The following is a 288,358-nucleotide window of genomic DNA, read 5'->3' as shown; positions in this document are numbered from 1 at the left end:
GCATTTACAATGCGGCGTACCGGAGTGGGACGGGGAGCTCTCAACAACATTCACCGACGGGGCAAGATGGCGGCCGCAGTAGTGGCCGAGTGAAGTGGTGTGTGCACGGTCCCCGATGGTTTCCCTAAGCCCATACAGTTTACACAGAAAGACCGGTGTGAAGGAAGCGGTGCCGTACCTGAAGTAGACTGGTGGCGGCTTTTGGTGCTGTCTCTCCGGCTGCATTGTGGCTGTAAGGGTCGGTGAGACGCCGGCGTTTTTGCTCAGACGCGGCGCGGCGAGGCTGGCTAACTGGAGCAGCCTGAGCAACCTGGGCGGTCTCCTCACCTGTGGCGGATTGATCGGCCGCAGCTGAGGCTCAAATTGGGACTCAGGCTTGCTCTCGAGGAGGAGTAGTGCGGAGCGGTTTCGGCGGAGAGGAGCCAGGAGCAGGGGCATAGCGGAGCGGAGTGGAGTTTGGCGGTGAGGAGCTGATGGGAGCGGCTGCTGAGTGCTGCGGAGTGCTGCAAGAGCCTATTTAGAAAATAGAGACTGTAAAGCTGCTGTTTGACTGTTTGTCTGTGGGACATAATGGCTCCTAAGGGCAGAGGTGGTGGGAGAGCCCGAGGGGCAGTAGGGGCAAATGCAGCTATAGGTAAAGGGATGGAGGGAGGCAGCACTACTTCAGGACAGTCTGGAGAACTAGAGAGTGTGGGTGCTCCGGGGACGCCCAGAAGTGGGGACACTGGGAGCAGCAAAAGTAACCCTAAAATCAATGCTAATACAACACCTCATACTTCTGTGGGACCCCCGAATCTTGCTGGTGCACAGCAGGAGCCTGCAAATGCACAGGAGGTGCGACAAAAAACGGATAATGCTGCTAAAAATCAGACTGTTTCAGCAATTTTCAATAAAAAACAGGGGCAGAAATCGAAATCTGTGACTACTGCTGAGCCAATCGCTCCTGTAACTGTAATCGAGCTAGGCAAGGACCCAGTAGATTCAGGAGGAGGTTCAGATGGAACTGCTTTAATACGTTCACCATGTAATGGAGAAGCCCCATTAACTCGGGATTTAACAGGCATTATTGGTTCTCAGGCAGGGTTGTGCTCAGCTCCTCCTAGTGCGCCTACCGACAAGGGCAGTGATGTGGAGTATACCGGTTCAGATGGCAAGTTTTATTCCATGTCGGACTTATCAATGGCCTCTGGCAAAGATAATGATGATGATGATGACGAGGATAATGACAGTCTTAGTAATCCAGGGGACTGGGCGGATGCTCCGGATGAAGAAGAACTTGATGACCTAGAACAATCTTTAACCCATGAGACTGTGAGAAAGCTGATTGAATCTGGGGGTGGGGGGGCCTCGACATGAGCAAAGCTTTCCATTTACCCAACCAAACATGGATGATGATGCTGATCCTGAGGAAAATAATATAACCTTAGGTTTAATATATAAGAGTATCATGGCGCACAGATCAGAGACCAAGGCGGAGAGGGTTGCGTACTCAAGGGGCCGTCAAAAAATTACAGAACACAGTACGGCGCTTGGTTAAGACCTGTGCAGAGATCTCTACTTGCGTGGTCGAGGTGGAAGAGCAGGTCTCCTCTGCCGAGGATTCTCTGGTGAAACAGCAATCTGCCATAGAGGTGCTGCAAAAGTCTAAAACTGATGTGGACTGGAAACTCACTGATTTAGAAAACCGCTCTCGGCGGAACAACCTGCGTGTCTTGGGAATAGCCGAGTCAAAGGAAGGTACAGATACACGGACATTTATTATGGAGCTCTTCAGGGAGGTCTTCACTGAGCTTAACCACATCGATGCTATGCATTTTCCCCTCCTGTGCTGAGTTTTTCTCATTCCCATTGTTTCATGACGAGCTGGGCTCGTCATGAGCGTGCGAGGAGGCTACCTCATGACGAGCCCAGCTCGTCATGAGCGTGGAAGGGGTTAAAGATTGGAGCTGGGAGACAGAGGTAATCAGGGCGCACCGATTTCCATTTACACTGCAACTTCGAAGGAATGAACATCGATCAGATCAAAATACATACCCAAGGGCAATTTTTATTTGCTTAAACAACTATCTGCTACGTGAGGCGATCTACGATTTAGCACGACCAGAAAAGAGACGGGTTGGAATGGGGTGTGAATTTTTTATGCTCCCTGATTTTTGTCCAACTACGGTACATCAACGATGGCAACTCCGGAAGTTAATTGCACCTTTGCAAGCGAAAGGGGCCCAAGTGTTTCTTCTTAAGCTAAAGGTTATCTTTAAGGGACAAACACGCTATTTTACATCTGAGACTGTGGTGCAGGACTATCTAAACGATATGGACAAGGGATAAAACCATTGACATCGGCTTCTTTTGCTCATTATTGTACTATGATTGTATTATGATAGTATACTCTCTCCTTGTGATGGGTTCCTTTTTTTGCACTTCTTTTTTTTTTTCTTTATCTGTGTCTGATATAGAATGAATTTTAATACTGGTATTAGGAACCTAGTAGATAATATTGGATTTCAGGAAGAATGACTCGGGGAGAGAGAGAGGGTTTGGGTGGCGGGGGTACCAAGGGGAGGGGGCAATACACACATTTCGCTCTCCATCGCAGAGGACATGGTCCTTAAGCCTCAGTTTGGGTGGTGGGGGTGCTCGGGTTGGGAGGGGCTCGGGGTGGGGGGGCAGGGGGGAGGGGTAGACGGTGTGGGGGTTAACAGGAAAATAAAAGCAATACATGAGCTCAGCTTACTGCAGTGTTGGCAGGTTTTTTCTATATGGTGCATGTGTCTTTCTCAGGGCTGTAATTTTGGTTTTGATGTCGGTTAGGGTCACTAGATTTGGTACGTTTAATGTCAGGGGCCTGAATGCTCTTAATAAAAGACAGCGTGTTCTAAAAGAGCTTTAGATGCTTCAATGTGATGTAATCTCTCTCCAAGAGACCCACATACCGTAGTCTAAAAGGAAAATGTTAAATGAGTTGGGTTTTGAAGTTGTGGGAAGCTCTAAACAGACATGCACTTCCAGGGGAGTTGCTGTTTTAGCAAACATATAGACAACACGGGTAGGGTAGCGATGGACGGATTTTGGAGGTGGGTAATTGCAGAGCTTAAGGTTGAGGCAATGATTTTGACATTATGCTCTATATATGGCTCCAATTTTGATGTTGCAGCAGTGTTGGCGCATTTAAATGTTGAATTAGCAGCATGGCCTACCCCGTTGATTCTATGCGGTGATCTGAATATAAATTTGCAACCAGATGCATTTAAGAACAATCAGAAGTACATGGGCCGGAAACCAAAATTATTTAAGGCATTATATTCATTGATATCGGCACATTGCTTGGTGGATGTCTGGGCTCATTTAAGGGGTTCTGAACTGGGGTATACGTTTTTCTCAAGCCCACATAAAAAGTTAGTGAGACTTGATTCTTTTTTTGCCCCTCAATATTTGTTGAAGAAAGCTCATATTCAGGTATTCCCCAGAGTTACTTCGGATCATGGCCCAGTGGTGATATCTATTCCAGGTGTAGCCGTTCTGAATAAACCCCGGGCATTTTCTTTTGACCGGAAGCTTCTTTTGGATGAGCAGTTTATTGTGTATATGCATGCTTGGATAGCTGATTTTTTTCGTATTAATCGGGGTATTACTGATCCTGAGTATGTTTGGGACGCATTCAAGGCTACTTTTAGGGGAGAAACCCTTAGTTATGGTTTGTATAATCAGAAGCAACAGGCATTAAACAGACCCTTCAGCATTTCGCGATTTGCAAAATAATCACGAAATCAGCAGAGGAGCGCAATTCCCGCGATATTTACCCTTTTGGCCGCGAAAAAGGTCTCCGGCAGACAGCAAAAGAAATGATAACATCTTATTGGCTGTTCGCGCATAGCGCATACGTCACTACGTGGCTCCTACACTGTAATACTTGCCTGCTTCTTACTGCGGCCGGCATTAGGTAATAATTTCCTTGTTCCTGCTTTTCACCGAACTTTGCTAAAACTTTTCACAAAAACACCATCGTGTATCCTGCACATAATCAGTGTGTGCACCAGTGAACAGAAATAGAACCTAAAATTCTACAATGCGAGGTGCACAGCTCGGCATATCGAGAGAAGGAAAGCAGGACACGTTTGGAAGCGACAGGCAGCAGAGCACGCGCCCTCCCTTCACTTATGAAGGGCAGGATTAGGAGGCGGCAGAGTCCACGGTGAGCTAAGACAGCCAGCTCTTCATCCCTTTTTTATGGATCCATCACTCTGCCTATTGTTCATTAATAAGTCGGCTTTCTTTATGTAACACTTTAAAAAAAAAAAAAAACTCAAAGTATAATCACACAACACCAGTCATTACATGTGCACAACTATTTTGTCTGTAATAGTGTTGAAGAACATTTCACTGCACAGGGGCATCTCTGGTGTGTATTTTACCCGGAAAAACAAGACTGAACACGAATAGTCAAAGTTTAAGTATTGGAAAACAGTGCAAGATTGTCTGCCACGTGTAATGAATTGAATTAGTGATGGGTGAAAAAAATCTGCTATGTATCTCTATGTCTGATTTATGTGTCTGAAATAATCTCCCTACATTCTAGCTTATTTTCTTTTTTTATTATATCGCGTTCTAACATACACGCCTGTAATAAGAAAATAAGGTGCATCAAGTCATCTGAAATAATAAGTTATTACAAGTGACTTGATACATCACAATGCTTTAGGGAACAGCTACCGTTAGTCAGTATAAAGGAGGTTGATGCAGGGGAGCCTGTGGCGTTGTGAGTTGTGAGTTTGTAAGCCTACATGTCCCTTGGAACTTCTCAGTGACTTGCAATATCCATCAAGGGGGTACTTTATCTCATACATATACCTGGTCTACCCAAACAAACCAATGCATCATGAGCTCAGAGAAAATGCAGCTAGACTGCTGCATCGATTTTTAATAAATGTGATAAATTCGTAGAACGGCATGATTTAAATTATAAAAGGTTTTGGGAGCATATGGAATTCCAAAGTGTAGAAGGCATTGCACATGCCACTTCAACTACTAGCTTTTTAAGTTTTAAAGGAGGGTATGGATGACATCGAACCCCCACAGGCAAAAGTTCAGTACATTCAATTTAGACTTGGGGCTCTACCTTTTTAAACTCAAGAAGAAGCACATGGGGAAATGCAGTTGTAACATTATATTGTCCTACATGACATACTCGATCAGAGACTCTTGATCATTTTCTTTTTTGCTGTCCCACCTCCGCTGACTACAGGAAAACCTGGATAACACCACTACTGTTGTTTACATGTCCCAGCGAAGCATTACGAATTTTTAGGTCTCGGCTTAGCAGCGCATGTGCTGCACGCGCTGTCTCAGCGAGACTAAAGTAATGTGTATGTTGTCTGAAACTTAGTGTAATTTGTAATGCAGCTTGCCATTGGTTTAACTCTGGCATTGCTGTTGTAATCTAGCTTTCTGTTGGCTGTTAATACCATACCTAAATTCTGTACATGCTTTTCGAGGGAAACAAAGTGTCTACATTGTAATTAAACCAAATATACATAGCTTCATGTTGTTAAATAACTAAAAAAGCTAAGATATCTGTGTTGTAGGAAAAATGGCCAAATAAACTGCCGCAAAATTGCCGCTAAATTTCCATATTTGTGCTGCCAAATTTCCATTTTTGTGCCGCTAAATTTGCGAATCCATGCCGCTATATCCTGGGGGGTCTGATTAAAGGAACATGAGTTATATCAGGGTCTGGTCAGAGCTGAAGAGGCTCTAGTTCAGGGTATACATATGGGTAGGGACATTGGGGCATTTGTAGTAGAGTGTCAAAGATCAAGGCGAAAATAAATTTCCAATGGAGCCAAGAGGCTGCTAAAAAATATATAGTAAGACAGCGACTAAACTATGAATATGGGGAGGCCAGCGGTAGGTGCTTGGCGCAAAAAATTAAGGATGAAGGAGGCATCTGAGAGAATCAATTACATTTTGGATAGTAATGGACAGTGTGTTGAGAATGGGAATGGTATATTGGAGGTGTTCAGAAGTTTTTATGAAGCATTATACACGGATGATCAATATGATGTCCAGAAACTTAAGGAATTTGTAGCTCAACAGTGTAAGCAAGATATTGGGGAGGAGGACGTAACGAGATTAGAAGCTCCTATTACAATGCTGGAACTCGAACAAGCTATTAAGGAACTTGCAATTGGTAAGGCCGCGGGCCCAGATAAGTTACCATTGGAGGTATATAAAACTTTCTTTGAGTTTATAAAAGATGATATGTTATTAATATTTAAAAGAGCACAAGGTGGATTGGCACCGAAATCATGGGGGGAGCCAGTATTATTATGTTTAGAAAAAAAGGTAAACCAGCGGAGCTTCCAGTATCATATCGCCCTATATCTCTTTTGAACGCGGATGGCAAAATGTATTAAAACATTTTGGCCACTCGGCTTCCCACGGTAATATCGCCACTTGTGTCTATTAGACAACATGGATTTATCCCTAAGCGTCGCACTACAAATCATTTTAGTAGAGTTATTGTATTATTAGATCACGCCAACGCTACTGGGGACCCGCTGAGCCTTATACTGTTAGATGGCGAGAAGGCTTTTGACCAAGTGTCTTGGTGTTTTTTATGGGAAGTAATGCGGCAGCGGGGTTTTGGGCAGCAATATATAATAGCAATACAAACGCTATACTGTCAACCTGTCGCTAAGATCTGTACCCTGGGCCTCGAGTCAAAAGCAGTGGTAATAAGGCGGGGTACGAGACAGGGCTGCCCCTGCTCCCCATTATTATTTGTGTTGTACATAGAGCCTTTATTGAAAATGCTTGACCATAGCCCACAAATACATCCTGTTATTGTTCAGCAGCAACAATATCGGGTTCTGGCTTACGCAGACGATATCGCGGTGCTATCTGTTAAACCTGCAGCAGCAATACAGGCAGTAGAACATCTCTCTGCGGAATATGGGTCTGTCTCGGGATATAAATTAAACACCGGCAAAACGCAAATCCTGTGCCATAATGTTAGGGGTTTTAATGACCCAAGGGTCTCACAGAAGTAACATACCTAGGAGTGCTATTAAGGACCTCAGCACCAGCATTAGTTGGCGCTAATTGGGCGAAGCTTTTACAAGGAGTGCGTAGACAGCTTGATCGGTGTGAATGCTTGCATCTGTCATTAGTTGGCAGGTGCAATATGCTGAAAATGATGATTTTGCCAAAAATATTGTATTTTTTTAGATGTGTTCCACTTGAAGTCTCACGCACTCAGTTGATACAATTACAGTCACTATGCATGAACTTTATATGGGCAAGAGGGAAGGCCCGCAGAGCTGCACGGTTTATGATGTTACCTAGAGCGGTTGGGGGTTGGTCTGTACCGGACTTTACACTCTACTACTATGCATGCATTCTACAACATATGAACATACTCTTTACTGGAATAGGGCCAAGGGTAGCTGCTGAATCTCCTGCCATATATCAGATGTTGCTGGGGTCAGATGCAAAAAACTGTGGGGCATATTACCAACAACTAGCGATAATTTTTGTCTCTAACTTGTTTAGAGACAAAAATTATCGCCGCACATCGGCGATTTTTATCGCAGATAAACCTTGCTATTAGCAAGGTTTATCGCAAATGCGATAAAAAACTGCCGCAATGCATGAATATCGCTGAAAAGTCAGCGATATTCATGCATTATCGAGCAAATGCTCTTAGCCATGTTGAAAACAATATCCTCTGTGCTCAGAGGATATTGTTTTCAGTATTGCTTCACATGAAGCCAGTTGATGTTGGATACGCATCATTCCTCTTGAAGCACCTTAGTGATTACTACTAATAATTATATTTTGTACCCTGATGTTAAGGTAGTGCGCCCATAATAGGTTGGTATCCACTTCTTAATTGAACTCTTAGCCATGTTATCCACCTCCCATGGGGTAACATGGCTAAGAACTGCTCAGGGCAGGTGTTAGCTTTTGGAGATATTCGCGCTTAGCGCGAATATCTCCAAAAGTTGGTAATAGGAGATAGCGATGTTAGCGACTGTTTCCAGTCGCTAACATCTTGGCACGCCCACTTTGCATGTCATTAGTGATAAATATCACTGGCATGCAAAGCGGGACCCAAGATGGTCGCTATCTCCTATTAGCTGTCGCTAACTGGTGTTAGCGACATCTTGGTAATAGGGAGATATTTTTATCTCCGCCTTCTTGGCTTTTAAAGCCAAAAAAGCGGAGATAAACCCCCTTGATAATATGCCCCTGTGTGTTCATTCACCTAGACGGGAGCTATTATAAGCGCACAAGATTCAAGACTGTGGGGTATATTATCAAGGGGGTTTATCTCCGCTTTTTTGGCTTTAAAAGCCAAGAAAGCGGAGATAAAATTATCTCCCTATTACCAAGCTGTCGCTAACACCAGTTAGTGACAGCTAATAGGAGATAGCGACCATCTTGGGCCCCGCTTTGCATGTCAGTGATATTTATCACTAATGACATGCAAAGTGGGCGTGCCAAGATGTTAGCGACTGGAAACAGTTGCTAACATCGCTATCTCCTATTACCAACTTTTGGAGATATTCGCGCTAAGCGCGAATATCTCCAAAAGCTAACACCTGCCCTGAGCAGTTCTTCACCATGTTATCCAATGGGAGGTGGATAACATGGCTAAGAGCATTTGCTCGATAATGCATGAATATCGCTGACTTTTCAGCGATATTCATGCATTGCGGCCGTTTTTTATCGCATTTGCGATAAACCTTGCTAATAGCAAGGTTTATCTGCGATAAAAATCGCCGATGTGCGGCGATAATTTTTGTCTCTAAACAAGTTAGAGACAAAAATTATCGCTAGTTGTTGGTAATATGCCCCTGTATTAGCAGCTTGGAAGGTTTGGAAAGCTATTAAGCAATTGTTCATGATAGAGAAAGTCTCCTGGTATACCCCATTAACTGTTGCTACTTGCTTTCCGAGTGTATTTTGGGATAGGACAGTGCAGAACTGGCATGGTAAGGGTATAAAAATAGTGGGGGATTTGTATACGGAAGGGGGTCTGAAATCTTTTAATCAGATCATGGAACAATACCATATACCCCGGGCAGATTTTTTAAAATATTTACAAATTAGGAACTATCTCCTCACTGCCCGGTGGAATATTTGGACTAATTCTCTTATTGAAGCTAGTCGAAAAGCAGTAAGAATAGGGGGGTTATATAGTTGTATGTTAGAAACAAGTTCCAATGATTTGGAAGAACATAATAGTAAGTGGGAAAGTAGGTTAGGACGTTCTGATATTAGTTTGGAGATCTCCATTGAATTAGCTAGTCGATTATTTATGTCTGCTAACCTGACTGCCCAACATTATAAAACTATTTTTTATTTATATATGATACCTCATAAGATTGCCAAATGGGGTGGTGGACAGGAGGGGAAATGCTTTCGTTGTGATAACCCTGATGCAGATGTGATGCATATCTTCTGTACGTGTCCACTATTAAAAGAATTATTAGAGCATGTTGATAAATTTCTAACTGCTATTTTGGGAACACCCATTGATTTCTCACCTATGCAGCTTTTGTTGGGTGTAGAGATGGGAGTAAATGCTGATAGTGTACCTAGGAATGCTATATATTTGATTGTTTTTGTGCAACAGCAGTATTAAGGCTATGTATAGCTTCAAGCTGATTACAAAGGGATCCCCCATCGTTTGAGGCTTGGAGGGCTAGGTTCTTTGCTACATTTAATTTAGAGTATAGTTTGTATGCATTAAAAGGTAGGCGTAAGCGAAAACTGGGCTTACAAATTTGGGGCCCTGTCTTATCTTATTTGGATCCTTGAATGGCAATTTTGATGTGTTTAATCCTATGTACTAAAGTTGGGCATACCAGAAGAAGTCGATCTGCTATGGAACTGTCTGAGTTAAATGTATATACTTAAATGTGGTGTGTTGGCTAAGACGCATGTACTTATTATACTTTAATTTGTTTGTACTCTTGTGAGTTGAATTCTCATGTATTGCTAATAAAAAAAATAAAAAAAATAAAAAATACAATGCGGCGTACCGTGGCGCACGTATGGGCAGATGCGTGTCGCATCCCCCTTGGGAAAGGCGGAGCATTGCTGGAGTTGCGTCGCAAGTGCGATGCAGCTTCAGCAAGGCTCAAGGGGTGCCCTATCCCTAACATGCTGAGTCAATCCTTACGCATGCTTCAAGCAGGCACAGGGTTTTGAAGCAGCATGGCCTTAAAAGTGACTGAGTGAAATCTTGTAGATTTCACTCAGCCACTTTTAGGAGGCGTGCCTGCACCAGAACGCCGCCCCCCCCCCTGCACCAGAACCCCTACATGTGGCGCAGGGCTTTACAACGTGACGCACCTCCCAGATGCGTGACGTTGTAAATACCCCACAGCATGGCGCTGGCTTTGTACAGCCGCTTAAAAGAGGCGCAAGGGGCTTGTAAATCTGCCCCTCTATTTCTTTATTTTGTGTATGTATTGTGGCGTATGGCTTTGCATTGTTGTTTTTATTCACAGTGCTGTTGAACTGCAATTGGCTGGCTGATGTTGAGAATCACACTAGGATAGTTGAGTCGCCACCACAGATTTAGTCTGTCATTGGTTGCTGCTGTAGCTGCACTGTGATTGGATAACCTTTGCCATAGCTGCACTAGGATTGATTGCTGCTCATTTCTTATATTAATGAGGTTTTAAATTATTTTGTGTAAAAATAATGGATATTGTATTGCAAAAGCCTGAAGCTTCTACTGAGACTGTTATGGCGGGACAGAAGATTCTCCTGAAGCTTCGCCTGCATTAGAAATGATGATGTACATTAGATTTTATATGTATGCCTGGTTGAAATACTGACATGTATATACTTCCAGAGAAAACTCCATGCCGTTTCCTTTATAGGATACCTATAATACTAGAAAGCTTTATTTCCTAGGACACCCAGGGGCATATTACCAAGCAATAGCGATAATTATCGCTATTGCTTGGTTAGAGACAAAAATTTACCGCTGAGCTGCGGCCATTTTTATCGCAGATAAACCTTGGTATTACCAAGGTTTATCGCAAATGGGATAAAAAACGGCCGCAATGCATGAATATCGCTGAAAAGTCAGCGATATTCATGCATTACCGAGCTAATGCTCTTATATTTACAACAAGGGGTGGTGAGGGACAGAGTCTCTGAATTAAGCAGAATACTCTCACCCAGTCAAGAGATCAGGGCTAGATCCAACACCGTTTTTTAGCTCATTGCACCATCCCAGTTTCAGAACCTGGCTGTATGCAAATTAGTCTGTCCCTGGCCCAGTGCATCATGGGAACAGGGCAGACCAGACTACAAAAGCCAATTCTTACACTGGGAAGGAAACAAGCTTCCGGGGACCGGTTTCTGGCATTACAGCCGTCTTCGGCCCGGCTTGCTTGAATCCTGATGGTGCAATGAGCAAGGGACTCATGTCTGAGTATACCCTTCCACGCTTAGGGTGGACAAAAATATTTACAACAAGGGGTGGTGAGGGACAGAGTCTCTGAATTAAGCAGAATACTCTCACCCAGTCAAGAGATCAGGGCTAGATCCAACACCGTTTTTTAGCTCATTGCACCATCCCAGTTTCAGAACCTGGCTGTATGCAAATTAGTCTGTCCCTGGCCCAGTGCATCATGGGAACAGGGCAGACCAGACTACAAAAGCCAATTCTTACACTGGGAAGGAAACAAGCTTCCGGGGACCGGTTTCTGGCATTACAGCCGTCTTCGGCCCGGCTTGCTTGAATCCTGATGGTGCAATGAGCAAGGGACTCATGTCTGAGTATACCCTTCCACGCTTAGGGTGGACAAAAATATTTACAACAAGGGGTGGTGAGGGACAGAGTCTCTGAATTAAGCAGAATACTCTCACCCAGTCAAGAGATCAGGGCTAGATCCAACACCGTTTTTTAGCTCATTGCACCATCCCAGTTTCAGAACCTGGCTGTATGCAAATTAGTCTGTCCCTGGCCCAGTGCATCATGGGAACAGACCAGACTACAAAAGCCAATTCTTACACTGGGAAGGAAACAAGCTTCCGGGGACCGGTTTCTGGCATTACAGCCGTCTTCGGCCCGGCTTGCTTGAATCCTGATGGTGCAATGAGCAAGGGACTCATGTCTGAGTATACCCTTCCACGCTTAGGGTGGACAAAAATATTTACAACAAGGGGTGGTGAGGGACAGAGTCTCTGAATTAAGCAGAATACTCTCACCCAGTCAAGAGATCAGGGCTAGATCCAACACCGTTTTTTAGCTCATTGCACCATCCCAGTTTCAGAACCTGGCTGTATGCAAATTAGTCTGTCCCTGGCCCAGTGCATCATGGGAACAGGGCAGACCAGACTACAAAAGCCAATTCTTACACTGGGAAGGAAACAAGCTTCCGGGGACCGGTTTCTGGCATTACAGCCGTCTTCGGCCCGGCTTGCTTGAATCCTGATGGTGCAATGAGCAAGGGACTCATGTCTGAGTATACCCTTCCACGCTTAGGGTGGACAAAAATATTTACAACAAGGGGTGGTGAGGGACAGAGTCTCTGAATTAAGCAGAATACTCTCACCCAGTCAAGAGATCAGGGCTAGATCCAACACCGTTTTTTAGCTCATTGCACCATCCCAGTTTCAGAACCTGGCTGTATGCAAATTAGTCTGTCCCTGGCCCAGTGCATCATGGGAACAGGGCAGACCAGACTACAAAAGCCAATTCTTACACTGGGAAGGAAACAAGCTTCCGGGGACCGGTTTCTGGCATTACAGCCGTCTTCGGCCCGGCTTGCTTGAATCCTGATGGTGCAATGAGCAAGGGACTCATGTCTGAGTATACCTTTCCACGCTTAGGGTGGACAAAAATATTTACAACAAGGGGTGGTGAGGGACAGAGTCTCTGAATTAAGCAGAATACACTCACCCAGTCAAGAGATCAGGGCTAGATCCAACACCGTTTTTTAGCTCATTGCACCATCCCAGTTTCAGAACCTGGCTGTATGCAAATTAGTCTGTCCCTGGCCCAGTGCATCATGGGAACAGGGCAGACCAGACTACAAAAGCCAATTCTTACACTGGGAAGGAAACAAGCTTCCGGGGACCGGTTTCTGGCATTACAGCCGTCTTCGGCCCGGCTTGCTTGAATCCTGATGGTGCAATGAGCAAGGGACTCATGTCTGAGTATACCCTTCCACGCTTAGGGTGGACAAAAATATTTACAACAAGGGGTGGTGAGGGACAGAGTCTCTGAATTAAGCAGAATACTCTCACCCAGTCAAGAGATCAGGGCTAGATCCAACACCGTTTTTTAGCTCATTGCACCATCCCAGTTTCAGAACCTGGCTGTATGCAAATTAGTCTGTCCCTGGCCCAGTGCATCATGGGAACAGGGCAGACCAGACTACAAAAGCCAATTCTTACACTGGGAAGGAAACAAGCTTCCGGGGACCGGTTTCTGGCATTACAGCCGTCTTCGGCCCGGCTTGCTTGAATCCTGATGGTGCAATGAGCAAGGGACTCATGTCTGAGTATACCCTTCCACGCTTAGGGTGGACAAAAATATTTACAACAAGGGGTGGTGAGGGACAGAGTCTCTGAATTAAGCAGAATACTCTCACCCAGTCAAGAGATCAGGGCTAGATCCAACACCGTTTTTTAGCTCATTGCACCATCCCAGTTTCAGAACCTGGCTGTATGCAAATTAGTCTGTCCCTGGCCCAGTGCATCATGGGAACAGGGCAGACCAGACTACAAAAGCCAATTCTTACACTGGGAAGGAAACAAGCTTCCGGGGACCGGTTTCTGGCATTACAGCCGTCTTCGGCCCGGCTTGCTTGAATCCTGATGGTGCAATGAGCAAGGGACTCATGTCTGAGTATACCCTTCCACGCTTAGGGTGGACAAAAATATTTACAACAAGGGGTGGTGAGGGACAGAGTCTCTGAATTAAGCAGAATACTCTCACCCAGTCAAGAGATCAGGGCTAGATCCAACACGTTTTTTAGCTCATTGCACCATCCCAGTTTCAGAACCTGGCTGTATGCAAATTAGTCTGTCCCTGGCCCAGTGCATCATGGGAACAGGGCAGACCAGACTACAAAAGCCAATTCTTACACTTGGAAGGAAACAAGCTTCCGGGGACCGGTTTCTGGCATTACAGCCGTCTTCGGCCCGGCTTGCTTGAATCCTGATGGTGCAATGAGCAAGGGACTCATGTCTGAGTATACCCTTCCACGCTTAGGGTGGACAAAAATATTTACAACAAGGGGTGGTGAGGGACAGAGTCTCTGAATTAAGCAGAATACTCTCACCCAGTCAAGAGATCAGGGCTAGATCCAACACCGTTTTTTAGCTCATTGCACCATCCCAGTTTCAGAACCTGGCTGTATGCAAATTAGTCTGTCCCTGGCCCAGTGCATCATGGGAACAGGGCAGACCAGACTACAAAAGCCAATTCTTACACTGGGAAGGAAACAAGCTTCCGGGGACCGGTTTCTGGCATTACAGCCATCTTCGGCCCGGCTTGCTTGAATCCTGATGGTGCAATGAGCAAGGGACTCATGTCTGAGTATACCCTTCCACGCTTAGGGTGGACAAAAATATTTACAACAAGGGGTGGTGAGGGACAGAGTCTCTGAATTAAGCAGAATACTCTCACCCAGTCAAGAGATCAGGGCTAGATCCAACACCGTTTTTTAGCTCATTGCACCATCCCAGTTTCAGAACCTGGCTGTATGCAAATTAGTCTGTCCCTGGCCCAGTGCATCATGGGAACAGGGCAGACCAGACTACAAAAGCCAATTCTTACACTGGGAAGGAAACAAGCTTCCGGGGACCGGTTTCTGGCATTACAGCCGTCTTCGGCCCGGCTTGCTTGAATCCTGATGGTGCAATGAGCAAGGGACTCATGTCTGAGTATACCCTTCCACGCTTAGGGTGGACAAAAATATTTACAACAAGGGGTGGTGAGGGACAGAGTCTCTGAATTAAGCAGAATACTCTCACCCAGTCAAGAGATCAGGGCTAGATCCAACACCGTTTTTTAGCTCATTGCACCATCCCAGTTTCAGAACCTGGCTGTATGCAAATTAGTCTGTCCCTGGCCCAGTGCATCATGGGAACAGGGCAGACCAGACTACAAAAGCCAATTCTTACACTGGGAAGGAAACAAGCTTCCGGGGACCGGTTTCTGGCATTACAGCCGTCTTCGGCCCGGCTTGCTTGAATCCTGATGGTGCAATGAGCAAGGGACTCATGTCTGAGTATACCCTTCCACGCTTAGGGTGGACAAAAATATTTACAACAAGGGGTGGTGAGGGACAGAGTCTCTGAATTAAGCAGAATACTCTCACCCAGTCAAGAGATCAGGGCTAGATCCAACACCGTTTTTTAGCTCATTGCACCATCCCAGTTTCAGAACCTGGCTGTATGCAAATTAGTCTGTCCCTGGCCCAGTGCATCATGGGAACAGGGCAGACCAGACTACAAAAGCCAATTCTTACACTTGGAAGGAAACAAGCTTCCGGGGACCGGTTTCTGGCATTACAGCCGTCTTCGGCCCGGCTTGCTTGAATCCTGATGGTGCAATGAGCAAGGGACTCATGTCTGAGTATACCCTTCCACGCTTAGGGTGGACAAAAATATTTACAACAAGGGGTGGTGAGGGACAGAGTCTCTGAATTAAGCAGAATACTCTCACCCAGTCAAGAGATCAGGGCTAGATCCAACACCGTTTTTTAGCTCATTGCACCATCCCAGTTTCAGAACCTGGCTGTATGCAAATTAGTCTGTCCCTGGCCCAGTGCATCATGGGAACAGGGCAGACCAGACTACAAAAGCCAATTCTTACACTGGGAAGGAAACAAGCTTCCGGGGACCGGTTTCTGGCATTACAGCCATCTTCGGCCCGGCTTGCTTGAATCCTGATGGTGCAATGAGCAAGGGACTCATGTCTGAGTATACCCTTCCACGCTTAGGGTGGACAAAAATATTTACAACAAGGGGTGGTGAGGGACAGAGTCTCTGAATTAAGCAGAATACTCTCACCCAGTCAAGAGATCAGAGCTAGATCCAACACCGTTTTTTAGCTCATTGCACCATCCCAGTTTCAGAACCTGGCTGTATGCAAATTAGTCTGTCCCTGGCCCAGTGCATCATGGGAACAGGGCAGACCAGACTACAAAAGCCAATTCTTACACTGGGAAGGAAACAAGCTTCCGGGGACCGGTTTCTGGCATTACAGCCGTCTTCGGCCCGGCTTGCTTGAATCCTGATGGTGCAATGAGCAAGGGACTCATGTCTGAGTATACCCTTCCACGCTTAGGGTGGACAAAAATATTTACAACAAGGGGTGGTGAGGGACAGAGTCTCTGAATTAAGCAGAATACTCTCACCCAGTCAAGAGATCAGGGCTAGATCCAACACCGTTTTTTAGCTCATTGCACCATCCCAGTTTCAGAACCTGGCTGTATGCAAATTAGTCTGTCCCTGGCCCAGTGCATCATGGGAACAGGGCAGACCAGACTACAAAAGCCAATTCTTACACTGGGAAGGAAACAAGCTTCCGGGGACCGGTTTCTGGCATTACAGCCGTCTTCGGCCCGGCTTGCTTGAATCCTGATGGTGCAATGAGCAAGGGACTCATGTCTGAGTATACCCTTCCACGCTTAGGGTGGACAAAAATATTTACAACAAGGGGTGGTGAGGGACAGTGACAGTGACAGCTGAAAAGTCAGCGATATTCATGCATTACCGAGCTAATGCTCTTAGCCATGTTATCCACCTACCATTGGATAACATGGCTAAGAACTGCTCAGGGGTAGGTGTTAGCTTTTGGAGATATTCGCGCTTAGCGCGAATATCTCCAAAAGTTAGAAATAGGAGATAGCGATGTTAGCGACTAGTCGCTAACATCTTGGCACGCCCACTTTGCATGTCATTAGTGATAAATATCACTGACATGCAAAGTAGGGCCCAAGATGGTCGCTATCTCCTACTAGCTGTCGCTAACTGGTGTTAGTGACAGCTAGGTAATAGGGAGATAATTTTATCTCCGCCTTCTTGGCTTTTAAAGCCAAAAAAGCGGAGATAAACCCCCTTGATAATATGCCCCCCAATGTGTGAGAGAAAGCTGCAACCCAGACCTACACAGTTGAAAGCACCGAACCAGATCAGAAACGTTGTAGAGCACATGAACAATTGGACGGATTTGGGAAAATGCAAGAACAACTGTAAGAAGAAAGCTAGTTATAAAAAGAATAATATTGACTTAGCAAAGAAAGCAAGTGTGATCATGAGTGCTCAAGAATCAGAGCCAATGACAGAACTTCTGTTATGGGAAATAGATGGAGGGAATTATGTTCAAGTGGTATAAAGGAGGTTCACAGATTGGGGAACATTTCATAGGTTTTTGGACTGATTTGGCTACTTTATTTGAAGTTGTTGTTGTTTCTAGGAATTTTTGGGACGAATGCAAAGAGTCTGTTGTTTGACTGACCCAAGAACCATCAAGGTTTCCCACCTTATAATGCTGAAGCTGATTTAGGTAAGGAGAGGTACAGAGTATTGTTAGAGCATTTGTAAATGGTGCCTGAGAAGGAAGTGAACTGGGCAAAGATAATTAGACCCACAAAATAGAGCATTTGTAAAAGATGCCTGAGAGGAAAGTCAACTGGGAATAGATAATGACAGCCAAACAACAGCCAAAGAGGTAAATACATGCTTATTATGAGAGGATTATGCAACTTTACAGAAAATACAGTGGAGTTGAAGAGCCCAAAAGGGAAGGTGTTACTGACTTAGGGGCAGATTTGTGTTAACTGGCGCATCCCCAGGGATGCGCCAGTTAACATGCGCCATTTATGATGCGGCGCACCATGGTGCAAGGAAGTGAGGATGCGTGACGCATCTCTCGACGTACGGGCGGCGCATTGCAGGAGTCATGTCGCAAGTGCGACATGACTCCTGCAATGCACAGGAGCCACCTATACTATGCATTGTGCGTCACCCTTACGCCTGCTTCAAGCAGGCGTAAGGAAGTGACGTAGAAAGTGACTGAGTGAAATCTCATAGATTTCACTCAGCCACTTTTGCGAGGCGCACCTGCCCCGGAACGCCCACCCTGCGCCGGAACGCCCACATGCGGCGCAGGGCTTTACAACGTGACGCATCTGCCTAGATGCGTGACGTTGTAAATCGTTTGTAGGGATGCGCCACGTTTACGCCGCCTTGCGTGACGCAACAGCGGCGTAAACGTGGCGCAAGGGCTTCATAAATCTGCCCCGAAGTATCAGCTTCTGTTTTTGGGCATGCATCCGAAACTTATCTCTCAGATTCAGCAAAGTGTAATGTGTTGGCAGACTACGAGTATTAACACGATATTGAAACATGTCAAGTAGTAAGTATAGCAACTGTTTCGATGCAAAGCAGAAAAAGGTCAAAAAGACGCTGATGATTGCGCAGACGGAAAAGATTAAAAGAAACAGTAGAAATCAGTTGATGATTTCTGATTCAGATTTAGTGCCATCTGTAAAATCTGGTGTGAATGGCATACAAGGAATGCAAGAAATATAAATGAGGTGTGAGATGGTACATGTGCAGCATAGATCGAGGGTTTGTGAACAGTTCTAGCACAAATGCTAATGTTAGCTTGCTGGAGAAGAACACTCCTTGTCAAATCAGTGAGAAATATGGACGCTGGAAGCACAAATGTAGACAGAACTCAGGTAAAATTCAAAAATATTTTGTTCCCCAGGTGAAGTGAAATGCAAATTAGAGGCAGACGCAGCTTGTTATCCAAGGGCATAAAAAAGTATGCTGAATGTGCAAGATCAGGAGAAGTGCTATATGAATGTTCCCAAAGGGCAGAAAGACAGGAGAAACAAGATGCCATACAACCTATGGTATCAACAGAATCCATTGATTCTGAACAATCATTGTCCGCTGTTTTCACAACATGCAACAAAGTTGCGATGATGTTTCGGAAGGGCTGAAGGAGGATTGCATGTTTGTCCAACCTACAGTTAGACCAGAATGAACCATATGTAAGTGGGGAGGAGTATAGCCACCCTATACCATTTTTAATCAACACTAATGCTACCAGGTTCACAGTTTGTTCCCTGGAGGTTCCAAACCTATTCATCACAGCAAAAGAAGTCCAAGCTGTAGGACTAACTAATAAACAGATTACTAATCAGATCACAGCAGATGTTCCAGTTAAAATAGGGATAATAGAGAGCAATCATCCATTCATATTACTTGATTAAAGTACTGTCACTTTATTGAGCAGGGACTTGCTATGCAAAATGGATTACAAGATTATTGCACACTGGAAGATGTTGCAATTAATGCTGAAGCGGAAGATTGAGTTTTTAGAATAAAATCACAAGAGTCAAGAATTCAGTAAAGATGACCTGCCTCTTGGTTTACGGCATAGGGGCATATTCTCAAGGAGCTATCACTGAGTTAACTGCACTTTATTGCAGCCAAATTTGCAATATATTCATCACCCAATTCACAAGCTGGTGCTAATAGCCCATAGCACCAGTTTACCCGTGATAGCAGCCGCAAAAAACATCGCCACAGACGACCCCGGCAACTATCGCTAATGAGATGCAGAGTAGGCGTTCCCATGCAAAAAGCCGCAACAACATCACTCCACAACATTCACAACGAGCTGCCAGATCTGCGATAACATCCCAAAACATGCAATAAGGCGCATTAGCAGCAGGAAACTAACACCTGCTCTGACCTGGTGTAAAGTCAGACCACAGCCTGCACCACAAAAGGAAGGCCAGCCCAGAGCCACACCTGAAGAACATCAGATGCCATGGAGCCACTGAACATGCAGGCTGGACACTCAAGAGGGCCACAATTCCCACATCCACCACCTCCCAGGACCACCCCGCACCCCCGGCCCGCCCACCCCCTGGATTAATACTGAGGCAGCGCAGACAAAGACAGTGACCCTCCGAAAATGCACCAACCTCACAGACCCAACACCAAAGAATGTCATTAACCACCACAAGCACAAAAGGACAACCATCCTCTGCATCCTGACCACCATTGTACACAGGCTGACGGTGCCATCACAGCGGACAACCAACATCCCACCTCTGACTAAGCTGCTGGCCGTGATGCACCTGTTGGCCACTGGTACCCTCTAACCAACATCCGCACGAGTAGGAGGAGTCACACAGTCAGAACAATCCAAGTCCCTCACAGCGGTCATGGCTGACACCATCAGCTTGGTACCCCACTATCTATACTTCCCGCACACTGCGCAGGAACAGCCGCAGGCCAAGCAAGGTGTCTACGCCACAGCTGGCTTCCCGCACATGTCAGGGGGCAATTGACTGCACACATGTCCTACTTGTGCCCCCCCGGCAACACTGCACACAATAACCGCAACCGAAAGCACACATATTCCATCAATGTGCAGACAATAGTGGACCACTGGGGAATCTACACCAACATCGCTGCCAAACCCCCAAGTAGTGTGCATGAGCCCTACACCTTCCAACAGTCCATCATCAACCTGCGCTACCAGGATGGTACAGACGGAAATGCAGTGCTCGTTGTCCATTACCAAATGAACACACCACACATCTCAACTCCACAATCATGCAACTCACAACACAGGAAATGCACGTCACAAGCTCACATACAACATGCACACCCACCAGACACGACAGAACAACTTACTGTGGGAACCTGGGCTGGCCATGTACATTAGCCATCCATGTCATGGCACCTCAGCCACACAATAGCAGGATGTGGGAAGAGGTGGGGTCCAAACATTTGCAAAGGAGGCTATTGACACATGAATGAGAATGTACACAATGCCAAGTGTGGCGTGGATGTGTTGGACAGACTGCAGTATGCAGACCACACACATATTCATGCCGACACACACCGCTGCTGTTTGGAGTGTAGTGGACAGTGAATGTGGAAATGCCGCTTGTTACATCCCCCGTAAGCTTGAGCGGAGTGGGCTGCCGGCATATGACAGGCCAGCGTAGAGGTGTGAATAAAAGGCACGTAACTCTGGGTGTGGTGCCCAACTTGTCTGCCAGGGCGGTGCCTCTCACCTCGCCACGAAGATGATGCCGTGAGCGGAGTTGCCAGTGATCCTGTGCGCCTGCTGCGCCCCGGGACGCTGGTCCCCGAACCAGTCCTGCCCCCCCTTGTGCACCCAGGCCTCAATGCCCACCTGCCGACACCGACATGTGTCGAAGAGGGCCCACCAAGTGATGGTGCTATCTCCAAGCCCGAGGCCTGCGACCCTGGCAGCCACCTCAGACCATCACGGACTCCGCAACACAGGCCTGCAGTACTCCTTACTCATTGACGTACTCCACAGGCATGCACAGCGGACAAGTAGGTCACACATTTGGAACTAAGTCTTGATTACACCATGGCAGAGCACATACACCCTTCGACTTGGTGCCACCAAGCCTTAGTAGTACATCACAACCACAAGATTCTGTGGGCCCACGCGGACTACTGCTCTCGGCCTATGCTGCGCTTGAGTAGGTCACAGAATTGGAACTGAACATCGATTATGCAAAGGCAGAGTACATATCATTGCACGCAAGGAGAGGCATAAGAGGATGGCGCGTTGCATTTTGGCAGAAAAAAGGATCATCATTATGGAGGTGATTGAACACTACCGACAACAGCCATGGTGTCACTAACTCTGTGCATCGCGAGCCAACAACACGTGGCTGTGGTCCACTGCTGTCCGCTGACTCGGGCCTACACTGTGGTCCAGTAGGTCATAGAATCTTGATTTAGCAATGGCAGAGTACATATCAGTGTACTGGCATCATCGCAGACTGCATACCCTATCAGCCCCCATGCCACTAAGTCTGTTCCCCAACATTCATGGACACTCTCTGGTCCTACATTGTTGGCGTCTGAGTCTATGGACTAGGGGGTAGTTTTCATCCTCATGTAGCTGACCTGGTTGCGGCAACAAGGCTGTTGCTTTCCACTCCACCATTTGCTGCTTCCGGATAACATCAGACCTTCTGCATCATGCCCTGGAGGACTCTTTCCACAGTTCCCCGCAACCCTCTGCCACATTCACCTTCGACATCGATGAGGACCCGTCCAGTCTGCGTGGCTTTACCTAAGTGCACTGCAAGTCACCGTCCCGTGGCAGGGTGCCTGTGCCGGCTGCTGTGCATCCGGGGCCACTAACACTGTGCTGGTCAGGTCCGGGACCCCTTCATTTGAGATATTGGGTGGCCTCTGAGGCGATGGCCTTGGGGTCATCAACACCATGTGTCTGTGGCCCTGTGCTGTCTGCTGCCTCCGGCCTCAACTGCAGCCCACCAGGGCTCACACATCAAATCGAGTTCTGACTGGCCCTGACATTGCATCACCGGAGGAGGCACACGCCACCACCGCCAGGACCAACTCCAACCGCCACCTGCCAGTGTTCAAACGGTCGTACTGGCAGACTGATGGAGTTGCTCGCACCTGTCGTGGTGCCATCTTCTGCCTGATCCCTTGCTCAGCGTGCCAGGTGCCACTGACTCAGTTCACCGCAACCCATGGAACGTTACTGATTGAGTTTTGTGCTGTGGAGAGGTTGCGCAGCAATGTCACCTCAAGCAGTGTGGGAGACCTGAGACGTTGATGAGGAAGGTGATGCAGGTCTAACACACCCCACTGCATCTGCATCAGGAATATCTCGAAGGGACACAATCCTAGACTTTTTCTTCACATGAGCGTGCTCAGCTCGAATGCCCCAATCTCAGTGCACTGCAAGTCACGGACACTTCTGTTTGCATGTTGGGTGACCTCTGTACTTGCTCCGGCTCCCTCCATGTTGCTCAGCAGTTGACTCTGTTATGCAGGTGTTTTAAGTTTCCGTTGCACTGGTTTCCACTGTTCAAGTTGTTGCCAGCACAAAGCACTCCGTGTGGGCTGGCTTATACTCACCCCATACACATCCAGCACAGGCATCACTGTACATGTGGCCCTGTCAATAAAGGGGCCGGGCGCATGTGCCCTTAGCCTGTTCAACATAATATCTACGTGTGTCCCTGTGGCCTTGTTTTATGCATAAGGGCCCTGGGCCCACAACACTATATTGTGCTGTGTACAGCGGGCGCAGACATTTCACCGCGGGTTGGCGCTTCGACATGTAGCTTTGTTGTCACTGACTCAATTTGTAAGGGGAGTGGCCTAAGCCGTCATACGCAGAGCCAAAGTGGGTGTGTGACTGCTCTTTATGTGCCCCTGGACGTGGTTCTGTACTGTGAATGTGCATCTGCATGTGTCTCATTGGTAGTGCGGGTGTCCTTTGTGGGGTGTAGGGTGTCCCTGAAGGATAATAGACACCAACGTATATGATCTAGTTCACCTTCCATGGGTTCGGACCCCATCCATACCTGTTCGGCCATCTCCTTTTGGCAGTCTGACACCTGGCATTGGGGTGCCATGTGTGGGTGGGAGAAGTGTCGTGAGCCATCTGTGCTTGTGGGTGCTTCCTGCTGTGTGGTCTGTTGCAGGGTCTGTGTTCTCCTCTAAGTAGCTTGCCTGCCCGAGTCCTGGTGGTGGGTTGCATGGGATGTCCATGGGCTGTTGTAGGGCATCGGTGTCGAAGGTGTGGTGGTCCTCTCCGGCATCACAGATGTGTTGTCTTCTGTGCTCTGCTGGAGGTGTTGTGTGCCCCTCTGCAATGTGAAGGGGAGATGCGTGTTGACATTGTGTTTACATGTATGTTGTCGCATTGTTCTTGTTTACATGCAGACTGTATGACAATGCACATTGTGACTGTTTGAGAGGTGCAGGAATTGGATGCGGGAAAGTGTACATTTGGACTACATGACGGATGTGAGGTTGTACACGTACATTTCCATTTCACAGTATCAGCTCTGTCAAATGTAGTAGGCATGTTTCTGTGCGTGTGCGGAGCCAGTTGTGTCCTCTGTTCTGCAGTGTTGACTTTGCACATTGTACCACGTTGTTGTCAATGTGGGGTGCTGTTCTTGCTATGTGTGTGGGCTGCAGTGTGCCACTGGGATCAGGGACATGATCCAGGGTAATTGTGGGTGTGCAGTGTGCTACACATCATTGTGCATGTGTCCCATTGTGCCCATCTTCCCCGTCCCCCCAGTTCTTGGTCATTACTCACCCTGTTGATGTTGTGTCAGGGGATGTATGACGTTACAATGCATGATTTTACCACGCATGCTGTTACAACGCAAGTATTACAGCTCAAACCTTTACAACGCATTACACTTGGGGGTGCTGGATAGTGAATAGTTTATTTTACTATTCCGACTCCGGCCCCTGTGGAGACTAGGGAAGGTGTTGGATAGTAAATTAAAACTATTCCCTATCCTAGAGTGCCCCCCAGTGTAATGCGTTGTAAAGGAATTCGTTGTAATACTTGCGTTGTAACAGCACTGCGTGGTAAAAGTTTCGTTGTAAAGGATGTTTCCCGTGTCAGGTCCTCTCGAGCTGTGTCCGTACTCCCTACTCCTTGCACCGTCTCCACACTAATGAGTGTGGCCTCGGTTTCCTCCAGCTCCTCCTGTGGCATAGGACTCCAATCTCCTGTCACTGTTGCAGCTTTCCTGTTAACAGTGGGTTTGTGCCTGGTCTAGGTTGTCACATCATGTCAGCGCCTCTTGGCCTCCTCGATTGGCCTCCTCGACACTCCACCTGCATTCCAGGTGGTCTACTTGAGGGTCAGTTGATGGTAGTGTTCTGTCACCTCCATGTCGCTGATCTGGTTTTGCTGCGGACTGCACCCCGTCTTCCTTTCCCTCTTCTCCTTGACTGTCCCCGTCCCTGTTGTTCTTTGCTGGTGGTCTGTGGGGGTTGTGGGGTTCGCTTTGGCCTCTGCGCTCGGTGAGGGTGCATCCATGTTGCTAAGCACTTTGGATTGTTTCTGGTGTGTTGTTTCTGTACTTTTGATGGTGCATTTTCCCACCAGACGCGTGGGATTTGCAGGCCTGTCGCTGGTTTCCGATCTTCCTTTTTGTACCGCGATTGGCCTCATCTCAAGATTTTTTGCATTTGCGTTTGCCATTTTTGCGGTGTGGCGTTGATTTTAACGCGGACATTTGACGCGTTATCTGGACACTATCGCATGGTAACACTGTGTTGAGAATGCTTGGTTAACATGGTGTAATTTTCACGCAATAGACTGCGATGATGTAAGTTGCGTGAAGTTACTTTTGCAATGGTTATCACACGTTCTTGAGAATATGCCCTATACTGTGAAAGATGAGAGATAGAACAAATACAATGTGCAAAGCCAACCAGAATACAATTCAAATCAACACAATTTGTCTCATAATTCAACAATATAAATTCTTACGAGAAGAAGAAGGGTGAATGAAGTCCATTATTTTTTTTTTTTTAGAGCACGGCATTGTATTGGGAGGTGCTTGGTAGTCTGTGCAACTCTCCTGAAATGGACATTAAAAAAACTAGAGGTAAGTGGAGGATAGTGTAGGACCTTTGAAAACATATTCAAATTGTAGTCCCAGGCTGTCCCGGGGTACCAAATCCTGCTGTAATTTTATTCCAGATTCATTTGGAGGCAGAATGTTACAAAGTCATTAACTTGCACTGAGTGTTCTTTTCCATTACTCTACATGAGGATGTTCAATATCTTTTCGCATTTTGGCACCAAATTCCTATTTGCTGTTACATCCCACAAAGGTATACAGAAAATAAGTCCGTTTTTGGGAAGTGTGTAGCTACCCTGTAACTCAGTGTTAGTCTTATACATATTTGACTTACAAGTGACATCAAAGACCAAAGAAGTTTTCAAATTAGATACTATATCACTCTTGAACCATCTTCCCGACAATGATCACAGGAGTTCACCCACAAAAATGCAGTATTGTAAGAAAAGTATTTTACATTGGCCACCATATTTTGAAAAACAGCAAGGAAAGTCTCCAAAGAACGTGTTTCCACAATCCCGAAGATAAATCCTCCAACTACCCAGAGGGAAGTGAGGATGTTTTTGAAAATAGTTTACCACTGTAATCTGTGGATTCCAAATTTTGCCCTGATTGTGAAGTCTTTAGTGAGGCAAATGCATGAGGGTCTTCCCGGAACTCAGACAGAATCTTTGTAGCACACCTGCCCTCATAATGCTTCATTCTGAGAAAAAATTATTTCATTTCTGCCATAAAAGAAGCAGGGGTGCATTGTCCATATTCGTCCCAAAGCATGGTGAGTTAATGCATCCTGTTGCTTACTTCTCTGTTACATTGGGTCAAGTTGCCATAGCTGCTCCAGGTTATCTGAAAGAAGTTGCAGCTATTTGGCTTTCAACATAGCAGGGTAAAGGAATTGTTATCCGTCATAAACCTATTGTATTTGTCCCTCATTCAGTTGAGATTTGGCTGACTCATACAGGAATTCACCACTTGACACCCAGCCGCCTCACAAAGTAGGAGCAAACAATACTGGCAGCTGAAATCATTTGATTAAGTGGTATAATACTTAAACTCTTGCAAGACTGCTGGTAAATCAACACAATGATAATGATGATGATGAAGTAAGACCATTCATCTTCAGGGTGGTCTTCCCCCATCTTTTTGCCTTCTTACCTCGACATTTTGCTGTATGTTTTTGTTGGCCTTAGGATATTGAGCCCTTTAACACTGCTAACCAGTGGTAAAGTGCATGTGCTTCTCCCCTAAACATGGTGACATTGGGGTATATCTGATTGGCATATTAAGTGTACCTGTAAGTCCCTTGTAAAGTGTTATACCATATACCCAGGGCCTGTAATCTAAATGATTGTAGTGGGCCTGCAGCACTGGTTGTGCCACCCATACAAGTAGCCTTTCAAACCTGTCTCAGGCCTGCTGTGGCAAGCCCTGTATGTGCAGTTTTACTGCCACTTTGACATGGCATTTAAAACCTCTTGCCAAGACTTAAACTCCCCTTTTATTGCACATATGTCACCCCCTCCCACCAAAGGTAGGCCCAAGGTAGCCCTAAGGAAAAGGTGGTGTGTAAGTAAAAGGTAGAATATTTACTTTTAAGATTTAAATCCTGGTAGTGACAAACAGCCAAATTCATTTCTCACTACTGTAAGGTCTACTCCTCTCATAGGCTAGCATTGGGAACTCCTTAATACACTTTTAAGCTGTAATTCGGAAGGAATAGGTACATTATGTTTCATATGTTTGGAATGGTAAGGATAAATCCTCTTTAGTGGTAAAGTTGGATTTGACATTACTACTTTAGAAATGCCTCTTTTAGAAAGTGGACATTTCTCTGCTCTTAGGTTTGCTCAGTGTGCTTGCAGCCTGTCTCCAATACATTTCTGGGCTGGATGACAGCTACACTTTGTGCATTCCCTCTAGACAGCCACATACACACAAAGGGTGGGTGTGATAGATGACTCATCTGGATTCTGATAACCTAGCTGGTCAGGAAGGGGGAGTGAGAGTTAACACTTACATCTGAATAGGCAATGTCCTGTTTCCCACAAAAAGGCCTGACATAAAGGACTGGGATGAAAGGGGACCTATGCACTTCAAGGAGCTGTTTTAAGTCATCCCCCACTATAAGGCACTTTGGGGATAAGTACTGGGACTCTGACCCTTCGAAGACAGTACACTACTGGACCTTGGAAGAACTCTCCTGGAGATAAGACTGCTGTTCTGTGAGGATTGCCACTTTGCCTGGACTGACTGTTCTGAGGAATTGCCACTGCTTTGTTGAGCTGTCCTGCTGCCTGTTGATCTTTGCCCTGCTGAGGACAAGGACTCATTGCACCATCAGGATTCAAGCAAGCCGGGCCGAAGACGCCTGAAATGGCAGAAACCGGTCCCCGGAAGCTTGTTTTCCTTCCCAGTGTAAGAATTGGCTTTTGTAGTCTGGTCTGCCCTGTTCCCATGATGCACTGGGCCAGGGACAGACTAATTTGCATACAGCCAGGTTCTGAAACTGGGATGGTGCAATGAGCTAAAAAACGGTGTTGGATCTAGCCCTGATCTCTTGACTGGGTGAGAGTACTCTGCTTAATTCAGAGACTCTGTCCATCACCACCCCTTGTTGTAAATTATTTTGTCCACCCTAAGCGTGGAAGGGTATACTCAGATGTGAGTCCCTTGCTCATTGCACCATCAGGATTCAAGCAAGCCGGGCCGAAGACGCCTGAAATGGCAGAAACCGGTCCCCGGAAGCTTGTTTTCCTTCCCAGTGTAAGAATTGGCTTTTGTAGTCTGGTCTGCCCTGTTCCCATGATGCACTGGGCCAGGGACAGACTAATTTGCATACAGCCAGGTTCTGAAACTGGGATGGTGCAATGAGCTAAAAAACGGTGTTGGATCTAGCCCTGATCTCTTGACTGGGTGAGAGTACTCTGCTTAATTCAGAGACTCTGTCCATCACCACCCCTTGTTGTAAATTATTTTGTCCACCCTAAGCGTGGAAGGGTATACTCAGATGTGAGTCCCTTGCTCATTGCACCATCAGGATTCAAGCAAGCCGGGCAGAAGACGCCTGAAATGGCAGAAACCGGTCCCCGGAAGCTTGTTTTCCTTCCCAGTGTAAGAATTGGCTTTTGTAGTCTGGTCTGCCCTGTTCCCATGATGCACTGGGCCAGGGACAGACTAATTTGCATACAGCCAGGTTCTGAAACTGGGATGGTGCAATGAGCTAAAAAACGGAGTTGGATCTAGCCCTGATCTCTTGACTGGGTGAGAGTACTCTGCTTAATTCAGAGACTCTGTCCATCACCACCCCTTGTTGTAAATTATTTTGTCCACCCTAAGCGTGGAAGGGTATACTCAGATGTGAGTCCCTTGCTCATTGCACCATCAGGATTCAAGCAAGCCGGGCCGAAGACGCCTGAAATGGCAGAAACCGGTCCCCGGAAGCTTGTTTTCCTTCCCAGTGTAAGAATTGGCTTTTGTAGTCTGGTCTGCCCTGTTCCCATGATGCACTGGGCCAGGGACAGACTAATTTGCATACAGCCAGGTTCTGAAACTGGGATGGTGCAATGAGCTAAAAAACGGTGTTGGATCTAGCCCTGATCTCTTGACTGGGTGAGAGTACTCTGCTTAATTCAGAGACTCTGTCCATCACCACCCCTTGTTGTAAATTATTTTGTCCACCCTAAGCGTGGAAGGGTATACTCAGATGTGAGTCCCTTGCTCATTGCACCATCAGGATTCAAGCAAGCCGGGCCGAAGACGCCTGAAATGGCAGAAACCGGTCCCCGGAAGCTTGTTTTCCTTCCCAGTGTAAGAATTGGCTTTTGTAGTCTGGTCTGCCCTGTTCCCATGATGCACTGGGCCAGGGACAGACTAATTTGCATACAGCCAGGTTCTGAAACTGGGATGGTGCAATGAGCTAAAAAACGGTGTTGGATCTAGCCCTGATCTCTTGACTGGGTGAGAGTACTCTGCTTAATTCAGAGACTCTGTCCATCACCACCCCTTGTTGTAAATTATTTTGTCCACCCTAAGCGTGGAAGGGTATACTCAGATGTGAGTCCCTTGCTCATTGCACCATCAGGATTCAAGCAAGCCGGGCCGAAGACGCCTGAAATGGCAGAAACCGGTCCCCGGAAGCTTGTTTTCCTTCCCAGTGTAAGAATTGGCTTTTGTAGTCTGGTCTGCCCTGTTCCCATGATGCACTGGGCCAGGGACAGACTAATTTGCATACTAGCCAGGTTCTGAAACTGGGATGGTGCAATGAGCTAAAAAACGGTGTTGGATCTAGCCCTGATCTCTTGACTGGGTGAGAGTACTCTGCTTAATTCAGAGACTCTGTCCATCACCACCCCTTGTTGTAAATTATTTTGTCCACCCTAAGCGTGGAAGGGTATACTCAGATGTGAGTCCCTTGCTCATTGCACCATCAGGATTCAAGCAAGCCGGGCCGAAGACGCCTGAAATGGCAGAAACTGGTCCCCGGAAGCTTGTTTTCCTTCCCAGTGTAAGAATTGGCTTTTGTAGTCTGGTCTGCCCTGTTCCCATGATGCACTGGGCCAGGGACAAACTAATTTGCATACAGCCAGGTTCTGAAACTGGGATGGTGCAATGAGCTAAAAAACGGTGTTGGATCTAGCCCTGATCTCTTGACTGGGTGAGAGTACTCTGCTTAATTCAGAGACTCTGTCCATCACCACCCCATGTTGTAAATTATTTTGTCCACCCTAAGCGTGGAAGGGTATACTCAGATGTGAGTCCCTTGCTCATTGCACCATCAGGATTCAAGCAAGCCGGGCCGAAGACGCCTGAAATGGCAGAAACCGGTCCCCGGAAGCTTGTTTTCCTTCCCAGTGTAAGAATTGGCTTTTGTAGTCTGGTCTGCCCTGTTCCCATGATGCACTGGGCCAGGGACAGACTAATTTGCATACAGCCAGGTTCTGAAACTGGGATGGTGCAATGAGCTAAAAAACGGTGTTGGAACTAGCCCTGATCTCTTGACTGGGTGAGAGTACTCTGCTTAATTCAGAGACTCTGTCCATCACCACCCCTTGTTGTAAATTATTGAGGACAAGGACTGGACCCATCATATTTGAACCCAGAGTAACTTGAATGGCTTGCTGGCTTGCCTACTGGTTTCTGAAGTCTTAGGAACACAAAAGACTTCCTGCAGTACTGCTGGTGCTGCTGAACTCTATCATCTGTGAGTCCTACCCATGCCTGAGGTGCTTCTCCAGTCCTGGGCCCTCAGAACTGGGTTCTGTAGCTGATTTGCTACAAAACGGACGCATCGCCACCTTTGCACCGATCAGAAGCAATGCATCACCCTTCGACTCCCATGCAGAGACTATTCAACTACAGCGATTGTACAGCCTGCGTGGGCCGATGAGGACGCTCTGCGCAGCTTGACGTGGTTGCATTGCCTGCATCTCAATGGAGCTCGATGACAATGCAGCAATTAGGCTGCATGGAAAAGATTGGCTCATCCTGCCCTCAGTGTCGACTCTGCTACATCCAAGGTCCTTTTTCAGCGGGACCTACATGAGTCTCATAGCCGGTCTGCACTGCATCGCCATTGACCTGAAATGTTATCCTGGTCCCTAGCTCCCTCAAGTAATCTTTAGGCACTATTGACTTCAAAGCACTTATGCTGCATTTATTATTTAAAAATCCATATCTCGACTTCTACTTATTACATTTTTGTTGTTTTGGTCTTGTTTTACTCAGATAAATATTGTCTATTTTCTTAAACCTGTCTGGACTTTTTGTGGGCTTTTCATTGTGTAATTGTGTGTGTTGCACAAATACTTTACACATTGCCTCTTACGACAAGCCTGCCTGCACTGTGCCAAGCTACCAGAGGGTGAGGACAGGTTAATTTAAAGTGTGTATTTAGCTTACTCTGACTACGATTGTGGTCCCTACTTGGATTTGTGCAAACTTCTGCCCACTAGAGACGCAGGGGCATATGTACAAGGGAAGTGGTGGTGTGAGGCGTTAGCCTTCTTGGCTTAACGTCCCTCTACGCCACTTCAGAAACACAGGGCTGCAGGCTATTTACAAGAATTTGGTGCAGCCCTGCGTTTCCCCCTGAGCTGGCGCTACACTTTATAGCTTAGCACTAATGCAGGCACCCTTGCATCATAGTGCAATCTTTAAATGCTGCTTTGTAACTTCTACATAAAGTTGCAAAACAACATTTTTCTGTACATAAACAATCATTTGCCTTTTGCTGTTTTTATGTGTGCTGCACAATGCAGCACACATGAAAACAGCAAACACGATGAGAAATGAAACATTTCGCCTCGTTGCGCCAGGGTAAGACAAGGTTTTCCCTGGTCTTAATTACCCAGTGGCCTTGTTCCCTTTGAGTGTGGGGGGGTCTCCAGGTCTTCTGAAAGTTGCTGTTAGCCCTGCCATGTCTGTGGACTGTTTGTTGGGTAATCACCTTGAACACATTGACTGGAAGGAAGTGGAGCTCAAGGCTTATGTAGGTATGTTGGGGCTACCTGATTGGATTTGTGCAACAACAATGTCCATGGCTCCCCAGGATCTGAGTCAAAAAGGGAACAATGGAAAAAGCCAGCCCCTGAGTGTCTTCCCAGTAAGTTGGATGGGACACCTATGCTGGCCACCCCGGAACCTACTGAGGAGGGCCCTTCTTCTCTCGTTAGGGGTGGGCAAGGTTCACGGATTTGCACTCTGCAGAATTCAGCGTAGTAGAAAAAAACTCTGTGAAATTCCATGAAGTTCTGTTCCGCTCGCCCATAATTATAAGCATGCTCCTTTTGTAATGGCCATTGAGATCCGAGCCCCACAGAATCAGAGCCCAACACGCCACTACAGCTTCAATACAGTCACACTCCACACAAACTTCTAACACAACACAAAAGACATGAAACTCCTGTACATCATCTGAACTAGACTTTCTCTCAAAAACATCCCACTTCACCATTCTTTGATGCTGCAGAGGCATGGAATTCTGTTGAACACATTCAGAAATTATTTTAAAAAAAGCATCAGACTATTATGTCTATTGCACAACTCACAAAAGGTTAATTTGTTTAAAAACCGGGCACTGTCATTCCAAAACACAGAGGGGCATATTATCAAGGACCGGTGTTAAAATGATCGCCGTTTTATCGGCAGGAAACTGCCGATAAAACGGCGATAATGGGCTTGATAATACGCCCTTGTTAATTCCCATAGAAGCCCATGTTAACATCAGACCTGGGGTGGTGTGGAGTGCAAAAAAACAATGGATTTAGGCCCAGATCTCTGTACTGGGGTGAATGTATGACATTGTTCTGCATTCTGTCCATCACCTGTTGTTTTTGCCTTTGTCGCCCCGAGTGGGATGAGTATGCTCAGACGTGAGTCCCATGCTCTCCACACCACTGGAGTCAAGCTATCCAGGCTAATGAAGGCTGATAGCCAGAAACCGGTCCTTGGATGCTTGATTCCGGTCCGGGAAAGACATGGCTTTGCAGTTCGGGCTGGACTGTTCCCATGAGGCACAGGGTCAGGGCTGATTTGCATATGGCCATGTCTGACCTGGGGTGGTGTGGGGTGCAAAAAAACGATGGATTTAGGCCCAGATCTCTGTACTGGGGTGAATGTATGACATTGTTCTGCATTCTGTCCATCACCTGTTGTTTTTGCCTAACATCAGAACATGGGCTTCTATGGGAATTAACAAGGGCGTATTATGAAGCCCATTATCGCTGTTTTATTGGCAGTTTCCTGCCGATAAAACGGCAATAATTTTAACACCGGTCCTTGATAATATGCCCCAGAGTCTTTTATCAATGACCAATTATACAAATACTGCCAAACTCTATTGCCCTCCTCTGATTAGGGGGTGCATGTAATTAATGGGTAAAGACAGGCTCATTTATTTCACCAAATGTCTTCCATTGCAGGATTGTTCCCGTGCACTCATGGAGTACCGGCCTGATCCCACCGGACAACCCTAAACTAACCCAAAGAATTGACAACATAGAATGATACATGCACCCAGATTTTTCTCACTCTGGTCGTGCTTCAGAAGCCAAGTTATTTTCAAATCCTCAGCTGTCCATCTACGCATGCCTCTCGCTCTTTCTGGTTGGGTCCTCCTCATGCCCAGATCATTACCAGCGATTGGCTGCTTTCAATGTGGTTGACACATTTCATGGTGGATGGGTTTAAAGCGTCCCTTCACTGCTAGGACTTCTTAGGAGGTTTACTTCAAATGCAATGCTGTGTGCTCGTGGCTGGCATAAATAAGGTAAAAGTATCATAGATTGTATATAGGCCCTGGTGGAAAATTCCCTCTGCTGGCAAAGTTCAGGAACTACACTCTCCGGCACTTTGCAGAATTTATTATCCATTGGCACACACAGAAGTTGTTTTGGCGCACACTGGTGAGTGCAATGAGACTTGCCGACTGATTGTGAGCGCTCATGAGATTTGCCGCTTGGTAGCGTGGCTTCCTGTGCCTTTCTGTGACGCTGGCAAGAGCGAGTGAGCACGGCTGCAACTTAAGTAGATTCTGTACTCAAGAAGCAGCTAAATCTGGTCTAAAAGACATTTTCGAGTTAATATTCTGCTCCAACAGCCCGTTCACATTGTTTTTCATTGTGAAAAGCTTCTTTTTCATGTAACTTTTTTTTTAACAAGAAGGAAGTGCCCCAGAGACTCCAATGTCCTGTTCCTGTCCATCTGGCTCCTCCCAGTGCTTTGTACATCTCCTAGTCACTTTTCATTTGGATTTGGAACTGAAAGCATCATACTCTATATCTGCTGCATATGTAGCATTGAATTTAAGGAATTTGTTTTTTGAAATCACTAGTAGGTAAAAAAAAAATGTTGTATAAGGGGGGTTGTTTGTTTAATACCGAGCATGCACCAGAATTTATTTGTACTTTTATTTAACTTTTTAAATTTATTGTGGTGGGCTGCCTGCAGCTTCAGTAGGGTACTAGTAGTTTTTTTCCATTTACTTTTTCATCTTTGTAAAGGATAAATGTTGCACAGTTCAGTGCATTTTCTACATGTTTGTTAAATTTGCAATATTCTTTATTTTACTATGCAGCCTAGTCTGCCAAGGGTCCATCCAACTAGTAAGCCCAGAACTAGTATTGGGTACATAAAACAACTGTTTTTGTGGTATCTGTTGTTTTAAACATAATTTAGGGTAGGGATGGCATTGGAGTGAATAACAAATTGTTGTATCTCATGTTTTGTTTCTGAAAAAAAGTGTATAGGTTGGTTAATATTTGATGCCTTGGAAGGATGTGTGTTGTAAAACTTTATAGCTTAGTACATTTTCACTTTTGGCATTGCTGAATTAATAGTAGTGTTTTCTTCAGTGTTACTATGCCTAATTTGTCTGGCAAGTATGTGTGTGAGTTTGTTTGCCATGGAGTACCATTTGTATTTGTTCTGAATGCCATGTGGCCATGGGCTATTTTGCATAGTTAGTGTCCATAGGCCTGCATGTGTTCTTTGTTTTCCATGCCTCCTAGCTTGTTATTTGACCATAGGGCCGGCAAGCATTTTGGGGCATATTAACAGGGCATTATCTCCGCTTTTTTGGCTTTAAAAGCCAAAAAAGCGGAGCTAATCTTTTCGCCCTATTTACAAGTGGGAGCTAACATGCATTTGTGCATGTTAGCACCCTTTTACCCGACACCTCTAATGAGATGCAAAGTGGGCGCCACTGGGCAGTACAACCTTGCAAATATTGCTGATGTGCACATTGCGATATTTACAAGGCTGTCCCAGCATTTAAGCAGACGTTATTTTTGGGAGATAACCGCTGTTTACGCCAAAAACTAATGTCTGCTAAAATACAGACTTACCTATACCTAACATTGAGGGATTATGCTGATACAACCACAGGGTAGTATCAGCAAGGTTATTGCCTTTTTGCACGGAAAATCGCTGGAAAACCAGCGATGTTCCCTGCAAAACTGTGATTTCCCTGCTATCGCTGGAATTTTTATCGCCCTGGAGAAACGTGTTGTTAATAACGCGCTATCAAGGCAATAAATTCCAGAGATAGACAGAGATAAATAAAAAAGCGCTAAGCGCGCTTTGCGTTATTTATCGCCGTCCCTTGATGATATGTCCCTTTGTGCTGCCAGACAGTGTGCTTTTACCATAGGCCTGCAGGGGTTCTTTGGTGTGGCAATGCCTCCTTTCTTGCTGTTTTGGTTGACCATGTGGCCGGCAGCCATTTTGTGTATCCAGACAGTGTGCTTTTGCCATAGGCCTGCATGTGTTACCTCTGTGTTCCTTGGCCCCATTAAAAGCCTGCCTCAACACAGTAGCCAGACTTCTAACAGGCTCCATGAAATTCTATCACATTTCACCGCACCTGAAAGCTCAGAACTGGCTTCCTCTTGAAGCAAGAATCCAACTTAAATTGGCATGTATCACACACAAGGCTCTATACTCAAACTCCCCTGCCTTTCTTGTCCAGAGGATTCAGAAACTCCCATTCCACCAGAGACCTCTTGCTCCAACCAGCACGCTTGCGGTAAAAAAAATGTTAGAATCGGGCCTTCTCTGGGGCTGCACAAAGAATATGGAATTCACTCCCGCCAGCCATTAGAAGAATTCCATCTTTGGCACGCTTTAAAAAGGATGCCAAAACCTTTCTAATGGGCACATTCCTCCCCTAAAATTTGTCCTGAAATCACCTCAGCGACCTTGTCCTGCTTCCGTTTACTGTTTCCCATTGATCTACCCGGATGCTATCCACCCGGCACCTCCGGGCATCCCACCCTGGGATCTGGGACCTCCTGTTTCTCGTAAATGGGTTTACTTGTGTTTATCTAAATGTATCCAACCCCGTTAAGTCTCTTGTATACAACTTATGAATCCTGTTAAGTGCTCTGATACCCTAACGGGTCAAGTTTGCTCTATAAAACACAAATAAATAAATAAATAAATAAAAATGTGTTCTTTGTTGTGGTCATGCCTCCTTGCTTGCTGTTGTTGGGTGACCATGTGGCCGGCATCCATTTTGTGTAGCCAGCCAGTGTGCTTTTGCCATAGGCTTCATGTGTTCTTTGTTGTGGCCATGCCTCCTTGCTTGCTGGTATTGTTTGACAAAGTGTCCAGCGGCCATTTTGTGTAGCCAGCTAGAGTACCTTTGCCATTGACCTGCATGTGTTCTTTGATGTGGCCATACCTCATTGCTTTCTGTTGTTGAATTTACAGCTGACGGTTTCTATTACTATCCACTATTATCTTGTAACATGTGTACAGAGAATTAGCACTCCCTGTTGTATAAGACACACTTACATGGATTCATATATTGAACACACACTGAACATACTAAGTATCATGGCACACACAAGCCATATAGGGGCTCTATGATATGTTTTAATACTAGTGACCATATACTATGTCACCAGGCCCACTCAGACTCCTTTTCAAGGGCCATGCCTACAATCAACATCCGATGTCCTTCTGTTTAGATCTTGAACAGCACTATGGGGCATATTATCAAGGGGGTTTATCTCCGCTTTTTTGGCTTTAAAAGCCAAGAAAGCGGAGATAAAATGATCTCCCTATTACCAAGCTGTCGCTAACACCAGTTAGCGACAGCTAATAGGAGATAGCGACCTTCTTGGGCCCCACTTTGCATGTCAGTGATATTTATCACTAATGACATGCAAAGTGGGCGTGCCAAGATGTTAGCGACTGGAAACAGTCGCTAACATCGCTATCTCCTATTACTAACTTTTGGAGATATTCGCGCTAAGCGTGAATATCTCCAAAAGCTAACACCTGCCCTGAGCAGTTCTTAGCCATGTTATCCAATGGGAGGTGGATAACATGGCTAAGAGCATTTGCTCGATAATGCATGAATATCGCTGACTTTTCAGCGATATACATGCATTGCGGCCGTTTTTTATCGCATTTGCGATAAACCTTGCTAATAGCAAGGTTTATCTGCGATAAAAATCGCCGATTTGCGGCGATAATTTTTGTCTCTAAACAAGTTAGAGACAAAAATTATCTCTATTGGTTGGTAATATGCCCCTATGTGTATTATACTCTATGATGGGAGATCTGTGATAGAATATATACATATACATATATCTCCAATGGGTTTGTGATTATTTGTGATTCACATTGTGCCATGTTGTACACATATGCTTGTCTGTACAACTTTACTTAGGAACCAAGGATGATTTATTCTGTTTTTTCTATATATTTTAAACAGACACACACACTTGAGCGCTGCGTCATCTGCACCTTGCATGAGTCACACTATTATTCACATTTGTATTGGAGGAGAATGCACAACAGAAACCTTTCTAGTCTCATTGTCTGTTTTATGCAACCCAAATGAGAACCTTCCATTAGGCTGCTGAAATAATACATTTAGGGCTCCTATTTATGAGGAATTGGCATAGGGCAGCACTGCAAGTCTACTTCCTGTGCTGTCCTATGCCAATGTGAAGGGCAACGGCGCATTCATGTCCCTTCTACCTGCGCTAGTGCACAATTTGCACCCTAATGTCAACATAGGTACTCTTGCACCATGGTGCAAGGGTCCATCTGTTGCAGTGAAGGAAGGGACACCTTCTTGCACAAAAACAATCCAGAGAGATGTTTTCTTTTTGTCTGTGTGTGCTACAAAATGCAGCACACATTTCAAGAGGAAAAAACTAGGAGATATAAAAATATTTCTCCTCGTGGCACCTGCTCTGGGGCAGCATCAATGGGTGCAGCATGGGGAAACCCTCTGCAACGCTCATGGAATGCCTCCTTGATATAGAGTTAGGCAAGCCAGCGACTTGCACTGTTTTGTCTTACTCCATATCTATGAGGCCATGCAAAGCCATGCTGACTGGCTTTGCGTCGCCTCATAGATATGTTTGAGAGACTTACACTGCTGGAGCATCCAAAAAAGTGATGCTCTGGCAGTGCAAGGATCCCATAAATAAGCCCGTTAGGGCTTCATTTACAAGAAAATGACGTATTGCGGTGCCCAAAGCCATTTAGCAGCGCTGTGCTGCTTCATTTTCAAAGCACAGGGATACATCGTATTAACAAGCATACAACGCATCCCTGTGCTGGCGCACAATTGGTCTCCATGTGCCAGCACAGGCACCTTTGCATCATTTTGCATGGGTATTTGCGCTGCTGGTATGATTGTTTTTGTGTAGGAAGGAACACCTTCTGCACAAAAACAATCATTAATGGCATTTTGCTCTTTTTATGTGTGCTGTAGAAAGAGGAAAACAACTAAAATTCCTCTCATTGCCCCTTTCCTATGCCTCCCCTCGGGAGGCATAGGATCCTGACGCATTCCCAGTTTTACAACATTTTGTAAATCTGGGAATGCGTCAAGTTCCATAGATGTTGCGTGTGAACACCCACAGCACCATCCATTGAACTCCTCATTCATGCAGAGCAGTGCTTGAAAGTGACCCATATTTACAAACCCATGAACAGTCGCGGAAGGTTACTTTACGTGCCTTGTAAATATGGGCAAGATCATTGCACTGCCAGTGCGTCAAAAGAAAGTGAAGCACCAGTGGTAGAATGGGCTTGTAAATAAGCCCCTTAGTGTGGTTTCCCCTGATTTATAAAAGAGGATTACATTTTTCACAAAGAGTCCCACAGTGGACACTGTTTAAATAGCGTGCCATAGGTGCACAGCACACACATCAGCATTCCTTTTTTAAGGATTATTCCATTTGCCCCTTTCCCTTCTGCCTGCCATAGGCCCACACTAGCATTCATTTTATAAGGATTATTTCATTCCTCCTGCACCTCCCTGACTGCCACAGGTATCTTTCTTAGATGCACAGAAAGCAAACAGTTACAGCTGTATGTTCTTATCCTGTCTGGAAATATAATGTCATGGTGGTTGGGTTTGACTTTGAAATGATTATACTGTATTGTTGTTGATTATTTAGGATAATAACTGAAGTACCCTAAAAAGGGGGAGAGTTTACTGTATTGAGGCAGCAAACAGCTGTGAGAGCAGACTAAGAATATAAATCTTCTCATCATTGTATTCCCCTTTTATACTGCTTAGGCGCAGTCTAGTCATGGTAGAGAACCAGGGTTTAACTTTCACAGAAGATGATGTGAACCAGAGTTTGTTTGGCCCGCGACTACTCTCGGACCTTGATTTAGCTCAGATGATTTCCCAAACAAACGATTGGGATACTTTGACCGAATAGAAAAGGAATAGGATTAGGATCATCTTGAATGGTGTAATCTTGATGGAGCACTTGATATCTAACACTGCTGCAAGGGCCTTCTTAGTGACAAATGCACCCAGGGTTTTCTTGGAGGATGCTTCTTTCAGGAGAGACTGGGCACAGAATGCATGGCACTGCACAAGGGATTTGGGTAATTCTTATTATAAAAGCAGCCAGGAGGCTGTCAGATGCAATGATAATTGAGATTCAGGCAGCGGAGACCCACTTCAAGACTACAATCACTGCATTCAAGAAAAAAACTTGGGGGCAGATTTATGTTAACTGGCGCATCCCCAGGGATGCGCCAGTTAACGTGCGCCACAGTGCGCCACTGCTCCGCCACCCATGGTGCGCCGCATTTATGATGCGGCGCACCATGGGGCAAAGCAGTGAAGATGCGTGACGCATCTCTCGGCGTACGGGCGGCGCATTGCAGGAGTCATGTCGCAAGTGCAACATGACTCCTGCAATGCACAGGGGCCACCTATCCAATGCATTGTGCGTCACCCTTACGCCTGCTTCAAGCAGGCGTAAGGAATTGACGTAGAAAGTGACTGAGTGAAATCTCATAGATTTCACTCAGCCACTTTTAGGAGGCGTTCCTGCGCAGGAACGCCCCCCCCCCTGCGTAGGAACGCCTCCTTATGGCGCAGGGGTTTCCAACGTGACGCATCTACTAGAGGCGTCACGTTGTAAATAGGGCGCATTGTTTGCGCCGCCGTTGCGTCACATTACGTGACGCAATTGCGACGCAAGGAGGCGCAGGAGCCTCATAAATCTGCCCCTGGGTGAGGTCAATAAAGAGATGACGGAATATAAAGACCATTTGACACAGTCAAAAATAAAAAGAAATTTCCAGTAAGACCTCGAACGGTTCTCCTACATTAAAACATACCCTTATGCAGACCCGGCTTACACCCCTTTAGAAAAACATAGGTACCCGCCAGTTTTTTTAGATGGGAACTCATCACACAAAGATAGTGGGTCGGAATAATCAACATGATGCGAATTTGAAATGCAAACACACATTGAGTCCCAGAACAATCACCTTTCTGGATGTTATGATATTTGTTATGGGTGGCCCTGGATCTGCCGTGATCTCAGTTTAGTCTCATGGGGGCAGATTTATGAAGGCCTTGCGCCGCCGGTGCGTCACTTTATTTGACGCAACGGCGGTGCAAACAATGCGCCCTTTTTACAACGTGACGCATCTAGGAGATGCGTCACGTTGTAAAGCCCTGAGCCATCAGGAGGCGTTCCGGCGCAGGGTGGGCGTTCCGGGGCAGGTGCGCCTCGCAAAAGTGGCTGAGTGAAATCTATAAGATTTCACTCAGTCACTTTCAGGACAATGCTGCGTCAAAAGCCTGCGCCTGCTTGCAGCAGGCGTAGGTCTTGACGCAGCATTGTGGAGATGGGGCACCCCCGAGCCTTGCTGGAGCTGCGTCGCGCTTGCGACGCAGCTCCAGCAATGCGCCACCTTTTCGACACAGATGCGTCACGCATCTGTGCCGTTTTTGCCCCATGGTGCGCCGCATTGTAAATGCGGCTCACCATGGGTGGCGGAGCAGCGGCGCAGGATGACTGGCGCATCCCTGGGGATGCGCCAGTCATCATAAATCTACCCCATGATGTCTCCAGTTCCATGGGTCCAAGGTCCTAAAGGGCATCCGCTGTTCAAAATTGCTACTGCTGGCAGCGGTCACAAGTAGCACGATTTATAAGATGAAGGAGGTTGCATGAGACCACAAGTCAGATGAGAGGTGATTGAACAATCTCAACTCACGCACACTGCACATGCGCACTGATTAACTGAGCAATGTGTGCCTCAACAAGAGGAGTAGATAGAGAAAAATGACCATGTTTCAACAATGACCACCATAATGGCAGCACTACCCTTTTCACTGGCCAAACGGGGTTCCCGCCTTATTTCAAGACAACACAACCCCACTGTAGGCTTGGTTGGGGCACTCCTTTACAACAAGGCTCACCACCATACTTCCCTCCCATTCAGAGTTTCCTTTTATTAGAGAGAGGGAGAATATGTTGAGGCAGAAAAAGAAGAGAGAACCAGGTACACTGGGGGAGAACACTGATAGAGCACAGGCTCACCTGCTCAACATACTCACCTGGGCCCATATGATTATATATACATTAAACAGGTAAATCTACACTCAAATCAATTGGGGATTTTACCATTTGGATGCTTATTCCATTTATCTTACCAATCCAAGTTACCGATACCTAAAGTCTTAAAGGATCAAAGGAGTTAGAGATAAAATAGGTAGCAATAATAATATTTAGCATTTCATAAATAAACCACAAACTCGGGAAAGGTTTAAAATCTTTATCTAAAGTAAATCTTTGAAAGACTTATAGAACATGAAACTCAAATGAATTTCTTATTCTGTTTAGACTAATGCAGATTTTTTTTAAAACAACATTTGCAATAACTTGGAGAGAAATTGTCGTTAAGCATTTGAACAGAGGGTGGGTAAAAGAAAAAAAGGAAAACAGTACATGACAAACCCACACTTAATAGTTACCTAGAACGATGTGATGACCAACCCTGGTCATAGGCTGAGTCAAAGAATAAGGATCTCAAAGTATAAGTGCCAGCAGGAAACAACAGGTGCAAGCCAGAATCAGGACAGGCTACGGACCAAATTGGATCAGGATAGGACCACCACAGGCTAAGACCAGCACCACAGTTAAAGTTCAAAACGCCAGCATTGTAAACCCTCTCTACTCTAACAGTCGAGCCCTGATTGGTTCATCGATCTCCTCCCCAGTACCCCGATTTAGTTATCGAATCTTTTGACAGAGTGCTCTGCCAGCAAACTCCGCTCCCAATTACCTATTGCGTGCGTTGGGTCAGTGACAGGTCAGCTATTCGGACAAGTCGGACAAACTAACTAACTAAGCCAAGCCTAGTAATACTATTTTTTAGGTCGGTGTGCCACCCGCAAATCTTACAAATGTGTGAATCCTACAATTTTATTGGACAAACAGCGAGGAGTAGCAATCACACCATACTTTTCTAGAAGCAACTTGTCAATCATGTATTTAAGTCGTTCCCTCCCATAACTTTATCTACCCATGTTCTTTATTCCTCCCAGTAGTGAAATGTATCAATGATCTTTTAAACAATTGAATCAATTTAGCTTCCTCTGGCAAGGCAAGAAGTTAATTCTTCTCCATCTTCAATGTCCGTCTTGGCCATGATTCAAGGCTACAGCTTCTGTGGCTTCAAGACATTTGTCGCACAGGCGCAGTTTCTCCAAAGATGGAGTTCAGCAAAGCATTTAGGCCCGTAATTTTGGTAACATGAAAAAATAGAAAAGAAACAGTTTTAGAAACACAGAATAAATGAATGCACTGTATGCCATTTCTTTCTACTCGATTCCCATTATTTTATTTTAACTATTGCGTTAGATATTAAGCAAAAACAAACAGCTTAGCAAGGCAGCAATGCAAGCTTCCTGCACATTAGGGCACATAACAGCCATCTTAGTTCTATTGCGCAGAAGCAAAAGTTTTCTCACCAAGCATGTCTCGTGGGCATGACAGAAGCGTGCGCAGTAGAAAATCCCGCGTAGCAGCAGCCATTTTAGTGCAAGCGGATTATAGTTGGTAAAAGCACATTGTCAAACTTCCCTTAGATATCTAATATGTCGTGTAATGCAATATTAATCAGACAAAACATTTTAGTTAATACATTAATATTATTATCGAGAGGGTTGAGTACGAGCAAGTCACTTTACGTGTGAAAACGTGCTCCATCAATCCCCTCTTTGATGATATTTTATATCATCACTAATTAATAAAACAGATGCCAACTTTTACACTTCACCCATCTCAAGTTCTTCAAACTTTCTGTTAATATTCTTTTCATTCTTCATATGGAGGTCTTTCACCTTTTTGTATAAATGTCTATTATATTCCTCTGATTCTATTTCATTGATATTTCTTTTCTTTCCCCTTTTTATTTAATGCATATGTCTTTTTATGTTTGCGACATCTACAACAAATTATTATCCCTAAAATCATTAAGGCTATTCCCACCATTGACATCAGTATTTTACCTACAAAACTTTTTCCTACATTAGAAAACCAACTACCTATAGAGAAAAGACCATCTGTTAGTCTTTTCCATGCACTATTATTATGTTTCTTATATATATAGCACCTGAATCGACCCCCGAAGGGGTATCTCCGCGCTTGCCTTGGGAACCCGTCCTGGCTTTTCCCTGTGAGATAGCCCCTACAGGGCATCCCCAAGGTGAAACCCAGGCATCCCGCCGCAGGGGGGCCGTTGTGGAGATTAAGCAAGCTTAATGCCCAGAGTTGCAGAGTGTGAACCCATGATTAGGTCAGGCACCGAAGCGAGAATTATCGAGTCCATGGACATTTGAGCTCAAGACCCTGCCGCGTTGGGAATTGAATCCTGGTCCCGGGTCTGACCTCTGCTTCAGGGTCTGCCTGCTCTAACCAGTGAGCCACACTTCTCCACTTCTCCACTATCAACTTCCAGTGGTTTAAGTTATTTTTCTAAATATGTAATATTCCTTACATACCCTTTCAGTTCTACACTTTTGTCAGGTATGTAAGTGCAACAATGTTGTGCTTTCAACATTCTACAGACTCCGCCCTCTTTTGCCAACAATGTATCAAGAGCAAGTCGATTTTGTAAAACCATTGATCTTACCGCAACTAGTTCTGTATTAATCATTAAGAAACCTCCAGCAGTGTCTGCCGATAATCGATCTACGAAAAACACACCAGGAGAGATAAGGGACTAAGGGGCATATTACCAACAACTAGCGAAAATTATCGTTAAATATGCTTAGCGACGATTTTTTTATCGCTGCCTATCGCAGGATATGTTAGCGGAGAAAACATGCTATTAGCAAAGTTTTTCTCCATTGTGCTAAAATATCCAGCGATAGCGGCGAAATGCGTGAATATCGCTGAGAATACAGCGATATTCACGCATTAGCAACAAAATGCTCTTAGCCATGTTATCCACCTCCCATTGGATAACATTGCTAAGAACTTGTCTGAGCAGGCGCTGGTTTTTGGCGATAGCGGGAATATTTCCATCGCTACGCCTGCCTTGCTAATAGGCGATAGCGATGTTAGCAACTGCTTTCAGGCGCTAACAGGTTGGGTACGCCCACTTTGCATGTCATCAGCAATAAATATCGCTGACATGCAAAGCGGGCCCCACACCGCTTGCTATCACCTAAAAGCTATCGCTAACATCAGTTAGCGACAGCTTGCTAATAGAGCAATAGAATTATCGCCCCTTAGCGGCCAAAAACGGCCACTAAACCGGCGATAATTGCCAATCGCCACCCTTGGTAATATGCCCCTAAGACTTCTCTGGTTCACTTATTATCAATTTAAACACACACAACAGAGAAGTGCTAAAGCGTAAAACAATATATCTTATAGCAACTATAGGGGAGACAACACATGTCTTAATACTGCCCTCACACACTTTTCAGTGTCATGCTTCATCATTGGGACGCATCATACATCCAGGTGCAGACCAACACACTGGATGGAGCGCAAAGGTTTTATGGTAGATGAAGATTAGTGGTGAGATTGGAAGAAGTGAGAAAAGTATGATAGAACATATACAACACGAAGAGTAACGTGACATAACAAACAAACAATGAAAACAAGAGGGGGAGTTTGTTTTGTCCCCTCTGTATCGGGACCAAAAATGCAGTATTTGAAAGTTTAAAACAACCTAAGGGTCGACATATATATTTTTATTCTAGCTGTGGACCCCTGGAAGGATTAAAATCTCTAAGGAGACGGGTATAAAGGGAAAGCAACGGTCCCTATATCCCCATTGCAGATACCAACATGTTTCTGCCAACTCTAAGCCCCCACAAGGGTGGCACTGGCTTACATCAGGGTCTTGGTCCCTTCGTTATAAACCTTATCCGAATTGGGTTTGTATTACCTTAAGGTCTGTAGGTAATTTTTCTTACACTGAGATCTCTCCAGGATTTCTGTGAGGGATCCACTTCACGAGTTTATCTAAAAATCTCTGAAACCGGGACTCTGTGGGGCCGTGCTCTCGCCGTCACATAGTCACAAGCAGCACCAGGAGTTCTGCCCCCATCAGTCGTCCTCCGCCGAACATCGATCTACCACTGTCGATAATTTGCAAATTTTTTGAGTATTTAAAACCACTCCCACTGAAGGTATCAATGCACTAAATATGTCACCTATAATTTCTGCTATACTAGCCCTTTTACTACGTATTAGTCCATTAGTATCTTCATTATTTCCATTGATTCTATTCATATGGTATCCTTTTGGGAATACTATTCCAAAATAGCAACTCCCATACCAATGATCAGGCAATTTGTAATATGCTTTGTTCCCACAAATATATTAAATTCCAGGAAACACTGGTTCAGTTACATCTTTGAAACCCCAACCCCCAATTATTTTATAATTGTGTTCACATTCACTGGAACCAATGAATATATTGTTATAATAACTTGTTCTCTCCCTGTGGAGAAAGAGTTTCCCTTTCTTTTCAAAGTCCAGCAACATAGCAGTATGAGTTTTGCCATTCAAGGTGCACTCTTTATTTTCTGCCCATTTAGGAATCTTTTGTTTCTGTTCCGTAGCTTTTCTTTGGAAATCCTCTCTCCTTTTCTCAACTACATTGAAAAATATCTTTTGTTCTTCATGTAAAATGCATGTTAAATTATTCTTGTGTGCTTCAGCTATATCAATTGTACCTATTATCAGAAAATATTCTCCCATATAACGAGCTATGCTACGTTTACTGTGTACGGAATTCAGGTTACTATGGATAGGAAGTTCAGAGAAAATCACATCTAAATTAGAATAGTACTATTGTAAGGATCCTCTCTTGTAAAATAAGCTAGCTAAAATACTACTTGAAATACCATAAGTCAGGGGCAAATGATGATAAGTGACGCCTTCCGCTACAGACAAGGGTAGCTCCATACATCCATAGCAATCGCTTATTTCTATTGCCTCTACATAGTGTACTAATAGATTTGCAAATACATTCAAATGTGTTCTATTTCTAACTTTATTGTAATGCAATCCTTCCTCATCTGATGTTTCTACTTCTATTCTTTGCTGCCTAACATTGTCTATATTTCCATGTGTGTCTAATTGTTCAGGTGCATCTACCTTCTCATGAATGTTAGTATCATTCTTTTCACTTTTATTCATTAGATAAGGAATAGCTACTGTCAGCCCTAACCATACTATAAATATTTTTACTATACTACATGTGCATATTCTACAGCATGTTTTTAAGCAATTACTTTTCGGTTTACCATTAACAGTATGAGCAGCCATTTTTCGATTAGGGAGACCTAGCCCCTCTTTGAGACTTTTTCACAGAATTTCAACCTGTGAATTTTTCAAGTTGGTCTTACTTCTTCGTTTGTTGGTTCATCAATTCATCATCATCATCACTCAGTTCTAATTTTTCAAGATCTTCAAGAATGCCATAAGTCCATTCAGGACCTCTGAACTTATTATTCAGTCTTTTCAATCTCTGACTTTTTCTTTTTGGTTGTTCTGTAGAAAGCTCAGTTTGACTTGATATTTCGTTTACTTGCTCTGGTTCTTCATTTATTGATTTAAGACAACATTTTAGTTTCTTAACAAAACCAGGCAATTTTTCCACTTTTCTGAGTATTTTAGCTGGCACTATGATTTGTTTTTCTTCAATTGTTCCTTTGTTTTCATTCAATGTGGCACAATTTGTGTATCTTCGCCATCTCTATCTCTCTATCTAACTTGGTCCAGGTCTTTCTTCTGTTTCTTCTGCCTGGATAATAATCTGGCCTTGTTCAGGTATGTGCTGCAACTGACTTTGATTTGGTTTGTTTTCTTCTTATTGAACACATGTATTTACATCTATCTGATCTTGCTCAGGTATCTTGATCTCTTGCTCTTCTTCTTCCTTATCCTTTGCCCTTTTACCTATCTGTCCCCTCTCAGACTCTGGAACTGTGACGGGTTTTTGGAATGTCTGAGTATATTGATCTTTCTTATCTTTTACTCCTCAGAATTACTTTTGACTGGCTTCTTGTTCTCACAAAATCTGCAGGAATGTCAATCACTGGAATCCATTCATCCTGACTGGTGCTCGCTTGTTCATCATCAACTACTTCGGAATCACTTTCTCGAGACCCCTCAGCTGCACAACCTTCAGCTTCAGTTTCATCAGGTTCAGCCACTCTTTTTGTATGGCCCGCATGGATCCAACTAGGAACTCCTTTACACTTTACTGCTGTAGTGGTAACCAATATCAATTGTGTTGGTTTTCCCCACCTTGGAGCTAGACAAGATTCTCATGTATGTTCTTTTATTACAAACCAGTCACCTGGAATCAGATCATGTGCTGGAGTTGTTTGCCTGGTGACAGCGTCTTCTCCAACCTGGTGAGAGATAGAATGCACTTGATCAGCCAGTTCTTTGCAGTACTCTAGTACTAAGTCATCAGATATATTTATCAACTTATGTCCTGGCACCCATGCCAGCCTCATTGCTCTTTCCATGAGGCCTGTTTTTCTGCCTGGAATGCTTCTGAGTCCCATCAGAACAAGAGGTAAAGCATCTGGCCATTCTAATCGAGTTGATTCATACATCTTTCCCAATCTTGATTTGATTGTGCCATTCAGTTGTTCTACCACTCCAGAAGCCTCTGGGCGGTATGCACAGTGCAGCTTTTGCTCAATTTTAAATGCTTCACAGATTAGACCAATTATTTCATTATTGAAATGTCTTCCTCGGTCTGATTCAATCGTTACTGGAAAATCAAAACATGGTATGAGATCTCTAAGTAGTAATTTTGCTACTATGATGCTATCATTCCTTTTTATTTTTAAATGTTTTTTTTATTAGCAGCACTGGAAACATAAATGTATAAACGAAAACAAGCAGATCGAGAGAGGAAACAAATAAAGAAATCTAATCATAAACAGAATTGACATTGAATCAATAAATTCTAATCAAATCCTATCAAGTTAAATGCAAGTATCGTTGCAGGCATACAGCATAAACCAAAGTTTATATACTGAACAAACATCAGATAGTGAATACCTTTCAACTAATAAAAGACCCCCAGATCTTATCGAATTTAGCTAAGGACTTATTGCCCCTGAGCCTGGCCAAAGCAAGTTCAATACCATGAATCTCGTTAAGCAGTGACCACCATTCCATGATGTGTGAGGGATTGGGAGAAATCCAAGCACAAGCAATTATGAGTTTAGCGCACGATAACATGATTGTAATTAAAACCCTTTGTGGAGTATTCATAACATTAAAATCTAGCAAAACTAACGCTGGATCTAAAGAAAATGTAAACCCTAACTTAAGTTTCATAATGTTCTCGAAGGACGTCCAAAATTCTGATATCATAGGGCAGGTAAACAGCATATGCACCAGGTCTGCCATTGCTAGCGCACACTTGGGGCATTTAGATCGATCACTGTATATACTGTTCGAAGCCCATTTGGATATTCTCTCAGGGGTGTGATATAGCATACAGGTTGTTTTAAATTGCTGCAGTCTTAGACTTGAAGAGAGAACTGCTTTGTTAATGTTACGTAAAGATGTATTAATAACCGCCGGAGTAATATTACTCCCCAGCATCCTACTCCATTTCTCCACTAAAGTACTACAATCAGTGTCTCTATATGTATTAAAACATTTATAGCAGCAACTTATAAATGACTTATTTTTCTGCGAGTATAGGCTGTCCCATATATTAGAATCAGAGACATTCTGAAGTTTCATTTTTCGAACCAAAAAATCATATATTTGCATATACTTGAATCTCATAGAGTCTAAAACATTATAAAGTGTTTTAAGAGTTTCAAAGCTCAGGAGCCCTTGTGCGCCATACAAATCCCCAAGTGTTTTTATTCCATGCGCCAGCCAAATATTGCTTGATCCATCACTAAATATTCCTGGCAAGCCGGGATTTCCCCATAAAATCAGTTTAGGATGGAAAAAGGTCACATTACAGAAAGCCTGTATGTTACGCCAGATTTTAACCAGGTCTCTGGCGGTCTTAAATCGCACCCTTTTGAAATAGTTAGGGTCATTGGTTCTCCACAAAAACAAGTTAGCATCCGTATTGAACATAAACGTAAAAAAGTAAGGTCGGTTGTCTACACCATCTGAGTTAATTAAATGTCGCAGGCTTCCTACAAACGTTGCCCAAAAATATAACTTGAAGTCCCGGAAGTTCAACCCTCCTGCGTCTAGAGCCCCTTTTAGGAGAGTCATAGATCTACGGGCTTTACGATACCCCCAAATAAAGCTGCTGAAGATTCCGTCCAAATTTCTAAAAAAAGAATTACCCAATGCCAAAGGAATAGAACGGAATAAATAAAGAAATGTAGGTAATATAATCATTCGGATCAAATTAATTCTGCCTATAATATTTAGAGGGAGTTTGTGTCATTTTTTTAAAAGAGTTATAGTAGTTTTAACTAAACCATCATGATTTATTTTAATTATATCCTTAGTTTTAACAGATATCTTTACCCCTAAATATGTTGCCGTCTGGCATAATCCAATAGTTGCCCTCCCGGGTTTGTGGTTTGCAATTATTTGGGTTTTATTTATATTCAGTTTGTATCCAGAGACGTCCCCGAATCTGCTAGCTTCTGCCGTAATGCCCTGGATTGCTTTTGCGATAACAGTAGAATAAATGGCGATATCGTCGGCATAAGCTGTAAGTTTTAGTAAATGCGGGCCGTACTTAAAGGGGATGATACCGGATTGTAATTGTAATGCATGAAGAAATGGTTCTATTGATAAGGCAAACAAAAGAGGTGACGGGTTCCCCGAGTAATAGAAAAAGAAGCTGATAACAAGCCTACATAATTAATTTTGGCCATAGGATTATCGTACAATGATTGAGTCCAGTTTAAAAATGTACCCCTAAAGTCAAAGCCAGTCATCACTAGCCACACGTACTCCCACCCCACTCGGTCAAAAGCCTTCTCTGCGTCAAGCATAATCATACCGAGTGGAGTGGATTCCTTTTCCGCTATATCAAAGGCTGTTACAGCCATATTAATATGTGCTGTGGTGTCCCTACCCATAACAAACCCATGTTGGTGTGGGCTGACTATTTTAGGTATATAAGGTGCTAAACGGGTGGCCAACACCTTTGCAAATACTTTTGCATCTGCATTGACTAGCGAGATGGGGCGATAAGAGCCACAATCATCTGGTGGTTTCCCCTTTTTTTTAAAAAAGACCAATTTTACCCTATTCCAAGAACTCGGGGCTTTCCCACTATCCCCAATATAGTTAATGACTTGATGGAGGAGAGGTATAAGCTCCTCGGCATTTAGCATATATATCTCTAAAGGAATCGTATCTTCACCAGGCGCTTTCCCAGATGGCAAAGAAGAAATTGCGTGTCCAATCTCAAGTTGACTAATATGAATGGAGAGTTGTTCCAACTCGAGGGAGTCGGGTTTTTCAAGAAAGCACTCCAGATAGTTCTGAATGGATGCCGCTGTCGGATAAGTTTCTGGAGTGTATAATTTTTTATAGAATGATACGAAATGTTCTAATATTTGCATTGGTTGGTCAAGTATAGTATCATTAGGACCCCTCAAGTTTTTAATCAGAGTATTAGCTCTCTCATCAGCTATTTTGTAGGCTAATAACTTCCCAACTTTATCTCCGCTTTCATATTGTGTCACCTGAAAATTGTGCAGTTTTATGCTGCTTTTTTCCCAGAAAGTAGTTTTTATGGCTGACTTCAGCTGCCCTAGACGTAGTTCCAATTCCGTTGTGTTAACAGCATGGAGGCGGAGAGCCTCCACCAATAGTAACTCGACTGACAGTATGTCATTAACTAGGGCTTTATCTTTTTTACGGCGCTCATAATTTTGGTGGAAAAGAAATTGCAGCGTGAACCCCCGGATACTTGCCTTGCAAGAATCCCATACCATAAGGCAAGTCGTAGAATTAAGATTAAGCTTGATAAAATCAGCAATGTGCGACTTAAGTTGTGAGATAAATAAGGTGTTAATAAATAAGTGCCTAGGAAAGGAGAAGGTTTGAGGTGTTATATGATTCTGTTCGGTATCAAAAGATAGTAATATTGGATTATGATCAGAATTAATTCTAGGGCAAAGTTCAATAATACTAGTATTCACTACTCTATCAGATGCCCAAACCATATCGATACGAGAACAGAGCCTATGAGTAGCCGAATAATATGTATAGCCGGGCGTTGTAGGAAAAGCACAGCACCAAACATCTTTAATGTTGTGTATACGCCCTAACTCTAGGATAGCGGCCCGGGTTCTCCGCATTCGTTGGAAAGCGTTACCCCTCGTAGTGTCAATCTGGTAGTCCATTATGCAATTAAAATCTCCCATAATAATTAATTCTCCTGCCCACTGCAGCAATTCCATATTCAATTGGTCAAAAATAAAGGCATCATCAAAATTTGATCCGTAAACGACACAAAATACAAATTTACTTTTTTCAATCAATAATTGAGCAATGGCCCACCTCCCATTCTTGTCGCAAGTGGTTTTACTAATTTCTATCTTGGAGCATTTATCTTTAAGGATGGCGACCCCCCTTATTGATACATTAAATGTAGAACAAATTATCACCTCATAACCCAGATGGCCCAAAATTGTCCTGTCTTTATAGGCAACATGTGTTTCAGATAAAAATACAAAATTGGGTTTATACAGGGCTAACTCTTCCCGGACCAGACACCTTTTCTTTTTACTGTTAAGGCCTGCAACGTTCCAAGCCATGCATTTTTACTCGCGACATTTAATAAAGAAAACATTTATATACATCCTGTGAAACTAAGGTACATAGCGAACTTCTCTCGAGCTGCTTTAATTTCTTATCTTCCTGTGTTGCTTTTTCCAAACAACCCCCCCCCCAGCCTCCCACCCAGTCACCCCCACCCCTCCTGCCCCCTCCCTCCTCCAGCGAGAGGGCACCCCCCCAAGTAAACCTGCCACCTAATCCCTGCCCAACCGGGAAAAAAAAGAATTTTCCATTCCAAATGATATCTCTCTCAATTACGAGAATGAAGCTAAAACATCCTCGGCTTCCCTTGCATCTGTAAAAAAATAAGTATGCCCTCCCTTTATAACTTTTAACCTGGCAGGTTACTGCAAGTATGCTTGTCCACCTCGAGATTTAAATGGATCGATCAGTTTCCGTAATTGCCACCGTCTGTCCATAGTGGCCTTGCTAAGGTCCGATCTGACAAAGAAGGATAAATCGCCTACTGTAACTGGTAAATTAGGTCTTGCTTTTAAAGAAGCGGCCTGCCTTAGCAAATAATTCCCAAAGTGGATTAAAAATGGGCGTGGGAATTTGTTTTGTTTGTTTCTCTGAACTAATGGTAGCCTATGGACCCTCTGTAATTGAGAGTACCAATCCCAATCTGAGAGATCCGTAAAAGCCTTCTGTAGTAACCCTACCATGAATGCCCTCGGGTATCCCCCTTCAACCCCCTCCGGTATACCAAAAAGCCTGAGATTGGATCTCCTTTGGCGATTTTCTAAGTCTTCAACTTTTAGCTGCAATGATAAAATCTGATCATCATGTTGACTAACCACAGTACCCATTCCTGCTGCCCCTTCCTCTATCTTAACCACTTGTTGCTGTAGATCCCCAATTTCCTGTGACATCCCCCCATCTTTGCATTAATGTCCTGTAGCGAGTTCTGCATATAGTATTATCCTCTCTCAGTTGTAAGAAATGTTCTTGCGCTTCCTTCCTATGACTCGTCAGAGTCTGTAAGATAATGTCAAATGGGGAGTTTGCATTTGTGATACTATCATTCCTACATGTAGGGTAAGCTTCCACCCATTTTGAAAATAGGCAGTCAATGACAAGAACGTACTTCATTCCTCCTCAAGGGGGTAACTGAATGAAATCAATCTGAAGTCGAATAAATGGACCTTCTGCCTTTCCAGTCTTTCCTGAAAACACTACAGTTCTTTTCCCAGGATTCATTTGTTGGCACACCAAACACCTATGGCAAAGACTCTCTGCAATGTTCCTGAACTTTGCTTTGAACCATAAACAAATAGGAGCAAGCACACAGCTTGGCAGCACAGGCCTCCCATCAAGGTAAACAATGACACCATCTTCAGCCCTTCTCTGAAATCCTATGTTTGCCCACTCATCCTTCTCTTCCTGTTCTGCATCATTTTGCAAATCTTTCACTTCTTCCAACGTTTTCACTTTCTCAAGCAACATAAGTTGGCAGCTGTTTCTTTTTGGTTCAATTTTAGAGTTTATTGCCATTTTATTTTTGGCCCAATATTGAGCTAATTAGTCAGCATATCGGTTACCTGCTGTCACTTTGTCATTGTCAGATTGGTGAGCAGCACACTTGACCACAGCTACTATTTCTGTTATTTGAATTGCTTTTAGTAAATCTTTCACAACATTTCCATTTTTAATCGGAGTAACTGATGAAATCAGAAACTTTCTTTGCATCCAGAGTTGGCCAAAATCGTGCACAACTCCATAGCCATATTGGCTATCAGTAAAAATAGTCACTTTCAGATTTTTCCCAAATTTACAAGCTTTTGTCAACGCAATTAATTCTGCTACCTGTGCAGATTTTACTTCAGGTAAATATAATACTTCAACTGGATCCCACAGAGTGCACACTGCATAAGCAGCACTCAAACCTTCTTCCTCATGTCGCATATATGAACCATCTACAAATAGTTCATGTTCTGAATTTATTAATGGCTCTTCTCTTATGTCTGGGCATGGTTTAGTACAATATTCTGTAAGATCAATACAATTATGTTCAATTTCATTTTTGACTTCTGCATATTGCGATTCAGGTATGAATGTTGCTGGGTTCAGAATATTACATCTAGCAATTGTCACATTCTCTGCACCTACAAGAATTCGTTCATACTTAGTCAGCCGACTAGGGTGTCGATTAGGATGGCGGACGGATCTGCGTCCGTCCGCCACCCCCGAGGTGGAGGGACCGTCCGCAGGGGCAGCGGCGTTCCCTCCATCGGAATTAGGATGTGACCGCCACCCTGGCGGTCACATCCTGTATATTTAACATTGCGGCGGTTGCTGCTTCAAGCAGCACCCGCCGCAAACTTAAAAATGCATGCTTTGCATATGCATGCACAAAGCGGCAGGCACCGCGCGGTGCCTGCTGCTTTGTGCATGCACATGCAGGGGGGTACCATAGGTACCCCCCATGTGCACCCCCACCCCCAACACACTGGGGGGCCAAAGGGGGCCCCCAGAAGCAAAGGTCCACATGCTTTTCCACGGCGGAATATCCGCTGCGGAAAAGCATGTCTCCGCACACATTATAATATGGCTGGCAGTGTCTTGCAGACACCGCCACCATATTGTGGTCCACACCCCGCGGATCAGCGGTGGACGGACCTGCCGTCCGCAGCTGATCCCACCGCCATCATAATCTGGCGGTGGGTGTTTTCAAGGACCGCGGCGGTCAATCCGCATCCTCCGGGCCGGTGGTGGCTTCCACCGGCCCGGAGGATGCGGATTCACCGCCATCATAATCGACCCCTAGGTGTTAAATACTGAGTTTTAGTCCTAGTTAGTACAATCACAACTGCATGTGGGACATATACTGTTACTGGATGTCCCATGATAATGGACTCACTTTGCTCAAGACTCGCACAAGTTGCTGCTACTGCTTTCAGACATCCTGGCAATGCAGCTGCCACTGGATCCAGAGTGGAGGAAAAATATGCAACAGGTCGTCTCATCAGACCATGAGTCTGAGTCACAACTGAAAGAGCACAATTGTCTCGTGTGTCACAAAACAATTCAAAATCTTTGGTATAGTCTGGCATCCCTAATGCTGGAGCTGAACACAGACAATCTCGTAATGTTAGAAAAGATTACATGCTTTCATCATCCCATTCTTCTGGGTCTTTTGCTCTTTTCCTTGTCATTTGTATTAATGGTTTTGCTAGTACTGCAAATCCCACAATCCATTGCCTGCAGTAACCTACAACTCCAAGAAACATTCTGATTTCTTTCTGTGTTTGATGTGGTTTCATGTTTTGAATTATTCTGATTCTTTCAGAGGTAACCTTTCTGACACCTCTCTCTATCTGGTGCCTCAGATATTACACTGATGTAGTACAATACTGCAACTTTTCAGGTGATACTTTGTGTCCACCTTTTCCTAAATGATTCAACAAAGCAATTGTATCAGTAACACAGTCTTTTCGATTCTCAGATGCCACCTATAGGTCATCTATATCCTTCACAAGGACTGATTGTCTGGGCAATATCAAAGATTCAAGACATTTTTTCAAGATCTGATTAAAGATCGATGGACTTTCTGTGTACCCCTGAGGGACGCGATTCCAAACATAGATATGGTCATTGAATTTGAACGAGAAAAGATATTTACTATCTGGATGCAGTGGTATTGAGAAAAATGCGTGGCAAAGGTCGATTACGGTGAACGAACCTGCTGCCCATGGTATTTGATATACAATCACAGCAAGGTTTGGCACTGGACAACATGGGACGACAATTTTATTAATTTTACGGAGGTCCTGTACGACCCTGTATTTTCCGCTTGGTTTCTTGATGCCAATTATGGGTGAATTAAATGGACTGCTCATTATTTCCTGCAAAATTCCTGCTTCCACTAGACGTTTTATTTCTAGTGTGACTCCTGCTTTTATTTCTAGGCTCATTTTGTACTGTCGAATATTTTGATAAACTGCACCTTCTTTTACTGTCACTTTTACTGGGTCAACATTTGCCATTGATCCTACATCTTTTCCTGTGAAATCTCACACTTTAGGATATACTGTATGGTGTAATTCTTTTGGTAAGTCTTCTATGGTAAACTTTTGTTTTTCAGTTTCTTGTTTTGCTAGCATAATTTTATAAATTCCATCTTCATCTGGAGTTTGAATTTCAACACTATTTGATGTACAAAAGATAGATGCAATTCATTTTGCACAACAAATCCCTGCCTAAAAGATTTACAGGACTGGAGTCACATACAACAAATTTGTGCATTTCTTTAAAATTGCCTATTTTGACTTCCATTGGTTCTGTAACTGGGGTACTAATTTGTTTATTAGAAACGCCCGCTACTGGGATCGCTTATCCCGAGAGGGGTAGGTTTGGAACGTCTGCTGTTCTCACAGTAGAACGGGTAGCGCCAGTATCCAACAAGAAGGTAACATCATTTCCTTCAACTTTTCCCTCAATGTATGGACCTGACTGATCTACCTGCAAGGGTGCGCCAAGTACGCCCTCCTCGTCCCCCCCCCCTCAGGCACCGTCAGAAGCTATCTTCATCAAAGTATGAGTCACTCAAAAGAAATTGGGGTATCACTGTGTCCCTTTTTACTACTTCCTTCCCCACTTGTGGTATCTATACTGTATGCTGGTTGACTCCCAGGGTTTGGCATAGGCGCCAATGGTAACTGATTTTGTATTACCTGTTTTTTGCTGCTTTTTCGATACCTCATTCTGCGTCTGTGGATTCAAATTATTATTATTATTTAGCACAGCCTTACACTCGTTCTTCCAATGGCCGAACTTGCCGCACCCATGACAAGGAAATTTTTTCTTAGCCTCTTCTCGATTAAATTTAACTCTAGGTTTATTACCATCTCCTTGGGTCTGAATGTTTTTCAATTGAAGTTCTTGTTGCTCTGCTAATTTTACTCGTGCCCACATTACTTTTTCTTCCAAATTCTTTCGTTTATTTTCCAATTCGTCTTCACAATATTTTGCATATTTCAGTATTTTATCTACAGGTTTGGCCTGCCAACAGATTTTATTATCCTTAATCCATTGTGAAATTTCTGGTCTAATCCAGACACAAACCGATAGATAAATGTGTCATATCCTTGGTGTCAATATTTTCTAAACCACTATACTGTTTAAAAACTTGCAAAAGACGTTCATAATATGCATGCACAGATTCAGCTTTATTCTGAGTAGTTCTATCTATTCTAGTCCAATCTGTCTCTTTTGGAGGTACTTTCCCTTTCAAATACAGTATAACCTGATTATACTTCCTCATCACCTCGTCTGATGGTGCTCCTGTTTTCGGGTCTCTAGGATACTCATCATTTGACCAGTTTACTGCAATTTTACATTCTGTCCATAAATCGACTGGAACAACGATGTCAAATAACCCATCTAGATCTTTTAATAACACTTTTGAAACCTTTACAAATCTCTTGACCTGTCTGTATCAATCTACAGGTTTCTCTCTGAGTTTTAGAAATTAACTTGTAAATGACAATATATCTTGTCGGGACCATGGAACATGCACATAACCTCCACCTGGTACTTCTTTCATTGGACACAACCTTTCCCCTTTTTCTGTTTCTTTCAACATATATTCTGATACAGTGCTTTTTCGTTGTGCTTCTTCCTTTTTCTTTAACCATCTAGCTTTCCATCTGTCTATGTCACCCCATTTTTGCAACAATGATAACAGTTTTTTTATTTTTTAATTTACGACCTGACGCATTCATATTTTCTAAATCTTTATCAGAAAATTCAGCTTGATATGGTTTCTGTAACACTTTTGATTTACCAATGTCAATCCCCATTTCACTTGCTAAACTCGTCAATTTTTCATGAAATGTTATTATATTTCGAGTGATACGTCGACATATAAACAACAATTCACCTTCATTTAATGCATTCAATCGATCTAATCCCACATTCCCAGCAATTATTTCTTCTAATTCAACTCTTAATTTAAAAATATCTAATGTCTTTGACTGTGATTTTGGTTTTTCTATTTCTCGGGACCATCTTTCAATTTCTTCTGGAGTAACTACAGTTGCACTTCTCATACCTGAAAAGGTTTCTATTTGCACTTCTCTAGTATTTACAGGTGTAGTTGTCCTAGCTGAGCTACTTACTGGTTCTCTTATAGGTAAATCCATCAAAGAAATTTCTGACCCACATTCACTTGCTTGGTCATCCACTATTAATATTTCTTTCCTTGGCTGCACTACAGGTGTAGTTAAAACAGGAGGTCTGGGACTAGTCTGTTTTTCTCCATATAAAGGAACAACTGGACCTATAGTCATCGGAATTGTCAAGGCTTCAGGACTGATATTTAACTGTGTAATTTTCTGAATTAACTCATTCATTGCTTCTTGTTCCTTATCCTGCAGCACTTTTTCTAATGATGCCTCATGTAACACATGTGGAACTAAAGGTGGCTTTAAAAACTGAGCACTAACATTTGTCTGACTATGCTACTCATTATAAGGTGGCGGATTTTTCATTAATAAATCCTCCAAGTAATCATCTTCTGGATCAGCACTTGTCATTAAAATTTTATTTTTCTCAGTACTTCTACTCCCTATTTGTTCTTCTAATGCTCGGACAGGATATAATCCTTCCACCAGCATGGACTGTCTCCATTGTTTCATCTGCTTATCTCTCGTCTCTTTAGGATATTTAGGATAAAATGTACTAATACTTTTATCACTTCTGGATCTGTCTCGCTCAAAAGCTTCTAATTCCCATTCCTACAATGCCTCATATTGGGTTAACCTAGGTCTTGGATCTAATTCATTCATTCATTCATGCGTGCTTTGTACAAAACTCTACCCTTAAAGGTACCATTTACTGGAAATGCAGCCATCATCTTTTGTGTATTCTATCCAGTTTTCTAACCATATGCAAGTATGGTAGCACCTTTCAACCATCATGTATGATGCGGGCGTATTCGATGGTGGAATAATAATTCCTTCTCTGGTCTTAATTGATTTATTTTTTTAAAGAAATTTTTTACTTTCTTGACAAATGACATTTTCCTTTTATCTCCGTACAAGATATAAGGTCTCCCTCTTACCATCTGTTCTTTAGCAAAACCTAGATATTTACTATTTGGTCTATTTCCTATGAATTCTGGATCTAAATGCCACATATATTTTATGCTGCTTTACTTCGTAATGACACTCAGTTTGTTTACGAAAAAATCCTCCAATACCAAAACGTTTCTTATTTTCAATGACCAATCAACAATTAGAATCCAAAACATATTCAACCAATGGTTGCGCTGCTTTTTCCCTCGAGACGAGCTTTCACGCTTCTGTACTCACCCCTCCTTTACAAAATTACCTCAGCTACGGGAAATATCCTTTACAACGTAACTGGTACAACGCGGTACCGTTACAATGCAGCTTTAACAACGAAAGTCGTTACAACGACTTTCGCTGGAGGGCGCTCGAGGATAGGGGATAGTTTAATTTACTATTCAACACCTTCCCTAATATCCACGGGGACTGGTGTTGGAATAGTAAATTAAACTATTCACTATCAGTGCCCCCCCAAGGCAAGTCGTTGTAACGAATTGCGTTATTAAAACTGCGTCGTAAAGGGACGCGTTGTAACGGTACGCGTTGTACCGCCATACATCCCTCAGCTACACACCCGCTGTATTAACCAATACCAGCGCGGCTCTGAGTGACATCGGCGCTGCTCCGCAACTGACTCCCTCCTTTGCAAGGTAATACAAGAGATTTATTTTAAATGCTCATTTCATTAATTAACAACGTAAAAACATTTGTCACTGTGTCCGAGTAACTATTTCGAAAGAAAATAATTATTTATATTTACTGCGAGTAACTCCCTTCTGTTTACTCTTCATACACTACAGGTAGATCCCTTCCGTCTACCTTTCATACAAGCATCGGAGAACCTGTTACTCCCTCGGGCTTACCCTTTCTACGTTATGCAAGGGCAAAGTTTCACCAATGAACCCCTTTGCTGTCAATCAAGCACAGAAGAACCTGTTACTCCTCCAGTGTGACCCTTTCTAGGTGATATCACACCAAAGTTTTACTAGCTAACTCTATGCTATCAATTATTCACACATTTATACAGAAAAAATCCCTAAAACATTGCTTCCAGTTTTACCTAACCATGCACTTACTCCCTCGAACAAGTGACCTCACTACATGCCCCCTGGGTTTCCAGACAAAACGTAAAAACAGGTACGAACAGTTTTGGTTAATGCATAAAATCAATAACTAATAATCAATCAATAATCAATATTTACTAACTACCTATCTACACTAATCCTTAACCTTGCCTCCCCTACCAAAAAATAACTGATAGAGCGCAGGCTCACCTGCTCAACATACTCACCTGGGCCCATATGATTATATATACATTAAACAGGTAAACCTACACTCAAATCAATTGGGGTTTTTACCATTTGGATTTTTATTCTATTTATTTTACCAATCCAAGTTACCGATACCTAAAGTCTCAAAGGATCAAAGGAGTTAGAGAGAAAATAGGTAGCAATAATAATATTTAGCATTTCATAAATAAGCCACAAACTCGGGAAAGGTTTAAAATCTTTATCTAAAGTAAATCTTTGAAAGACTTAGAGAACATGAAACTCAAATTAATTTCTTATTCTGTTTAGACTAATGCAGATTTTTAAAAACAACATTTGCAATAACTTGGAGAGAAATTGTCGTTAAGCATTTGAACAGAGAGTGGGTAAAAGAAAAAAAGGAAAACAGTACTATGACAAACCCACACTTAATAGTCACCTAGAACGATGTGATGACCAACCCTGTTCATAGGCTGAGTCAAAGAATAAGGATCCCAAAGTATAAGTGCCAGCAGTAAAGAACAGGTGCAAGCCATGTTCTTTATTCCTCCCGGTAGTGAAATGTATCAATGGTCTTTTAAACAATTTAATTAATTCAGCTTCCTCTGGCAAGGCAAGAAGTTCACTCTTCTCCGCCTTCCATGTCCGTCTTGGCCATGATTCAAAGCTACAGCTTCTGTGGCTTCAGGACATTAGTCGTACAGGCGCAGTTTCTCCAAAGATGGAGTTCAGCAAAGCATTCAGGCCCGTAATTTTGGTAACATGAAAAAAAAAAAAGAAACAGTTTTAGAAACACAGAATAAATGAATGCACTGTATACCATTACTTCCTACTCTATTCCTATTATTTTATTCCAACTATTGCGTTAGATATTAAGCAAAAACAAACAGCTTAGCAAAGCTGCGAGGCAAGCTTCTTGCACATTAGAACACATAACAGCCATCTTAGTTCTATTGCGCAGAAGCAAAAGTTTTCTCACCAAGCATGTCACGTGGGCATGACAGTCGCGTGCGCAGTAGAAAATCCCGCGTAGCAGCAGCCGTTTTAGTGCAAGCGGATTATAGTTAGTAAAAGCACATTGGCAAACTGGGGAGAGGAGTTGGCCTAACGGCTAGGGCGCTCGACCTCGGACCTGGGGATCTGGGTTCGAGTCTCAGTAACGACACCAAAACCTCCTGTGATTCTGGGCAAATCACTTAATCTCCCCAAGCCTAAAATGAATGTGTGTCCTCATGTAACGTAACTGGTGCTATGTAAAGCGCTCTGATACCTGATTCGGTTCGGGTCTAGTTCGCGCTATATAAAACTCTGCAAAAAAAAAAAACTTCCCTTAGATATCTAGGGCCTTATTTATGAAGGACTTGCGCCGCCGGTGCGTCACTTTTAACATGGGAAAAAGTGACGCACCGGTGGCGCAAGTCCTTCATAAATAAGGCCCCTAATATGTTGTGTAATGCAATATTAATAAGACAAAACATGTTAGTTAGTACATTAATATTATTATCGAGAGGGTTGAGTACGAGAAAGTCACTTTACGTGTGAAACCTTGCTCGATCAAACACCATGGGGGTGAACACCAGGAGCAAGTCCAAGGAATCATAGTGAAAGACCGCACACACAAGAGATTGTGACTACCATATCCTTATGAACTCTTACAGATACAGAGGCGAAGCTCCTTAATAAAGGACTATGCTTTTGCCCACAGCACATCTCAACAAATTCCGCCTCCATTGTAAATTATCTGAATTATTCAGAAAATTTAAATTGAAAGCATTTTTTGAAAAATGTGAACTTGCTAAGGATACCGACCCAAGAGGAGATACAGGTTTGAGAAAAACGTCCCTTTTCTGCCCCCAAAGACTGCAATACCCATCAAATTGTTGACTTTAAACAAGCATTATTTAACGAGATTGAGGAGACAAAAGAGAGGAGCACCTACCACAATCTGAGCTATGCTGAACATAGAACACTGAAGGAGCTCCAGTCATATGAAACCATTTACATAAAACAAGAGGACAAATGGGGAGGAGTGTTGCTACAGGATAAGGACTACAGGGTGAAGTGCAGACAGCTCCCGCGCGAGGAAAAGAACTACAGACCTCTACCCCAGGACCCCTCCCTAGAACTGAAGAACAGGATTACTAACCTTGTAGAGGATGCAGAGTCCAATGGTTACATCTCCAAGCAAGAGGCAGATGTTCTTTGCACTAAAAACACTTGGATTCGATATTTCTATACACTCCCCAGATCCATTAGAACAAGACTCCAGCACTGGGACCTCTCTTTGAACCATTGTAACGCTTCTGTGACTTTTTCCTTAAACCCTTGGCTCACGACCCATTAACTTGTTTAACCCCTTCCGTGCTCATGACGAGCTGAGCTCGTCATGAGTTGCGCCGCTCGCATGCTCATGACGAGCTCAGCTCGTCATGTAACGCGGCTTTTGCAAAATAGCCGCACAGCGCAAAAATGACCGCAGCACGCATGCGTTTAAAGGACACTAAGGGGCATATCATCAAGGCGGCGCAATAAAATGATCACTGCTTTTGCGTCAGTTTTCAGCCGAAAAGCGGCGATAATTGTATTGCTTTATCAGCAAGGTCACGCTATCGCGTGAATCCTTGCCTTAGCGCCCCTTCCCTTATCGCCCAGCTTTGCATCTCTAATGAGATGCAAAGTGGGCGTTCCTTCTCGAAAGAACGTGAGAAATATCGCTAACCAACATTTCTCCTATTATGTAACCCCACGCTAACCTGCAGAGCGATAAGAAAAGTAGCGCTAATCGTGGTTATCGCTACTTTCCTTGCGCCTGCTTTTCATCTGACTAAGCTAAGATTTCCAATGGAAGGTGGATATCATGGCTGAGTCTGCCCTGCCCTATCAACAAGCTATCGCCAAACGTTGTGCGAATATCGCTGGATTTCCAGCGATAATCGCACATTTGGCAGCTTGCGCCTGGAATTTTATTGCTTTTGAGATACGCGTTGCTGATAGCACGCTATCACAGCAATAAAATTCAGCATTAGCCGGTGATAATTATCCTTGCGCTATGCGCGCTGAGCGATAATTATCACCGGCCCTTGCTGATATGCCCCTAAGGACCTACTGAAATTTTTCAAAGAAGTCAGCTTCCAACTAGAGACTGATCTCCTGGTGAGTCTTGGCATAGAGAGTTTTTGTACCAGCCTCCCCCAGAAAGAGACCATCACAGTCATCAAGAATTTCCTAGATAAAACTAATTGGGAATACAGCACCCTGCGCTAATTCATTTTGGAATGTGAGCGGTTAGCCCTGATGCAGAATTTGATTTTGAGAATAGACGGATCCTGAATACTAATAATCCCTATAAAGAAAGGATAAAGGTCTGAAAACATTACATCAGCAATATTCTGATTGTTTCGGAAGGAAAGGAACAGCCACATAAACAGTTCTTAGAATGGATTAATGAACATGATGCGAGTTTGAAATTCAAACACTCAGTGAATGCCAGATCAATCACATTTCTGGACATTTATTACGGGTGCCTCCACAGTAATCTCAGTCTAGTCTCACCATGTGTACTTCATACTAGTTTTTCAGGGGTCGCCTTCTTTTTGCAATAGTCTCGCCATGCCTCCAGTTCCCTGTGTCCCAAGGTGCAAAAGGGCATCTGCTGTTCAATGTTTCTACTGCGTGCAGCAATCACAAGTACCACGCTTTATTCGATGAAGGAGGCTACACAAGACCACAAGTCAGACGAAAGGTGATTGAGCAATCTCAACAATCTCAACTTACCCTCACTGCACATGCGCACTGATGAACTGAGCAATGTGTGCCTCATCAACAGGTTTATGTAAGGAATAGACGTGCCCCTTGGATAGCGCATGCATGCCAGATGGTAGAACAGGGTGAGTGTGCCAGTAAACTATGCTTTCCCGGCGGTTGCAGAGTTTTATGTGAACTTTGAGTTCCAAGTGGAGCGTGGAGTAGTAAACACTCTGCAAACTCCACTGACAGAGCAAAGTTTACTGCCCACCCCTACATTTTTCCTAAGAATTACTGCAACAGATCCAGACCACACTTTAATTATTTGTTATATGTAGCATATTACTTTGCATTTTTTTATTTTTTTATTCTTTACATACACGTATCAAAACTTAATAATTTTCTACTTATTGCAAATAATTATACTACATCATACAAAATATAATGAACTGATATAACTGTTATTACTTTATACCCAATCATTGAACAGAATATAAAACTTTGGTACTTAGACACACGTTATCATTTGACCTCCTGCATCTCACTATCTACTAACATACCATTCTCTCTCCACACCCTGCACTCAACACATACAACAATCTGGAAAAAGATGTCCCACAAACACAGACAGAGTCTCTTCTATCCTCTCTTATTGGTGTAGTGGCACCCGAATGGACAGAAAAGCAGTCTATGCACGTTTTGCTTGTGTTTAGTATTATACTATCACCTTCTTCAGAAGTCTTAGGTTTAATACAAAGACCAGGAGGGCAAAAAACAGACATTCTTTTACAAGTTTCATCAGCAAGTACTGAGATGTCCCAATAATGTATGCAGATCATCAGATTCTCCCCACTATGAGGGCTTCAAATATTCATTGTATGATGCATTTTGTTAACTAGAGTAATTGTGGGACAATATGGGGCCAGCTATGCACTAGGCAAGTCGAACTAATGAGTATGGCAACAATATGACCACCCCAAAGCAATCCGCTGTGATTTAAAAGGAATACTCCTTGGTTTAACAAACTTTATTTTACACCTTCCTGTTCCTGCACTCTACACCGATCATTGGGTAGCACATACTCACCTATGTGTTATTCTGAAACGGGATTCACATACATATGCAAATAGAAAGGGCATTATAGAGTTAACCAGGGGGCTCAGCAGGACTATCCTCGCTACTTAGACCTCTGAGGCCTAGACTGCAACATCTTCCGGATCCGATGCAGGGCCGCAGTAGGTATTTTGGCAGGGGGATGACCCTGACTAAGTAAGTGAGTTCTTGGGAGGATATACGGGTGATTGACACACCACTTTTGAAGCAGTCAGGGCATACTTTACAATACAACAACACAGCAGATTACATCACTGAGGTTGATACTCTCCTTTTCCCAGGGACATCTTAAGGATTTTTGGGGCCCTGGGCCAAACATGTTTTGGTGGGCCCTGTTCAGATCAGCTTTCAATTTATGATCCAATTTGAGCCTCTGTTTCCCACTCAGTTTCTGTTTCCTCAGCTGCGTTAGTGATCCAGTTTGCAACATAGGCATTAGCCTATATATTCCCGATGTAAACGGATGAGCGCAGCTGACAGTGGGATGATTTAGTGTTTCCTGCCCTGCTACTAGGTTTTTAATACTTTTTAAAATGTATATGTGTGGCTGAATAACTCTGTGCTTTTTAACAACTTCTCCTACCTACGCACACTTGTACTTTACTTGATTCTGCTTGCCTACACCTCCTTAGCTGCTCCGATTCACATCTCGCTTTTCCTCTAGTCCTGGTCCGCAGTGGCTGAGATGCCCATTGTGCAGAGGGCTGGGGCTAATATCGGGCCTGCACTTCCACCCACGCAGTTTCCGCTTCCTCAGCTGCATTAGCGATCCAGTTTACATCATAGGCATTAGCCTATATAGACCAGATGCAAACGGACGCGCGCAGCTGACAGCAGTAAGATTTAGTGTTTGCTGCCCTGCTACTAGGTTTTTAATACTTTTTAAATTGTATATATGTGGCTGAATTACTCTGTGCTTTTTAACAACTTCTCCTACCTATGCACACTTGCACTTTACTTGATTCTGCTTGCCTACACCTCCTTAGCTGCTCTGATTCGCATCTCGCTTCTCCTCTAGTCCTGGTCCGCAGTGGCTGATACGCCCATTGTGCAGAGGGCTGGGGCTACTATCGGGCTCCTCACTTCCGCCCACGCAGGTTCCACTTCCTCAGCTGCTTTAGCGACCCAGTTTGCATCATAGGCATTAGCCTATATATTCCCGATGCAAACGTACACACGTAGCTGACAGCAATAGGATTTCGTGTTTCCTGCCCTGCTACTAGGTTTTTAATACTTTTTAAATTGTATATATGTGGCTGAATTACTCTGTGCTTTTTAACAACTTCTCCTACCTATGCACACTTGCACTTTACTTGATTCTGCTTGCCTACACCTCCTTAGCTGCTCTGATTCGCATCTCGCTTTTCCTCTAGTCCTGGTCCGCAGTAGCTGATACGCCCATTGTGCAGAGGGCTGGGGCTACTATCTGGCTCCTCACTTCCGCCCACGCAGGTTCCACTTCCTCAGCTGCTTTAGCGACCCAGTTTGCATCATAGGCATTAGCCTATATATTCCCGATGCAAACGTACACACGTAGCTGACAGCAATAGGATTTCGTGTTTCCTGCTCTGCTACTAGGTTTTTAATACTTTTTAAATTGTATATATGTGGCTGAATTACTCTGTGCTTTTTAACAACTTCTCCTACCTACGCACACTTGCACCTTACTTGATTCTGCTTGCCTACACCTCCTTACCTGCTCCGATTCGCATCTCGCTTTTCCTCCAGTCCTGGTCCGCAGTGGCTGATACGCCGGTTGTGCGGCGGGCTGGGGCTACTATCGGGCTCCTCACTTCCCCCTATGCAGTTTCTGCTTCCTCAGCTGCGTTAGCGATACAGTTTGCATCATATGCATTAGCCTATAAATTCCCGATGCAAACGTACGCGCGCTGTGGAGGGAAGCTCATCTGCGCCCATCAGCGACTGGCTCTATCCATACAGCCCTGCCGCTGATTGCCTAAAATTATCGAAGAAACCTATGCTACGCTGGTAGAGATAATTTGATAGCCAGACTAGGGAAACCACATGTATAAAGAGTAATTCTGAAAAGGATACCGCTAAGCAAGCACCCAACTATTCCAAAAGAAAAAATGGGAAGATAAGAAAAATAAAGAAAAAACAAAATCACTGGTGGGTTTCCTACAGAGGAATCCACAGAAAAACATTACCACTTATGTAACAATGATATTGTTGAACCACCTGAGAAATATCAGGATACTGATATAAATTCCTCTCGTTCCGTTCAGGATACGTCCAACAGACACTCAGGGTTAGGAGGCCTGTCAGAGCAGAGATCAGAAAAGCACGTGAAACAGAGAAAGGACCAATCTGAATACAAAATTAAACAAGAAGATAAACCAAAATCTCAAATTATGAAGAAAAAGGTAGCTGGACTAAAAGTCAGGTATGCCCCAGAGTTTGAGGACTTTGCTTCTAAACGGGGAGTGGACATTGACAATGCTGGACAGCGCGGCAGAAGTCACAATAGTTCACCAGAAACTTATGGATTGTCTGGTGGGAGTAGCGTTTAGTTAATGTATCACGGTGGTTGGTGTACCGCATTGGTTATAGGAAGTCCAACTATGGTTGTAACAGGACGTATTTACATTTATGAATGTCCTCTTATGGGATGAACTCACTCAAGGTTATGACATTTTGTTGGCTAAAAAAGATTGGCCACGTGACTTAGTAATGACTTATTAATGGATTGCCGAATGGGAGAAACAGTAAGTTTGCCAGCTTTCACCGACCTTTTTCCAGAATCAATTAAACATTCATATGCCAGGGAGTGGGCTTTAGCTTTTACTCCTGTGCCTGTACCCTAACCATATGAAGTCGGATGACGGTTCACCTTATCATGACATACCCTTGAGGACAATCCCACAACCCCAAAGACAATGTCCTACAACAAATGAAGCAAAAAAACAAGTAAGTGAGATTCTAAGACAACTTGAATATCAAGGTGTGATGAAAGTTCCACATCTTCAATTAATAATATTCTGCTTCTGGTGATAAAACCAGATCAATTGTATCGTCTAGTATTAGATTATAGTAATTTAAACACAGCTACTTGCACATTTGCAGTACAAAATGCACACAGTGCCGCACTAATGAATAACAATATGTGGTAAAAATACCAAACAGTGCTTGATATGTCGAATGGATTCTTCTGCCAAAATATAGCACCTGGAAGTAGATATTTGACCACCTTCACAGCAATAGGCTCCCAGAACTAATTCAGTTGCTTACCCCAGGCGTATAAAAATAGCCCTGGGCTGTTGTCATCCAGAGTAACAGAATTACTTGAGAATTTTGATGATCAGGCATTGTCATATGTAGATGACATATACTTTTTAATTTTTTTTATTTTAAAGACCTTTATTGGTTATAGCACGTGTCGTACACAGCACATGGCCTACAACCCGGAGGCCGGCCGCTCGAAATGTCAAGGAGGAATAACTAAATGTATCTCGTACAACACAGCCATTAAGCTGACAACCCGGAGGTCCGCCGGCGAAATAATTCAAGAGTGTGAAACAAAAGCAAAAGGGGGGGGATCATCTGAAGGAGAAACTCATCTGACATCCCTAGGTGAACCCTACTGTGTCCAGTAGTATGCATAGTCTCCAAACCCTGCTCCACAGCGCCAGCCATCCATGTTCTCAAGAAGGTCAAAACACAACCAAAAACTCAAAAGAAACCCCTCCCCATCCCCCCCACCATGCACATCTATCCCCATTCTGTTCCAAAATGTCCGCCACTACCTGCATCTAAATCTAGACTACTCTGCTGCCTCGTAAGTACCATAATGGTCAAAGCTCTCCTTCCCACGCCTAGCCGCATGCTGTGTGGAGGTCCTTATCCAACCCCATGTCCCCTATCAACCGGGTATTGCTCCAAGGTGCTAAACAAGGGCAACCCCAATCCTATCCACCAGTCTCACAAACTCCCGCCCCCATGAGCCAGCACCCAGGACTGCTCCGTCGAGTCAGAAACTATTCCACTTCAGAAGTTTGCACTCCTCCAAGTGCTCCCCCCTCCTCAGCTGTCTCCTCTTCCTCCGCTACGTCTAGCTCCCTAGCCTGTAGGCGTGCCTGGTAGAAACTCCAGAAGTTCTTCGGACGACTGGTTGGTGGCAATAGCTCACTGTAATGCTCCGACTGGGTGCAGCAATACAGCATGTCATGCTCCCATCTTTTCACCGTGGGCAGAGGCCCTCTCATCCAGCATAACGCTAGCACGCGCCTGGCAATCAGCATTCCCATGTCCGCAAGGCGCCCAACAGCCACCGGAAGAGGCTTGGAGTATCCCATTAGCGCCAGCACCGGATCAGGGGTCAAGTCTGTTCCAAGGATCTCGTTCAATTCAGCGTAGACGCCATTCCAATATTTACTGACCCCCGGGCAAGTCCACGCCAGATGTAAAAAATCTGCGACCTGCACGCGGCAACGCTCACATTCTGCAGAGTGCCGGAGGCCATATCTATGAAATCGCTCTGGGGTATAATACACCCTCTGGAGGAATTTAAAGTGAATCAATCTGTGCCTACCATTTAGCAATATCCTCTTCGTGCTCATGCAGCAGTATCTCCACATGTCGTCGTCGACAGTGGTCTGTAAGTCCTGTTGCCAGGCGGACCTGGCTTTCATGTCCTGGTGCTCCCTATTTGTCATTGTAGTCTTATACAGCACTGTCACGAGCTTGCGAGGTGACTCTGCCTTAATTACATACGTAAACTCCGGAACCTCCGGTGGCTCCGCCAAATCAGGCCCCAACAATTCCAGAAAAGCGCTGCGGACCCTGTAATACTGGAACTTCAGTAACAATGAGCTACGGGCGATGTCCGTCTCCACCTGGTCCCACCTCTTTACCGCGCCATCTAAGAACAAGTCTCCCATCGTGAAGATGACCAGGCTGTGCAGCGCTTGGATTACGCTACGCTCTGTAAGCGGCGAAAGACAGAGGGCCCATTCTATTGGCATGGAGGGCAAATATATGAAAGCTCCCCCCTGCGCCTGCAGGAGAGAGTGCCAAGCATGATTCGTGGCTGTAATAGAGTCCAATATGCCAGTTCTGCGGTCCATCGGCCGGCATACCGTGGCCGGCAGGGGCAGTGGGTCTGGAAAAAGCCATTCCATCCAAATATGGGGAATGGGCTCATCCCCATGTATCCAAGTGTGAAGGTGTGCTGCCTGTGCCACTCTGTAGTACAGTTCGAGATCCGGGGCCGCCAGGCCACCCATGTTGTATGGAAGTGTCAAAAGAGACCACCGTACTCTGGGCTGTTTGCCCGCCCAGGCAAGCTTAACCATTAGCTGTGTCAGAGTCTGAAAGAAAGCTTTCAACAGCACCATCGGAATAGCGCTAAATAGAAAGAGGAATCTTGCGAGAACTACCATTTTCATGATGGCAATGCGCCCCATAATTGATAGGGAGTGTTTGCACCAAACGTCAACATCATCTTCCAGCTTACTACAGGCTACCCCATAATTTTCTCGGAGTAATGTCTCAGGATCCGTGTGGATCCGGACCCCCAGATACCTAACTGGGTCGCTGGACCACTGCAGGGGGAACTCCATGTCAAACTGTCAAGTTACCGGGGTGAGCGGGAAGGCGACCGATTTCGACCAATTGACCTTCAAACCAGAGAGAGCCCCAAAGTGAACAACCTCTCTAAGCATGGAGGACAGATTGTGCTCTGGGTCGCGGACATACAACAAAGTGTCATCAGCATATGTCGAGACAACAATCTTGTAAGATGGAAAGCTGACTCCCTCGTGCCCATGGTAATCCCGCAATGCACAGGCCAGTGGCTCAGCCACCAAGGCATATAGCAGCAGAGAAAGGGGGCATCCCTGTCTCGTTCCTCTGCCGATCTGAATAGGGTCAGTAACCAGATCTCCCAGACGAAGTCGCGCTGTCGGCTTATGGTACAGTGCCCCTATCATTTGGAGAAACGGCTCGCCCACATCAAACCGCCGCAACACCAGGGTCATGAATGGCCATTCGATGGAGGCAAATGCCTTTTTCATGTCCAGGAAGACTGCAATTGCCTTTGCGTCCTGCCGAACATGCTGTATGGTGCCCAATACCGTTCGTATATTATACGTCAAGTTTCTGCTGGGGATGAAACCAGCCTGCTCCGGCGCAACCACTTCATGGGCCAGGAGGGCGAGGCGAGTCGCCAACACTTTAGCATAGATCTTGGTATCCACGTTCAACAATGAAAGAGGTCTGTATGAGCTGCACTCACTGGGATCCTACCCTGGTTTGAGTATGGTAACTATAAGAACCTCTCTCATCGAGGGCGGCATGACGCTGTCCATACAAATGTCATCAAAAAGCTTCACTAAATGGGGAATTAATTTATCTTGAAAGGCTTTATAAAAGGCAACAGTCAGGCCATCGGCCCCCGGCGCGCTACCTGAGCGCATCCTCGCGAGGGCCTCCGTTATTTCGTCCCGTTCTATGGGTTGCATTAGGAATTCACGATGAGTATTGGACAGTTGCGGCAAATCGATGTGAACCAGATAATCAGTCGCCTCATCAGTGAGGTCCCCCCTTTAGTGGAGTAAAGCTCAGAGTAGTACCTCCTAAATTCGTCCGCAATGTCCAGCTCTCCAGTCACCGTACGTCCGTCAGAGACCCGCAGTTCCGAAATTAGGGACTTCCCCCTATTCCCTTTGAGTAGTCTAGCTAATAAAGAACTCGGTCGTTCCCCCTCCCCATATGTGCGCGCAGTAGCATATTTCCCATATGTTGCACCTCTCTGTCAGCTTCCTCGTGATATTCGGAGATCAGTGTGTTGATTTCCTCGGGCACCGCGTCACAAGGTGAAGCCTGCTGTCTTTGCTCAAGGGACGCCAGCTGTTTTCCAGTGCCGCTAGCCGCTATCGGATGGATTTAGGCACGCTAGAGGGCCTTGACCTTGCCACTCCACGAATATAGACCCTAAAGGCCTCCCATACAGTGAGGAAACAGAGCCAATATTTCCCTTGAAGAAGACATCTATCTCCTCCGCTAGTTCGCCCCTGAACCCTGGGTCTAGCAGCGAGTAAGGTGGAAAGCACCAGGTGAATGGAGGAATCGTTTTCTTAGGGGATTCCAGCACCAGTAGCAGAGGGGAGTGATCAGACAGCGTCCTAGGCAATACCATGCAGGAAATAATTTGGGCCATCATGGAGGAGGAGGCCAACCAGTAATCTATTCTAGTATGGATGTTATGAAAAGCAGAATAATGGGTGTATCCCCCTGATTACGGTGCCTAAACCTCCATACATCTTCCAAGTCAAGTGTGGTAATCGCCAGCTGAATCGCTTGCGCTGCAGCCGAGGGCCTGCGCAGTGGACCTGCAGACCTATCTAGCGCTGGGTTTAGTACTAAATTCAGATCTCCCCCCCACAAACATCACGCAGCAGGGTAAGTGCGTGCTACTGCTGTCACTTTGTGCAAAAAACTCCGGGGAATCGTAATTCGGGCTATAAACGTTGATTACCAACAGGTCCAGCCCCATCCCCGCACATCGGGACACCACAAAATGCCCCTCAGGGTCAGCAGTCAAAAGTGTCTGGGTAAGCTTAGATCTAGGGTTGACCCAAGTCAGTACTCCCCTGGCGTGGGATGTAAAGCCCGCAGCAGCTATGTTACCCGCCCAGCCCTTACTAAGCAGCATTCTACTCGCAAAGGGGTAGGTGCATCTCCTGTACGAGAGCAAGGTCTACACGTTGTCGCTGTAAATAGTTCATAACTTTCCTGAGCTTGCGGTGGTCATTAAGGCCTGTTTCCGGTCCATGGAAGACATGGCTTTGCAGTTCGGGCTGGACTGTTCCCATGAGGCAGAGGGTCAGACTGATTTGCATATGGCCATGTCTGAAATGGGGTGGCTGAGTGGGCTAAAGAATGGTGATGGATTAAACCCAGATCAGTTGACTGGGGGTGAGTGTTTGATTTGCTCAAACGCTCCGTCCATCATCCCCTTTTGTGAAGAACTGGCTGCCACACAAGGATCGGGGATCTGGTCAAGGTAAAGACTGTGGATGAAAATGAGTTCAGGCCATTTTACAGAGGGCCAGTGCCTTTCCTGGCTGTTGAAGGAACAAAATCGGTACTTCTTCCTCTTCTTGCAGGACTCAGAGAGAAAAGTTTTGTCTCCATCGATCTGATCAAACCTCACTATGTGGCCGATCCTCAACAGAAAACCCTGTGGGATCCTGGGTAGCTACCAATCTCCTCTCACAGCAGTTCAGGAAATTCTAATTGAAGCTTCAATTACAAACAAAGCCTGTCTATTCAACAGGAGACAACTACGAATAACAATAAAGTAGCCTTCTACCTGTTTAAAAATGACTACTGTGCAGTCAACAAGAATAGAAACAGAGGGGCATATTTAATGGCAGGGCTGATGGAATGGCAAAGCGTGGTGCTAAGCAAAAATTGCTTACACCACGCTCTGCCATCCGGAAAACGCAGGGATGCGCCGTATTCACATGAATATGGCGCATCCTTGTGTTTCCCCTAGCACTGGCACTAAATCTATTTGCCTACCGCCAATACAGGCACCCTTGCACCATAGTGCAAGAGTGTCCGTGTTGGGTAGGAATGATTGTTTATGTACAGGAAGGGACACCTGTACATAAACAATCCAGAATGGCGATTTATAACACAAAGTTGTGCTGCATTGCCCAGCACTCATAGAAGATGCAAATCGTAATTTTTTTTAATGATTGTTTATGTGCAGAAAGGAACACCTTTCTGCACATGAACAATAATTTGTGGCGATTTGCTGTTTCTATGTGAGCTGCATAATGCAGCACACATAGAAACAGCAAAAACAAGGCGAAATTAATAATTTCTCCTCGTTTCGCGATGTTAAGTCTGGGTTTTCCCTGGCCTTAATTTTGGCGCTGCCTCCTATTTACGCCACCCTTGTAAATAGAGATCGCCTCAAAATCAATAGATGTTGAGGCGGGACGCCCACCGCAATACCCATTGCACACCCCTTTCACACCAAGGGGCCTTATTTACATGTACTTGTAAATAAGACAACGGCTTTATCGCAAAGGAACATCATAAAATATGAAATTCTTGTGGTGATAGGGGCTTGTAAATATGTCCTACAGATGTCAATTTGAAATCCAGAAATGAACAAGGTCTGCATCAGCAGACTACAGATTGAGTCTTCTAATTCGAACAAGCCTGCAGAGCTGCCCAAGGTAGACCGGACGGCGTCTGGATAATTTATCGACTTAGATGACTTCTTAAACTCATCTGAGGTTCAAACACCCACATCGCCCCTGACATTCAAATTGAAGGTGCGTGTCTTCTAGCATTGGCTGCAAAGAACATACCTCGTTTCTCCATGGTAGACCTTTGGATTTTTCCCAAAACTTTGGATTTGTTTTGTGACTGTGTACTTCCTTCTCCTAAATGTCCGAGAACGCTCTGCAGGACACGCACATCACCACAACGTGAACAAAGAGACTTGTCACTGGTGAACATTTCAGCTGTTCCAGTTGCGGAAGGGATTGTATGGAACAAGGTATCCTTTGATTTGTATGGTCCTTCTGAACTGTTACAAATTGCACATTTGTTTAAGATTTCCTTAACTGCTTCTCTGCTAGGCCATCCCCCCTGTGCGAAGCCTTTTTTGGGCTATTTGGGGTAGGTCTTGCTTAGGCTCCCATAACATTTTGTCCACAGAAGGTATCCGTGCTAAATTTGTTGCTTTTTTTTCAAACATTCTGAGGATTTTAAAGGTACCCAGGGTTTGTGGATTCCTCTGGAGCGGACTGAGAAATTAGCCAAAATACAGGTAGATGTAATTTTTGGGGGGAAAATGGGGAAAAAGTGCTGCAGAAGAAAGCGTCTGATTATTCCCTGCAAATTATTTTAATGAAGGATTTATGGTGCTAACATCACCAGCTTCCCAGCTTTCATGGACAGGCAGACTTTTGTCAGAAAACCCAATTTGTTTTAAACTGGGTGTGGCGGGGGTGAAGAAAGGGCTCGGAGACTGGATCTTGCTAAGAAGGGTTTTATTTTAGTGAAGGTACTTTTACTCCTTGAAGTGAGTCTCTCCCGGGAAAAGGCTGCGGGATCCGTGGTAACATTTTCACCCTTCTGGGTTTCTTCTTCTGTCTTGCTCTCTTTTTGGTTAAGCTTCTCTTCAACTTCGTCCCGTTAGAGCATGCGGAAACAAAAGGATGCAATGGGTCAGGACACCGTCCTTTTCGTTTTAACACACGAGAGGGTTCCCAGGGGGTGAGAGGAGCACCGCTGAATAAGTGTATGTACAACGCTTATCTACAGGGGAAGTGCGAGGAACAGTAGTGATGAAAGCGTGTTTTGGGTTAGGAGTATGGGTAGGTCGGGACAAGGTATTTACAAGGTACCCAGTGGGTATTTTCAAAAAGTCGGGTATTCACTAGCGAGACGAGTTTCCCCGCCTCCCCACCCAACCTGTAACCTGCTGACGTACCTGCTGAAGCCACACTCCTCCAGGAGTGTAGCCTGGCGACTCGTGGGGACGTTGGCCTCCTGGCGCTCCAACCCTCTCGTCCAGGTCGCTCGTCTCCCGGTACTACAACACTTCTCCTTGCGCTGTTTGAATTCCGCTCGCCTCCCAGCTCCAGTGATCTCCTTCCGACTCTATACCAACTCCTCTTGCCACGCCAAACTCCTCCGGGGTGATGTCACATGCTGAACCACTGTCTTCCTTCTTTTTGGCCAATCCGACCAGGAGAGCGTCATTCGGGGCCGGGCCTTCCTCTTCTGCCGCGTACGCCCAATTAAAGGAGCCAAGGTCTAATTCGTCCTCCTGTGTGGGCCATAGGGGTCGCTTGTCATTGCTCCACTCGTTCTGGGTAGGTGGGAGAGAGGTGGCAATATCAGAATCAACAGCCCACCATTCTCGGGAATGGGATCCCTTATGTCCCCGTTCGTCCACCCCGTTACACTGGGACAAAACCTATTTTTCCTATTTATGTGCTTTCAAGTTCAACCTCCTTCCAGCTAATAGTAGAAATCGGTCTGAAACCAATAATGGTTCCCAGAAAGCAATACATTTCTGAAAAGTAGATATGATTTTGAATTCAGCAAGTGGTCATTAGTACAGATCATTTAAGGTATTCCTGTAGGAAGAAACAGTTGAAATAAAAGAATATTGAAATTGAGTTAAAAAAAAACAGCTATTTGTGTCTATGTTTTCACCTGTAACTCCTTTTAACTGTGGCAGATTTTTTAAAGCAATATACCATTACATCCGCTGGACCCTTCTGACTGCAGTGATATATAGGGGGCCTCATTTACCATATTTTGATACACAGCAGTGCGCAGGCCTTCTTGGAATGCATCAAAATAAAAGGGCAGGAATGTGCCATATCTACGAGACACTTCTCATTCCTGTCCTTCTCCCCATGCACGAGCGCAGACACCCTTGTGTCATTTTGCAAAGGTGCCTGCACTGAGGGAGTAATTGTTTTTGTGCAGAAATGAGCAGATTGTCTTGTTTCACTTTCAATATAATGACATGAGCGCGCCATGTGTGCCGATCATCATTATAATGAGAAAAAAAATGCCTCATGAAGTTGAGGAAGCTCTTTCCCAGCTCCTGAAGCTCAAAAACAAAAAAGGAAATCCACCTGCTGTAAACAGTCATTAATTTGGCGGTTATGTGCAGAGTAAAGAATGGTTCCGTCCTCAGAACACGAGCACCATGGCTGAGGAAGGAACCATTCCTTCCTCAGCAGGGAAAGTGTTAAATTACATTATCACCCCAGCACCATTTCTGATGATTAGGACATTAATACTGAATATGAAATGTTAGAACTTTATTTTCTTCTAATGAGTTTTATGATGGTATAGCTTATTTTGATGGGCTGTTCTGTTATCAACTTTACAGGCACAAGTTTCTGCCCAAAGCTAATACACCTTGTGGGGTATTTAACTTTGCACAATGGGAACATTGCCCTACACCGCTATGGGATAGTTCAAAAGCATTTACACAGACGTTTTACTATTTTTCTGGTTATAATACATCTGACCCAGCCTCAATTTATTACAGGCTGTATCATCACCTGCAAAGAAAAATATGCTGAATGACACTAAGCTGATATATTCTGCTTCCTTTCTTTCCCAACTCTCTGTACAAGGTGTTGACTTTTGATGGAATGCAGTTGATGTAAAATCTATGTGTGGGACTAAAGATTGGCAGGTTCAGAGAACTGAGGTTTTATTCACGGCTTGCTTAATACTACAGCAGATGATTTTGCTAAACAAAACTGTGCAACATTTTTGCATTTTCTATGTGTGCTGCATTGTGCACAAAGCAGCACACATAGAAGTTACAAACTGCATTTCAGATTGTTTATGTGCAAGAAGGGACACCGTCCTGCACATAAGCAATCGTTCCCCTCAATGCAGGCACCATTAGACTATAGGACTGCACTGTATTCTTGTAAATATGTAAATATGGTGCAGCCCTGCATTTCTGAAGTGGCGGAGGGTGGCGTTCAGCTAACAGGTTTCATCCCTCAGCTGCTGTGGTGGCTGGATGGCAACTTACTTGCTTAACCGACTTGCTCTGAGGTTTGACCCTAGGAACACTGGGGCAGATTTATGTTAACTGGCGCATCCCCAGGGATGCGCCAGTTAATGTGCGCCACAGTGCGCCACAGCTCCGCCACCCATGGTGCGCCGCATTTATAATGCGGCGCACCATGGGGCAAAAACGGCACAGATGCGTGACGCATCTGTGCCGTAAAGGTGGCGCATTGCTGGAGTTGCGTCGCAAGCGCGACGCAGCTCCAGCAAGGCTCGGGGGTGCCCCATCTTAACAATGCTGCGTCAAGACCTACGCCTGCTTCAAGCAGGCGCAGGCTTTTGACGCAGCATTGGCCTGAAAGTGACTGAGTGAAATCTTATAGATTTCACTCAGCCACTTTTGCGAGGCGCACCTGCCCCGGAACGCCCACCCTGCGCCGGAACGCCCACAAGCGGCGCAGGGCTTTACAACGTGACGCATCTGCCTAGATGCGTCACGTTGTAAATCGCTCGTAGGGATGCGCCACGTTTACGCCGCCTTGCGTGACGCAACAGCGGCGTAAACGTGGCGCAAGTGCCTCATAAATCTGCCCCGTAGTCTGCATATGCTGGGAACAGCAATGTTTCGTCTACTGCTCGAAACACGGCATATCTGACTTTCCATGTGGTGGGAACCTTTTATTCGGCCTGTTTTACTTCAAAATTTGTTTATAAATTGTCTCCTTTTAAATGCTATTATATTTTCATATACATTTAGCTTTCTTTATGTTTTGGGCCTCCTGAGTGCTCAGATTTTAATGTGATTTTAAAACAACCTTTAGTATACACAGTTTTACACATATATATATATTATATATATATATATATATATATATATATATATATATATATGTATATATATATATGCATATATATATATATATATACATTTTTAGCATCTTTTCTCAATTCTAAGTGAGGAGCGGGTTTCATGTGCCCAAGTTAGGCCTTTTAGGAATTAGTGAGATTTTTGCATGTACACTATCCTCTATCCTAAAGTTGCCTTCTCTTTCTCACATTAACATTTGGCACACAGGGGTATATTATCAAGGGGTTTATCTCCGCTTTTTTGGCTTTAAAAGCCAAGAAAGCGGAGATAAAATGATCTCCCTATTACCAAGCTGTCGCTAACACCAGTTAGTGACAGCTAATAGGAGATAGCGACCATCTTGGGCCCCGCTTTGCATGTCAGTGATATTTATCACTAATGACATGCAAAGTGGGCGTGCCAAGATGTTAGCGACTGGAAACAGTCGCTAACATCGCTATCTCCTATTACCAACTTTTGGAGATATTCGCGCTAAGCGCGAATATCTCCAAAAGCTAACACCTGCCCTGAGCAGTTCTTCACCATGTTATCCAATGGGAGGTGGATAACATGGCTAAGAGCATTTGCTCGATAATGCATGAATATCGCTGACTTTTCAGCGATATTCATGCATTGCGGCCGTTTTTTATCGCATTTGCGATAAACCTTGCTAATAGCAAGGTTTATCTGCGATAAAAATCGCCGATGTGCGGCGATAATTTTTGTCTCTAAACAAGTTAGAGACAAAAATTATCGCTAGTTGTTGGTAATATACCCCACAGTTTGCAGTGAAGACGCTTTCGTAGAAACACCAACCTTGCTGACACAGAACACTTCGTGAGAATACTATCACACTCCCTTGGCATTTGGTGCAAGGCCTCTCACATGCATAATACAAATGTGTTTTATAATTACATCCATAAGGCGAAACAGCTATCTGTAGAACACAAGCAATGGGTGCTCGATCACAATCTGGACCCGAATCAAGGATGGCATTTTTCATAAATAGCCTTTTATTACCTAACACAATCAGAGGAGACACTTCTGATGATCTCGAGGAGTTCCTGCATGCTGAAGCTTTCGCCTAGCAGCTGACTGACATCTCCGTGAGAGGTGTTCAGACTCTTACCCATCAGGTAAGGAGTTAGATCACCCAGATGGGGATTTTCTTGGTAGACCATGCATTCACACCTAGACATACAAGTTAGGGGTTACATCGAAGGGGTATGCACGATTGTTATACTTTATTATATGTATGCATATAACCTGTCTCAACAAGAATGGAGGAGCTCTTTATTGCCACTTTTATCCGTTTCTGTCTATTATTCATCACAGCCATATATTCTGTATAAAAATCATTACGGTTCAATAAATATTGAAAACGCCCCTCTGATTATTCTTGGTTTATTTTTCTGAGTGAAAGAGAGTACAAGTGACTGAGCAAAAGATTGGATTCTGTCACCATGTATCCTGAGGGAGCAGAGTTGTCACGTTTAGGGGTTGACAGAACTGTTTGCTCCCTGTTTAGGTTTGGGAATGTAATGGTGGTAGTGCAAGCTGGCTGGTCCAAGGGACAACAAATCAGATGGGGGTGCGTGGAATCAGTCTGGCCACCATCCTAAGTTTATGTTATGTGCAAACGCATAGGGGCATATTACCAAGCAATAGAGATAATTATCGCTATTGCTTGGTTAGAGACAAAATTTTACCGCTGATCTGCGGCGATTTTTATCGCAAATAAACCTTGGTATTACCAAGGTTTATCGCAAATGCGATAAAAATCGGCCGCAATGCATGAATATCGCTGAAAAGTCCGCGATATTCATGCATTACCGAGCTAATGCTCTTAGCCATGTTATCCATCTCCCATTGGATAACATGGCTAAGAACTGCTCAGGGCAGGTGTTAGCTTTTGGAGATATTTGCGCTTAGCGCGAATAACTCCATAAGTTGGTAATAGGAGATAGCGATGTTAGCGACTGTTTCCAGTCGCTAACATCTTGGCACGCCCACTTTGCATGTCATTAGTGATAAATGTCACTGACATGCAAAGTGGGGCCCAAGATGGTTGCTATCTCCTACTAGCTGTCGCTAACTGGTGTTAGCGACAGCTAGGTAATAGGGAGATAATTTTATCTCCGTTTGAGATAAACCTCCTTGACAATATGCCCCGCATAGTTCCTAGTTATTGGTGGAAACTACATGACAAACCAAGGGGCATATTATCAAGGGGGTTTATCTCCGCTTTTTTGGCTTTAAAAGCCAAGAAAGCGGAGATAAAATTATCTCCCTATTACCAAGCTGTCGCTAACACCAGTTAGTGACAGCTAATAGGAGATAGCGACCATCTTGGGCCCCGCTTTGCATGTCAGTGATATTTATCACTAATGACATGCAAAGTGGGCGTGCCAAGATGTTAGCGACTGGAAACAGTCGCTAACATCGCCATCTCCTATTACCAACTTTTGGAGATATTCGCGCTAAGCGCGAATATCTCCAAAAGCTAACACCTGCCCTGAGCAGTTCTTCACCATGTTATCCAATGGGAGGTGGATAACATGGCTAAGAGCATTTGCTCGAAAATGCATGAATTTTGCTGACTTTTTAGCGATATTCATGCATTGCGGCCGTTTTTTATCGCATTTGCGATAAACCTTGCTAATAGCAAGGTTTATCTGCGATAAAAATCGCCGATGTGCGGCGATAATTTTTGTCTTTAAACAAGTTAGAGACAAAAATTATCGCTAGTTGTTGGTAATATGCCCCCAAGAGTTTCTATCACCATATCTTTTGGACTTCGTTGGTTTTTTGAAAGAGCTTCCTGTTTTAAAAAATTCTGGATATTCTGGGGTATATTATCAAGGGGTTTTATCTCCGCTTTTTTGGCTTTAAAAGCCAAGAAAGCGGAGATAAAATGATCTCCCTATTACCAAGCTGTCGCTAACACCAGTTAGCGACAGCTAATAGGAGATAGCGACCATCATGGGCCCCACTTTGCATGTCAGTGATATTTATCACTAATGATATGCAAAGTGGGCGTGCCAAGATGTTAGCGACTGGAAACAGTCGCTAACATCGCTATCTCCTATTACCAACTTTTGGAGATATTTGCGCTAAGGGCGAATATCTCCAAAAGCTAACACCTGCCCTGAGCAGTTCTTAGCCATGTTATCCAATGGGAGGTGGATAACATGGCTAAGAGCATTTGCTCGATAATGCATGAATATCGCTGACTTTTCAGCGATATTCATGCATTGCGGGCGTTTTTTATCGCATTTGCGATAAACCTTGCTAATAGCAAGGTTTATCTGCGATAAAAATCGCCGATGTGCGGCGATAATTTTTGTCTCTAAACAAGTTAGAGACAAAAATTATCGCTAGTTGTTGATAATATACCCCTCTGTTCTAAATGTAAAGCCAGTTGCACAAACCAACTCGAATACTAAATTGACTAAACGATGAATATGCTTGTGATTTGAGTAAAGAGGAGTGTGTTAAATGATATATTGAGAGGTGGGTGAAACGTTTGAGAAGCTGGAATGATGAGAGCAAGATTAGAGAACAACTTGAGCCTGAAAAGAAATTTAGAAATTCAAATTTGCATTCAAGATTGAGAATGCTGCAGATGAGAAAGGATGAATTATGTATGGTGTATCATGAACCTACAAGAGTTAGGTCAATGAAGTTTGTTGGAAATAGTGAGTGATAAAGGAGGTAAAATGTCAATGGTTAATTTATATTTGCTGAGAAATCAATACATAGAAGAAACAAATGTGTGTGAAAAAACTGTTCATTTTAAACTTGTCTTCTAATTGAAGTGTGTTGTTCCTATGGTATTCTCAAAGGTTTTGTAGAGGCCTAGTGTAAACTAGGTCTAGAACCGGGAGCTCACTCGTAGTGTCCCTAAGGTTTCAGGTAAGTTAGTACACTAATGAAATTTATTCCAAACTTTATAAAAAATGCTTCAGTCACTTTGTTTTCGGCACATTTTTGACTTGTTTAGTAACCATTATTCCAAAACATATCAACAGAAATATTTACATACTTGAGGTCATAAAGAAATAATGTCAATTCAGTGATCAAATTATTCTCTGTACAAAAAGATGCAACAAACAAAATTATAACATTTCCCAATGCATTTCGGGTCAAATCGACCCTTCTTCAGGGGAATTTCACTTGTAAATCTGTATCTGTACTTTGTGAATCAGTATCACGCACATCAGTCCGAAGTAAGGCACTGCAAGGTTAAGTAAAAACAAATGTTTTCCAGTAGAACACGAGGTCGTATACAATGAAAAATAGAATTAACAATCATTCCTAAGTGGAGTGTGCCATTTAAAGGAACGTGTGTAATCCTCTATAACATGCGAATGTATAGCACCATGCAAGAGAAATACTCAAAAGAGACACATGTGTATTAAGTGCATAAGTATGAATAAAGCCGGAAACGTGTTAAGAAAAATAACCACTCCTTTGTGAATCAAAGAATATTATATAGGTCATGCTAAACCCAGTGAGGTATTGCAACTACAGGGCTGTACCTGTCAGTAACCTTGAAACATATTCACGGGTATGGCGAGATAATATCAGAATCCAAACCTGTATGAACAATATAAGGGCATTCAGAGTGCTGCTCCCATAAGGTATGATGAAAATAGGAGGGTAAACAGTCTTACTTACAACTGAGTTGCCAGATGCTAAGTCGGGTAATGACGAAAATCTAGAGGGGCGTCTGCTGTTGTAAAAGCCAAACTCTACAAACATATCAATGAGACCATTACCATTAATGCCAAACTTGTGAGAAAAGTATCAGCCATCAAGGCGGCTCATAAATTATCTTACCGCAATCTGCTATCGGCGGTTAACCAAAACTCTCCCTTGATTGAAAATGAACCGTTTGGCAAGGCGTCCTGTATTAAAGGAACAGAAGGGGAAGGGTGAAGTCTAATCACTTAAAGGATTTGCCGGAATACTCGTGCAAAACGCCATAAAGGAGCGAGCGCCTACCTTCTCTCTCTGACGAAGCGCGACCTCTGACTCCCAAATCACTTCCGGTGTAAACATCCGGGACGGGGGATGTTGCCTTAAATATTAGGACGTAACGCGCAGACTAGTGACTCAACGTGAATAACACATGTACCTGTAGGAAAACTATGTGCAACTAAGGCTTAATAAGAAAAATCGTGCAAACGTGAGGGTGGGACTATAGAACGATCGTAAAAACGTGAGGGTGAAAAAATAAAAAATAAAAAAAGTGAACGGGAGTAAAAACATGATATAACGTGCTAATACCAAATGAAAACAAATGTGAAATTAGTGAAGGAATGCATTGTCAATCCTGTACAAGAAAAACGTTGTATTCACTGTTGCAGATTATATAGCATTATAAGAAACATACCATCTCATACTGGTCATTAAGCCCACCTGGTGTCAATGTTCCCAACCTCTTTATCCAGAATGTCTCTCTGCGTGCCAGGGCTACATTATGATCTATGCCCTTGTGTTTCTCTACCACTTCTAAAATGGTGAATCTGAGTTGAGGGATTGTGTGGTTGGACCTATTCCAGTGTGATGCTAGACAAGATGTTGTTGATCTATTGCGAATCGTACTCTTATGCTCGATGATTCGAGTTTTAACTTTACGAGAAGTTCTTCCCACATAGGTGAGTCCACATGGACATTGTATAGCATAAATCACACCTGTGGTGTTACAATCTCCACTGTGTTTCAAGCGAATTGCTTTCCCCGTGTGAGGATGCATGAATTCTTTACACACAATTGTGTTGTTGCATTGGCCGCAATTATAGCATTTCCTCATCCCTTTATTCTGGTCTTTTGGATGATGTTGAGGATTCTTTAGTATTTCTCTGATATTTTTCGCTCTTGTGTGTGCTATGATAGGAAAAGTCTTAAATAGGTTGGCAAAATCCGGTTCATTCGCTATCATTTCCCATCGCTTTCGAAGAATCTGTTTTATCCTTTGTGATTGTGTAGAGTGCTTCATCACAAACACTATTCGATCATTAGGTGATCTCTCCGTCTTCTTCAGTAACGTGCTCCTGTCCATTGTGGACACCTTTTGAACTGAGGTTTCCAATATTTCAGGCGGGTAACCTCGAGCGATGTATTTTTCAACCTGCTCTTCAAACATAATTTTACAGTTGGTTTCTTCAGATGATATCCGTTTGATCCTTATGAGTTGTGAGGTTGGTAGGTGATCTTTTAAATTTTTAGGATGAGCGCTTGTGTAGTGTAAGGCGTTGTTTACATCCGTGGGTTTACGGTAAATCGTAGTTGAGATGCCTTCAGATGAATGGTTGATTTCAATATCCAAGAATTGTATTTGTTGTTCCTGAATGTTATGAGTGAATTGTATTCTTGGGTTGTATTCGTTAAGTTCTCTGATGCGTTCTTCCAACTCTCTCTTAGTTCCACGCCAGATTATCAAAATGTCATCAATATATCGTAGAAATAAAATTAAATTTGTTGTCCACCTGTTATCAGATAAAATATGCTGTTGCTCAAAATGAGCCATGAAGGTATTAGCGTATGCAGGCGCCCCTGAAAATCCCATTGACGTGCCAGTCTTTTGCAAAAAGAATTTAGATTTCCAAGAAAAGTAACTGTGATATAAAGAAAAATGAAGAAGTTCTAACAGAAAAATCCCCAATGTCTGGTCGACGTTAGATTGTAACAGTCTCCATTCTATGGCTTCCAGGCCCTCTGTATGTACAATTGAAGTATAAAGTGCCACCACATCGATGGTGCACAGTAGTGTGGTTTCTCCAATGAGGTGGTTGACTGCTTGTAGTTTCAATAAACAGTCTGTCGTGTCTTTTAACTACGTGTCCCAAGACTGAACCAATGGTTGTAAATGGTGATCGATGAAGCGACCTACAGGTTCATGGATAGATCCACATCCTGCCACGATGGGTCTAAAAGGTGGATCAGTGGTGCTCTTATCTATCTTGGGTAGCATGTATATATGCGGTACTTGCGGTGTGTTGGTCCTGAGGTATTTACCAGTATTGATGTTAATGATGCCTGAGTTTTCTGCCTGGAAAATAATTGTATCCAGAATTTTACTAAATTCATTAGTGGGGTCCTGATCCATTTGTATGTATGTATCTAAGAGCACCACTGATCCACCTTTTAGACCCATCGTGGCAGGATGTGGATCTATCCATGAACCTGTAGGTCGCTTCATCGATCACCATTTACAACCATTGGTTCAGTTTCTGTTAGAACTTCTTCATTTTTCTTTATATCACAGTTACTTTTCTTGGAAATCTAAATTCTTTTTGCAAAAGACTGGCACGTCAATGGGATTTTCAGGGGCGCCTGCATACGCTAATACCTTCATGGCTCATTTTGAGCAACAGCATATTTTATCTGATAACAGGTGGACAACAAATTTAATTTTATTTCTACGATATATTGATGACATTTTGATAATCTGGCGTGGAACTAAGAGAGAGTTGGAAGAACGCATCAGAGAACTTAACGACTACAACCCAAGAATACAATTCACTCATAACATTCAGGAACAACAAATTCAATTCTTGGATATTGAAATCAACAAATCATCTGAAGGCATCTCAACTACGATTTACCGTAAACCCATGGATGTAAACAACGCCTTACACTACACAAGCGCTCATCCTAAAAATTTAAAAGATCACCTACCAACCTCACAACTCATAAGGATCAAACGGATATCATCTGAAGAAACCAACTGTAAAATTATGTTTGAAGAGCAGGTTGAAAAATACATCGCTCGAGGTTACCCGCCTGAAATATTGGAAACCTCAGTTCAAAAGGTGTCCACAATGGACAGGAGCACGTTACTGAAGAAGACGGAGAGATCACCTAATGATCGAATAGTGTTTGTGATGAAGCACTCTACACAATCACAAAGGATAAAACAGGTTCTTCGAAAGCGATGGGAAATGATAGCGAATGAACCGGATTTTGCCAACCTATTTAAGACTTTTCCTATCATAGCACACACAAGAGCGAAAAATATCAGAGAAATACTAAAGAATCCTCAACATCATCCAAAAGACCAGTATAAAGGGATGAGGAAATGCTATAATTGCGGCCAATGCAACAACACAATTGTGTGTAAAGAATTCATGCATCCTCACACGGGGAAAGCAATTCGCTTGAAACACAGTGGAGATTGTAACACCACAGGTGTGATTTATGCTATACAATGTCCATGTGGACTCACCTATGTGGGAAGAACTTCTCGTAAAGTTAAAACTCGAATCATCGAGCATAAGAGTACGATTCGCAATAGATCAACAACATCTTGTCTAGCATCACACTGGAATAGGTCCGACCACACAATACCTCAACTCAGATTCACCATTTTAGAAGTGGTAGAGAAACACAAGGGCGTAGATCATAATGTAGCCCTGGCACGCAGAGAGACATTCTGGATAAAGAGGTTGGGAACATTGACACCAGGTGGGCTTAATGACCAGTATGAGATGGTATGTTTCTTATAATGCTATATAATCTGCAACAGTGAATACAACGTTTGTCTAATGGGTCACTCGGTAGACCTTTTATCTCTAATTCTTGTACAGGATTGACAATGCATTCCTTCACTAATTTCACATTTGTTTTCATTTGGTATTAGCACGTTATATCATGTTTTTACTCCCGTTCACTTTTTTTATTTTTTATTTTTTCACCCTCACGTTTTTACGATCGTTCTATAGTCCCACCCTCACGTTTGCACGATTTTTCTTATTAAGCCTTAGTTGCACATAGTTTTCCTACAGGTACATGCGTTATTCACGTTGAGTCACTAGTCTGCGCGTTACGTCCTAATATTTAAGGCAACATCCCCCGTCCCGGATGTTTACACCGGAAGTGATTTGGGAGTCAGAGGTCGCGCTTCGTCAGAGAGAGAAGGTAGGCGCTCGCGCCTTTATGGTGTTTTGCACGAGTATTCCGGCAAATCCTTTAAGTGATTAGACTTCACCCTTCCCCTTCTGTTCCTTTAATACAGGACGCCTTGCCAAACGGTTCATTTTCAATCAAGGGAGAGTTTTGGTTAACCGCCGATAGCAGATTGCGGTAAGATAATTTATGAGCCGCCTTGATGGCTGATACTTTTCTCACAAGTTTGGCATTAATGGTAATGGTCTCATTGATATGTTTGTAGAGTTTGGCTTTTACAACAGCAGACGCCCCTCTAGATTTTCGTCATTACCCGACTTAGCATCTGGCAACTCAGTTGTAAGTAAGACTGTTTACCCTCCTATTTTCATCATACCTTATGGGAGCACCACTCTGAATGCCCTTATATTGTTCATACAGGTTTGGATTCTGATATTATCTCGCCATACCCGTGAATATGTTTCAAGGTTACTGACAGGTACAGCCCTGTAGTTGCAATACCTCACTGGGTTTAGCATGACCTATATAATATTCTTTGATTCACAAAGGAGTGGTTATTTTTCTTAACACGTTTCCGGCTTTATTCATACTTATGCACTTAATACACACGTGTCTCTTTTGAGTATTTCTCTTGCATGGTGCTATACATTCGCATGTTATAGAGGATTACACACGTTCCTTTAAATGGCACACTCCACTTAGGAATGATTGTTAATTCTATTTTTCATTGTATACGACCTTGTGTTCTACTGAAAAACATTTGTTTTTACTTAACCTTGCAGTGCCTTACTTCGGACTGATGTGCGTGATACTGATTCACAAAGTACAGATACAGATTTACAAGTGAAATTCCCCTGAAGAAGGGTCGATTTGACCCGAAATGCATTGGGAAATGTTATAATTTTGTTTGTTGCATCTTTTTGTACAGAGAATAATTTGATCACTGAATTGACATTATTTCTTTATGACCTCAAGTATGTAAATATTTCTGTTGATATGTTTTGGAATAATGGTTACTAAACAAGTCAAAAATGTGCCGAAAACAAAGTGACTGAAGCATTTTTTATAAAGTTTGGAATAAATTTCATTAGTGTACTAACTTACCTGAAACCTTAGGGACACTACGAGTGAGCTCCCGGTTCTAGACCTAGTTTACACTAGGCCTCTACATAGCTGTTTACATTCAGTTGTGGGCTCAACTGACCACTGGATAGCTCCCAATACAAACCTTTTACTAACACATAAAAAGTTGAAACATTTGGTAGCAAAAGGAGTGCAGGATAGACTCTTACATTGCAATTCTCAAGGGTTTACCATGTGTAAGAGATGAGTGATGCTGTTGGTCTGACTAGAGTTAAACAAGGATTTGAACAAATTGTGTGCTGGATGTGTTTGAGCGTATGATTCAATCTATTGGAGTTGCTATAAAGTCTGTGTAAATTTGAAGATTATCTTCACTTGTAGATTGCCTTATAACTAACACTGCTGGTGCACCATATGTATATTACAGCTCATCTTGGTTTTCCACCACGCTATAAAGGTACTCGGGTCAAGAAACTCCTCTTTGACTTCCAAAAGCCTTATAATGTATAGGTGGATTGCATTAGTCAATATATACAGACATTATTAGTCACCTTACAGTTACTCTACTAAAATAACCAATTTTTGTTGAGTTTTGATTTCGTAATGTCAGCTGCCAGGGCCAGAAGACAGAGTGTAATGCTAGCCACTCAACAGAATTAGGGGCATATTATCAAGGGGGTTTATCTCCGCTTTTTTGGCTTAAAAAGCCAAGAAAGCGGAGATAAAATTATCTCCCCATTACCTAGCTGTCGCTAACACCAGTTAGCGACAGCTAGTAGGAGATAGAGACCATCTTGGGCCCCGCTTTGCATGTCAGTGAAATTTATCCCTAATGACATGCAAAGTGGGCGTGCCAAGATGTTAGCGACTGGAAACAGTCACTAACATCGCTATCTCCTATTACCAACTTTTGGAGATATTCGTGCTAAGCGCGAATATCTCCAAAAGCTAACACCTGCCCCATAGCAGTTCTTAGCCATGTTATCCAATGGTAGGGGGATAACATGGCTAAGAGCATTAGCTCGGGAATGCATGAATATCGCTGACTTTTCAGCGATATTCATGCATTTCGGCCGATTTTTATCGCTTAGGAGATAAACCTTGATAATAGCAAGGTTCCTAAGCGATAAAAATCGCCGCAGAACGGCGATAAAAATATTGCCGCTAAGCCAACATAGCAATAATTATCGCTAGTTGTTGGTAATATGCCCCTTAGTTTCTTATACAAATAAAGGGAGAATTTAGGGGCATATTATCAACACAGGCGATAAAATTATCGCTGCTTTTATCGGCAGAAAACTGCCGCTAAAGCCGCTTTTGCGGCAGAAAACTGCCGCTAAAGCTGCTTTTGCGGCAGTTTTCTGCCGATAAAAGCAGAGATAATTTTATCGCCTGTGTTGATAATATGCCCCTTAGATTTTTACTCAAAATTCTTGTTAAGTTTTTTTTCAGAAGCTCACTTTCATTAAGCATAAAATATTTATGACAGTATGTTTCTTTAATGTACAAAAAGCAAGAATCTATCTATATCCTACTACACATTGCAACCTATTTCTGTTTTTTGAAGTGACTTACAATTATAATGCTTTACGTGTGTCTGCATCGGGCAACAAATTGCAATTGTGTTGCATTTATTTTCAGCATACCAACAACTAAATGATGTCTTAAATAAGGAGAGGTAAGACACCAAGAATTAAAATCACATTTGTAGTGAAGTTGATGGTGTTGGCTAGCATGTGCTATAAGGAACTTAGGGGTATATTATCAAGGGGTTTTATCTCCGCTTTTTTGGCTTTAAAAGCCAAGAAAGCGGAGATAAAATTATCTCCCTATTACCAAGCTGTCGCTAACACCAGTTAGCGACAGCTAATAGGAGAAAGCGACCATCTTGGGCCCCACTTTGCATGTCAGTGATATTTATCACTAATGATATGCAAAGTGGGCGTGCCAAGATGTTAGCGACTGGAAACAGTCGCTAACATCGCTATCTCCTATTACCAACTTTTGGAGATATTTGCGCTAAGCGTGAATATCTCCAAAAGCTAACACCTGCCCTGAGCAGTTCTTAGCCATGTTATCCAATGGGAGGTGGATAACATGGCTAAGAGCATTTGCTCGATAATGCATGAATATCGCGGACTTTTCAGCGATATTCATGCATTGCAGGCGTTTTTTATCGCATTTGCGATAAACCTTGCTAATAGCAAGGTTTATCTGCGATAAAAATCGCCGATGTGCGGCGATAATTTTTGTCTCTAAACAAGTTAGAGACAAAAATTATCGCTAGTTGTTGATAATATACCCCTTAGGGGCATATTATCAAGGGGGTTTATCTCCGCTTTTATGGCTTTAAAAGCCAAGAAAGCGGAGATAAAATTATCTCCCTATTACCTAGCTGTCACTAACACCAGTTAGCGACAGCTAGTAGGAGATAGCAACCATCTTGGGCCCCACTTTGCATGTCAGTGATATTTATCACTAATGACATGCAAAGTGGGCGTGCCAAGATGTTAGCGACTGGAAACAGTCGCTAACATCACTATCTCCTATTACCAACTTTTGGAGATATTCACGCTAAGCGCGAATATCTCCAAAAGCTAACACCTGCCCTGAGCAGTTCTTAGCCATGTTATCCAATGGGAGGTGGATAACATGGCTAAGAGCATTAGCTCGGTAATGCATGAATATCGCTGACTTTTCAGCGATATTCATGCATTGCGGCCGTTTTTTTCCGCATTTGCGATAAACCTTGGTAATACCAAGGTTTATCTGCAATAAAAATCGCCGCAGCTCAGCGGTAAATTTTTGGGGCATATTACCAAGCAATAGCGATAATTATCGCTATTGCTTGGTTAAAGACAAAAATGTACCGCTGAGCTGCGGCGATTTTGATCGCAGATTTATCGCAAATGCGAAAAATAAACGGCCGCAATGCATGAATATCGCTGAAAAGTTAGCGATATTCATGCATTACCGAGCTAATGCTCTTAGCCATGTTATCCACCTCCCATTGGATAACATGGCTAAGAACTGCTCAGGGCAGGTGTTAGCTTTTGGAGATATTCGCGCTTAGCGTGAATATCTCCAAAAGTTGGTAATAGGAGATAGCGATGTTAGCGACTGTTTCCAGTCGCTAACATCTTGGCACGCCCACTTTGCATGTCATTAGTGATAAATATCACTGACATGCAAAGTGGGGCCCAAGATGTTCGCTATCTCCTACTAGCTGTCGCTAACTGGTGTTAGCTACAGGTAGGTAATAGGGAGATAATTTTATCTCCGCTTTCTTGGCTTTTAAAGCCAAAAAAGCGGAGATAAACCCCCTTGATAATATGCCCCTTTGTCTTTAACCAAGCAATAGCGATAATTATCGCTATTGCTTGGTAATATGCCCCTTAGGGGAATATTAGCAAGAACCTCGTTAAAATTATCGCAGTTTTAGCGGCAGGAAACTGCCACTAAAACTGCGATAATGGGCTTTCTAATATGCGTTACAGAATTCCAATAGAAGCCCAGGTTAGATGTGCCCCAAAGTACCCTCTGTGATACTTAAAAAGGACATTGTAAGTCACATGAGAATTCCACTACCCTATAAAGGAAATGTGCCTCTGCTCATCTATATTATCTCAGAAACTCCTCAACCAGTTGCAATATGCTTATATCTTAGGGTATATAGGGCCTAATTTATGAGGCAGTGCGTAATTTTTACGCCGCCGGTGCGTCACTTTTTGTGACGCACCAGCAGCGTAAAAAATTTGCCTTCTTGCACCATATTCACAAAGTGACGCATCTAGGTAGATGTGTCACTTTGTAAACCTCTGCGCTACATTATACTTGCGCCAGGTATATTGTATGCAGGGAGGCGTTCTGACGCAAGAAAGGGTCATAGAAGTGACGCAGTGAAATCTATAAGATTTCACTGCGCCACTTCTAGCATGCAAATGCATCAATTTCCTTTGCCTGCCTCGCAGCAGGCGTAAGATTGACGCAGGCCCTTTCACATGGGGTTTGCCCCATGTGAAAGGACACATTGCTGGAGTTGCGTCACTTTTGTGACACAGTCCAGCAATGCGTCACTTTACAGATACGTCAGAAATACTAACGTATCTGTAACTCCTTACGCCATGATGCGTCATACTGTAAATATGACGCATCATTGGTGTTGCAAGGAGGGCGCAATGAAAAGTGACGCATCGCTGTTTTCACACAGCGATGCGTCACTTTTCATAAATGAGGCCCATGGTATCTAATCCCACATGTTCACCAAAAATCCCTTTTTTCAGATTTAAAAGTTATCTACATAATATGGAGTTATTGATAAACCCTTAAATGCACAATACTCATTTTACATCTTAGCACTAAACTCAGAACAAAAAATTTACATTATTTATTATTATTATTTATTTATTTATTTTTGAGTTTTCTATAGCACTGGCTCGACTTAAAAGTAACAGAGCGCTTTACATATTTAGAGAATAAGTTTACACAAGTACATGGTGAGAGGTAAAAAGGCAATGCATGAAATCATATACAGAAATATAGGAGAACAGAGTATTAAAGCATACACAGTGAGAGCATGATAATATAAATCAATAAAGTCATTGAGTGCTGGGGAGGAGGCGTAGGTTTGAGTTAGCGTGGTAAGGAATCCGACTGGAATTGTCTAGAAGAATTGGGTCTTTGGGAGGTGTAAGTAATTGCATGCTCTAGCTGTGGTACTTGGGGGCAGATTTACAAGAAACTGCGCCTGAGGGAAAAACGCTTGCACCACGATAGATGTGCCATATTTACAATACAGCGCACAATGGCGCAAGGATTGAAGTATGAGTCTGAAATTCTGATGCATCTGGTGACGGAAAAGTCACGCATTGCTGGAGTCGTGTCGCAAGAACGACACAACTCTAGCAATGCGTGTTGCGGCCTACTTATAATACACTGCGTCACTCCTTACGCCGGCTTCAAGCAGGCGTAATGTTTTGACGCAGTGGCGTCCTAAAAGCCACGCAGTGAAATCTTGTATATTTCACTACGTCACTTTTACTAGGCTTTCCTGCATGGGAACGCCCACCCTTTATACATTATACCTGACAAAGGTATCATTTCACGCAGGGCTTTACAAGGTGACACATCTCCGTAGATATGCCACGATGTAAAATTGCCTCATTTTTTACGATGCCATTGCGTAACAAAAGTGACTCACCAGCAGCACAAAAGTTTTGCAAGGGACTTGTAAATCTGCCCATTGGTAAGTAGTAGAGACTTGAGCTCTCATTTGAAGCAGGAGAAGGAAGGGTTGCAGCGTAGTACCTTAGGGAGTGAGTTCCAGATTTTGAGGGCCTTTTTGGAGAAGGAGCGTGTCTGGGATTAATTTATTTTTTCTTTTTAGTATAGTGGGTATGAGGAAGAGCGAGTTGGATCTTCTCAGAACCCGGCTTTTCCCTGCTTGTGATAGTTTAGATTTTAGATATTTGGGGGTTGTAGTATGGAAAGGGTGATACATGCAGTTGTGTAGATGCTCCTTCCTTCGATGGCGAGTCAAGTGAAACTTTTGAGAACTGGGGAGATGTGATTGAGGTCTTTGGTCCCTATGATGAGTCTGGAAGCCACATTGAGGATTGTGGTTAGGGGCTGGAGGTGGATTTCGGGAGTTTCGGTTAGGTTGGCATTGTGGTAGTCAAGTTTCGAGAGGGATAGTGAGTGAACCACAGTTTTAAGATGTTCACGTGGGATAAATGGTTTGATTTTTTTTTAGATGCTTTAGGTGTAGCATGCACCTTTCGCAGATTTTTGATGTGATCTTTCATTGATAGGTTTGCGTCTAGGGTGATACCTAGGGATTTCACAGATTTGGATAGTGCGATAGGGCTGTTCAGTGAATCCAAGTTTTTGAGCCACTCAGGGATGGGTAGGGGACTTTTAATTGGGGAGATGAGTATGAGTTCAGTCTTGTTAGGGTTTAGTTTCAGGTGATTTATCAGAAGTTAAGTTTGAATCTTGGTTAGTGTAGCATTAAGATGGTGTATGTCGCTGAGGGATTTTATTCTGTAGTAGGGTTTTGTGTCGTCGTCATATAGGTGATATTTGATACCAGCTTGGTTCGGGATCGCTATGAGGGGTTCCATGAAGAGATTGAATTGGGCTGGTGAGAGCATGGAACCTTGAGGTACTCTTTGAGCTACTGGTGCAGGGATCAAGAAACATATGTAAATTTGTATATGTTGGAAGCAATGTTGAAGATATGACGTGAACCATCTCAGGAAATTGCCACTGATACCATTGCGTTTCTGGAGGGTCTCCAGTACGGCCTGGAGTTGTACTGCATCCAATGCTGCTGAGAGGTCAAGTAGGATTAAAAGGCAGGAGTCCCCTTCATCCAGGGCCTTGTGTATGTTGTCTGTTATATTGAGTATAGCAGTTTCGGTGCTGCAGCCTTTCCTGAATCCTGATTGGAAGGTTTCCTGGAGGTTGAATTCTTCTATGTATTGATTAAGTCAAAGTAAGACACATTTCTCCAGTGTTTTGGCTTGGAAAGGGAGATTGGTGATGGGTCTGAGACTGTTAAGATCATTAGAGTTTACACCAGGTTTTTTAGTATGGGAGTGAATTGTCAGAGTTGGAGGGAGTCTGGTACAAGGCCTGATGATAGAGAGGCATTTATGAATTGGTCCAGAGTCAGATGATGATGTGGTTGAGTTTTGGAACAAAAGTTGAGGGCAGAGGGTCTGCGAAGTGGGATGTGGGTTTGAGTTTGGCAGTAATGTTTAACTTTTCATCTTCTGTCAAGAGTTTGAAATCCGACCAAGTAGAGTTATTCTGTGGTAGAGGGAGTTCGGTGTTGGTGGAGTCTTTAGGTTGGGTTGTGGAGGTAATCTCAAGGGACAGGGAGCAATCAGTTTTGGCTATTTTGTCAGTGAAGAAGTTAGCTATTGTTTGACAGTGTTCAGTGGTGGCTTTTGGTTCTTGTTGGGAGGTAAGCGTGGATTATGAATCCATTATAAATCTGCTCCCGTCATTTTCCTTATCCAGCTCAGATAGTCATCTGTGAGAAGAGTGTACACAGCGGGCTTCTTTTGGCCACAAATTCGAGGTCCAAATGATGTGATGCCTCGGAGTTCTCTGTTGCAGATCAATGGGCCGCCGGAGTCTCCCTAGGAAGAAAAATGTAAAGTGCTGAAGTAGGTAGAAAGGATTAGTAACATTAAGAAAGACTAGCTTTTTGTTACACCAATCATTTGTCAACATTTTGAATTGCTTGAGATGGACAATTACTCAACATAGTAAACTAGTTAGTTGCAGGAATCACCCAAAAGTTTGGAAATTCATCAAAAAGTAATAGCTTCAAATGCATCTCCTAGACTCCAAAGTTGCCATTGCACCTAATCCATTTCAGCCTGGGTGTATTTGTCCCAAATTGATTAGCAGGTTAATACCTTCAATAGAGAGCAAAGCATTGGACTGACAGCCAATGGATTTTGAAAACAGGACATGCAGGCTGAGTCCAGAGCACCACAAAATAGAAACCCCAAATCAAAGAAGAGTTGGCTCTGATATCGATCTCAATCTTTCAAGGGCATTGCTACCTCTAAGAAACCAGCACTACATCTTGTTATGAGTAGATGTGTGCTTGGCAGACTTTCATGATATGTCTGCCATGAATCCAGTGTAATAGGGACACCATTTTCTATTCAGTTGTTAAAAAACATTCCCAAATTTAAATGGTCTGACTTTTTTCTTTAAGGCAAGAGTGAAATAGTTGTACAACTTTGTGTGAGATGCCTCTGTTTGCCTTAGAAACAAAATCATGCAATGAAGCAACATCTTGGGTGCAACAATATCGAAGCTGGGAGCAGTGGCTCTTTGTTAAGCATATTTCATTTAGAGAATTAAGCTGTACCCTGAAATATAAGATTATTATGAAAGGAGTCAGAAGATAAAGTGCAAGTTGTGAACATTTACAAAATAGTGTGGGGCAGATTTTCAAGCCTATTGCAACTCTTTTGGCCGCTGTTGCATCAATTTTGTGAGGCAGCAGCATCGTAAAAAATGCAGCCAATTTACAATGTGATGCATCTAGGGAGATGCATCACGTTGTAAAGTCTTGCATCACATTATACCTGCGTCAGGTATAATGTATTCAGGGTGGGTGTTCCCACGCAGGAAAGCCTCGTAAAAGTGATGCAGTGAAATCTACAAGATTTCACTGCGCCACTTCTAGGATGCCACTCGTGAGGGGTTTGGCACAGTGGAACAATGCCTAAAATTTCAACTGTTGATCAGCAAATACACTGTTGTTAGACCGTGCTCCATCTGCCTGACCTTTATCAATCTCTCCTGCACCTACAAGGTGTAGTAAGGTCCAAATTGTGAGAGATCCTGACTAGTCTAGGGGTAGAAAGTGACTTGGTGCAGTTTATGAGAGCCTTGAATTAGGATTTGTCTGTCTCAGTCAGGTATAGCCCTTAAGCTTTAAACTGTGGAGAGCGGTGAGCCAGAGCTGTGTTCTTGCTCCACTGTTGTTTCCTTTATATATCAATGGCTTTGGCACTGCCCTGTCCAACAAAGTTTTAGACACTAGTATCAATTGCCAAGGTAAAGGTCCCAGTTTTATTGTATGAGGATGACACAGTTTTTCTCTCCAGAACCCCCAATGGTTTAAACACCTTATGTCATGTATTTATTACTTTCATGGGGTCATTTGGTCTTGCCACCAGCCAATCCAAAACTTGTGTAGTTGTATCGATTTTTTAAAAGGGCAATTCCCAAACCTCAGGGTTGACCAGACAATTTCCATGCTGCATTCTGCTGTTAAACTGTCAGGGAGGGTTGTTTTGGAGTACCTTTTAACCTGGATCAAGGAGTCGGACACGCTGTTGGAGGTGCAGTATGGGTTTCATGAAGGGTTCGGCACAGTGGAGCAATGCTTACATTTGCATCTGTTGATCAGCAAATACACTGTTGTTACGCAGTGCTCCATCTGCCTGGCTTTTATCGATCTCTCCTGCACTTTCAACAGTGTTGTAAGGTCCAAATTGTGAGAGATCCTGACTTGTCTAGGGGTAGACAGTGACCTGGTGCAGTTTTTGAGAGCCTTGCATCAGGATGTGTCTGTCTCAGTCAGGTATTGCCCTTAAGGTGAGTGAACTGAAAGCTTTAAACTGTGGAGAATGGTCAGCCAGAGCTGTGTTCTTGTTCCACTGTTGTTTCCTTTATATGTTAATGGCTTTGGCATTGCCCTGTCCAACAAAGTTTTAGACATTAGATCAATTGCCAAGGAAAAGGTCCCAGTTTTATTGTAGGAGGATGGCACAGTTTTTCTCTCCAGAACCCACAATGGTCTCAACACCATATTCCATGCATTTATTACTTTCATGGGGTCATTTGTTCTTGTCACCAGCCAATCCAAAACTTTAATTATGGCCTATAACCTCAGGCAACATAAGATGCATGGTATGTCGTTACAAGGTCACCCAATTGCCATATTCCAGGATTTTTCATAGTCAGTTGTTGTTTTCGATGCGTGGGGTAATTAGGAACCACATGCTGCTAAAGTGTGTGAGAAATGTGTAAGTTCAGGTGGGCATGTTTTTAACCTTGCTAATCACGCTGGAAGCAAAACTGGCTCAAATGCTGGAGGTCTTTAGAAGAAAATGTCTCCCAGTCCTCACTTATGGGTCATTTATCTGGGGATACTCTAACATAAATTCCCTCCAGGCTGAACAAATAGGGTGTTGAGGCGACAGCTGGGTGTTCCACCTGCGTTTTGATCTTTTATCACGCACCAGGAGCTTGGAGTGGACTATGAGGAAGATATTAAATTGAGCCCCCTACTTTTGTGGTGTTTGATTTGGGAGAATCCCCTTGCCTCATTTAACAGGGAGGTTGTAAAGGACTGTCTATCATGTGAGAAAGGCCTAAAAACGCCTTGGGCTTAACTACATCAAAACCAAACTGATGACATTGGGGAGGCCAGCCCTTTTTTTAAGCTGACCATCATGACTAAATCTAATATGGCCTGGGTGAAAACTACCTTCACGGCGAAGAGGTGCAGCCTCTTTGAAGAACATACATTTATTAAATTAACCATAAAGGAGTATTTTGATCTTCACAGCACAACAGCTTTGGGGCCTCATTTAAATTGAATTGATAATACTTAGGACTGAATGTTATTAACTTGTTTCAGGCTGGGCTTTTTGAGGTGGCACCTTGGTTTTCCGCTTAGTTAATTTGATTCAACCAAAATTCAGATTTGTCCATGTCAGGAGTCTTCTCCACAGAGTTTTTTCACTTTACCTTTTTTGGCAATTTTATATTGATTTTACAAAAAAGTTTTTAATTCTAAGAATCTGGAACCAAAGAATCAGAAGTCATGATGCAGCCCTGGTTTATCTTCAACAACTTGACTCCCCGTTTAAATATTTAAATATTTGCTCCAATTTAAAATGTGTTATCAACATAAGGAAAACAACTTTTAATATGTAGGGGAAACTTAATGACCATTGTTTTTCTTATCAAATGATGTTGTGTTGATACTGTGTATTTTATTATTTTGCTTAATTGATTATTTCCATATGTTATCTGGGAATTATTTAACCCCTTGTTGTTTATCACTTGCACTTTATTTGCTATTTCTGTAGCTGGAAGAAGGAAGCACCTTCTGCAACAGTGTTCTGTATTTTCTGATATTTTTATCTGTGTGCAAAGGGCTACTGTGAGTAGGTAATAACATGATTTTCATGTACTTTTATGGTTTCCTGGGTAACCAAAATAGTTTTCTTATACTTGAGTTGAGTTACCTATATGGAGTGTGTAGCACAAATTTCTTATGCTTCATCATCAAGCCCAACTAAGGTCATAGGTAACTGCCATAAATGGTGATGATCAGCTGCTCAGTATAATCTGATTCATCAACATTTCTGGTGGAGTTACCTCTAAGAAAGACTGCCAAGGATAGGGTAGATTTTCACGAGTAAGCATGACAATATATGTAGCACCTTGGAATACATTATTATAAGACTCCGCTAGTGGTAAAAATTCCATCACTAGACTAGCTTTTCCACTGGCAATGTGACATGGCATAGGATATAAAACCACCAAAATGTTGGATGAAAAGTCTACCAAGAAAAATCAAGATCAGAAATGTTTATGTCAGAAAACTACATGCCTGATTCACAAAGATAAATGTACACTTGTGTGAGTTTACTCTTTTTTGGCATGCACAAAAAAAGATTTTATAGAAATGTTACCACTGGGGAAATTCGGCAGTCAGGACAGAGAACTCTGCACATACTTTATTCAGGTTTTAAAAAAACCCCATAAAAGATACACGTTTGTACATTTCATGCATGTTAAGTCTAGGCCAAGCCAAATGTGTAATACAGTGTAGTCTCACAGTCCCTCACATATTGATTCCTAGCTGGATCCCAGGCGCCTATTTTTAGATTTGTTAAAATCAATTATAAAAATAAATGACATCACTTGTGAATAGTAGTACTGTACTTCCCGTTCAATTTTAAAACAACAGAATTCGAAGTCAACCATAAAGTTAGTAAAGTGTGAATGTATCAATCAATTTCTCCACTTTCGGGTAAAACAGTGCTTGTGGTTAGTGAAAACTGAAAACCTGTTCAATTTATGGACAATAAAGTGCAAAATCATTTCTAAGGATGATAAGGTGCAAATGCATCAATCACATTGTCCACATTCAGATATGGGAACAAGGGACTATATAAGACATACAATACTAAAATCAATAGTTAAAAGGGCATTAGTGTGTGAACATTTCTATCCCTTTCTCTTGCGTATTACATTTATGGCAAATAAGTATCTGCTAAGGCTAAAAACTATTTTCTGGGATGTATCTATTTTTAAAATTCTTAGCGCTCCTAAATATGACCTGATTCCCATGTTACAACAGAATAGTTTTTTCCATTGTTTCTGGGGAATAGTATACGCTGGGCCAAAAGTAATATATGGGGATCATTTTCTACAACATTCTGTGTACGTGAGGCGCAAATAGCCTCTCTGTCATCTGTATTGTTGCACAACCAATTAGATGTATTGGATTTAATCTGTAAAACATAAAAGCGGAACATCATGTACAGGGACTTTGCTTGTTGAGGTTGTATTTCATCCACATATACTTCAAATAGGGGACTGGTTTTATTGATAACAATTGCGTGGTGACCCTTCCTGCCTTTGAACTATAATGCATCGTATCCTGGGTGTACATCCAGTAGGTGTTTTTTAAGCTTCTTTTTGAAAAATGTGTTGATAAATAGGGATCATCCCAACAGCTGTTTAAACCTAGTTTATAAAACCAACTACGCCTATATCAGAGACATGGAAGTGTAACATTAGTCTAGTCTTAATATCTCGATTAACTCCTCTTAATAGTATTTGAGTTCTTGTATGGTCCAGAGACGGACCCAGAATAATAAGGGTCTTAATATGGCTTGGGGTTCGATTCGCCTGAGTTCTATGTCTTGGATAATAGGGATCATGGTTGTGCGTACTGGAAGCTGCAATAACATCCTTATGAATGTGTTCTCTTCCACGGTAAGCACAGTAAGCATATTCTGACTATTAACACCCCAAAGTTCTGCACCATAGAGGGTTGCTATTTGCGCCCTACATTTATAAACTTCCAAGGCAGGTGACACTGCTTTAGGCATACTTTTCTGTTGCTTTTCAGAATTGCGATGGAATTCTGAACCAAAATAGTCTAACATTTAGGCATGTGAGGTTTCCATGTCAATTTGGTATCAAGGGTAATACCCAGGTAATTAAAGTTGGGCACATATTCATTGTTTTGTTTTCCAACCAACCTGTTTACCATGAGGGGTATTCTTTTCTGTATTCAAAAACCATAGCACTTCTTTTCTGATGAACTACATTCAAGAAGTACTAGCAGAGGTTACACTGCCTTGAAACCCTTTCATGCTAGTAATTGGTAGTAACCTTTACACCATCTGTATGCTACCCAGTTTAGTTAGAAGGTCCGCCTCCTTATATTGTCCGACTACCTAAACACCTAATAAGCATCAGACTACTAAATGATCCATTCAACCATAAGAGTGTCCTTAACACAGTAACATACATACTAGCTTCCTCACTGATTGTGAGTAAGAGGAACGGAATAATTTAACAATGTAGTATTTACATCATACTACAATGGAGTCTTTAGACGCTGTCATAGTTGCAGTCTGAACTACCATAATATACGAGGGCATTTTACAATACATCACGCCTATGTAGGACACGCAACAGCTTTATTTGAAGATGCATGTCATGCATATATTGATAGTAGACCTTTATTCTATCAAATCTTGTCCACACAAAACATTAAGGGATCGAACTCCCGATGTTTGAAAGATAAAACTACAAATCCCACAAGTAAGACGTCATTTTGTAGTACGTTCCCCTCTCGCGAGATCACGCTGTGTACTATCCGTGAGTTTTCAAGTAATTTTGAAGAACAGGGCTTGTCAGAAGTTTCACCTTACTTGGTGAGCCTTACAGTTTCTCTTATGCTTTGTATAAACGTTCAGACAGAGCGCTCGATAACACGAACAACGAGCGCTCTGATTGGCCTTCAGGTAACATACATTTCCAACTGATATTGGAGGAGACGCCCTATAAGAGACATCCTTTGCTCCTCTCCCGTTGCCTCTCCCAACCTCAGGAATCGACCGAGGTAACAACGGAGAGGTAAGCAATGGTCTAATCTAAGGGTTTATTCTTCCAAAGACAGTGTTCTTAAGCAGACAGAGTAGGAAGAGAGATTTTCTCTGCTCATTTTTTAATTGCTAAGTCAGTAAGTTTGTGGGTGAGCCTAGGAGACAGAGGTTTGTGAGGAAGGGCTCTAAAGCTAAGACAGTTGCAAGGGACCCTAAATCTATGGAAAGGAGCAGTCTCTTTTTCCTTGTATTTGAGCAACCCTTTTTTCTACCTTTTTAGAGCGTGGCCTCCCTTACCCTGAGCTTGGTCCAGGCGAGGTGAGGTAATATCCCCTGTCATTATGGGTGAGTAAGGAACCTATGATGCCTTTTACAATTTATTACTTTTTTGATAAATATATAGAGTTATACCTAATGTACTTACACCATTTTGTATTTCATTGTAGGTGAACAAGACACCATTTGACATGGATTAATAGAAATACATATCCTTTATGTTTTTACTTTATCCACAGTTTATATGGTTTATATTTGTAGTTCGCACTAACAGTTGCAAAACAACCTTATTAGAACAGAGGCCCTGAAGAAAACCTTGGGAGGTAACCCCCTTTATGGCAGAAACATGTCGGCCCACAAGCAGATATTTGTTTACACTGCTTTTTTGCGCTGTTCTGGTTTTTAATCAGAAAAAGACTTACAGCCATTAAAGTATCTTTGCTGTTTGTTCTTTATTCTACTTTTAATCTTCATTTTTTGCACTGCACTTGATCCCATTTAGTGATCTCACGCATGGTCTACAAGTAATCGTGGGTTTGTTCCCAGTCCTACATGGTGGGCCTACAAGTTGTCTCAATGACTTAGAGACATTCTAGCCCAACCTTTGGATGACCAGATGATAACATTAGATCACTAACAAGACTTTGATGGGAATCCATCTCTGGACCTTGGCCTTCACCTACCTTTGCTAGTGGTTATATGCGTTGGGCTACTAACTCTGGGTAAGACTTACTGGTTATTTACCTTGTACCTCAGCTGCATCTAGTCTTACGAGTTTAGAGTGAGAAAGGGAGAATTGAAGCCCCTTTAGGGTGTGGTCACAAGCCACAAACCACCCCGCTGTGGTCATGAGCCGTGGTCACAGGCCACCGACGCAACACTTCACTGAGGAACAAGGAACATTGATATGAGATGTCAAAGATCATATTTGAGGTGGCACTTTTATTTTGTTAAATCACCTGCATATCAATGAGTGCATATTAGTTCATGTAACTAAGGAAAACCATTATGAAAATCTGACTTCATTCTGTCAGGCATAAATGCTAGATGACAAATGCTCAAACTTTTATACGGCAAGCTGGAATAAGGATCTACTAAAAAACATGTTTAAATCAATTAGGGATTCAAAAAGGCACAGAATACATTCTATGAAAATATGGCGCCTAAAAATGTGCTTTTCTGAAGAGAATTATCCATGCAAGTTTAACATTCTAAAGAGACCCAAGGTGCAAAAGGACTGGAATATTTTAAAAGGCACAATTGAAATTAGTTAGAGAATACAGAACACATTCTATAAAATCCATTCCCTAGAGACTGCCTAACTAGGGAGGCTAGCCATACAAGACATAATCACTTAGGGAAACCTAAAATGGAAGGAATTGGGTGTAGATGGAAGATACAGAGTATAGTCAGAGATCTAAAAGGCAGAAATGTTATCTAGCTTGGGAGTTTTACCACCTGAGAGAGAGGCGTTGATGTCCCAAGTCAGATATACGGCTATCCGGAGAACTCACGCTCATGCCAAGCACTTGCAGAAGAGTTCTGACTTCAAATTTGACGGTTGGGTCTGATATACCTGAACATACGGAACCAGGGTTCTATGGTGATGCACTTGCTTACGCACTTTCGGTGCAGGTGGCTTAACCGCATGTGTCCTAGGACATCGGAAAGGGTTAGGTGTCCCCATGGTTGGTTGGCCATGTTTGACCACAAGATATAAACAAAGAACATCTTGTCACGTACATATCTCTAAAAATATATGTGAGAGCGGAACTTACGACAGGTGCTGAGGTGCTGTGGCTTTTATTTTGTGCAAGCTATCTTTCAAAACAATATTTCTGCAAGAATCCAAGATGTGCCAACTTGTACTGGCTGGGTCTGTGTACGTGTGTGTGTGGGGGGTGTCTTGCAATGGGGCTTGTGAAAGGCTACTGTACTTTCCAGGTTTGCTCGAGTTGCCTCGCTGTGTTCAGCACATCAGAAATGCACGTTTAAAACTTATTTAGGCCCAGTGGATTTTGATAACATAAGGCGGTGGCCTTTGGCCTGGGCCTACAAACCCGGGATTCAGGGGATCCGTGGGATTTCATTTGCTGATTGTATATGATATATAATTGTATATTCTGTAGCACAGAACTGTCCGCGGACTCTTTTTGCAGTGGTGAAGAAGCTAACGGGAGCAGACACGGTACCTTCTCCTCCGGCTTTGGATAAACCACAGTGTGATGCCATCGCAGATTTCTTTATCTCTAAGGTGGAGCGTATTCATGAATCCTTGATTACTCCTCCGCCATCTGCTGATTCCCTACCGGCGGCTACTTTTGTAAATGTAAATGTGTTTCGATTTATATAGCGCACTAATCACCCAGGGGTCTCAAGGCGCTTGCTTAGGGAACCCGTCCTGGTATTACCCTGTGAGATACCCCGGCAGGGTATTCACAAGGTGAAAGCCAGGCATCCCGCCGCGAGGGGCCATAGTGGAGATTAAGCAAGCTATTGCCCAGAGTCGCAGAGTGTGCCCCCGTGAGTCGAGTAGGCACCGGAGCGAGAATTGTCGAGTCCGTGGAATTTTTGAGCCCGAGACCCGCCGAGGCGGGGAATCGAACCCTGGTCCACGGCTGATCTCAGCTTCCGGGTCTGCCGCCTCTAACCACTGAGCCACGCTTCTCCACTTTTAGCAGTCCTCTTCCCCTTCCCTCAATGCACATCTACGACTGGCTATTGTTTGATGACATCACTTTCTCATCGTGCTTGAACAGTATCAGGTCAGGCTCCCCCTGGGACCCTGTTCCTATGAAAATCCTAAAACTGATGGACCTCGCGCCACGGAGAGTCCTAATGAGACTTCTGAATAGATCTCTTACAGAGTCTAGGGTGGCACAGGAGTGGAAGCATGCCATGGTCGTTCCCTTGCTGAAAAAGACCGGCGCGGACATCACTAACTTATCCAATTTCAGGCCCATATCCCTGCTGCCTGCATGTTCTAAAATCTTGGAACGACATGTGAACACTCAGCTTAATTCGTTTGTCGAGAACGCGGGATATCTACATCCGCCCCAATCTGGGTTTCGCGCACATTACTCCACTGAATCCGCACTCCTCGGGGTGACGGAGAGGCTTCGGCACGGTATCGATCGCGGGGAGACCTTTGCACTCATCCTTTTGGATTTGAGTGCAGCGTTCGATACCGTGTCTCATTCCATTCTTCTTGATTCTCTCCGCTCCCTTGGTGTTGCTGGATCTGCACTGGCCTGGATTGCCTCCTTTCTAAGTGAGCGCACCTTTAAGGTGTTTTCGACAGAAGATGAATCTGCTGTCTATTCATCGGCATTTGGCGTCCCCCAGGGGTCGATTCTCAGCCCTCTGCTGTTTAACATCTATGTCAGACCCCTTGCTACCATCGTGGAGGACGCCGGTTTGACAATCGATTCGTATGCCGACGACACGCAGATCGTGTTCTCTCTCTCCAGCAGTGAGGGCCATGAGGTCTCTGCCTTGAAATCTGGCCTGTCACGCGTTGCTACTTGGATGCATGACCATCTGCTCAAGCTCAACGGTGACAAGACCGAGGTTGTTATTTTGGGCAAGAATAAAGATCTGTGGGGCCCTCGGCATTGGCCCTGTGATGTGGGTCCTTTGCCGAATCCAGCCCCCGTAGCCCGCAACCTCGGCTTCCTCATCGACGATAGGCTCTCTGAGACAGCAGGTAACAAGGGTCGCTGCAATCTGTTTTTCCACCTTAAGTTGGTTGCAGAAGATCCTATGGATGCTACCTTGCTCTACTCAGAGAACTGTCGTCCAGGCTCTTGTGATCTCCCGCATCGACTATGGGAATGTGCTTTATCTTGGGGCCGATAAGGCCACTATAAATAAGCTTCAGGTGGTGCAAAACTCGTCAGCTCGTTTATTGTGCAATGTACCCCGGAGATCTTCCGCAGTTCAGGCTCTGCGTGACCTTCATTGGCTTAAGGTCCCGAACCGTGTAAAATCTAAAACCTTATGCCTTCTCTTTAAAATCAGGCAGGGTTCTGCTCCTAAATACCTGCAGAACCTGGTTCAAGTCTATAAACCTGGTCGCACTTTAAGATCTTCCACTAGTGGCGATTTCTCTGTTCCCAGAATTAAACTGGCCAAAATGGGTGGCCGCTCGTTTTCTTATCTTGGCCCAAAGATGTGGAATGCTCTTCCGCCGGCCTTGAAAGCCGAGACTGATCTCCTCTCTTTTCGTAAAAAACTGAAGACCCTTCTGTTCAATTAATCCCTCTGCAGTGTTTGTTCTGTTTTGGGCCTTTTGCTTGTTTTTCTTTCTTTTATCTATCCCTGGCGCCGGGAAACCCATTGAGGGTAGCTGCGCGCAATATAAGTTCAAATAAATAAATAAAATAAATATGGCGAAAATTGGTCATTTTAGCATATTTTCAGATTTTGTCAAGTAGGGCTCACATCAGACCTTCATCCTACCAAGGTCGATAAAAATGCCCTTTCTGTGTTTAAATGGTAGAATGTGACCCTCTATCAAGAGTACATATTTGACTCTTGTTTCTCTTATCTTAGACCCCCAGGTTTCTTTGTATCTTACAGTATTGCAATTTTGTCTAACATTTTTAAAATCAGTGGGGATTCGTGTTGGGAGCTCATTAAACGAAACCAATTGCCCACTCCAGTCAGCTTAGAACTATACAGTGCAGTAGCAATTTTTCCAGGAGGGGTGTTGAATATAAGATTATATTTTTCAAAAAATGAATAATTTGAATAAATTCAAAAAAAGGTTTGTTGTTCCCAGATCCTCTGGCCTGCACTTCCCCAAACCGGAATCATTCCATGTTTTCAACTGAGCAGAATGAATATGTAAGCCTAAATCTCTACACTCAGTTAATTTTAAAGAAAAAAAACCCCGAAAATTCCTTTTGTTTAAAAAGAGTACAAAGTCCATATGGAAAATCCACTAACGTTTTATACCTTGTTTTCTTTGGGAGTTTGGATGTCTTTAAAAATGTGGGAAGTTGTGTTCCAGCTTCTTGAATCATTTTATAAATAAAAAAATATCGACCAGCTTCTGTTTGGATAATAACCATGCAACATAATCAAAAAATGAAGATTCATAATATGAATGCATATTTGGAAGTGTAAAGCCACCTAACTGAGTATCTAGTTGCAAGATCGGGAACTTGACTCTAGCTGCCATATTATTCCAAATAAATGACCTAATCATAGAGTGAATCCCTTTAAAAAAACTAGCATTCACCTTAATCGGAATGTTGGAAAAAAGGAATATCAAAAGAGGTAGAATAGACATCTCAATTAGTGCACTATTAGGGTTAGCGGACGATTAGTCCATTTATCAAGCAGTTTCTGCATCTTAATTCTGGTGACTTTGTAATTCAACTTAATAACTGACCATATTGTCCTGTGACATAAATCCCCAAATACCGTATAGGATCAGTTTTTAATGCCTGCTGTTTCAAATCATCTGGCAGAAATTCAGACCCGGTATTTAAACTTAAAATTTCAGTCTTACTTGGATTAATTTTATATCCCCCTATTTGTTCGAATTTCCTAAATTCTGCCATTGTAGAAAGCAGATTAGACGTTTCAGGAGACAGATACATAATTGCGTCATCAGCAAAAAGTTTTAATTTCACCATTCCGTCTATCGGAGCTGTAATATTCGTATTAGCTCGCATTTTCATTGCGAGAGGCTCGATAAAGAAAGTAAATAGGAGAGGTGATAAGGGACAACCTTGCCTAGGGTAACGATTTATATCAATTAACCTTGTCTGGGTCCCATTAACTATTATCTCAGCCTGCGCCTCATGATAAATGTTTTGAAGCATGGTGATTACCGAAGACAGATTCCCAAACCTAGAAAGTGTATAAAATAAAGTATCCCAATTAACTAAATCAAAAGCTTTCTCTGCATCTACCATTATAATGCAGGCAGGTGTCCTGTTAATATTAAAATAAACCAGAGCTTGAATCAGAAAGCGAGTATTTGTTGTCATCATACGACCCGGTATAAACCCCGTTTGATCATAGTGAATTACTTCCTTGGATGCAAAAACAAAGCGCTGGGCCCAGATCTTCATACAAATTTCATAATCAGCATTTAATAAGCTAATCGGTCGAAATGAGTTGAGACTATTAGATAGTTTACCCTTTTTTTACAAAACTTATTACTATCGCCCTTTTAAATTCGAAGATACCTCCCCATCCGTTTTTATATTATCAAATAATTTTTTCAGAAATGGTGTCAACTCCTTCACAAACGTTCTATAAAATTTTATGGGAATTTCGTCTTCGCCACAAGCTTTTGCTCCAGCCAAACTCCTAATAACTACCGATATCTCAGCCTCTGTAATATCCTTCTGAATCTGCGTAGCTGAACCCTGTGATATAGTTGGTAATTGAAGTGAATCAAAATATTCATGGATCATATCCGAATTAACGGAATATTTCATAGTATATACTTGTCGACAGTGGTCAAGAAAAACGTGCGCAATGTCAGCTCTGTCAGTAACTATAGCATAAGTTTTAGGATCAATTATTTCTACAATAAAGGCGGAGTCTTGACGAGCCCTGGTTGACCAAGCTAACATCTTTCCGACCATTTGGTTTTCTTCATATACTTTCTGCATATAAGTATGGGAACTATTTATCTCCTCTAACACAAACAAATCTCTACATGCCTTCCTGGCCTGTTCCAGCTGACCCCGTGATGCAGAACCCACGATTTTAGAAGCATTATAATGGTGCTCAGTTACTCATGCTCACAAGGGGTTTTGCTCAAGAGAATTTTTAGTTTCTCTGCCAGGATACCGTGTATTTCCAAATAGGGATCCAGCACGTGGCAATATTTGTGAATGGCGATAAAACATCTGCCAAGGTGTTGTAGAGCTTTGTCATGGCTTCAGGATTTCCAATAATGGAAGGCCATTTTAGTGCTCTACGATTATTACTGATCATTGGGTTTAGGAGAGAATTTCTCTGAGTAGAGCTTTTTCCCAGAATCCAAGATTCAAAAAGTCCCTCCATTGACAAGCACAAAAGAAGATGGTTACTGTCCACTTTTGGCTCTACTTTTAAGTCGATTAGATTATACCATAGGCTAATACTCGCTAATATATAGTCGATTTTGCTCTCGGTGGTGCCTCTTTTGAATGAGTATGCACTCGGGCTGTCTGACGACAGCCTACCATTGCAGGCCTTCAGTCCTTGCCCTGAGACTAATTGAACCAGTTGCATTACTGCCATTGTGCATGGTAAAAGAGGTCCAGCTTCCAATGGTGGACTACCTCTAGCCATATACTGTTCTTCTAGGAGGGTTTCTAGGCCTGTGCCAGGCTCAAACTTGCAGTTAAAGTCCCTGCCTATTATTACTGATGCCCTAGGTTCTCTAGTGCTTAAAAAGTTATCCAATATCTCAAATACTGGTGATTCTGTACTAGCTGCTCTTGGTCTGCTATAGAAATTTGGCAAAAAGACATCACCTTTGTTTTGTGTTTTTATTTTTACCCCTAGGATATCTGGGGAGGGAAATTCAAGTTGGCTAATTTCTATCTTTAGGGAGATTTGAGCCCTTATGACTAGGCCTCATGATGGTCTACCTCTTATTGAGGCAACAGCATTAGTACTAAATGTCCTATAGCCCAACTTCTGGGGCGAATCCAAAGCCCATGTTTCTTGTAAAAGACACAGCTCATATCGATTCATGTTCTCTAGTCATTCCAGATCAATTAATTTTAGTTTCAGTCCCGCTATATTCCATGATACTAAATATTTCAGGGTTTGTGCGAGTTCCTTTCTGCCATTCGGGGAACTGTGTTGTACCACAGTTGCTTCGATAATCTCGTCACTCTCTCTAGGGCTTCCCTGATGTTCTTGATAAGAACAATCTAATAATGGCTTTCCTGTAGCTATTCCTTTTAACTGGCGTGAAATGGCCCAGTACAATGCATGGACACAGTTACCTGTATTCCTAGTCAATCAAATGTCTCGAGATCGTTTTGGGTACAGTTGGTTTTTAATTTATGTCCAGCGTTTGCAAGTATTTTTTGATTCACTCTTATCTCAGTTCTAGGTGTGTTTAACTTGAACTACACCACAGAGTTGAATATTAATGGTGCCCTTAGGCCCAATGCTACCAAACCATCTACTAGACTTTTATATTTGATGAAAAGGAGTATGGGGTAGAAGTGTTCCTGCTAGCTTGTCAGATGTTCCTCTTTCATAATTTCAGAACATATTGCTCATGCTTGGATCTTATCCAGTGAAGTCTACCAAGGAAAATCGAGAGCAGGAATTTTTATATCAGAAAACTACAGGCTTTATTCACAAAGACAAATGTCCACTTTTTGTGTGAGTTTACTCTTTTGTGGCATTCACAAAAAATTAATAGAACTTTTACCACTTGGGGGACTCCGCAGTTGGGACAGAGAACTCTGCTCTTAAAAAAATAGGCCTGCCTTCTATATTTATGTGCAGGGTCCTCCCCTCCCCCCGACTTCGGAGTTGCCTCAGTTGCAAAGTTATTAGTGAATCGTAGCCTTATTTGAACCAAGGTGGATGGTTTGGTTGTCTAGCAGGCACGCCAAATGTCATGACGTTTGCCACTGTGCCTGAGAAACTTCCGCACTGGTGCTGAGGATCTCTATGCTGTGAAGGAGACACTGCTATCAACAGCCCTGAAGGTTTGGGGAGCAGGTCCCATGGTTAAAGTATCTGCTCTGCAAACTTTTTTGCTCAGAAAAGACTAACTCTAGAAGAGTGTGTGCAGTAGCGACACAATATGGCCACCTAACCGGGACCCTCTGGATACCTTGGAGCTTCCTGGCGGAGGGAGATTGAACCTGTCTGGCCATGTCGATGTTTGGAGTTCGGCGATGGATTTGGGGCAAGTACTAAGTGACAACGGCATAGATTCATCAAGCAAAAATCCGCTCGCATTTGGACCGGTATTTTTGCATTTGGGATGCATCATCCCAAATGCAAAAATCGCAATTAAAGAAATCTCAAAATTGCGATTACTTAAATTGCTATTGCATTTAAAGAATCTCAAATTGAGATTCCTTAAATGCAATGCATTAAAGTTTAACAATAGCGATTTCGCTAATAGGGCTGGCAAATTACCATGAAGTTGAACTTCATGGTAATTTGCAAAAACTTTGAAAAATGCACTAAAGTGCATTTTTCAAAGTTTCATGTTGCACAAGCACATCCCCTAAGGGCATGTGTGTGCGCAACATATGTGCACAGATCAATTTCAGAGGTGCAACAGGGTGTCCTTTGGACACCCATGCACCCTTGAAATCGCATTATCAATTTGCGATTCGCTAATTGCGATTTGCAAATTGAGAATGTCTTCTCATTCATTCCTATGGGCCTCTAGGCCCATAGGAATGAATGGGGAGGTATTCCTTAATTGCGAGTCGCAATTAAGGAATTTTAAGAAATCGCTATTTTTTTAGTGATTTCATGCATTGCATTTTGCTATTCCTTAATATCGAATCGTTATTTTTTGCTATTAAGGAATAGCAAAATGGGTTCTTGATGAATCTGGGGGAATGTGTTCTACTTTTTAAAGATCTGAAGCCTCTGTATAGCTACCATATAAATCATCTCAGGAGTCTAAGATTGTTACCAGGTCAATAATTTAATTTCCTAATGTTTTCATAATATTTCGTTACCTTAGACCATATTATTTGACTATGGGGCATATTACCAAGCAATAACGATAATTATCGCTATTGCTTGGATAGAGACAAAAATTTACCGCTGAGCTGCGGCGATTTTTATCGCAGATAAACCTTGGCATTACCAAGGTTTATCGCAAATGCGATAAAAAACGGCCGCAATGCATGAATATCGCTGAAAAGTCAGCGATATTCATGCATTACCGAGCTAATGCTCTTAGCCATGTTATCCACCTCCCATTGGATAACATGGCTAAGAACTGCTCAGGGGCAGGTGTTAGCTTTTGGAGATATTCGCGCTTGGCGCGAATATCTCCAAAAGTTGGTAATAGGAGATAGCGATGTTAGCGACTGTTTCCAGTCGCTAACATCTTGGCACGCCCACTTTGCATGTCATTAGTGATAAATATCACTGACATGCAAAGTGGGGCCCAAGATGGTCGCTATCTCCTACTAGCTGTCGCTAACTGGTGTTAGCGACAGCTAGGTAATAGGGAGATAATTTTATCTCCGCTTTCTTGGCTTTTAAAGCCAAAAAAGCGGAGATAAACCCCCTTGATAATATGCCCCTATGTTCTTGTTAATACTTGCTTAATTTCAGGTTCCAGTCCTTTTCAGCAGCGCATCATCAGGCTGCCGTAGTCTCCACTAGTGACACTTTACATAACCAATTCCTTATTATTTGTTTCTATAATGGATTCCCTCCTCTTTGCAACCCATTTTTTTCCCTACCTCTTTTATCATCTTTAATAAGGAATCCACTGGTAACGATAAACAGCTAAAAAAGATCCAATTTCACCAAGAAATTGCTATTCCCTTAATGCTGGAAGATGTTATGAATAAACTTAAAAAACAAGAGTTTTGATGTGGAGAGGAGCTTTTCTTTTCAGAAAATTGAAGACATTTTTTTTCATCTGGATTCCAGGCTAACAAATGTTAAATAGCAAGTTAGTGATGCTTCGATATGGCCAAAGTAGCGGCTCTGTCTCTAGTTATGATCTTATTCATCTCTGTCTTTTCAAGGTTACCTATCAGGACAAAATGACCACCTTCGACAGCCCTGCAGATCTGAAGCTGTTTCTCCATGCGCAAAAAGGAGAAGCGATGGAGCTGACCTTTGTCCTTTCTATATAGAATGGGTTCCATAAATTGTTAGATGGTTCTCTTCCCATCTTTTTTTTCTTCCCGTTTTACAGTCTATACAGGTCTTTTGGATCTGTTTTGGTGTCTCCTTGTTTTCGTTTTTCTCCATCTCCAGGATATGGCGTGCAGTACACGCTCTAGCGCCTAAGGACGCTCGACCTCCTCTTAAGGAAGGTAAGAGCAGGGCTCGGTCTTGCTGATTTATTGGAACATCTGACCTGAGCAGAGCGGTCATACCGCATTGCTCGCTCTGTGGGGCATCTAGCTTGATTCTCAAGCAATTTTAACAATCCTTCGTTTTTTTGTATTTTCTTTCATTTTAATTTCGTTTTCCCTTGCTTTTAATACCTGCTCCTCATACCTGCATTATAATTGTTAAACCACCGCGTTTTGCGGGTCCTGGGTCCTTTAGTTGCTGCCCCTCGGCAGTTGGGAAGTTCGGCGGCCATATTGGGTGAGGGGAAGGACGCTGGGCGTGCAGTACACGCTCTAGCGCCTAAGGACGCTTGACCTCCTTTTAAGGAAGTCATGCTGACGCGCAGCGGTCACGCGCGGCGGGAATGCCGGATCACCGCCGGAGTCACGCCAGAGTCCAGCCCGTCTGCGCCCGTCAGCGCCCCGGAGGCGAGCGAGGCGGCGGGTAGGGACTTACATCATGTATGTTTGCTCCTGCGCCTATTATGATACGCTATACGTCGTTAGAGCTACGATCTTTGCAGAAGACGTCCGGTGGCTGTCATACAGTCTTTCCCGGTCGCTATAGAGGCAAGAAGCGATGTCCTGGTTGTGGGTGGTCTCCCAGCTCTGTTCCGCTCTCTTGCCCAAACATAGAGATCGATAGTGTGAAATATCCTTGCATGCTGTTAAACACTAGGTCAGTATGCAGGCACGCGCAGGACATTTATGACCTTCTGGTTATGGAAAAGCCACTCTGTCTGATGCTGACTGAGACCTGGTTGGGGGAATTTTCCAATCCCGATATAACCATAGCTATCCCCCCTGACTACAACATTTTCAGGCAGGACAGACTGAAGGGGAGGGGTGGTGGAGTGGCAGTGGTGGTGAATAAATGCGCCACTTGCTCCATTCTGCCCATGGACGGTATCCAAGGATCTGAATCCCTTGCCTTTTCCATTACATTGACGCCTCATCAATCCTTTAAAGGCCTCTTAGTCTATAGGCCACCTGGACCGCTTGATACCTTCTTTGATGAGCTTCAGTCAGCAATCTCGGTGTTGGCCTTGAAAGCGGAACATTGTGTTCTTGCCGGGGATTTTAATTTTCACCTGGATGAGCAACTGGACCCTGACACTATCAAGCTGTCTGATGTCACGGCCCCTTTCGGCCTGATCCCTTATCTTTTTGGACCAACACATGATAAGGGTCATACCCTAGATCAGGTCTTCTCCACGTCCCCTTTGGAGGTGACGGATCTTGTACCAGTGCTTTGGTCGGACCATAGACTGGCCAAATTCCACATTGGGGGCACGATGAAATCGTCCAATACTGCTTCTAAGCAGCAGGGTCGTGCCCCTAGGGCATATCACCGGGTGACCCCAGATATGCTGGCTCAGGCTGCTCAGGACCATCCCTGCCCCCTGACGGGAGAGTTGGAGAGGGACCTGGATTCCTTGCAAGTGTGGCTATTGGATAGATTAAATGAGCTAGCCCCTGTGATGGCCCCCCGGTTAACATCTAAGCGGGTCTCTGCCCCCTGGTTTACTGAAGCGCTGTCCCTTTCACGACGGCAGTGCAAGGTAGCGGAAAGAGCCTGGCGCTCGCAGTACGACCCTGTGGCAAGGCTCGCCTATAGAGCAGCAGTGAAAGCCTACCATCGGGACATTCACCTGGAGAAAAAAGGCTACTTCGCAAGGAGGATAGAGGCCGCCTCTAATTCTTGTAAGGAGATCTTCACAATTGTGAGGGAATTCACGGCCCCCCGCTCTAATGTGGCTCAGGTTGCTCCTTCGGAGTCCTGGGCTTCCGATTTGGCTAACTTTTTTACCAATAAGATCAAGCTGATCCAAGACTCCTTTCCTCTGCGGGTGCCTGCAATTCCATCCAGCCCCGTAGATGGATCAGTTTCACCGGCACCTTTGGGTTCAGTTATGGCCGTCTTTCCATCTATCTCAGTTCCTGCTTCATTGGCACTTATGGGTAATCTCAAATCGGGGTCGCCCCTTGACCCATGCCCAGCCAAATTCTTGGCAAAAATGGCAGAAGTCATAAATCCGCTGGCGAACCCACTTTTGAACCTTTCGTTGAGTCAGGGAGTGGTCCCGCAGGCCTGGAAGCAAGCAATGGTCATTCCTTTGCTTAAGAAGCCTGGGCTTGACCCGGAAGTCTTGGCCAACTACAGGCCTATTTCTCTCCTCCCTGCGCTCGCAAAGATTCTGGAGAAGCATGTACACACGGAGCTCTCTAATTATTTAGAATACCATAATGTACTACACCCTACTCAATCTGGCTTCCGCCCTAACCTAAGTACCGAGACGGCGCTCTTGGAGGTATCGGAAGCCATAAAAGAGGTTCTTGATTCAGGGGGCAAAGCCATGCTTGTCATGTTGGACCTGTCGGCGGCCTTTGACACCGTCCCCCATGAGGGTCTTCTCGCCAGACTTCATGAGATCGGTCTGAGGGGGACGGTGCTCAGCTGGTTTAGATCATTTTTGGCTGGCCGTCGACAAACGGTCTGGGCCTCATCCAGCTCGGCCGTGATGCCGTGTTTGGGAGTCGGAGTTCCGCAGGGTTCTGTGTTGAGCCCGACTCTTTTTAACATCTTTATGACCCCTTTGGCGGCATTGGCGGAGTCTTTTGGGGCCCAGATCGTTTCCTACGCCGATGACACCCAACTCCTCTTTTCATGTAAGAAAGGAGGGGATTTCGATGGAGAGAGTATCCGGGAGTGCCTTGGGGCTGTTTTTAAATGGTTCCAGCTGAACAGCCTCAAGTGCAACTCAGACAAATCTGAGGTACTCTTCTTCGGTTGTCTATCGGATCCGGACTGGCAAGCATGGTGGCCTGCTAATATGTTCCCTCCGTCTTGTTCGTCCCAGATGGCTAAAAACTTGGGGATCAGGATGGACAAGGGTCTTACGTTAAGATCTCAGATCCTTGGTTTAACGGGAACATGTTTTGGCCTTCTCAAGATGCTCCGGAAGTTCTTGCCTCTACTTTCGGAGGAGCACAGAAAGCTGACAGTGCAGGCCATGATTGGCTCAAGACTGGACTACTCCAACGTCCTTTATTTGGGCCTGCCGGAATATCTATTGCAGCGGCTGCAAGTCGTCCAGAACTCGGCTGCGAGGGCCATTTATGGCCTAAATAGGCGAGCCAGGGCTGCTGGTCTTCTGCAGTCGCTCCATTGGCTGCCCATCCGGAAGCGGATAGCATTCAAGGCCTTGACTTTGGCCTACAAGGCTCTTCATGCTGTGGGAGCAAAGTATCTCCAGAGGAGACTTGTCTTCTACCGCCCGGTTCGATCTCTAAGATCTGAATCTCTGCTTCTTGCGGTGGTTCCGCGGGTAAAAAAGGCTCGTATTGGAGGCCGCTCCTTCAGCCTGTTGGCGCCACAGCTGTGGAATACTCTGCCGTTGGCATTGCGAGGCGCCACTAGTTTGTTTACTTTCAGGAAGGACCTTAAAACCTGGCTTTTTGCCCTTTAGCCTATCTACCTTGTTTTCTCTGCTTTTTTCTCTGTTTTTATATTACTGTGTTGTGTTCACTCTGCCTAGGTTCTTAATAAAAGCGCCGGGACACTCTTTTTGAGTAGCCGTGCGCTATATAAAACAACGTATAACATAACATAACATAACATAACATAACATAACATATTGTTCTCTTCATGGTGGTGAGTCTTTAAGGTTTTCGTTCTGCTAGGTCCTTGTATTTATTCTTGTTTTATCCATTTACCTTACTTCAAAATCCTTATTCCTCCATTGATTATCTTTTCTATTTATATTTTCCAAGGATCTGCTCTTGGATGTCCTCTGCATCTCCACTCTACCCTCTCCTACATTTATTGTATCTTTTGATATGCTCCTTTCATCCAAGGCTAAAGTAGTTTAGCTTTTTGCCATGTCCTCTCTACATATATCGGGGAGTTTCTATACCTGCCTGCTCTTTTTTTTTTCTTTTTCAGTTTCCTCCCATTCACCAAAATATATCCTCTCCTCTCGTCTTGCCCCTACGTCTCATTGCAATTTCTATTTTATTATGCAACCTCTTGTTGTCAGTATTTAATCTACTTATGCCATATATATTCCTTTGAGGCTAATGTTGCATTCAAAATGGTTACTCTACATTTTTTATGTTTATTGTTTTCACTCATGTTATTTATGAGTAATTTGTGTGCTATTTCATTAAAAACCCAAGACTTCTTACCTACTTATCCAGACTAAAAAACAAGATTGCTCTACTATAAGAAACCACCTTAGAGAACAGGACATTGTCTCTCTAAGAAGAAACTGGGTTGGGTATGCTTTTTGTTCACCTGCTATTAATAATAAAAATTGTGTTATAATTCTCATTCGTAAAACGTTACATTCTCAAATTTAAAACTAAGTTAAGGATGATAAACGCAGATCGCTTTTTTTTAAACCTTAAGATAAATAACACCCAACTCTTTCTTTGTAATGTTTTTGGTCCCACTAGTGTTGATCTACAGTTCTTGGGAAGCTTTTCCACCCAATTACTGACTTGTCCAACAGATCACTTCATTGAAGGGGGTATGGTAACCATTTCAACCCATTCATTGACTGAAGTTCTCAGACTAGATATATATCCACCAAAAAGTAACCCACCGTTAAAAATTAAATAGCATCAAGAGGACTGATTGATGCTTGAAAATTCTCTCACTCTGACATTCTGGAATTTTACTCCCCTTTACACCAGTTCAAATCTAGAATAAACTACACATTCTTAATACAGAATATTTTTAATTTTATCATGCAAGCAGATATTAGTTCTATCCTCATTTTGGATCACACCCCTTTTATAGTCGACTTAGATAAACTAACAGAAACTCCACGATCCAATAAATGGAGATTTAACAATGCATTATTATTTGCTAAAGATTAGGATAAGCAATATGAATTATTTTCAAATTTGCCTTTTGATGTTAATCTCCCTTCCAATACTCAGATGAATTTCATTTTAAGGTGACTGTTAGAGGATTTATCATAGATAATGTCACAACCTAAAAAAAGAAAGCACTTAAGGATTCTTCTGAAGTATGAAAAGAAATCAAAACTCTTGAGCATGAATATTATTCCTCTAATCAGGACAGTCCTCTAGCTCGTTTGGCTAAGGCCAAATTAAAGTACAACATGTGATCTTTTGAAGGTGCTTGCAGCACTTCATGTGTATGTGTATATATATATATATATATATGTATATATATATATATATATATATAGCATTACATGAAGACATACATTTTTTTTTGTTAGGCATGGGGAGATTAAGTGATTTGCATAGAATCACTGGATGTTCAGCGTCATTGCCGAGACTCAAACCCAGTTCCCCAACGAGTTTGACCGCCAACTCCTCTCCCCTATATTTATTCAAAATTAGTGCATAAACAGTGGAACACTGCCTCTATGCATGTCCTAAATGTGCTCACAGCCCTGGGGTTGTTTTTATCAAATGTGAGAAGTTGTTGAGTATCATCAGCATAAGAGTCTATGTGTATGCAGAATGATTCACCTGAGGATGCCAGAGGACCCATATACACAATAAAAAGGGTAGGGCTTAGATCTGCCTCCTGCGGAACCCTAAAGCCCAGAGGCTTTGATTTAGAGGTAAATGGATCCATTCATACAGCTTGCTGCCCGTCTGTGAGAAAGCAACTCAGCCAAGTCAGGGCCGGGGCATTCACACCTAAATCACCTTAACTCCATAATAATAGTGAGTGCGAGACCCTATCAAATGCTGCAGATAGATCCAGGAGTATCAAGGCTACCTGGCATCTCTGGTCCACTGACAGCTTGATAGGCTATCTGACTCTCCTGGTCCACTGCCAGCTTGATAATATCAGCTACCTCTAAAAACGTGCTTTCTGTGCTGAATCCCGGGTGAAATCCTGACTGGAAAGGATATAGCAACTTGTTCTTTTCTAGAAAATCTGAAAGTTGCTGGTTTATCAGTTTTTCCACTATTTGACAAAAGATGGCACAAAGATATTGGTCTGAAGTTGGACCGATTGTATTTGCCTGCAGTGGGCTTCTTTAGTAGTGGGATTAGATTGGCCCACTTCCATCCAGCAACTGGGACCCATTGCAGACTGTAAAGGCAGGTTTAGCACCTGGTTTAGTATGGGATTTATTGGCGCATTATTACCAGTGAGAATACGGGGGCAGGTATCTTCTGGAGAACCTAATTTACAAAAAGTTTGATCCCGCACTGACACTTCCATAGTAATAGGCACAAACTCTGACAGAGAGAGTCTCTTGAGAGAAGGCAGGGTCACCAATTGATCCCTAACATCACTACTAACTGTTTTATCTAGGAATCAAAAAATCTGAGAGTAGGTTACACAACCTGAGCAAAGGCAGCATTGTAAGGTATCAGGATGTGTGAATTTTTTAACTATCTTGAATATTTGAACAGACATATCTTGTGCAGTATAGATTTATTGGAGAATTAAGAATGTCTGTGTTTTCTTGATAACCCGATGATATTCATGTATAGGCACCTTTATAGATCAGTTTGCTCATGGGAAGATAAAAACATCTCAAACTTCTTTCAAGGCTTTTGCAGGATTTACGCAGTATGTTTAGCTCCTCATTAAATAAGGGTGCAGATTGACGTTTGGCTACTGAGCTCCTTTCAGAGGTTTTGAAAGGGGCTACAGAGTCAGCAGTCGAATAAAGCACTATGGGCCATATGTAGGTAGGTGTATTGCGATCGCAAACCCCGAAATTCGCAGAATTCGGGGGATTTGCGATCACAAATGTGTGTGATGCGATGTAGGTAAGTAATGTGCAATGTAAAATTGCTAATCGCAAAAATTGTGATTACCAAATTTGCAATTAATGGTTTTTGCGATTTCTTTTGCGAATTCGCAAGGTGCGTACCAATAATTACTAAAACCGCAAACACCTGTTACGCAAAAATGCGAATTCGCAAAATGCTATGTAGGTAAAAATCGCAATTAGCAATTTAACAAAATTCGCTATTTTGCACTTCTCTTATACCACCAACTCAGACCAGGTGGTAATCAGGTGCAACCTATTTAAACAGGCCCATAATGCAACAGTGGCTTCTCACAATGGCTGGGCTTTATGTAATAGCCAGGAGGCTGCGTATCCGTGAGGCTGAAGAGAGAAGGAGACGTCAGGAGAGGATTTACAGGACACGCATCACCCTCTCCAACGCACTGAGGACATCCATGTGCACAACAGGCTGCATCCAGAAAGTATCCTGGAGCTGATAGAGGAACTGACACCCATGCTGGAGCACCCCACATACAGGGCCCACACACATTCAGGTGTTGTGCTCACTGCGCCTCCTAGCGTCAGGGAGTTTTCAGGGGGTAATAGCCGCAGTAGGAGGGGTGTCCCAGAGTGCACTTTCACACTTTTTCCACGCTTTCCTCAATGCCATGATGCAGAGGATGCACCACCACATCAAATTCCCAGACACACAGCAGGAACTGGACCAAACAAAACAAGATTTTTACCAAATTGCTCGATTCCCCCACGTGATTGGCTGCGTAGACGGAACACATGTCGCACTGTCTCCCCCATCACACAATGAGTATGTTTTTAGAAACAGAAAGTCATATCATTCTTTAAACATCCAGGTAGTCTGCAATGCCAAACATGTGATCACAGATATAGTAGCAAAATTCCCTTGAAGCACTCATGATTCCTTCATTTTTCGCCACTGTGGTTTACATCCCAGACTCACAAATGGCGAGTTTGGAGAGGGATACCTGCTAGGTAAGTGTTTGGCACACACGAACAGTAGTATGAAATGCCTGAACTTGCAGTATCTTACTAAACAACAACATACGTTATCCCTGCAGGAGACTATGCCATGCGGGACTACATACTGACACCCTACCTCAATCCATCCACAGCTGCTGAGCGGAGGTACAACACTGCCCACAGAGCCACAAGAGCCACCATTGATAGAACCTTTGGAATCCTCAAAAGCCGTTTCCGGTGCCTCCATAAGAGTGGAGATACCCTACAGTACAGCCCGGAGACGTGTTACAAGATTGTGGTGGCCTGCGCAATGCTACACAACATCGCTACCAAGAAGGGCACCCCAGTGGATCTGACAGGATCAAACACATCAGATGAGGAGGATCCAACTCCCCAACGCAGACGTGTAGGTGGAGCCGGGGCAGCTTCCGGGCGCCTGAGACGTGATCACATCACACAGAACTACTTCTAGGTGAGAATGAATGACACAATGACCAATGTTGATGACAAGAAAATAGGTGTATTCCCTTAACTGCAGGATGTGAAAAGTCACACAGTGTGACTGTAACTTTGTTGGTAGCACATGTTATTGTCCTCACAGTGCCATCATGATAGTGAGTTCGGTAGTCCTCATGGCATGTGTTGCCTCACAACATGCCATTGATGAATGCTACCCCTTCACCTCCGGCATGCACGCTCTGAGGCCCCTCCTTCAGCCTGTGCACTTGCCTCGCTGTTGTCATCCACAGCTCTGCCCTGACGCCCACTCCTACGCCTTTCCTACGTATTGGTGGAGTTGGTGTGCTCCTGCTGGATTGCCCATCTGTGTCCAGGCTCCCTGGTGTTCCAATTCCCCCAGTGACAACAGTCCGCAGTTGGTCTAGTGCATGTGTCACCTGCACCAGGCCCCGAGCAACGTCCTGACAGCAGTGTGCCAACTCATGTTGCATGCTTATTGTTCACCGTGCTAGCATGGATATTGCTGTGGATTGCCGGTTGACAGCCTTTGTGAACTGATCCAGGCGGGTGTGTAGCCGATGTTGTTCCCTGCGCCGGGCCTGCCTCTCCCTTCTGTTTTCCCTCAGATTTGCCTCGGAAGCTTGTGCGATTGCTGTCACCTCAAGTCTCAGCTCCGACATGTGGCGGTTGTGTTGTGCTAGCTGGCGCTGGCGCTGGATTGACATTATCCCTTTACTTTGCAGGCACTGCACATGCAACATGTTACCCTCCAGCCCTGCGAAGACCGAGTCTGTACCCGAGAAGGCATTGCTGGTGTTGGCCCGTGCCCTCTGTCTTGCACCACTGCCAGGTGAATTTGGTGCACAGGATTGTGTGGGGGCCTGCCTTGGGTTTTGTGTTTCTGCAGCCTGTGTGCCCTCTTCATTATCCGTAGACTCTTCGCCATTTTTTTTGCACTGCTGGTGTGTCACGTATGGCACCCTGCCTCTCCTGCCCTGCCTGCTCCTCATCTGTTGCTGTCTCCCCCACTGCACCCACTGCGTCCTGTGTTGTGGGTCCAGCTGCAATAAAATAGCACACATGAGTTGTGTGTTTTTAATTTTTGTTCATATCAATAAAGCTCTTGACACTACAAATGACATGACTACTTGTCTATTTCGCACATTGCTAGTATGACTATTCCCTATGTACCCTTTGCATGTGTCACAGGACCAATTTTCAGTGCATGGGACTACATTTCCTATGATTCAATACAGGGTGACCCTCAAAACATGGACCGGATTCCTATTCATGCATGGGTATTTTGGTGTAGGAGTGGGATGGGTATGTTTTGGGGATATTGGCATGCATCTTGCCTTCTATGGTGTCTCTGTTCTCAGAGCTGTCAAGGTCAGCCACGCCCGTCACTGCCTCAGGAATGAGTGTGCCCTCCATCAACTCCTCCAGGGGCGTTGCATCTGGTGCAGTGGAGGTCCCACCTCCAGTCTTCTTTGCCTCTGCCAATCTGGTGGCCACCCTCTCCTTTGATCTCTGCCTCATGTCGTACCACCTCTTCCTTAAGTCCTCAGTGGTACGGTGGGTTACGCCTATGGCATTTACCTTCTCTTGGATGTCAGTACATATTTTTCTCTTCCTGGCCTCAGGGACACAGAGTGAGGCTTTTCCAAACAGGAGGTCATGTTGCCTTACTACTTCCTCAGTCAATACCTCAAGCTCCCTCTCAGAGAATTTCTGCTTTCTCTTCCTGCTGTTTTCCTCAGCCTGCTTGTCCCCACCCAGGGATTCCATTTCAGCTACTGTTAGTTGCAGAGACAAATCCACACTCCCTCCTCACTCAGGCAGCAACTGACTCAGGAACAGGTGGAGGCAATCAGGTGCAGCATGGGCAGTCACACATCCTGGTTGTGATGTCATCGTTCTGCACCTGAATTGCCTTTTCCCGTTTTTGCGATTCTTTATTAGCGAATTCGCTACTAAGGAATCGCTATTTGAGTAATCTCACAATAATTCTGCGAATTTTTGGTAATTACTATTTATTAGCGATTTTTTATCTACATCCTGTTTTGCGATTCCGAAACAGCGATTCACAGAAAATCGCTTTTTCGGGAATCGCAAAACTGGATTTACCTACATATGCCCCTATATTGACCAACTGACTATCCACCTCAACATCCCTGGTCATATGTGGAGTAGATAGAGCCTGACCAAACTCCTTCAGGGAAACTGTGGCCCACTTTCTACGAGAAACATGGGTTCAAAAACTATGACCCAGTGGGCAATAATCCTCTTTCCAAGAGATGTAGATCAGAGCGTGATCTGACCAAAGAGATGGAACAACAGTGGACACTAAGACTGGTCTATTTGAGAAAATAGTGTCTTGAGTATGCCCTGCTACATGTGTGGGTTGGATTACAAATTGCTGCAAGTCCCATGAACACATTACCATGGGGAAGCTTCCCATGTCGGTCTGAGGGGACATCCACATGTAGGTTAGGATCTCCTAAAATTGTTTAATTATGCTTTTGTGTGAATTTCAAAAGGAATCCATCTAATGAAGAGTAAAGAATAAACAATTGCAAAGCCACCCCTTCTCTTGCCTACTCTAGTGCAATGTAATATAGCAAACCCCGCAGGGCTGGCTTTAGCCATATCTGGCACCAAACTCTCAAGCCAAGTTTCAGTAAGAAAAAATCTATTAACGTTGTCTTCGCTTAAAATGTCATATATATGTTGCTAATTTTTATGAAGGGTAAAGATGTTGCATAGGAGGCCTTGAATCCCCGGCCCTTAGTAAGTTTATAGGGACAGTGGGGAGGCACAATATTCACTATCTGGGGAAAACACTAATTGGTAAGCTAAAATTGCAGGGCGGGCAAGTATAAACCGAGGCTAACACCAGGGAAACAGGCCTACCTGAACAAAGATGCTGCTGTCGAAAAGAGTTAAGCTCAGCAGAGGAATGCAATTGATGACAGCCCGACATGGCCATGCGAACATCATGACTTGAGCTGAGTACAGGCCGAGCGTGGACGGGACAGGCAGATGCAGGCGGACTTGCCTGCGGATGCCTGTTGCGCATCCGCACATCTGCCAGTTTCATCGGGAAAGCCGGTATCAGATACCTGACATCTAGCTTGCTGGCTGACAAAATGGCAGCCAACGCGGTGGTATAGGGCATGATAGCCCCCCTCCTACTCAGGCAGAGAAGGAGTAGAGCATGTTGAATTAATTAAAGGAGAGCCAGAGTATGACACCTTGAAATTATAAATTAAATATAGACAAATCAGAAGTTGAACCTCTGAATAAATATTGTTTCCAAGAGATGCTCAAGGATTCAGGTTGCACTTGTAATTCTACAAATATCAAATGTTTAGGCAGTTTATATTTTTATTCAATTAGAGATAACATTTCTTCTAATCTTGTTGCAGTTAAAATGAAAATACTGACTCTGTCTGACAGATGGTTTCCTTTATTCTTGTCCTGGTGGGGAAGATTAGCTACCATCAATGATGTGGTCAATTATTTAATTTTTTTATCCGTGCTCCCTGTTACCTTTCTGCATACATTTGATAAATCTCTTAATAGCCTACTCATAGGTTTTTATGGAACAAATGGAAAGCAAACATATCTTTAACCAAGCTACAACAACTTAAAGGTAATAGTTGCGTTCGTTTTTAGAACTTTAAGAAGTTCAAATAAATCACAATCTAATCCTTCCATCTGGTATAAATAAGTTCACTTCCTAATTTCTGTTTGAGACATGGTTTGCATTTCACTACCCCCTAATTTGTTCTACTCACTGATAAGTCTGTTACTTTAGCTAAGCCCATGCTCACTCGCTCGTTTTCTGACTTAGTAAATCTTGAGTCTTTCCCTATCTGGTATAATAAACATATCCAATTAAACAACAGAGTCCTCATTTGGAAGGATTAGACACATAAGGAGGTGATAACTGCAGTGGTCAGCTTCTTTTCATATGGGTCTCCTATTAAATTTCAAGACCTACATTACAAATTTGGAGTTTCCTCGCATTATGCCACCCGCAATGAAAGCCTCAAAGCAATTGTTTCACAGCTTTTTTGGCACTTTCATTCTCACAATCCAACTCTCAAATATAATTTTCTACCTTTAATTGTTCCTCTGACGTATGTGTTTCATCCATTTATAAGACCTTAGGCAAATCCCTTACCCAAACAGACCAATGTCTACAGTCGAATTACAATAAGAAAATGATCTTTAACAACTTTTTTCCCTTCAAATATTGATACAATTTGGTATAAAATTTAATCTACCTTCCACTCAGCTAGTACAACTCAAAGATTATTCTTTTTTTACAATAGATTATTTTTCACTCCAACAGTTCTTTACAAATTCAAACTTTCTACTGATGATAAATGCTGGTCTTGTCATAATGAGAATAGTGACTTTCTACATATGTTTTTTGATCGCCCAGAAGTACATGTATTTTGGTTTCAACTTTGGGATTAGATAAGTGATATTTATTCTATAAACCTGCAATTTGATAAGACTACACATTTTTTTATAAGGGTCATCTCATATGGCATTCCCAATTCATGGTTGGAATTTGTTGACCTATTCATTATCTCTAGCAACAAACTAGGTCACCCAGATAACCCTAGAAACGTGGGTAATAATATTGTATCAAAACAATTTCTGGGTCACTCTGGTGACAGGAAATTAGAGAAACAACCAAGGTAAGCCAAAGAATATCCTTACATATAAAATATGTACCATTTCTGAAAAAACTGAAAGCACACTACAATCAATTACAAAAAAGGTATTTTTAAATACACATCTCAAGAAAATTAAAACATTTGATTCAAAGAAACAAACAAAATTACAGTGAATCAAGAAATTCAGGTATGATCAAAGAAACTGCAAATGAAATTCAAAATAATAGGCTGCAATTGCAAAACAATACATACCAATATCCAATAACCAATAGAAAATATCCAATCATAACTAGGGTTATTCATACAGGTTATTACTAGGAGTGGGCGGAATTTGCGTAGTCACGCTACGCAAAGCTCAGCAAAATGGTAGAAAATCTCCGCAAGCATGCAGAGTTCCGCAAACTCACGGAATTGCTTGTTCCGCCTGTTCGCGAGGGAGTCAATATTGGTCCCAATATCAGCTAATGGCGAAAAAAAATATCCAATGTACACAAACCCTACGGATCTGAGGATACATCTCTTGTGTCCTCTGTGAAAGCGATGCGGAATGGCAAAATTCCCAATCTATAGCATGTAAACTGTGCACATAACAACAAGGACTTTTTACTTAATACAGTACACTGTAATGTATATAATTCTAACATTAGTTAAATATAGGGCCTATTTCAAATAGATTCAACGTCACTGTAGACACCTATGGTGTCTAAAGGCGGGTGTGCTACCTGCTGTGTGGCATTTAAATTACAATGCTCAGCAAAGAAAATTCAACATATGGCATAGACTTTCAAAAGGAAATAACGACCTGAATACCAATAGAAAGAATAACTAAGAAAAGATATGATATTGCAAAGGAAAGAACAACAAATTAACATAAAGACACATATCATGAATTAAAATACAGTAATACAGTATATACAGAATACAGATTACATTAGGTCAAAGCATGACCCACACGTGGTTTTTTAAAGGACAAGAACCAAGTATTTAAAGTCTGCAGGTAGATACCGTTTGTAGAGGTTTGCCATTGAGATTAAGACCTGTTATTGTGGAGTTCAAACGTTCTATCCATCTGCATTCCAACATCATCAGGGTCTGAAACATATTAGTGACTTTACCCATCTTCAACACTTGTTCAATAAATTGCCATTTTAGACATTGTACTGAGCATCCCATTTGTTGGAGATGTTTAACTGGGGGTGCGGAAGTGACGCCACTGCAAATTATGCTCCTATGTTGAAGGGTCCTGTTGGGTAGTCATCCTAATGCAGATTTTTTCACATGGGCAAAAGATGGCATAAATGGCAATCTGAGAATTACATTTCATGTGGCAAGTAAGGGAATACTGAACATTAAGATATTGGAATACCTTAGCATTGAATGTGTTATCACACACACTAGAGGTACCACATTTTAAATGCCAAATTGGGCTTAAACCCTAAAATTGAGGAGTTTGGGTCATAGGAGTAGTGAAAGCAGGAAAGTCAGCTTTCACTAAGTTAATTCTGAATTTTGTTTTACCTCTTTTGAAGGAGAATAATTAGGTTTCTAAATCACTATCTAATGATCTCAAATCTAATGATCTCAAATCTCTTCCAAGATGAGTTCAACTGCTCTCTAGAGTGTGATCCTTGTGGTCTCATATGGTCTGCATAATTTGCGAATGAATGATGTTTAACCACATACTTTTGCATTATTGATGAAGGAATAACGTTTAATTACATGCTCCTTTTTAATATCTGATGTTTGAGACCTTGCAATGGCTAATTTTCTTCCGCTGTAGCTGCTCAACCGGTTGTCAAGAAGGCCAATTAGAAAAGTCATATTGACTATATAATGATGGATTTATGGGGTTATATGAAAGTTGCTGATTGTTATGAGAGAGACAATTTTCCAATCATACTTCAATGGGAACATGCAAGGATGAGAGATTTGGAATCTGTCGGCCATCTCACACACACACACCTATAGCACTGACTAATAACAAACGGAATGTCATGCGGGAGGTAGTTTCGAAATCCAAGAAAGCTATCCATGGCCTTTACTGTATTGTTGTTAGTGAATTTGAAGTATTTGAGTTGCATAGCTTAACTCCGACTCAGATTACGAGTCTCCATAATAACCTTTTTGATACATTGGGAAATATATTCATGAAAGACTATAAAAAGAGCAGGGCCTCTTATACTTCAAGCACAAATGAATGGTTTAATGAACCATGTAAATTCACCAAGAAGGCTCTGGTTCTAGCCTCGAGGAGTAAACAAAGATTAGAGATTTGAGCTAAAATAAGAGGGTATGGGCAGATAATTAGAACTAACAAAGTTTAATGGGAGGCTAGCATCTGGGAGGAACTGTTGATTTCTTTCAAACTAGGGGATAACAAATGCTTTTGGCATTTGGTTGCTCATAGCGGATCAAGACAGCCAGCGTAACCTGATTGCCACATATTGTCAGAAGAATAGGTCAAACATTTTTCAATTCTATATGCAAATGTTAACATTGATCAAGCTTCAACAGTCACCCCACAGCAGGGATCTAATGATCTCCTGGAGGATGACCGGCAGACCGGTTTGCAAAAGGAAGGAGTTATACCGTGACACCCGTTTTTCACAACGCCTTAATGATCATATCAACGCTGTATAAATAATCAATACATAGATCTAAGAATTATCTCGATATTGGCTGAGTCGGCGGACCACCAATACTACGTCTATAGGACCAGGTACCCAAGAGGAGCCGAGGTCCAGAAAAGGCTGTCCCACAACCATACAGTCCTGATGAAGACCCGCCCCTGATGGGCACAACCAGCGATGATGAATCCCAAATGCAAAAAAAGCGCTCGCAAAGGGCCAGATTTGCAGAATCTGGCCCTTTGCGAGCCGATTTTTGCTTCATGAATCTGGCTGTTGGTCCTTATGTGGGAATAAAATCTACAAAATTAATTCATTAAATTTCTCCCCTAAAATTGAGTGCCGAAAGTGGGCTAAACATGCCCCTTCTTCATTCAAGGCTCCACATATGTTGTCCCCAGCATTGGCACATAGCGCACAATTAAAGTCCCCTGCTAGTGTCAGCATCATGTCTTTTACCTTACTTTTCCCCACAGATTTTAGCGATTGCTAAATATTTTTTACAACAATTCCTACTTGCTCTGAGGGAATATGATCGTAGAAGTTAGTCAGGACTATAGAGTGTTTAGCATCTATATCAAATTTAACCAGTTGGTAATAATGGTCATTAGCAAGCAACGTGGTCTTCTTTACATTCATACTGTTCAATATATATGTACACAACCCACCCTTGGCCCTACCACTCAGACCATAACGTAGTCATCCTTCTTATTACAATTTCGCAAATCCACAGAAATTGACAAAGGGAAAGTTGTCACGCAAACTGCCTGGATGAAAGCTGGAATACTGTATTTTTCTCAGTGGGTTTGCGATATAATAATACATATAGATTTTAACTGTCATGCATGATCATTAGATCAAGGAAGTTAATCTACTTTATGCTTGAGGTTAACCTTAATTGGATATTAGGACTTCTTTTGTTAAGTCATTGATGGAGATTACTACATTCATTTCCTAACCCTAATCAAGTCATGAAAACGTCATCAATATAATGTTTCCATGTGGTTATATTGTGAGAAAAGCATTATTTTCATTCGTCAGATCTAATTTTTCAAAAAATGATAGATTTGGGGAAAAATAAACCCCCATATCAACTCCCATAGTTTGATTGTAATACCCCCTAGATATTTGAAGAAGTTTTTTTGCATAGCTATACTCAGCTAAGATCAATAGTGAAATCCTTTGGAACCACCATTGGAGTAGGACGAGTATTCATTATTTTTCTTATCACCTCTACAGCATCCTGTTGAGGAATGCTGGTGTAGAGGGACTGGATATCCAGGGTGACCAACATCTGTTCATTATTCGGAAATGGATGGTTCTTCAATGTTTGATGTCCCGAATATAGGTCTAAGTCTGAGAAAAAATAGTTTTAGAAAGTGCTCAATATTGACAAAGGGGTTCAGCAGTGAACCACAATCCAAAATAATGGGTCTGCCTGGTGGTGATCGAGCATCTTTGTGGATTTAAATTCATTATCACGAATAAACCCTTTTTCTTTAGCTTGTGGAGTGATAGGCTTAATCAATCCAGATATTTCAGTTGTAGGTTCACCTGGTAATTTCTTATAATGCTGAGAGACCTACAATTGGCAGAAACCTCAACATTATAGTGAGTAGTTTTCTGAGTTACAATCACACCCCCTTTGGTTTGATGGTCATTTCAGGCGGGTTTTAACAACTGCATTGCAGTGAACTTAACCTTATTATAGTTCTCTCTGATATATTGTCTCAGAATTTTAAACTCCTTAAAAATCTTATTCTCATATGCAATGACTTCATGCTGCATTGTGGCAGAGGGAGGCTAGAAAGTAGACGGAGGTCTAAAGTAAGTGAGCTTATGTACACTGGAAGAGGGGAACGTTTTTTTCTTCTTAAAATGTAAAATGAATATAGTAACGAGTTATATGCATCATATTTTGTACTGACATGACATTAAAATGTGCAATTTCATAGTACCCAGTTATACTTATTAGTACAAGGCCTCAGCTTCATTACATTATCATAACTGAGGGGCATGTTTACAAGCAAATAAATGGTAGGACACGGGTTAGCTCCAAAACTGCTAACACTGAGGATGCATTGTATTTACAATATTAAGTCTCATCCCTGCATTTTTCCCTGCGCTGGCACTTAATTAGGCTGCCTAGCACCAACGCAGGCACCCTTGCACCGTAATGCAAGGGTGCCTGCATTGAGGGAATGATTGTTTATGTGCAGGAAGGTGTCTCTTCCTGTATATAATCAATCCAGAAAGCGGATTTGTAACTTCTATGTGTACTGCATTGTGCAGCACACATAGAAGTTGCGAATCGTCATTTTTTAATGATTGTTAATGTGCAAGAAGGGGCACCTTCCTGCAAATAAACAATCATTCATGACAGTTTACTATTCTATGTGTGCTGCACAATGCAGCACTCATAGAAACAGCAAAAATGAGGAGAAATAAAGCACTGGTCCTTGTTTCACCATGTTAAGACCAGGTTTTCCTGGTCTCAATTTTGGCGGTGCCTCCTGTTTACTCAACCCTTGTAAATAGGGGGCAGTGTCAAAATCAATTAATAGGCATAGCGGCAGAACGCCCACCGCAACACTCATTGCAACACTCATTGCCCACCCCTTTCACGCTATGTAATGTGTGAAAGGGTGCCTTAATTACAAGGCAGCGATAAGCCACGTTGAGTAAATAAGGCAAAACCCTATCGCCACCGGAATGCCGTTAAAAGTGAAGTTCTTGTGGCGATCTGGGCATGTAAATATGTCCCTGAATGTGCTCAGATGTGCACAAAATGTAGTTAGCCTTATTCTGGCATTATTTTTATAAAGCACCCCACTACATTGCATTAGAGAATATTTGATTGACAATAATAAAGCTTTGAAAAGTTTTGTTAGAAACACTTTATCATTGAATAGAATGACATTATTATTTCATACGTTTAATATAATGCATTTATAGAAATTGCTACTAGTTTAACATATTTCCTTGCCGATTTATAATTAACATAATAATAATCATTCCTGCAAATGTTTCTTTTTACATGTCTATTGTTTAATTTAACATACAAGTTAGTACATTAGAAGGTTAGAAAGTGCTCATACCCATAGCAAGAGGGGGTCTCAGAATCGAAAGGCCTCATTCGTAGTTCTAGTTTAAAAGAGTGTTTCACATTTCTAGGTAAATTCTTTGTAAGGTTGATGAGAATGAACGTGGTAAAGAACAGAACAAGACAGTTCTCAAGAAGATTCGACATCCTATTGGCTGGAAAAAATGAGAAGACACTGAAGGATTGCAACATTACTTCCAGCTGTTTATATTAATGTGTGTTCCTACAGTAGATATCACATGCTGTCTACACTGCCTTTCCTTGATGCTATTCCATATCCATAGCATTAGCCCACATTGAAGCTGAATGCTAACATCTTTATGCTGATGGCTGAATGCTGAATTGCAACCCTATTTAAGCTGTTGCCGATTGATGTTGCTACTGTGGCTGCATGATTATTTTGCTTTGAGAGCCTCTCTTTATGGGTTGGTCAGCTGATTTTACTGATTAATTTAGAGCTTCCTGCTCACTCTCACTCTTGACTCTCAAACTTGAACTCTTAATGGGTTCTTGCTTACACCCATTTCCAACCCGTTCTTTAGAATAGGCATTTCTTTCCTTTATAGAATGCGCTGTATTGCTTATTTGATGACTTGTTTTAATCAACATTTTTACTACCAATTCTGTCATTTGATTGATGACTTCTGACTAATCAAATAAAAAAAAGAAAAGCTTACAAAATCGCCTAATGAGAATAAAACTATTAAAACGAATCAAAACTCTATGGGGCAGATTTATGTTAACTGGCGCATCCCCAGGGATGCGCCAGTTAATGTGCGCCACAGTGCGCCACAGCTCCGCCACCCATGGTGCGCCGCATTTACAATGCGGCGCACCATGGGGCAAAAACGGCACAGATGCGTGACGCATCTGTGCCGTAAAGGCGGCGCATTGCTGGAGTTGCGTCGCAAGCGCGATGCAGCTCCAGCAAGTCTCGGGGGTGCCCTATCTGACCAATGCTGCCTCAAGACCTACGCCTGCTTCAAGCAGGCGCAGGCTTTTAACGCAGCATTGGCCTGAAAGTGACTGAGTGAAATCTTATAGATTTCACTCAGCCACTTTTGCGAGGCGCACCTGCCCCGGAACGCCCACCCTGCGCCGGAACGCCCACAAGCGGCGCAGGGCTTTACAACGTGACGCATCTGCCTAGATGCGTCACATTGTAAATCGTTCGTAGGGATGCGCCACGTTTACGCCGCCTTGCGTGACGCAACAGCGGCGTAAACGTGGCGCAAGGGCCTCATAAATCTGCCCCTATTTATTTACTGACCTTTAAGGTATTTTTGTGATTGTTGATTTTGTGATTTTGAGCTCCTGATCTTCTCACAAATGACAGCAAAGGTCTGTCACAGAGAAGTGAGAGAAAACTAAAGTGTAATCCAGTGCAGGGTCTAACTTGTTTTGGTGTGAGATAGAGATATTAAACTGATTTATTTAAAGAAGATTTCCACCTAAGCAGGAGTTCGGCCTAAAAAAGAAATGCAACCTAACCTTCCGAGAAAATAGTTTTGACGTACAATTTAGTCTCAAAAAAGTCTGGGCTGTGGGTACAAAGCTGATTCCATGAGTCAGAATAGATATTTCTGAGGCGTTTCGATTATCTGTGGCTAAATTGAAGATATGAGCAAAATTGGAACAAGGTGAAGTAATCATTGGTAGAATCTGCTCCTGTTTTGTTTCTCTCTTGACTGGTAAGGGCTTTGTTGGTAAAATTGTCCTTGCCCTGATCCCTGCCCCTAGTGCTCCTTCATCCACCCGCTCAGCCTAAAAAAGTGTGGCTCTATGTATTTGAGATTCAGGCCAAGTTTTGGCAGAGCTCGTACTAGGTTGTGGATTAACTTCAGTCTCAGATTCACTTGTTATCGATGAATCTTAAAATGTTACTTGTTGGTAATTGGGATGACTAACTAACAGATTTGTTGTAGGATCCTTCAACACATGAGCAGAATAGGCTGTGACATCACTACTGAACCCCCTTTTGAACATTTGCAAAACATGGGACACTCAATACAACATCTAAAATGGCAATTATTGAATATGTGTTGAAAATCGATAGGATAAAGTCACTTATGTTTTTCAGCCCCTAATGAAGTTGAAATGTAGAGAGATTGATCGTTTGAATTCAGCAATCACAGGTCTTAATTTCAATGATGAAACTCTACACACGGTATCTACCTGCAGACTTTAAATACTTGACTCTTGTCCTTTAAGGGCCTCTTGTGGGTCATGTTTTGCTATACTGTAATCTGTATTCAGTACATACTTGTATTACTGCCTTTTTATTCATGATATGTGTCTTTATTGATAATTTGTTCTTTTCTTTTCCATATCATATCCATTCTTGTTTATTCTTTCTACTGGTGTTTGGGCCTTTATTTCCTTTTTGCAAGTCTTTGCCATATGTTTAATTTTCTTCGTTGAGTATTGTCATTTAAATGCCAGAGGGTAGGCATCACACCCACCCTTTAGACTTCAGAGGTGCCTACAGTGACACTGGATCTTTTTGAGAAAGGACCTATATATAGTTGCCTATATTTAGTAAAAAGCCCTAATTTGTGTGCACGGTATACATGCTTCGAATGATGATCATCCCAAATATAAGCAGCTCTTCTGGTCAGTGTTTTGTTTGATTAATATGGCCCTAATATAACTTAAACTCCCTTCAACTGACGCAGTAGGAGTAATTTTCTTCAAAATGTCCACGGTTGTCTGGTAATGTTTATGTACACTGTAGGTTATTAAATCAATTTTAGTGTCATATCACCGTTTGGAGTGTTTGTTAATGCCCTCGCTCACGCGGAAGAAGTGAATTGCCATTCACAATCCAACCTGTGACTTTTGACGTCATTGGCCTAGAATTTAATTTTTAATTGAGGGCGTCTATTGATACATTGCGTCCGGGGAATACTTAAACTACAATTCCCAATCCACCTTGTGGCCGTTGATGTAATTGAGCTACAATTCCAAATCTATTTATTTATATTGATTTCTATCATATACCTTGGATGGATGCTCCCACAATATTACTCACCTTATTTTCATGTACATTTTGAACAATTTGTTTGAAGGTTGGGAGACTTTGTCCCAGCTGTGCCGCTTTTTGACCCATAGACTTTTGATGTATATTTTTTCCTTTGAAAATTCTTTGGCCATCATCAAAAATCCTGTTAAAAATTTCTAGTGAAACTCTTTAGGTAAGCTGTTTTTGGTGATGATGGGCTTTACCTTCTTTTCCCTTGCACACTTTCTTTTGGTGTATCGCTCTTGAACTCTTTCTCTTTCTTTATTTCAGGTTCCTTTCTTCGAAATGCCCTCTTGACAAACTGTCCTGATGATGGCCCTGGTCAATTTTAGCGTTGGAGTGATTTGTTGACGCACAGTTTAATAACTTGTGTGAATAACCCTTGTTATATTGGATTTTTTAATTGAATATTGGATATTGTTATGTGTCGTTTTGCAATTGCAGCCTATTATTTAGAATTGTATATTAGCTTCTTTGATCACACCAGAGTTCCTTGATTCACTGTAATATTGTTTGTTTCTTTATTGTAATGTTTTTGTTTTTTAAATGAGTATTATGTGGATTTAAAAATACGTTTTTGTAGTTGATTGTAGTGTGCTTTCAGTTATCAAGCAAGGGAATATTATTGTATACTTTTGGATATTCTTAGGCTTACCTCAGTTGTTTCTTTACTCATTGCTGTTGCTATGCAAATCATTGCATCTAATTGGAAAGGACACTATCAAAATCTCGTTTGTTAGGTGCTGGAATATGATATGCTATAAACATAGACTTGATAGAGCTGATACTAAATCCATGCACTTGACAACTAAACAGAATTTGTTATAGATGCAGCTCACATCCTTCATATCTAGGTGACCCGTAAACTCGCCAACTACAATTATTATTGTTGATCCTCCATGACTCATACATAGTATTATTAGTCTGTTTTATGTATGATGAATACATTGTTTATGCTTACCTTTATCCTGACTCCTCCCACACTCCTCCTCTCCTATCTCTCTTCCCTCTTATTTTTTCCAAAAATTCTAAAAATGCCTTAGTGGGACTTCTTATAGCACCACCTATGCACTTAGTGGATTATATCTCTGTTTTATATTTCATGAGCAGGTCAATTGTTTTATTCTCTCCCTGTCAGTTTGTAATTTTATGTTATTTGATCGTTCTTCAAAACAGTTGTTTCAAACTAAAAAGAAAAGATTAACTCCTTAATTGGGAGCTTTTTTTCTCAGAAAAAACATATGTGCATAGTTTTGTTTCCGTGCATGAGGGCTATTCTGCATTTTCCCGGATGCTTGTTTCCGGTCCAGGGAGGACCTGGTTTGGCAGTTCGGACTGGACGGTTCCCACAAGAAACAGGGTCAAGACTGATTTGCATATGGTTGGGTCCAAACTGGGGTGGTGTGGTGAGCAAAATAATGATGGATTAAACTCAGATCTTTGTGACTGGTGGTGAATGTTTCCATTGTCCAGCAATCTGTCCATCAATTGTTTCTTTTGCATATGTCACCCTAAGTGGGAAGGGTATGCCCAGACGCGGGTCCCTTGCTCACTACACCAGTGGATTCATGCTAGCCTGCCTGATGAAGGGTGATGCCCTGAAACCGGTCCCAGGATGCTTGTTTCCACTACAGGGCGGACCTGGCTTGGCAGTTCGGGGTGTACCTTTCCCACAAGGAACAGGGTCAAGACTGATTTGCATATGGCTGGGTCCAAACTGGGCTGGTGTGGTGAGCAAAAAAATGATGGATTAAACTTAAATCTTTGTGACTGGGGGAGCATGTTTGCATCGTCCAGCATTCTGGCCATCAATTGTTTCTTTTGCATATGTCACCCTAAGTGGGAAGGAGGAGTGTGGCTCACTGATTAGAGCGGCAGACCCTGATGCAGAGGTCTGGCCCGGGACCAGGGTTCAATTCCCGACGCGGCAGGGTCCTGAGCCCAAATTGTCCACGGACTCGATAATTCTCGCCTCGGTGCCTATTCTAATCATGGGGTCCCACGCTGCAACTCTGGGCAATAGTTGCTTAATCTCCACTACGGCGGCCCACCCGCTGCGGGATGCCTGGCTTTCACCCTGGGGATACCCAGTAGGGGTTATCTCACAGGGAAAAGCCAGGACGGGTTCCCAAGGCAAGCGCCTTGATGCCTTCGGGTGATACGTGCGCTATATAAGTCGCAATACATTTACATACATTTACAAGGATATGCCCAGACGTGGGTCACTCGCTCACGACACCACTGTATTCAAGCTAGCCTGGCTGATAAAGGGTGATGCCCTGGAACTGGTGAAAAACCATAGGTGGTGATGCCCTGGTCCCAGGATGCTTGTTTCCAGTCCAGGGAGGACCTGGCTTGGCAGTTCAGGCTGGACTTTTCCCAAAAGGAACAGGGTCAAGACTGATTTGCATATGGCTGGGTGCAAACTGGGGTGGTGTGGTGAGCAAAAGAATGATGGGTTGCACTCAGATCTTTATGACTGGGGGCTGAATGTTCGCAGTGTCCAGCATGCAGTACATCAATTGTTTCTTTTGCATATGTCACCCTAAGTGGGAAGGGTATGCCCAGACATGGGTCTCTTGCTCACTACACCATTGGATTCAAGCTAGCCTGGCTGATGAAGGGTGATGCCCTGAAACTGGTCCCAGGATGCTTGTTTATGGTCCAGGGTGGACCTGGCTTGGCAGTTCGGGCTGAACTGTTACCACAAGGAGCAGGATCAAGAGTGATTTGCATATGGCTGGGTCCAAACTGGGGTGGCGTGGTGAGCAAAAGAATGATGGATTAAACTCAGATCTTTGTGATGGGGCGGTGAATGTTTGCGTTGTCCAGCATTCCGCCCATCAATTGTTTATTTTTCCCAACTCTAGACAGGGCAGGAAAAACAGGTCTGGTGGTTGAGGAAAACATACAGATTATTGTATTCCACCCACTCTGCCAAACTCTAACTGAAGCCCCTAGTTTGTCTCACATTTTGGATAATGCTCTACGGTCCTGGGGCATATTCAGTAACATTTCACTCAATGCATAGCTGAAAGCGAGACATCAGAAATGCGCAATATGTACAAACATATGGCACATTTTTTTTGCCTCACTGTGCTGACTCACTGTATACTGTCTAGCGTCAACGCAGACACCATGTCTGCGTTACTTACAAGCAGGATTGTTTTTGTGCAGAAAGGGACACCTTCCTGTACCAAAATAATTGTTAAAGGCATTTCTTTTTTTTCTGTGTGATCCAGAATACATCACACATAGAAAAAGGAAGCAATGAGGAGAAATAAAGATATTTTGCCATGTTACAACTGGACCTGGACGGCGTACCATTTTGACACATTCCCAGGTTTATAAATCTTTGTGAATCTGGGAATGCACCAAAATCCATGGGTGGAACATGCACACTCCACCCATGGAACACCTCCTTGCCTCAAGGTAATGCCAGGCAGCGAAATGTGCTGACTTGAGTTGGGCTCGGATTCACTAAACTTCTCAGAACCATGCAAGGTGGATTTGCATGGCTTAGTAAAACCCAGTCAAGAGCTTGTGTTGCCTTACATGACACAATGCCAATGTAAGCAGTTGGAATTTGACCTTTTTGCAGGGCATTCCCAAACTGTTTGTCTTTTCCTCCTATTTTTCCTGACCTGTTTTTGTTGGCTTTAGGACTCTGAGCACTGCTAATCAGTGCTAAAGTGCATCTCTGTGTAATTGATGCTTATGATTAATTATCCATGATTGGCAAATTTGATTTACTGGTAAGTCCCTTGTACAGTGCACTGAGTGTGCCAGGACCTAACCATCAAATGCTACTAGTGACCTTGCAGCACTGGTTGTGCTACCCACAGGAGTAGCCCTGTAAATGTGACTCGGACCTGCCAAAGCAGTGTTGGTTCATGCAGTTGTGAACTGCCTTGTTGCCCTGGCAAATTCATCCACTTGCCAGGTCCAAACCTTCCCTTTTCTTACATTTATGCCACCCCTAAGGTAGGCTTAAAGTACCCTGTGGGCAGGGTGCAGTGTATGTGAAAAGTAGGACACGTGCTGTTTTACATGTCCTGATAGTGAAATACGGGGTAATTCAGTTTTTACTATTAAAAGGCTGTCTGTCCCATGGGCTAACAAGGGAGCTGCACTCTAACATTTTACAAGTGTGTCATTACATTGGGTGAAATGGAGTTTGGGTTCCCTGAACTCAGAAATTAATAACACATCTTTTTGTAAAGATGGTTTTTAAATTGTATGTTTGAAAATGCCACTTTTAGAGAGTGATTAGCAAAACATCATATCTGGTTGCCGCTTATACTGCTGTTAAACAGACTAGAACCAATATCTAATTTTTAGGTCCTGGTTATTGATTCAATCATTGTTCCACAATTTTTCTTTTTTTCTTTTACCACATGTGCCAGGAATAGCGAACACTTTTTGTTTCAGACAATATACAAAAGGTCTCATTTACATCAGATGTGGCAAAACAATACATAAAAGCAATGAATCAGTGTACAAAACATCACAATGTTGAACCAGTCTATAATTTCATAAATGCAGAAACCCTACTCATGATTTAATCAAACAACTTTAGTAGTCCTTTTTTGGGATTGCTGCCCATCTGGGACAAACCTTCATGCTAGTAAGGTTTTTAGATTACAACCAATCCCTTAGAGCAGATCCTACTCATATGATATGTTCACCCTATGGTTGAAGATGCTGACGCCTTTCAAGCCCTGGTAGTATTCATGGGTTTCTCTTCAGGGCTATGACTGGGAACATTCTGTTTGTTCTTTTGTTCAGTTCTTTATCTATAGACAAAGCAAATCTTTTTGCTATCTTTCTTAAGTTTAAGAATATATTCTGTTGCCTCTTGTTCTGAAGCTTCAGGGTCACAAAGACTTCACCACTAGCTTCCTTGAACTCCACTGCTGTTCCAAGTCTGAGCCTCTAGGTTATTCTTACTGCTGGGAATTGAAAAAGCTGAAAGAAACCAAGAAAATTGACTTCTATCACCTGTTTTCTGATGAAGCTCCACCGAGCGGGATGAATTTCCACGCTCCGCTGAGGTGCGACTGAAGAATCAACTCAACACCTGCCAGTGGCTGAAAATCCACTGTATGCTGAGTCCCATGCACCGAGCACCGATCTCCGAGGGTGGAGATCCCCACACCGACTTCAATGCAAGCCCTGCTGTGCGGCTGAAAAGAATTGAGGCATCATGTGATCACGGCTGAAGAACTCGATGCAGAGCTTGTTTGCTGCCACATCGATCACCAGCGCATCCCGGATTTCCATGCAAAGCACCTGCCCATCACCCTCAGACCAGAATCGTCTTTGAATCAACTAATCACTTCCCCCTACAAACCGGATTCGACGCATCACCACTCATGCGTGCACCAGGACTGTCGCATTGCCTCCCAAGGACACAGGAACGGACGCATCGCTATGTTTGTTGATGGTTCCCTTCTCTGTGGCTGTTTGGCCTTGTGAATTTTGATGCATCTGAAGGTACATTGTGTAAAATCACGCATCCAAAGATTTCTATGTACAAAGTTGTTCGAAACCTTTAAAAAGTCATATCTTGATACATGTATGTTGGATTTTAGCTTTTTGGTCTTGTTTGGTTTAGATAAAGATACTTTATTTTTCTAAACTGGTGTGGTGTCCATTTGTAGTGTGGTGTTTTCACTGTGTTACTGTGTGCCTGGGTGCAAATATTTTACACATTGCCCTTGGGATAAGCCTGTCTGCTCGTGTCAAGGTACCGAAGGGATGAGCAGGGGCTAATCAAAAGAGCAGGATCCCCTTACCCTTACTAGAAGGTAGGGTCCCTACTTGGACAAAGGTACATACCTCTGCCAATTATAGACTCCTATTTCTAACACAAGCACTTAGGGGCTCATTTATGAGCCCTTGCGTCACTTTTACGCCGCTGGTGCATCACTATTTGTGGCGCACCAGCGGAATAAAAAATGTGCCTTGTTGCACCATATTTACAAAGTGACGCATCTAGGTAGATGCGTCACTTTGTAAACCCCTGCACCACAATATACCTGCCCCAATTAGCAAGGTTTATCTCAGAAGTGATACAAATCCTCGCGCTAACTGCCAAATGAGAGATTATCGCTGGAAAACCAATGATAATCTCTTGAAGTTTGGCGTTAGCTTGATGATAGGGGCTCACAAACTTAGCCATGATATCCACCTTCCATAGGATATCATGGCTAAGTCAGGAAAATGGACCGAGAATCAACATGAGAGAAAGGGCTAGAGTAGACACTCCTGTACCCCAATTACATTTTTTATATAAACAACTAAGGAGTGACTAAATGTGAAAAAGACTGACGATATCCGAAGGATATCCGAAGGTGTAGGTTCCTGGCGGGGAGTCGCGGGTGTCTGAACCTAACACCGCGTGAAGGTTTTCCCGCATCGTCAGATCTGAAGGAGAAACTCTCTCCCTCTTCCAATGTTTTCTCAGCTCCTGTGAAATTCAGAGAGTGATCACGGGCAGTAACCGTGAGTTTATCTAATTTTTCACATTTAGTGCCCCACGGTAAAGTGCGCCTTAGCGCGCGCACACCACCGGAGGCCTGCCTTTTATCTATTTCTTGGTCCTGACGAATGCTGAGCGTAATAGCATTAATAACAGCAGAAACATGTTGACCGTTTATCTTTATTAAAGGACACAGGTTTCCTAACATAGAACCAAGTTTGTCCATACACACTGTTTTCATTCAATACGGGTTGACCCTAATGAAAAAAATGTTTGGGTACCAACCTTGTCTTTTTTAACCAGCACTCACATATCAATACACATTTTTGTTTGAGCACTGTTACATTCAACACCAAGCTGCTCCGCTGTAACTCAGGCGTTGTAGCACACTGGGGGGGCACTCGGCCACCCCAGCGGGGACCCGATGATGAAGCATGTCACCAACTAGTGGTGAGTGAGGGTCCTTCTTTATAAGGAAAGAATTCCCCCCTTTCCCTTATCGGCTTAACTGGGCTTATTTTGTTCCCAGTAGCTGTCATTTCCCAAAAATTCTTTTTGGGTTTCACTTGTCTGGGTTAATGGGACTTTAGTAATAACCACTTATCGAAGGTGGTTTTCTGTTATTTCATAAGTCAGGAAAATACCAGGGGGCATATTTACAATAAGTGGTGCATCCCTGCATATCAGCAGGAATGCGCCACTTATTGTGCGCCATGCCTACGCCAACATGGTTGCGCTGCATTTACAATGCGGTGCACCATGGGGGTAAAAACGGAAAAGATGCGTGACGCATCTGTGCCGTAAAAGTGTCGCATTGCTGGAGTTGCGTCGCAAGCACGACGCAGCTCCAGCAATGCTCGGGGGCCCTATTATTCCAATGCTGCGTCAATCCTTACGCCTGCTTCAAGCAGACGCAGGGTTTTGACGCAGCATGGGCACCAAAATGACTGAGTGAAATCTTGTAGATTTCACTCAGTCACTTTCAGGAGGCGTTCCTGCGCCGGAACGCCCCCCCTGCGCAGGAACGCCTCCTTCTGGCGCAGAGCTTTACAACGTGACGCATCTCCCAGATGTGTCACGTTGTAAATACCCCGCACCATGGTGCATCTTTTGCGCCGCCGCTGCATCACAAAAGTGATGCAACGGCGGCGCAAAAGCATATTTTTCTCTGGAACGCCCCCTTTGCATCTCATTAGAGATGCAAGGGGAAGCGTAGAGAAAAAGGGTGCTAACCTGCGAATTTGCGTGTTAGCACCCTGTTGCTGATAGGGAGATAATTTTATCTCCGCTTTCTTGGGTTTTAAAGCCAAAAAAGCGGAGATAAATCCCTTGATAATATGCCCCTCAGTACTTTATTTTATTATTCGACATAGCTTAACTGTGGCAAAATGTCAGTGCCAAAAAGGGTTGATGTTTTACACTTTTTTATTCAAATGAATGAATGAATTTCCACCTTCAGGCCTTCAATTTACCCCAACCTCCATACCCACTATCACTTTGTTTATTAAGCATTTACGAACATCTTGTTCTTGCCTCTTTTTTTACTTTTTATCCCATTTGCTTCATGTTTCCTGCTATTGTACAGCATGACAACTGCTGTTTTCCGTTTTCTCACTGACATCATCTAAAAGATGTAATGGCGCAATGCATTTACATTTGAATAGTTTTATTTGACTGTTTTATGGGGAAATGACATTGAATAGATATTACTTACATCGCATGTGTCTTTCCCACCGTGCTTGTCACCCGCGCACAGCATGTTCATTGTTATGATCGGCTTTGACTTGTAGTGGTCATTGCAGGTGGTTCTGCTCACGACGGTGAGATTGACTGCCATTAACGCGTTCGAAGGCTTTTCATCCTCACTGTTTCTCAGGCCCCATCCTGCTGCCTCGCACACTGTCCTTTCCTTGACATCAGCACCTTTCCCCGGTGGTGGAAATGGACATACAGCTTTACTGCGCTTCACTTTCTTATTCAGCTGTAATAAAAACCCATGAAATTCAAATATGGTTATGAAAAATAGATGTGGTTCTCTGATTTCAATGCACAGTATAATCTTTACTTTCAGCTTTGTGTTTTTTAAGAGGTAGAGAACTGCATTTCTGGCAAAGCTACAACCCCCAGATTTATTAGAGTCATCCTACAGCTTCTTTGTAGCTTTGATTGAGTCTTTTAAGAGGTTAAACTCAGTTGCTGCAGAAAGAAAATTACCAACAACCCACTGAAAGCTGCACAGTCCCTCGCAATGCATCCCCCATTGCAGCTGCTGGAGTAACTAACTGGCGACTCATATATTTTGCTGGTAAAGACTATCAGTGTGTTTATCACTAGCCCTAGTACTTAAAAGGTACTCATTGTTGTGATGCTATTCATGTGCAATGATATCATCTGGGTCACAAGCTACACTGTTTCCTGCATCTAGGTCCATAGTTATCTGATGGCATACCATGATTGACGACCACAATTCCATAGCACACACTACCCAGTGGGGTCTCTTAGAGCTAATTTTACCAAACATCCCGAGCCAAACAAGCTAGTCTTCTGCATTTTCCTAAAACAGGAATTACAGCTGCCAATCTGTTGTCTAGAGGGAGAACAATAGCACAATGCTTTATGTGTGCCAGTGATTTCCAGTGCTCAGCACTGGCACTTATTTCAGTGGACCACGACTATAAGGAGCAATTTTAGAAGAACTTAATGCCGCTGTAGCATCAATTTTTTAACGATAAAGCCGCTTTTTTTGATCACCGCTTTTACATGTTGCTGCTAACTGCAGTTAGCGCACTTTTCAAGCGTAAACGTGAATTTTCAAGATCCCCACTTCTGTTAGCAGGACTTAACGAAAATGAGATGCAAGGTATTATATACGTGGATGACGCGGTTCTCCTATCCCGGACCCAAAATGGCCTGCAATGCCTAATCGACAAGTTTCATACTTTCATTGAAAGCAGAAAGCTAATTATCAATAAAGGAAAAACCTTTACCATGTCTTGTGGTAGGAAGACAAGAAAGAGCAGGACCTTCTACCTAGACGGGGAGAAATTAGAAACCATAAGGAAATTTTGTTACCTGGGTATTACATTCTCAGGAGATGGAAGGTGGGCTAACGAACAAGAGAGTGTCCGTTTTAAAATGGTAAGGAATATTAACGGTGTTTTTAGATTCGCAGCAAAATTAGGGGGTCGAAGAATTCGAGAGATGGTGTCCATATGCAACTCAAGGTGCATAACATCAGCCATGTATGGAGCAGGGATATGGGGATATCATAACCAGAGTGGCAACCAAATTCAGTATGAGGAGAATGCCTTCTTGAAACGATTGCTTTGTGCTCCGGCTGCGGCCTCAAATGAGTTAATACACAGGGAAGTGGGCTTAAATTACGCTAAGGACTTAATTGCCCTACGCCCACTGGCACTATGGCGATCAATCTGGTCTAAAGAAGAAACGAAATTCACTCAGGATGTGATTAATGACCGTTTAAAGCTCGATCACCGCTCAAATATACCATGGTTATGTCACATTCAATCTTGGTATAAGACACTTTATGAATGTGATATTTTTGGTGAACCTACAGCGGGGTTAGGACTTTCAAAAAAGGAACTTAGGGGCATATTACCAAGCAATAGCGATAATTATCGCTATTGCTTGGTTAGAGACAAAATTTTACCGCTGAGCTGCGGCGATTTTTATCGCAGATAAACCTTGGTATTACCAAGGTTTATCGCAAATGCGATAAAAAACGGCCGCAATGCATGAATATCGCTGAAAAGTCAGCGATATTCATGCATTACCGAGCTAATGCTCTTAGCCATGTTATCCACCTCCCATTGGATAACATGGCTAAGAACTCCTCAGGGCAGCTGTTAGCTTTTGGAGATATTCGCGCTTAGCGCGAATATCTCCAAAAGTTGGTAATAGGAGATAGCGATGTTAGTGACTGTTTCCAGTCGCTAACATCTTGGCACGCCCACTTTGCATGTCATTAGTGATAAATATCACTGACATGCAAAGTGGGGCCCAAGATGGTCGCTATCTCCTACTAGCTGTCGCTAAATGGTGTTAGCGACAGCTAGGTAATAGGGAGATAATTTTATCTCCGCTTTCTTGGCTTTTAAAGCCAAAAAAGCGGAGATAAACCCCCTTGATAATATGCCCCCTTAAGTCACTTTCCTGAGACACACAAGAAGTACCAATACGATCAAATATGCAAAACAAAGCACGTTTACCGCTTATTTAGAACATAGCACCAATGAAGGTTTTCAATCATACCTCACTACTGTTACTAAAAGCTCTCATCCTTTTGTATTGTCACGTTTACGATTAGGTATTGTGCACCACTTAGTGGCATTCCCATTAATTAAGAAACCTGGAACATGCTTATGCCCCTGTGAAGGTATATCCAAGCAGAGTAGCTGTCATTTTATGCTGTTTTGTAAATTTTATAATTTTTATAGAAAGTTTTATCTGAAACCCATCTTTTTAAAATACAATACGCGCAGCACTAAAACGGCGATGCAATTGATGTTTAACTTAGAGAGCCCAGATATATGTTTTTACGTGGCTACATATATTTTAAAATGTATCTTTGCACGGAAATCAATAACAGTATGAACTCAACATATGGCCTAGACTTATATGCACTTTATTATTGCTAGTTTGCACATGCACAATTAGATGTTGTATCAACATGCACTTTAACTCCGCCAATTTGCACATGTGCTGGAAAATGAGAACCTCATACTGCACTATATAATAGTACATACTAAATGCACTTTATTATTGCCAGTTTGCACATGTATTATTAGGTGAATGCACCAATATGCACTTTAACATGCTTATTTGCACATGTGCTGTAGAATGACTATTTTATATAGTATTGCTAGTATTTGAAATTAGAGTTTGATGTAATTTAATGCTGTATATGCTACATTATTTTGCATGTTGCTATATGGTTGTATTCATACATACCGAATAAAGCATTTTTGAAATTGAAATTGAAATTGAGATGCAAGGTAGGCATTCCTGTGAAAAACTGCAGCTAACCACACTTCGCGATATTTACAATGAAATTCCTGTACGTCGATAACCCCCCAACACTGCCGCTAAGTCCAGTTAGAGGCAGTTTTTTAAGATAAAAAAATAGCTGGTCTTGAAATTGGTGCAAACACTTGGGTCCACATATAAGATGATTGGGTGCTGGACAATCATGCAAGAAATATTGCTGTGCCGCGCTGCGTCAAAACAATAGGTCAGGAATGCACCCTATCAAAGAGATAGGGTGCATTCCTGGGCCTCATACATGAAAAGTGTTGCATCACTGCAACAAAACAGTGTTGCAACAATTTTCGCTGTGCCCACCTTACGACGCCATGGATGCGCATTATTTACTGTATGACGCTGCATGTCACAATCAATGACAATACGTCTGGAATCCTGAGGTATCTGTCAGGGCTAAAGTCACGCATTGCTGCAGTTGTGTTGCAAGCTTGACGCCTGTCATGAGGTGCAAGGTTATCCTTTGGTCGATGCGAGATGGCAGGCAGCATAGCGTCCAGGGTTGAGGGTGAGGAGGGTGCTGGTATCAAAGCGGTGGAGTGCCCAGGAGGCAGGGTCCCTGGCACTGGACGTGATCCATGTGCAGACGGCACAGACGTGCTTGCCTTTGGCACGCATTCGGCACACTAGTGGCACATCCGCTGTGCATGGCTGCACAGCGTCTGCCACTAAGTAGTGCTGCAGGGAGGTTGGACTACTGAGAGGAGGGAAGCGCGGTAATGGACAGTGGAGGGGGAGGAGCTGCAGAGGATTGCGGCGTCAACGAGGGAGAGGATAGGGCAAAAGGAACTGTACAAAAGCACAGGAAAGACAAAGCCAAACAAAGCAAAGAAAAAAATACAAAGACAAAGGTAGAACGCAACAGAGAAGAGCAAAAAGATGGACAGGAACAGCAGAAAAAAGGGACAGTATGGCAGTCAAACAGCAGAACAGTGACACACTACCACTGGACCTCAGCTGGGTCGAAACGTCATCGACAATAAATATGGATAGTCTTAAAGCACTTGAAAAAGAATCTGGTCCTTGATCTGGAAATTGAATCAGAATCTAAAGACGTCCTTTCTTTCCAATAACCTTTGGTAAATAAAGTAACCTTGTTTGAGTAACAAGTTGGTTACGGTGACTTTACTGGGGGCACATATGTCACAAATATATGGGAAAAATGATTTTTGTACTGTATATATACTTGGTTAGCGAATATGTTTTACATTTATTTTGTAATTAATAAATATGTTAATCATTTCGGCTGAAGTGAGTAGACCCAGTTAAACCTCATTGGGCTAACTATTGTTATGGTTTTGTAAGTATTGAATGAAACTACACATTCACATTGATTTGGTTATCCTATTCTTATCTCTTCAGTTTATGATTGAATTCTTGCAAGAGTGTACACTTGATCAAGTTTAATTTTCCTAGAATAAGTTCCTCGTGAACAACTGTTGCAACCTATATTGCTAATACCCAGTTCAAAGGGACATATGGGTTGCTCTTGTCTTTTGAAATATGAGGACCCTCTGGATGCAGGTGATGCAACAGGGCCCCCTTAGGCGTGAAGTTGCAGTGCTCCCTACACACAAGTTTGGTGCAGCTCAGGGGCCTCACCCTCTACAGCGTCCAGGCAGCGCAACGTCCTCCGGCCTGTAGGGCAGAGGCGTGTGGCACACCATAGGCAATCTCCTCTGTGCACCCCGGTGTAGGGGTGGTGTGTGTTATGCGATACAGACCTCCCTACGTTGTCCATCATAGGTCCAAGGGTCGCCAGGTGATCTTCTCACACAGGTCAGCAATGTGTCTCCATGCAACCTGCCAGATATCACCACCAGGTAAGGGTGCGCGCCAATGCCTCAATGTCTACCGCCAGAGCCCAAAGGCTTGGACCCGACACAGCCTGCCTCCACCGTCAGGCCGCAGCAACTCCCCAGCACCTCCACCTCCCAATTCAGATCTCAGATGCAGGTCCAGCGAGGCCTCCGGCTCCGGGGAATGTCCACGCATCAAAGGCTTAGCTGCCATGGTGTCGCAAGGAAAGCACTATGAAAAGTGATGCATCACTGGTTTTCCCCAGTGATGCACCTCTTTACATAAATGGAGCCCTGAATCTGTAGTTCCTATTCCCCTTTGACTCTGGCTGGCCATCCTGGCTGTTGGGGAGTTTACCTGTACTGAACTTGGCCATGGCTGCTCCATTCTGCATTCCATTGTTTTTATGTTATTGTTATCATTGGTGGTGGACTTATAGGCTATTTTTGCCTCTAGAGGCAGAAGAGTGACGTTGGGCTGAGTAACGGGAGATTTATTGCCTCTAATTGGCCTTTTGTCACTTTTGTCTCGCTAGCTGCACTTGTTTTATCGCCTTGACTCTAGTGGTAGCGGCAGTTTTTGCCCCGGGTAGCTGATAGTATCGCCCTGTAGTGAGGTATTGTACATATGTCGTTATCAAGGCGATAGTTGTCGGTGATAGGCAGCGTTACAATAATTGACGCCAACGCTAGTTAGCAGCATTTCTTGTAAATATACCCCTTAATCTCTTCTTCTGCAGTCAGAGTTCCTGATAACTTTTCAAAATAAATATGCCTGCCTGGATGACTGCCTGATATGTCTTCACAGCCTGGCCCTTCCTGATTCCAGCATGATGAAGGTGTATTGTTCATTACGTTAGTGATGTCATCTCGCCCTCTTTTCACAATTCTTGTCAATCACTGAATAAATAGTAGTACAATGCTCTTTCATACAATAATATTGTACACAGTTACCACCAAAGAAGGAGTCTTACTCCGCCATCCCTACTCAATGATATGTCGATGACAAATAACACTAAAGTGAGGTCCATGCTGAGCACTCCACTAGGACTATTATTGTTGTGTTTCAGGTACAGTTAAAGCTTCACAAAATTAAGATGCAGGTTACAAGGTATCAGTGTACATGCTTTACTATCCATTTGATTTTACGTGCTCAGCTGACAGAGCCTTTCAGATCGTGTACATGACTTTTCCAGTTTTGTCTGTGTTCGTTTTAAGCATCTTCATTAGTTTTGATGTACATGGTATGTATCCACATTGCAATTGGGTCTCTAGAATGAATGCAATTTTGTGGAGCTCCACAGTCAAGTCAATAGAACACAAGGCTTCAGTTCATAGTACAGATGCGGGGTTTTTGCTCAGGCATTCTCATTTTTGGTACAAATGATCATTTCCCTCATTCAAACACATTTTGTTTACATGAATGCGGTTGTTGTGAAATAAGTCAACTGTTATAATCCATGTCATGATACTCAAGCAGTAGTATATTTTAGATTTTGGTGGTTTTCGTATTGTTCATGTAGACGGTGGTCATGACATTGGTACAATTAGGTAGCACAAGGAAAGTAGCTGGGTGAAAAACTGGAAGAAGTGGCGGCCGCATCCAAAGAAATATTTGGAGCACCAGGACTTATGTTTTTTTACAAATTAAGCACTGACAATACACACATTCTGCCGAAAACATGGTGCAGCCTTGTGAGGATAAACAACATTTTGGCACTGTAAGAACAGCACAACAGTCCAAGCTACCTTGTTGCAAAAGACCTATTGTGGGCTTACCAGGAACATATAGGGGTTAAAATCTCATCCAATGTTTACCAATGGGTGGCTTTATTGTCACTCTCATGTGCTTGCTTCTTATTCAATTCTTATTCCTAGCTTGTCCATCTTGTGTTTGCCCCTCCTCTGGAGCATTGCTTCTGAACCATCTTTCTGACTAATTGGCTTCTAATTTTTCCAATCTCACATTTAAGAGATTTTTCTTTTTTTTTGGGGGGTTAAGAACTTAATGAGAGTGCATGTGTTTTCCAACTGTCTCCTTCTCTTCCGCTGGTATGCTCCCCCCAAATGCCCACCTCAGTGTTCAGTGTTTATCTCCCCTATTCTTGCACTCCATGTTGTTCTAATCCTCTGGTGCTTCTCAACCGCTCCCTGTGTGGCTGTCACTTTCGTGTGCTTCTCGCGTTCTAGTGTACTTCTACTTCCATGCTCTGTGTTGCTTTTTACATGTGTTATTTTCCACAGGCCCCTGTTTTGTTCCCTCACATGTGCAATGCTTTTTCCTGTTCTTGACCATATCCGCTCCCCCATTTGCTTCTCTGTTACCACAGCGGTCCTTTGAAAAAAATATTTTCATTTTTGCAGTGAAGGTCTTTATTTCTTTATTTACTGATCCAAGTGGAGCCTAAAATGTTGGATGGATAAATAAAAAATGAAAGCAAATGGTGCCTGTGTCACTCCGCTGGTGCAAGCATGCTTCATGGTGCATACACGTCTGAGCGGAGTGACGTGACCAACAGTAATTTATTTCTTTTTTTGATGCTGCTACACACTGTTAGGAAAAAGACTGATATTTTAGAGCACTGTGAAAAGGAAACGGCAAAGACAATAGTTCCCGAAAGGGAGATGTTTTGGCTTGTCAATGGTTGTTTTTGCTATGAAGATCGCTGAATGGAATAGATGGTCTAAGATTAGCTGAAAGGTAGGCTGAGGCCTAATCAATTAAGCACCTAGAAGCAAGACGGGCAATTTTAAATCTGCCTAATCAGTGACAAAAATCCTGCGTCTTTGGGACACAGAAGGGCATATTTACAAGCCCCTTGAGCCACCGGTGCGTCACTTTTTGTGATGCACTGGTGGAGCAGTGTGGTGCTCCATATTTACAAGGACACGTAAAGCCACCCTGCGTGGCTTTTCGTGTCATCGTAAATACGGCCCCTTTTCATGCAGCACTTTGCATGAAAGGGGCGGTCCATTGTTGTTGCTGTGGGTGTTTACCTTTATTCCTCCTCGTTTTTTGCTCTTTCTATGCATGCTGCCTTCTGCAGAACACATAGAAAGAGGAAAACACCTCGAATTATTGTTTTTGTACAGGAAGGTATCCCTTCATACAAAAAAACAATCATCCCCACAACGCAGGCACCCTTGCACCATGGTGCAAGGGTGCCTGCATTGGTGCATGGCAGCCAATTGTGTGCCAGTGCAGGGTAGAGCACAGGGATCAGTCATATTGTTGTAAATATGACACATTTCAGTGCTCTGAAAGTAGTGCCGCAAGGCACAGCAAAATGGCTTGTGGCACCATGCTGCGTTACATTCTTGTAAATAATGCCCAGAATATTTATGAGCATGTTAGTGCTTCATTTGATTATAACTGATATAAATGTTAATCTCTGTGGTTACAAGTAGAAGTTAACAGAGGCATGAATTTTAGTTCACATTTCCAAACTGAACAGGGCTTCTACCTAATGAACTGTGCTTATGTTTTTTATCAAATTTTCTGTCCCGACTTAGAATGTCTGAGAACATACTTAAAAAGATGTAGATAGAGGGTTTTAGGCCTTTTTTAAATCTCTATCCTCTTCCAAAATCACATGCAACCAAGCTATCAGTTTACCCGGCAGGTAAGACACATGGAAGTCTGCTAAACTGCAGAGTTGTCTGTAGACCTACCCACTCGCTGCCGGGAGTCGATGGTGTGAGTCACCGACTTTAATTGGGTTGGTCATCACGACTACAGGTACCACATCAGACGTGTTTTATGTGGTTTATCAGGGACAACAGAACAGATGACCACTAAGGGTAGATAGCTTTTTTCTTAGTCCTGACGAATTACCGCTAGATCGTAAGACAACCAGGCAAGAAACATGTTGACTACATGATTGAGCGCGGTATCCTGACACAATATATCAGGAGTGTGCCACATTATTTTAACCAGGTTGGAAACCATATTAATTAAACATTTTCATTTCTGTTTTAACCCCCCTAGGTCCACTAACCCTCTACACCTTTAGGCCCCTCTCACCCCCGTGAACAAACAGCATGGAATAAAAGATCTCCACCAAAGAGCCCTTCATCGGGAGCCCGTCAGGTATTGCAGAGCCGACCTGATGAGGAGCACGCCCTATGATGAGTGGTAAAGTTAGAATTTTGGTCTAAGTTAAACTTTGTGAATGCCGAAAAGTAGTAAAGTTAGACTTTTGGTCTAAGTTTACCTTTTTGATTACCAAAAAGTAGTAAACTTACACAAAGGTGTAAGTTTACCTTTGTGAATCAGGCCCTAAGTGTTTTTTATGTTTATTTTCATTTAAATTGCTCTGTATGCTGACACAAAGCCTCTTTTGTACTCTCGAAGAGCAGCATTTTGACAGAAAGAACTCTTGCAATCCGATATCAGGAGCTCAATGGTGCACAGACCTCACAAACACAGGTCTCACTTGCACACGTAGTGACCGAGGCTGCTGTCTGTTCACTTGCATTATGTATCATGCTACAAAATCCAACACCACACCACATAATTCTACTCCACTACATGCCACTCCACAACACACAATACCACTCCACATAATTCCACTCCATGACACAATTCCACTCCACATTATTCCGCTCCACTCAATACCACATAATTACTATCCACATACATGCCACTTGATTCAACTCCACATAACTCCACTCAATAGCACATGAGTCCACAACAAACAATTCCACTCCAACCCACATAATTCCAATCCATACCACATACACCCACACCACTCCAGAACATATCTAAAAGACATTACCATTGACAACGCCTACAGCTCTTGCATTGTCGAGACCTATTGGTTTGCCAATGCTTTTCTATAATTTAGAACTGTGTTAAACTGGTTTACTCAAGTTGAAACAGTAGTAGCATGTGGACTATGCATTGCACCAAATAACTAATTAAGGCATTTAACAAGAAATCCATGTATGTGCAGCTGTAAATGTTAAATAAAAACTTAATTTTGACTTGGATCACCAATTTCCTTTCATCATCATTCAATTCTTCTACCTTCTAACCACATTAAAGCAGCTATGCAGTTTGGCATGGTCATTACACTGAGAATACATTCTTCTGTATTCAGAATGCCTTCATCTGCATTGCTAAGATACACAATAAATCTGCAACGTATGGAATTTAAACTCATGGAGAGGTCCTTGTCTTAGGCCAAAAGATGGCTCAGCACTGTAATACAAGTTTAGGCCAAGCAGGTCAAAATAGGCAAATCATAACTCTTACATCACTGACTCTCTCTAAGTAGTGCTAAAATTCCTGATATAGCACAGATTCGTATAAAACAATTACAAAAATAAACTAGGTAAATAAGGGACAACAAAACTAACACATCCATCCATCCATCTATCCAACATCCTTCCTGTGACCAGTGAAAACAAATGAGGCCCAATAACCTATAAATTAGAGAACTGTACTAATAAACAAACAAACATTGTTTACTATCATGCAAAGGTCAATTTCGAGTTTATTACCACAGTACAGCAAAAGTGATACAAGAAACATACTTTGCACTGCCTCGTAGATTAAATATTTTAAATACTCTACAAATTGAAACACCTTCACTAATAGTTAGATATCTCTTAAGTCAGATTTGAACTTGCTGCAGATATAGTAAGTAAGTAAAAATGAATGATGCACATGTATGCCTGGAGGCATCTTGGCAGTAGCAACGATATGTAACCCCTTGCATCCTAGTTTTAGGTAAATATATTTTTCAAACAAATACACCTGAAAAAATGTCAGGACATAAACTAAACATACAGATGCCCAGAGTATAACATGCTATTTATTACTGTTTTTGAGGGGAGGAGCATCAAGATTCACTTGAGGCTTCACCTCTCGTTAGGCATGGCCCCTCTTCACACTCAACAATAGTAATAAATAGCTTATTGTACTCTACACCGATGCCTAGCAATTAAGGGTTGTTATAGTAATGTATTGCATTGCCCTTGCAGCACACATGGTGTCGCAATGGAAACGCAATCCCTAAGTCATATTTAACAAGCATCGCATGGCCACCGTGCGTGGCCCTGTGTTGCTTGGTAAAACTGGAGTAGCCCAAGTCAGCGCATATCACTAAAATCCTCACCTCCCACATTTAGCTTTAATCACAACCGCCACTTTTAAGTTTCATACCTTAGTGGTAATCTACTTACTGGATAACTGACATGTGACTTTGTCAGATATTGTATGTCTGTTTATATACCTATTATGCCGTCTAACCGCAAATGCTTAAACAGACATACAATATCTGACAAAGTCAAATGTCAGTTATCCAGTAAGTAGATTACCACTAAGGTATGAAACTTAAACGTGGTGGTTGTGATTAAAGCTAAATGCCGGCGAAATTGCACAGATAGGCTAAAGTTAGTCATGTTAAAACTACGAAGCCCACAATGCACCCTAATAGCTAAAGTGGTGACCAAGTATAAATAATGAGAAACTAAGGATGGACTTGTAACACTACCGTGATCAGGAACTGTCTAAGTTCGAAACGCGTAGGTGAAGGAAGAAATATCGAGGTAATAAATCGTGTTTAAACCACCCAAGAAGAGTGCGGCGTATTCTTTGCTGGAAAAGATTGTTGCGAGGCTGTTCCTGCCTCGCCGCCGGCACCAGCTGTATGCTGCTCCTCCCACAAGGAACATTTGCTTTGAACATATATATATATATATTCACTGAAAAAACCATAGGTTATAGACCATATATAGTTAGGAATTAGCATTTAAAAAACTTTATTTTACTCACACAAAACCAATGAAATTCCATATATAGTTAGTTGTACTAACTATATATCGCGCACCCGCAATCCACTGCTGATCATGTCACATATTACATCATTCATGACATGGTCAGTGACATCACTGATGACATCACTGATGACATCTCAAATGACATCACTGATGACATCACTGATGACATCTCAAATGACATCACTGATGACATCACTGATGACATCTCATTTGATATTACTGATCACATCACTGATGACATCATTCATGTGATAATACGATGAACCTCTTCAGACTCTAATATAACCTTAGATACACTCAGTGTAAACAGACACTCACAGACTGTCACTCATCCATGGAGTTACTTACACACCTAGTCAGTCATGCAAAGAATCAACCACACCTCCATTTTCACAACTATACATTTATACACACCTTACTTATTCAAACATATACTAAAACATATTTACTCACTTATACAATCCTGGATACAAGTTCACAATGATCCATACAGCCACTCACACATTCACTGGCTCTTATGCACAGTTATTTATATATGTCAACTCTCACATGTACTGTATTTTACATATGTACTTACTTTGACATGTAGCACTGAGACATCTATTCACTCACCAATACAGTCATGCACACAGTCAACCGCCCATACAGCTGTTTCCACATGCACTTTTGAACCCATACATCTATGCAGAGAGTCATACACCTCCCAGCCACCCATACACACTCTCAGTCTCCCATACAAATACTTGGGCAACCAATCAATAACCCATATAGTTAATCATATAGCTACTGATCAACACATGCAGCAGTTTACAGAACAACAGACATAATGATGCACAAATTAAGACAGTTTAGTCACTAACCCATGCACTCAGTGAGACACATTTAATCACTCACTCATACAGTCAGTCATGCACCTACTAAATCCTTTGTTCAGACACTTCTACATCCACTCATTCTTCAATATGTAAGACATATTTTAACTTTACAGAAACATACAGTCACTGGATGTTGTCATCAGTGATGTCATTTGAGATGTCATCAGTGATGTCATCAGTGATGTCATTTGAGATGTCATCAGTGATGTCATCAGTGATGTCACTGACCATGTCATGAATGATGTAATATGTGACATGATCAGCAGTGGATTGCGGGTGCGCGATATATAGTTAGTACAACTAACTATATATGGAATTTCATTGGTTTTGTGTGAGTAAAATAAAGTTTTTTAAATGCTAATTCCTAACTATATATGGTCTATAACCTATGGTTTTTTCAGTGAATTTTCAAGGTTTTGTAAATGCTAATTCCTAACTATATATGGTCTATAACCTATGGTTTTTTCAGTGAATTTTCAAGGTTTTGTAAATGCTAATTCCTAACTATATATGGTCTATAACCTATGGTTTTTTCAGTGAATTTCATTGGTTTTTTAAAAGCTAATATCTATAGCTGTAAAATGTATTATTCTTTAAATCCAAAAATATATTTTATATGTTTATTAATAAATTTTTTTTAAATATTTTTTTTGTTTCGCTCCCGGTCCGCTAACCGGGAAGCTTCCAGTTAGCTCAAGTCGATTCCGCGATCCCGTCCGCGAACCGGTAACAAATCAACATAGTGACGGTATTGCGTTGCCGCGTAATGCGTCTTATGACGTACTGCGTTAGCGCACCCGGAAGTGCCCCGGGGCGCGGACCGAGGCGCGAAACGCAACTCCCCGGAAGCGATCCGCGGCGCGAAAGCGCGACGTATCGCGTTGCCACGAAATGCGTCTTGTGACGTACTGCGTTAGCGCACCCGGAAGTGTCCCGGGGCGCGGACCGAGGCGCGAAGCGCAGCGAACCGGAAGCTAACCGGGGAGCGTTCCGCAGCGCGTAACATGAAAGTTAGAGGTCATGTGACTTGTTAATAAAGCTTTTCATTGGTTCATTTCACTTTTAGTTTCATAATTATGGAAGGCTAGGTCAGGTGACCTAAAAATAACACTTTTCATTGGTTGAGAAGTATTGTTTTTTCCAAATGATGAAAACCACTCCTTCTTTCCTCACTCTGACTTTCATTATTGTGAGAGGAAGACCTATTTTGCTTCTTGGAAGACCTATTTTGATTCTATGAAAATGGCTTCACTGATTGCTTCAGCTGGTGCACCCCCACCACCACCTCCACCTCCTCATGGGAAGAGAGGACCACCTCCCCAGGTGGTTATCAACACTGAGGAGGAAGATGAAGAGATGGATGAGGAGGGAGAACAACCACAATTTCTTGAAGAGTTGCCCCGGGTTTCAAGAAAGAAACCCAGTTTCATCTGGCAGTTTTTTTCCATCCCTCGTGGCCAAAAAAAGGTCAATGCCAGGTATGCAACATGCCTCATATGCAAGGAACAATTGTCCAGAGGGACGGACAAAAAATACAGCTACGGTAATCATACCATGCATAGGCATATGACGAGGAAACATCCCTTAAATTACAGCCGGGCGGAATTAAGGGATATGATGGACAATCCTCGACCAACTCCTGTGACGAGACCAGCAACATCGGTTTCTTTATCACCAGAGGAGGCACGGGAAACTGTGCCAAATATCCAGCCCAATTTTGGGAACATGATACACTTATGTATGCGCTGTCGTGGATTATTAGCTTGTGGCAACATGAGCATCAATGCACTGAACCTGGCGTATGAACACCATGATTGCCCTAACCGCCCCCAGTAATTTTTTTTTGCTCCGGTTGAGCCCTTTTCAACGCCTGTTTTTTGTTGTTTCCCCCCCCCCCCAAAAAACCCAAAAAAATATAAAATCGTTCAAAAAATACAAAAAAAACAAAAAATGTTCAAAAAATACAAAAAAAAATATAAAACAACAAAAATATAAAAAAAAAAGTTCTTTTCAGAACTACCTTCCCTTTCCAAAAAAATTGCTAGAATGTTTAGCACTCTGGCAAGCTCTATTTCTTTTGGTTCGCTTCCGGTTTAGCTTCCCGGTACGCGTACCGGGAGCTAACCAAAAAAAAAAATTTTTTTTTAAAAAGAGTAAGTATAAGGAAAGTAAACAGAGAGTGATGTTTCAAGAAAGACAGCTATAGGGAGTAAAGAAGAGATACTATTTAATAGATCTATTTACCAAAGAACAGACAGAAGAGGGTATAATTGTGAAAAACAAAATAGATAACGAAGTGAAAGAAAAACAAGCATTGGCATAGCCAATAGGTATCGACTTTGGGACCTTCTAAGTCTTTAGTTATGCAGCATAATATCCTTGGTGCAGCAACATCAACTGTTGCATGGCTAAACACGTATAAAGTCCCAAAGGCGAGACCTATTGTCTATGCCAATGCTTGTTTCTTAAGTAGAATTGCAATACGTATGGCTCTTCCATGTAAAAAAATCTTATCTTGTGCTCTAAAGATTGCTAAAGTCTCGACAGAGAACAGGCTAGATTGTAAGTAGGGTAAATTGCGCTTGGTGATCTGTTTGAGGGAGCGTCTGCTTTGCCTGGTGTCTTTGGAGAGCAATTTTGATTGTTATACTGGACAATATAGCCCTAATGTAAATAACATAGGGGCATATTATCAACATAGGCAATAAAAGTTTTGCAGCTTTTATCGGCAGAAATGTGTCGCTAAAGCTGCTTTTGCGGCAGAAAACTGCCGCTAAAGCCGCTTTTGCACCAGTTTTCTGTCAATAAAAAGAGCAATAATTTTATTGGCTGCATTCATAATATGCCCCTTAGTGTGCTTCAACTACACAGAGAAAGCATTATGAACAAATAGTGATACAGTGATCAGTCAAAGACACTAAGAGTAATAGAGACGGAGTGAGTGAACAAGAGTGAGGAACTATGAGAAGAGAGGGACTGAGAAAAAGAGTGGAAGGAGTTGAGTAAGTAGTTAATAGATAAAGGAATGAGGGAAATAGCAAAAGCAGGAAACTGAGGATTAAAGAAATGAAGCAGTGGAACTAATAGTAGTTCAATGTGATAGAAATGTAACGAAAAGAGTACAAAATACTTACCTTATAATTGTCGTTAAATTCCTCACTTTTTATTTTTATACTTTCAATCTGTGAAAGAGAGAACAAACATTTGAAAAATATAAAAACATGTATTAAAAAATTACAAAAGACAAGGGCAAAGATTGAAGGACAAACAGTTTTTCAATAACTTTGACACTTACAGAAGCTACACAGTCCTAAAGATATACATTTTAAACTAACACTATCTTGATGCAGATGAAGTGAGGCCTATCTTAAAAAATGGTGCATCTTTTGCATTGCTGTTGTCTCAGAAAAGTGTCGCAAGACACTAAAATTTAAAATAATTGCTTCAGGATGCCAATAAGATGTCTACTATCCAGAGTTTTGTTTCAGGTGAGGCCTACTCAGGGTTGCAGATGAAATTTCGAGTTGTTGAAGAGAATAGAAGACATAATACATGTGAAGGTCTACCAATGAAGTGAGTCATGTCCACTGCACTCTTCAACAAAGTAGAAACCTCCTATGTTTCCCTGGACAGACCTAAACTTGATCTGCACAATGTGATTCATAATGATAGGAAACACAGGTGATGTAATTGAAATATGTACAATTTATTTTGCTCATTTCACAATCACATCACTTGTGTTTCCTTTGCTTAGGTATCTCATTGTGCAGATGTAGTCCAGCATATGAAAGAATACGTAGAAGTGCAGCACTGCATGCAATAAATTTAACACTTACAGAAAACTCACCTTCTCCATGCCTCCTACACAGTTCTACATATACATCATAAATGCAAACAGTACAGAATTAATTATACATGTTAAATGGTTTATTTTTGCTGTTCTCAGAATGTATCAAAATTCACTAAAAACAGTGACTTGAAGGTATTCATCATGTAACAGCGGGGAAAAAAAAACACAATCAAAATGATTGTGTTTAAAAAACCCATACAACATCAGCAATCAAAATTCAGAACTCCTTAAAGTTAACTTACTTTCCATGACGTCCAAGGATGTCCTATGAACAGCTTACACTCTTTTGTGCTGTTATTACTTTCAGCCCGCCACTTTCTGAAAGAAAACCTCCATCGTTTTTAAAAACACGTTACATGCAATAAATGACTTCTTGCTCTCTACCACTATTTTCCACAAGGCCAAATCTAGTCAGAGCTATTTATAACTCTTGGATTTCTTGTAAGCCAATCCCATCATTTGGCATTTCCGCAACTTTCACAATTAAAATGTTGAAGATCATTTTCACAATCCTGGAATAGTAATATCTTCTCCTTCTTGCTCAGTCATGTTCTACATTTCCTATGACACTGATACTGCTTAATATGAAGCAGACTTACACTACCTCTATGAGTACTACAATTATTTAATTCTCTACATCACTTTTAATCACAAAGCAATGTAAAACAGTAGACAGCATTGCAGACTTACATTCCCTCTACTCCATGTTTTGATTGGCTGCTTCAATTAGCTTATAAAAAGAAACAGTTTTTCTGAACTCATTCAAAGTGCACATATATCTCCATGATGTCCAGTCCTATGATTAGAAGTTATGTCTCTGAACTACACTTATCCTCAAGGCCAAATTGTGTAGGAGCCATTAGAACTTCTTGAAATTCCACAGAGCACATCCCGAGATTATTTCCCTAAAATTTTGGTTTTAAAAACACCAGGTAAGAGTTTTTAAGGTCATACGGCAATTTTTTTTTGAAAACTAAAACAGAATCATTGCAGAATGACCAGCCATTTCTAGACTTTAAATAAGCTGTGTAATGTCCTGATGTTATTGAAGGGCCGTCATGATATATAATTGCTGTAGTTACAAAAGTCCTTCCTGATATTGACAACTGCGAAGCTACAAAAATTTTTATTAAAGTTGTCAATTTTGTTCCATCAGTCCTACATCGTTGGAACATTAAAATGACGTACTGGCCATATGTTCGTATAAATAATGTGGACATCATTTCAGATTTACATTGGCTACACTCCATGTTGTGATTAGCAGCTTTTACTAGCTTATTAAAGGAGACTGATTTACTGTCTGGCAAAGTTAAATATATAAATCTTTCTGAGTCTACACTAGTAGTACTTGATACCATACAGTTCTCACAGTCATGCTGCCATTGATAAGAAAGCCCAAACAGCTGATCTACATCTACACCTTCAGCATGTAATACATCAAGCATATACATTAAAAACTCCTGACAATCTTGCTGAATATTTTGAGAGAATTGTGTTTGGCCTGAACATCTATCTAACAGATTTCGAATTTCAGACACACTTTCTATGTTTCTTCTATCAGTGGTACATTTCTCTAACACAGAATTTAACAAACTGCAAAATCTTTGATCAGAATTGACCACAATCTCTTCTTTTACATTTTTTAGAGAAAACAAAACATTAATTACTACATTAGCATAGCAGTTGACACCAGAACTGTTTTCAAACTGAAAACCAACAACATCTTCAACAGAATCCTCTTTGTTTCTGCTTGTAATTTTAGGTTCATTCACTTTTTGTCTTTTTGCTACAACCTCCCCAGTATTGTTCTCATTTCTTCGTTTCCGGCCTACCAGACGTTTCTCAAACAAAGGAAACGGAGGCAAATGTGGCGCATACTCTCTTCTTAACCTATTGTATTCCTTAACACAATCTAGATCTGCACAAATGTTTGTGACATCACACTCAATCAAGTACAATCCCGATAAAGTTCTAACTCGTGACAATGCCACATATGCCATACCCTCCTTGAACACAGAACTGCCAATATTCACCAATGCACTGTCTACACTTAAACCTTGCGATTTATGGATTGTCACCGCATATGCCAAGCAAACCGGGAACTGCTTACGGCGCACATATAAGTCTTTTACAAGCAAAAATCTAGCAGAACAACGAGCAATTAGCTGTACTTCCTCAATGCCATCAAATTTAATTTTTAAAAATTCAATTCCATCTCTATTTCTGTATTTCACAAAATCAACAACATTACCCATTGATCCATTTACCAGACCTCTTTCAACATGTAAATTCCTTCTTAAAATTATACGGCAGTTCAAGCACACATTCAGAGTCTTTTCAAAACCTGCAGTTTTAGATATACTCTTCTCTAATGAATCCAATTTAGTTTTCAGATTCTCAGACAAAATAATTGTTGATCCCATATGCTCTACTCTATCAATAGCTTCCAGTTTCACAATCTCTTGCTTTTCTAAATGCAACATTTTGTTGTTAAATTTGGCACATTCTGCAAGAGTTGGCATCAAACATATTCCAGATTTCTTTTCAGTAATTTTCTGAAAAATATTCTCAGGCACAACATCTTGTTCTGGATATAAATTTGACAGTAATCGTGCATTTAAAAATTCTTTCCCATGCTCAGTCACTTTTCCAATTCTAACATCTTGTAGAATAGTCTTGTAAACTTCATCCTTCGCCTGACGCATATTTTCATGCAGTTCAGCATAATTGAAGTTTAACCATATATTGACGTTGCCAATGCTGCCTAGGCACTTCCTGGTATCTTCATGCGTGAGCATTTTGAACACAGGTTGCCCTTTCACTGGTGTCAGCTGCAGAAGATCTCCGAAAACAATGATGTGTTTGCCACCAAATAACACATCATACTCTGTTTTGAGAACTTCTTGCATCCTCAAATGCACAAAGGCAAGCATGACATTGGAAACCATGCTTACTTCGTCAATGATAAGAAGTTTCATTTTCCTCAAGATTCTTGAAACTTCAAAACAAGCATCTCCAGATAGCTTGTGATATTCTAATTTGTTGTCATGCTCCACTGGCAGCATCAGTAAACGATGTAAAGTAATCCCTTTAATATTATGTGCTGCCAGTCCAGTTGGAGCAGTGACAACACAAGACAGCGATGACTCTGTCCCTTCCTGCAAATAGCATGAAATTGCTTTAATGAGGAAACTTTTTCCAGTTCCCGCTTCTCCACTCACGTACAGTCGGACAGGCTTCAACGACGTACATGAGCACTCTTTCTTATCATGACTTAATCCATGATCAATTTGCATGGTAACTTCGTCATATATTTTCCTCTGCTCAACGTTGAGTTGCCTTTCCAACTCTTCTAAGTTAACCGCATCCTCTTGAGCATGTGCCATGGCTCTTTCCACTTCATTCATAGCAGTGGCAGCTTCATTTTCAATAAGAGGTCCTCCTAGTGGATCCTGACTCAATGAAGCAGAACTCTGACTGTCCTGAGAACTGTCTCTGGCAATCTCGGCTGCAATCGTTGCTTCCTGCTCAATTTCCGCATTCAACATTTCTACATATCTGGGAAAAGCAGGACATTCTATGGTCTCCTTGGCGGCATTGAAAGAGTCTTCGTAACAGAGGAAATCTCCAAGCAGTTCCTCTTCTGCACGCCAAGGCTTGAAAAGTTGCAAAAGTGCTAAATAGAAAAACTCCTTTTTTTCAGGAGATTCGCCACTCAATTTTCGATGGTTTATCAAGTGGCATTTTCTTTGCTTGACCAGACATCCCTCACTTCCTATTACAGCATACACTCCTTTCTCAGTATCTTCTTTGATGTTCCTCTTGAATATGTAATTTTGCAGAACCTCATACAGACAAACATTCTCTAGGTGACTGCTTCGATTTGGATAATATGTATCCAACATGTTTGTCTTCAAAATGTCGGTACTGTTTGGCTCCTTTTCCGCCAAATACTCAATTTCCCGCACAGGTTTGAGAACTCGATTACGCGTTGCAGCAAGACCAAGACTCGCCCAAACGATACTCCTGGACTTGGCATAGAGACTTGCTGAAGACAACCGGTCAGAACATTCGTACGCTCCGATTTCTCGATGCGACAACATCTTCAGACTGAAACTGTACAACTTCTTGCTGAGGCTCTTTTCATGGGAAATGTCCTCCCACATATCCTTCAATTCTGTCTTCTCTTTTTTGGTGATGTAAGACGTCACATACCGAGCCACAGCCATACAGTTATCAGCCACAAACTGTATATCCATGTTAGCATTCCACATGGACAAAATCACCGGGTTGTAGTCGTTGATGTACTTGGACTCTTCATTCCTCTTCAAATTGTATGTGTTTTTAGGTGATTTCTTCATCACATTATGTCGCAGCGAAGACATCAAACTGTTTACTCTTCCTTTAGAAATCACCGGTCGTGGAAAGCCGAAACGACATTTGGTGTAGAACTTGTCCTTGTTTCGGAATTTACGACGGCAGTACTTTCCACATCGATGGCTTTGGAAACGCAGAACTTTTTCTCTTAGGCTTTTCTTCTCCTTTGCGTTTGGAACAGCACACGTAGAATACTGTTGGATGAAACTCATCACTGAGTCTTCTGGATCCGTTCCAAATTTAGGTGCATCCTTGATCCACAACAACATATGTATATGAGGAGCACCTCTTGCTTGGTACTCCTTTCTCCAGAAGAAATCCAACACCTCTCCAAGAGGTGGATTCTTCTTATTCATGATGAAAGACATCATAGCTTCAAATCTATGATTGAAGTACCTACATACATTGACTGGATCCAAAGAGCACAGTTCTCCGGGTGTCTTGAATTCAATGTTATCTACGTTAGCATTTGCCTCTCGTAGAAATTGAAGTAAGTCTTCCCAGCCATACTCGGCACAACTCAGAGTGAGGAACCATGTGGGAGTACCTAAGTTCCTCAGCATACATTTTAAATCACCATGACGACGGTACCAGTACTCATTAGTACCACGCTGACACGCCATGAGATTAATCAGGTGAGAATCCAAAATACTATCTTGGACATTGACTTTATCCATAAAATCACTTGCCGAGATGTTTTGCATGTGTATACCACTTTTCAAGATGTGGTTCACTGCATATGACAGTCCAGACAGATCGCTTTCAAACAGGAGATGAAACAAATAAGGAATGCATTGTCGAAACCTAGCATCTCCTGCATACAATCGCAAAGTCCGGTATTCAGAAGCAGGAATTTGATGAGGTCGCTCATCATATCTTCCTCCCTGACCTGTTGGAAAAAGCTGTGGGAAACACCGAGCTTCCAAACTTTCCTCCCAAACACTAATGGGACTCCCTTTGGCTTGTTTCATTTGAAACAACTCAATAGCATTCCCCATGACTTCCTTGGAATGCAAAGGATGAACACTATAATGTTCATATATTTCCTCACTAGTAGAGGGTTCTACTTTCTCAATTTGACCAGCACACAAATCGCTATCCTCTTCCTCACTTACTTCCTCTTCTGCAACATATACATTCTTATAGTATTTATTATTTTTTTTCAAATACAATGTTGCCTTTTTAACTTTCCTAACATCTACTAAATCTTGCCATATTTTCTTATTCTTTGTCGGAACCCCATTAACTAAGATAACCAGAGGTTCCTCTTCCACTTTTTCTACTCCAATTGTGTTAATGTTTTTCTTCAAATCTAGAGGCAAATAAACAACTCTTCCCTTTAATCCTCTCTGTAAATCTGATGGAGGCAATTTCCCTGTCTTTGGCTCCATTCTTACAATAGCCTGAAAGGGATGGATACTTTGAATCAAAATAGATTCATAAGTATTTAAGTCCTTCAATTCAGAAGGAATCTCAACCAATTCCAGATTATTATGAACTGCTCTAGCAGGCATCTGGTTTTGTTTTAATTTGTTACAACAATAAGTACACACACGTTGATCCAATCCCAAATCAAAACAATTTTCTACCATCAAGTATGTTGCAAAATCCTTCCATTCACTATTATTTTCCCTTTCACTTTTTGCATATAAATCCACTAACTTAGTCTGATTCTTATAATAAGTGCGTCTACAACACACACAAGTGAAATTAGGCCTCTCACTTGATTTCATGTCAAACGTCGCAATTTCCCTCTGGAAATTATCTGTACTGGAAACATGTACACTATCTTCCAAATGACCCTCTACTTCTTGCTCAATTTCAACATTCTCCTCTTTACTTCCAAAGTAACAAAACTCAATTTCTTCACATATATTCTTCACATCTATTTCAGAACCATGCAAAAGAGCAGCGCATAATTGTTTCAGCATAATTGCTGGACTCTTAGCATAATACAACATTCTAACTAATTTCCTCACTTTGTTATGATGCACTGCTAGCATCCTGAAATGATGAAAAACACTCTGGCATACTCTCCTGGAAAGACAAGCCAGTGAATGACCATGCAAACCTGTCACTTCTCTTACTCTGCAAGGATCTAATTCTTGCAACAACCTCATTTTCTGCTTCAAACTTTTTTTGTTAAATGACCGTACAAAATCACAAAGCAAATTGATGGAATCCTGTCGCACACTGCAAATACTACTACACTTCCAGGTGTACACAGGACCCTTAGCACGTCTTCCTAAAACCTCATTACCTAACAACTCTTCTGCCTCTGTTGTCACAAGTTTTTCTTTTTCAACTGGACAACCATCTTTCACTTCATAAGCACGACCACTGATGTCAACTGCATGCACCAAATCATTATCATGGAAATAACTCTCTTCATTAAAAAATGCCTCACAGCTTGAACTATGCATCCATTCTCCAGAAAAAACTTCACAAAAATTACTACGATTAACTATTCTCTTCCATCTACTATTTCTTTTGAAATCAAAAATTGCCTTGTTTAGTTTCCTAATTCTATTGATTATCAAAATAAATAACTTACGTTTAATTTCAAATGCCTGATCAATAACTTTCTCAACTTTTTTTTTTCTCTTATAAAAAACTAGTTTCTGTTGACCTTTCTTAATATTTTTTAACAAATTGCCAATTATCCTGTTGCGGAACATTCGTTTACGAATCTCCCTAAACTGTTGTTTCCTTCTACTATCATGCACAGATTTATCTCTTGCTCTAGCAGTAACATTTTCCATTGTCCTTTTCTTTCCATTTGATTTACTGCTCGTGTTATGGACTGAAACATTTTCTGTAGTAATATTTTTTTTATTACAAATATTTCTTATGAAATATTTAGAGCTCTTACCCAGTGCTTTCTTCGTGGCTTGAGAAATCTTTTTGTTAGAGGACTGCTGCATTTTTTTTTTCTCCTGCTGTCTTTGACGTTTTGCAGCCTTTATCTGTCTTTCTGTTGTAGGCATATTAAATTCTTGAAACGATCTGCAGTTGAATCTGAGGAAAAATATAATAAAAAATGTTAATAAACATTATTATCAAACAGTAAATCAGTAATAGTGATCAAAAACATAACACACTACTTGACATTTTAATTTGAAGATTTTTTAGTCATTGCCATTTTTACAATACAGAAATACCAGAAAAGAAATGACATTTATATTTATGTTACCTATGCTATTTTATATGTGAATCTGATCTACTTTTATGAGCATATTTTAATATTTTATTGAAGACACTACACATAACCTGTTTTTGAAGGTGTCTTTATTTTTAAATTAAACGGTTTACCTTTTTACTTTTTATTGATTATAAATTTTAAAAATAAATGTTTATAATTCCAAAGGCTCAAGCAGGTCAGCTTCCCATCCTATATCATATAATTCGGACAAATCTGCATCCTCATCACGCTCTTCTTCATCCTCAGTATTTAAATCATCCAAGGGATCAACATCCACTGATGTTTCAATTACGAGTTCAATGATGAGGTCAAAATCAACTGATTGCTGATTGTCGCTCATGTTGATGTTGTCTTTATCTTTAAAGAAAGATAACAACAATGAGATGTTGCAGAGTAAGAAACAAATCTCAGAGATTATAATAGTAAAATTGTTTAACAAGATTAACATTTTGCAGCTATTATTTAGCCATGTCCAGCAATGCTGAGCAGGTGAAGCCTATGTCTAATTTTTCACTGAACAGGACTCATCTCTTCTTAACCTTGGATAAGCCTCAACGACTCTGTGTCCCCTGCACATACTCAAATGTTAAAGTGCAGATTTATATTAAATGGCACATCCCCAGGCATGCACCAGTTAATGTGCACCACTGCTTTACCACCCATGGTGTGCCGCATTTACAATCAGATAGGAGAAAGCTGCGTCAAAACCCTGCGCCTGATTGAAGCTGGCATAGGTCTTGACGCAGCATTGTGGAGATGGGGCACCCCTGAGCCTTGCTGGAGCTGCATCGCACTTGCGATACAACTCCAGCAATGCGCCACCTTTACAGCACAGATGCGTCACGCATCTGTGCCGTTTTTGCCCCATGCTGCGCCGCATTGTAAATGCAGCACAACATGGGTGGCGGAACAGTGGCGCAGGATGACTGTCACATCCCTGGTGATGCGCCAGTCATCATAAATCTATCCCTAAGCTTCTTATCTTGTTACAGATGAACTGCCATATGTATCATCAAAATATTTTACATTTTCTAAATAGCGAATTTTAAGGAATAAATAGCGATTCTTTACCATTCCTAATTTGCGATGAGCAAATTGCTAATTGCAAGTTACCCATTCATTTCCATGGCCTAGGAGGCTAATATGAATGAAGGTTTAATTTGCGATTAGCAATTTGCTCATCACAAACTAGGAATTTTTCCAAGGGTGCAGGGGTGTCTCAAGAACACCTGCTGCACCCCTGAAAAACAAATTTGGGGGCATATGGCACACATACATGCCCTAAGGGCATGTGTTGGCGTCATATGGCACCTTTTGTTTTTTTGAAAAAAAGCTTTTTGAAAAGAATTCACAAATTACCACTAATTTACCACAATAGTTTCCAAATCCTTAATGTCATTTTTTACATAGTTTTTGTTTGATACATTGCATTTAAGTAGTCACAAAATTTACAAATGCTTCAGTGCAATCGCAAAATAAGGAATAGCAAATTTTGCTACTCCTTATTTTGCATCAAAGTTGTTTGATACATACCATTTGTCTAATTAACATTCGCAAAGGCCGAAATTCATAGAATTTTGATCTTTGCAAATGCTAATTAGCTTGATACATATGGCCCCAAGTGAGGCCTGTCTTGCGACATGGTGCATCTTTTGCATTACTCCTGATTGGGTTTTATGTGGTACGTTTTTTTTTTACACCATGACATATCTGCCTAAATGCATCAATTTTTAATGTTGTCACCTCATAGCAAATATTTTGCACCACCGCTGCATCATAAAAGTGACGCACAGTGGCAGAAAAAAGGCATACACCTATCATAAATCTATCCTTAGCATTTTAAATGATTAATCCAGGATGACAATAAAGTGTGTCCTATCCAGAGGTTTGTTTAAGGTGAGGCCTACTCAGGATTGCAGATCAAAGTTACGCTTGATGAAGAATACAGAGGAGATAATACATATAAAGGACTACCAATGAAGTAAGTAATGTGCACTTTATTGCACCAGTCATCATAAATGTATCCTTAAGCTTCTTATCTTGTTACAGATGAACCACCATATGTACCATCAAACTATTTTCCATTTCCTAAATAGCAAATTTTAAGGAATAAATAGCAATTCTTTACTATTCCTAATTTGCAATGACCAAATTGCTAATTGCAAATTACCCATTCATTTCCATGGGCTAGGAGGCTCATAGGAATTAAGGTTGCAATTTGTGATTAGCAATTAGCTCATCACAAAATAGGATTTTTTTCAAGCGTGCAGGGGTATCTCAAGAACACCCTGCTGCACCCCTGAAAAAGAAATTTGAGAGCACATGGCACACCTACATGCCCTAATGGCATGTATGGGCGTCATATGGGACCTTTTTTTTTTTTGAAAAAAATGCTTTTTGAAAAGAATTCGCAAATTACCACAAACTAGAAGTTGGTGGTAGTTTCCAAATCCTTAATATCATTTTTTACATATTTTTTTTTTGATACATTGCATTTAAGGAATCGCAAATTTTGAATTATTGACATTTTAAGTAATTTCCACATGTGCAGTGTTTTCAAAATATAATTTGAAAATCGTTTTTGGGGAAAAGTAATGGTTTGCAAATTTATGACAAGGACATAATGGTGTATGCTTCTCTATAAGGCATTTCAGTGTCTCTAATGTCATTTTTCCCATATTACATTATAAGACCTTTCCCCATGAAGCACATTCCTTGTAAATATGCTCCCACCTGTGCATTGCAAATTTAGATTTTGACTGTTTCAGTCACATAGCCATGTTGAAAGTGACCCAAAAAAATTGCAAACGTTTTAAAATAACACATTCATGTGTCTTAAGGACATTTTAAGTCATTTCCCCATGGACAATGTTTTCTAAGTGGCACAAAAGAGGTATACACCTATCATAAATCTGTCCCTAGCATTTTAAATGATTAATTCAGGATGACAATAGGATGTGGCCTATCCAGAGGTTTGTTTAAGGTGAGGCCTACTCAGGATTGCAGATTAAAGTTACGCTTGATGAAGAATACAGAGGAGATAATTCATGTAAAGGCCTACCAATGAAGTAAGTGATTTCTACTTCATTGCGCCAGTCATCATAAATGTATACCTAAGCTTCTTATCTTGTTAGACATCAACCGCCATATGTATCATATAACTATTTTGCATTTCCAAAAAAGCGAATTTTAAGGAATAAATAGCGATTCTTTACCATTCCAAATTTGCGATGAGAAAATTGCTAATTGCAAATTACCCATTCATTTCCATGAGCTAGGAGGCTCATATAAATGAAGGTGCAATTTGCGATTAACAATTTGCTCATCACAAATTAGGAATTTATTCCAAAGGTGCAGGGGTGTCTCAAGAACACCCTGCTGCAACCCTAAAAAAGAAATTTGGGGGCATATGGCGCACATAAATTTTAACAACATTCCTTTCCCTCAACAACGATTTTCAAATCATAACTTCAAAACACTACACATGGGAAAATTACTTAAATTGTCCTTAAGACACATAAAAGCGTTTTTTGATTGGCTTTCCTGCATGGTAGGGTCACTTTTAACATGGCTATGTAACACAAACATTCAAAATTAAAACTTTCCATGCACAGGTGGGAGCATATTTACAAGCAATTTGCGCCACAGAGAAAGGTCTTACATTAAAATGGGAAAAATAACATTAGGGACAGTTAATTGCCTTATAAAGAACCATACACCATTATGTCCTTCTCATGAATTTAAAAACAATTCCTTTTTCCCAAAAACGATTTTCAAATCATAATTTCTAAACACTGCACATGAGAAAATGACTTGAAATGTCATTGAAACACATGAAAGCGTTTTTTGATTGGCTTTCCTCCATGGTTGGGTCACTTTTAACATGGCTATGTAACACAAACATTCAAAATTAAAACTTTCCATGCACATGTGAGAGCATATTTACAAGCAATTTGCGCCACAGAGAAAGGTCTTACACTAAAATGAGAAAAATAACATCAGGGACAGTCAATTGCCTTATAAAGAACCATACACCATTATGTCCTTGTCATGATTTTATAAACAATTCCTTTTCCCCAAAAACGATTTTCAAATCATAATTTCTAAACACTGCACATGGGAAAATGACTTAAAATGTCATTAAAACACATGAAATCATTTTTTGATTGACTTTCCAGCATGGTTGAGTCACTTTTAACATGGCTATATAACACTAACATTCAAAATCAAATTTTTCCATGCACATGTGAGAGCATATTTACAAGCAATTTGCGCCACATAAATCATAATTTTCTCCTTAAAGCACACTATTCTCTATCTAAAATAAAGAAATATTTTCTCACCTTAGCAAATACTTTGAGTTTGAAAACAGTCTAAGAAACACACCAATTTGTCTTCAGCAGAGCAAAAGGTATGCACTCCAGAGTCTGCAGCTATCAAAAGCACAGAAATGCTGTAATTCTTCACACATATTTCTCATGTCACCCAATCAAAACTCTTCCCTCACTTTTTTTCAAATGAAAACCCTTCCCCCCTCTGCCATTTCTGGCTATTTTCCATAGCAACCACCTCTTGGAGAAAATCTGGTGTTTGCAAGTTCACACAACAATGTTGCAATTGAACTCTGAACTCTCAGTGCACCTGCATATCCAGTGCTTTCTTTCATTTAAGGATTTTTTATTGACCACTCAAAATACATCTCTCAAACAACACATCTGTACACCCTAACTTTCTGTTTTCATCAATCAAAATCCACCAATCACTGTTACTGCTTCATGAACACAGAAACTCCATAGTTTTTTTCATTTCAAACTCTCATTTTTTCAACTGCCATTTCATTGCCACACTTCATCTGACTGCAGGAGAACCTTCTCTCACCATGTTTTCTGTCTGGATTGTTGGTCATAGTTATATTCACTGGGCTCAAAGGTACGTTGAAAGCAGGAATTTACCTAACCTCAATTTACAAGATGTGGAAATTAAGTGGTTTGGCCACAGAGGATTAAAATGTCACCAATTGATACCATTGGTGAAAACCTTTATGCATTTGCCCAAACCTGACCTGTTAATTGTGCACTGTGGAGGTAATGACTTGGGCACTTTGACTGGGGTAGGTCTGGAAATGCTTTTAAAGGACACCTTTGAGCAATTAATGTCATTTTTTCCTCAGACTGCCTTGGTATATTCAAATATATGCCAAAGACAGAAATGGAGGTGGTCCAACCAATTTTGTACACAAATTGAGAAATCGAGGAAGCATGTAAACAAATCTGTTTCAGCTTACATGAGAGACCATGGAATGGGCTCCCTGTACAACAATAACTTGCGTTACTACATGCAAGATATCTACAGAGGAGATGGAGTTCACTTCTCAGATGAGGGCAACAGAATTTTCACTCTGAATTTAAGAATGTGCATTGGTACCTACTTATAAGTACCTAAATGTACCATAAACCCAAAAGCTCTTCTCAGAGCTACCCTACATCTGATCACTCACAATTATTATTTTACTCTAACATTTTTCACTAATTTTCAACAAAATACGCTACCGGGGCCGCTACCCGGTACGCGAACCGGGAGCTAACCTCGCGAAATTTTTTTTGAAAATTTTTTTTTTTCGCACATATAAGCCTCCTCAGCCACCCTCAGAAAACCTAGGGGGTCAAGATAACTCTACCGTGCCCCCTTCTACCCATTCTGAACATTATTTGCCCTCCATCTTGTATCTTAATTCGACCGAAACACAAAATGGTGGACTCCTGGAACGCTTAAGGTCCGCGAACCGGGGCGCTCAACGGTTCGCGTACCGGGTCGCTCCCTGGGAAGCGCACCATCAAAAAAGGTGGGAAAGTAGTTCACACAAAAGCCACTTGAGATAATTTCACCAAATATAGATTAGCTCATACTACATACCAATCCCTACCATTTTCACAAATTTGATTGGAATTCCATTTAGCCATTTAGCCTGTAGACCTCTCTAAATACCGTGAGGTAAATTACTTCACAAAACACATCTGAAGTGTTGGAATTCACAACCAATTAAAATGTTACTTTCATTTTCTACTTTTTTTACCTGACATTTGATTGGTTATGTACCCGAATATATATAAAGGAAGAGAAGGAAACACAGCCATTTTGACTACTACTTCCTGGTGTACATTTCAATAGGATTTTCATTAATAACTTCAACTTATTTTTAAAGGTAAGTTGTTATTTTTAAAACTGAAGTATATTGTGCACTTTAAGTTATCATGGCAAACTTTTTCTGTTAGTTATATACTATCCCTCTGTAGTACTTATAAATTTAGATACAATCACTCTGATACTATACACTGCCCAAAGATAAATTCACTGTTAAAAACTGCCTATCTAAAATCAATCCCAACATTGCCCTACCTCTACTAATATATATTTTTTTTATGCAAATTTCAGGGAAAATGGAAAGCGAACAAAAAATTTCATTTGAAATTGTCCTTCCAGAGTCCAACACAGAAATCATTGATCCAAATGAGATTGAATTTATGGATGAAACTTGGGACCAAGAACTACTGCAATGTGTACAAGCAGTAGATAACCTCCTTGCAAATGAGGACATTTTACAACCTCAGAGACTACAATGTATATTCCATGATAATTTTGAAATTTCTGACAATGAAATGTTAGAAAGTTTAATAAAATATGAAACACAATAAAAAATGCTTAAAAAATAAAAAAAATAAAAAATAATCAACAAAAACAACAATCAATTAACATACAGCATTTGAAAAGTCTATCATTCATTTTTCATTGCAGTACGCTGCCCAGAACGCTTCCCGGTTCGCGTACCGGGCGCTACCCACGCAAAAAAACAAAAAAAAAATTTTTTTTTTTTTTGCCCCGCGGGGCCCTTTTAAAGCCTCCACATTAAACCTAAGGGGTCAGGGAGGATCTACTATGCCCCCTTATGGTTATTTCCCTTTTTGTTTTGGCCTCCTCTTGTCTCTCAATCCTACCGAGAGACAAGATGGCGGCCGCTCCGGACTGTTTGGAATGTTTACAGACGCCGGAGAGCCAATCAGCTTCGCTACGCGAAGTTTTGGTACGCTCCCCGGTCCGCGAACCGGGAGCTGCCCAGTCCGCTGTTACAGATATATATCTTTTTTTAAATGTTAATTTTTCAAAATCCACTGGAGCACATAAATTGAGACCTACAAAAGGCACATCGGGCTACCAGTCTCTACAATTTTGCCAAGTTTCGTGCAAATCCATTCAGCCGTTCGGGCTAAAAATGCGACAGACCACCCTATGGAAAACTCAATGTTAAAAACACGTTTTGGGACCCCCCTTTTTTCTCGGCCCCCCCTGGACGAACCCCCCCCAAATTTCCAGGGGCTGCTCAGAAACAAAATGTTCCATTTTCCAGAAAATTTCAGCCAATTCCGTCCACAAACGCCAAAGTTATTAGACATAGAATTTTCAAAAAACCCATAGGGAAAAAATCCTAACTATATATACCTACTGGCGACCGCCAGTAGGTAATATATATGGAATACCAAATAACTCGCCGCACTCGCCTTGGTTAAGTTGCAGTTTCTTTATTTCTCAAAACGTGACAAAACACCTACGCGTTTCGAACCGTAGTTCGTGTTCACGGTAGCCATAATGTGTAGTCCCTTCATTATTTCAATACAATTAGGCCTGTAGTGCACGCCCCTATTTTTTGAAGCATGCTGGGACATGTAGTTTACATTGTTTTTCGCCATCACTTATTTGTGTGCTTATGTCAAGGGTTTTTGCTGCATTGGGGCAAGTTTGGCGTTACTGCATCTAAGAGCGGGCCCCCAGTTAACTAGGGCAATGTCGCTTCTTGACGCGCGTGACACCACGTGCGTATGTAGTCAGCCCTCTGTTTACCGGAGGGTTGGCTAATGATGCGTAACTGGCATGGAGACACTCCATTTGTCAATAAAGGGCTGAGTGCCCTACGTCCCCAATGCTTGCAGCCGCCCGTGACTATAATTGTTAACTGTGTAAATAAATGGCAAAGTTGAATTGTCAAAAGAATGAGTAATAACAAATAATAACATAATGCAACTCAATTATGGTGTCAGTGATAAGCACAATAGTATTCATTCATATGTCATGGGTTTTAACTTGGTCAAGGAGGATACAGATTTACTAAATGTCAATCCAATAGTCTATATTCCTCATAAATGTACGTAAAGTTCCTCATCGCCATTGAGGCCTCCAGGTTGTTTAGTCTTGAACCTCATAATTAGTTTGGATTCAAGTCTTCTTAATCTTTGGATTCGATTGCCACCTCTTTCATGTTGTGCGATCATGGCAAGACCAAAGTATCTTGCGTCCTGCCATGTTTTGTTCTCGTGTTTGGCAAGATGTTTCGCAATGGCATATGAGTTGTCATGATTCTGTATGGCGCGGATGTGTTGAAGAATCCGTATTTTTAAGGAACATGTGGTACTGCCAATGTAAGATTTACCACAGTAACATTGAATCATGTATACTACAAAGGGAGAAAATGAATTTCTCACATTCTTTAACATCCTCAACCAGAATTCAGTGGGACTGAAGTTCACATATACCATCAACCCCAATGAAATCGTGTTTCTAGACACCAAAGTGTATATTGCAGATGGTAAAATTCAAACAACTGTCCATAGAAAAGAAACTGCAACAAACAGCATCCTGCACGGACTAAGTTTCCACCCACAGAAATTGGTGAAAAGCATTCCGTATGGAGAACTTCTACGGATGAAAAGAAACTGTTCAGAGGAAAATGAGATGGAACTCAAGTTCAAAGAAACGAAAGAACGCTTTAGACAGAGAGGATACAAACAGGCTGATCTGATTAACTGTGAAACAAGAGCAAGACGGAAAACAAGAGCAGAGACTTTGATCAGCAAGAAAAATCCCATTTCCACGCAACAAGTTGAAGATGAAAAATCCGACCGACCGAGGATGATAATGACGTTCAGCAAGGAAAGCTACAAAATCCAAAAAGCAATGAAGAAGTACTGGCATGTACTACGGAAAGACCCTGACATCGGAACTACGATAGGAGACTACCCACTTGTCTCCTACAGAAGGGCGCGCAACCTAGCAGATGAACTGACTCAAAGTCATTTTGAATATAAAAAAACAGCATCCTGGTTAGATATCAGAAAACAAGGCTTTAATAAATGCATTAGCTGCAAGGCTTGCAAAATAGGACGAAACATGAAAAGTCTCAAAGATGCAAGTGGAAAGAACTTTGTAATCAACGGCAATATCAACTGTGACTCTTCCTTTGTAGTATACATGATTCAATGTTACTGTGGTAAATCTTACATTGGCAGTACCACATGTTCCTTAAAAATACGGATTCTTCAACACATCCGCGCCATACAGAATCATGACAACTCATATGCCATTGCGAAACATCTTGCCAAACACGAGAACAAAACATGGCAGGACGCAAATACTTTGGTCTTGCCATGATCGCACAACATGAAAGAGGTGGCAATCGAATCCAAAGATTAAGAAGACTTGAATCCAAACTAATTATGAGGTTCAAGACTAAACAACCTGGAGGCCTCAATGGCGATGAGGAACTTTACGTACATTTATGAGGAATATAGACTATTGGATTGACATTTAGTAAATCTGTATCCTCCTTGACCAAGTTAAAACCCATGACATATGAATGAATACTATTGTGCTTATCACTGACACCATAATTGAGTTGCATTATGTTATTATTTGTTATTACTCATTCTTTTGACAATTCAACTTTGCCATTTATTTACACAGTTAACAATTATAGTCACGGGCGGCTGCAAGCATTGGGGACGTAGGGCACTCAGCCCTTTATTGACAAATGGAGTGTCTCCATGCCAGTTACGCATCATTAGCCAACCCTCCGGTAAACAGAGGGCTGACTACATACGCACGTGGTGTCACGCGCGTCAAGAAGCGACATTGCCCTAGTTAACTGGGGGCCCGCTCTTAGATGCAGTAACGCCAAACTTGCCCCAATGCAGCAAAAACCCTTGACACAGCACACAAATAAGTGATGGCGAAAAACAATGTAAACTACATGTCCCAGCATGCTTCAAAAAATAGGGGCGTGCACTACAGGCCTAATTGTATTGAAATAATGAAGGGACTACACATTATGGCTACCGTGAACACGAACTACGGTTCGAAACGCGTAGGTGTTTTGTCACGTTTTGAGAAATAAAGAAACTGCAACTTAACCAAGGCGAGTGCGGCGAGTTATTTGGTGTTCCATGCAAATCTGGGACACTGCCCTGGTCCCGTCGCTGGCACCGGCTGAGAAGTGCTCCCGCTGCGACAGGACAACTTGTATGCAGTATTCACATACAGCGGAGAGCTCGCCTCCCTCCTCACCGCGGATCGACCAACAGCGGAAGGCTCTGCCCTGAGACTGAATCCGGCAGAACGACAACATCGTGTATTACCAGGTTGAGCGCCGAACGCGCCGAGTCGGAGGACCCAGCGCGATCCGGGAGTCTCCCAGGTAAGAGACACGCAACTGAGATACTTTTGGTTTGGAAGGCGCAGCGACACGAGTCACATGCTAAGAGTCACGAAAAATTCAACAAGAATTAATTAATACCTGTTACTTGCATTGTGACTCCGTCCCTTGGTTGCAGTACCCAACAGTGACAAGGGGTATATTACAATTTACCCACCTTCTTTAAAAACGAACATTAAGCCGACAGTGAAAACGTTCCCACACAAGCCTGTAACTAACAACTGCAACTCGGTACAGTGTGACAGTGAAAACGAATACAAACATGGAGGAAAGGAGAGTTAAAAGAGTCACCAAGGCAGAAAGCATTTTTAAAACAGATGCAGTTCGGGAAATCAAAGACGAAACAGTGACAGCACCACAACCGATTCTAACTAATTGCAAAGTGCTATTCACCCAATTAGAAAAACTAATGAGAAAGGAAATCTCAAGAGAATGGGAAATTCTAACACTAGAGAAATATGTGGAACTTAAAATGGTACCTAGGGGTCTTCGTATCTTCACCTTGCCAAACCACCCAGACACCAAGCCCGAAATGCTTGAAGAATGGGGCAACAACAACATGGGGTGCTCTAACAACATGATGCTTATAATTATAAAATATGCAAGAATCGAAGTTGAGGAACTACACAAATGAATTGCAGATGTAGAGTCCAAAATAACAGCTCTGAATGAAGAGAGTGGCACAATTAAAAAACTCAGAAGCGAAATGGAAAAAAACTTAGATAACCATGAAGAGGATGTACAAAACCGCAAACAACGCAAATTTTGTAGAGACCAAGACGATTATAAATATGGCACAATTCTAACGTTTGCCAGAAAATATGACATTTACAAACAGCAATGGGCAACGGGAACACTAACACCCGGTGACCAAACCAGCGGCTCTGAATCCGACTTCAGCGAAGGTGAACAAAGACGCCCAGGTCTACGCAAAATGTCTTTTTTAGACGAGATTCAGCTGCTCTATCATGTGCAGCAAACTCCGCAAAGCAACACCAGAGGCAGAGGGCAATATCGCAATCGATCCAGAGGGAGAAGAACACAAGCTCCAGGAAATGTAAGCGCAAAACAAGACGCGGCAAACGTGGATGGAAGCCGATACAACCTCAGAACCCGCACGAACAAGAGGAAATAGGATCACAACGAAACCACACCCCAAACTTAGTAATAAATCTCTCCAAATATAATTTAACAATAACGGAAACGAAATTACTAAATAAGGGGCTTTCCTTTTGTCCAGAAACTCATCATGACCTAACGGAAACAAAAATAGACCTGTATAAATATACAAGAAAGCTGAAATTGAAAAAATTCTTTTCCAAGCGAAGTGAAAGCATAACCAATGTGCCGCAAAACAACAGTCGGAGTGTGACAAATGGCGAATATCTAACCTCGGAAGTTCCTCAACTAAGAGTGGCCTATGAATTGGCTAATGAAATAGAACAAACAGAAATTTCTGATACTCAAGTACTAGAAGAGATGAACATCCAAACGAATAAAAGACAACCAACGGATTTCAAACCCAAATCCAAATTTTGCCCGATCTTATATCCCGGCAATAAAATCGATATTTTTCACGAACTGGTGATAAATGAGATTGAAGAAATGCCCAAAAACTTCAACAAAAAAAGAAAAGAAAATCTAACCATTGGAGAACGTCAAGCAATCTTAAGTCTCAAAAATAATGTCCAAATAGAAATAAAACCTGCGGACAAAGGCGGGAATATAGTGGTCATGGACAAAGATAATTATGTAGGGGAAGCTATGCGACAATTAACCAACATCAAAAACTACAGAGTACTCAAGAAAAATCCAACTGAAGATATGAAACATGTGCTACAATCAAAGCTAGATGGCTGGTTTTCAAATGGTCTCATCACAGACAAAGAAAAGAAATATCTAATGGTTGAGAATCCAATCCTCCCTACAATTTACTTTTTGCCAAAAGTACACAAGACTCTAAACAAGCCCCCTGGGAGGCCTATAATATCCAGTTGTGGAAGTCTGTACGAGAACGTTTCCAGCTATGTAGATTATTTCATCGCCCCGTTGGTACCAACCCTGAGTTCATACATAAAAGATACAGGCGATTTTATTCGCATACTAATGGAAACAGAATGGCAACCTGATTACCAATTAGTAACGATCGACGTGGTCTCACTGTATACGTCAATAGACCATGACATCGGCCTAACAGCAATCAAATACTTCCTGGACCAGCAATCAATCACCCAAAGAGAACACTCAAAAATGATCATTGAAATGATAAGGCTGTGCCTACATAATAACATCTTCTTATTCAACAAAACCATCTACAAACAATGCTGTGGAACAGCCATGGGAGTTTCTTTCTCTCCAAGCTACGCGAATCTCACCATGGGTTGGTGGGAGAAGAGCGTAGCTTGGAGAGAAGAAAATGATCACCACATGGCCAAAGTAGCGCTCTGGCTACGATTTATAGACGATTTGTTCCTCCTGTGGAAAGGTACTGAAAATGAATTTCTCACATTCTTTAACATCCTCAACCAGAATTCAGTGGGACTGAAGTTCACATATACCATCAACCCCAATGAAATCGTGTTTCTAGACACCAAAGTGTATATTGCAGATGGTAAAATTCAAACAACTGTCCATAGAAAAGAAACTGCAACAAACAGCATCCTGCACGGACTAAGTTTCCACCCACAGAAATTGGTGAAAAGCATTCCGTATGGAGAACTTCTACGGATGAAAAGAAACTGTTCAGAGGAAAATGAGATGGAACTCAAGTTCAAAGAAACGAAAGAACGCTTTAGACAGAGAGGATACAAACAGGCTGATCTGATTAACTGTGAAACAAGAGCAAGACGGAAAACAAGAGCAGAGACTTTGATCAGCAAGAAAAATCCCATTTCCACGCAACAAGTTGAAGATGAAAAATCCGACCGACCGAGGATGATAATGACGTTCAGCAAGGAAAGCTACAAAATCCAAAAAGCAATGAAGAAGTACTGGCATGTACTACGGAAAGACCCTGACATCGGAACTACGATAGGAGACTACCCACTTGTCTCCTACAGAAGGGCGCGCAACCTAGCAGATGAACTGACTCAAAGTCATTTTGAATATAAAAAAACAGCATCCTGGTTAGATATCAGAAAACAAGACTTTAATAAATGCATTAGCTGCAAGGCTTGCAAAATAGGACGAAACATGAAAAGTCTCAAAGATGCAAGTGGAAAGAACTTTGTAATCAACGGCAATATCAACTGTGACTCTTCCTTTGTAGTATACATGATTCAATGTTACTGTGGTAAATCTTACATTGGCAGTACCACATGTTCCTTAAAAATACGGATTCTTCAACACATCCGCGCCATACAGAATCATGACAACTCATATGCCATTGCGAAACATCTTGCCAAACACGAGAACAAAACATGGCAGGACGCAAGATACTTTGGTCTTGCCATGATCGCACAACATGAAAGAGGTGGCAATCGAATCCAAAGATTAAGAAGACTTGAATCCAAACTAATTATGAGGTTCAAGACTAAACAACCTGGAGGCCTCAATGGCGATGAGGAACTTTACGTACATTTATGAGGAATATAGACTATTGGATTGACATTTAGTAAATCTGTATCCTCCTTGACCAAGTTAAAACCCATGACATATGAATGAATACTATTGTGCTTATCACTGACACCATAATTGAGTTGCATTATGTTATTATTTGTTATTACTCATTCTTTTGACAATTCAACTTTGCCATTTATTTACACAGTTAACAATTATAGTCACGGGCGGCTGCAAGCATTGGGGACGTAGGGCACTCAGCCCTTTATTGACAAATGGAGTGTCTCCATGCCAGTTACGCATCATTAGCCAACCCTCCGGTAAACAGAGGGCTGACTACATACGCACGTGGTGTCACGCGCGTCAAGAAGCGACATTGCCCTAGTTAACTGGGGGCCCGCTCTTAGATGCAGTAACGCCAAACTTGCCCCAATGCAGCAAAAACCCTTGACACAGCACACAAATAAGTGATGGCGAAAAACAATGTAAACTACATGTCCCAGCATGCTTCAAAAAATAGGGGCGTGCACTACAGGCCTAATTGTATTGAAATAATGAAGGGACTACACATTATGGCTACCGTGAACACGAACTACGGTTCGAAACGCGTAGGTGTTTTGTCACGTTTTGAGAAATAAAGAAACTGCAACTTAACCAAGGCGAGTGCGGCGAGTTATTTGGTATTCCATGCAAATCTGGGACACTGCCCTGGACCCGTCGCTGGCACCGGCTGAGAAGTGCTCCCGCTGCGACAGGACAACTTGTATGCAATATATATATATATATATCCAAAAAGAGAGCTTTGTTCATGAGAAACACGTACTCGGACACCTGGAGTTGTTCTTGTGCGCAAAATTTATTAGGCAGGAAACAACGCGTTTCACCTTACGGCTTGATCACGTTTCAGCCGTTCTGATGTGTGCACCCATATTTATCCCACATTCATCATAGAAATGGGACTTACACCACATAAGTGAAGTAACAGTGTAAAAAGTATGGCCGCCATTTTTTGATAGTTCTTTCAACATTAAACAATGCATGATTGATTCTTAATTCTCCACTTGGGGTACCATTCAATTGTTTCTAGGATAGTGATCATATTAAAATTTGAATATGACAAAAGTTTTCTCATTCAAATGCAAAATTATAATTCTGTAAATATTTCTGTCAATGATTCAAGAACGCTGGTTGATCAAGCAACTAAATAGTTTCAACGTCAATTGCGTGCATCGTTATAAATGATATCAAGTTAAGTCCCACGGCACGATTTGTTCGTGCAATAAAGTTCGAAACAATCGTACTCAACTTACGCATAATCAAGTCCGTTTTTGCTGTCAATAGATTGGAATCACGCCCAAGTGGGCAAACTAAATCAATTTTTTTAAATAAAATTTTGCATCGGTTTCGAACATGCTCAGCATTTGTATGATCCGATCCAAATACATAAATATAAATACATTTACATCACAACCCAAGTGGGCAAGTCTTGATAGGTAAACCCATACTGTGCATTTTGCTAGTGTTGTCTCATTGAGATATTTCATGCTTTTTTGATATTTCGGTGTAGCATATCGAAGGCCAAAAATGTCCACTGTTACTAAGAATCACCTAAAATTAAAACATAAGATAAAAAGACTGAAAAGCAGGCTGCAGATAAATATCATTGAATCTACAAAATTTCATCATCTTCATTCAGCAATGTGTACCGCTAATTCCTCATTTGAGTTAAGGCCTGTCGGATTCATACATTCAAAGTCAATTATGTACCTTGATTCTAACGTGCACAGCGCAAGTTTCCTGTTGCCACGCCTGATCTCCAAATCAACCATATCAATGACAACCATTCTCAGTAAATTTTCATTTTGAAAATGACAGTCATAAAAGTGACGGGCTACGGGATACTGTTGATTGTTGTTTTTTATCGCCCGCACATGCTCCATCACACGTTTTTTAGCTCGATGTATTGTGCTCCCAACGTACCATTTATCACATGGACAAATGAGTACGTAAACACAATACATCGTGTTACAGGTCAGTGGTTTGTGGATAGTGAACTCTCTTCCAGAATTGGGTATTTTTAAGAGATTCGCAATCCACACTTTTTCTGCAAGGCTTGCAACTTCTACAGCATTTAAAGCCTGCAGTGCCTTTGCTCACTGTCTTGCTGGTCACAGAATTTCTAGTCAGATCGTCTTTCAGAGATTTCCCTCTTCTAAACGTAATTTGAGGATTGACACTTAAATAGGGTTTGAGATGTTGGTCTGTTAGAAGAACATGCCAGTGTTTCTTAAAAATAGTTCTAATGTCTCTCGCTTGGTCTGAAAAAGTTGTTATAAACCTGACCTTCTCTTCATTCGTAGGTGTTTGGTTGGGATTAAGTAGTTCATTTCTCACAGTGGCATCTACTCTATTACATGCATTCTTAATTGTGGACCATTTGTAACCTCGCTCTTTGAAGCGGCTACACATAACTTGTTTTTCTTTTTCATAAGCGTTTGTAGTGCTGCAATTCCTCTTTGCCTGTAACAGTTCCCCGTACGGTATACTGTCAACCAGGTTCCGGGGATGGGCACTCCTAGCACTCAAGATGCTGTTGCCCGCTGTTTGTTTTCTGAATAGACTGGTGGTCACAGTTTTTGCTTCGATTTTAACATGGACATCTAGGAATTCTATGTCTGTTTTATGAATGTGTTCAGAAAATACAAGGTTATAGGAGTTTCTGTTCAGTTGGTTCACAAAGTTCTTAGCTGATTCTATGTTTCCATTCCAAATCATAAAAATGTCGTCGATGTACCTAAGCCACAGGACAAGCCTGGTGTTAAAGTCGGACATGGACGTGGACACCTGCTCCTCCCACCACCCCATGAAGAGGTTGGCATAACTGGGGGCGAAGCAGGTGCCCATCGCTGTGCCCTGTGACTGTCGGTACACGTCTCATCAAAAATAAAAAAATTGTTAGTCAGGCAGAAGTGTATTAGTTCCACCAACATTTTGGAATGGAGTGTCAGTGAGATTGAACGTGTTTTAAGAAAATGTTCAACTGCCTGTATCCCTAGATCATGACGTATGCATGTATACAAGCTACCCACATCCAATGTAACCAGTGTGTATGATGGTTCCCAGTGTATACCATCAATGATCGTTAAGAAGTGCTTGGTATCTTTTAAATATGCTGGGAGAGAGATCACAAAAGGTCTTAAATAATGATCTATCAGGCGTGAGGTGTTTTTCAACAGGGATCCCATTGATGATACAATAGGTCTCTCTGGCGGGTCAACTGTGTTTTTATGGAGCTTGGGTAATAGGTATGGAATGGGTACCCTAGGATGTTCACATTTAAGGTAGTTGTGTTCCTCCCATTCTAATAAACCTTTGTCTCGATAATCTGTCAGGAGATTATAAAAAGTAGCATTTGGTTTTTGAATTTCTCCAAAGGTCGTAACCTGGTAAAATGTGCTATCTCCCAACTGCCTCATGCCTTCTGCCAGATATTTGTCTTTGTCTAGTACCACCACATTCCCACCCTTGTCAGAGTGGCGTATCACTATTTGGGAATCATTTCTCAAATCGTCAATGGCCTGCATTTGTGACAAAGACAGATTTTTCTGAGCATTAGGAATTTTCTTCGTTCTAAGTTTTTTGATTTCACTCAGGACCCCTTTCTCAAACACTTCAACAGCTTCGCAGATAATATTAGGCATCACCCCTGATGACAGGATTTCCATTAAATCAACATAATTCAAGTTCAGATTACCGTTAACTGCACCGTCACTACTAGATACATTTCTCATGGGATGCAGTTCAAACCATTTTTTTAGTTTTTAAAGTAATATCTTCTTCCAACTTCCCCATATTAATGTCAAGGCGTTTGAGGAACTCTTCCAGTGCCTCTTTAGTCATGAGTGTTTTTATTTCATCCATCATTGTCTCGATTTGTGCCAATAACTTGCTTCTATCTTTCAGGGCATATTTAACCATGATCCGCATCATTGTAGTTGAACAAGCGGAGGAATTGTTGGTCCATTCTTCCAACATTTCAGGGTCGGGATCTTCAAAAGTCGGGACCGTAAAAATTCTTAGTCCACAAGGTACCCTGCCAACCTCAATGTATCTTTGCAGGGACTCAGCCTCCCACCACTTTGAGAGTTCTTTTCTGTGTAACTTTTCCAATTGTACAAGTAGCGTTTGTAACTTCACTTCATCATTGATGTTCGATATCGAGGTATTCGGAGTAGCAGTTATCCCACCGTGCATGAAGAATAATTTATCATCCGTTGCTTTTCGTTTCACATCTAACGCTGCCATGGTTTTTGCGCACAGCACAATTCACAACAGCTCCTCGGCCGGTATGGGGGGGCGTCCCCTCCCGTTATATTACCGGCTCCCAAACCCCAGTGGTTGTAGCGCAGTACAGCGTAGCTTGAGACACCTACTCGTACTGAAACAGGCCCCACACGGTGTTACCTGTTCGGCAATCACTCGCATCAGCTGATACACTCTTCGATGTTTGCCTTGTCGCTTTGGTTAGTTCTTCGTATACACCATTCGATATATACTGGCGTGATCGCTGTCAGCAGGTCGTGTCCGACTTGCAAAAGCGGCAGGCACTCCACTCAGGGGAACGGCTCGATTCCTTCAATTCAACACCAAACCACAGCTCCGGTTATCCTTGATCCAGCAGTCCAGAACCAACTTGACAAAGCGGGGGCCTCTTAGCGCGTAACTGGAACCCGCGCTGAAATATCGAACTCCTCACCTCAACCGAAGCAAAAGTGAAGAGACCACAGCAGGGGAACAGTTTGGAAACGGCTTTATTCACACCCATGGGTAAGTCTCAGTCCTCCATCATCCCCACTCGGCGAATGCATTTCGGCGTATTCTCTGCCTTCCTCAGCGCCTGGGGTGTAAATGATTCAGGAAGGTTCGTTGGCACAAATATATGTTCAGCCCTTCCTGATAGGTTGCACAGTGTCCCGCTTCTTAAAGGTGTATACCTAAGCGCTGACAGCCCTGGTAGTTCGTTACATGTCTTTACGCCTACCAGTCCCAGGATGCATTGTTCATGTTTGTGTCTGGAGGCTGTTGCGTGGGGCGGGTCCACAGATTTGCTGAGGGGAACCTTCCTTGTTCCCATGTTGGCGGAACACGCCGTCTCCTCATCTTCCCTATCGCTTCACCCTGCTGTCATCGGGAGCACTTTGGACGGGGCAAGGCTGAAATCAAACCTCGCCCAACGTGAGGCTGAATGACCCCAACACCGCCATAACGTGTCCCGAACTGGCAGGGGGGCTCTGGTTATTCCGGTAACCCAGATAGAATCCTTGATCCAGCTGTCCAGAACCAACTTGACAAAGCGGGGGCCTCTTAGCGCGTAACTGGAACCCGCGCTGAAATATCGAACTCCACACCTCAACCGAAGCAAAAGTGAAGAGACCACAGCAGGGGAACAGTTTGGAAACGGCTTTATTCACACCCATGGGTAAGTCTCAGTCCTCCATCATCCCCACTCGGCGAATGCATTTCGGCGTATTCTCTGCCTTCCTCAGCGCCTGGGGTGTAAATGATTCAGGAAGGTTCATTGGCACAAATATATGTTCAGCCCTTCCTGATAGGTTGCACAGTGTCCCGCTCCTTAAAGGTGTATACCTAAGCACTAACAGCCCTGGTAGTTCGTTACATGTCTTTACGCCTACCAGTCCCAGGATGCATTGTTCATGTTTGTGTCTGGAGGCAGTTGCGTGGGGCGGGTCCACAGATTTGCTGAGGGGAACCTTCCTTGTTCCCATGTTGGCGGAACACGCCGTCTCCTCATGTCCCCTACCGCTTCACCCTGCTGTCATCGGGAGCACTTTGGACGGGGGCAAAGCTGAAATCAAACCTCGCCCAACGTGAGGCTGAATGACCCCAACACCGCCATAACGTTTCCCGAACTGGCAAGGGGGCTCTGGTAATTCCGGTAACCCGGATAGAATCCTTGATCCAGCTGTCCAGAACCAACTTGACAAAGCGGGGGCCTCTTAGCGCGTAACTGGAACCCGCGCTGAAATATCGAACTCCACACCTCAACCGAAGCAAAAGTGAAGAGACCACAGCAGGGGAACAGTTTGGAAACGGCTTTATTCACACCCATGGGTAAGTCTCAGTCCTCCATCATCCCCACTCGGCGAATGCATTTCGGCGTATTCTCTGCCTTCCTCAGCGCCTGGGGTGTAAATGATTCAGGAAGGTTCGTTGGCACAAATATATGTTCAGCCCTTCCTGATAGGTTGCACAGTGTCCCGCTCCTTAAAGGTGTATACCTAAGCGCTGACAGCCCTGGTAGTTCGTTACATGTCTTTACGCCTACCAGTCCCAGGATGCATTGTTCATGTTTGTGTTGGAGGCTGTTGCGTGGGGCGGGTCCACAGATTTGCTGAGGGGTACCTTCCTTGTTCCCATGTTGGCGGAACACGCCGTCTCCTCATGTTCCCTACCGCTTCACCCTGCTGTCATCGGGAGCACTTTGGACGGGGGCAAGGCTGAAATCAAACCTTGCCCAACATGAGGCTGAATGACCCCAACACCGCCATAACGTGTCCCGAACTGGCAGGGGGGCTCTGGTAATTCCGGTAACCCGGATAGAATCCTTGATCCAGCTGTCCAGAACCAACTTGACAAAGCGGGGGCCTCTTAGCGCGTAACTGGAACCCGCGCTGAAATATCGAACTCCACACCTCAACCGAAGCAAAAGTGAAGAGACCACAGCAGGGGAACAGTTTGGAAACGGCTTTATTCACACCCATGGGTAAGTCTCAGTCCTCCATCATCCCCACTCGGCGAATGCATTTCGGCGTATTCTCTGCCTTCCTCAGCGCCTGGGGTGTAAATGATTCAGGAAGGTTCGTTGGCACAAATATATGTTCAGCCCTTCCTGACAGGTTGCACAGTGTCCCGCTCCTTAAAGGTGTATACCTAAGCGCTAACAGCCCTGGTAGTTCGTTACATGTCTTTACGCCTACCAGTCCCGGGATGCATTGTTCATGTTTGTGTCTGGAGGCTGTTGCGTGGGGCAGGTCCACAGATTTGCTGAGGGGAACCTTCCTTGTTCCCATGTTGGCGGAACACGCCGTCTCCTCATGTCCCCTACCGCTTCACCCTGCTGTCATCGGGAGCACTTTGGACGGGGGCAAGGCTGGAATCAAACCTCTCCCAACGTGAAGCTGAATGACCCCAACACCGCCATAACGTATCCCGAACTGGCAGGGGGGCTCTGGTAATTCCGGTAACCCGGATAGAATCCTTGATCCAGCTGTCCAGAACAAACTTGACAAAGCGGGGGCCTCTTAGCGCGTAACTGGAACCCGCGCTGAAATATCGAACTCCACACCTCAACCGAAGCAAAAGTGAAGAGACCACAGCAGGGGAACAGTTTGGAAACGGCTTTATTCACACCAATGGGTAAGTCTCAGTCCTCCATCATCCCCACTCGGCGAATGCATTTCGGCGTATTCTCTGCCTTCCTCAGCGCCTGGGGTGTAAATGATTCAGGAAGGTTCGTTGGCACAAATATATGTTCAGCCCTTCCTTGATAGGTTGCACAGTGTCCCGCTCCTTAAAGGTGTATACCTAAGCACTAACAGCCCTGGTAGTTCGTTACATGTCTTTACGCCTACCAGTCCCAGGATGCATTGTTCATGTTTGTGTCTGGAGGCAGTTGCGTGGGGCGGGTCCACAGATTTGCTGAGGGGAACCTTCCTTGTTCCCATGTTGGCGGAACACGCCGTCTCCTCATGTCCCCTACCGCTTCACCCTGCTGTCATCGGGAGCACTTTGGACGGGGGCAAGGCTGAAATCAAACCTCGCCCAACGTGAGGCTGAATGACCCCAACACCGCCATAACGTTTCCCGAACTGGCAAGGGGGCTCTGGTAATTCCGGTAACCCGGATAGAATCCTTGATCCAGCTGTCCAGAACCAACTTGACAAAGCGGGGACCTCTTAGCGCGTAACTGGAACCCGCGCTGAAATATCGAACTCCACACCTCAACCGAAGCAAAAGTGAAGAGACCATAGCAGGGGAACAGTTTGGAAACGGCTTTATTCACACCCATGGGTAAGTCTCAGTCCTCCATCATCCCCACTCGGCGAATCCATTTCGGAGTATTCTCTGCCTTCATCAGCGCCTGGGGTGTAAATGATTCAGGAAGGTTCGTTGGCACAAATATATGTTCAGCCCTTCCTGATAGGTTGCACACTGTCCCGCTCCTTAAAGGTGTATACCTAAGCGCTAACAGCCCTGGTAGTTCGTTACATGTCTTTACGCCTACCAGTCCCAGGATGCATTGTTCATGTTTGTGTCTGGAGGCTGTTGCGTGGGGCGGGTCCACAGATTTGCTGAGGGGAACCTTCCTTGTTCCCATGTTGGCGGAACACGCCGTCTCCTCATGTCCCCTACCGCTTCACCCTGCTGTCATCGGGAGCACTTTGGACGGGGGCAAGGCTGAAATCAAACCTCGCCCAACGTGAGGCTGAATGACCCCAACACCGCCATAACGTGTCCCGAACTGGCAGGGGGGCTCTGGTAATTCCGGTAACCCGGATAGAATCCTTGATCCAGCTGTCCAGAACCAACTTGACAAAGCGGGGGCCTCTTAGCGCGTAACTGGAACCCGCGCTGAAATATCGAACTCCACACCTCAACCGAAGCAAAAGTGAAGAGACCACAGCAGGGGAACAGTTTGGAAACGGCTTTATTCACACCCATGGGTAAGTCTCAGTCCTCCATCATCCCCACTCGGCGAATGCATTTCGGCGTATTCTCTGCCTTCCTCAGCGCCTGGGGTGTAAATGATTCAGGAAGGTTCGTTGGCACAAATATATGTTCAGCCCTTCCTGACAGGTTGCACAGTGTCCCGCTCCTTAAAGGTGTATACCTAAGCGCTAACAGCCCTGGTAGTTCGTTACATGTCTTTACGCCTACCAGTCCCAGGATGTATTGTTCATGTTTGTGTCTGGAGGCTGTTGCGTGGGGCGGGTCCACAGATTTGCTGAGGGGAACCTTCCTTGTTCCCATGTTGGCGGAACACGCCGTCTCCTCATGTCCCCTACCGCTTCACCCTGCTGTCATCGGGAGCACTTTGGACGGGGGCAAGGCTGGAATCAAACCTCTCCCAACGTGAGGCTGAATGACCCCAACACCGCCATAACGTATCCCGAACTGGCAGGGGGGCTCTGGTAATTCCGGTAACCCGGATAGAATCCTTGATCCAGCTGTCCAGAACCAACTTGACAAAGCGGGGGCCTCTTAGCGCGTAACTGGAACCCGCGCTGAAATATCGAACTCCACACCTCAACCGAAGCAAAAGTGAAGAGACCACAGCAGGGGAACAGTTTGGAAACGGCTTTATTCACACCAATGGGTAAGTCTCAGTCCTCCATCATCCCCACTCGGCGAATTCATTTCGGCGTATTCTCTGCCTTCCTCAGCGCCTGGGGTGTAAATGATTCAGGAAGGTTCGTTGGCACAAATATATGTTCAGCCCTTCCTGATAGGTTGCACAGTGTCCCGCTCCTTAAAGGTGTATACCTAAGCGCTAACAGCCCTGGTAGTTCGTTACATGTCTTTACGCCTACCAGTCCCAGGATGCATTGTTCATGTTTGTGTCTGGAGGCTGTTGCGTGGGGCGGGTCCACAGATTTGCTGAGGGGAACCTTCCTTGTTCCCATGTTGGCGGAACACGCCGTCTCCTCATGTCCCCTACCGCTTCACCCTGCTGTCATCGGGAGCACTTTGGACGGGGGCAAGGCTGAAATCAAACCTCGCCCAACGTGAGGCTGAATGACCCCAACACCGCCATAACGTTTCCCGAACTGGCAAGGGGGCTCTGGTAATTCCGGTAACCCGGATAGAATCCTTGATCCAGCTGTCCAGAACCAACTTGACAAAGCGGGGGCCTCTTAGCGCGTAACTGGAACCCGCGCTGAAATATCGAACTCCACACCTCAACCGAAGCAAAAGTGAAGAGACCACAGCAGGGGAACAGTTTGGAAACGGCTTTATTCACACCCATGGGTAAGTCTCAGTCCTCCATCATCCCCACTCGGCGAATCCATTTCGGAGTATTCTCTGCCTTCATCAGCGCATGGGGTGTAAATGATTCAGGAAGGTTCGTTGGCACAAATATATGTTCAGCCCTTCCTGATAGGTTGCACAGTGTCCCGCTCCTTAAAGGTGTATACCTAAGCGCTAACAGCCCTGGTAGTTCGTTACATGTCTTTACGCCTACCAGTCCCAGGATGCATTGTTCATGTTTGTGTCTGGAGGCTGTTGCGTGGGGCGGGTCCACAGATTTGCTGAGGGGAACCTTCCTTGTTCCCATGTTGGCGGAACACGCCGTCTCCTCATGTCCCCTACCGCTTCACCCTGCTGTCATCGGGAGCACTTTGGACGGGGGCAAGGCTGAAATCAAACCTCGCCCAATGTGAGGCTGAATGACCCCAACACCGCCATAACGTGTCCCGAACTGGCAGGGGGCTCTGGTAATTCCGGTAACCCGGATAGAATCCTTGATCCAGCTGTCCGGAACCAACTTGACAAAGCGGGGGCCTCTTAGCGCGTAACTGGAACCCGCGCTGAAATATCGAACTCCACACCTCAACCGAAGCAAAAGTGAAGAGACCACAGCAGGGGAACAGTTTGGAAACGGCTTTATTCACACCCATGGGTAAGTCTCAGTCCTCCATCATCCCCACTCGGCGAATGCATTTCGGCGTATTCTCTGCCTTCCTCAGCGCCTGGGGTGTAAATGATTCAGGAAGGTTCGTTGGCACAAATATATGTTCAGCCCTTCCTGACAGGTTGCACAGTGTCCCGCTCCTTAAAGGTGTATACCTAAGCGCTAACAGCCCTGGTAGTTCGTTACATGTCTTTACGCCTACCAGTCCCAGGATGCATTGTTCATGTTTGTGTCTGGAGGCTGTTGCGTGGGGCGGGTCCACAGATTTGCTGAGGGGAACCTTCCTTGTTCCCATGTTGGCGGAACACGCCGTCTCCTCATGTCCCCTACCGCTTCACCCTGCTGTCATCAGGAGCACTTTGGACGGGGGCAAGGCTGGAATCAAACCTCTCCCAACGTGAGGCTGAATGACCTCAACACCGCCATAACGTATCCCGAACTGGCAGGGGGGCTCTGGTAATTCCGGTAACCCGGATAGAATCCTTGATCCAGCTGTCCAGAACCAACTTGACAAAGCGGGGGCCTCTTAGCGCGTAACTGGAACTTGCGCTGAAATATCGAACTCCACACCTCAACCGAAGCAAAAGTGAAGAGACCACAGCAGGGGAACAGTTTGGAAACGGCTTTATTCACACCAATGGGTAAGTCTCAGTCCTCCATCATCCCCACTCGGCGAATGCATTTCGGAGTATTCTCTGCCTTCCTCAGCGCCTGGGGTGTAAATGAATCAGGAAGGTTCGTTGGCACAAATATATGTTCAGCCCTTCCTGATAGGTTGCACAGTGTCCCGCTCCTTAAAGGTGTATACCTAAGCACTAACAGCCCTGGTAGTTCGTTACATGTCTTTACGCCTACCAGTCCCAGGATGCATTGTTCATGTTTGTGTCTGGAGGCAGTTGCGTGGGGCGGGTCCACAGATTTGCTGAGGGGAACCTTCCTTGTTCCCATGTTGGCGGAACACGCCGTCTCCTCATGTCCCCTACCGCTTCACCCTGCTGTCATCGGGAGCACTTTGGACGGGGGCAAGGCTGAAATCAAACCTCGCCCAACGTGAGGCTGAATGACCCCAACACCGCCATAACGTTTCCCGAACTGGCAAGGGGGCTCTGGTAATTCCGGTAACCCGGATAGAATCCTTGATCCAGCTGTCCAGAACCAACTTGACAAAGCGGGGGCCTCTTAGCGCGTAACTGGAACCCGCGCTGAAATATCGAACTCCACACCTCAACCGAAGCAAAAGTGAAGAGACCACAGCAGGGGAACAGTTTGGAAACGGCTTTATTCACACCCATGGGTAAGTCTCAGTCCTCCATCATCCCCACTCGGCGAATCCATTTCGGAGTATTCTCTGCCTTCATCAGCGCCTGGGGTGTAAATGATTCAGGAAGGTTCGTTGGCACAAATATATGTTCAGCCCTTCCTGATAGGTTGCACACTGTCCCGCTCCTTAAAGGTGTATACCTAAGCGCTAACAGCCCTGGTAGTTCGTTACATGTCTTTACGCCTACCAGTCCCAGGATGCATTGTTCATGTTTGTGTCTGGAGGCTGTTGCGTGGGGCGGGTCCACAGATTTGCTGAGGGGAACCTTCCTTGTTCCCATGTTGGCGGAACACGCCGTCTCCTCATGTCCCCTACCGCTTCACCCTGCTGTCATCGGGAGCACTTTGGACGGGGGCAAGGCTGAAATCAAACCTCGCCCAACGTGAGGCTGAATGACCCCAACACCGCCATAACGTGTCCCGAACTGGCAGGGGGGCTCTGGTAATTCCGGTAACCCGGATAGAATCCTTGATCCAGCTGTCCAGAACCAACTTGACAAAGCGGGGGCCTCTTAGCGCGTAACTGGAACCCGCGCTGAAATATCGAACTCCACACCTCAACCGAAGCAAAAGTGAAGAGACCACAGCAGGGGAACAGTTTGGAAACGGCTTTATTCACACCCATGGGTAAGTCTCAGTCCTCCATCATCCCCACTCGGCGAATGCATTTCGGCGTATTCTCTGCCTTCCTCAGCGCCTGGGGTGTAAATGATTCAGGAAGGTTCGTTGGCACAAATATATGTTCAGCCCTTCCTGACAGGTTGCACAGTGTCCCGCTCCTTAAAGGTGTATACCTAAGCGCTAACAGCCCTGGTAGTTCGTTACATGTCTTTACGCCTACCAGTCCCAGGATGCATTGTTCATGTTTGTGTCTGGAGGCTGTTGAGTGGGGCGGGTCCACAGATTTGCTGAGGGGAACCTTCCTTGTTCCCATGTTGGCGGAACACGCCGTCTCCTCATGTCCCCTACCGCTTCACCCTGCTGTCATCGGGAGCACTTTGGACGGGGGCAAGGCTGGAATCAAACCTCTCCCAACGTGAGGCTGAATGACCCCAACACCGCCATAACGTATCCCGAACTGGCAGGGGGGCTCTGGTAATTCCGGTAACCCGGATAGAATCCTTGATCCAGCTGTCCAGAACCAACTTGACAAAGCGGGGGCCTCTTAGCGCGTAACTGGAACCCGCACTGAAATATCGAACTCCACACCTCAACCGAAGCAAAAGTGAAGAGACCACAGCAGGGGAACAGTTTGGAAACGGCTTTATTCACACCAATGGGTAAGTCTCAGTCCTCCATCATCCCCACTCGGCGAATGCATTTCGGCGTATTCTCTGCCTTCCTCAGCGCCTGGGGTGTAAATGATTCAGGAAGGTTCGTTGGCACAAATATATGTTCAGCCCTTCCTGATAGGTTGCACAGTGTCCCGCTCCTTAAAGGTGTATACCTAAGCGCTAACAGCCCTGGTAGTTCGTTACATGTCTTTACGCCTACCAGTCCCAGGATGCATTGTTCATGTTTGTGTCTGGAGGCTGTTGCGTGGGGCGGGTCCACAGATTTGCTGAGGGGAACCTTCCTTGTTCCCATGTTGGCGGAACACGCCGTCTCCTCATGTCCCCTACCGCTTCACCCTGCTGTCATCGGGAGCACTTTGGACGGGGGCAAGGCTGAAATCAAAACCTCGCCCAACGTGAGGCTGAATGACCCCAACACCGCCATAACGTGTCCCGAACTGGCAGGGGGGCTCTGGTAATTCCGGTAACCCGGATAGGATCCTTGATCCAGCTGTCCAGAACCAACTTGACAAAGCGGGGGCCTCTTATCGCGTAACTGGAACCCGCGCTGAAATATCGAACTCCACACCTCAACCGAAGCAAAAGTGAAGAGACCACAGCAGGGGAACAGTTTGGAAACGGCTTTATTCACACCCATGGGTAAGTCTCAGTCCTCCATCATCCCCACTCGGCGAATGCATTTCGGCGTATTCTCTGCCTTCCTCAGCGCCTGGGGTGTAAATGATTCAGGAAGGTTCGTTGGCACAAATATATGTTCAGCCCTTCCTGATAGGTTGCACAGTGTCCCGCTCCTTAAAGGTGTATACCTAAGCACTAACAGCCCTGGTAGTTCGTTACATGTCTTTACGCCTACCAGTCCCAGGATGCATTGTTCATGTTTGTGTCTGGAGGCAGTTGCGTGGGGCGGGTCCACAGATTTGCTGAGGGGAACCTTCCTTGTTCCCATGTTGGCGGAACACGCCGTCTCCTCATGTCCCCTACGGCTTCACCCTGCTGTCATCGGGAGCACTTTGGACGGGGGCAAGGCTGAAATCAAACCTCGCCCAACGTGAGGCTGAATGACCCCAACACCGCCATAACGTTTCCCGAACTGGCAAGGGGGCTCTGGTAATTCCGGTAACCCAGATAGAATCCTTGATCCAGCTGTCCAGAACCAACTTGACAAAGCGGGGGCCTCTTAGCGCGTAACTGGAACCCGCGCTGAAATATCGAACTCCACACCTCAACCGAAGCAAAAGTGAAGAGACCACAGCAGGGGAACAGTTTGGAAACGGCTTTATTCACACCCATGGGTAAGTCTCAGTCCTCCATCATCCCCACTCGGCGAATGCATTTCGGCGTATTCTCTGCCTTCCTCAACGCCTGGGGTGTAAATGATTCAGGAAGGTTCGTTGGCACAAATATATGTTCAGCCCTTCCTGATAGGTTGCACACTGTCCCGCTCCTTAAAGGTGTATACCTAAGCGCTAACAGCCCTGGTAGTTCGTTACATGTCTTTACGCCTACCAGTCCCAGGATGCATTGTTCATGTTTGTGTCTGGAGGCTGTTGCGTGGGGCGGGTCCACAGATTTGCTGAGGGGAACCTTCCTTGTTCCCATGTTGGCGGAACACGCCGTCTCCTCATGTCCCCTACCGCTTCACCCTGCTGTCATCGGGATATATATATATTACCTACTGGCAGTCGCCAATAGGTAGTTATAGTTAGGATCAGTAGTTCCTGAGAAAATCAAACGTAAAATCGTATATGTTTCTATGGCCGCGGAGGATCCGCGCACCCTCCTGAGCACGAGCTTCATGCTAATTGGCTGTCAACACTCCAAATCAGGAAGTGTTGGCAGCCATCTTGTGCCTCCTTAGAACCAAGGCACAAGAAAGAAGAGAAAAAACCCGCAAAACGCAAAAAGGGGACAGGGTAGAAACATCCTGACCTCCTAGGCCTGCTTACGGGGTCCCAAAAAAATATATATGTTTTTTCAAAAATCTGCAAAATTTGCACAGGGTGCGCGGATCCGCCGATAAAAAAAAAACAAAGCGTGGGCTGCCACGCTTTGTTGGTAATTAGCCCAAATCCCGGGACAATGTTTCTATGTGGATGGGGGGCCCAGAGGGGCCCTCAGCCCGGGGACCGCAACCCCCTGGGGCTTTGAAAAATTATATGGGGGCTCACAGCTCCCCTAGCCCCAGGGACCGACACCTCTGGGGCTTCAATATAAGTGAGTGGGGGGGGCTCAAAGGCCCCCTCAAGCCCCAGAGACCCCAGGGGCTTCATTACAATATATGCGGGGGCCGCCCCGGGGACCGCCACCCCGGGGCTTTTTTTATTGAGCCCCCCCACACAGGTTTATTTTAAAAATAAAAAAAAGAGTTTAAATTTGGGGGTCCGTTATGGACCTCCACGCCCCGGGGACCACCACCCCCGGGGCTTTGAAAATGTTGGGAGGGGGACCACCACCACCACCCAGGGCCGGCTCCTGAAGTGCCCCGGGGTGCCCACCCCCGGGACACTGTAGTCTGCTATGGCAGGGCGGGAGAGCAAACTTGGTTTGAAACAGAGAGCAGGAAAACCTCCTCTCTCTTCCAAAATGCAAACCAAATTGATTTTCTACATGGGGAGCTGCATCTAATCAGCTCCCTATGTGGAAAAGCAATGCTGGCTCCCGCAGGAGGCGAGGAGCCGGCTGGGACCGTGGGGGGATTGGGGACCCCCACGGTCCCCAACGAGAGGCCAGGTCACGGGGATGGTGTCCCCAGGCCCATAAGTGACCTGGGAGGGGAGCCATGTGACCCCCTCCACAAAATGATTTTTTTTTACAATTAAGGCCGGCCCCGGGCGATGGGGTCCCCGGGGCCATAAGTGGCCTGGGAGGGGGGTCACGTGACCCCCCTCCACAAAATTACATTTTTTTTAAAAATAAGGCCGACCCCGGGGGATGGGGTCCCCGGGGCCATAAGTGGCCTGAGGAGGGGGGAAACGCAGCCACCTCCTAAAGATTTTAAAAAAAACAAAGGCCATGCCCCGGGGGATGGCGTCCCCGGGGCCGATGAAGGCCTTGGGAGGGGGGCCACGCGGCCCCCTTCCAAATAATAAAAAAAAAAAAAAAAGGGGGTCAGGCCCTGGGGGATAGGGTCCCCAGGGCCAAAAAGTAGGAAAAGAAGGGGGGCCACACAGTCCTCCTTTAAAAAAAAAAAAGGGTAAAAAAACATTATCGCGTGGAGGCACCGCCCCCTCGCTGCAGCACTATGCAAACGCGCCCCCTGGCGCGTTTGCAGATGGGGAACGAATTCCCCTTGAATACTAGGGGTCCCCGGGGGCCAACTAGCCCACCAGGAACCTCCAGTATGCGCCAGGGGGCTGCGTTGCAGGGAGGTGTTCTGAGGCCACGCCCCTTTTTACACCTCTCTGCAACACAGCTCTGTGGCGCTTATTGGAGGTAGCTGGTGGGCTAGTTGCACCCCAGGGACTCTCGGGATTCAAGGGGAGTTAATTCCCCAACTTAAAACGCGCCACAGGGCGTGTTTGCACAGTGGTGAAGGGAGGTGGCGGGGCCTGAGGTGATATGTGTGCAAACACGCCCTGTGGCGCATTTAAGATGAGGAATTCATTCCTCTTCAATCCTGAGGGTGCCTGGGGGCCAACTAGCCCTGCAGGTACATCCAGTAAGCGCCACGGAGCTGCGTTGCAGAGTGTTGTAAAAAGGGGCATGGCCTCTGAACACCTCTCTGCAACGCAGCTCTCTGGCGCATACTGGAGGTACCTGGTGGGCTAGTTGGCCCCTAGGTACCCTCAGGATTGAGGAGGAATTAATTTTCAAACTTAAAACACGCCACCCTATGCTAATTCCTAACTATAACGTACCTGAAACCTATGGTTTTTTCAGTGAATATATATATATACGTGAATGTATATATATTTACTGTCACCATATAATTTGCACTTTCCTCAAATGTTTAGAGTGCCCTTGCAATTTATTTATTTGTTTAAAAAAAGGCATATCTATGGCTCCGTTTAAATATTAAATTTTTGTTGTTTGCTATGTAGGACAATAGCTTACTACATGTGATGAAATGAGCACTTGCACTTTATTTGAGTGACCTTCCCTTTGTTTTAAGAGCTAATTATGTTGACAACCAATGTTGAATCTTAGACTGTATTTTAGATGTTCATTGTAATTGATTCTGCCTTTTATGAGACACATCAAAGGAAACTGCCACTTTGTAATAAGATTTTAGTCAAACATTGTATATATAATATTTGTTAATTCAATGTAATGTTTTTAATCAGTAGGTGTGACCTATTATAGGGTTTCAATGACATCATGTATGATATATTACTATCCTGCATAATAAATATTTATAAGATCTTAGATTTTGGTTTCTATAAGTGAAGTATGTTTTTTAGCTCTGTCTGACAAGGGGAGTGGCTTAATGCAATTTCACCCAATCACTATTTATTGTTTCAAAATGCCCCGGCGTGTCATGTGATCAAGACTGCGGAAACGCAGTCAAAACGCAAAATGCTGGGCATGCTCCATATGATTTTGATTTAATTTGACTTTTTGTCATTTGCAGATTGAATAAAACACTTATCACTTTTTCAACTACACGTTTGAGGTCAGTACCTGTATATATATAAAAGTCCCTGTAACCTTTTGTTTTTTTCAGTGAGTATAAATATATATATATATATATATATATATATATATTCCGAAACGTGACCTCCACTGCACTTGGTCACAAATCGAGGCACACACTAGAGATACTTTATCAATATTTATTCCACCACACGACTACATGGACAGACGTGTTTTGGCTGCACCCCTTCCTCAATGTCAATAGGCACCAACATTTTCTTTATTTTTAAACTTACATCAAACATAAACATAGAGAGAGGAAAAGGTGAAATCAATTCATTGCCTCAGAAAAGGGACTACAAAGGCAGCTGCAATCCATGTTGCTACAATTGTAGCGCCCATTTGTAAACGGATACAATTCATTCATTGCCCTACACATATTTTTTTAGTGAGTTTGTAATGCAAATAAATATTTAATTAAGTGGGTGTGTGAGTATGTGAGGGGGTGTGTGAGTGGTTTTGTGGGTCCATGAGTGGGTAAGTGAATAACTATATGGGTGTGTGGAGGTTATGTGGATGTGTAAATGGGTATATGAGCGGGCGTGCGAGTGGCTGTGTGAGTCTATTAGTGGGTTTGTGAGTTGTTTTGTGAGTCTGAGAGGGTGTGTGAGTGGCATGGGTGTGTAAATGGGTTTGTGAGTGGGTGTGTGAGTGGCGGTGTAAGTGGGTATATAAGTGGCTGTATGGTTGTGTAAGTGGGTGTGCAAGTGGCTGTGTGAGTCTAAGTGAGTTGGTGTGTGAGTGGCTTTGTGGGTATGTGAGTGAGAATGTGAGTGGTTTGTGTGTGTGAGTGGGTGTGAGAGTGACATTATTGGTGTGTAAATGGGGGTGTGAGTGTGGATCAATGTCTCTAGATATACAGAAATACTTTTTCCTTTAATAACTCAAAAACTACTGTCCAGATTTATACCAAATTACAAAAGCACTCTTTCTGAACCAAAATACCTATGGGGAATTGTAAAGGAAAAACAAGCTTGGAGACCCCCATTTCTCTAGGCTCCCACTTGACAAGCCCCCCAACATTTTCCAGAAAGTAGCAGAAGGGACTTCTACACTAGTTTTGAAAAGTTTGTAAAGATTTGTTCAGTGGAGCCAAAGTTATTAGCTAAACAAAATAAATATATAAATTCAGCCAAAGGTTACAGGGACATTATAGCTAGATTCAGATTTTACACCCAGAAAAGCACAGAAAAGCACAGACATTTAGAGAATATAGTTAAACTTATCTCAAAAAAGATATATCTTGTGCCCTAAGGTAACAATAACAATTACCCTTGCCATTCATTGTTTTCTCATCAGTAATTCTACTGCAAAAGTTGCAGTGATATTATTAATTATTTCATAGGAGATGTCATTAGTGATGTAATATGTGGGGTAATTAGCAGTGCAAGGCAAGGGCGCGAGTTATGGTAACCTTAGGGCATGAGCTAATGTTTTTTGAGACAAATATAACTGTAACTGATTAATGTCTATGGTTTTGTGCATGTAAAATCTGAACCTAACTATAACATCCCCTTTCAGTGAATTTCTAAGGTTTTTTTAAATTCTATTTCTTAACTTTAAAGCCCCTGTAACCTTTGGTTTTTTTCAGTGAATTGTGAAGTTTTTTAATGGTGTTTCCTACCTATAATGTCCCAGTAACCTTTGATTTTTCCAGAGTATTGCTATGGTTTGTTTTTAACGTAAAGTAACATTTAATTAGATTACTTTAATCCAACTGCCGCCATGCACTGCCTCTTGGTTGCTGGAACGTTGCACATGCAGCGCGCGAGTTAAATGTCCATATTCTCCCGGTGATGGGGGATTATAGCCAGCACTTTTGAACTTTGGCGCGCACATTTGAGTATTCACTGTATGGTTGCACCTGGGGATTTTTTATGAGTTGCACACATTTGGAGATGCTAGCTCATGTATATGTTTTCGAGCACTTTTTTATTATCTTCACGTCAGACGCTTGCATTAATGGTGCACGCATGAGGCTATGACTATGGGTACATGATGGTATCCTATGATTCTGATACTGTGTTGCTTTCCTTTATGTTTCTAGAGCAGTCCCCTGAGGAAGGGCTTTATTTCAGCCCGAAATGCATTGGGAATTATGCTGGGAGTTATGTCAAGTGTAACATACGACTTTTGAATTGATGTCGATTCTAGGCATCTGGAAAGATTTATGATTTTCTGAAATATTGGATGTATGGAATAAATCGTTGATGAACTATTCTAAGCCTTTGCTGTGATTACGCTTTGGATTAGTTGAACAATTCATACAAGACAGCATTGTCTATTTTAAGCTGTGCACCGGGAGTCTCCTTCCAGTGGGGGGAGCTGTGTATTAGTCCTTTAACTCACGCTGAATGGCCAGTCGGCGTTATCCTGGCAGCACGCTACAAACTTGATATTGGTTGACTGAAGACTTATAGAGCTGTGCAAGTCTGCTCTCATTTGTTGTCTGTTCACAATTTTCTGTGCCACAGACTTGGCACGCTATTATCCGTCACAATGAATTATGATGCTATATCTAACATCACTGAACTCAAAGCCGATACCTTCGCCTTTACGGCCGGCGATGCTGATAAAATTTATGGCATGATTCAAGAGGAGGTAGCTACGGCTGCCAGCACACGCAGTGCTGAAAGTAACATCAAGCAATTGCTCTATTTACTCAAGAAGGAATGCAATCAGAAAATGCATGCAAGCACATTGGTGCGGTACCACCGTGCCCAGCGGATCCCGAGGGGCTTGCGAGTACCTCTCAAACCTTTGTTGTGCAAGAACAATGTGAAGTTTGTTGAGAGGTGGTACGCCATCCTCAATAAATGTTCGTTAGACTTAATCCTCCTCATTGTGGAGGAACTCTCTAAAACTTTAGCAGATTTGGCTGAGGAAATCAAAACATTACGCACTGAGCTGGACGATGCCATGGACCCCACAGAATTAACCAATACTCTAGAGGATATCAAGGTACAACTTGATAAACATACACGGGAAGTACAGGAACGCAAGTTCCGGAAATTCAAACGGGATACTATTGACTACAAGCTCGGCGAGGTGTACACTTGGGCAGAAGTGTACGCCCGCCGACGCCCGAATCGTCCATATAATCCATATTCTGAGAATGAGACTTCATCATCTGAAGGTGATTCGAGAACACAGAAAGTGACCAAACCCAACGTCGAACAACAGCAACCATCGACCTCCAACACTGCGGTTCATTTTTTGGATCAAGGTCAGGCTCAACCTACCGACCCAGGCGGGGAAAAACCCGCAGAGGTAGAAAAACAAAAGGACAAATCCAAAGGCACCAGGAGCAACCGTCGGAAGTGACGGCAATGGATAACTTGGTGATTAACATCTCGTCGACCAATATCGATGAAGCACAAATCCGAGTGTTACAGAAAGGTCAATCGTTTGTGCCAACCACCAACACAAATACGTTAGAACTGGAAGTTAGCGCTTTTAAGTTGTTACGCAAGATTCGCTTGAGACATTATTTTGATAATGTAGTCACAAGTTCTACACTTGATGAAGACATGCTGAGGGGATTACGGCCACACAGTACCTTTATGGCCCCTGTGAGCCATAAGATCATTGACATGTTCGAAAACCTAGTCAAGAGGGACATCACACGACTTCCCTTTCAATCCCGATTGAAACATGAGAATCTAACGAAAACTGAAAAGAACATTTTACCAAACATAGCGAATAATAGCGCCATAGTGTGTCAAACTGCCGACAAGGGTGGCGCACTTGTGATTATGGATACCACTTACTATAATGAGCAAGTCCGGGCACACATTTCTGATTTGAATACTTATGCTCCTCTGACTGTGGACCCCACCAATGAGTTTGCCGCTATTCTTGTTGACAAGATTCAACAGGCTTTTGATAATGGAACAATCGATGACCGTGTGAGACGTTATCTCACTCCCTTGAATCCCAGACCACCTACACTGTACATGTTGCCCAAGGTGCACAAGCACCCCACGAAACCACCTATGAGACCGATAGTCTCCACCAAAGGGAGCATGCATGAAACAACAGGCAAGTTTCTGGATAAATACTTTCAGACCTTTGTATTGAAGACAGGATCGCACGTCAGGGACACTACAGATTTCCTTATCAAACTTCAACAAGCAGTGGAACCTCTTAATGACCAGGAGTTGATACTGTGTACAGTGGACGTGTGTTCTTTGTACACATGTATACCACATGAGCAGGGTATACAGGCTGTTGAACATGAACTACTTGATTCTGACCTGGATGAGGATCTAAAAGTTTTTCTTTTAGAATTGTTGGTATTTACGCTATATCACAGTTATTTCACTGTGTTTGATGAATGGTTCCATCAATTATGTGGGACAGCCATGGGAAATTGCGCAGCTCCTGCGTATGCTAACCTCTTCATGAAATCGTTCGAGGAGACCAATGTTTTGAATCAACCCTTGTGGCTCACTAAAGGTAAACTCTATCTGAGATTTATCGATGACATTTTTATGCTTTGGGCTGGAACTGAAAGTGAACTCTTAGAATTTTTGAACTCTTGGAACCTGGTGAACAACAGAGTACAGTTTACGTGGAACTTTGATAGAGAATGCATACATTTTCTGGATGTCAAAATCGAAAGAAAATCAGGTATAGTGACCACAACCATCTTTCGCAAACCAACGGATCGCAATTCCACCCTGCACTATCAGAGCTTCCATCAACCCCGATTGAAACAGAATTTACCTCGCTCGCAGTTGATGCGTGTCAAACGCATAGTATCTTCAGAGGATGAATGTCAACAAGAGATGGCAAACATGATCAGCAGGTTTCGTGATCGTGGTTATCCACAGGAGACTTTGGATAAAACTATGGTATCATGTAACAACATGAAACGTGAAGACCTTTTACAGGTCCGATCTAAAGTAGAAAATACACGGATGGTAGTAGTGTCCAAATATTCTGTTTTGAGTGGTTTATTCAGGCGAATCATTATGAATCATTGGTCATTGCTGAGTTTGGAGCCTGACTTCCAAGGATCTTTTGCTATGCCACCATTATTTGCCTTCACGAGGGGACGGAATCTCAAAGAGATTTTGTCCAAACCTAAGCAACAGGATCATCCTACAATCTACAAAGGTTTGCGACCATGCTACAATTGCAGTAACTGCAACAATTGCATACAGGGGAACGTCACCAATCACCCCATGCGGGGTCACCCGATCAAATTGCGAGTGAATGCTACGTGCAATTCGGCGAATGTAATTTATATGCTGAAATGTCCCTGTGGCAAAAGCTACGTGGGACATACCGAAAGGAAAGTCAAAACACGACTGTTGGAACATAAGAGTAATATCAGGACAGGCAACATGAAGTCATCCGTGGCAGCTCACTTTGTTGAACAGAAACACACAGTAGCTCAGTTAAAATTTCTGATATTGGAGCAAGTGAAAGCCACACATAACAATAAACATACACTGCTTAAGAGAGAGAACTTCTGGATCCGCTACATGGCGACGATGCAGCCGCACGGTCTGAATGACCGTATGGAATTTTTGTGTTACATCTGAATTTTTTGTTACATCTGAATGAACTATGAGCATAGCCTTCACGTTTCCTGATATATTGTATTTTTTCTTTAATGAGTATTTTTTTACATATATTACTGTATTTGCTTTATATATCGTGTGTCCGATATGTTTGTTACTTTTATGCATGGTTTACTTTTTCAATTTTTTCAAAAAAACGTGGTGGTGGTTGTTTTGCACCACTTCAAGATGGCGCTCCTGCTTTGTTCACTGGTGATATGTCGAGTTTGGTCCTACCTTTATTTTCACACTCCCGTGTCCATTCTTGTGGTGCACGTATTTAACTTTGCCGGCCGCCCCGTTTACCGAGGCTGCCTGCTTTGGACTGACAGAGTCGGCTTTCGTACTCTTTGGCATGTAAGTACCTCCGTGCGAGGACTTTTGATAGTGGTTTGAGGTTTGGTTCATCTGCATGTCCACGTGGTGTTTTTTTAGCTTATTTGCATGGTTGCTGGAACGTTGCACATGCAGCGCGCGAGTTAAATGTCCATATTCTCCCGGTGATGGGGGATTATAGCCAGCACTTTTGAACTTTGGCGCGCACATTTGAGTATTCACTGTATGGTTGCACCTGGGGATTTTTTATGAGTTGCACACATTTGGAGATGCTAGCTCATGTATATGTTTTCGAGCACTTTTTTATTATCTTCACATCAGACGCTTGCATTAATGGTGCACGCATGAGGCTATGACTATGGGTACATGATGGTATCCTATGATTCTGATACTGTGTTGCTTTCCTTTATGTTTCTAGAGCAGTCCCCTGAGGAAGGGCTTTATTTCAGCCCGAAATGCATTGGGAATTATGCTGGGAGTTATGTCAAGTGTAACATACGACTTTTGAATTGATGTCGATTCTAGGCATCTGGAAAGATTTATGATTTTCTGAAATATTGGATGTATGGAATAAATCGTTGATGAACTATTCTAAGCCTTTGCTGTGATTACGCTTTGGATTAGTTGAACAATTCATACAAGACAGCATTGTCTATTTTAAGCTGTGCACCGGGAGTCTCCTTCCAGTGGGGGGAGCTGTGTATTAGTCCTTTAACTCACGCTGAATGGCCAGTCGGCGTTATCCTGGCAGCACGCTACAAACTTGATATTGGTTGACTGAAGACTTATAGAGCTGTGCAAGTCTGCTCTCATTTGTTGTTTGATGGCCTCTATACCAGGATTTATGTTATCACTGATTTCTTCTTCCAGAAATCTGTGATAACAAGAATCCTGGTATAGAGAAGAAAACAAGTCTACGAAGTTATGACTTTCTACCAAACAAGGTTACTTCCTCTGAACTATAGAAAGAAAGTGCTTCTTTGTTTGGTGGTGATGTCCTCATAGTTCTCGGCATTAAGTATGTGTCACCCAAATCTGTAGGAAATGTGCTGCAGTGCTTTTGGTAAACTGTCCAGCTTCATGTCAAAAGCCGGGAAGACCACTGCATACTACTAAGGTGGACAGGGCAGGGCCAAATGGAAAAGGCTTTCACATCATTTTGCACATTTGCATACTCATAGTAATTTAAAGGAAGAACCATGGACTCTGCTCTTACCTTGAGAGGACAATAAAAAAAACACTTGTCACAGGCACTACAATCGGTGGGAAATGCGCTGCAGCATTTTTGATAGGCTGTCCATCATTCTAGCAAAAGTCGTGAAGACCACTGCATACTTCTAAGGTGGACGGGGTAAGGCCAAATGGGCAAAGCTTCTAGGGGGTTTTGCATATCTGCAACCTGGCAGTAATTTAAAGGGAGACCCATGAACGCTGTTCTCACCACAAGAGGACAAGAAAGAACCCACTAGCCGCCAGCACTACAATCATCAGGAAATGCGCTGTGGGGTTTTAGTAAGCTGTTCTTCATCGTGGGAAAAGGTGAGAAGATCACTGCATACTACTAAGATGGACAGTGTAGGGCCAAATGTGCAAGGCTTTAGGGTGATTTTGCACATGCGCATATTCGTAGCAATTTGAAGGGAGGACCATGGACTCTGCTTTCACCATGAGAGGACAAGAAAGAACTACAATCGGTGGGAATAGCACAGCAAGGTCTTTTGGCAAGCTGTCCATCATCCAGGAAAAAGGAGGGAAGACCACTGCATACTACTATGGCGGATGGCGCAGGGCCATAAGGTCAAGGGGGCATATTATCAAGGGGGTTTATCTCTGCTTTTTTGGCTTTAAAAGCCAAGAAAGCGGAGATAAAATTATCTCCCTATTACCTAGCTGTCGCTAACACCAGTTAGCGACAGCTAGTAGGAGATAGCGACCATTTTGGGCCCCACTTTGCATGTCAGTGATATTTATCACTAATGACATGCAAAGTGGGCGTGCCAAGATGTTAGCGACTGGAAACAGTCGCTAACATCGCTATCTCCTATTACCAACTTTTGGAGATATTCGCGCTAAGCGCGAATATCTCCACAAGCTAACACCTGCCCCTGAGCAGTTCTTAGCCATGTTATCCAATGGGAGGTGGATAACATGGCTAAGAGCATTAGCTCGGTAATGCAAGAATATCGCTGACTTTTCAGCGATATTCAATGCTATGCGGCCGTTTTTTATCGCATTTGCGATAAACCTTGGTAATACCAAGGTTTATCTGCGATAAAAATCGCCGCAGCTCTGCGGTAAATTTTTGTCTCTATCCAAGCAATAGCGATAGTTATCGCTATTGCTTGGTAATATGCCCCAAGGTTTCCAGGTGACTTTGCACATTTGCATACTCGTAGTAATTTAAAGGGAGAACCATAGGTTATGCCTTCACCATGAAAGGACAATGAAGAACCCACTCGTGGCAGGCACTACAATGGGCAAGAAATGCACTGAGGGGTCTTTTGGTAAGCTGTCCATCATTGTGGCAAAAGGTGGAAAGACCACTGCATACTACTTAGGTGGACGGGGTGGGCAAATGGGAAAGGCTTCCAGGTGGTTTTGCACATTGCCACACTCATAGTAACTTAAAGAAAGAACCATGGACTCTGCTCTCACTGTGAGAGGACAAGAAAGTGCCCACGTGCCACAGCCACTAAAATCGTCGGGAAATGCGCTGCAGGCTTTTTGGTATCCATCATCCTGGCAAAAGGCAGGAAGAACATCCCATACTACTAAGGTGGAGGGCGCAATGCCAAATGGGCAAGGCTGCCAGGCGATTATGCACACTAGCATACTCGTAGTAATTTAAAGTGAGAGCAATGTATTATGCTCTCACTATGAGATGGCAAGAAAGAACCCACTTATCAAAGGCACTACAATCATCAGGAAATGCGCTGTGGAGCCATTTAGTAAGCTGTTCATCATCCTGGCAAAAGGCAGGAAGACCACTGCATACTACTAAAGTGGACGAGCGGTGCCAAACGGGCAAGGCTTCCAAGTAATAGTGCACGTTTGCATACTTCTATTCATTTAAAAGGAGAATTATGAACTCTATTCTCACCATGAGAAGACTAGAAAAAACCCACTCATCACAGGCAATCGGTGGGAAACGCGCCACAAGGCCTTTTGGTAAGCTGTCTATCATTGTGTAAAAAGGCAGGAAGACCACTGCATACTCCTTAGGTGGTTGGGGTGTGGCCAAACCAGCAAGGCTTCCAGGTGATTTCATACATTTTCATACTTATAGTAATTCAAAGGAAGAACCATGGATTCTGCTCTCACCACAAGAAATAACCCACTCATCACAGGCACCTTGTTTGTTGGGAAATGTGCTGCGAGCCTTTCGTTAAGCTGTCCATCATCCTAGCAAAAGTAGAGAATACCACTGCATACTACTAAGGAGGACATTGTGGGGGTTAAACAGGCAGGGCTTCTAGGTAACTTTGCACATTTGCATACTTGTAGTAATTTAAAGGGAGAACCATGAACTCTGCTCTCACTACGAGAGGACAAGAAAGAACCCACTTCTCATAGGCAATTGCTGGAAAACTCACTGCAGGGCCTTTTGGTAAGCTGTCCATCATCGTGGCAAAAGGCTGGAAGACCACTACATACTACTAAGGTGGATGGGGTGAGGTCAACAAGCAATGCTTCTAGTTGATTTCACACAATTCCATACTCTTAGGAAATTAAGGGGATAACCATGGCCTCTGCTCTCACAACGAGAGGACAAGAAAGAATCCCCCCATCACAGGCACTACAGTCGGCATGGACATGAAACACACTGCTGGGCCTGTTGGTGAGCTGTCCAACATTGTGGCATAAGGCGAGAAGATCGCTGCATTCTACTAAGGTGGACAGGGCGGGGTCAAACGGGCAAGGCTCCCAGGGGTAATATTACGCATTGTCATTGTTTCGCCCGGCGTACCGTTTACAAAGTGTGCCTGGGTGCAAACCATGACAATGCACCCACCCTATAGGATGTATGTGCTGCCCCCTGAGCAGCCGAAAACTCACGCTGCTCCCAGGGCAGCGCATTCATGCGAAAACACAGAGCAGCTGCTCTCTTTTCACAGTGCAGGCGGCACCCGCCTGCACTTTTACAGGGGAATAGAGATCTCTTTGGAGGCGGGTGCAGTCAGTGACTGCACCTGCCTGCAAGGGGATGTGTGCGGGGTACATGGAACCATTTTTCACCCTGCCAGAAGGCTGCCATTAGGGGGCGCACAGACAGTGCAACACACTTAAATGGTACACTGTCAGTGTGCCACCTGAGGGTTTCTTTACCTCTCTGTCTGCATCTTTAATATGGGGCAGGCAGGGCAGTCAAAGGAATTCCCTCATTTGCATAGGGCACGCTCATATGTAAATGAGGAAACATCCTCTGAAGGTAGCCCTGGTCCTTTAAGTGCTCAAATACTATCAGTAGTAGTGTAGGGGTCGCATAAGCGTCTGCGCCCCTTCTATAATAACAGAGTGCCCCAGTGGCACGTAAATGCCCGTTGCGCCCCCGGGGCATTTAGTAAAATACGGCACCAGCTGGTTTAGCACTTTTACATACTCATAATATTTTGCAGGGAGAGCCATGGACTCTGCTATCACAATGAGAGAACAAGAAAGAGCCCACTCATAACAGGTACTACAGATTGGGGCATGGAAGGAGTCCCAAAGCCCCGCACTGCCCCAGCCACCTACCCACCTCCAGCGGGAGCTGGCATTGCTCCGACATGCAGGGAGCAGCAAAAAATGCTGCTTCCTGACTGTGGGAGTAATTCTTGTATCCGTTTCCCTGCCTGATTGATTGCGGGTAAGGAAACAGATGAAAAGTCTGATGACCCCAATCCCCGCTCCACGGGTTGAGGAGTCTAGCACACCTTGAGAAATCCAAAGGGTTATCCTGATAATTGTATTATCAATTAACCATCCTCCCTTCTGTATATAACAAAGAAAAGCAAGGGAAAGAGAGAAACCATCAATGACTACCCCATGCACACATACTGGCCAGGCAAGTATGCGAGAAGGCAACCCAAGTCAGGAGGAAATAAGATGACAGAGAAGAAGAGAAATACAAAGGATTACTCATTCTTCTCCATCACATGTTGAAGACTGAAAACAAACAAATTGAAAACACCACTAGGCTAAAGTGTTCAAGACGAAGCAAGAAGCATTAAAATAAATCCATGCACTATGGTGACTGAAACCATACACCCTCCAAGGGTAAAAATGTGCTTGTGCAAGGGCAACCTAGAGTGGAGGTAAATCAATGTGCACTATTACAATAAAAAAAAACATAACCCACACTAGACACCTTAAGTAAGGTAAGAACGTGCACTGTAGTGAAGGTATAAGTCATGTAATGTCATGTCCGTGTAAGGATGCACCTCGACTGGAGGTCATATGTTATGCACAGGAGTATGGGGAAAGACCCAACAAACACACCTTCAGAAAGATCAAGAGTAGTGCATTGAAGGGAGGGACTTCAGTTGAGGGACAAGGTAAAACATTGTGCACTATAACAAAGGGGCGAAGAGCCCATAACACACACCCTATGAAGGGCAAAATGTAAAAGTAACGTGTAAACCAAAGTGCACTGTAGCTATTGAGCGAAAAGCCCAGAAAACACACCCTAGGTAGGGTACACTGTGAACAGAACGAGAAAGAAGACCCTGTGTAAAAGTCTATAGTTGCGCACATGGTGATTGAGACTGTGACCCATCACCCAACCATGAATAAGGTTAACCAAGCATCATAATGTGAACACTGGAGAACAAGGAAAGAGGGACTAAAACCCAAATTCCAGCCCCTGAAACAAAGCACGGAGTGTATCGTCCCATGTAGGGAGTAAATTCATAACGGAAAATGAAGGCTCAGCAAACACAAACGTGTAGAAGACATGTTGTACAATACAAAATACACAGTTTTGAGTGATTACACAATACAATAGAGCTTAAACAGTATTATGCGCTAAGATAGCGTTAAAATTGTGTCATTCACAAAGTCCAGCACCCAAAACCAATGCAGAGGCAGCAGGGGCAGCAGGTAGAATGAAGAAAGGGAAACAGAACCTGTTGTGAAAGACGATGGTCCGCTACGGCGATCCAATGTCTTTGGTCCGCTACGTTGATCCGATGTCTTTTGAAGAAATCCACGTGTGAGAAGAGAAGTGCCATAAACTCAAGAATACGTGACAGAGAGACCGTGCAGTAGAGTTCTTGAAGGAAAACTTTATTGAAATGACAGACGTCATGGCTGGCACAAAGAGATGTTGCAAATGAGAAACATGCCAAGCTCAAGATGGCGGCACGCACTGGTGACGTCACGCCGGATGGCTCCTGGCATTACCGTGCTTCCAAACGTGGGACTTGCCAAGCAGGCATTTATTTTTTATTTATTTATTTATTTATAGAGGTTTTATATAGCGCTGGCTGGACCCTGGGGTATCAGAGCGCTTTACATTATAGAGACAAGAAAGGCCAATAAGACAGGCGACATACATAGCATCAATGTAAATACACAACATATAGGTCTCCGCCTGACAGATTTCAAAATGATAAATATGGGAAATAAGCACAACAAAATGTGAAAGATGTGATAAATCAAAAATATCAAAAAGGCACAAAATTGAAAAAAGAGCCGGAAAATTGCGGAGTCAGGATAGGGAGGTTAGTGGTCCTTTAGGTTGGTAAGGAAGAGAAGTGGGAGGGGCAGAAGTGGGGGGTGAGTTGGAGGGGATGCGGGCTGAGGTGAGGTGAGGGTGGGCAAGGGAAGGGGAGGAGCAAGGAGGAGTGAAGGTGGTAAACGGGGAGGGGGAAGTGACGAGGAGGAAGGGCGAGAAAGGCTAAAGAAAGGGAAGGCGAATGCATCTAGGGTCGGACAGATGTAGCCAGTGGAAGAGAACAGATATGGATTAGGGTCCCCAGTATTTATTGAGGAGATGTAGTTTGAGTTCTTTTTTGAAACTAGAGTAGGAAGGGTTGCAGCGAAGGTCAGTTGGAAGGGCATTCCAAATGCAAGGAGCGTTGCCGGAAAAGGATCGAGACTGGGTGGTTTTCTTTTTTAGAAGGGGGGATAAGAAGGAGGGTGTTAGTACTTCTCAAGGAACGGGAGCAACCGGCTTTAGTGAGTTTGCTAGCGAGGTAGGTCGGTGTATTCTGATGGAGAATTTTGTGTGTAATGCAGGCTGTTTTGTAAGTGGATATACCTTCAATGGGGAGCCATTTGAGGGTTTTAAGGGCAGGGGATATGTGGTCGAATCGCTTGCAGTCTGAGGTAAGCCTAGCTGCAAGGTTAAGCACAGATTTAAGAGGTGGATCTTGGGAATTCCGGTGAGAATGGCATTGCCATAGTCGATGCGAGAAAGAACAAGGGATTGGACCGCTAGTTTGAAATCATCGATCGGGATGAAGGGCTTGATTTTCTTAAGGTGGCGGAGAGTGAAGAGGGCTCCTTTGGCAGAATTATTGATGTGTACCTTGAGGGTAAGGAGGTTGTCAAGGGAGATCCCTAGTGATTTGACTGAGGAGGACAAAGATAAGGAGCAGTTGAGGGCGTTAAGGTCAGAGATCCAATTCTGAATGGGGAGCTGGTTATTTTTAGGGGAAAAAATAATAATTTCAGTGTTTTTAGGGTTGAGTTTGAGGTGGTTACTGTGGAACCAGGATTGAATCTTGATGAGAGTGTTGTTGAGGTGAAGGATGTCAGCATGAGTTTTAATCTTATAATAGAGTTGGTTGTCGTCAGCATAGAGGTGGTAGTTGATCTCGGCTTGTTTAAGAATGAGTGTGAGGGGTTCCATGAAAAGGTTAAAGAGAATGGGAGAGAGGATGGATCCTTGCGGAACTCCTAAGTAGATGGAGGTAGGGTTAGATAGGCAATTTTGGATTTTGATTTGTTGAGAACGGTGTTGTAGGTATGAGACAAACCATTTGTGTGTCGTACCATTCAGGCCGAATCAATCTCTAAGAACATTTAGTAGAGCAGAGTGGTTAACAGTATCAAACGCTGCAGAGAGATCAAGGAGGATCAGCAGGCTAGATTCACCATTGTCAAGTGAGTGGTGGATGTCGTCAACAATGTTTAGCATGGCGGTTTCAGTGCTGCATCCTTTCCTAAAGCCAGATTGGAAGGGGTCTAGTAAGTTAAAGTGTTCAATGTGGCTATCTAGTTGGAGAAGGACACATTTTTCCAGGGCTTTAGAAAGAAGGGGTAGGTTGGAGATGGGACGAAGGTTATTAAGTTTGATAATGGGAGTGATTTGGCCTCGTTGCAATGAAGTGGGGACACAGCCGGTGGCAAGGGAGCTGTTGATAATAGAGGTCCAGGAAGGGGTGATGATGTGTTTGAGGTTTTGGACAAGTTTGGAGGGGAGAGGGTCTTTGGTGTGGGAGGAAGGCTTGAGTTTGGAAATGATGTTAAAGACGTCTCTTTCAGTGACTGGCTGGAAGTTAAGCCACGTGGCATTATTTTTAGTAAGATAGTTGGGGTGATTGGAGTCAAGGAAATTGGAGGGCAAGGGGGGGTGAGGGAGATCAGAGTTTTGATGGGCAGTATTGGGTGTAGGGGGAGTTATGGTGGAGGGTGGGATATTAAGAGAGATGTTCGGATTGGTGGGAGGGATCAAAGTAAAGAGGAAGGATTGCTCAATTAGTTTAATTTTGTCTGAAAAAAAGAGAGCTATTTCTTCACATCTAGTCGTCGAGGCCAGTGGGACAGGGGGAGCGGAAGCAGTTTGATTGCGCACAATGTTGAATAGTTCTCTTGGCCTATTCTGAGCTCGATCTAGTTGTGACCTGAAGAAGGAAGTTTAAAGATGTGTTTTTGTAGGACGATCTAGCAAGTCTGGGTCGGGTCAGGTTAGAAGGAGAGGGGTGGTGTCTCCATAATCTTTCAGTCAGTCTGAGTCTACGTCTTTCATTATTTAGGTCTGTGTTAAACCATGATTTGGAGGGGATATTTCTTTTTTTTTTTAGTTTGAGAGGGGCAAGAAGGTCAAGGGTAGCAGTGACAGCTTTGTTATATTGTTCGGTTAGTTCATTCGTGTTAAGGGAGGGAGGGATAGCGAGAAGCTGGGCATGAAGTTTAGATGAAGACCATGAGGCATCACAGGAGCACCGAGCAAAGGTAAAGCTGCACGCGCTTTGTATAAATTCGAAAAACACCAGCGGTTCAACTGCGCAGCGCAACTTTTTTTCCTTTTATATTGGCCTCAATGTAAAAAACATTTCAAAACGCTTCTAAATTTCAAAATTACGGCCCAACATTGCAGGCAGGGAGACATAGCGGTTGGCTTGACAAGCTGACAAAATAAACGTGCTTTGCCAAATCCAATTTTATAACAATGAAAGTCCCGCAGCTGATGAATAACTCAAGCGTACCCTCATTAATATCCTGAACAGACACATGCGTGCTTACCCATCTGATCAAACATCGAGATAGAGGCAGCATCACAAGCAAACTCCCACTTCTTTGAAAAAGTCTTTACGCACAACGAAAGTACACACACAAAGCAGGTTAGAAAGTCAGCAGTATATCTCTTGAGCACACAGAGTAGCACACAATGAACCTGAACCAAATGTCAATCGCCAAACAAAACATTTAACCCTCACTGGGGGCAGAAACACAGGCAGCCACAGATTACCTTACTTGAAGAGGCACTGAATACGTATGATGTGGCTCCTTAGACGTTTTTTGAGGCTATGTAGACACTTGTTGCACCTCGGAGAAGTTTCTTGCTGGAGAGACTGTTGACAGTATGAGTCTTTCAGGTGACAGCAGGGTGACAGCAAATTACCAGTGAAACTTCACGCATTGGTTCTTTAAGATCGTCAGGTACAGCATGAATAGGCTGCAGTTGAGACAGGTTGTAGGAACAACATGAACAGACTTTTGAGACGCTGTGGTAACAGCATGCTGTGACTGGAACTGCAGTTGAAACAGACGCTGTAAGGACAGCAGGAACAGACTTGAGCTGCAGTTGAGACAGACTTGAGCTGCAGTTGAGACAGGAGCTGGCACTGTTGCATAGAGGGCGACCGATGAAGGGGTCACTGGTGAGGCTGCAGCTGTCAATTGAGGAGTAGGTTCTCAGATACTCCAGACTTGAAATTGAAGGTTTTGAAAGGTACACACGCGTAGTTCTTTGAGGTCCTCGTCGCCATAAAATTGTAGTAATCACTCCAGGCTGGTTGAGATGTGTTTTTAGTATTTATTGTAGATCAATAGTACAGTAGTAATACAGCCCCACCAGGAGCAGCCAGCAAGGTGCTCAGCCCCTCTCCAACTGTGGTTTCCAGAGACCAACATTCTATATTACATCATCCTTACAGGATTCCAATGACATAAACTACAATACAATAGGATATAATACAGGATGATAAAACTTTTTACCTTGCTTGTTATGGATCATGGTGACAAGATCAGGTCTAGAGGAAACTGAGTAACGGGATTAAACATTTATTAAACAAAGGGACATTAACTGTACCTGGAGAAGCATGATGTCATTGTCACGGGTGTTGCGGTTAAAACTTGGGTGTGGAATAGATTGTTTGATTGTGAATGTCTGCTGCTCTGCTTCTTTCTTACACCGAAAGTGTACTCCAAGAATAACTTTGCTTGTTTTCTTTCTTCTGAAATTAAAGGAATATGTATTAATATTGCTGATGGGTGCTAGTGCTTCCAAGAGACAATGTTTTCCAATGCTTGGGTTCTGTCTGCACGGGCATTCGGTGCGAAGCGGGATATTACAGTAACAATAACACGGATGTGTGTGCATGTCCATACACAAAAAAACCCAACCCCCATCCTTTCTCTCACTTTCTTTTTTTTGTGATAGTGCCAGTGCCCATGATTCCCAGTTGTGCAACTACAGCATGATACAAGTAATCCCTCTAGGGGCCTCCGAGGGGATAAACACGATGGGTCCAATTCACAAACGTAATCGGAGACAAAATCCTAAACTTACTACTTTTGGTATTCACGGAAGGCATTTAGTAGTAGTAAGGTTAGGATTCCTAAATTTACTACTACGAAACTGAGACAAAATCCTATCTTTATGACTTTCGTTATTCACAAAAGGGATTTAGTAGTAGTACAGTTGGGAATCCTAACTTTACTACTACTAAATGCCTTCTGTGAATACCAAAAGTAGTAAGTTTAGGATTTTGTCTCAGATTAGTTCTGTGAAGCAGCCCGTAGACATCAGTGTAATACCGCCCATTTCCAACTGCATTTCCTCCTTCCGTGCCTTTTTTCCTGTGACAAGCTCCTCCAGGTGCAACCTGATCCTGTTTCATCCATTAGAAAAAGGATGACTATATGCTATGATTCATTTTAGGGTTTGCTTTATAATGTTTGTTTCATCCAACTACTACTGGAACTTCTGTTACCAACACTGTAATCACCACTGCCTCATTTTATACCGAACCTACTTTAAATAAAAAAAATACTAGCAATAATAATAAAAAAAGAAACTATCATAATTTAGCAGACATTACATAAATAAGTGGCAATCGTCAAATAAATAAGCAAATGATTCAATATATAATATATTGTATGGGGCTTAATTATATGTCGGATACTTTAAGCTATTTTTGCTGTCATCTAATCGTTCCAACTCCCAAATAGGAGCTGCCAACAGAATAAAAATTGCTCCAGTTTTGTTAGACTGTGTGAGTCTATTCTGGTAGGGAGAAATGATCAGTTTGAACTGACTGAGGTACGTTGGCATTTGTGTGACCTTTGAATTGTTTCTTGAACCCTTAAGAGAATAATCTAATGATGCAAATCCCCTAGTGCTGCCATTATGACATCAACCAGAGGGTCCAATGGCAGTATCCGGCATGGCTGCTTTAGTCAGTGTGTATTCTAGCTCTAAAGGCTACAAAAGTAGAGCTGCCGCAAGGTGTCAATCAAGCTGTATTAAACACATAAAAGGTTATATATCAGTATGATAGCACAAGCTCCCCTCCACCACCCCTACCTGAATCAAGAACTACCCCGATAGATTACAGTCTTCCAGTCCAGAAACATAGGAGTCTGTGGCTTCTCGTATAGAGTGTATATGGTATGTGAAGCAGTTGGGCATATATAGCATCATAGCTGCTGTGATATATGTCTCATTAATGAAGGAGACGGGCAGGTATTTCAACTTCAGCTATCAATTCTATCAGGCCTTAAAACTTACAAGGCCTTTCGAACAAGTTACTTTGTTGAAGCAAACGAAAGCTTGAAAAAACATTAAATATGAAGATATTGTAATGGTCGAGGTCACCGATATTGTGAATGTGGAAAAGATTTTTTAAATGTTTCTGGGTGAACATCAAATTCATGTTATGTAATACTCAGAAATGACATTCCCAGTACCCATCCTCAGACCTAATTGCAGGGCAGTCCATTGACTGTGGTGAGTATAGCTCTCTGACCACGTACATGTCACCCTGAGGGGTGGCGGGGTGACTGATCCCAATCATGGCAGATCTGGATGGGAATTTTACCACACAGGGCTTGTTGGCATTCTACCCACTAGGGTTAGAGGTAAAACTCTGATTACTATAACTAGAATAGTTTCCACCAACCAGTAGTCAGGAGGTTGACGAGTCCCCCATATTGAAAGAGATGTGCACTCCCATCTCCTGCAGAGTTGAGCATGTTAGTGGGGAGAACAACTTTCCAGAAAGTATTTCCTAACTAGCATCACTCTTTTATGGGTGGCACTCTTCAGTATCTACTTTCAGATAAAGTTAGGTGCAAAGCTTACATTTTTTTTAATTTTATTTTATTTGTCTTTGTACATGCTCCATACTGTGGATGATATCAATTTTTACATGCAAACTTAATAAAGCTATTTCTGGAAACATGCCATGCAATGGTGGCTCCTCCGTTAAGGCAGAGGAGCGTGGGGCGTGGCATAAGTGCAGTGGATGGCAGACACATGAGCTGAGAGTTCCGCGTCAGCCAAGCAATTTATATGGATAAACAGCGAATCCGCCCGTGCCTGGGGACACGTACAGGGGGCCTGCCTACAAGAGATAGTGGGGCCTCTCTTATTCTCCCTGGAAACCCAAAAAAAACGGGAACTGCCGCGGAAGAGATGCAAGTTGGACGAAGCAGCTCCAAGATGGCGGCATAGGGAGGAGAGACGATTTGGGGAATGGGCGGAGGAGAAGACCTGACTCGGCTGGCAAGACAGGACCTGGATCGCATTCAGGGGCCGGACTGTGCATCCTGTGCCTCAGAGATGCTGCCTCGGAAAAATCAAAGCAGAGGAGCCGGATCCAGTGCTTGCCTGTCGCCCTGTCCTGCGGTGAGAGCTCCCTTTGTGGAGGACGCTGAGACACCGGAGGGCAGAGTGTGCAGCGAGCCGGGTGGTAGCCGGCCAAGAGGTTGATACTGTGCCTACTACGCAACTGAGTGGGCTGTACCTCGCCCTTTAGAGGCCTTGAGGCTCAGTACTTGCTCCGGGTGTCGGCCACGTAGGCTGTGATCCGACGGAAGAGACCAGGTATGCCATTGCCTGCAAGAGTGCTTGCCAGCAGGCGTGTGGGGGCCACTGAGACCAGTCGACCTGCCGAAGATACCTAGTGACCCACGGGCAGAGACTGGGCCCCTCGGAGATCCTGCTGCACCGCGCTGTGTGGGCGTTGGTCGCCACGGCTGCAACGAAGAGTAAGAGGCAAACTGCCTCTCACTCACCGTTGCAGTGCCAAGACGCTGTCAAGTCTTTGATTGGGCTGCCTTCTCAGAATACTGGTGTAATGGAAGCTTCACGTCCTTCGGGACTGCTATCTGGCCCGGGACGATCTTGTAGGTCAGCTACTTACTCCACAAGTGGCCAGCTGCGGACCGGCCAGCAGGAACAAATGCGCCTTCACCCGATGGGTTAGAGGAGGTTGCTCCCAGACTGAATTACTCCACCACCTTCTCTGTTTCAGCCCCAAATCTACTACAGCTGTAGAACTGTGTGCCAGATGAGAAAGGGTCACCTCTGGCTTCCCCCTGTGTCGAGGGATTCCTTCTGGCAGCTGGATTGGCGGTTTTGACACTTGGGTGCCGTTGGTCGAAAATCAATGATCTTCCCCTGCAGTAGTGGCATGCCCAGTCATGGGCACTGAGTGGAGGATCTCATAAAAGGACAGCCCGAAGTGCTATGCAGGTAGCAACTGGGCGATCTGCCCCGGAACGACACCAGCGACGGTGAGGGCGGCACCGGTACATAAGGGAGGTGACCTGCTGGGTATAGTTCGGATGCTGGAGTTGTGGAAATCAGAGACACTGGCGGACTTCACCTAGCGAGAGACGTACTCGGTCCGTGGTGAGAGATCGCACTGCCCTGGAGTTGGGGAAACCTAGAGGGAAAACAGATGGGGCCCCACCCCGGACCAAGATGACTGCACGACAGACACAACCACTAAAGAACCTGTCGGTAATCATCTGGAGATACCAGCACCGAAACAATTAGCCAAAATTTTGGAGGCCATTGCTGACACTAAGGCGACATTGCACCAAGACATCAGTACAGTTGCGGTGGGCCTGGGCCTTCTGCGAGCCGAACATGCTAAACTGTCGGACAGAGTGAAACAGTCTATATCGACCCTGGAAGTGCTCGCCCCTGCACATCAATCTTTAGCAGCTCAAGTCGGGGAACTAACCAGTAAGGTCAATATACTGGAAAGGAGAGCAGAATATGCCAAGGGCCGCAATCAGTGGAACATTGTGAGGGGTATTGGTCTTCAGGAAGGGGTGGAAGGCCAAGACATGGTCACCTACTTGGAGACATGACTTAGAGAAGTGGTAGCGCCTCAGGGTTTTTCACAGTTCTATACATTGGAGAGGGCCCATTGTGTACCTTCTCAGCTACCGGCACCGGGTTGACCACCGTGAGCCGTGGTGGCTAGACTGCTCCATTTCTGAGACATAGACCTGCTACTACAGAAGGCTAGATCAGGTGGGCCGTATACGGTGGAAAACAATAAAGTTTCCTTATTTCCGGACTACATGTTAGAAGTCCAAAGACGTCGTACCTCCTTTTTGGAGGTTAAGAGAGCTTTGCATGAGGAGGGGGTACAGTATTCCTTGATGTTCCCAGCCCCGCTTAAGATCATGTTAGAGGGGAAAACATATTTTTGTGAAGAGCCTAATCTGCCTGGGACTGGATCGAAGCTTACAAAATGGAAGGTCGCCCCAAGTCACGCGTTGGGAGGCAAGCAACCGGAGCTGGACATCTGGGGAAGCGATGGCACCAAAGATGGAAGGAGACAAAGAGACCTAGGTTCCAGAGACCCACGACGGAGAGAGCAGACGCATTGGAAGCCATGTCACTCATGATGCGAAGTAGAGGTACGTCAACTAAGAGAGATTCGGAGGCGAAATATGGGACTGAAGAATCAGACTCAGATGTGTTCCAGGCTGCCAGCGTCACTATGCCAACAGTGACTCCTCAAACTGCAGAAGGGATATTGGGCTAAGTGACTGCAATAGCTTTTTATTTCTCTCCTTTCCCTCTGCACTCTTCTTGCATGCTTTACTGGGCCAGATGGTCCTGGTTTTACTCTTTCGCACCTGATCCACCTTTTGGTGCTGGGATTGTGGTGACGAGGTAGAGTTTGCTGGGTGGGTGCACCCGGGCGCGGGTTGGAACGGCCAATCAAGGCTGTGAGGTTATGTTAGTTCAATTCCGTTTAGTTAGTCTTAACTAGCAAGCTGCCCTCCCCTGCAGGTCCTCATGCGGTCAGCCTTGGACCTTATCGACCTGGTGTAGGTTAGCACAATACAGTATCTTTGTCAATTTGGGCAGCTGACCATTGTCAATCCACTCATGGGGGGGGGATGGAGTTGGAATATTGGGTTTGTTGTTACATTGTTTTAGAAATAGGGGACCCCTATATATTTAATGAACCTGCTATTCCTTGGTGAAGTACAATCAATTTGGAAAAGGTCTATAGCTAAGTAGAAAAATAACAATAAATGAACGAAATTGCTAACCTAAAAAAAGAGATGAAAGAAGCCCACATGGAAAATACTAATCACCGAATTGATAGAAAAATAGTTAAATTTTATTATGAGTCAGTAAATTTGTTTTGTAATTTTTTGTTAAATTTCATACTGTTAGATATTTAGAGAATAATCGATTATAAATACAATAGCAACATAGAAATTCATAAAAAACATAATAGACATAGACATAGCATTAGACAAGAAAGACGATGGAGGCAAAGCGGTAGATAGGGACTACGCGCGTTTCGTCTTGTCAGCCTTGATCAGGTGACTGTCTATTGTAAGACAAAGAACGCCATGTGGGAAGGCGTCCAATGCAGATATAAGGTCTGCCTGCACCTTATACCTGCATCGGACGCCTTCCCACATGGCGTTCTTTGCTGCTCGAGGACCAAAATCTTTTTGTTTGCTGCTATGTGCAGATATCCTCGCAAGTTTGTATCTAATTTTTATGCCGGCCATTGATCGGTGCTCAGGTGCGGTGTTCAGATTATTGCCATCCATCTTCAGACGGATTTTGCGTCTTTATTTATATGCTCCATTATCACCTTTCGTTCATCTACATACCCATGAGAGGCTATCAGCGTGATTTTATTATCATCCCAGGAGCTATTGCCGTTGATGACTGGCTGTTTCCTCCTTTCTCTTTTAAATTGTGTTTTTTGTCTTGCAATAGACTGTCACCTGATGAAGGCTGACAAGCCAAAACGCACGTAGTCCCTATCTACCACTTTGCCTCCATCGTCTTTCTTGTCTAATGCTATGTCTATGTCTATTATGTTTTTTTATGAATTTCTATGTTGCTATTGTATTTATAATCGATTATTCTCTAAATATCTAACAGTATGAAATTTAACAAAAATTCACAAAACAAATATACTGACTCATAATAAAATGTAAGTATTTTTCTATCAATTTGGTGATTAGTCTTTTCCATGAGGGTTTGTTGTTACATGCAAGGATGCCTGGGTCAGTACTTCAATTAGACACTGTGGTAGGGGAGTTGGGGGGCATACTAGATGAGCTGATGGTGGAGAATGTGGGTTGGACTGAGAAGTTTAAACTCCTAACTTGGAATATCCGGGGTATGGGTTCGCCCTCAAAACGCTACAGTATATTGAACTATATTAAACGTAGGGGGGTGCATGTGGTTTTGTTGCAAGAGACCCACCTCACAGAGATGGAGGTTGCTAGACTATGCCGTGGATGAAGAGGGCAACTTTTTACAACCATTTATTCGGCCTTTTCAAGGGGAGTGCTTGTGTGGATCAGACCAGGGGTTCCTTTCAACTCACTCGGAAAATAATAGATACTGATGGGAGGTACGTTGTACTTAATGGTACTTTGAAAGGCAAGGAAATTACAGTAGGCAGTGTGTATGCCCCTAATCGTGAGCAGATTCCCTTCCTGGAATGACTCTCTGGAGCGTTAGCATGATTGTCCCACGAGAACCTGATATTGTGAGGAGACTTTAACTGTGTGTTCGACGTACAGTGGGATAGATGTACTCCTTCATTGTGGGTTACATTTGCCACCACTACAGCCAGAGAGCTCAGAAGTTGGGCCTCGGGATGGGACCTCCTAGACGTCCCATGGTCTCATGACAAAGGCAAAAGTCACAGCTGACGGTGTCCTTCTTAGTTTACCCTTGAAGTCTAAAAGTTATTCACTAATTTTATGGTTTCATGACATTCCTGAGTATTTTTCTGGGATTCATCACCACTAATAATGATTCCACTTATCCAGAGAGGGTGAAAGCACATATGCAAAATCGTTTTTCCTTTTACACCAACACCAAAATATCCATTCAATGCTGTAATATAAGGAAGTCTGTGCTAGTCTGCTCTAACAGGGACGAATATGGAGAAAATTAGGAAACACTCAGAAATATCTTTCAGGGTTTGTGCTTGAGCCTTAGCAGATACGTCTGAATTTATGGCCATTTATAGAAACATTCTAACGCACTGAAATCTATACAAATTGTAGATTTCTTTTTGCGCTCCCCCTTGTGCTCCTTTATTTATTTATGGTGTTTTATAAAGCAGGAACATGACCCAAGGGTATTCAGAGTGCTGTACATATCAATAGATAAACATAAACAAAGATCTGATACATAAAAAGAACATCTAATAAAAATATCAACTTTTAAAAACATCAGTAAGATATGGTATGTAGTAACAGAATTATCAATAGGCGATCTCTGTTCTTTATGCGCCGTTGAAATAGGTTCCCCAGGGTAGAATTCCATGATTCTGCTTTGCGTTGGTTTCGTTTCAGGAACCCAGGGGACAATGTTTGTGTGGGTTCCACTGGGCACTGATGCTCTTCAGCTCTGTATTAGTATGACAGGCATTGTTGCTGCCAATGCACCCAGGGGATGGGCTCATTGTAACTTTTGGGTCAATGGGTTAGACTGAACCTTGGGTGGTAGGAAGTTCCAAATCCTTGGTGCTGATCCAGAAAAGGAACAAGTGTAGGTTAATTGTTTTCTGAATCTGCGGTGGGGGTGGCGGTTTCTAGCCTGAGAGAGTTTGCGCTTCTGAGTGAGCAGTTCCCTCCTCAGATCTGGATATTTTCTGCCAGGTACCTCGGTTCATTACGCTGTAAGGCTTTATGCAAGAGGCAAGCAATTTTCATTTCAGTTCTGGCCTCGTGAGGGAGCCAGTTGAGAGTCCTGAGTGAAGGAGTAATGAGGTCAAAGCATCTAATGCTGGTTAACAGTCTAGCTGCTACATTGAGGGTCGCTTTTAGTGCAGCCGTTCTTGATCTGGAAAGACCCGAAAGAGTTGCAGAACCATATTCTAGTCTTGAGACCACTAATGATTGTACTGCTCCTGAGGACAATCCACATGGGTAGGGGAGAAGATTTGAGCATCACCCAAACCGTTTTTCTCCACAAGGAAAATATATTTCCATGTGGGGAACTTCTTCCCTTGCATCACCATGAAATTCAGAAGTGCTCTCTTTCCTTTGACACACTGGATGCATATACGGTACTGCCTCATGTTGGAGTAGCTTTAGGTATGTTCCACAGTGTGAGAAACCGGAAAAAAAATTCAGTACCTTGGTTTTAACTGGTCTTGGTAATCCAGAACACACTCTCTCCCACCCCAACCTAAAGTGCCTTCTGAGGAGCTTTGATGTTTGTAAGTATTAGCCCTGTAAATACAGATCTTGTGATTTATGTAAGTGGGTTAGTAATGTGCATATTAGTGGGCCGATTTGTCCGCCACCATAGAGTAGGAGGGAACCTCCGCATGCCCTGCGGAGTTCCCTCCTGTGCAATTAGGATGTTAATTAGGATAATTAACCTAGCCTTTCCCCCAGAGTATGCTATTTTTACTTTAAATCGGACGACTAGAGGTGGAGGCATTGCGATGGCCACCAAACGGTGTTATCCCTGCGAGTGGAAAGCCGCTGAACTTTTGGGGTGTGAGGGTGCCCTATTTAAAATAGCGTTTAGTCACCAGTTTACCTTCTCTGGTTTATTAATTTACCGGCCTCCGGGCTGTGACTCTGTTTTTAGGGCTGCTCTTCCTGAGTACATTAGTACAGAGGCACTAGGATGCGCAAATTTTAATGTTGTGGGAGATCTTAATCTCCATTTGGACTGCCCTTCTTTACCCTCTATTAGGAGCTTTCTGGCGGATCTTGAGGCTCTACAGCTCTCGCAGATGATTACTTTCCCCACACATAGAGGTGGTCATACTCTTGACCCATTCTTCACAAATCTAGAAGGATTCAGAGTTCTTGGTTCCTCCCAGTTGGTCTGGACAGACCACATGCTGGTGAAAATGGCATGCTCTTTGTCTGACTTTCCTTTTCTATCTCAGGACAGACTTATTCTTAAACGACACTGGAACAAATTAAGACTGGAGGATTTTTACCATCTGCTCGAGGAGGTTCCTTTAGGTCCGCTCACCGAGGTTGATTGTGGATACGACTCCTTCTGTGAGTGGATATCTGGTGCCCTCGATTCTCTGATTCCTATGTGTTGGTCCAAGTGTCATCGGAAGGAGCCGAGTCCTTGGTATGACACTTCCTTGGCATCTCTTAAGAGGGCCTGTAGACAGGCCGAAAGATTATGGAGGAAGTCGTACGACCCAGATCTGAAGATATGTTATCTGGCCAAGGTCAAGATCTACCACAGGGCAGTGTGTCAAACTCGCGCTTCCTTTTATGCTCAACAGTTTCAGAATTCTGCCAATCCCTCGAAACTTATTTTCAAAGTATTAAAGGACCTGATGGCGAAGAGAGCAACTGTAGTGGAAATATGCTCGGACTCACATTGTGAGGGTTTGGCCTCTTTCTTCCATGAAAAAGTGCAAGCCATCTATCGCACTTTTCCAACGGGTTCCCTGATGCTAGAGCAGGTTGGGCGCACCTTAGGTGAGGGGGAATGTCTTTCTATCTTACCCACAATACAGACAGGGGGAATAGGGTCCAAGGGAAATATTTACAGACCTGAACACAGTTATAATCCCTTACAAAGCACTACATACAAAAGTAATAACTGTGGGTCTCAGAAAACTCAAAAGGCTCTATATTCAAAACATGTCCGGTCCACTACATGACACGTTAGGACCCACCACTACATGGTATGGATACCCATCAGTTACGTATTTCGGATCGCCCATTGGTCATCATTTGGGCCAATCTCACCAAGTGGTCCATCCACACTGTGCCATCAGTGCACACAGAAATTAGTAACTGAATAAGCAGTGCACAAAGAATAATATGTGATAGTGAATTTAAAAATTGGATAGTGGGTGCAGAATATACTTTAATCAGGCGCAATCCACTTCCAAAATTAAAAAGAACAAAAGTGCAAAATATCAGTAGGTTGAACAAATATCTACTGCATGTATGGTAAGGTCTCTATCTTACCCCCCTTATCTCTGGAGGTGTTTGACTCTCTCAGCGCCAAAATCAAGTCTGGATCTCCGGCAGACCCACTGAAACCGGCCCAACTAAAGACCCTGGCGCTGGTTTGCCGTACCCCGGTGCTGTCCTTGATCAACCTGTCCCTCTCTTCTGGAGTGGTTCCCGTCAGATGGAAGCAGGCAGTAGTCACGCCAATTCTGAAGAAGGCGACCCTTGACCCCCTTAAACCTGAAAGCTACCGCCCTATCTCCCTTCTCCCTTGGGCCACGAAAATAGCGGAGGCCCATGTGAATGCCACTCTTACAGACCATCTTGGTAGGCTTAACATTCTCGACCCTACCCAGAACGGGTTCCGTGCGGGTCACAGCACGGAGACGGCCCTTCTCTCGATGGTCGAGCATCTGCGTTCCGTGCTGGATTCCGGTCGGACGGCGGCACTATTGTTATTAGATCTCAGTGCCGCCTTCGACACGGTCTCGCACGGGATTCTGATTTGAGGAGGTGGGCGTTTCTGGCTCCGCCTTGCACTGGTTTCGATCCTTCCTTACGGATAGGTCATTCCAGGTGGCGATCCCGCCCGGTAAGTCGTCATCCTACCCGTTAGACCAGGGAGTCCCACAGGGGTCATCACTGAGTCCCACCCTTTTCAATCTGTATGTGAGACCGTTGGCTGCGGTCGTCAAGCGGTGGGCCTGACCATGGTCTCTTACGCAGATGACACGCAGCTGGCGGTCACACTGAGTGGGGACTCAGACCTGGAGGCTCCCAGGTTCTGTGATGGTCTGCGGGAAGTGGCTAACTGGATGAATTCCAACTGTCTCCAGTTAAACACCAAGAAGACGGAGATTATGGTGGTTGGTAAACAGGTGGCTTTGTGGGGTGACAAATGGTGGCCTTGAGAGTTGGGTGTGACTCCCCTCCCAGCGGCAGAGATAAAAAACCTGGGGGTGTGGCTTGATCCTTCTCTGAGTTTCATCTGTCATACCAAGAAGGTGGCGGCTTCTTGCTATGGCATCATCAGAGGACTTCGACCCATCCTCAAATTCTTTGATGCACCCACAAGACAGCTGGTGGTCCAAGCATCAGTGCTGTCCAGGCTGGACTATGCCAGCTCCCTACTGGTGGGGGTTAACCAGTCAGAATTTCTGCGGCTCCAGCGGGTTCAAAACGCTGCGGCCCGACTGGTGACAGGTCTGCCTAGGCGGTGCTCGGTGTCCAATACCCTGCGCTCTCTCCACTGGCTCCCTGTGCAGCAGAGGATTAGATTCAAGGTTCTCTGCCTTGCATTTAAAATCCTCAAGGGTACTTCCCCACAAATCTTGGAGAAACTGCTGATCCCCTATGTCCCCTCTCGCACTCTTAGATCGCTAGGCCAGAACTTAGCAGTGGTCCCGCGTTTTAAGTTGAGCAGAATTGGTGGCCACTCCTTTCGAGTCCTGGCAGCGAGCTGGTGGAATTCTCTTCCTCCACAAATCCGGGCCATCGATGAGCTCCTTCAGTTTAGACGGGCTATCAAGACCTTTTTATTTGTTTAGCTCATCTGTTGTGTCTCTTCTCCTTTCTGCCCGCTTTTAATGCTGTGTTGTGTTTACCTTCTCAAAGCGCCAGGACGCCCCTTTGCTGGGGCAGCTGTGCGCGGTACAAATAAAAATAACATAACATAACATAACATGTGACCGCCACCCTGGCGGTCACAGCCTCTAGCTTCAAGCTGCATCCGCCGCAATGGTAAAAATGCATACATTGCATTTGTATGCAGAAAGCAGCAGGCACTCTGCGGTGCCTGCCGATTTCTGCATACAAATGCACGGGGGTACCATAGGTACCCCCCATGTGCACCCCCCACCCACCCTTCACCCAGGGGGCCCGCAATGGGCCCCCACAGTGAAGTTACACATGCTTTTCCATGGCGGAAAACCCGCCGCGGAAAAGCATTTTGCACAGCCCATCCTAATATGGTTGACGGTGTCTGAGAGACACCATCACCATATAAGAACTTTTCCGCCACGGTTGTAAGCCATCCGCGGCGGAAAAGCTGCGGACGGAAACCAGGACCCACAAGCCATCCTAATGTGGCGGTGGGTCTTTGGTGGGTCTGCAGAGGATTTTCCGCATCCTCCTGGCCGGCGGTAGCTTCCGCCGGCCCGGAGGATGCGGAAAATCCTCCATCATAATCAGCCCCTAGGTCTGCTTTTATTAACCAGGCTCAGTATGTGTGCCTATCCTTGGGTGACCTCACATGTTTAATGTTTCCCAGAACTACCAGAATGGTTCAGATCCTCGGGGACTGATCTACTGCTGAGTTTTACCTCCATCCACCTGAGCAGAGTAAGGAGGTCACCTTCTTAAGTTAGAACATACTTGCTGCCTGTATGTGTATGACCTTTGCATGTTAAAGTGATGGCTCAACTGAGGTGCTAGGTATACGCTACACAATGTAAATGATCTATAAGCCTGGGCAGAACCCCATTTACCCCCCCACCTTTTGTAGACAAACTCACAAGTACACTTTTTGCTTTCATATATCCCCACTGTGCTGAAACATATTGTTGTTTTGTAATTAAAGTACTTACATATTGCAGTGCGCAGCGGTTAAGACCCATCCATCTTTGATCAATGTCCCTCCACAAATGACGGGACGTTTATCCCTTATCAGAGCCATGTAAGGTCTGGAATGTGGGGCCACTTCAGTCCCACCAATGATTTCTGTGCATTGATCTGTGGAAAGCACAACCCAGTAAAAGATGGTTAAACTTCAGCAGTAATCTTCACAAAAGTGCGCTGCAACGAAAATGTCAACTTGTGGAAAAGTGTAGTGTCTGAGGTGAACAGTGAGAGCAAGGCTTAAACTGGGGACATCAAGGGCTTCCCAAATGAAAAGGGGGGGCCCTCGGCCCCCCCGCACGCATGGCGGCGCGGCGACCGCCTCACCCCCTCTCTCCTCGGGTCCTTCGACGGTGGGGGCGTGCCCTGGGGGCGCGGCCCACCGCCGATTGGCCGGCGCCCCTCCTGACCCGGAATCAATGGACTGGTTCCGGGTCGGGGGGGGCGGGCGTTAGGAGGGGCCATCCGGCCCCTCGGGAATAAGAGGTAGGGAGCGCCCAGGAGACCCCCTTGTCCCTGGACGCTCCCTCGCTGAACGTTGTGCCCCGCGTTCGGGGCTTCTTTGTTTTCTAATTTTCCCGCTTTTATATTTCAGGTTGAGCACTTCGAGGAGAGCGACATCGGTCTGGGATCGGCGTTGGACGCGAGGTAGCCGTGTTGGAGACTTTCCCCTGTTGTCTTCCTGCAGGGTTACAGGGTTCCCAGGACGTGGATCTCGCGCTGAGGGACGGAGGCTGAAGCCGCTTTTTGATCGTCGGTGCCGGAGGACGGAGGCTAAAGCCGCTTCCTGATCGTCGGTTTTTTCTTGTTGCAGCTTCAGGACTACTGAGCCAGCCGCGTCGCGAGAGGATTCCGCGGTAAACCTCCCACCGCCAGAGAGCAGCTAGAGGAGACCCGTTGAGCACTCGTCGCCGGTGTCCGGAGCAGCAGGGGAGCGGGCACGGGCCGCTGTGAGGTATTGTGCAGGGGGAGGAGGGCTGCAGCCAGTCGTGCGGAGTGGAGCTGGGCGGAAACTAACAGCGGGCACGATATCGCCGGTTCACCCGCATATACCGGGCAGGTAGTGCGAGCTGCGTGTTGGGGGGTTTCTTGTGCCGAACACGGGGCCGGGAATAACTGGGCAGCAATCAGTTCAGGAGCAGGGTTTCCCTCTAATTTAGAGCGGAGCGGGTAGGCGGATCGAGCTGTAACGAAAGGGTTGGATTCACACGAGGGACAGCGAAGCAGGCGCAAACAGGGCAATACTTGGAGGGGAGACCCGGATACATTTCGGACAAACTGATACAGGAAGTGTGGTTGTAATTTTACAGCAGTGCATTGTATTATGTGGGACTAATGGTGCTCTCCCAGGTATTAAGGACAATTTTATTTCAGGAGTCACCTGCCGCATGTTTCTGATGAATTGCAATATCATACAATTTGTGAAATTCAATTGTTTACTGGGGTGGAGTCCAAGAAGTGGGGTTTAATTGAAAGGCAATACACTGTATTGTGTGTAATTAACGGTGTTCTCCCAGGTATTAATAACAAGTTTATTTCAAGAATTAATGTGAAATCATTAGCTGTGGTACGGTGGAGCACAAGAAGTGGGGTTGAAATTTAAAGGCTTTGCCACAAGGTGTTAATGCTATTTTCCATTCCAGGCTTTTAGCGACATTATTGGTCCAATCCATTCTCCAGAGAGGACGTAAGGAGGGTAAACGCGCAGCCTGGTTGGGGAACGTGATCCAGACGGTTATCGCCGGCGAGTGCACGGGACTGGTCGGTAAGAGGGGTACGGGGGGCTAGCATTCATCGCTTCTGGTGGCCGCCGGGTGGGTCTACATTAGGTTTACTCACCCCCTTACATAAGCGGACAAGCCGCTAGTGTTGCGGTCGCCGTTGCATGGTGCTGAAAGCCCCCTGGTGACCCTCCATCTGAAAGGTACACACAGTTGACCTGTTGGGAACTAAGTAGGCAGCGGGTGTTTTTGGGGGTTAGCATCATGCCAGGTCCAAGGGGTGGAAGAAAGGGGTCCAACATGGAGGCTATGATGCGGGCTATGATGCGAGAGATGAGCGACATTAAACAACAGCTAGGACAAATTAAGGAGCGGGAAGCCCGGTTGGAGGATAGAGATGGCGAGGCACCGGGCCCGTCCGGGAGACCGGTCCGCAAGAGGGTGGCACCAGTGCCAAGAGGGGAATTTGTCACCCCGCAAGGGAAACCTAGGTCCAAGAGACCCAAGGAGGCGGTCCCCACCCCAGGCCCAGGGGATCCGTTACCCACCGCACCGCCCGCGGTGGTTCCACCCCCGCATGTGCCTACACCCATTATTTGAGGTCTGAGGGGGCGGGCATCATCCTATGGAGGTTCCCGCCCAGGGGGAGGGGCCTGCGGGCCACTCCCAGTACTCCAGGGGCAAGGTAATATGCAAAGGAGCGCGGGTAGGAGTAGTTCACGCTTTCCTTAGGCTGGTAGCCACCCCGCGCGCGTGGACTCATGACGCCACCGGCGCAGAGTAAGGGCCCTCCTTTAGTGGGTAAATGGAGTTTGGGGCGTAGACCGGGCAATTCCCGGGGTAACACTGCGCATGCGCACTTCTAAGGGGAAGGCGCAGCTTGTAGGACCTGACACCGGTAGTGACCCTGCCATATGGCCAGAAATGTACAAAAATCAAGATAGGATGTTTAGTTAAGCTAGGAACAAACTTGTATTAGAGTTTTGTTAAGGTCAGGCTCTCAAACTTGTTGATAACGATTGTATAACTGAATGTCCTGCTGATTTTTGTATTTCATTGTTGATTATGCAATTAAAACCTTTTAATTTCATACTTTAATAAATACGGCCGGGCGACTAGCGCCCGCCTTCCAAAAAGTAAACACGTCTCGTGTCCACGTTCCTTGGTGTTGGGTGCCGGATTGGGGGGGAGGCGGCAGCTAGTCGCTGACCATGTGCAGTCCACAGTCCTAAACTCAGTTTGGAGACTTTCTGATATTTGTACTTCCTCGCTTTTCACTCCATCCAGATACTGTTTATAGTGCTCCCTGGAACACATATGTAAGGAGACTCCCCCGATAGTCTTGCCCCTATGTGTTTTTGTACTGTTCGCTAGTTGCCAACAACCAGCATAACATTAAAAACATTGTGCAGTGAGATCACTTGATTAACATATACCATTGTATTCAGCCGATAAACAGGTCATGGTCTATATTTTGCATCTCTGAGGGGCCAAGAAGAAGCATTGGTGGGCATGAAGAGGCCTGGGGAGAGCAAAGGTTCATGACAATCTATTGTTTTAGAAAACAAGAAATTTGGGGAGTTGCGCGACCTCGCGAAACAGATGTCCACTGCTTGATAGCTCTCAGCAAACCCTGATTTATAGACGATTATAACGTCACATTTTTGACCGAGTTGTACCTGTTAAGTTGCTCCTCGAGGGCTAGGTAAGGCAGGAGTTATATGTTGATGTCATTCCTGGAACGTTTCTTATGCCTTTGTGAGGGTTTTTCATACTCCAGCATTTCACTGATCAGGCAAGTGTTCTGCTGCCGAAGCTTTTTCACGGGAGGGGCACTTCTTCACAGGAAAGGGAGCGGCTTTGGCCTAAACCAGACCCACAGTTAGTTTTAGCTGCTGCAGAGCCTCTTTTTATAGAACTTGTCACTTATTTCCTTCTTATCATCATTTTAAGCTGTGTTTGTCACTGTTTGCTGCTTATTTATTGTAATGGAAGGGAAACATGTGCAAGCTGCTTCTTACACACGCAAACAAAATATTTCTCCTCCACCAGTCAAGTCAAAAATTGTGGAGTCTGAGAAACCTTCTTTTTCTACAAGCTGTTTCTTCCAATACAGAAAATATTCCCTTGGAAATTAAAAAAAATCCCAAAGATATGGCAGGTCTCTGTCTGAAGGTTTCTGACAATGAAATTAAAATGCAGAATAATAAATCCGAAATTGATGGTTTGATGCCTCTCACAGCAAAAATATTACAGATGAGTAGTCTGTTTCTTGATTTAGAAAATCGTAATAGTACAACCTGCACATGACTAAGAACAATGGGGGCTTTGGTTTACTTGATTTACTTAGTTATCATAAGTGTTTATGTTAAAACAAAGTTCCTTTTGGTTTCAATAGCCACAGCCTTCTAATTCACCTTCATTACTTCTTGTGGAACAAAGTTTGATTTCGCCATTTCCTCTACCTGTTCTAATCACTATGACTAATTCATCTGCCTTGTTTAAAATATCTGTAATTTTAAAATTTACTAAATTCATATTTCATGATTTGGACATGATTTTTCAATCTTCAATTTCACATACCTTAAACCTATTGTTATGGTATAATCCTTTCATAAAGCTAGCTAAACATCCTACATTTTGGCAATCTTGGTTTAAGGCTGGTATTTTTTATTTAAAAGATATTTATCATAATAAAGCTTTTGTGACTTGTGATGAACTACGACAAAAATGTTCCTTGCTACCATTAGTTATTTCTAAAAATAAGCGCTTATGGAATTCAATCCTTGATTCATTTCCAAACGATTTTCCTCTAAAGGGTGCTTCAGATATAAAAATGTTCATTCACACAATTGCTTCATCATCACATTCAGGTTCTTGCGGCGCACCATGGGTGGCGGAGCAGCGGCGCAAAATAACTGGCGCATCCCTGGGGATGCGCCAGTTATCATAAATCTGCTCCTTAGATTCTCCTAACTGTTGGAATTGTAATATGAATGTAGGCTCTTTACGTCATATGCTTTATGAATGTAGTAGTGTTAAAAAAATTTGGGATGAGGTTTGGAGAATCATTACAAAAATATTTCCTATCACGGATAATATGTCATTTGACATAGTGATTTGTAAATCATCCTTACTACAACAAAGCTGTCTCTTTTATGTATGCATGCATGGTTGTCCTGGATAATATTTACCAGTAAAGGAGCTAAATTGACTTTGTCTGGTGTAATTCTTAATACTCCTAATTATCATTTATTTTTTAAGCCTAAGGATAATTATATAGATTTACATTTTTTTATATTTTCACTAATATCATATCTAACTGTTTTACCTTTGGATGGATTGATTTAATTTATTAGCTCTATTCTGTAGTAACTGAGCTGTCCTTTTAATTTGTTTCCCTTTTTTCAGTTTCCTTTCCTTTTTATTACCATTTTCCCATTTGAGACTGTATAGGTACTGTATTGAATTCATTTTTTTATATTACATTTGGTATTGTTATTAGCTTTCTTATTCTATGCTGTGCAATTCTATGTACCTCTTTAGTGCTCTTTTTTGTATGGTCTTTTGTTTCCTACTAAAAGCAATACAATATTTTAAACTAAAAGAAAACTAGAAACTTGGTCCAACTTTAACATTTCTAAAAATTTAAGTTATGTTCCTTTGATGTAGTCAGTTCTGAGGAATACATATTTTGTGTGGTCATGTTTATGTTGCTGAACGTTTTTGCATGGTAACAGCGACATAGGGTGAATCTGGGAAAAAGAATGCTTTTTTGAAATCTCTATGCCCAGAGGGTGCTTTAAGAAAGTGCTCAAAGCAAGTCCATAGATACAGATCATGCCCATGCCAACTGAACATGTCCTCAGGCCATGCTCAGCAAGTGCTGGGAGGAGGATCACAGGAACAAGACAAGGGTGCAGCTAACGCTCTTTACCTAGTGGCCAATGCCAAAGGGGCTCAGTCATGTTCAGCATTTATTGTTGGCATGGGTAACATGTACAGGCCCTTTCTGGAGTGCATGATTAGCGACTTTTGGCCATATTTACAAGCCCCTATTGACACAGGAATGTCACTTTTTCTGATGTTCCTATTGCGATAGGGGCTTCGCCTTACTACCTACTGGTGTCCCGGCGCTCCACCTACAGACAGCTTGTCCCTGGGAGAGAGTGAGCAACACGGACCTTACTGTGGCTTGATTACTTCATTCAGAAAACGGGCCAACTTTAACTGCCGGCCTGAACTGAGGCCAGTGACCGGCCGCTTCCCTCCCTGTGGTCTGCATAGCCAGACCTACACGCGCAAAAAATAATGTGAGCCGCCCTGATACCCGCAAGCTTCTGAAGCCTGACACCACGCCTTAAGTCCTGCTCTGCGCCTATTGCAGGTGTGAACACGATATACCTACGCCACGGCAATCTTTGTGCCCGCGTGCAGAATCTGTTTCCCAGTCCCTGTCCTGAAGAGAACCTTGAATACTTAGGTTCGAAACGCGTCGACAATACCACCCTGTGGCTACAACAAAGGGTGCCGCTAGGATGTAAATCATACCACCACTCTGTATCCTAGCCTCGCAACCCTATTTAACATTACACCACAGGCTTTTGTTGACAGGCAGGCTTGTTTTCGATCTCAACCCCGCCTGTCACTTAGTTTTTTCAATCTCTAGGACTGGTGCCCGTTTGTTTGCTTATGGACTAATCTCTGCACTGTATATAATTGCAATTTATTTGAATTATTATACATATGTTATTGTCTTTTGGTGTGTCTAACCAATTTTTTGTTTGATTCTTTGTTGTAAATTTGTAAATGTGTGCATTTGTAGATACTGTATATATGAACCTTTTGAATTGACAGTGGTTTTGTTTGTGCTTGTGTTTCAAAAAATTGCTGATAAAAGTAAAAAAGAAAAATAAACTTGTTTGGAAATTAAATCCAGTGGTCACATGGTACAGATTGACTGTGTGTCTGGGGAATTGTTTCACGAATAATCCTGTCCAGCCACCTTGTTCTGTTTTTCCTTCCAGCATTTATTGTTGGCATGGGTAACATGTACAGGCCCTTTCTGGAGTGCATGATTAGCGACTTTTGGCCATATTTACAAGCCCCTATTGACACAGGATTGTCACTTTTTCTGATGTTCCTATTGCGATAGGGGCTTCGCCTTACTCACTAGGCAGCGTTAAGCCACTTAATGTTGCTTAATGCTGCCTTGTGAATAAGGATCCCTTTCACGCTACACTTAGCGTGAAAGGGGTGGGCAATAGGTGTTGCGGTGGGCATTCCGCCGCAACCCCCATTGATTTTGACGCTGCCACATATATCTTTATAGAAACACTGGTTAAAAAAATGGCCAAAAGAATGGTCCAAGGGAGATGCAGGGTGTTGCGCCTGAACAGGAAATAATGTCACTAAATAAGGGAAGGCAATTAATGCTGAAGGGAGCAAGGAAGTGTGTGACCTGGGACACGTTATGATCACGATAATGGTAGTTTATTTGAGATAGTATGCAGAGAATAATACTCTTTAAGGTGCTCACATAAAAAAAAGTGACAACAAGCATGAGGTGCTCAGTGAGAGTGACTTTAAAATATGTAAATCCCATTGACAACACACTAGAAAACTCCTTATGAAAGAGATTTAAATAAAGTATTAGAAGTTCTGGTTGTAAGGGGTCGATGACGTTTTGATCTCAGTTAGTTAGAGATCATCTTCAGGACATAGCATATGAGAGCAATCCGAATCTATAAGAGATATTACATAGTATTAGGGTAACGTTCTGATCATGCAGTATTAATTCATACTACAGCTGGAGAAAAACAGCGGCGTGCAAGCACCTCACGTGTCCAATTAGCAACACCCCTGCTTCAATTAGCTGCTGCACACTTACGTACACTTAAAGATGAATCACATTGCAATACAGGGCTTAAGCCCTGTAGCGGCGTGCAAGCACCTCACGTGTCCAATTAGCAACACCCCTGCTTCAATTAGCTGCTGCACACTTACGTACACTTAAAGATGAATCACATTGCAATACAGGGCTTAAGCCCTGTAGCGGCGTGCAAGCACCTCACGTGTCCAATTAGCAACACCCCTGCTTCAATTAGCTGCTGCACACTTACGTACACTTAAAGATGAATCACATTGCTTGAAGGACATACCAGTCTAAGTGGGACATTGGAGAATTAATTAGGAATCAAAAAAATATCATATTAAAGCGATGTGATCTAGACATAGTGCCGCGATAAAGGCAAACTAAGATTCAACCTTAAATTCAAGTGAAGTGACATACTTGATGAATTTTACCAGTGAATAGATTGAACTAAACATAATGAATTAAAAAGAAAAGATAGTTAAATCAGGGCGCGTGGGACAAACGAGAGAAAAGAATCATAGAGAGGTGCCAAGTAGCAGTGTGTAAATCTAAAACTTACTCCAAAAACTTGATCAAGGGGCAGTTGCAAGAAGAGTAACTGCAATGAGGACGGTCTCTGAATCGGGAGCGCTTAGACATTAGATCAAGTAGGTTATGTACCCGGGCGGATAAGGCAAAATGAAAAACAACTATTTACAATTCCTCCTGATTCTAAGGATTTGGCCAGATGGTAGACCATCTCTGAGTGCTCGGGGTGTGAGCTATTGTACTGAAGTAAAGTATTATGTTCAGTTGGCTTTCTGAACAGGGTGGTATATAGTGCTCCATCCAGATTTTTGAGAGTGATGTCCAGATAGTCAATGTGGGTGTTATTGTAGTTTTATGTGAATCTGAGGTCTGATTGGCTGTTGTTTAGCCAAGAGCAGAAGTCTTGTAATTCTGTACGGTCACCTAGCCAAATCATGAAGACATCATCGATATACCTCCGCCATATTCGAATACTCTCCAAAAAACTGACTGATAGCGGCTACCCCAGATGTCTGGTCAAATGCTCCATGAAAAGTGCATGGTACTCACACTGAGAATTTTTGCTTCAACCTAAAGAAAAGACACCCCTCTCCAAAATCACATGTGAGACCACATATTGTCCAGTGAGTAATAAACTTACTAAGATGATAAAAAAACACTGGGCAGTCTTTGCACCCCTTGAATTGACTGCAGGTACCCCAAAGTTCTCCTTTAAAAGGGGCCGCAACATTAGGGATCACCTGGTTAGAGTTCACAAACCTGCACGCAAGGACAACTCCCCCCCAATCGTACCTTAGCTTACCCCCTGTGCAAGGGCACTACAAATGTAATAATTGTTTGCCATGTGATTCCGCTATGAACACCAAAGTATTTGAATATGGTGGTTTAATACACCCTCTAAAGTCATTTTCCAACTGTAATTCACAAAATGTGATTATTTGCATTGATTACCCATGTAAAATGCTATATATTGAACAGACTATCCAGAAAATAAAAACAAGGATTTCGCAACATAAGAGCTGGATTTGCTACAAGATTAATACAGCAAACCTTGTTGAACATTTCCTGCAACCGGATTTAAAATGGCTAGTAATTGAAAGTGTATGCCCCAACTGCAGAGGCGGTAGTCTACAACAGGTCCTCAACAGATTGGAATGTAAATGGATCTTCAACTGCTGGTCCATTGAGCATGGACTAAACTCAATGGATGAACGGAATGCTTTTATTTAATCACTGGACATATATGAGACACATAATAGGTGTCTCTCACATCAGCTCTGCCAACAAAACTATTTTCACTATACATCGCATGCAATAGCTCTACTATGACGCTGCTAACTGTATCAATGGTAATTTCACTGGTTGCTATCTGTAATCCCTTGGATTTAAGCAGCTTAGGTGTGCTGTTCTTTTACAGAATTCTATAGAATCGTCGTTAACATTGCGGTCATTATGTATCCTTTTATTAATTTGTCCAAGTAACTTCAGGCATAATTGTGTTTGGTTTTGCTCTAATTGTACATATATCATCGTATCTATCTCTCCATACTTAATACCTCCTCTTTTTCTAAACTCACTACGAGTTTCAAAACTTTCTACACTTTCTACGAGTGTCACCAATACAGGGCTTACGACCCTGTAGCGGCGTGCAAGCACCTCACGTGTCCAATTAGCAACACCCCTGCTTCAATTAGCTGCTGCACACTTACGTCCACGCAGACATTCCTATTTATAGCCCATGAAACTCTCAGTGCAGCTACTTTCACTTATTGTGCCTCCTTCGGAAGCGAGGAACATTTCCTGCTCCTCTCTTCTCAGACTGAGTTCGGCGGTCTCATAACAAAGTGCTCAGCTCTCCTGACAGATCCCTTCACCCCTAGCGTGGTGTCAATCCACTATCCTGATGGCTCCCCCTGTTTCTTTCCCTAGGTTACTCTTGAAACGGAAGGATTTAATTAACTGGCTATCCTCCATTGATCAACAAAGCCATGTTGCTTCCAGGATTACAAGGCTAATTAAGTAAGTCTTCTTTCCACGCGCCTTCTGACACTCTGCCTACACCCGCACTCCAATTATTCCCCTATTCATTTTTTTCAGAACCTATTCATAAATAATTTTCCGCCGCCCTTGTTCCAAGCACTGGCACCATGAATATCCCGCAATTCCCTTGCTGATGACACACACGCCGTAAGTGCAGGCACCTCCTCCGAATTATTCCTGCATGTATACGTGACTCTCAATAGCCCTGCTTGGTTGTTTTTCATTTTTCCTTAGCCGCCCAGGTACACAACCTACTTGGACTAACGTCATCCCCAGCACTCCCGGTATAGAGACCTTCCTCATTGCAGTTACTCTTCTTGCAACTGCCCCTTCATCAATTTTTTTGAGTAGGTTTTAGATTTACACCCCACTACTAGGTGCCTCTCTATGCTTCTTTTCTCTCGTTTGTCCTGCGTGCCCCGATTTAACTATCTTTTCTGTTTAATTCATTATGTTTAATTCAAGCGATTCACTGGTTCAATTCATCAAGTACGTCACTTCACCTGAATTGAAGGGTTGAATCTTAATTTGCCTTTATTGCGGCACTATGTCTAAATCACATCATTTTAAAATCATTTAAATCTAAATCACATCGTTTAAATATGTTGTTTTTTTTATTCCTAATTAATTCTCCAATGTCCCACTGATACTAGTATGTTCTTCAAGCAATGTGATTCATCTTTAAGTGTTTCCCTGGGAGTTTTTCTCCAAATGTAGTATGAATTAATACTGCATGACCAGAATGTCACCCTGATACTATGTAATATCTCTTATAGATTCGGATTGCTCACATATGCTAGGTCCTGAAGATGATCTCTAATTTACTGAGATCGGAAAGTCGTTGACCCCCTACTACCAGAACTCCATATTCTTTATAAAAATCTCTTTCATAAGGAGTTCTCTAGTGTGTTGTCAATGCGATGTACATATTTTAAAGTCGCTCTCACTGAGCACCTCACGCTTGTTGTCACTTTTTTTTATGTGAGCACCTTAAAGAGTATTATTCTCTGCATACTATCGCAAATAAACAACTGTTGTTATCCTGATCATAAAGTGTCCCTGGTCACACATTTCCTTGCTCCCTCTGGTATTAATTGCCGTCCCGTGTTTAGTTACATTGTCCCCCGTTCAGGTGCAACACTCTGCAATCCCCCTTGGACCATTCTTTTGGCCATTTTTTTCAACCATTGTTTCTATAAACATGAATCCACCCCGGGTTCTATTATTGGGGTATCCTTGTTTTTCACTTATGCTGACACATATATGGCGTAAATATGGGGCAGCGCAAAATTAAGACCAGGGAAAACCTGGTCTCACAATGTCTAAACAAGACATGTCTCTATTTTTTTCTCTATTTTTTGCTGGTTCTATGTGTGCTGCATTTCGGAGCACACATAGAAAGAGCAAAACACCATGAATGATTGTTTATCTGCATGAAGGCGTCCCGGACATAAACAATCAAAAAAAAATGACGAATTGCAACTTCTATGTGTGCTTCTATGTCAACGATCAAGAATCCTGCACAGTATTATGCAGTACTGCTTTCAATTCCAATTTCCCTATTTCAAAAACAGTATTAATAAAGACCTAATAACAGGCTATGGAGTGTTGGTGACATTCATAAACCACTCAGGCTCATGGTTGATCATCTTGCCACCAGAACATCCTCACTCCCTCACCCCCATTGGTATTGTTGGACCGAAATAAACAGTTCCCTGTTACACACATACCTCTTACTGACAGATAATTATTATTACAGTGCAGTAACTAAAGTTAAGTTACACTTTCCACAAGGTTTTGCAAAATCCCCTGTGGTTCTAACATTTTGAATCTCTCCCAAATTTTAAATAGCCTCGTAGGATGTTCATTTTCTTACACGTTCAGTTTTCTGCACATTGCTCAGGTATTTCATAGATATACATTTACATTTCTAAAAGTTTTTGCATCAAATTTCATAAAATTTGACTGCTCGTTGTTTGTGTTATATAAAGAAGTTGGTACACAACCTACTTAATTAACTCTATGGAACAATTGAACTTGCTCTAATGATTAACGCACAAACAATTGTAAATGGTGTCTAACCAATGTACACTTTAACCAACAAAGTTCATTATTACCTTCAAATGACAATTGCAGCAATATATATATATATATATGTGTATCAATGAATGTACATTCACAGAACTAAGGGGCTTATTTATGACCTTTTGCGTCACTTTTGCGTTGCCGGTGCATCACTTTTTGTGACGCACCTGCGGCGTTTAAAATGTGCCTTGTTGCACCATATTTACAAAATGACGCATCTAGGTAGATGCATCACTTTTTGTAAACCCCTGCACCACATTATACCTCCGCCATGTATATTGTATGCAAGGGGGGCGTTCCGACGCAAGAAAGGGTCATGGAACTGACGCAGTAAAATCTATAAGATTTCACTTCACCACTTCTAGGACGCAAATGCGTCAATATCTTACGCCTGCCCCATGGCAGGCGTAAGACTGATGCAGGCACATGTCACACTTTTGTGACACACTCCAGCAATGCATAATTTTGTACCTACAGATACCTCAGAAATACTGATGTATCTGTTACTCCTTGCTACATGATGCGTCATACTGTAAATATGATGCATCACTGGTGTCGCAAGGAGGGGGTAATGAAAAGTGAAGAATCGCTGTTTTCTCGCAGTGATGCGTCACTTTTCATAAATGAGGCCCATAGACTAAGGTGCATATTTACAAGCCCCTTGCGCTGCTTTTGCGCCTCCGTTGCATCACTTTGTGATGCAGCGGCGGCGCAATAGATGCGCCAAGGTGCGGGGTATTTACAACGTGACGCATCTGGGAGATGCATCACGTTGTAAAGCTCTGCGCCAGAAGGAGGCGTTCCTGCGCGGGGGCGGGGGGCGTTCCGGCGCAGGAACGCCTCCTGAAAGTGGCTGAGTGAAATCTACAAGATTTCACTCAGTCATTTTGGTGCCCATGCTGTGTCAAAACCCTGCGCCTGCTTGAAGCAGACGTAAGGATTGACGCAGCATTGGAATAATAGTGCCCCCCGAGCATTGCTGGAGCTGCGTCGTGCTTGCGACGCAAGTCCAGCAATGCGACACTTTTACGGCACAGATGCGTGACGCATCTGTGCCGTTTTTGCCCCATGGTGCGCCGCATTGTAAATGCAGCGCAACCATGTTGGCGTAGGCATGGCGCACAATAAGTGGCCCATCCCTGCTGATATGCAGGGATGCGCCACTAATTGTAAATATGCCCCTAACTATATGGACTGTTCACTGTGCACAACATAACTCACTGTCTATCATTTTATACAAAGTTTTCAACTGGTGTTGAGGGTAAAATGGGTGCAAATATCAGCACTTGAAATACAGCTCATAGGTATTGAAATAGAAGTAACGGTGTTTTTGGGGAAAGCTTACAACACTTTGAGGAAAGCATACAGATTCCTATATAAAATTAGTAACAAATTCAGAATGCTCATCAGTACACAACGAAACATAATTTTTGTTTAGCTTTTTGAGTGAAAAAAGTAATTGCAAGTAAGGTCACACGTCCTGTACCAACTAGTAAGTCTTCTTTAGTAAACAGAGTAAACGCTCTTTTAAGATTGACTCCGTGCAGAGTGATAGTACTGCATGTGTCAGTGTGTCACACCGTGAAAATATAAACTTCGCGAGATTTTAATCAAACAATGCAGTTGGTCAGTGCTGTTATATTCTAGCATAATGTGCAGAGAAGGTGTGTGAGTATGTATGTGTGCCTGCATTTGTGTATGTCTATCAGTGTGCACACGTGGGTGAGAGTGGGTGTGAGTGAGCATGGTTGAATGAGCATTTTTGTATGCTTGATAGTGCGTGTGCATGAGTACGCATGTGTGCACATTGTGCATAGGTACGAATACACGTGGGTGTGGCAGACGGCATTCGTGCGTGCTTTCAAGAAATGCTCACCTCCAGGAATGATCAGAAATACAAGGGCTGCAGAAGCGGCAGCGAGGCTGACTGAAAGACGCATCCTTCCGGACCTCTCTTCTGCCCTCGGGGCGGCAGGTACCCTCAGTTATAGAGCTCAGGGCATGATGTGCTGCGGGTTTTGGTTAACTGCGTTGGTGACTAAAGCATCACGAACGTTTCACGGCGCGGTTTCGTTCTCAGCCTCGCGCCCTGTGGCTTTGCCTAGCGCTGATGTGGGCCAGAAGGACGGAAGGTAGGCAGAAATATTGCTCACTGACTGGACAGTCATGCAAGCTGGAGATGCCGTGAGGGCGCATGGATGCAAATTACTGGAAATGGGGACCCTGAGAGCCTCATTTATGGGGCTTTGGCGCAGGGCAGTGGAGCAAGTCAGCTTGCTGAGCTGCTCTACGTCAAAATGAAAGAGCAGGAATGCACCGTATTTATCCAATACAGCGCATTCCTGCCCCCCCCTACCATTTTGAAACAAAGAGGAGTTGGGCCCAAAGAACCACACCCAAACCGGGCCTCTATATTCGTTTCAAATAACAGGTGTCTGGGTGTAGGGTTTAGAATATAGACACTTTAACAAAAAAAAATCAACTAGTTTGGTGTTTTTATTACACCTACAGGAATGAATCGAAGTTTGTAATAGACTTTCAACATTTAAAGCATGTCAAGAGCAAGAAGAACACATAGTTAAAAGACAATGAACAAAACATGAATAGCAAACAATTGACTCAAGACTACTAAGAAAAATTAATACACAAAATTAATACACAGCACATGAAATGAAAAGACCAGTCCTACAATTACGCAAAACAAAATGGTGGCACAGAATTTTTACAATCCTTTAGACTGCAACCTGACAACATCAGCTATTCATGTAAATTATGATTACAGCTGGCTGATTGCCCTGTTTGTACACTATGTGACTTAGTGTCTCAGAATAGGAATTGTGACTCGCCGGGTCGGGTCGACACGATTCGGAACACCTATTTTGTTTTAGGGTTCTCCTCAGGACCGGGACTGGGTCAAACACTGAAACATATATAAAGGTTGCGAAAAAGTATATCAGATATAAGTCCCAAATGTAAAATTACCCTACTTGCCATTAGAACAGTGGGGGGTATATCCTTACCAATCAAGATTCTAAGGTGAGCACAGCCGTGGTCGGCCAATGTTGGCACAAATGACCATATTTTGATTAGGAATATCTGAAAAGGTAGAGAGCAAATTTTTGCTTGTGAGATAAACAGCGGGGGCCTCTATATGAAAAGTGACGCATTGCTGCGTGAAAACAGCGATGCGTCACTTTTCATTGCGCCCTCCTTGTGACACCAATGATGTGTCATATTTACAGTATGACGCATCATTGCGCAAAGAGTTACAGATATGTCAGTATTTCTGTAAAGTGACGCAACTCCAGCAACGTGTCCTTTCACATGGGGTAAGCCCCATGTGAAAGGGCCTGCATCAATCTTACGCCTGCTGTGAGGCAGGCGTAAGAAAATGACGCATTTGCGTCCTAGAAGTGGCACTGCGTCACTTCTATGACCCTTTCTTGCGTCAGAACGCCCCCCTGCATACATTATACCTGGCGCAGGTATAATGTAGCGCAGGGGTTTACAAAGTGACGCATCTACCTAGATGCGTCACTTTGTAAATATGGTGCAACAAGGCACATTTTTTACGCTGCTGGTGCGTTACAAAAAGTGACGCATCGGCGGCGTAAAAATGACGCATGGCCTCATAAATGAGGCCCTGGGGTGTTTCAATGGCCTCTATTGAAATGGCACACACGACTTGTGGACAATTGTGGACACGACGCAGTGAGTTTGCGTGTGTTGACACTAATGTGCGTAATAAAAGCGACTTGCCTCATAGGAAGGTAATTCGAACCCCTTCGGGCGTGCACAATTTCTGTGGCTGCACGGACCTGCATTAAACATACGCGAGTGTAAGCGACCTGTGTAGTGAAACAAAGAGCATCGTGTCGGCACTAATAGAGTGGCTGCGAGCTCAACATGAAGTCTTGTGTTGATTGACAAAGTGATTACTGGCAGTCACTCACTGATTATGTTTGTGTGAAGGGAGCATCTGATGGAGGAAAGCTGTGGGTTTCTTATGTTCCGACGGGCAACCTGTAATATAAACGCACTTGTTGGAACTTTTTACTAAAGCATTGTGTCAACGCTTTTAAGAAACTATGCTGTTGGAGTATGACTCACATTTGTAGCAGGAGTGCCTTGTACAACTTTCTGCATTTTCAGCGGGTGGTCGTTAAGACGATTCCTGTTTAAGAATAGATAAGTGGAGTTTTAGCGGTTAAGTGTCGCCTACGAGCAGCAGTCTCTGTAATGTCCTGTTACTTACCCGTAATATTCATTACTCCGAGTCGTAGACCTCCCCGTCACAGTCCTTAACGCATGAGCAATAGCTCCCCCCACAGAACTCCCAAGCAAAACTCCCTTAGCCCTTCCCTATCCTCCAGGCCACTCCCACATCCTGTGGCTCATAACCCCTGACCTACTGCAGCACATCCTGTACCACCATGCAGAAGAAGCCGAACAGGGAGGGAGGGATGGGAACCAGGACTGTGACAGGGAGGTCTACGACTTGGAGTAATGAATATTACCTGTAAGTAACCGGACATTACCTCCTCGTCAGACCTCCCGTCACAGTCCTTAACGCATGAGCAGATACCAAAGCAAGGATCGGCTTCACCAAAAAGCAGGAAACAGACTTCAACAGCACAAGCTGAAAGTCACCCCACCTGAACAGACCGCAAGCCAGCGTCCCCGAAAACAGTAGACCCCGACAGGCCCACAACCAATGAAAATGGGACAAAAGGACACGCGGAGAACTGCAAGCAGCAGACCCATAGGGATCAGACAGAGATGCTCCCCGAAAACCAGCACAGGAAGGAGTCCCCGCACCGACCAGCCACACACTACACCCCCAGAGCCCACCACAGCCACCGACCGAGAGGTGCACCAGAGGGCACCAGATCCCATCCATGCTAGGCAAAGGCCACAAAAAGAGAAGTCACCCCACAAAAAGGGGAGCACGAACCAAGGACACAACAAGAGCCTGAACAATATCCAAACAGTGCAGTCGCACCACAACCTCCGAATGAGGAGTAGGACAGAACACAGGCAGAACCAGACTGTCCGCTTAGGCCAAAAAGGAGGGACCCCGGGAACAAAGGAAGGAACAGATCTGAGAACCAGCAAGAAACGCCAAAAAGGGCTCACAACAAAGCAAGGAGCCCAACACCCCAGGTCAAGGCAAAAGCAACAAGGAAAACCAGTGGGATCGGCAGAAACACAGAGACCCCGTCGCCAGAGGCTCCAAGGGAGCTGACAGGAAGCCCACAGCATCCAACGGAAGATCCCAACCAGGCGGAAAGGACAGGATCCTGGGACAGAAGAGGAAACAACACCTCAACAACTGTTACACCAAAGAACAACAGGTGCAGAGGCCAGACCCCGAAAGGCTCACATCGCCGCCCACCGAGCCCAAAGGAGGACACAACCAGACCCAGAGTGAAGCCAGCATACAGGAATCCAAGCCCTGCACAGGAGCCACAGACAAAGCAGACTATCCCCGATTCAGACACCAACCAAGAAAAAAGGAACCCAACGCCGAGCATAGGAAAGAAGAGCCGAAGGGCACCGGGACAGACAGAGAAATGAGCCAACCCACCAGAAGCAAGCAGACTAGACAAGCCCAGGACAGAGGAGGACACCACAGGGGAACAGGAACCACTGGCAACAACCAGCAAGGGCCCACAGCCAACCTCAACAAAAGAGGTAAACAAGGCCTCCTGCACCAAGCAGGGGACCCAAGCCTACCACCCCCACAGAAAGGACAGTGCAGCCACCCATCTCCAACAAAATCAGAGTGCACAACCCCACCACAAGGTGAGCACAGGGGCAGCAAAGAAGCCCAACACATGGACCCCAAACCACACCAACAGCACCCAAACACCGCCAACAGCAAGTTGACTCTCGTCAGGGAGCGAAAACCCTCACACAGGCGACCTGCCACAGAGAGAAAAACCTCCGGCAGAAGCAACGACCACAGAGAACAAGGCCAACGCAGACCACTGGCAAAACAGAAGCCCCAACAAGGAGAGTGAAGATAATGCACTCCCCAGCCGGCAGCCAGGACACACTATTTTACAACAGAACGTGTTTTCATAGAGCACCTTCCCCATAGGCATCTGGGCGCCGAAGTACAAACAGCCAGTGTCACCCAACACCATGGAACTTAATCCAACCACCTCAGACAGTGGAAAGGCAGGGTGGACCCACTAGGAGCAGAACCTACGACCACGAGGCTGTACATGAGCACCAGCAGTGGATGCACAAGGCCACAGAGCCACTAGTCCCGGCAAAGCCTACAGCACCCGGTATTCCCAGGCGGTCACCCATTCAGGGACAAACCAGGGCCGAACCAGCGTAACCACCGAGATCAGACAAGAACAGGAGCCTCCGGGGGGTGAGGCAGCAGCCCTCCCCCTTAGGCAGCACCACAGCTCTAGGGACATAAAGTGAGAGCCCAGCAAGAGGGTCCGTACCACCAGTCACCACAACAATTCCAGGGAAAGCACCACACCCCCTGGAAACAATGAGCAGCATGTCCGAGACCTCGGACCATAAAGCCCCAGAACCAGAGACACCAGAGGGCCTTAATGTAACCGGAACGAAGGAATAAACATCGCAGCAGCAGTCAACAACCCTAGAACCTGAAACCACAGGCGAGCCCTGGAAGAAGGGGAGACCAATACCCCCCATAGCCCGAGCAACAGGGTCAGGCAGCAAGGCACCGACCGGCAAGCCAATTCCAGCAAGGAGGGGAAGACCCCACCCAAGGAACCACAGCCCCCAAGAGGGGCACTGATGGCACTCTGCCAAGGCCAGGGACCACCCGAACACGTGAACGAGCTGCAAGCAAAGAAGAGGAAAATAACAACCAGACCTCCAAGTAGGGCAACATCCAGAACCTCCGAGCACGCAACAACCCCACCAAGGGAGCCCAAAACCTCAGGAAAACATTCCAGGCAAGGCTGAGAGAACAAAGAGCAACACCAGGAACTGGTAACGAGCGTTGCCCACACAAAACCAGAGAAACCACTGGGACGCCATGGGTAATGGCACAAGAAAGCAGGTGCTCACGAGAGTCAGAGAAGCCAGACAAACCACCACTGGCAGGAAGGGCACAAACAACCAACCCGAAGGAACGAAGAGGGAAGCACAATTACACATTCCCCAGAACAGAACCTAAGCCCCAAAGCGTAATGGGATCAGAGACAGGAAGGAGTAAACCCCCCTGACCCAGCAGAGCCACAGGCACACACATCACCGGCTAACCGGAAACCGGGACCTGAACCCTCCTCACTAGAGCTCAACACTGGAATGGAGAACAGGGAACTGGGGCAGCCGGTAACACGAACCTCGGAGACTCACCAAAGCCCCCCCAGGAACCCAGGCAGACAAATAGGAGTACCTGCAGAACAGGATGCACCCCGCCGACCCAGGGATAAGTGGAAAGAAGGGACCCCAAACGACTCCCACCGCGGTGGCCAGCCACGACTGAAAGTCTCCCAAAGTCCGTACAAAACCAGCAAATCTCCCCGACTGCGAGGAGCGGACAGGAGCCAACCACTGCCACCACCGTAACTGACAAAGCCTCCAAATGATCCCCCAACAGGGAGGAGCCCTAAAAGGAAAACATAGGAGAGCAACAACGGTGCAGCCGCCCAATACCAAGGCAAAAGGCACAACCGTCTCCCAGCCGCCACCGAGGCAACAGCCGCCATGGCACATAGAGAACCAAAGGAGAAGACAGCAGGGAAACGCAACTGGCACGCCACCCTGTCAAAGACTCAGAGGACCCTCCACAGGCAACAGCCGGCCAGAACCCCAGACAGTCCTACAACAGAGACTGTACCAGATAGACAGAGCAAGTGGCCTAATGAACCACAAGGCTTAAAGTCGCAAAGGACTGCATAGAAAGCCCCAACAACACGCATGTGCCCAGAACCAGAGAGATGCAAAAACAACAGTTGATGGACAGAATGCAGAACAATGTCATACATTCACCACAGTACAGAGATCTGGGCGTAAATCCATACTTTTATTGCTCACCACACCAACCCAGTTCAGACATGGACATATGCAAATCAGCCTTGACCCTGTGCTTCATGGGAACAGTTCAGCCCGAACTGCCAAGCCATGTCTTCCCTGGACCGGAATCAAGCATCCTAGGAACGGTTTCTGGCTATCAGCCGTCTTCAGCCAGGATAGCTTGACTCCAGTGGCTTAGTGAGCACGGGACCCACGTCTGGGCATACCCTTCCCACATAGGGCGAACAGCAAAACACACAAGATGATGGACGGAATGTTGCACATTGGCAAAACATTCACCCCCAGTCACAGATCTTGGTTTAATCCATCGTTATTTTGCTCACCACGCAACCCCAGTTCAGACATGGCCATATGCAAATCAGTCTTGACCCTGTGCCTCATCGGAACAGTCCAGCCCGAACTGTCAAGCCGCTATGCGTGACTAAGAACGCACAGACAGTGGAACTCAGTGGAGGAAGAGCCTGTGACACCAACCAGTAGGTCACGGTAACTCAAAACAAAGCGGCAGAACCAGGCCCAGACGCAAGGGCCTGAGGCATCAAGCAACTCGGCCTTCTCAAACCATTCCAAAGAAGAACACCAGGGCAGCGGAAAACTAAAACCCCAGTCTCCCTGCAAGGCATCACAACCGCATCCGTAGACCGTTACTCTCGCAGTCACCAAGGAGCCGGTCCGGCACTCACCACCCTGAGCGCACTCCTCCCCCGAGGAGGGGCTATCCCACCATGCCCCAGGCATGTCGGGAAAGCACAGCCATAAACACTGTTTTAACACAACCCCGTAAGGAGGTACAACTCCATAAAAACCCCCAAGAGGTCCCGCAGAAGCAGGGATCGTACCCGGAAGAGGGGGGGCACAGAAGGGGCCTTGGGCAGGCAACAATGAGGGCCACAGGCAGCCCAACAAAGAAAGCACAGTCCAGCTAAAGCAGGGACTTGAAGCCCAACACCACACAACTGCCGCTGTAGCTGATCTGATACGGGAACTAAAGGCAGCAAGCACCTCCAAGAGAGAGTCTTGCATGGAGTAGTCCGCAGAAAAAAAAAACAACAGGATGTGCTGCAGTAGGGCAGGGGTTATGAGCCACATGATGTGGGCGTGGCCTGGAGGATAGGGATGGGCTAAGGGAGTTTTGCTTGGAAGTTCTGTGGGAGGAGCTATTGATCATGCGTTAAGGACTGTGACTTGGAGGTCTGACGAGGAGGTAATGCAAACGAGCATGCGCTGTGAACGTGCATGGATGTGCAGCATGAATCCTTGGCCGTGTCCTTCACACCATTACCCCCTCATGGGTCCTCACCGTCCAAGTCCTAACAATGTAAGGCAGTCCTGCCTCCACCCAGCCAATCACAACGCCAGTATTTCCATAGTACATAAGCCCCGCCCACCTACCGCCATGCCTGTTTTTTTTCTGCTCCGACTGCTGTCGGAACGCTGGTGCTCCCGGTTCCTGGATCCAGTTTCCTTTTGTGGCGGTTCAGTGAGTTTTTCAAGTGTGTTTGGTTAATTATGTTTCTTGTGATGCACGGCTCGGCCGCTCTTGTTTTCCGGTCGGCCGAGCTCCTGTTCTGGGGTCAGGTGCGCTCCACGCTCATGCGCTGGGCTGGGGCGAAGAGTTTTGATGGTGTCCTGGCCTTGGGTCGTTCCGGCGCTGCTGCACTATCGCAGCGTCCGGCCCCCGCGGCCATTCTCTTTTGACCTGTGGCTGTGGGTGGAGACGTCAGGGCTGCCCTCTTTTTATTTCATTTTTCTACACACCTTTGCGTGATTGGTTGATTGGGGGCAGTATTTATTTGAGGTTGCTGTGCACTTCCTTTGTTGTGGTGATTTCCTGTTTGGTTACTTCTGGATTTTTTCACCATGAGTGAGGGGGCTTCTTCTCCTGTGCCGGCTAAGGCTGTTTCCAAGCAGCATAATATTCAGGATCTGCTGGAGGGTGACGTCTTGCCGATATCTAGGGCTGATTTACGGGACTTGATTGATTCTGCGGTCCAGTCTGCGCTGCTGGAGCCTGCAGCTAAGCGGGCTAAGGATGATGAGGAAGAACTGGACAATTCCCCTAAGGGAAGGTACATCCAGGGTAAGGTGTTTTCGGACATGCTGGTGCATATTCGAGAGGTGCTTAGGTTTGACCCTAAATCCCTGACTGAAGATGGGTTTTACGCACAGTATAATTCCTCTGTGGCGGATGACCTCCCCTTCCATGATGTCCTGAAGGATATCCTCACGAAAGAGTGGCTGGAGGTGGATAAGCAGGGTATTCCGCGACTCCTGGGGAAGCAATATCGCCTGGCGGACTTTGATTCCCAGTTTCCTGCGATTCTGAAGGTTAATTCTCTTTTGTCTTCTATGGCTTCCTCCTCTTCCTCTTTATCTTCGGAGGAGGCTTCCCTGTCTGATCCGGTGGAGCGTAAGGTGGAATCTGTTCTCAAGCGTTCTTACGCCGCTTCTCACTTTGGGGTGTGTGCTAGCACTTATGCGGCCTATGCGTCACAGGTCCTGCTCAAGGATTTCGAGAGGCTGTTTGACTGTCTTCAGGATCATGGGGACCCTACTCCTGTGTTGGCTCAAATGGAGGTTTTGGCGCAATTCCTGTCAGATGTCACTTTTGATTCCTTGTGGGCTTTCTCCTCGGCTGCTGGGGCGGCGGTGGCTGGGAGGAGGTCTCTGTGGACAAAACCATGGCGTCTTGATGCTGCTCAGTAGTCTTTGGTCCATAAACTGCCTTTTGAAGGTCCTCGTCTCTTTGGGGATGCCTTGAATTCGATGGTGCAGCGCTCTGCGGAGGAGAAGAAGTTGTTGAAGCCTTTTCAGCCTGCTCCTAAGAAAAGGTCTTTTTTTCCAGAAGCAGGGGTTTCAGGGGGTTTTGTCCTCTCAGCCCTTTCGTGGTCGGGTTCGTGGTCGGGGGGCCGAGTTCCATTATAAATCCCGGCCTCAGCAGCAACAGCAGCAGCAGCTGCCGCAGCCTCCCTCTGGTGCTGGACAAAAGTGACTATGCCGCTGTGGGGGCTCATCTCCATTTGTTTCTGGACCGTTGGTCAGCTCTGATCTCCGATCAATGGGTCTTGGATATCATCAGGTGGGGTTACCGGATTCCCTTCCGAGGCCCTCCCCCTCTGGATTGTCTTCTGGTTACCCCGTTGTCAAGAGCCCCTGTACGGTGGTCTGCCATGTTGTCCGGCGTCACCATGTTGTTCCAGAAAGGGGCGGAGGTACCGGTTCCAGTGGAGGAAGTGTGCCTGGGGTTCTATTCCTGTCTGTTTCTGGTTCCAGAGCCCGATGGTTCCTTCCGCCTCATATTGAATCTCCGTTCCCTGAACAAGTTGGTGCGGTTGGATCATTTTCGGATGGTCACATTGCAGTCTGTCATTCCCCTCATCCTGGAGGGAGATTTATTGGCTTCCTTGGACTTGGAGGACGCCTATTTTCACGTTCCGGTCCATCCTGCCAGTCAGCGGTTCCAGAGGTTTGTGGTCCAGGGGATGCATTTCCAGTTTCGGGTTCTGCTGTTCGGCCTCTCCACTGCTCCCAGGACTTTTACCAAGGTATTGGCTCCTGCTGTGGGGGTTTTGCAACATCAGGGTTTCTCTGTGTTTCCCTATATTGATGATTGTTTGGTCTCTGCTTCCTCTTTCCCTCAGGGTCTTCTTGCAGTGGAGGCTACGTTGTCCCTGTTCCAGGAGCTGGCGTTCAAGGTGAATTTGGCCAAGTCTCATCTGGATCCTGTTCAGAGACTTCAGTTCATCAGGGGTCTGTTCAACACCTCTCTGGGGGCGGTGTTTCTCCCTCCTGTTCGGATCCTTTCCTTACAGACTCTGCTGCGGGATCTGTTGAGTCGTCCCTCTACCCCAGCTTGTGTTTGGTTGCGGGTCCAGGGGTTGATGGCTGCGACCACTGCTGTGGTTCCTTGGGCTCGCCTCCATCTCAAGCCCTTGGTGACTCATCTGTTAGCTCGGTGGGACCCCTCCCGGGTGGTTTACGAGACTCTGATTCCTCTCTCTCCTGCTCTGGTTCAGGACTTGGACTGGTGGCTTTGCACTCCCAACCTGGAGAAGGGGGTGCGGTTTTGTCTTCCTCCTCCCCTTTTGTTGATGACGGATGCCAGTCTCTGGGGTTGGGGGGCCACTTTGGGGTCCTTGGAAGCCAAGGGTCAGTGGTCTCTGGGGGACAGCACCCGTTCCTCGAACTGGCGGGAGTTGGCGGCTGTCTGGGAGGCGGTGTAGTTCTTTCAGGTTCCTCTCCTGGGGGCGAATATGTTGGTTCGTACCGACAACCAGGTGGCTCGTTGTTACTTGAACCGTCAGGGGGGGACCCGGTGCGCGTCTCTGAACATGTTGGCCTCCATGATTTGTGCTTGGGCGGAATCTCATCTGTTGGCCTTGAGGGCGGTGTACATTCCGGGACGGTTGAATTTTCATGCGGACGCTTTGAGCCGCGACCTTCCATCTTCTGTACTGTACCATCTCTCTCTTCCTCTGTTCCTGTCCCTTTGGCTTCGGTTCCGGACTCCTTGGATTGATCTTTTTGCATCCCCTCACAACTCTCTCCTGCCTCGGTTTGTTCGAAGGTGCTGTGTCCTCAGGCTTGGGTGGTGGATGCTCTTTCGATTCCCTGGCCACGGGCCTTCTGTATACATTCCCTCCCATTCCCCTCCTCCCGAGGGTGCTGCAGAAGATTCGGAGGGAGAAGGTTTTCGGTCCTGTTGATTGCTCTATTTGGTTTCCTCTCCTGCTGAAGCTGGCGGAGGGTCGGTTTGTCCGGCTTCCTTTGTGCCCATCTCCTCTTCAGTTTCCACTCCTGTCTCTGCCTTGTCTTAATCGTTTGCAGCTGACGGGTTGACTCTTGAGCGGTTGACTTTGGAGTCTTTGGGTTGTTCGTCGGTGGTGGCTCGTGACATCCAGTTGTCTCGCCGCCCTTCGACCCTTAAGTGCTATGGCCGCCATTGGGGTTCTTTTGTTTCTTGGTGTTCTTCTCATGGGGTGGATCCTGTTCTGGGGTTCCTACTTCTGTGTTGGAGTTTCTCCGGGATAGTTTTTTGAAAGGCCTTTGCCCTTCCACGTTGTCTGCTCAGTGGGCAGCGGTTCGTGCTTGTCGGGGTCCTGGGGCCTCCTTGGAGGGTGTTGCCCCTTTGGTTAGTCGGCTTCTTAGGAGCTTTCAGCTTCGTCGGCCGGTTTCTCCTGTTCTCATTCCTTCTTGGTTTTTGCCTACTGTTTTGCGTGGTCTGCAGTTGCCCCCTTTTGAGCCTTTGTTGGAGGCGGATTTGTTGTGGCTGTCCGCTAAGGTGGCTTTCCTGTTGGCTATTACCTCTGCTCCCAGGTTGGGTGAGTTGGGTGCCTTGCTCGTTTCGTTTCCCTATTTGCAGTTCCTCCCGGATCGGGTCGTTTTGCGGCTTGATCCGGCTTTTCTGCCTAAGGTTTCTTCGAGTTTTCATTTGCAGCAGGAGGTGATTCTTCCTGATTTGCCTGCTGAGATGGATTCTCTTGTTCCCTCTTCTTTGGATGTTCGCAGGGCTCTCCAGATTTACGTCCAACGTTCCCTGGGGTTCCGGAGTTCTCCTGCCCTGTTTGTCTCCTGTGGTGGTGTGGCTCAAGGGAAGAAGGTTTCCACTTCCATGATCAGTCGGTGGGTCCGTTTGGCGGTCTGTCAATCTTACAAGTCTTTGGATTTGCCTCCTCCATCTCATGTACAGGGACAGTCGATGCGTTCTGTGTCTGCTTCCTGGGCTGAGGCGGCAGGGGTCTCTATCCAGGAGATTTTTAGGGCAGCCACCTGGCAGTCTCATCACACATTTGTGCGACATTATCGGCTTGATGTTTTACATGCCTCTGCTGACAGTTTTTCTGTTGGCGTCTTGAACGCTGTTGTTCATTGATCTTTTATTGGTTAAAGTTTTGTACTCTGCATGGATCCCTGGTGTCCTACGTGTTTTCTTTATTGGTTCTCTGCTTTTGAGTTCCTCACGTTGTTAGGACTGGGACGGGGAGGACCCATGAGGGGGTAATGTCTTATTACTTGGCGGTAATCTTCATTACCCCGATTAGGGTCCTCCCCGTCCCAGTCCTCTTCCCTCCCACCCTCCCGCTGTGTTTGTGTCGGAGTCTTGTTGATAACAGGCATGGCTGTAGGTGGGTGGGGCTTATGTACTATGGAAATACTGGGGTTGTGATTGGCTGGGTGGAGGCAGGACTGCCTCACGTTGTTAGGACTGGGACGGGGAGGACCCTAATCGGGGTAATGAAGATTACCGGTAAGTAATAAGACATTCATGACTCTGGTATCTCCAAAATGCGGAAGCTTCAAACGGTCCACATCAGGCATAACTGGTAGATTCTGCTGACGTCTAGGGTGCATTGCATGCTGGTACATGTAGTATGTCAGTGAATGAAGTAATTGTCAACGAAAGTTCTGAGCAGAAAAATTCACTTGTGGTTTTACAATCTATTTATCTCAGACATTTCGTTGAGGCCAGTTGTGGCGGTATTAAATTTCATAATAAGATAAGCTTCTCTTTGGAGCACAATTCTTTCAGGGTCTCTGCCTCTGTAATTAGGTTTAATTACACTGAGGACGGTCCAGTGAAAGTCTTTTTCTGTGTACTGTAGTTGTTGGAATTGCATGATAAGGGGTGTATTCAGTTATTTATTCTTTATCCTTGAGCGATGCTGTCCGATTTCTTGCGATGTTTTGCCGATATCAATCAGCTGGCAAAGGCAAATGATTGCATAGACTACGTTCTTGGTTTTTCGTGTAGAACATTCATTATGCTTCCATCTTTCCGATCCGTTAGTAAATTCCGTACCATCCATGGTTGAACTGCATGCTTGGCCGTTCCCACATTTATGATGTCCTGTAACTGGTTGAAGGTTCAGGAAGGGGGGTATTGATTCAGGTTTTTTCAGGGATTCATCTGTCGCCCGGATGATGCTTTGGCCAATGCTGGCATTCTTTTTCAGTACGAAGAGTGGTATTTCGAGGTCTCTGTCAACATCTCTGATTAGATGCCATTTTCGGCAAATTATTTTTTTGAAGGAATTAGTGTGGGGACCAAATGTGGAGACACACGCTAGACGTGTTGTTGGTTTTCTTTTCCAACACGACTACACGTGTCGGGAACCAAGCTCGCTTGCACAAGTGTTTCAGTAGTTTCGAGGGGTACCCTTTGGCCTTCAGCTTCTCTTTCAATGCTTGAGAATGAATCTCATAGTCTTCTTTGCGTGTGCAGTTGCACCGCACACCCAAGAAAGGGCCGTAAGTCAGATTCTGTTTCAAGCTTTTTGGGTGGAAGGTCTTAAAATGCAGTGCTGTGTTCTTGTCTGTAGGCTTGGTGTAAAATGTAGTTATCAATCCTGTCTCAGTAGGGCAAACTTCTGCATCCAAAAATGTGAGGCATGTAGTACTGTGTGCCAAGCTGAATTGGATGTTGGGAGTCCTGTAATTAATCCATAGATAAAATGTGAGGAGATCATTCTCGGTACCTGTCCATATGCACCACACATCATCTATGCATCAATGCCATTGTGCAATGTGATTTTTTGAAGGGGTTGTTGTTGAAGATATATCGCTCTTCATATCTCGCCATATAGAGTACCGCCATCTCCGGTGCAAAGGGACATCCCATGGCGGTCCTTTTCACTTGAAGAAAAAAGTCATTTTCGAACTTGAAGTAGTTTTTATTCAATGCTAATGATGCAAGGCTCAAAACGAATTGAGTGGGGACCCGGTGGGGGTGTTCTCTGCTCTCCAGATAAGATTCAAGGACTTCTAGAGCCTCTTCTTGAGGTATTTGCGTGTATAAAGACACAACATCCATGTGACCAATCTTTGGTGGGCTGGGTTGAATTGGAAACTCTCAATCGAAGTAATGAGGTCGGTTGTGTCCCTCAAGTATGATGTGACCTCTTTCAGGAATTCTTTCAAGAATACATCAACGTATTTGGCAATAGGTACAGAGTCACATCCAGGGACTATCGGGTGGCCTGGGGGAGGGGAAGTGGCATTTTTATGCACTTTCGGAAGAAAGTAAATTCCTGGGGGTAGATTTACAATTACTGGTGCTTCCCTGCAAATTAGCAGGGATGCGCCAGTATTTGTGCGCCATGCCTCCGCCACCCATGGTGCGCCGCATTTACAATGCGGTGCACCATGGGGCAAAAACGGCACAGATACGTCACGCATCTGTGCCTAAAGGCGGCGCATTGCCAGAGTTGCGTCGCAAGCGCGACGCAGCTCCAGCAATGCTCTGGGGGGCCCTATCTCCCCAATGCTGCGTCAAGCCTTACGCCTGCTTCAAGCAGGCGCAGGGTTTTGACGCATCATTTCACTCAGCCACTTTTAGGAGGCGTTACTGCGCCAAAAACGCCCCCTCTTGCACCGGAACGCCTACTGATGGCGCAGGGCTTTACAACGTGACGCATCTCCCAGATGCGTCACGTTGTTAATACCCCGCACCATGGCGCATCTTTTGCGCTGCCGCTGCGTCACAAAGCAACCTAAAAAAACAATACAAATACCAGTACTGGAGCTATTTAGAATAATATTTGAGAAACGACAGACCCTTAGGACTAAAACATGAGGATCAGATTCTTTGTTTGTCACACTAGTTTATTGATTTCTTTTGCACTAGTGGAGCATTATCAATTTTGTATGTAACTTATTTTCATGTGCATATACAAAAGATGAAAAGACATTTTCAATTCACAATATATCATATAATGAATTTTTTACAATATTTACAACATATCCACCCATTCATTTTGGCCAAACACATTCATCCATCTACATTCATACAAAGAGAAACAAAACAGTATTGATACAGGATTAGTGTCTACAAATTATTTTTGTATGGACAGATTAGGAAACAATGAGTGTAACCAATGATTCATGTATTGTACACTTCTGGGTCAACTACGTCCTATTTAATATTTTCTATTTATATAACAATCCCATATATAGACACCAGACACTGATGAAAATAGGTCGACGCGTTTCGAAATCCCCAATGCGGATTTCTCTTCAGGACCAATACTCTAAAAAATAATGAAAAATGAAAACAAAACAATCAGTCAGACCAACTATCCTTAGTGTTCTTACTACAAGTGCCGTACCAGTAAATACCTCGTATTCATACCTTATCAGTATACAGCACGTCTTGTTGGCAGATGGCTAAGATGCCAAAATAGGCTCTGTAAAGATTTACGGAAGTGACAATAATAGGCAATTAGTCTACTACATACATATATTTTATTTCACAAACACTAGGATATACACAAACGCTGACATTAGACGCTTACCTCGTGTAAGGCTGAACAGCCACTACATCTGTGGAAGAAAGTCAGAAACTGTTCGTAATCAGTATTCATATTGGGACATGTTTTTAGGCTGGGCGCCATAGGCGTGCTAGCAAACTTCTTACCAGTTTTGGTCGGTTTTTCTTGGACTGAGGTAAAAAATCTTTAAGTTTTAACTTCGGATCGTGCGTTGCACCCAATGCTGTAACAAAGGGAAAATGAGTCCAAAGTAAGTTAAACGAGCTTGCTGTCTTAAAAGAGTGGCCTCCGTACAGGTTGCCAAGCGTATTGAGCCCAGAGTTAATTTGACCGTTTACCGGTTTTTAAAACAAGAATAGAAGTACCCGAGCGGCTTACCAAGCGCGGCGTTTGTTATCCGTCCTCGGTTCCTGTTTCAGAAGTCGCGTTCGGAGTGTCATCAGCGTGGCCCATGTTTTAATTGGTGCTTTTGCTGACACGTGATCGCGATTCGATGTTATTGTCCAAGTCTGAAAGGTGCAGAACCAATCCAAGACAAATGATGTTTAAAATCACTGTGATGTTTATCCGTTTAAAGTAGCTGTAGCGACACTCACAGAAGCAATCTTGTCATTGCGATTGAGGCCACACTTAACGACTCCCCCGCAACTGTGCAACAGTGGCATGCTCCATGGCAACCAAAGTTCGGTGAGCTGGACGTCCGGCAACCTAGTCAAAATATCACGTAAGGGTTCGTGTATGTATGCTTTTTTACATTGAAAGAGGAGCTTGGGAAATGACAACATTCCGCATCCAGCCGAATGCGTGAATGATGCGATGTTGGTGCCATGTGAATGACTGTGTAGTGCCGCTTGGGCTGATGATACCGCCCAGTATAATTCTAGTAGACAATCATGTCTGTCACGGTGAATTGAATTGTAACTAGGGTTTAGTATAAACCCAGTCTTTGTGCCCAGTTGTTACCTTGTCTGTGCCTTACGACTATATGTATAGTGTATAGCGTCACAAAGCAACGGCGGCGCAAAAGAGACGCAAGGGGCTTGTAAATCTGCCCTAGGTGTCCTCGGATGTTTTTTGACGAGGTATTCATGTTCCTTTGGGTCCAAAATTCCTGCCTCCAATCCTCCATCCATGATGATATTGATTTCATTCTGGATCTGTTTGACTGTGTCAGGGCTGATTTTTCTGTACCACATTTGGCTGAGGACATCTTTGCGGCCTTCTTCAAGGTAAGCCTCTCTGGACCAAATAACCGTTATGGCCAATCTCTGTTTAGACGACATGTTACTTTTGACATAAGCTTTGCAGTGATTGAGTTGGTTGAGGGATGATAAAACCACTTCTTCAAACGTGTTTATGTTTTTGGGAAGGCTGTGGGGCAGAGGACAGAAGGTAGACTTGTTGCCTAGTCCTGAAATCTCTCCAGTGGAGGATTGCTCCTTGTCTTTAAAAAATATATGGAGTCTGATCTTTCTAAATAGTTTCATGGTTTCCTGTTTGAGATGAGCTAGATCTTGTTTTTGGCTAGGGATGAATTTGAGCCCAAGTTCTAAGACCGCTTCTTGCTCTCGTGTCAATGTCTTGTTGGATAAGTTGATGATGGCTGTTGTCTTCATGATTTGTAGTACTGGTGTCTCATGCGCATCTCCCAGGGTTGAGGTTTGTATCGTTCTCTTTTCTGTTGTTGACCTCCTAAAAAATTGTTGTTATTTTTTCTTTGTTGGTTGGCGTGGGATGGTCCTTCACCTGCGTCTGATTCCCCTGTGGAGTCTGATCACGATGTTTCAGAGAAAGTCAGAAACTTGCTTCCGGATCTGCCACGAAATACAGGTAGGAACCTACAGGATTCCTCACTTGTGTAAAAGTCGTCTCTCAGAGAGGGATAGACGATAGACTGTTTCTAGGTTGAAAGATTTTTTGTCCCGCTCAAATTTTGAGTTTTTAAAGCTTATGGTGTTGTCTTTGAAAGCAGCAATTTCTTTTTTGATTTTCTCTAATAAGGATTTGGCCTCAGACACTGTGTGGTTGTCTTTAATGGATTGAATGAACTGCTCTATCTCATCTGCTTGTGTGCTGCAAAGTCTTTCAGTGTTCCATTAAGTCTCTACTGTACTTAGTACTAATGAAACTGGAGCCCTTCTTGTATTCGGGGTCTTCAGTGAAAATCACGGGAATTTTTTTTACCTGGAGGCCCCACAGGATAGTACCCGCCGTGAGGTTTTCCAAGAGGAAATATCCATGCAATTCAGGCCTAATCTGTTTTTTTCTGGAGTCTTAAAAAGTTTTTCAGACTCGTTCTGTGTTTTTGCGGTTGTGCTTAGGTTTACAGTGGGGAAGAGGGACAGAGCTGAGCTCACTCTCTGAATATGCTATTCAGAGAAAGAAAGTGCGACCTTCTCGGACATGACCATTGTTTTGAGTGTGCCTGATGTGGCAAACTTGTGGAACTGGATTACGACCCCTTGAGTATGGTATTACTAAAATACCCACACGGACGGTTGCCTGCTCAAGACTTTGTAACAAAGAGGGGTTGGGCCCAAAGAACCACACCCAAACGGGCCTCTATATTAGTTTCAAATAACAGGGTGTCTGGGTGTAGGGTTTACAATATAGACACTTTAACAAAAAACACCTCAACTAGTAGAGTAGTTTGGTGTTTTTGTTACACCTACAGGAATTAATCGAACTTTGTAATAGACTTTCAACATTTAAGTCATGTCAAGATCAAGAAGAACACATAGTTAAAGACAATGAAGAAAACATGAATAGCAAACAATTGACTCTGGACTACTAAGAAAAGTTAATACACAACATTAATACACAGCACATGAAATGAAAAGAGCAGTCCTACAATTATACAAAACAAAATGGTGGCACAGATTATTTACAATCCTTTACACTGCATCCTGCCAACATCAGCTAGTCATGTAAATTATAATCACAACAGGCTGATTGCCCTGTTTATACACTATGTGATGTAGTGGCTCAAAATAGGAATTTCCTTCCCCTTGTTGGCTGGGTCCCCCTTATCTGGAAGATGGTGGATACTGACAGTTGTGCTTCACCTCTCTTCCCCCACCTGAGGGGTGGAGTTGGCAGAGTTGGGCACACCTCTCGTCCTCACTTGTTTTCCCCGCTCTTTCTCCCACCCAAAGTGGAGGTCGAAACCAGTGGGGGCTAGTTACCGAAAGCTCACAAAGGCAGCAAGCCTTTGAAGCTTCCCCCTCATGAACCCTGCCCATCCTGGGGAGGAGTCTTGGCACCTTGTCCCAGGATGTGCTTTGTTTCAGGCCCCCAAGAGTAGCAGGCTCTCAACCCAGGGGTCCAAAAACATGTCTGGTGGTGGCAGCTGAAAGCAGCCACTCAGCCTGGACTCTAGTGGTAGATCGTTTCTCATGGGGCATCTCTAAAATGCCCTTTGTGTGCATTTTTCATTAACTCCCACCCATGCATCTGTGTGGGTTTAATGTGCTGAGAAGTTTGATACCAAAGTTATCAGTTTTCAGTGTAGCCATTATCGTGCTGTGGAGTTTGTAATGACAAACTCCCAGCACCATATACTGTTAATGGCAGCACTGTACTTACAATGTCTAAGAATGGACTTAGACACTGTATGGGTATAGGGCTCATGCACCTGTACCCTCACCACTGGTACAGTGCACACAGCTAGAGGGGTGACTGATCTATGCCAGAGCAGTGGGTTGTAGGCATGGCATACAGGGATGTGTGCCATGATGAATCTTCACTTTGTTCTGCACCAAGACACGCAGCCTGCAAAGGCAGTGTGTGTGTATAAAGGTACAAGGCCTCTAAGGGTGGCACAATAAGAGCTGCAGCCCTTAGAGGTCTCCCCTGGTCACAGTGCCCTGGGTACCTGTGGTACCATTTACCAGTGGCTGACCTGTGGCCAGAGATGCCAATTGGGGTTGGGTTGCTTGTGGGGCAAGAACCGAACCCTAGTAACCGCATTGGCAGGGACCCAGGGCAAAACAAGTCAAAAGTGCATCAGTAGTCTGGCAAAAAGTGTGGGGGGTTACTGCAACAGAAACCCAGCTTCTCATAAACATGGGCTTTCCTGATGATGAGGTGCCCAGCACCTCTGGGAGGGGGGGTCCTTGCTTCAACCAATTCCAGAGTATGGCACTGGTTGATGTGCATGTTTATCCCTATATCCATGAGCTGTTGAAATGGGAATGGAAGAATCCTGATCGCATTATGCTGCCCAGGTTTATGGCCAAATTTTATTCTCTCCAGGACATGTCCACTGTATTGACTGGTTAAACAAACAAATGGTTCTGTTGGGTAAGATAAATTGCTTTGGAAAATGCTAATTTATGCAAATGAAACATAAATGAGAACTCTCTGATACACACATGCAAATGAGAAATCAATGCTCAAGTAGAAATAAATAAATTGTATAGCCAGGTATTGAATTCATAAGTATTTATGTTTAGAATTTAATTATGTTCATGCTGAATTACTTCATTCAGTAACAAACAATTAATACAAAGTGCGACCATCAAACATAGATACAGTTCAGTGACAAATGGTGAAAAAAGTGTTCTGGACCTAATTGAGCGTCGACGTTTCGACCCTGGTGCGCCCCAGTTGGTGGTCGCTGTGGGTCTTTATCAAGACAGGAAGCAGACGTTGACAGTATGGAACAGGATTAATGATTTGCCTGGTGTACTGCCGCTCAGTTGCTGGTCATATCCGTCGTGGAGCCGATCGGAAAGCACAGTGTCCAAAGCCTGAAACTTCTCGTAATGTGAAGCCGAACCCAACTGGGGCGCACCAGGGTCGAAACATCAACGCTCAATTAGGTCCAGAACACTCCATGATCCCTCTACAATACACTAGGATTCCTTGGAGATCAATTAATTGCTGGCCTATTAATTACTTGTGTATATAATTGTATCTATTCATTTTCACTGTACATATATTTCAGCACTTTAGCACTTTTTTCACCTATTGTCACTGTTACTTAATTGTTAATTGTTTGTTACTGAATGAAGTAATTGAATTCTAAACATAAATACTTATGAATTCAATACCTGTGTGTATCCGAGAGTTCTCATTTATGTTTCATTTGCATATATTAGCATTTTCCAAAGCAATTTATCTTACCCAACAGAACCATTTGTTTGTTTAACCACTAATACCCAGGTTCTGAGGGACACAGGGTTACCCCTTTTCTTTAAGCTACACTGTATTGACTGACTCTTTTCCGATAGATTCCTTCCTGGTCAGTCTGGTGGGTCAAACCTCATTGGCTGAGGACTCGGTTGTTGAAGACCCTGTGGATAAGAAAGTGGGTTCATCCTAGAGGAAGGTGTTCTCTAGGTCTCATCTGGCTCTGCATGCTGGGATCTATGGTGCTTATGTTGCTCAGTCCCTTATTTCTGATGTTAAGGCTCTTTTTCGTTCCCTGGATGATACGTGAGACTGTTCAGGACTTTTGGAACATATCAAGAGGCAGGTTGAGTTCCTTTTGGATGTTTCTTTTGAAGTTGTGAGGGTCTCTGCTCTTTCTGGAGTCGCCTGTGTGGCAGCTTGGTGCAATTTGGTTCTGAAAGATTTAAAGACGGTTTCCGTTCAGAAGGCAAATGTCCTGCATTTGCCTTTTCAGGGTACAATGTTGTTAGGGGAGAAGTCGGAGGACAAGTTGCACTCGATTTTTAAGGAAAAGAAGCACTCCTCTTCTCTGAAGAAGTCCTCCGCTGATGAGGGTTTTTCAAAGCCTAAGTCCCCCTTTCATCCCCTTCCAAGTGGCAGTTTTCTGGGGCTCATGGGAGGTTTTCTTCTGGACGGGGGTCAGGACAAAAGCGAAAACCCACCAGCAGAACCCGAAGCCTCAGTCCTGACTATATGATGGATGTCAAAGGATTGTTGGTAAGCAGTCGGATTCAGTACTTTCTTTTGGCGTGGGTGCAATCTACTGCCGATGTATGGGTTTTGGACATTTAGCGAGTTCACGTGTCCCCGCCGGATTACGGGGTTCATCCAACTCCTTGGCCATCCTGTCAGTCCAATAGGACAGAGTTGTCCCTAGGGGTCCAGTCACTCCTGAGAGAAGGGGTGATTCAGTGGGGGCCTCTTCTGGAGAGTGGGAGGGGATTTTACTCTCTGATTTTCTGGTCCCCAAGTTGACAGGGGGGTCTTGTCTGGTTCTGGACTAAAAGGCTCTGAACAAGTTTTTGGTTTGCCTGCCCTTCAAAATGGAGACTCTTCCAAGTGTAATTCCGTTGGTTCTCCCAGGGCATTTCATGTGCACCCTGGATCTGCTGGACGCTCACTACCATGTACCAGTGCTTCCTTGCTGTTGCAAATTCCTGAGGGTTTGCATCCTGGGTAGTCATTTTTAGTTTTGTCTGCGGTCTGCCCGAGGGTGTTCACAAAGATGGTGGCTCCGATGGTGGGTTCCCTGCATCTTCAGGGGATCACGCTTTACCCATACTTAGACAATTGGCTGGTCCATGCTTCTTCTCTGGGTCAGCTACTTCTCAAATTGAGATTGGTGTGTTTGGCTTTGGAGGCTCATGAGTTTCTGCTGAACCTTCCTAAATGTCATCTGGTGTCCTCTCAGGACCTAACATTTATCCGGAGAAGCTTTCCAATGGTTCTGAACAGGGTGTTCCTGCAGGACATTCAGGCTTTGACCTTGGGTTCTCTTGCTCTGGGCTTCCTGCAAGGGGCCTCCTTTCCTGTTTGCCTTTGGTTACAGCTTCTGGGGCTCATGGCAACGACGGTGTTCACAGTCCCTTGGGCACAATTTCATCTCTGTCCTCTGTGGGTGCATCTGTTGTCCCATTGGGCTCCTCAGTCTTGGGATCTGGCGATTCTGGTTCCAGTGTCTCCTTCAATCCTCCCGGCTGTGCGCTTGTGGATGGTGTCAGCCAACCTGTCCAGGGACTTGCCATTGTAGCCCTCTCCTCCCGTAGTCACGACTATGGATGCCAGTGCTTTGGGGTGGGGGACGACGTTGGGGTCCAACACACTACAGGGTCACCAGTCCCTCCAGGAGGGGAGGCGGTCCTCCATTTGGAGGGAGCTGTTGGAAATGTCTCTGGCAGTCAGGGGGTTCCAGTGGATGTTGTTGGGGCAGAAAATGTGGTTGTGCATTCTGACAACATAGTGATGGTTGACTACTTAAATCATTGGGTGATCCGCTCCTGGTCCCTGAATGCAGTGTTGAGTCCCTTGTTTTGTTGGGCAGAGGAGTATCTGTTGTCTCTTTTGGCGGTTCACATCAGGGGGGTGGACAATGGGGTGGCGGATGCCCTCAGTCGTTTTCCCCCTCCCAGAAATGATCTCTGTCGCCGGTGATCTTTCAGGCGATCTGCAGGAGATTTGGTCTTCCCTTCCTGGACCTCTTTGCATACCGGCACAATGCTCAGCTTCCACACTTTTGTTCCAGTGTTCCTTAGGTGGGGGCCTGAGGAGTGGATGCACTGACACTTCCATGGCTGGCGCGTCTGTTGTGTGCATTCCCACTCATTGCCCTGATCCCCCAATTCCTTGCTTGCCTGGTGTGGGAGTCGCTGCAGGTTGTGGTGGTGGTACCGTTTTGGCCCCACAGGTCTTGGTTCCCCCTTCTGAAGCTATTGGTTGTTCAGGGTCTACGGTTGCTCCCTTGCTCTCCGTGGCCTCTGAGGTTGGCTCCCAGTTTCCCTCTCCTGAGGTTGCAGCTGTTGATATGGATTTTGAGAGGTAGGGATTGCGACGTCGCGGTTTCCCCGAACACTTAGCCTTGGCTATTCAGCGGTCCTGTCGGCCTTCGACTCTGAAGTACTATGATAGACATTGGGGGAATTTCTAGTGCCGGTGCCGTTCTCCGGGGTTGTGTCCGCTGGAGTGCTATCTGCCAGTGGTGCTGCAGTTTCTCTAGGAGGGGTTCGAGAAGTGTTTGGCTTTGTCCACCTTGTGGGTTCAGTGGGCGGCCATTTGGGGGTTTCATTCCCCTGGGGGGAATTTGCTGGATGGGGACGACTTGGTTTCCCAGTTGCTGCAGAGTTTTTCTTTGTCCCATCCATTGGTGAAGCTCTTGTTTCCTTGGTGGGACCTTCACCTTGTGTTGCGTGCTCTTTCTATGTGTGCTGCATTCCACAGAAACACATAGAAAGTGAAAAATGCTCCTAAGGGTTGTTTTTGTGTAGGAAGGTGTGCCTTCCTGCACACAAACAATTCTACCTGTAACAAGGCACCCTTGCACTATTTAACAAGGGTGCCTGCATTTGCGCTAGGCAGAACCTAGTGCACCAGCGCAGAGAGAGAGCAGGAAAGTGCTATATATTAGTACATATAGCACATTTCTGCTCTCTCCATTTGATGCAGCGCAGCAAGTTGTCTTGCTGCGTCGGCTTTGTGGTACTGAAAATTCTGCATCCATGTTATTTAAATCGTCGAATCATGACGATTTTGGTAACATCAGACCGAAAATAACAAAAGTAAGGTGTGCATGTATTTTCGTCACGTTTGAGTGGCGAGATCACCATTAAATCAGGGATTCCGTCCTGAACCCTCGGGTTCCATTTTGTACATGGCAGCCATTTTAGAGTTGCCCTCACATAGGCTGATGATTAAGGCCAAGCGAGTCTTAAGGACACGTACACCTTCAGCTGACTTCTCTGTGACCTGGGCAAGCTGACTCCACTGCCCGAAGCCAAACCTGTTCGACCAGTTCCTTTCCCAGTAGCTGATAAAGATTAAGCATCAAGGCACAGGAGATCATAAACCTTTATTGCACACAACTATGTCTTATCTTACTCACACCTGTTTCTGCTCCTTTCTTCATGGCCTGTTTACGATGGGGATGTGCCGGGTTTTTATTATGGGTTTGTGCAGCTTGTGTAAGAAGGAATGTTGGGTTTTGCATGCTTGCAAAAGCTAGGACTGCCCCTTACTTTTTGTACTGAGTCATGTAACGCTAAAAACATATAAAAGGTCTCTGTCCTCTGTGTTCCTCAGACTACCTCATTCAGGAGCTACGGCTTCTGGGTGACGTGGCCTCACTATGTTAAATTTAATAAAGATGTCTTTTCATATTACAGCTTCTGTGCCAAGTTCTTTGTTATATTAGTAAGTATTCCCTGAGACTTGAAATTTAGTAGTACTACAGCTTGGCCTGACAAGATAGCTGAGTAGACATGTTAGAGTGGAGCTCCATCCCCTAATCGCAACATCCTGAAGAAATCCTGGCGGAATAGACAAAAATAATATACCCAGAGCTGACGGAGGACCTCCTGCTTCACCCTGGCTGGAGTCGGGGGATTATCACAGTGCAATGGAGAGAAGCGGTGTACTGGCGGAGCAGAGGGATGGTCTGCCTGACCTTGGAGTGGTGGTGCATGGCCGAAATCATGAGGGACACTGACACAAAGGAAGGCAATCGGGAATTGTGTCACTCACTCCTCTACGGGGGCCGACGCGGCTGAGAGAAATTAGCTCAACTGGCCCTCGAAGAGGGATTGACCGGCGGAGGCAGTCGGCGTCCATGCGGAGGCCCGGCAGGATGAAGGTAGGGCACGGTCTTAGGCGCAGGGAGGCTGAAAGTGCAAGGCCCGTCATGGGAGGTGCCAGTGGCCGGGGTGCAGAGATAGGCCCTCCGACTCAGAACTGGAGGAGACTAAAAAGAGCTGGAAGGCATCAGTCGCAGATGAGCGCATCGCGAAACAGGTATCAGGCCCAGGCTAGAAGAAAGAGTGAGGCTCAGAATTAAAGGGGGCTGACAGTGCTGCCCCCTATTTCTCAGTGATTGTGAAGAATTACCGAGCTCCTAGGTGAGCGGCTCGGGCCAATAAAGCGGGGACACAGACAAACCCACTGAGGACTAAGATGTGGGGGCCCCCCAGGGAACAGAATCTCCCGGGATCCCTGAGAAGAATACGAATGTGAAGAACTGGAGTGGACTAACATTGGGAGACACAGAGAACTTCGCATCACACGTGTGTGCACACACCGTTATACCCTGACATAAGAGGGAAAATATGGTAGGTAACTGGAGCACCAACACCTCACCCAGGCACACAGCCAACACCAGATGACAACTGGTTTCCCTTAGGCCCCCAATAGGAGTGCAACACGGATAGAGACAGAGACAGATGCCCCGCAGACAGACTTAATAGAAAGGAAGCCGGGGGATGCCAGGTGGCCCTCCACAACAAAATGTAGCTTAGTCCCATGGGTACAAAGCGAGAAGCAATACGCAGAAGGAAACAAAGGCAGCAAAGAGCACACGCTGCTACCAGGAGATGGTCAAAGATAAGCTACAGAGAGGTAGGCAGGCCAACAAGATCGTCCAATATACAGGGCCTGGCCCTGGACCATCCAACAAACACGAAGAAATACGACGGACCCCAAATGCCAAAATGCACAGGAGGGAGATAAGACAGATATACTGGAGTCTATAAGAGACATGTGCAGCACTGGGAAATAAGATTGACAGTATGGCAACGGACATTAATCACTTACGCCTTGACCTCCACAAGCTGGTGGAAAGAGTTACGAACACAGAGGAAGAGGTTGTGACACTGCAGGAAAAGGTGCAGAGGCTTCGTAATACAGTGGCTACTCTCTAGGTTCAGTCAAACTGCATGGAATATAGAGTGGAGGATGCAGAAGAGCGGTCCTAAAGAAACAACCTCCTATTTCTAGGTTTTCCGTAAACGGCAGAGGGCCCATCAGCGGAACTATTCTTGGAAGATTGGATAGCAACAACCTTCGTCGATGTCTGACTTTCCACATTTTTCCCAATAGAAAGAGCACACCGGAAGTTGTGCCCTCCTCCACTCCTGAGAACACCAAACATACCCCTGCTAGCATAACTCTTTAACCACGGAGACAGCAACATACTCCTGAAGCACATTCGGACCCACGGGCCTCCTAAATATGAAGGGGCCGATTCACAGAACTAATCTGAGACAGAATCCTAAACTTACTACTTTTGGTATTCAGAGAAGGCACTTACGATTTATGGTACTCACAGAAATTACTTACGACTACTAACTTTACGTCCGCACTTGGGCCAAAAATTCCGCTCCGGGTGCCGCCTTTGGGCTGGAATCTCCGCCTACAGGCCGGAATATCCACCTCCGGGCGGAATCTCCGGAATTGAACCGGAACCCATCATTTCATAAAGGAAATAACATACAGGAAGTGGGAGACAGGAAATACATCACAAGAAGTTGTTGGCAGCCATTTTGTGTTCATTCTGAGTCATCCTCTCTCACAGATCATATCCTCTGCCATCCTGCTGCTCTTTTTGACCTTATTTCCCCCAAGATGGCTGAGGGTTATTAAGAGAAAGCACCCCCTTTCAGTGAAAGGAAATTAGACATCTGAGCTATATGGTGAGCCAGAGGACCAGCTGAGTAATGCAGCGCATGCTAGACTATGGGCCGACATTGGTGAGCGCTGCAGTGCAGTGGGCGTTTACACCAGAATGGCGAGGGCATGCCGCAAGCGCTGGGATGACCTAAAACGCTGGGCCCGGATCAAGGCAGAGCAGCTACTGGGCCAGTCTTCCCAGCACCATGTGCAAAAGGCTCACTGTATCGTATTGATAGTACAGGGCAGAGTGCATTCTGGGAGATTAAACCCAGATCAGTTGACTGGGGATGAGTGTTTGTATTGTCAACGCTCCGTCCATCATCACCTTTGGTTTTTCTTTGTTCGCCCTACGTTCACAGGGTATGCTCAGACGTGAGTCCCTTGCTCACTTTGCCACTGGAGTCAAGCAAGCCCGGCTGAAGACGGCTGTAATGCCAGAAACCAGTCCTGGGAAGCTTGATTTCGGTCCAGGGAAGACATGGTTTGACAGTTCGGGCTGGACTGTTCCCATGAGGCACAGGGTCAGACTGATTTGCATATGGCCATGTCTGAACTGGGGTGGTGGAGTGAGCTAAAGAATAGTGATGGATTAAACCCAGATCAGTTGACTGGGGGTGAATGTTTGTATTGTCAACGCTCCGTCCATCATCACCTTTGGTTTTGCTTTGTTCGCCCTAAGTTGGCAGGGTATGCCCAGACGTGAGTCCCCTGCTCACTTTGCCACTGGAGTCAAGCAAGCCCGGCTGAAGACGGCTGTAATGCCAGAAACCGGTCCTGGGAAGCTTGATTTCGGTCCAGGGAAGACATGGCTTAGCAGTTCGGGCTGGACTGTTCCCATGAGGCACAGGGTCAGACTGATTTGCATATGGCCATGTCTGAACTGGGGTGGCGGAGTGATCTAAAGAACGGTGATGGATTAAACCCAGATCAGTTGACTGGGGGTGAGTGTTTGTATTGTCAATGCTCCGTCCATCATCGCCTTTGGTTTTTCTCCAGTCTTCCCAGCACCATGTGCTTCATCCCCGTCTCTTGCCACCGTACAGGAGGGTCCTGTGTGCAGCTCATCTGATTCTCCTTGCTCAGCAGTAGGAGCATGAGCAGCAGAGACCTGGGCCCGGATCAAGGCAGAGTAGCTACTGGGCCAGTCTTCCCAGCACCATGTGCAAAAGGCTCACTGTAGCGTATTGATAGTACAGGGCAGAGTGCATTCTGGGAGATTAAACCCAGATCAGTTGACTGGGGATGAGTGTTTGTATTGTCAACGCTCCGTCCATCATCACCTTTGGTTTTTCTTTGTTCGCCCTACGTTGGCAGGGTATGCTCAGACGTGAGTCCCTTGCTCACTTTGCCACTGGAGTCAAGCAAGCCCGGCTGAAGACGGCTGTAATGCCAGAAACCGGTCCTGGGAAGCTTGATTTCGGTCCAGGGAAGACATGGTTTGGCAGTTCGGGCTGGACTGTTCCCATGAGGCACAGGGTCAGACTGATTTGCATATGGCCATGTCTGAACTGGGGTGGCGGAGTGAGCTAAAGAACGGTGATGGATTAAACCCAGATCAGTTGACTGGGGGTGAGTGTTTGTATTGTCAACGCTCCGTCCATCATCGCCTTTGGTTTTTCTCCAGTCTTCCCAGCACCATGTGCTTCATCCCCGTCTCTTGCCACCATACAGGAGGGTCCTGTGTGCAGCTCATCTGATTCTCCTTGCTCGGCAGTAGGAGCATGAGCAGCAGAGACCTGGTAAGTGCATTATATGCAATATGTGTCTGGAAGTATGATGTGAGTGAAGACAGGGCTGTTCCATTGTGTGTCCCGTGCCTCCATTCACCTATCCTGTGTCTATGCAGCAGTCATCATGGAGCAAAAGGCTCACTGTAGCGTATTGACTGTACAGGGCAGAGTGCATCCTGGGAGTTGTAGTTTCATCATAACAACTGGTTAATTGAGCCACACATGTGCATTTGTACATACATTTTAACTGCCAGCACTACTAACAGTGAACCAAGGGAATCATAACTGATGTGTGCATTGGATGTGGAATCGTGCAGACATTGTCCAGTGTGTGCATGAGAGGCCAATGGGTATTGGATGCTGTTACTTGCATTGCTTACGGTGTGTTTGGGTTCTGATTTAGACAGATCATCATGTGCCATGGTGTCCAGACAGACTTTGAGACCCTTGCCTCACTCTTAAGTGTTTCTAATTTTGCCAAGTGTGTCCACAGACACACATCTTACCCCCAGTGGCTTGTATGCCATTTTTCATGTACTGGTAGCTATAACAATGTGATACTATTGTTCACCAGTGCACAACACTACCTGATCAGTCTCCAAAACCAATCTGTTGCCCTTGATTGTCAGCTTTTGTGGGGGAATATCGAAAGGTTAGACTCACAAACTGCAAACCTAATTGCCCAGACCTCATTTGGATGTGTGACCCCCCATTCAGCATTTGTGTTGTTCCATACAATGCTACAAAGCAGATAACATTTTTCCAGATGTAAAAGCGCAGAGACTCCATATCACAGGCCCTTTTCAATACCATCTGGACTTCCTCTGATCTTCTTTTGTAGACTCGGTTTAGACCCTGTCCATGTAGCAGTGACAGGACACACAGGTCACAAGAATGCCAAAGTTGAGGGTTTTCCAGTACAGATGTGAAAGCCACCAGAAATTTTGTGAGATGTCCATGTCAGACTCAAATCAGGAGATGGCAGTGAACATACATGTAATTTAAGCTCATAAACACTGACAACTGTATAGTGTGATTAGAGGAGAACAAAGTCTGACCTTGGCTCATCTTGATATGTATCTTGTCCCGACTTGTACAGCTACTACATAATGATTTGTCTTACATTTCAGTGGGCTAAGCTGGCCAAAAGGAACAAATGCAGGTTCGGAACAGGACATCTTTGGTGCGCCGGCAGCTACGACCTCTTTCCACCAGTGAGGAAGAAGAAGATGAGGCCGGACCCTCAACATCAGGAGACAGGGGGATTGCGCCTACCAGACTGACCAGCAAGACAACTCTGGTGCTACGGACCGGGTGGAGGCTGAGGACATTGAAGTGAGGGGGAAGAACTGGACACCTCTGGTCAGGGGGGGTAGAGAGCTACTCTCCCCCAGATCATTCACCTGTTAGTTTTGCCGAGGTGTACCCGGGGCAGGTCACTACACTACTGGGCCTGCCCAGATCAGCCCCTCCCTAACTCTAGAGACCCCCACTCCATCCGGGCCTCCAGCTGCATCCCTTGCAACCAGTCCCCCTCATAGTAACTACCAAGTTGACACCAACATTGGCTCCAAACCTGAGGCACCACACCCCTCATGTTCAACCCAAACCCCTGCCAGTGCTGTTCCTTCTGTGGCTGTATCAGAGGACTTGATGTGGACATGTGAGCGTCAGCCAGACAAGTCTTCTTGCATCATGCTGCAGATGTGTCTAGAGGTGCGCATGATGTGAGAGGAAGTTCCCCAAGCCCTGGCCACACTCACTGCCAGTGTCAATTCCCTGACTGCAGTTATGTTGTCTTTCGTATCCCAACCTCTTTCCCATACCACCGTCAATGTCACCCCCTGTCCGTTGCCCCACACTGTTTCTCCCGTACTCCTCATGTGTCCCGACACTGTGTGGTGCCTGTTTCTGCACCGGCCAGCAAGTAGCCGGCATCAGAATCAGAGAATCTGGACATTGTGGTACTAGAGAATGAGCAGAAGGACACTTGACATGTTGGACAGATTTTTCTTTGTGGACAATTATTTACTTTTCCCCTTGTTATTAGAGTGGTTTCCCTGACGCTCCCTGACGTGCTATATTTATGTTGCAACACCCCAGTCCAAGTTCCCTTCTCCTTCTGCAGTAAGAACATAGGGGCATATTACCAAGCAATAGCGATAATTATCGCTATTGCTTGGTTAGAGACAAAATGTTACCGCTGAGCTGCAGCGATTTTTATCGCAGATAAACCTTGGTATTACCAAGGTTTATCACAAATGCGATTAAAAACGGCCGCAATGCATGAATATCGCTGAAAAGTCAGCGATATTCATGCATTACCGAGCTAATGCTCATAGCCATGTTATCCACCTCCCATTGGATAAAATGGCTAAGAACTGCTCAGGGCAGGTGTTAGCTTTTGGAGATATTCGCGCTTAGAGCGAATATCTCCAAAAGTTGGTAATAGGAGATAGCGATGTTAGCGACTGTTTCCAGTCGCTAACATTTTGGCACGCCCACTTTGCATGTCATTAGTGATAAATATCACTGACATGCAAAGTGGGGCCCAAGATGGTTGCTATCTCCTACTAGCTGTCGCTAACTGGTGTTAGCGACAGCTAGGTAATAGGGAGATAATTTTATCTCCGCTTTCTTGGCTTTTAAAGCCAAAAAAGCAGAGATAAACCCCCTTGATAATATGCCCCTCAATTTGTTTTCCTTTCTCCCTTCCAAGTGGACGGTTGTTGTTTTTCTAACCCCATACTTTTTTTTACATAAAATCTTATTTTGAATCATACTTTCTCTATCCAGTTTAACTTTATTTTGAATGTATTGCACAGAATATGGACATGTATTTTGGAAATCATCTGCTGTGCACATGATGGCTTGCTGCAATGATGGGATCACTTGTACATGTGTCACACAAACATCCCCACATCTCTAGGCCACCAAAATTGTTGAACATCAGTCTATTATGACATGATACGCAACAGAGGTTTGACTTGTGAAGAGAATTTCTTTTTCTTTACACAATTTCACACTGGTCAAAAAGTTCCTGGGATGTGATCAATGGGAATGGTGCTTGCAGCTTCGCAATTTCAGAGGTGAGAATCGCTGTGAGGGATCATGTCTGGGTTGTCGCCGAGGTGCAGGTTGGTGTGGGGCATCTGCCTGTACAGGGTGAAGTTCATGCGCAGGGCAGATAGTGTCTGTACAGTTGGTGTTTGTGCGTGGACAGGGGGTTGTTTTGCAGGTGGTGGTAGTGCCTGTTCAGGGGTTGGTGGTGGTTGTGCAGGTGGTGGGCATGCCTGTTCAGGGGGTAGTGGTGGATGTGCAGGTGGGTGGAGTGCTTGGATAGGGGGTGGTGGTGGGTATGTACCCTTGCTGTGGTCCTGTGCAGTTTGTGGTACAGGTGTATGGGTGTGATGTGCTTCAGGCAGATGTGATGGCCCCCCTCCCTGCTTTGACCGTGAAGGGAGACTTTGGATCACTTTCATCATGCCCTCCATCATCTTCATGGCAAAGCCATTGTGTCTTGAAATCCTTTCCCTTTGGATAAATATGATGTCTCTGACATTCTTGCACATGTCTTGCCAAGATCTATCCATCCTATCCAAAACATGGGTCTGTCTATCCACCACCTGAGGGAATTGGCGCAGAGCCTCAGACATGTCTGACAGGGTGGCCCCTATGGCACGAATGTTCTGCCTGCTGTTGGAAGAAGTCCTGCTCCCACTGGGCACCATGGCCATACGCAGGCCATCGATGAGACCGCCAGGTCCAACAGCAGGCGGCAGGGTGGCATGTGGATGCCTGTGCACAGGAGAATGATGCCCAGGGGATACTTGCACTACAACAGGGTTGGTACTTCCCTCAGATGATAGTGATGAAAAGGTCTGGGATTCACTGTTAAGGGAGGAGTGTGTAGGGGAACCACCACGTCTGTCCTAATTGTAATGGCTGTGAGGGAGTGACCTACAATGATAAGTGTGTTTGCAACTTTACATTTCTGCTGCCACATGTGATGCACTCAATTTCAGGCACAAAGGATGAGCACAAGCTGTGTGGGCCCTACCGTTGCAGAAATGTGTAGCACTATCATGATTGATCGCACATTCAACTTGAGCATGATGGGGGATGGTAGGCACTTGAAATGATCATCAGACTCAAATTCGGGTATTCCTGCCCGATATATAAGAGATTCCGGCCTGGAGGCGGAGGTTCCAGCCCGGTGGCAGAGATTCCGCTTCGGGTCTGGAAATTCCACTCCGGGTGCGGAAATTACGGCCCGAGTGCGGACGTAAAGTTAGTATTCGTGAGTGATTTCTGTGAATACCATGAATCGTAATTGCCTTCTGTGAATACCAAAAGTAGAAAGTTTAGGGTTTTCAGCAACATGCATCAAGCTAAAAACCGGTCGCAAACGGGCAGATTCTTAGAATCTGCCCCTTTGCGCCCGGTATTTTTGCATTTGGGATGCATCATCCCAAATGCGAAAATCGCAATTTAAGGAATCTCTAAATTGAGATTCCTTAAATTGCGATTTCAAAGTTTCATGTTGCGCACACACATGCCCTTAGGGCATGTGTGTGTGCAACATATGTACACAGATCAATGTCAGGGGTGCAACAGAGTGTCCTTTTGACACACTGGCACCCTTGAAATTGCATTCTCAATTTGCGATTCTCTAATTGAGAATCACAAATTGAGAATGTCTTCCCATTCATTCCTATGGGCCTTCAGGCCCATAGGAATGAGTGGGGAGGTATTCCTTAATTGCGATTCGCAATTAAGGAATGTTTAGAAATCGCAATTTTTTAAGCGATTTGTACATGCATAGGCTTTTGCGATTCCTTAATTGCGATTCCTTAAAAATCGCAATTAAGGAATCGCAAAAGTCAACATTGATGCATGTGCCTGTTTGTTTCAGATTAGTTCTGTGAATCTGCCCCAAAGACCGCTCAATACAAATTTACCCAGACTACACTAGAAAAGTACAGGACCTCCGCAATTGATTTCTTGGAGTCAAACAATGACTGCGAGAATAAAGCATCAACTACAGTCTAATGTTCCCAGCGAGGTTACGGGTACAATATGATGGCAGGGTCCATTTTTATGAAACCCATCAGGAAGCAATGGACTGGATGGTAGCACTGGGCCTGGATGATCGAGAACAGAGCAAGGAATGGTGCGAACAACAGGCAGGAATAGAAGACAACGCAGCCGATTCAGAAACACAAGAAACATAGACTACGAGACGTGTCCTGGTAGGAGCTGATGGTACATTACAGGCAGAGACAGCAACAATCCCACTGGAAAATCAGTACTCGCCGCTTTTCCTAGTACAAGAGACCCAAACTGATGGCACCCCAGAAGCCTAATAAAAAGGGATCCGATGGAGCAGCGTATGATATACCTAGATACTACAAGAGATTGCAAGAAAAACTATGAGTAGCCACACATGGCAAAGAGGGGGGAGAAGAGATAAAGGGAGCCAACATCCCGTAGTAAAAATAGGGAGGGGGAAAAAGAAAAGGAGGCGAAAAGGTATAGTTCCACCACAATAAACCATATAGGACAGCTAGTCCGCCACACTTGAGTGTATTTGCTGAGTCCACGACTCGGACGTGCAGGGGAGTCTGGCAGACTGGCCATACAACTGGAAGTACTTAGGGCCTCATTTATGAGGCAGTGCGTCACTTTTACGCCACCGGTGCGTCACTTTTTGTGGCGCACCAGCAGCGTAAAAAATGTGCCTTGTTGCACCATATTTACAAACTGACGCTTCTAGGCAGATGCGTCACTTTGTAAACCCCTGCGCTACATTATACCTATGCCAGGGGGGGCGCTCTGATGCAAGAAAGAGTCATAGAAGTGACGCAGTGAAATCTATAAGATTTCACTGCGCCACTTCTAGGACACAAATGCGTCAATTTCTGACGCCTGCCTCACAGCAGGTGTAAGACTGACGCAGACCCTTTCACATGGGGCTTGCCCCATGTGAAAGAACACATTGCTGGAGTTGCGTCACTTTTGTGACACACTCCAGCAATGCGTCACTTTTGAGCCATACAGATACGTCAGAAATATTGACGTATCTGTAATCCTAGCGCCATGATGCGTCATACTGTCAATATGACGCATCATTGGTGTGGCAAGGAGGGCGCAGTGAAAAGTGAGGCATCGCTGTTTTCACGCAGCGATGCGTCACTTTTCATAAACGAGGCCCTTAGTACTTTGTACTTAGTTGGGACATTGTTGTATTATTGAAGGAATGGGGGGTTCTCTAGGGAGCGGGGTGGACGTAGTACCATTGGGTTGGAGGTCCCCATCCTTAGGCCAATTGTTGAGCTAGTGGGATGGGGCGGGTAAATACAGGAATGCTTTATTTGCAGTAAACTATGAACAAAGAAGGGGTTACAATCTGTGATGGAGGGAGTCTGGTGATGTTGAAGCCAGTTCCACCCAAAGAAGGGAGCCTTCCCTAGACACTCGAGGGCACCCATGCGATAGCTCTGTGACATGAGGGAAACCAAACAAGAGTACGAATTTGTAACGTGGAATGTCTGCGGGTTAAATAACTTTGTTAATGTTAGAATTTCCGTGAAACACGGACAGTATCTGATACTTGGGTATATATATATATAACACAAGAGGAAAAAGGGTTTTATTACATGAATATGGGAAGGGTTGTCAGGGGACTGCATGTGTCTGTCCAGTTCTGGAACACATTGAAATTGTCCCTGATGGATAAAGTAGCTATGACCAAGATAGTAGTATTACCATGGTGTTTATATTGTGATGTATTCCTATAGGTTCTGTATCGATCCCCCTATTCCTGACCCTGTTCTGGTTAACAATTAACTAGCAGCCATCCCACAATGCAAAAACCGTTATATGATTAAGCCACACCACGGCACAGGAACGCGTTATCTGATTAGGTCATAACGCTTGCCATCTAATTAGGCAAGCACTATTCCTTCAGCCCCTGATAAGGCATACGGAGTTCTCAAAACAAATCAAACCTATGACAACCTGGGAAAATCCCTGCGGCCATTGTTTTGATTTCAACAAGAACTTCAGTAAAGAATGTGCTAACGACCAGTTCGTATGACATCCTTATTGACGTATCTATGTCCATCCTTACGTCAATCTCGGCACCTTACAGGTATAAATATTACCAACATTGCCTTAAGCAAACACACGCGGTGGTGACGAGATCGGAGCAGCGAGACTTGCCAAAGAGGCCAGCATAGAGCGGACCCCGCTGGCGCTGCCCCGCCTTCCTGACGCGCTGAGAACGAGACGCTGCTTTCTCCTGCTGAGAAATCCAGCTCCAGCGCTTCCAAGCAGCCCTTGCAGGCAGCTTGGAATATCAAGACCAAAGAAGAGAGATACCAGCCCTCAACCATTCTAGATCTCAGGTACAGAACTGAATAACCCCTTGCAGAGAATTCTTGAGTCAGTCACTTGGCAAAACAAACTTAACTTAAACTGCTACTTATCTACTCCCGCCCACGTATTAGGCTTAGGTCAGGTACACCGGGGTAGGCGTAGTTAGAAGCACCAGTTGAGTACGATTAGTCAAATGTATATATGTATGTATCTATTTTATCCATTTTAAATATCATATGGCTTAGAAACCATATCAATGCTTTTACAGTATTATTTTATAATTCTGCTTTTATTGTATGCACTTTACTTAACCATAAGTATTGCAATAATATCGATTCATTTCTCTTGTACGAGAAAAGAGACTGATCAATGAATAACATCTTTTATTGAACACGCCCGTCTCTTCCTTTTCTCTACACTCTGGTGAAACTAAGAATGCACTGAACTGACTGAGTAAAATAAGTTGTCTTTTGTTTTCACACGACTCTAGAGATACACTCTTGATTAGGGGAGAGCAAAGTTGTCATGTTCTATGGTTGTCAGAAACTAAGGGGCATATTACCAACCAATAGAGATAATTTTTGTCTCTAACTTGTTTAGAGACAAAACTTATCGACGCAAATCGGCGATTTTTATCGCAGATAAACCTTGCTATTATCAAGGTTTATCGCAAATGCGATAAAAAACGGCCGCAATGCATGAATATCGCTGAAAAGTCAGCGATATTCATGCATTATCGAGCAAATGCTCTTAGCCATGTTATCCACCTCCCATTGGATAACATGGCTAAGAACTGCTCAGGGCAGGTGTTAGCTTTTGGAGATATTCGCGCTTAGCGCGAATATCTCCAAAAGTTGGTAATAGGAGATAGCGATGTTAGCGACTGTTTCCAGTCGCTAACATCTTGGCACGCCCACTTTGCATGTCATTAGTGATAAATATCACTGACATGCAAAGCGGGGCCCAAGATGGTCGCTATCTCCTATTAGCTGTCGCTAACTGGTGTTAGCGACAGCTTGGTAATAGGGAGATCATTTTATCTCCGCTTTCTTGGCTTTTCAAGCCAAAAAAGCGTAGATAAACCCCCTTGATAATATGCCCCTAAATCCCTTCTTGTCTATCCAGGGAGGTTAAACTCCTCCTTGCCTATTCGAGAAAGTTTCTAGTGAACTCTGAGCTAGCTGGCAAACCCAAAACTTTAAGTCTAATATCGTCAATAGAAGACCTAGTTAACCTCCGTCCTAGGTCTATACTATTGAAGGTATTATTCCAATGCGCAGAGCCTATTGGGATAATAGGAACTACACTACATGGCGCCCAACGTTTGGAAAGGTGATAAATCTAACGCAAGTCATTAGAGTAACTCAGTCGTGCTTTTTCACACAGGACCCCTTTTTTTCCCATAATACTCCAAAGACGTCTGGAGTGGGTGAAAGGTCATATCCGCCAAACCTCGCAGGAGGAGACTCCTATGTATGGTTCTTGGTTTAGTCAACGTTGAAGGATACACTGTTCCAAAATATTGTGCATCTAATCTTTGTTTCCATAAGAAACCTGATCTGCAAATAAACGGAATAACCTTCCTGTCGGTAAAATGGTAGACAGTGAAGAAGAAAGAGAGACAGCTAGAATAACAGCTGAACTAATAGCAGCTGATACTACTCTGCAGGAAAATGACCCGGATATAATACTCATCCCGGTCAACATAAGAAAATCTATAACTTTAAAACTTATAGAAAATGGACTGACATCGAGAGGTGGTACAGTCATATTCGTAATTGAGGCACACGAATATCGGCAGACAGAGGTATTCTATTCATGGATACACTTTCCAGCAGCAAACGCTGTAACAAAGGACTTCCACTATTACAAAACAGAGGAACCTTCTAATGAGTACACTCCTTTCGAGGATGTGGAAGTACCACTTAAATTCCAAGAGCACCTGCTCTTGTTTAATGGCGCCCTAAAACATAATAATCACATCACCAGGCTCGGTCCACTAGGTAGACCAGGAGCAACGTGGCCGGTCCTAGCTGGATACACACCACATCCAGACATCGAAGGGATGTCTGCAGCAGCTCTTTTAGTACAACTAAAACAATTAATAAAAGTACATAGACAATTAGTCCAATATGTAATGCGGACTTCAACAATCCAACCGGCAATCAAAATTCCACAGCTGACCCCTCATCAGGGGAACACAAATAAAATTACACCACAGAACATACAGTCCTGTCTAGGTAAAGTACCCGCAAAACGGGAACAAATACCTTTCTGGCTAGCACAAAAAATCACTCAAATAGAGGCGGTGTTTCCAGACATCACTCCTCTTGAGAAACACAGGATTCTGACTATCTGTCTTCCAATGGGAATCGCACCACACGTGGAGGATTGTGACACTTGGGGTACAGTCTTTGCTTCCATCTACACAAAAACACATGGTGTACCATCCATGTCAGTAATACCAGATGTGCTAAAACAAATTCAAGATGAATATGGTCCAGAACCTGCTTTAACTCTTGGTATGAAATTACTAAAAGACTTCAAGCAGGTCTCGGCCATATTATTAGCCAACATAAAGGGAGAAGCAGCAAACGTGGCGATCCGCCAAAGGTTAAAAGAAACAGATATAGCAGACCAACCAACTGAAATTGCCAGAATCATAGAAAAATCCTATGAAGAACTAGGAAGAGATAGTCTGGGTGGAATACCGGTGAAACCACAACTGATTGAAAGTCCTGAAAAGGTATTCATTAAAAATAATTTAACAACACAAAAAAAGAGCTGGGAAGGAAATAAACAATCCTATCCTAAAGAAAAAAGATTCCAGACCAGAGGAAGGTCTCCTCGGCGGAGAGAAAGATCTCCTGACCAAGGACGTAAGTCTCCCCAAAGGGAGCCCTCTGTGAAAAAATACAACCTTAGAAATAGGGATAATATAAAGAAACCTGATAGATATCAAGATAATGATACACGTCCCTCTCAATCTTTTCAGACTTCCTCGCAGAAATCGGAAAGAAGAGGACGATCAGAACACAGGGAAGAGCACGTCAAGTCCAAAGACAAGGAACCTGCTCATCCAAATAAAAAATTACAATTTCCAAAAAAGAAGGTAGCCAGCATTAAAGTAATCAACAATGCCGAGAATACTGAGGACACAACTGAAAAACGTTGAATGGGCTCAGACAATGCTAGACAGCGCAGCAGAAGTGAGCATAGCTCGCAAAGTCCTTATGAATCATCTGGAGACAGTGGACACGAATGAATACATTCAGGTGGAAACTGCCGATACCAGAGTTAGCAAACCTCACAAAATATATGAAATAACATTACGTATAGAGGGGGATAAGACTAGAAAAATAAGGGGTCTATTTTGGGATAATCTTTCCAAGGGCTATGACATCCTTCTAGCTGAACGAGACTGGCCACCCGAGTTTGTCAGGGAGTGCCCTCATGGCGAAGAAATAATTATGCCTGCCTTCTCAAATCATATTCCAATTCATAAAAAATATACACTTGCAAGAAAGTGGGCAGTAGCTCTAGCTCCTGCTTTATATAAAAATCATGTAGGATGGGATAAGGACTCTCCTCCTCATAAAATCCAGTTAAAATCACAACCTACTGCACAAAGGCAGTACCCAATTAAGCAAGAAGCTAAAAAACAGGTAAAAGAGATCCTAGATCAACTTGAATACCAGGGGGTGATTGAAACTTGAACCTCACAAATGAACAACCCTTTGTTTCCTGTGGCCAAACCAGACAATTCATATTGTCTTGTTTTGGACTACAGACACCTTAACTCATGTTGCAAAACTTTTGCAGTACAAAATTCGCATAGTGCTGCGCTAATGAATAACATAGTGCGCAAAAAATACAAAACAACATTAGACATCTCTAATGGATTCTTTTGTCAAAATATAGCACCAGAGAGCAGATATTTGACTGCGTTCTCGGTAAATGGCTCGCAAAAAAGTTTCTGCCGTTTACCCCAGGGGCACAAGAACAGCCCAGGATTATTCTCAGCGAGAGTAACAGAATTACTACAAACATATGATGACGAGGCATTATCCTATGTCGACGACATTTACCTAACAGATGATGACTTGGATACTCACTTGAAGAGAGTGAACACCATAATACTTGGGTTCGCATCAGAGGGTTACAAATTCAACTTTAAAAAGTCAAGAATTGCCCATCTGACAGTCCTGTTTCTAGGATATGAATTATCAAGTGAAGGCAAAAGCCTGGCTGACAATTTCCTAGAGAAATGTGCTGTACTCCAAGCACCTAGAACACTAAAAAACTTACAATCAATTCTAGGCTTCCTAAATTTCGGAAGAACATACATTGCAAATTACGCAGAAAGGGTCAAACCCCTTTATGATCTAATAAAACCAGATTTTAAAAGAATCAATTGGACTCAAAAACACACAGAAATTTTGAGATCTTTACAAACAGACATGTTAATTAAAACAAAATTAGAAACACGTGACAACACACGCAATCTTGTGATTCGAGTCATCCCAGGAAGATGCGGATTCACATACCTGACCTCTAATGAGGGAGAAAAGGTACCTATTGCATATAAATCACACTTGTACACAGAAGCTGAAAAGAAGTCCAGTATTAAAGAAAATATTGTTCATGCAGTTCAAACGGCTATAACAAGAGAAAAAGACAAAGCTGACGGTAGACGTATCACAGTCAGAACAGCAGAGTCAGCCTTTGAGGCATTAACAACCCCATGTAATTTACCAACAACAGCGTTGAATCCAGAATGGATACAATGGGTGAATTCAATTACAACTGACAGAGTAAAATACTACTTTGATCCAGAATTAAAAGAATTAAAATATCTAGAATATGAAATGACATACCCTCTGCCAATCGACATTCGGCCCTTACGACAGTACGCCTGTGTAATCTATACAGACGGCCATGCTCAACCACCAGGGTGGGGAGAACAAGCATATAACCCCACATGTGAAATCACAAAAGAAGTGTGGCACGGAGGGAAACTGAGACCTCTGCTAATAAAAACACACTCAGTAGAAACTAATTCAGAAGAACAAACTGAAATAATAGCATTGAAAATGGCGCTAGATAATGCAGATCGCGAATTCCCGACACTTATAGTGTCCGATTCATATTACTGCGTCAAATCATATAACAACGATTTGCAGAAATGGATTCAAAACGGTTACAAAGATGACACAGGTGCAACAATAAAGCAAAAAGTGCTTTGGAAACAAATAGTTCTTTTACAGAAAGAACTACCAAAGACTCACGTGATACACTCACTGAGTCATCAGCGTGATGGCGTTCACGTTGCAGGGAATTCATTGGCTGAGACAGCCACAACGGTAGCAACTGAATCGGCTTCCGTAGTTAGAAAAAAGCGTGCAGTAAAATACATTGATGGTGAAACAGTGCGGGCGGTGAAAACGTCATCAAAAGGCGACTGCTCAGCGCTACCGATCAACTATCCACTCAATTATACATACATAATTGATGCAAACTCCGTTCCTTTTGCTCGAATCCCTGGAGTGGGGGATAGAGTAATTCCAAACACGGACAGGAGAGGCTTGTTAATAGCAGACGCACATATGGGTGAGGGTCTCAGACACCTCAAACTAAAAGATTCTCTGGAAGAATTACAATCAAAGTACTGGTGGCCAGGCATGAGCCTGCAGCATCACATTTTTGTAAAGAAATGCCCTGACTGCAACAGAGAACGCAGTGCCGAGAGAAACGGTATATTACCATGGCGTTTCACTCCAGAATGGGTCAACAATAAAAATTAATGCGTCCAATTAACACATAAAGACTAGTTTCCACTTGTAATGTAGACCCCAGCACTCGGCTGACGTCTGGACTGTTATAAAAAGATTTGCGAGTCTATAATGGCATATACGCTAGAAGCATGCTACGTTTGACAAATGTTTTTTCCTCTTGCCCTAAAGCGTATGGAAAAACATGGCCAAATGAGCATAGCATAGCGGGACTCTTCTCACTTCCTACCTGAGGGAACGGGATGGTGTAAAGAAAAAACCAAAGGCATAGAGCAATCTATAACAGCGAAGGTATTAAGTTCGGGAGCTGGGTGGGTCAAACATCTAATAAGTGTCCAACGTAGTCTAAACAACCTGCCAAGAAATTCTCTGAGGGGATTCAGTCCGTACGAATTATTGTTTGGGACTAGAATGATGGTCTTAGATCTTGACAGTCAGACTTCAGTGGTTAAAGAAAAAAGCTTTGATATCAAAGATCGTTTGGCTATTTTACAGGACTTAAACGAAACAAGGAAAGACCCGAGCAACATAAAGTTGAAACAACAGCCAACAACCACTGAAGAAAAAACACCTGTCCCAGCAAGACCTGTCTGGATTCCAAAAGTCGGGGATCTAGTCAGAGAAAAGATCGCGGTAAAGAGGGAATTTGGGCCTTCTTACAGAAAAGCAGTTCCTGTCTTGTCTATCAACGGGACAAGATCAGTAGTACTACCGCCCCTTGCTGGTAAAAAGGAGAACAGAGTTGTATCAATCGACCTGGTAAAACCACAATCATGTGGCCGATAACAAACAGTAGGCCAAGTGGACTCCCGATAAGTAGTAGAACACCAAAGTTTGCTACAAACACAGAGGTTCAATCTAAGAGGCTACTCACATTTGAAATGCCTACAGAACAACGACAAGGACTATGCAACAATGCTATGGAACTTAAACCTCTAAAAACCCAAATAAAAACATTTAACAGAGACACACCAATCTATAATGAAGTAACAAATGACTATGCTGCTGCAACAAAACACACTAATAAAGCAAACAGTAATCCTGAAGCAATTGAAACAATAGACAGAACGGCATCCGGCTACTTCATCAACTTCAATGATTCATCTGAAAATCTGAGTGAATCAAAGGAACAGACATCAACAAAAACCTTTAAAGATAAAGCTAAGGAACTTTTTAAAGAACTGAAAGAAACCTATCTGATTTCTCCATGGATTGAATTCTGGGTGGCCTTAGGTGCACTTATCCTCATACTTTGGCTCATCATGGTACTATGTTTGGGACATTTCATTGAGGGAAAATATGCTAAAATGGACACAGCAAGCCAGAAAATCAACTTGGTCCTCAAACCACACACGTCTTCACACGTCGAGAAAAGAGAACTTTCTTCAGTCAACTTTACAGCCAATCCTATATCCGGTGGAGTAGCATGGGACAATACTGATTATGAAATCTATGGTCCGGTTGAAATCCTGAAGTATCCACATCAAATCAAGATCTCATTGAGTGACTTTGTAAAACCAAGCTCAGTTGCTGATGATTGGGACTTTGAAAGTATAAATGATATGATGTCTGACCTAGTGATGTCTGCTAAAGTTACAAAACATGATTATTTGCAGGGTTCGTCTAATTATGGTAAGATGTTCTGCTATAATCACTTTAGTAACCATTATCTGCATAAATCTGCACAACCTAGAAATGTTTTAAATTATAATCAATGGGAACACTGTGCAACCCCTCCAAAAGGTAGCTCAAGAACTTTTTATGACAAATATTCATATTTTTCAGGGTTCAACACAAGTAATGCAGAAACATTTTATTTCAAATTGTCAAATAAGACAGGTACAAAGACCATGCTTACAAACACTAAATTGATATATTCAGACTCATTTTTTGAGCAAATGAGTACATTTGGTTTTGATTATTGGGACAAAAATGTTGAAGTAAAAAGTGTTTGGGGTACAAAAGAATGGCAAGTACAAGGTATAGAATCATTGTTTAGAGCCTGTATGATCCCAGAACAAATTATATTCTTGAATGACACTATTCAACAAACTACCTGTCTTGGCCTAGCCAAAATCAAAGACTTAAACAAACCGTCTATTCCAAAGCCAACAATAAACAGTAATAGCTCTATAGATGAGGAGATAGACGTAAACCATATATTAAGCCAAAACAGAACACATCCTGATTGGAAACAGTGGTTGATCTGGCCCACAGATACTAATAACTGTCAAGACAGATTCCTGAACAAAATACAGGGGTTCACATTGACCAGGCCAGACCCTAGATATTCCCAAAGACAACACCCAGGGATAATTCCCACGTACAGTGTGGGCAAGCTCTGCCTTCAATGGCTACAAACATCCACACTGGCAGAAATTAAGCAACACCTAACTTTACTTACTGATGGTGCTGACTTGCGTGATTTCATTATGGGACCGAGCAAACAGCGTCAGAAACGCTTCATAGCAGCCTCTGTATATGCAGCTTATAACGAAGCCTGGAAAATAACTCAAATTGAAACATCAGAGAGAATACGGGAAATTGACCGTATTAATTTGGAAAAATCACTTTCTGTAGTGGACAATGGGTTAATGACTGTCCTCCAGAATATACTCTTTGGACAGCATTGTGTCTTCAGCAATCGACATAATATCGCAAGACTTACTGTTGTTACAACACGGTCAGTCCCAATTGCGTTCTATTGTACAGCTTGGCTGGACGTTACAAAATCTGCGTTCAGGCTATGTGCCTTGGCGTTTAATCAACACAACGTCACTATTCGATATCTTTAACCTTACTGATAAACAAATCAGTATGGCACAGAAGGGTGCTGATTATACAATCCTGAGCATTGAGAAACTCGAGAGATTACCATTGACAATGTCAGAACGACCTGTCAGTGAATGGATAATACATGGGATAATTAATATTCCAATATCTACTTTCAGGTTTCAATATTGCAAAAAA

General features: G+C 43.9%; 1 protein-coding gene across 2 annotated transcripts; it reads right to left on the bottom strand.

Annotated features, from left to right (window-relative positions):
• Window positions 1-93,462: 93,462 nt before the first annotated feature.
• LOC144818042 (granzyme A-like) lies at window positions 93,463-244,157 on the bottom strand. 2 transcript variants are annotated; one of them, XM_078675078.1, is made up of 5 exons: window positions 243,735-244,157; window positions 229,579-229,723; window positions 216,612-216,756; window positions 143,898-144,164; window positions 93,463-96,227 (listed from the first exon to the last, which is right to left on the bottom strand). In XM_078675078.1, exons 1-5 carry the CDS (start codon window positions 243,796-243,798, stop codon window positions 96,072-96,074), a joined length of 777 nt encoding a protein of 258 aa, XP_078531204.1. In that variant the 5' UTR covers window positions 243,799-244,157; the 3' UTR covers window positions 93,463-96,071. The 2 variants fall into 2 exon arrangements, with proteins under 2 accessions (XP_078531204.1, XP_078531206.1); XM_078675080.1 differs by having other exon boundaries at window positions 94,448-96,227; window positions 216,612-216,753; window positions 243,735-243,898.
• Window positions 244,158-288,358: the final 44,201 nt, after the last annotated feature.

This window comes from Lissotriton helveticus, chromosome 2_1 (assembly GCF_964261635.1).
Source record: "Lissotriton helveticus chromosome 2_1, aLisHel1.1, whole genome shotgun sequence".
Classification (NCBI taxonomy): Eukaryota; Metazoa; Chordata; class Amphibia; order Caudata; family Salamandridae; genus Lissotriton; species Lissotriton helveticus.
This window is presented reverse-complemented; position numbering and strand designations above follow the sequence as displayed.

Coding starts and splice junctions, on each gene's coding strand:
- LOC144818042 (XM_078675078.1), bottom strand. CDS start 243,798: ATGCGTCTTTCAGTCAGCCTCGCTGCCGCTTCTGCAGCCCTTGTATTT. Junction 216,757..229,578: donor ACCGCTGCGCACTGCAATAT/GTAAGTACTTTA, acceptor CTTTAATTTCAG/AAGAAAGAAAACAAGCAAAG. Junction 144,165..216,611: donor ATGACATCATGCTTCTCCAG/GTACAGTTAATG, acceptor TTTTTATTACAG/CTGAATAAGAAAGTGAAGCG.